The sequence below is a fragment of the Ranitomeya variabilis genome, chromosome 1 (assembly GCF_051348905.1).
Source record: "Ranitomeya variabilis isolate aRanVar5 chromosome 1, aRanVar5.hap1, whole genome shotgun sequence".
NCBI lineage: Eukaryota > Metazoa > Chordata > Amphibia > Anura > Dendrobatidae > Ranitomeya > Ranitomeya variabilis.
The window spans coordinates 343,375,328-343,663,685 of record NC_135232.1 but is presented as its reverse complement, the minus strand read 5'-3'; the positions used below and the strand labels follow the sequence as shown (position 1 = coordinate 343,663,685).

At 44.3% G+C, this 288,358-nt stretch overlaps 1 protein-coding gene and 1 long non-coding RNA gene across 4 annotated transcripts; one reads left to right on the top strand and one right to left on the bottom strand.

The window, feature by feature from the left end:
* Positions 1-66,112: 66,112 nt before the first annotated feature.
* On the top strand, positions 66,113-197,228 carry PTCH1 (patched 1). Of its 3 annotated transcripts, XR_013224428.1 has the most exons (25): positions 80,874-81,859; positions 84,969-85,161; positions 135,018-135,207; positions 136,199-136,268; positions 137,601-137,692; positions 138,560-138,758; positions 138,981-139,102; positions 147,859-148,006; positions 149,258-149,389; positions 149,544-149,699; positions 153,434-153,532; positions 153,846-153,971; positions 159,499-159,617; positions 160,262-160,652; positions 160,925-161,234; positions 165,794-165,936; positions 170,876-171,056; positions 171,892-172,172; positions 174,260-174,397; positions 183,250-183,392; positions 190,380-190,406; positions 190,556-190,655; positions 190,784-191,035; positions 193,814-194,333; positions 195,461-197,228. XR_013224428.1 is itself a non-coding variant. In XM_077299620.1 (24 exons), exons 1-23 carry the CDS (start codon positions 66,238-66,240, stop codon positions 194,330-194,332), a joined length of 4,107 nt encoding a protein of 1,368 aa, XP_077155735.1. In that variant the 5' UTR covers positions 66,113-66,237; the 3' UTR covers position 194,333; positions 195,461-197,228. The 3 variants fall into 3 exon arrangements, 2 of the variants coding, with proteins under 2 accessions (XP_077155735.1, XP_077155730.1); XM_077299620.1 differs by lacking the exons at positions 80,874-81,859; positions 190,380-190,406 and adding an exon at positions 66,113-66,240; XM_077299615.1 differs by lacking the exon at positions 190,380-190,406.
* LOC143794001 (uncharacterized) lies at positions 167,670-169,705 on the bottom strand. The gene is made up of 2 exons (XR_013220376.1): positions 169,032-169,705; positions 167,670-168,140 (listed from the first exon to the last, which is right to left on the bottom strand). It is a non-coding gene; the product is annotated as an uncharacterized LOC143794001 (long non-coding RNA).
* Positions 197,229-288,358: the final 91,130 nt, after the last annotated feature.

The window sequence follows — 288,358 nt, the reverse complement described above, 5'->3', positions numbered from 1 at the left end:
CGGAGGTGGGACTTTCCTTCGTAATATGACGCAGCACAGCCGTCATTCCTACCCCCTTGGTGCCGTGCCCCGGCTCCTCAGCGTTGTTTGATTCCCGGAGCCTGCGCTGTTATGTTATCCCTTGGCCAGGCACACTTAGCGCTGCCCATCTTCTGACATCATTTGGTGTCAGGCTGGCTGCGCCTGTGCGGCCGCGCTGGCCGAGAGCCCGCCTCGCAGTGTCTTCTGATTTAATCCCACCGCGGGCCTGAGATCCGTGGCCATGCGCAGTGCATATCCTTGCCTCTCACTCCCCTCCCTACGGCTTCTTAAGACTGTGCGGTGTCACGGCCGTGGCATGCTATTAGGGACCAGCTGACACCGCACAGTCTGAAGAAGCCGTAGGGAGATGAGTGAGAGGTGGAGGTTCAGATATGCACTGCGCATGTCCATGGATCTCAGGCCCCCAGTGGGATTAAATCAGAAGACACTGCGAGGCGGGCTCTCGGCCAGCGCGGCCGCACAGGCGCAGCCATCCTGACACCAAATGATGTCAGAAGACGGGCAGCGCTAAGTGTGCCTGGCCAAGGGATAACTTAACAGCGCAGGCTCCGGGACGGAATCAAACAACGCTGAGGAGCTGGGGCACGGCGCCAAGGGGGTAGGAATGACGGCTGTGCTGCGTCATATTACGAAGGAAAGTCCCACCTCCGGGACGGTTTTACGGTATCAGTGGACACATTTTATAAGTGTTAAGTTCTGCGTGTGCAAGGAGCTAAACAAAAATAGCTACCTTTTCCTTGTGCAGCATTACTGCTGTACAAGGTGGCTCTTTCAGTAACAAACGCCTTGGGGGGGGGGGACAGGTTCCCTTACATTTCAGTTGTTGTGTCAGCGTGGCGGTCGCAGGACACATTGCCGGCTACACAGCTGGGGATCAGCTGACGTTACTGAAACCCAATAACACTGGGTCGTATGTTTTGACTGTGCAGACGGCACTTCTGAGCCTCAACTGGCGGTGTTGGAGCCCAGGAATTTAAGTTCAGGTGGTAGAAAGATGAACACAACAGGAGACCTGGATACTGTAGACAGTCACCTAATTATTTAATCAGGAAGAGGAGTGGCAAATTCCTGCGAGATCCAGGCCTTGTTCATTTTCAGGAAAGTAAGCCGGTCAACGTTATCGGAGGATAGTCGCATGCGACGGTCAGTTAGTACACCACCTGCAGCACTAAAGACACGTTCCGATAATACACTGGCCGCAGGGCAAGACAGCACCTCCAATGCATACTGGCTTAGCTCTGGCCATGTATCCAGCTTTGAGACCCAAAACTTGAAAGGTGAAGAGCCGTCTGGGAGTACAGCAAGAGGGCAAGACATGTAGTCTGTCACCATCTGACGGAACCGTTGTCTCCTGCTGACTGGAGCCGTCTGTGATGGTGTAGACTTTTGTGGCGGGCACAGAAAACTGTGCCACAGTTGGGCCATACTGGTCTTGCCTTGGGCAGAGGCACTGCTTCTGCTCCCTCTTTGTGCAGAGCCTCCACCACTGCCTGGACGCACTGAGCTGCTTTGGAATGCACTAGCAGCACTTCTCTCAGTTGGAATGGAGAAGATGACGGAATTGACCAGTGTGTCTAGGGTACTCCCGCATTTTTCGCTCCCGGTTCAACGGTGTGATGAGGCTTTCTACGTTGTCCCGGTAGCGAGGATCGAGGAGGGTGAACACCCAATAATCAGACATGTTGAGAATGTGGGCGATGCGGCGGTCGTTTCTCAGGCACTGCAGCATGTAATCCACCATGTGCTGCAGACTGCCAACTGCCCAAGAAACGCTGTCCCCTGCTGGAGGCGTGATCTCTGCCCGCTCGTCATCACCCCACCCTCGCTGTACACACTGAGTACTGGACAATTGTGTAACTCCCTCCTCTGGACGGATGTCTTCCTCCTCCATTGACTCCTCCTCATCCTCCTCACAAACTGTCCCCTGCCTACGCGTTTGTGAGGAACCACGTGGCGCTGACTGTCCAGAAGATGATGGAAATGCTGAATCCTCATCCTCCACCTCTTCCACAACATCATCCCTTAGCGCTTGCAGTGATTTTTCAAGCAGGCAGATAAGGGGGACAGTCATGCTGACTAGTGCATCATCTGCACTCGCCATCCGCATGGAATAATCAAAGGGACGCAAAACCTGGCAGACGTCATTCATAGTGGCCCACTCTGTGGTTGTGAAGTCTGTACGGCGCTGACTGCGACTTCTTTGCGACTGAAGCAGCTGGTACTCCATTACAGCTTGCTGCTGCTCACACAACCGCTCCAACATATGTAACGTGGAATTCCACCTGGTAGGTAGGTCACATATGATGCGATGTTCCGGCAGGCGGTGTCGGCGCTGCAGAGCCGCAATGCGCGCTTTTGCCGTGCTGGAACGCCGCAAGTGAGCACACTCTAGGCGGACCTTGTGCAGCAGTGCATCAAGATCCGGATAGTCCCTCAGAAAACTCTGCACGACCAAATTGAGCACATGTGCCAGACATGGGATGTGAGTGAGGTTGCCGAGGCCCAGAGCTGCCACCAGATTTCGGCCATTATCACACACTACCATGCCTGGCTGGAGATTCGCTGGCACAAACCACACATCGCTCTCCTGCTTGATGGCATTCCAGAGCTCCTGCGCTGTGTGGCTTCGATTCCCCAAATAAATTAATTTCAAGACGGCCTGTTGACGTTTGGCCACGGCTGTGCTCATGTCGGTCGTAACAGGTACACGTTCATCACGGGTCCATGTGGAGGTGGACTGTGACGGCTCCTGCAGCGATGATTCTGAGGAACTGGTGTAGGAGGAGGAGTCAATGCGTACAGAATGGATTCCTGCAATCCTTGGAGTGGGCAGGACACGTCCTGCGCCACTCGCAGGGTCTGTACCCGGCTCAACGACATTAACCCAATGGGCAGTGAGGGAAAGGTATCGCCCCTGTCCATGTTGACTGGTCCATGCATCGGTGGTGAGGTGGACCTTGCTACTGACGGCGTTCAGTAGCGCGTGTTTTATGTGTCCCTCCACATGCTTGTGCAGGGCAGGGACGGCTTGCCTGCTGAAGTAAAAGCGGCTGGGCACATTGTACTGTGGGACTGCCAATGACATCAAGTCACGGAAGCTGTCAGTCTCCACCAGCCTGAATGACAGCATTTCCAGTGACAGAAGTTTGGCAATGCCTGCAGTCAGAGCCTGTGCTCGTGGGTGGTTTGACGAGAAAGGCCGCCTTTTCTCCCATGCCTGTACTACCGATGGCTGTAGACTGGGCTGGGAGTGTGTGGATGACTGGGAAAGTGGTGCTGCGGGTGGAATTACAGCGGGTCTCTGGACAACAGGGCCAGTGGTTCTTCCACGGCGATCCTGGGAGGAAGCCAAACCAGCTGCGTGTGAGCTGGAGGAAGAGGCAACACGAGCTGAAGAGGTGGTAGCTGCCGCTGTTGGTTGGCCTAGCTCTTCAGTGTGTTTTTGTAACTCCGCCGCGTGCCTGTTGCGCACATGTTTCCACATGTTGGAGGTATTGAGGTTGCTGACATTTCGACCTCTTTTTACTTTGTGATGACACACCTTGCATTTGACATAGCAAATGTCATCTGCAACTGTGTCAAAAAAGGACCAGGCACTGCAAGTCTTGGGAGCGCCCTTTTTGGCTTTTGGAAGAGACATGCTCCTAACGGGTGCCAAAGCGGAGGCTGCAGGATCCGCAGTCTTCCCCCTCCCTCTCCCTCTTTGGGCCGTACGGGGAATCTCTTCCTCAGAGCTGCTCCCACCACCTTCCTGTCCCTCACGCCAAGATGGGTCAAGGACCTCATCATCTACACTACCCTCTGCCCCCAACTGCTCCTCCTGGGTAGTCTCAGCAGCAGAGCACGCACCAGTAAGTGGCACCTGAGTGTCATCATCAGCTGATGCGGCCTGCGATGTGGTGACCGGAGCCACTGGCCCACCCGCCTCTTCAGAGGAAGAGAGAAAAAGCTGTTGGGCATCACTGCACCCTGCCTCTTCTTCCATTTCTCCAATGCTGCTTGGCTGGCCCCCTGTTTCCAAGCCAAGAGATTCAGAGAACAGAAGTAGAGACGGCTCCTGTCCTGGGCTCTCTGTCTGCCTGGGCAATTTGGCAGGTGGTGAAGAGACAGATGGCTGCTCTCCAGTGCTCTGTGTCTGAGAGGATGTGGCAATAATTGAAGTTGATGCATTAGCTGCCATCCATCCGACAACGGCTTCAATTTGTTCTTCACGCAGCAGCGTTGTACGGCGCTCTGCGACAAAGCTGCGCATGAATGACTGTTCCCTTGTGAAAGTGGGTGCTGATGAGTCACCGGTGCCCGCAGCAGGCACAGAATCCCCACGTCCCCTCCCTGCTCCGCGCCCACGCCCACGCCCACGTGCCTTACTCACTGCCTTCTTCATCTTGGTTGACTGATAAAGATAAGCAGAAAAGTACTAACGGATTTGTGTGCTTATTCCTGAACAACTCCTCCTAACAGGTATAAGAAACACTAATTTTCTAAAGTGTGGACTAGACTTTAATATGAGCTAATGTGGCCTACACAAATGTAAAGTGGTGTCACTGGTGTGTTTGGTGAACTTTATTATTTATTTATTTTTTGGGGGCTGAACTGACAACAGATAGAGCTGCAGTCACACGGAGACCGTGCAGACAGACGTAAACGGCGCTGCAAGGCCCAAAAACCCTCCTCTACGTTATCCTATGTAGTGTTTTTCCACAAGTTAGCTGGAGACGGGTGGAAAGACACTAATAGGAATTTTTTGAAAAAATGTGCAGCAGCCTGCACTACTTAAAACAAAATGAAAATTGATTTTGCGGTATGACGCAGTGAAGAACCCTGAGCTGGAGACAACCAGGCTATGGCTGCTCACAGACTACAGGGCGAGCTGCAGTCACACGAAGACCGTGCAGACAGCCGTAAACGGCGCTGCAAGGCCCAAAAACCCTCCTCTACGTTATCCTATGTAGTGTTTTTCCACAAATTAGCTGGAGACGGGTGGAAAGACACTAATAGGAATTTTTTGAAAAAATGTGCAGCAGCCTGCACTACTTAAAACAAAATGAAAATTGATTTTGCGGTATGACGCAGTGAACAACCCTGAGCTGGAGACAACCAGGCTATGGCTGCTCACAGACTACAGGGCGAGCTGCAGTCACACGGAGACCGTGCAGACAGCCGTAAACGGCGCTGCAAGGCCCAAAAACCCTCCTCTACGTTATCCTATGTAGTGTTTTTCCACAAATTAGCTGGAGACGGGTGGAAAGACACTAATAGGATTTTTTGTTAAAAATTAGCAGCAGACTACACTACTTGGAAAAAAAAAAAAGAACAGTATGAGGCAATAAACCACCCTCCCTGAACTGAATACAACCAGCTATGGATGGCCTATGTGGCTGCACTCAGACTAGAGAGTGGGCTGCACTCACACACACACACACACAGACCTTGCAGATCGCTGTGAAAACAGCGCTACAAGGCAAAAGCAAGGTGAATAGTAGGTGAACACAGCGGTTGCTAAATTAGCCTTTGGAAAGCACAAAGAAGCAAATCGCTATCTCTAAACTGGCCCTCAGTCAGCAAACAGCGTCCTGTCACTAACTGAATTCACAGCAGAGTGATCGCAAAATGGCGCCAGCGACTTTTAAACTGCATCATGACATCATTTCAGCAGCCAATCACAGCCTTGCCAGTAGTTTCATGCCCTCCATGCTGAACAGGATGTGCCCACACTTGGAATCATTCTCATTGGATGAATTTGTGCATTTTGAATCTGGGAACTTCCGATTCCGGTATCCGATACGCGGCAAGTATCGGAATACCGGTATCGGAATTCCGATACCGCAAGTATCGGCCGATACCCGATACTTGCGGTATCGGAATGCTCAACACTAGTCCCTATAAAATAACTCCAGGCCTACCCCATCATACGGGTGCGTCCTAGCCATATCATCTGGGGGACGGAGAGAAAGAATAGAAACATACACGACAGTTGTGAGGACTATCCCGTGTGCTCAGCAGGGAGGTACTACAACACACAGGCGCCAGCTGGAAGGCTACTGATTTCCACCTGCAGAGGGAACTCTGGATGTGCCTTCCGACCAGCGGGTCTCAGCCAGCCATGTTAGCAGTGCTCTGGATTGCGGATGCCGAAGCCTTCAGTAAAGAGGTAAAGAGACTGCAACCCTGTGTCCTTGTCATTTACTACAACCTACACCACCACCTACTCCTTTTATTGGGCGTCCCTTAGCAGGGCCACGGACCGGGTCGGGCCACCATGACATTCCCAGAACCGAGAGACCCGGTACCGGGTACCCCGCTGCCCTGCTCTTGGGGGCCGCTCCAAACTTGGCATCACGAACAGGATCTACTTAAGCCTGGAGAATCAGGTCATGTGTGCCTTGGAACTGTGATTGAATTGTGCTTGAATCGTGATTTATTGCAAAGACTGTGTATTGCTGTTTGCCGCCAAAATCCGCCATCGCCGCGCCGTGTGGAGCACGAGGGGAGGAGCCATAGCTTCGTGGGCGGAGCCGGCCAAAAAGAGCGTGGAGCAAGAAGATGCGGTGAGGTGCCGATTCCGGAAGAGGAACCTCGACTTCCACCAGGTTAACGGAGGGGAGGAGCGGCCATGTCTGATCCTGGAGGAGCGGAGGCGGCGGTCACAGCCGCAGACTCAGAGGCACCTCCGAGCTCCGCAGTTGGCGCAGCCACAGGCCTTGTACCATTGCTGGGTCCCGCAGAGCTTGCCGCCCCCAGCAGCCAGCCGGATACTGCCCCAGCTACGGCAGCCATAATGCCCTTCTCCATGCCGTACCTACCTGGAGCAGCCTGGCTCCCGCGATATTCTGGAGAATCACATACATTAACTGACTTTAAAGAGGGGATCTGCAGCCTGCTTGAGTTTTATCCCCTGACAGAGCCTCAGAAAGTTCACATGATAACAGGCCAAATCTTTGGAGCGGCTCTGAGAGAAGTGAAGTCCTGGCCCGCCGCGGATAAGAGAACTGCACAGCAGGTCTTTGCAAAACATAAGACCACCTTTGACACCCGCACCGCTACAGAAATTAAATTGACATTTTATGGGTGCAAGCAGAGGCCACAGGATAGCTTACAGGACTATGCCCTTAATCTCCAGGAGGCACTGCGGGCCATCAAGCAGAATGACCCAAACAGCATGCAAGATGAGGATAAACTCCTGAAAGAGCGGTTCGTCGAGGGGCTCCTGTGCAGTCACCAAAGGGCCCAACTGCACTTCCTGGCCATGCAGAATCCAGACCTGACTTTCGCGCAATTCAAGGATAAAGCCATCCAGGCGCTACAGGAACGACAGCCCAGCCGTGCAGTACTTCCCAGGTGTCAAGCTCTCACGTACCACCAGGAGGTTGCGCCAGATGCTCCAGTTTCCACTGAGGCCGATGCCCAGGTCCTGGAAGACGATTCCCCTGCAGGACTACGCCTCCAGATGCAGGAGCTGACCAAGAGCGTTGCTGCCCTACCCCGGACCGTACAGTCCCTACAGGAGGCCCCCAAGGAGAAGATCCAGCTGGCTTCCAGACCGGAGGATGTTCCCTGGCAGCGACAGAGGAGGATTCCGCCGACCAGAGGCAGGGACGACGATCGCTTCCATCGGGACGACGACCTATCTGCCGCCGCTGCCACCAGGTGGGCCATCTTGCAAGGTACTGTCATTTAAACGAGCAACCCCTGGGGCAGAGGGCCAACCCCCAGGAGTAGGACGATCAGGCCCGCAAAATTGGAGGATCAAATACATCGGAGGGCGACCAGTTCTTCCCATCGTGATCGACGGTATCCCCATAAACGCTTTGCTGGACACCGATTCTCAGGTGACGACCATGCCTTACATCCTTTATAAACGTTATTGGGAGGACACCGACATTACTCGTGGCCCCGATGATCATTTCACCATAATATCCAGTAATGGTCAGCCATTGCCACAAGTGGGGAATAAAGAGGTCACCATTAAAGTGGGGCGGGTGGAATTGGAGGCCCAAGGGATTGTAATTGTTGATATTGACTGACGTGAATGTAATCCCATGATGACCACTGGTACTAATGTCATAGAAAATTGTCTTGCAGAGGTTATTGTCTTGTTACAGCAGGTAGCAGAAACAGCTGGTTACAGTGAACAACGTGCCCTGCAGAAAGAAATCAGAGCTCTGATGCAGAGACAGCAGGTGGAGCTGACTGGTGGTGAAATTGGCTGTGTCACAGTGAGTGATTCAAACCCCATTGCGATACCCCCCAGAAGTGAAATGTTAATATGGTGTCGGGCAGCCATAGGCCTCAGGGGTAAAGACTATCAGGCCCTAGTAGAACCTGTATATTCGGATAATAGGCCTACCCTCCTGACAGCCAGAGGGGTTGTTGACGTCTGCAAGGGGAGGGTGCCAGTACGTGTTCTTAACTGTGAGGAGGAAGAAGTCCACCTAACCAAATACGCCACACTTGCCAAACTGTTTACTGTTAACAATAGCGTGATACAGGCACCCGGACCCTTGGCCCCGTCCAATCCGGCGGAGAACAACGGTTCTGCAGGGCAAATGAAAGATTGGTGTCGGGAATTGCACGTGGGCACTGACTCTACCCCACCTCACCAGAAACAGGGGGCCTACAGGGTGGTTCATGAGTATGAGCGAGTATTCAGCAAGCACCCCCTAGATTTCGGGCAGGTAAAAGGGATTCAACATCATATCCCCACGGGAGATCATCCACCCATAAAAGAGAGATACCGTCCTGTACCCCCAGCTCATTATCAGTGTGCCAAAAACATGTTGCGAGAGATGAAGGAGGCTGGGGTAGTGAGAGACAGTTGTAGCCCCTGGGCAGCTCCGTTAGTCCTCGTTAGGAAGAAAGATGGCACAATGAGGATGTGTGTTGATTATAGGCAGCTAAATCGTATCACACATAAGGATGCATACCCACTGCCCTCTACCTTGGATCTCACCAGTGGGTACTGGCAGGTTCCCGTGGCAGAGGCGGACAAGGAAAAGACGGCCTTCACGACGCCGATGGGTCTCTGCGAGTTCAACTACATGCCCTTCGGGCTGTGCAACGCCCCGGGAACGTTCCAGAGGATGATGGAGTGCTGTTTGGGACACAAGAACTTTGAAACCGTGCTGCTATATCTGGACGATGTCATTGTCTTCTCTAAGACCTATGAAGACCATCTGAAGCACCTGGCCGAGGTGTTTGAAGCCCTGTCCAACTTTGGCTTAAAGGTGAAACCGTCCAAATGCCATCTGCTAAAATCCAAAGTGCAGTACCTGGGCCATGTGGTGAGTGCTGAAGGAGTGGCCCCAGACCCCGACAAGGTTACTGTGATCAAGGACTGGCCGAAGCCCAGCAACCTCCATGAAGTCCGGCAGTTCCTTGGGTTGGTAGGCTACTACAGGAGGTTTATCAAGGACTTCACCAAGAAAGCCGCACCATTGCAAGACCTGTTGGTGGGCCAGTCCAAGAAGACCAAGTGTCGGAATACCCCACTTGACTGGAACGATGGACTGGAGGGATCCTTCACTTGTTTAAAGTCGGCGCTAACGGGAGAAGAGGTACTGGCCTACCCTGAATATGACCAACCGTTTGTGCTGTACACGGACGCCAGCAACGTGGGGTTGGGAGCCGTGTTGTCCCAGGTCCAGAAAGGCAAGGAGAGGGTAATTGCTTACGCCAGCAGGAAGCTTCGTCCCACTGAGAGGAACCCTGACAACTATAGTTCCTTTAAGTTGGAGTTCCTCGCCATCGTTTGGGCAGTGACGGAGAGGTTCAAGCACTACCTGGCCTCAGCGAAATTCACCGTCTTCACGGATAATAATCCACTAACGCATTTGGCCACAGAAAAACTCGGTGCCTTGGAACAGCGGTGGATGGCCCGGCTGTCCAATTACGACTTCACCATCAAGTACCGGGCAGGGCACAAGAATGCAAATGCTGATGCATTGTCCCGGATGCCCAACTTGCCAGAAACGGGGGAAGACCCGGAGGCACTTGAAGAGGTAGAGCTGCCCGCTTTCCATCACCCTGAGGCCACCCAGTGCTCCCATCATGTGGGGAACAAGCGCAAGAACAAGCAGAATGCCACGCTGAATCCCCTGCCCCACCACAGATGGGCAGAGACCCAGGATGGTGACCCCACGGTCCGTCGGGTGAAAGAGCTCCCGACGCAGGCAGGTTTGCATCCCGGCCCAGATGATCCACAGGAGACACAACAGCTGTGGAAGGGGAGGGGCAAACTGTTTATTCACGATGGTAAGCTGTGCCGGAGAAGCATCGACCCACGCACTCACGAATTGGTATGGCAGATAGTGGTCCCAAGGCAAGATGTGCCAATGGTCCTGGGAGCGTACCACGATGGGGCAGGACACTTCGGATGGAGGAAGTTGGAGAGGCTACTCCGGGGGAGGTTCTACTGGATTGGCATGAAGAAAGCCATCGAGAAGTAGTGTCGAGAGTGTGGCCCATGTAGCCTATGCCGGAAGGACCGTGACAGCCAACGGGCTCCCTTGCAGCCTATCATCACCAAACGGCCGCTCGAACTGGTCGCGCTAGATCATGTGAAGCTAACACCTAGCCGGTCAGGCTATATCTACGCTCTTACCATCGTGGATCACTACTCTAGATTCCTGGTAGTCGTGCCTGTCAAAGATCTAACGGCCAGGACGGCCGCCAAAACCTTCCAGCAGTACTTCGGTAGACCACATGGGTACCCGGAGAAGGTACTGACCAATCAGGGGCCAGCATTCGAAGCGGAAGTGTTCCAGGAGTTCTGCAGTCTGTACGGGTGTAAGAAGATCAGGACTACACCGTACCATCCACAAACCAACGGGATGTGTGAGAAGATGAACCAAATGGTAATCGACTTACTGAAGACCTTGCCTGTAGAGGAACGGAACTTGTGGCCAACAAAGTTGCCTGACTTGGTAGACATGTATAACCACATCCCAGTGAACTCCACCAACTGCACTCCAGCGTACCTGATGCGAGGAAGATCTACAAGTTACCTGTTGATCTGGACATGGGGTCCTAACCCCCGAAGATACCTCGCTAGATGCAGATTGGGATACAGAGAGGCAGCAAAGGTACCGCCAAATACAGGAATGCGTGGAAAGAAGTCTAGCCCAAGCCAGACAAAAACAAGAAAGGGACTACAACCAGCATGCTCCTGCGATTCCCTTGTCACCCGGTGAGCAAGTACTCAAACGGAAGAGGAGATTACACAAGCTTGACAACCAATGGGAAGCGGAACCGTATACCATCCTGCCATCCGATTTTGACAATACGAAGGTCTGTCTCATCAGCAAAGATGGAGGGGAAACCTCAACGGCAATATCCAGGGACCACCTTAAAATATGCCCTGACAAGTTGAGAGAGAGGGAAACAGATCCCGGGACCTCTCCACCTCTAGAAGAGGAGAAGAGGATACACACTGTTCTCAGCGATTTTCCCCAGTCTTGGACTCAAATAAATCAGGCCATCGTGGTACCTGTCTTAACGTTTCGTCAACTGAAACCGCCAGAACTAAATGTGGTGCCAGATCATCCGGACCCACAATCACAGCAGACCCCACCAGAGGATGCCAAGCCAACAGTTGAACCGGCCATGCCCACTATTAGTAGCAGTAGCCCTGAGAGCTCCAGCATGCCAGTGCTACCCAGACTCACTAGAAGTGTAGCTAGAAGACAGTGCACTACACAAGCGATAGCAAGCGCAGTGGGCCCTGTTAGGCCAATAGCAACCCCTGCACTGTGGAGGTCTACACGTAGCACCAAGAATCAAACTCCACTTCGCTACAAAACTTGGAAATATTAACGATAGCTGCTATTTGGTTGAAAATGTTTGTGTAAATATCTTTGTTACAGGTTTAAAAAAAAAATGGACAATGGAGTAATGGACAGTGAATTGCTCCAAAGCTTTCAAAAGGGATCCCTTTGTTTACCCGGGATCCCTGCTGTTTCAAAATTACACCCACTGAACTGGGAGTCATGAACTGTGCATGACCAAGACTTTCGCAACGTTCAAGTGTCCTCACCTCCCATAAAGGGAAGCACTGTTATATTTACTTGTTTATAGCATTTACTTGTTCATAGCATTCTGAAAATTTTGTATATCTTTTACTAACATGTATTGTTGTTCTTCTTTTCCCAGTCCGGGAGTACTGGATTTAATGGGGGGGAGTGCAGCGCCCCAGAGTCTGGTCGTTGCAGTAACGTCGCTCTTCCACCAGGGGGAGTGATGGTACGTCTGATTGCACTAAAAGAGTTCACCTTGCCAGGTATCACAGTCACACACTACACTTCACACTCCGGCCACCAGGGGGAGCGGTTCTATCTTTTAGGCCACTCCTCACACTCTGGTAAAACTGGGGGGTTTGATAGGAAGTAGTTGAGAAAGCAGTTGGGGAGAGTTGGAGAGAGGACCTGTCAGGGGTGGGATCCTGACAGCGGCCTAACACAGACAGATCGTTACGGAGCCGTGCCTGTACTGTATAGCGGCAGACTCCTAAGAAAGGACACGAAGCGAAGTATATTGTGGAGAAGTGAGAAACGGGATCACAGCACAAAGGAGATAGAACCAGAAGGAGTCATGCACCAAGATCAGCAACATCCTTCTGAGGCGCGTAGCCGGCGGCCGGAACACCGAGGAAGTAATAGACTCCACGTATTACTTTGAACTACGGCAGGGCAGTTAACTTAAGGTTGGCTGTCTCACCTTTACACCTAACGAAGACAACGGAGGCAATTGTGGGAGAGGGGCGTCTCTAGGGTGCCCATAAAATAACTCCAGGCCTACCCCGTCATACGGGTGCGTCCTAGCCATATCATCTGGGGGACGGAGAGAAAGAATATAAACATACACGACACTTGTGAGGACTATCCCGTGGTGCTCAGCAGGGAGGTACTACAACACACAGGCACCAGCAGGAAGGCTACTGATTTCCACCTGCAGAGGGAACTCTGGATGTGCCTTCGGACCGGCCGGTCTCAGCCAGCCCTGTTAGGAGTGCTCTGGATTTGGGATGCCGAAGCCTTCAGTAAAGAGGTAAAGAGACTGCAACCCTGTGTCCTTGTCATTTACTGCAACCTACGCTACCACTTACTCCTTTTATTGGGCGCCCCTTAGCAGGGCCACGGACCAGGTCGGGCCACCGTGACATTCCCTGAACAGAGAGACCCGGTACCGGGTACCCCGCTGCCCTGCGCTTGGGGGCCGCTCCATAAGCAATACACTGGGGAGAGGACACAGAGGTGGTGGGGGAGTACAATGATGAAGGTGGTGGAGAGGACACTGAGTTGTACTGAGGAGAACAATGATGGGGTGTTTGGAGAGAACAATGATGAGGGTGGGGGAGAACAAGGATGGGACTGATGGAGAGGACACTAAGTTGTGCTGGGGAGAACAATGATGTGGTGGGGAAGAACAGTGATGAGGGTGGGCGATAACAATGATGAGGGTGAGGGAGAACACTGAAGTGTGGTGGGGGAGAGGACACTAAGGTGTGGTGGGGGACAACAATGATGAGGGTGGGTGACAACATTAATGGGGCTGGTGGAGAGAACATGGAGGTGTGGTGGGGGAGAGGACACAGGTGTGGTGGGGGTGAGCAATGATAGGGTGGTAAAGAGGACACTGAGGTGTGGTGGGGAGAGGACACTAAGGTGTGGTTGGGGAGAAGACGCTGTCAGGGACTTGTAATGAATTGGGAGGTGGCAGAGGAAGCTCATTACCTAATAGCATCTTCTCCCACCCTCAAATTCATTATGATGATATTAAGGACTTATAATGAATGGAGGGACACAGGAGAGGGACTAAGGCTATGTGCACATGTTCAGGATTTGCAGGGGAAAATTCTGCCGCATGTCCTAATGAGTTGGCAGGAAGAACGCTGAGTGAAATACATTTATTTTTTCCACATTTTTGACATGCTTTTGTTACATATTTTCCCCAACTCATTAGCATGGGTGAAATATGCTGCAAGAATTTACATAATGCAGATTTTAATCTGCTGCAAATTTGAAAGGAAAAAATAAGCAACGTGTGCATGAGACTTCGGGTGGCACAGTGGTGGGATCATAGAGCATTAGTGATCTGGTTTGAGCAATCATTCCTCTCAGTAAAAACTTGCACGGTTCTTGCGAGGACCATGCCCAAGATGTTTTTAAGATCGAACTCAGTGTTTATTAGATCTGAAACAATGCTGTATGTGTAACAGTTACACCTTACCCCTCTTCGTTTTTCTGTCCTATCTTTTATTTGTCAATTATGGCTACGATGAGAGAGTCCTGGTACGCCCAGCAGAAAAAGGAGACTCTTGCTGGAATATGTACAATCAAAAGCATTGTCCCCTTTGACAAAAACAAAGAATAAATGATCGCAGAACTGGTGCATCTTGAAGCAGAACAAGCCCATCTCCAGAGCTCAGCGGAAACAGGTGTCAGCCAAAGTATGGACAATACTGCTCCAGGGGTCCGACCTGTAGATGCAAGTCGCATCAGCGACCAGGGCAGCGTGTAACCGTATCTGCAAATGGCTCTACAACAATGCCCCGCAGAGGATAAACAAGTATGGCTGAGGCTAATTCAGCAAAACCATGAGGCTGAGAGGGCTGAGAGGCAAGCCCAAGCCCAGCGAGAGGCCAAGAGAGCTGAACGGAAGACTGCCGAGCGATGAGCAGAGGCCCAAGCTCGGAGAGACCAGGAGCTGCAGATGGCTCAACTCAGAATAGTACCATCTACCCCACGCAACTATGAGTCCAAGAACTCAACAACCTTTAAACCCCGGCCAGAGCACTTTCCAGTGTTCCAGTGAAAAGGATGGGTAGATGGACATATTTCGGCGGGGGTTGAAAAAGCCTGCATACAGTACCAGCTGCCTGAAGACCAATGGGCCAGATATTTAACTCCAGGGCTCAGAGGAAAAACTCTGGAGGTGTTTGCTTGTCTCCCTCGAGACCAAGATGGAGACTATGAGGCCATCAAGCGGGCCCTGATAAAAAAGTACCAGCTAACTCCTGAGGTCTACTGTAAAAAGTTCCGGAACCTCCAACGTGGACCACACCACAGCTACAGCGATGTGGTGCATGGGCTCAGAACTCACTTGGAGAAGTGGGTCCAAGGACTGTCAGTGACCACCTTTGAGCAGCTAAAGGACCTGATGGTGAAAGACCAGTTCCTACATTTTTTTCCGGCTGAGGTATGACAGTTCGTGATGGACCGGGAGCCAAAAGAGAGGACCTAATGCAGCCATTCTTTTTGTGGGTGGGGCGATTGGGAAGGCCTGTGAAAATTTGCAGACTGTTACCGTGGGGGACACTGTCACTGTAGGCCTCAAGGACACCAATGTTAGCATCACTCCGGATCCCAGCTCTGCAGGCAGGGCCTCCGGCGTGTCACTTCACTCACCCACGCTGCAGTTGGTCCTCCCCTTTCTCGTGCTCCGCGCGCTTCCAGCCGGGCCTCTAGTCATGTCCTTAGAGTGTGCATGCTCCTGCCCTCTTAAAGGGCCAGCATGTGCACTTGCTATTTCCACCCCAGCAAATGACTGTGGGGCAGTATGTATATATTGCTTCCTCTCCAATGGGGAGGTGCCTGAGCAGCCTTCCTGTTCTGCAGTCCAAGATGCATACGGTTGTGTACCAGTCCTTGCTTCACTCTGGTGCAGATCCTGCCTGCTGCACTCTGGTGCAGATCCTGCTTGCTGCATTCTGGTGCAGATCTTGCCTGCTGCACTCTGGTGCAGATCCTGCCTGCTGCACCCTGGTGCAGATCCTGCCTGCTGCACCCTGGTGCAGATCTTGCTTGCTGCACTCTGATATGAACTCTGTCTGCCGCACCATCCAGTCTGTTCTTCCGGGTCCAGCTGCCGAACGTCCGTTGGTCTGTCCTGGAGTGGCACCTGGCATGCAGGAGCCAAACCTAACCTCACCATCAGAGGCTCTAGTGAACAGTCCGATGCTCGCTTAGTCACGGCCCTCCAGGCTCTCCGTGGTATGAGGCACAGTGGTACCACAACCACATCCGTTACAGTTTGCTCAGGCCATGGACCCCGCTGGATCCCAGATCCTGGCTGATCAGACCATGTGCCAAGAGCTCTGCCGACAGAAAAGCATGCAGGAGAAATTATCTATGCAGTTGCAGTCCCTGACTACCAAGTTGGAGGCCGTAAACATCTCTCCAGAGTCTCTGCATGTTCATGCAGCCATGTCTTCTCCAGATACTTCTCAGTCAGTCTGCTTAGTTTGAGTTTCAGGTCCCCAACTCGCATTTCCACAACGCTTTGACGGCAATCCTAAGCTCTGCCGTGAATCAGTTCTGGCTACATTTTGAACTCCTTCCTCATCACTTCTCGTCAGACCGAACAAAGGTAGCATTTCTCATGTCGCATCTTGGAGTTGAGGCCCCGGCGTGGTTGAATCCATTATGGGAGAGAGGAACCTATCATCTCCAATTTGTCCATATTCTTGGAAGCCTTTCGCAAAGTATTCGATGAACCCGGGCAAACCACCTCGTCAGCTTCCGCTCTTCTTTAATTATGCCAGTCCAACTTATCTATGGGACAATATGCGGTACGCTTCCGTACTTTGGCGTCCGAACTCGGTTGGAATAATGAAGCATTGGTGGCAACATTCTGGGAGGGGCTCTCTGGAAACAATAAGGATGAGCTAGCTTGTCATGACCTACCAACTACCTTCGACGACCTGATCTTCCTCGCCATCCGTTTAGACATTTGCTTTCAGAAGCGTTCCCATGAGGTAGCTCCGTTCTTTCAAAGACCGCTTGTTCCTCCACCCTCCCTTTTCGAGGCCTCACAGGAACCCATGCAAGTTGACCGCTTTGTCCTTGCCAGTCAACGACAGAGGGATCGCCATGCTAAAAGCCAGTGCCTGTATTGTGGAGACATAGGCCACTTAATTCGCACCTGTCCGGTGAAGTCAGAAAACTCCAGCATCTAAAGTTGGTAGGAGGCCTCCCTAGACAGAAAATACACCTCTCAACCCCTGATGCTTAATGTGGCTGTGATAACCGGTGAATCCCAGTTTATTGACACCGTGCTTGTGGATTCTGGGGAAGCAAGAAATTTTGTCATCCAGGCTGTAGTGGATGGCTTCCAAATCCCAGTCCGTCGGCTAAAAAAACCCTCTGGCTATAACATCTGTTGCTGGGAGAACTCTTCGGGAAACAGTTAGTCTGGTTACTAAGCTGCATGTGGTCCATATCGGGATGCTTCATATGGAGAGGATAGTCTTCTATGTTCTTCCACACATGTCTCACGCCTTTCTCTTAGGTCTACCATGGCTACGACAACACAAACCTGTGTTGGACTGGGCAACTGGAGAGGTGCTCCGCTGGGGAGATTCCTGTCATGAGAAGTGTCTGGTTCCAGTAAGTTCAGCTAAGATCCAATCTTCTCCAGCATAACTGCCTGGTTTGCCATCTGCATATTGGTCCTTTGCCAATGTATTTGACAAAAAGGAAGCAGAGACTTTGCCGCTCCACAAGCCGTATGCCTGTCCTATCGACTTAATTCCCGGATCTACTTCCCCTACAGGTCGAATTTATCCTCTGTCCCCAGCCGAGACTCAAGCTATGTGGGACTACATTCGGGAGAATTTGGCCAGGGGGCTCATTATTATTATTATTATTTATTATTTATTTATATAGCACCATTAGTTCCATGGTGCTGTACATGAGAAAGGGGTTACATACAGAGTTATAGATATCTTTTACAGTAAATGAATTTACAATGACAGACTGGTACAGAGGAGAGGACCCTGTCCTTGTGGACTTACATTCTGCAGGATAATGGGGAAGAGACAGAAGGTTGAGGGTGCAGCAGCTCTGGTGGTGGTGAGTCGGCAGCCTGGGTGGTGATGAGGCAGCAGAATGGTTATTGCAGGCTGTAGGCTTTCCTGTTCAGATTCCGTCTGAAGGATCCGAGGGTGGTGGATAATCGGACGTGTTGAGGCATGGAATTCCAGAGGATGGGGGATATTCGGAGAAATCTTGGAGGAGGTTGTGTGAGGAACGAATAAGTGTGGGGGAGAGTAGGAGGTCTTGGGAGGATTGAAGATTGTGTGAGGGAAGATATTGGAAGATTAGTTCTGAGATATAGGGAGGGGACTGGTTGTGGATGGCTTTGTAGATCAGTGTTAGTAGTTTGAACTGGATTAGTTGAGGAATTGGGTGCCAGTGGAGGGATTTGCAGAGGGGAGAAACAGGGGAGTAACAAGGAGAGAGGTGGATTAGGCTGGCAGCAGAGTTGAGGATAGACTGGAGTGGTGCAAGAGAGTTAGCGGGGAGGCCACAGAGGAGGGTGTTGCAATAGTCGAGGCGGGAGATGATGAGGGCATGCACAAGAGTTTTAGTAGATTAAGGGCTGAGGAAGGGACGGATTCTGGCAATATTTTTGAGTTGGAGGCGACATGAGGGGGCAAGAGTTTGGACATGTGGTTTGAAGGACAGGGCAAAGTCGAGAGTTGCTCCGAGGCAGCGGATTACAGGTACGGGAGAGAGCGTGATGCCGTTTACCATAATAGATAGATAGGGTAGGGGAGATACATGAGATGGGGGAAAGATGATGAACTCAGTTTTGTCTACATTGAGTTTTAGGAAGCGAGAGGTGAAGAAGGAGGATATGGCTGATAGACACTCCGGGATTCTGGACAGAAGGGACGTGACATTTGGTCCAGAGAGGTAGATCTGAGTGTCATCAGCATAGACGTGGTACTGGAAGCCATAGGACTTTACAAGTTGTCCTAGGCCAAGGGTATAGATGGAAAAAAGTTGGGGCCCCAGGAAAAAGACTTGAGGGACACAAACAGAGAGAGGGTGGGATGAGGAGGTAGTGTGGGAGTGGAAAACGCTAAATGTGTGGTCGGAAAGGTATGAGGCAAGGTCTTTGATGCCAAAGGAAGAATCTGTAGCATTAGGCAGTGGTCGACTGTGTCAAAGGCAGAGGACAGGTTGAGAAGGAGGAGGATGGAGAACTGTCTGTTGGCTTTGGCTGTAAGTCATTAGTAATTTTGGTCAGGGCAGTTTCGGAGGAGTGGTGGGGGTGGAAGCCAGACTGGAGGTTGTCAAGGTGAGAGTTAGATGAGAGATTGGAGGAATGGACATGCTACTCAAGGAGTTTAGAAGCAAACGGGAGCAGTGGTATGGGGCGATAGCTGGGCATAGCAGTTGGGTCAAGGTTTTTTTTTTTGAGGATGGGTGTGATGGTGGCATGTTTGAAGGCAGAGGGGAAGATAGGAGAGGATAGCGATAGGTGGAAGAGATGGGTTAGGGCTGGAATGAGCATGTTAGTGAGGTTAGGGAGCAGGTGGGAAGGGATGGGGTCAAGTGCACAGGTGGTGAGGTGTGATTTGGAAAGGAGGTGAGTAAGCTCTCCTTCAGTGATGTTGGAGAGGGAGGTCATTTGGGAAGAGCAGAGGTCTGGTATATGGAGTGATTGGGGTGGTGGAACAGTAAAGGTTTGCCTTGTTTGGTCGATCTTATTTTTGAAGTAGGTGGCAAAGTCCTCAGAAGAGATGAGGGGAGGTGGCAGTGGTGGGCGGAGGAGAGAGTTGAATGTGCTGAACAGTTGTTTTCATTCAGAAGTCCTCCTCTCCTGTTGGGGCTGGGTTTTCTTCGTTAAAAAGAAAGATGGATCACTCCGACCCTGTATAGACTATTGGGGTCTCAACCAGATTAAGCTGAAAACCAGGATCTTCACCAAACTAGATTTAAGGGGCACCTACAAACTAATCCGCATTTGCCAGGGAGACGAATGGAAGATGACTTTCAACACCAGGGACAGACATTATGAATATCGAGTGATGCCATTCGGTCTCAGTAATGCACCGGTAGTTTTTCAAGAGTTCATCAATGATATCATCCGGGACCTGCTTTATTCCTGCGTTGTTGTGTATCTGGATGATATTCTGGTATTTTCCCTGGATCTGGCCTCCCACAGACAAGCAGTTTGGCAGCATCTTTGGGGGAATCGACTCTACGCCAAGTATGAGAAATGCGTTTTTGAACAGTCCTCCTTTCCCTTCTGGGGTTACATCATCTCAGATACCGGACTCAGGATGGATCCTGAGAAAGTTTCTTCCATCTATAAATGGCTGCTGCCTGTTGGAGTCAATCCAGAGATTCCTTGGCATTTCAAACTATTGTTGACAATTCATTCCTCACTTCTACACTCTGACCGCTCCTATCTCTGCCATGACCTGAAAAGGAGCCGACCCAAAGAACTGGTCCTCTGAGTCTGAGGAGGCCTTCCGCTCTCTTAAAAGGTCCTTTTCCACCACTCCTGTTCTGCAATGTCCGGATTTGAACAAACAGTTCTTCTTAGAGCTGGACGCATCCTCGTTAAGGGCTGGAGCTGTTCTCACTCAGAAATCTTCCTCGGGTCGCCGCGTGTCCTGTGGTTTCTTCTCTAAGGTCTTCTCTGCTCCAGAGCGTAACTACTCCAATGGTGATGGAGAGTTACTCGCCATTAAGATGGCTTTGGAGGAGTGGCGATATCTGCTGGAGGGTGCAGTCTATCCAGTGGTTTTCTACACGGACCATAAGAACCTGGCGTACCTCCAGCCCGCCAAGAGACTTAATCCATGCCAAGCCAGGTGGTCTTTGTTTTTTGCCTGCTTTAACTTTTTGTTGCATTTCAGGTCCGGTGACAAGAATGTCAGCGCTGATGCCCTCTATCGCTCTTTTCTATCAGGAGACCAAGAGGAGGATCCTCAATTTATCATTGAACCGTCCAAGATGGTCACTGTCACTCCAGTCAGCTTGTCGCGAATTCCCCCAGGAAATACCCTTGTGGTTGAATCCAAGAAAGAGCGAGTTTTGTCATGGGGCCACTCGTCCAAGGTGGCTGGTTACAAGGGACAAAAGAAGACTCTACAATTGATTTCTCGCCACTACTGGTGGCCATCCATGAGGAGGGAGATCTATGCTTACGTGGCTGCTTGCCCGATTTTGCTCTCATAAGGTCCCCAGATGACTTCCTACCATTACCCATACCATCTGGTCCATGGCAGCACATAGCAATGGACTCCATTACAGATTTGCCAATATCCGAGGGTTGCACCTTCATCTGGGTAGTCGTGGTTTGCTTCTCCAAAATGGTGCATATTTCCCCATTGTCTGCTCTTCCATCTGCTGCTGAACTGGATGACAGCTTCACATGGGCGAACATACCGCCGGTTCGACCGATGCAGCTGCATCGAGACCTGGAGGCTCCGGGGAACCACTGCAGGGTGGCTAATAATGAGGGCAATCTGGCTAGTTTATCCGGCCCCGAGGCTCCGGGGGGCCCCTGGCCAGATTGCCCTCATGTGCGGTGGGCAGGGAGCAATCCCTGCAGCTCCGCTGCCTTCAAGAGAAAGTGGCAGCGGAGCAGAGCTGCAGGGAATGGATCCATCCTGCTTCCTGTCTCACATAGAAGGGGCTGAATGACATCATCATTCAGCACCACGGCTGTGCGAGACAGGAAGCTGCCGGTGATGGTGCGGCTTCAGGATACCGTGCGCAGAGGTGAGGTGTTATGTGTGTTTGTGTGTAGGTGGAGGAGAGGCCAATGGTGGGGGAAATGGGGCAGAAGGCAATGATTGGGTTGACGGAGAGGGCAATGATAGGGGTTGTGGGGGAGAAAGCAATGATGGGGTGGTGGAAAGGGTACTAATGGTGGTGGGGGAGGAGGAAATGATAGAGGTGGTGAATGGGCAATAATGGGGTGGTGGTGAGGAGGAAATGATGGAGGCGGTGTAATGGGCAATAATGGGGGAAAAGACAATGATGGTGGTGGTGGAAAGGGCAATGATGGGGATGGTGGGGAGGGGGAAATGATGGAGGTCGTGGAATGGGTAATGATGGGGGTGGTAGGGGAGAAGACAATGATGTTGGCTGTGGAAAGGGCAATGAAAGGGGTGGTGGGGAGGAGGAAATTATGGAGGTGGTGGAATGGGTAATGATGGGGTGGTGGGGAGAAGGCAATGATGGGGTGATGGAAATGGCACTAATGGTGGTGGGGAGGAGTAAATGATGGAGGTGGTGAATGGGCAATAATGGGGGTGGTGGGGAGGAGGAAATGATGGTGGTGGTGGAATGGACAATAATGGGGTTATAGGGAGAAAGCAATGATGGAGGTGGTGAAGAGGGAAATCATTAGGGTGGGGGAGAGGGCAATAATGGGATGTGGGGGGAGGACAATGATGGGTGTGGGGGATTGGGATGGGAGGAAGGGGGATTTATAATGGATTTAGGAACAAGGGGAGGTGGAGGAAGACGTTATCAATTATTATGTCTAACACAGTTCCTTAGTATAAAGGGTACTCACTTATGTATAGCACAGTCCCTTAGTGTATAGTGTACTCACTTTTGTATAACACCATCCTTAGCTACATAGTTTCCTCTTTTGTTATGTATAACACCGTCCCTTATTACGTACCATTCTCTCTAGTTATATATGATGCCCTCCCTTATTCTATAGCTTCCTCTGCTGTTATGTACAGTACTGTCTCTTACATAGTGTATTCTTGTTATTTTTGTAATTCACAGCACCCTCTTTTATAACATAGTCCCCTCTCTTGTTAGATATAAAATGACTACTGATGGAGCAGCCAGTGAACAGATAACTAGTCCATCTGCTCCTCCTTTAGAAAACAAGCTTTCCCACGCTCCATCAGCCATCATTGCATTATATAGCTAACAAGACAGGACGGTATGTAACAAAAGCAGGGTTTTACAAACTCCAATATGTAAGGTACGGTGCTGTACATAACAAGAGAGGGCACTGTATAATAAGGGACGGCAATATACATAATAAAGGAGACTATGTAACATATACATGTCTGTGTGTGTACCTATATATATATATATATATATATATATATATATATATATAATATATAGCATTGTCGCCTTGAGGGGGACCCAAACACATTTCCTGCACAGGTGCCCCAAGCTGTCTGTGTCTGCCCCTGCAGCTTCATCAAACATATTTTCCGCCTGCACGGATTTCCTCGTCACAATGTGTCTGATCGAGGTTCACAGTTCACTTCCAGATTCTGGCGAGCTCTCTGTAAACATCTGGATATCATCTTGGTCTTCTCCTCGTCCTATCACCCTAAGTCCAATATGCAAGTGAAGAATGTCAACCAGGTCCTGGGCAACTACCTGCGACACTTCATTAATGCCCACCACAGCGATTGGGTGAAATTACTTTGGGCCGAGTTCTCGTACAACTATCATGTTGGTGAAGCCTCGGGAGAATCTCCTTTCTACGTTGTGTTTGGTCGGCAACCCGAGGTTCCCCTTCTGGTGACGGTTCCTTCTGATGTTCCTGCAGGAGATGTCCTCTCCAAGGATTTTGTAAAGTTGTGGGAGCCACTTTAGAAGCATCCTCCGCCCATATGAAGAGACATGCAGACAAAAGGCACCTGGATCCTCCATGCTTCCTCCCCGGTGACAAGGTATGGCTCTCATCCAGGTACGTCCGACTGAAGGTTCCCTCTTACAAGTTGGGTCCTCGTCTTATCGGACCTTTCGAGGTGCTGAAGCGGATCACCGAGGTCTCCTATAAACTGAAGTTGCCTCCTTCATTATGGATTCCGAATTTGTTTCATGTCTCTCTGATGAAGCAGATCATCCTGAGCCCCTTCTTCAAGGATCCCAGTACCACGCCCGTGCCCGTGCCAACTGCCTAGGATGACGTAACTTTTGAGGTGCAGAACATCTAGGCCATGAAGATCGTGAGAGGCAAGACCTTCTTCCTTGTTGACTGGAAGGGGTTTTGGTCTTGAGGAGAGATCCTGAGAGCCTAAGGAGAATATTCATGCTCTGATTCTCTTCCGGAACTTTCTTGATGGCTTAAAGAGGTGGGGGCATAAAGGGAGGGTACTGTTAGAATCATGCCAGATCCCTGCTCTGACAGGCAGGGCCTCCGGCATGTCACTTCACTCACCCATGCTGCAGTCGGTTCTCCCCTTTCTCGTGCTCCGCATGCTTCCAGCAAAGCTTCCAGCTGGGCCTCTAGCCATGTCTTCCCACCCTCTTAAAGGGCCAGTGCGTGCCCTTGCTATTTCCTTCCCAGCCAGCTGTGGGGCTGTGTATATATTGCTTCCTCCCCACCGGGGAGGTGTCTGAGCAACCTTCCTGTTCTGCAGTCTAAGTTGTGTAAGGCTGTGTACCAGTCCTTGCTGCCCTCTGGTGCACATCCTGCCTGCTGCACTCTGGTGCAGATCCTGCCTGCTGCATTCTGATATGAACTCTGCCTGCTGCACTCTGATACAAACTCTGCCTGCCGCACCATCCAGTCTGTCCTTTCGGGTCCAGCTACCGAGCATCCGTTAGTCTGTCCTGGAGTGGCACCTGGCATGCATCAGGAGCCAAGCCTAATCTCACAATCAGAGGCTCTAGTGAACAGTCTGGTGCTCGCTTAGTCATGCCCCTCCAGGCTCTCCGCGGTCCGAAGCACAGTGGTCCTACAACCAGGTCCGTGACAACCGGGGCCGACCGAACCCTCATCCGACAAGAAATGGTATCCCCTGAAGAGATTATCTTGGTGAAAACCCTGACTGTCATCGGGATTGGGGGCGTCCACTGTCCCTTGCCGATAGCCCGGATTTTAATGATTGGTGTCCCGGGAGCTGGGTGAAGGAAGTTGGGGTGTCCAAAAAGCTACCCACAAACGTTTTGTTGGGAACTGATTTGGGGAGGATGTTCACTTACTACGTCCCGTCCCCGACACCACTCCCCGATCTGATACTGATGGTAATGTTAATGCTAATGATGTGAATGTCACTGCTTTACCTCATAACGATGTATCTGGAGGTACAGGAGAACTCAGCCATGGCACGCTGTGGGTGTTATTGCTGAGGATCCCCTAACAGGAGCAAGAGTCAGTGCTAAGGGGGATGGGGAGGGGCATGGGAACCATGAAGCAGGTGATGCCGTGCAATTGACCAGTGTCATAAAGGAAGGTGACCTGGCTGATGGTAGCTGCACCATAATTAGCACTGCTCCTGATGTAATAGGGGAGGATGGGGACGTAGTACCAATAGCTGGGCAGGCTGATGGGACTGTGTTATTCCCCGGGAAGACGGCCTATATAGCCGCTGTCACCCGCAGTCAGAGTGCACAGAACGCAAGTAACACCCTGCATTCTGGACCCTCCTCAGCCAGAGGAATAACTGAACCAATGACAGACCCAGAGCAGGCCCAGAGGGACCTTAACGTCACTTCTGGCCACCTCTAGCCAGGAGTTTCAGGCAGCTCTGCACGCAGATGCTAGCCTGCAGATGTTGAGGAACCTTGCTGAGAAGCCCACCTCCGAGACTGATAAGGAGGGGGTATTCTGAGAGCAAGGGAGGTTTTACCGGGAGACGGTTCCCTGTAAACCCCAACAGGAGTGGTTGTGGGAGAGACAGCGGGTTGTACCCTACCAATTTAGGGATGGGTTGTTACGGATTGCCCATGAGATTCCCCTCGCTGGACACTTGGGGGTCAGCAAAACTGAGGCCCGGCTGTCTCAACATTTCGCTTGGCCCAAATTGGGGACAGATATGACAAACTACTGTTGCTCCTGTATCACGTGTCAAAGAGTGGGAAAGTCAGAGCCTCCTCCCAAAGCTCCCCTGATATCTTTGCCAGTGATAGAGGAGCCTTTCCAGAGGATTGCTGTGGACATTGTGGGACCACTGGCCATACCCAGCAGTTCTGGAAAGCATTTAATTCTTACTGTGGTAGACTATGCAACCCGGTATCCGGAGGCAGCGGCTCTGTCCTCAATTAGGGCGGATAAGGTGATGGATGCCCTGTTGGCCATCTTTTCCCAAGTAGGATTTCCCAGGGAAGGCCCGTATGTCATACACCAACAGCTCAACCCAGTCACCTACGTGGTCACTCTTGACCATGCTCGGGGTAGGCAAAAGGCCTTCTACATTAATATGATGAAGGCTCATCGAGAACGTGGAGCCTGCGTCCTACCATTCTGCATCCTGCCTGAGGATGGGGAGGAAGACCCCCTCCTGGACATGCTGGCCCAAGCGAATGCCGGCAGGTCCATAGAGGATGTGGAGGTAAGAGCCTTGTTATCCTCATGCCAGCGGTTTCAGCTGCGTGCAACACTAAAATCCTTCCAAGCTGTGTTTACCAACATGCCTGGAAGGACTGAGGCAGCGGTCCACAGAGTGGACACTGGGAATCATACCCCAATCCGGCGGACATCCAATCGAAACTCGGACGAACTGCAGCACGTCATGCGCCAGGAGACCAATGAGATGCTGAAGTTGGGGGGTGATTAAACTGTCTAAGAGTTCGTGGGCCTCACCTGTAGTCCTGGTGCCAAAGAAGGATCGGATCACCCGGTTCTGTGTGGACTACAGGGGGTTCAATGTCATAATGGCCTCCAATGCACACCCAATGCCACACATCAAGGAGCTGCTTGAGCGGTTAGCTAGCGCGAGCTACCTATCCATTATGGATCTGAGCTGGGCATATTGGCAGATTCCCCTGAGACCCGAGGCACAGGAGAAGTCCGCCTTTATCACCCCCTTTGGACTGTAAAAGCCACGGTCATGCCTTTTGGCATGAAGAATGTCCCTGCCACATTCGAGCGGTGGCTTACCTGGATGACATTGCCGTCTTCAGTCCCACCTGAGAAGATCAACTCGAGCATCTACAGTGGGTCCTCGGGCGCATTCACCAAGCAGGCTTGACCATCAAGCCGGGAAAGTGCCAGATGGGCATGAGCAAGGTCCACTACTTGGGGCACGGGGTAGGCGAGGGTCTTCTGAAGCCAGAGCCTGGGAAAGTGGACGCTATCGTGTCATGGCCCACCCCCAGGACCAAGAAGCAGGTGATGTCCTTCTTGGGAACTGCCTGCAGGGTACTATAGGTGCTTTGTGCAAAACTGTAGTAGTCTTTAGAAGTTTTTGACGGACCTCACCAAGAGGAACCTACCCCATACAGTCGATTGGTCAAACGACTGTGAGGTGGCCTTTTGGGCTTTGAAGACTGCCTTGAGCAGCTCACCTGTGCTAAGGGTGACGACTGCAGTTGGCCGTTCTTAGTACAGACAGACACCAGTGGGTTTGGCCTTAGTCCTGTGCTCAGCCAGGTCGACTCGGGCAACCAAGAGCACCCCGTGTTGTACCTAAGCCGGAAGCTCCTGCCGAGGGATGTGGCCTATTCCACTATAGAGGAGTGCCTGGCCATGGTTTGGGCCCTGCAATGCTTGCAGCCCTACTTGTACAGGAGCATGTCATGGTTCTCAATGGCAAGAGAACATAGTAAAGCATACAAAAGGACTAGCTCTTGGAAGATGGGAACTCGAGCTGACTGTGAGCTAAACCTACCGCACAACTAACAGTGGCCGGGTAGCGTGCCTACGTTTTATCCCTAGACGCCCAGCGCCAGCCGGAGAACTGACTGACCCTAGCAGAGGAAAATACAGACCTGGCTTACCTCTAGAGAAATTTTCCCCAAAAGGCAGACAGTAGCCCCCACATATATTGTCGGTGATTTCAGAGGAAATTGACATACGAAGTATGAAGATAGGTTTAGCAAATTGAGGTCCGCTTACTAGATAGTAGGAAGACAGAAAAGGGAACTTCACAGTCAGCTGAAAACCCTTTCAAAACACCATCCTGAAATTACTTTAAGACTCTAATATCAACTCATGACACCAGAGTGGCAATTTCAGCTCACAAGAGCTTCCAGCCTCAGAAGTAATCAATCACAGAGAACTGGAACAAAAATGCAAAACAAACTTAGGACTACAAGTCCAACTTAGCTGATTGTAGTCTAGGAGCAGGAACATGCAACAGAAAGGCTTCTGGTAACATTGTTGGCCGGCATAGAAATGACTGAGGAGCAAGGTTAAATAGAAAACTCCCACATCCTGATGGAAACAGGTGAACAGAGGAGATGAAGCACAAAAGTGCAGTACCACCAGAAACCACCGGGGGAGCCCAGAAACCAAATTCACAACAGTACCCCCCCCTCAAGGAGGGGGCACCGAACCCTCACCAGAACCACCAGGGCGATCAGGATGAGCCCTATGAAAGGCACGGACCAAATCGGAGGCATGAACATCAGAGGCTGTCACCCAAGAGTTATCCTCCTGACCGTAGCCCTTCCACTTGACCAGATACTGAAGTCTCCGTCTGGAAACACGGGAGTCCAAGATCTTCTCGACAACGTACTCCAACTCACCCTCAACCAACACCGGAGCAGGAGGCTCAACGGAAGGCACAACCGGTACCTCATACCTGCGCAACAATGACCGATGGAAGACATTATGAATAGAAAAAGATGCAGGGAGGTCCAAACGAAAGGACACAGGGTTAAGAATCTCCAATATCTTGTACGGGCCGATGAACCGAGGCTTAAACTTAGGAGAAGAAACCTTCATAGGGACAAAACGAGAAGATAACCACACCAAGTCCCCAACACAAAGACGAGGACCAACACGATGACAGCGGTTGGCAAAATGCTGAGTCTTCTCCTGGGACAACTTCAAATTGTCCACCACATGCCCCCAAATCTGATGCAACCTCTCCACCACAGCATCCACTCCAGGACAATCCGAAGACTCCACCTGACCGGAAGAGAAACGAGGATGAAACCCCGAATTACAGAAGAAAGGAGAAACCAAGGTGGCAGAACTAGCCCGATTATTGAGGGCAAACTCCGCCAAGGGCAAAAAGGCAACCCAATCATCCTGATCCGCAGACACAAAACACCTCAAATAAGTCTCCAAGGTCTGATTAGTTCGCTCGGTCTGGCCATTAGTCTGAGGGTGGAAAGCAGACGAAAAAGACAAATCAATGCCCATCCTAGCACAGAACGCTCGCCAAAATCTAGACACGAATTGGGTTCCCCTGTCAGAAACGATATTCTCCGGAATACCATGCAAGCGCACCACATTTTGAAAAAACAGAGGAACCAGCTCGGATGAGGAAGGCAATTTAGGCAAGGGAACCAAATGGACCATCTTAGAGAAACGGTCACACACCACCCAGATGACAGACATCTTCTGAGAAACAGGGAGATCAGAAATAAAATCCATGGAGATGTGAGTCCAAGGCCTCTTCGGAATAGGCAAGGATAACAACAATCCACTAGCCCGAGAACAACAAGGCTTGGCCCGAGCACAAACATCACAAGACTGCACAAAACCTCGCACATCTCGCGACAGGGAAGGCCACCAGAAGGACCTAGCCACCAAATCCCTGGTACCAAAGATTCCAGGATGACCTGCTAACGCAGAAGAATGGACCTCCGAGATGACTCTACTGGTCCAATCATCAGGAACAAACAATCTACCAGGCGGGCAACGATCAGGTCTATCCGCCTGAAACTCCTGCAAGACCCGTCGCAAATCTGGGGAAACAGCAGATAATATCACTCCATCCTTAAGGATACCTGTAGGTTCAGAATTACCAGGGGAATCAGGCTCAAAACTCCTAGAAAGGGCATCCGCCTTCACATTTTTAGAACCCGGTAGGTAAGAAACCACAAAATTAAATCGAGAGAAAAATAACGACCAGCGCGCCTGTCTAGGATTCAGGCGCCTGGCGGACTCAAGATAAATTAAATTCTTGTGGTCGGTCAATACCACCACCTGATGTCTAGCCCCCTCAAGCCAATGACGCCACTCCTCAAAAGCCCACTTCATAGCCAAGAGCTCCCGATTACCAATATCATAATTTCGCTCAGCGAGCGAAAACTTACGAGAAAAGAACGCACAAGGTCTCATCACGGAGCAGTCGGAACTTTTCTGCGACAAAACCGCCCCAGCTCCGATTTCTGAAGCGTCGACCTCAACCTGAAAAGGAAGAGTAACATCAGGCTGACGCAATACAGGGGCGGAAGAAAAGCGGCGCTTAAGCTCCCGAAAGGCCTCCACAGCAGCAGGGGACCACTCAGCAACATCAGCACCCTTCTTAGTCAAATCAGTCAACGGTTTAGCGACATCAGAAAAACCAGTTATAAATCGACGATAAAAATTAGCAAAGCCCAAAAACTTCTGAAGGCTCTTAAGAGAAGAGGGTTGCGTCCAATCACAAATAGCCTGAACCTTGACAGGGTCCATCTCAATGGAAGAGGAGGAAAAAATGTACCCCAAAAACGAAATCTTTTGAACCCCAAAAACGCATTTAGAACCCTTTACACACAAGGAATTAGAGCGCAAAACCTGAAAAACCCTCCTGACCTGTTGGACATGAGAGTCCCAGTCATCCGAAAAAATCAAAATATCATCCAGATACACAATCAAAAATTTATCCAAGTATTCACGGAAAATGTCATGCATAAAGGACTGAAAGACTGAAGGGGCATTTGAAAGACCAAAAGGCATTACTAAATACTCAAAATGGCCCTCAGGCGTATTAAATGCGGTTTTCCACTCATCCCCCTGCTTAATTCGCACTAAATTATACGCCCCACGAAGATCAATCTTAGAGAACCACTTGGCCCCCCTTATTCGAGCAAACAAATCAGTAAGCAGTGGCAAAGGATACTGATATTTAACCGTGATTTTATTCAAAAGCCGATAATCAATACACGGCCTCAAAGAGCCATCTTTTTTAGATACAAAGAAAAAACCGGCTCCTAAGGGAGATGACGAAGGACGAATATGTCCCTTTTCCAAGGACTCCTTAATATATTCCCGCATAGCAGCATGTTCAGGCACAGATAGATTAAATAAACGACCCTTTGGAAACTTACTGCCCGGAATCAGATCTATAGTACAATCGCACTCTCTGTGCGGAGGTAGTGAACCAATTTTAGGCTCCTCAAAAACGTCACGATAATCAGATAAAAATTCCGGAATCTCAGAGGGAATAGATGACGAAATGGAAACCAAAGGTACGTCCCCATGAGTCCCCTGACATCCCCAGCTTAACACAGACATTGCTTTCCAGTCGAGGACTGGGTTATGAGATTGCAGCCATGGCAATCCAAGCACCAACACATCATGTAGATTATACAACACAAGGAAGCGAATAATCTCCTGGTGATCCGGATTAATACGCATATTTACTTGTGTCCAGTATTGAGGTTTATTACTAGCCAATGGCGTGGAGTCAATACCCTTCAGAGGTATAGGAACTTCCAGAGGCTCTAAATCAAACCCACAGCGTTTGGCAAAGGACCAATCCATAAGACTCAAAGCGGCGCCAGAGTCGACATAGGCGTCCGCGGTAATAGACGATAAAGAGCAAATCAGGGTCACAGATAGAATAAACTTAGACTGTAAAGTGCCAATTGAAACAGACTTATCAACCTTCTTAGTACGTTTAGAGCATGCTGATATAACATGAGTTGAATCACCACAATAGAAGCATAACCCATTTTTTCGCCTAAAATTCTGTCGTTCGCTTCTGGACAGAATTCTATCACATTGCATAATCTCTGGCGCCTTCTCAGTAGACACCGCCAAATGGTGCACAGGTTTGCGCTCCCGCAAACGCCGATCAATCTGAATAGCCATTGTCATGGACTCATTCAGACCTGTAGGCACAGGGAACCCCACCATAACATCCTTAATGGCATCAGAGAGACCCTCTCTGAAATTCGCCGCCAGGGCGCACTCATTCCACTGAGTAAGCACAGACCACTTACGAAATTTTTGGCAGTATATTTCAGCCTCATCTTGCCCTTGAGACAGGGCCATTAAGGCTTTTTCAGCCTGAATCTCTAAATGAGGTTCCTCATAAAGCAACCCCAAAGCCAGGAAAAACGCATCCACATTGAGCAACGCAGGATCCCCTGGTGCCAAAGCAAATGCCCAGTCCTGAGGGTCGCCCCGGAGCAAGGAAATTACAATCCTGACCTGCTGTGCAGGATCTCCAGCGGAGCGAGATCTCAGAGACAAAAATAATTTACAATTATGTTTGAAATTCTGGAAGCGAGATCTATCCCCGGAGAAAAATTCAGGTAAAGGAATTCTAGGTTCAGATATAGGAGCATGAATAACAAAATCCTGTAACCTTTGAACCTTCACAGCGAGATTATCCAAACCAGTAGCTAAACTCTGAGGATCCATATTAATCAGGTGAAATCAGAACCATTCAAGGATTAGAAGGAGAGAGAAACGAAGGTTGCAGTAAGCAGAGATGCAAGTGAATCAACTAATGAGCAAACTCAGGAAAAAAAAAAAATAATTCTCTGCAGAGTTCTATTCTCTCCTTTCTTCTGCCAATTATTTTAACCCTTGGCCGGCCAAACTGTCATGGTTCTCAATGGCAAGAGAACATAGTAAAGCATACAAAAGGACTAGCTCTTGGAAGATGGGAACTCGAGCTGACTGTGAGCTAAACCTACCGCACAACTAACAGTGGCCGGGTAGCGTGCCTACGTTTTATCCCTAGACGCCCAGCGCCAGCCGGAGAACTGACTGACCCTAGCAGAGGAAAATACAGACCTGGCTTACCTCTAGAGAAATTTTCCCCAAAAGGCAGACAGTAGCCCCCACATATATTGTCGGTGATTTCAGAGGAAATTGACATACGAAGTATGAAGATAGGTTTAGCAAATTGAGGTCCGCTTACTAGATAGTAGGAAGACAGAAAAGGGAACTTCACAGTCAGCTGAAAACCCTTTCAAAACACCATCCTGAAATTACTTTAAGACTCTAATATCAACTCATGACACCAGAGTGGCAATTTCAGCTCACAAGAGCTTCCAGCCTCAGAAGTAATCAATCACAGAGAACTGGAACAAAAATGCAAAACAAACTTAGGACTACAAGTCCAACTTAGCTGATAGTAGTCTAGGAGCAGGAACATGCAACAGAAAGGCTTCTGGTAACATTGTTGGCCGGCATAGAAATGACTGAGGAGCAAGGTTAAATAGAAAACTCCCACATCCTGATGGAAACAGGTGAACAGAGGAGATGAAGCACAAAAGTGCAGTACCACCAGAAACCACCGGGGGAGCCCAGAAACCAATTTCACAACAGGAGCACCTTCACAGTCGTGACCAACCACAACCCCCTGAGCTGGCTGCACACCGTGTCTGGTACAAACAGAAGGTTGCTACGCTGGAGCCTCACCCTGCAGCAGTACGACTTTACCATTCAACACAGACAGGGCAGCAAGCATGGCAATGCAGACGGGTTATCCCGGCAGGGAGACCGCAGAAATGCGCATGGAGGAGTACTGAGAGGTCCTGCCCCTGTAGCGCAGTCAAAAGGGGAGAGGTGTCAGGAAAATATGAATTATCTTCCATTGTCCTGGGTATACAACCAGAACTGGCCCACTGCTTCTCCCACCTTGATGTTGCAGGGTCAGGTCCTGCATGCAGCCTCCGGTCCTGCATGCAGCCTCCTCTCTCTCCCCCTTTGAATCTCCACTCCTCCCTTCAGGCAAATCGTCAGTGTGTAATGTGAGCCAGCTATCAGAGCTGAATGTATTTTTCTGCCGAAAATAACTTTGTGCCCTAAGCAAAATTCTCAAAGTCTAATTCAATAACACACATTAATCCTAGAAACATGAAAATTATATTTCCAGGATCGGGGCACTTCGGGCTATGCATGGCAGCATTTTGCAACATTTAGGGCCATCAGAAACCTGGGAAATTAATTTCTGCCCACCAGAAAATCACAGACATACCGTGGTTGTACTCTAAAGAACGGTAGAATCGCAGGGAAATAATAATGCCAATATCATTGGCCTGTGAGCTTCCAGGCCAAAGATATGAAGAAAAGGAGTTTTTGATAATTTTCAAAGAGATGTGTACCTCCCAGAAAACAGCCCATATGTGAGGTCAGCAAAGCGGGAGTTCCTCAGTTTATGGCCAAAGCTTAAAACAGGAACGTCCACTTTTGGCCATTATTCAGAGCCGGAGAGACAGTTGAAACACCATGCTGGGGTACTAAATAATTTCTTTGGGAGCTATCCTAGCCTTTATCGACATATCATACCTGTGACTGAGATGTTGTAAGTTTCGTATATTTTATGCCTTTTATTTCATAACTGTTTGTGCATACTTGTATTTTGTCTCTTTTGTAATATTTTTGTATCTTTTGTAAATACTGCCGATTTTTTTTCAGAAGTAACCTTATAAATTTGCTAGCTTTGTTATTCTTGCTCTATGAGCGATCCGCCACGTACTCCTTGCAAATTCACACTACCTGGGGTTCGTTTCTGACCCAATATAGGCTTGTTAACGTACTGGGTTTATATCTGACAAGGAACTGGTGACAGCATACCGTACTGGTGTTATTGGGGGATCCTGGCAGTGACAGACCAGAGGTTTATATATGTATTGTCGGCCTGGGACTGGTGATATACATACCGCCCTCACTTCAGAGTGCGCCAATAACCAGCACGTGACAGGGCAGTCTCTCCAGCGACTATGTACCCTAGGTACAGTTCCCTGACTGACCTGAGAGTAAGGGGAGCGCCAGAGAGCTGCGACTGTGTAAGCTCCATCACAGATTGGTGATGGCGGGGTGATATCCATATCCCCCGGCACACTCGTGAGTGAGTCTTGTTTGTGACACTAACATATTGCACATCAGACAGAAGCATAAGTTCACACAGGGTGTTTTTGCTGCATTTTTTTCTGCAGCAAAATCTGTTAATCTTGGCAGGAAAGAAGCTGGGCCAAAAACGCAGGTTTAGGAGCGTTTTTGGTGCTTTTTTTGCCGCGTTTTTGGTGCGTTTTTTTCATGAGTTTTTTTTTCTCTTTGTGCATGCCAATAAAGTTGAGTGCACACAGAGAAAAAAAACAACGTCCTGTAGATAGACTGAATAGATAGATTGATGGAATAGATAGAATGAATAGATTGATAGAATAGATTGAATGAATAGATAGAATAGATAGATTGATAGAATAGATCGATACATTACCTGCAGTATCCTCTTCCCTGGCATTTTCCCACGGTGCAGAGGTTACCTCAGATGAGGCTGTGAGGGAGCGCAGGCTCAGTGACGTCACCGCTAGTGACCGTCTCATTCATTCCCCAATAGCTTACAGCCGGGAGCGGTCGCATTAGCAGCGCTCCCGGTTGTAAGCTTTATCTCCCCCAGATACTGTTTGGGACACTCGTTATAATGGACTACGACGGATAACAAAATACCGATCACACAAAACCCAATGTATGTGCATGAGATTTCTGAAATCTCATAGGCTTTGCTGGTACTGTAAAAGTCACACACGAGAAAAATCCAGTATACTGTGCTATACTAAAAGAAATACCTTTATTAAACATAACTACAAAACCACATGAAGTTAATGTAGCAAAATCACAGAATCACACTTGTAAATCCAACACCAACATGACATAGGGTATACGTGAGTTCCGTGACCTGGAAGAAAATTCCCCCAATCCCCTTAAACAGGCCCCATAACAACCTAAAGAATAAACTTCTATCGTACGCAAAGCAGCAGACTGAGACATATGTTGGATTTAATTGGCCACAGCAGCCATTTTATTAAAATAAAAGATAACAGAACTTTTATAACAACCCAGAATAGGAGGGGCGGTCCTCGAAGCCCCAAAGTTATAAACCTCAGCATCCCAAATTCCACAATGTTCAGCCCAGGATAAGTCTTACCCCCAGCCGTAAAGCACCAGCTCAGGCATAGATAACAACCAATCCTGTTCCACCGAACCCACCCCCATGCCAGGGGCCCATAAATCCACCTCACGCGGGATAACCGGACCGCGCCTTGTTAAATTCTCTCATGGGGGGTCCAGGACCTCTCAAGATCCCCCCCCCATTGAACCACCATTTACTATTTCCACCGACTTCGAGGACCTCCACCCCCGCCAAGAACACGAATGGCCTGACACCTTACCATTCATGTCCCTCCACACCTTCAGGCTTAATTCAATGCCACTGCAGATAGCCAAGCACCACATATCATTTCCCACCGCGTTCAGGTGCACGCCATCGGCTCTCCAGTAAGCTCCTTGACCCGATTCCAAGTCCACATGTCTCACAGCCAGCGCACCATTCCTCACCATAAACCGAGATATAGCCCTGTTTATTTTGATCCGGGCCCTATTCACCCCCTCATGGGATCTAGCACCTCGCCATGTTTTACGAGGAATGATGTCTGACCACACCAACAACAACTTTGGAAACATGACCCAGAACCTCAGGATATCAAATTTAATATCCTTAATCAGCTCCCTACAAGACCGTTTAGCCAAATCATTCCCCCCTAGGTGAATCACCACAATCTCCGGCACTCTATCCAGTCTAACAAAACAATGGAATTCAGGTAACCATTCCTTCCACACCATCCCCCTTTTACCGATCCATCGTAATGTCACTGTCTCTCGAGAAAGACCCAATTGACGACCGTCCGGACGAACCGCAGCACGCAACGCAGCCCACACAACATACGAGTGCCCCATGATCCAGACGAGCACCGGATCAGCCCCTGCAACAAAGAAAGAAAGGCAACGAACAATTAACTCACCACAACCCCTAATTCACAATAGATTTGGGCGAACATACGACCGGAATCTTGAAGATTCCTACCTCCCAATTCTCCGAACCACATCCTCACCAAGGCCCAACCTAGCGGCTTCAGTCGCTGCCCCGATCCTGAACGAGTGACCGCTATATTGTGTTGCAGGTAAGCCCGCTGCCGCCAAACATTTCCTAAATACCGAAATAAACTGAAAACGGGACAAGAAAGACCCATTTTCGTGCACCAAGAATGGCTTGTCTAATACACCGCCCTTTGCCATGTACTTCTTCACGGATGCCACCGGGCACACCGGGGATCCTTCAACATTGAACAGCACCACTTTGCACCCTTTTCCATACACGTCCGTTTTTGAGGCCTTAACAAACACCACCACCTTGTTCCCTTCAACATCAACGTTTTCTCTTAACAAAGTACCTTTTTTACTAACGGACGGGCTAACCAACTCACCTAACCGAAATGCCCTGAAGGCCAAAGAAAAGGCTACCCGGAACAAAACCACTTCCCATTCGGAAAAACATACCTCCTGCAACTTCCGACCAATGACTGAAAGCACCTCATAAGATACGGGTCGCCGACCGTCCGAGGCCTTCCAGCCTTTCTTCCAACCCCGAACAACTTGCCGAACCAAAAGGGATTTTGTTATATCCTTACACCCCCTGCATTTAAGGTTGAAGGCTAGCCCCGCCAAAAACTTATTCAAACGTGTAACCGACCAACCTGCCTCCCAATAATGACCGAGGAACAACAACAAACCATACTCCTCCTCCTCCTCGCGGCAGGTTCCACAATTCCACCGGACAATCCAGACCCGCGCTCTCCGCCTGGGGTGCCAAATCCCAGAAAAGCTGCCACTGAAATTGAGAAAGAGCAACAACTATTGGATCAGGCGATGACAAGCCTACTTCAGATACAATCCATAAATTAAACTTGAGACCCAGGAAAACCAAGTGCTGCAAGACCTTCACTACTGCAGGCATAGCCGCTGACAACGAGTTTACCGCCATCACCGTTCCTACATGCTCACACTGAAAAGAAATCTTCAAGTTCCTCAATTTGTCGCCCCATAGGGCCAATGCAGCTACCCTGGGGAACAAATGCAGCAGTAGCCGGTTGTTTGTCAACCCTTCCTCCTTCCATTCTTCTGGCCAAGCCGCTGCTGACCAGCTACCACGAAAGAAAAGACCAAAGCCGCTGTTTTCGATAACATGAACCAAAATGCCCAAGGAGGCGGCATATGCAACAGGCTGAATCCACAGAGATCTGCCATTGTACTCATCAAGAAAATCCGCTCACACCTTCAAATCGTCCCGAAATTCTTTCTTTATCCTGATGAAATGCAAAGGGGACTTTACCCCTACTGTTGCCAAGGATAGGCAGCGGCAGAACGCTCGACCCATCGGCATGATCCTACATGCAAAGTTCAGTTTCCCTAACAACGATTGCAAACCGCGCAAATTTATCTTCTTCAAACCAATCGCATTAACCACATCCTGACGCAACGCGGTAAGCTTATCTGCGGGTAGCCTACACTCCATTGTTACCGTGTCAATTTCAATGCCTAGGAAGCTCAACACTGTCACTGGGCCAACTGTTTTGTCCTCTGCCAAAGGCACCCCGAACTTCTTTGCCACACTCTCCATTGTGTGCAACAAAATCGAGCAATCTGCTGATTCCGCTGGCCCTATAAACAAAAAGCCGTCTAGATAGTGCGAACATGAGCGAATCCCAGACACATCTTTCACCACCCATTCTAGGAACGTGCTGAAGGCCTCAAAGTAAGCGCAGGAAATTGAGCAACCCATGGGAAGGCAACGATCAACAAAGAAGCCGCCATCCCAAAAACAACCCAATAAATGCAAACTGTCGGGATGAACTGGCAACAAACGAAAGGCCGCTTCGATGTCGGTCTTTGACAGCTTAGCCCCCTTCCCGCATGCTCGAACCCACTCCATCGCTGAATCGAATGATAAGTACGACACCGAACTCAACTTGGGATCAATACCTTCATTAACCGAAGATCCCTTCGGAAACGAAAGGTGATGGATCAACCTAAATTTATTAGGTTCTTTCTTAGGGACCACGCCAAGAGGTGACACCCTTAGATTTGCAAACGGGGGGGCGACATACGGTCCTGCCATTCTTCCCAGAGCAACTTCCTTATTCAACTTATCTGACACGACCTCCGGGAATTGTAACGCCGATTTAAAATTTTTTCTTTTTAAACTAACGTCCTGCTCAACATAAGGAATTTTGAAACCTTCCTTAAAACCGTTGCGCAATAAAACCGCAGCTGACCTATCGGGGTATCTACTTAGAAAGGCCTCCATCACGACCCACTGCACCGGAGTCACCCCTTTTTTCAGCTGAACCTCCAACTTTTTGCCTGTTGCCTCTGAAACATTTTGAGGCGCTATGCACCCCACCGCACGATGAACACTCATGCCTAAATTTACACTTGCTCCCGAATCTGCATACCCCATCATTGAAGGCGAAACACAGTCCCTTCTGCAAAACCGCCGAGTGTCCTGACTGTCCCGAACTCCCGGCGCCCCCATGAAAAGGCTGGCTGGTCTGACCTAAACAGGACGGGACCATAACTCATCCACAACGCTGTCCTTGTGATCCCACCTGATATTTGGCCTGAAAGCCTTCCGCTGACGAAACTGTTCGTCATAGCGTAGCCCTTCCCGCATGCTCGAACCCACTCCATCGCTGAATCGAATGATAAGTACGACACCGAACTCAACTTGGGATCAATACCTTCATTAACCGAAGATCCCTTCGGAAACGAAAGGTGATGGATCAACCTAAATTTATTAGGTTCTTTCTTAGGGACCACGCCAAGAGGTGACACCCTTAGATTTGCAAACAGGGGGGCGACATACGGTCCTGCCATTCTTCCCAGAGCAACTTCCTTATTCAACTTATCTGACACGACCTCCGGGAATTGTAACGCCGATTTAAAATTTTTTCTTTTTAAACTAACGTCCTGCTCAACATAAGGAATTTTGAAACCTTCCTTAAAACCGTTGCGCAATAAAACCGCAGCTGACCTATCGGGGTATCTACTTAGAAAGGCCTCCATCACGACCCACTGCACCGGAGTCACCCCTTTTTTCAGCTGAACCTCCAACTTTTTGCCTGTTGCCTCTGAAACATTTTGAGGCGCTATGCACCCCACCGCACGATGAACACTCGTGCCTAAATTTACACTTGCTCCCGAATCTGCATACCCCATCATTGAAGGCGAAACACAGTCCCTTCTGCAAAGCCGCCGAGTGTCCTGACTGTCCCGAACTCCCGGCGCCCCCATGAAAAGGCTGGCTGGTCTGACCTAAACAGGACGGGACCATAACTCTCATCCACAACGCTGTCCTTGTGATCCCACCTGATATTTGGCCTGAAAGCCTTCCGCTGACGAAACTGTTCGTCATAGCGTAGCCATCCCTGTCCCCCGTAGGTCCTGTAGGCCTCCCCTATGGCATCTAAATAACAGAATAACGCCGAGCAATTTTCCGGGGCCTTCTCCCCGATTACGCTAGCCATAATAGCAAAAGCTTGTAGCCAATTTGAAAACGATCTGGGAATCAGTCTATATCTCCGTTTCTCCTCATCCTCTTTCTTAGAGTCCTCCCTTCTAGGTCTATCCAAGTTAAATCTCTCTAGGGGTAAAAGCGAAAATATTTCTATGTACTCCCCCTTCCAGATTTTTTCCCTAACTTCTTGTTTTAAGTGTGCCCCTAACGGCCCCTCAAAGCAGGCATAAACCTCTCCCCTAGCCGCATCGTCCAGTTGCGGGATGCCCTCCTTATCCTTATCCCGCGAAGCTCCTTCACCTGACGCATCAGTCCCTGACCCAGGCCCTACGGACAAAGACGTAGCAGCTCCGCCACTCTCCCTTGATGAGCCCCCAGTGTTTGACGCAGGACCCGCACTGCTGGACGTACCCGTAATCTCGTTTAACTCTCTGGACCCCTCAAACGATCCCGTGTTTCCCAACCAAGCTGCTGATGGCAAAGACCCCCTGCTAAACCCGGACGCCCACAAGCCCGCTAGCTCACCTAAACCTCTAAGGATTAAACCCATACCCCCACTAGCGACTCCCGAAGTAATATCAGTATTTCTAGCTTCAGGGGAAACTATGCCTGGCATATTAATTATAGGGAAAATGTTCTCACCTAGCTGCCTGGGTGCTGTGAGCCTAGAAGCTGAAGATCCAGCTCCCAGCCGAAGGTGTCCTGAATCTAGTCCGGCCTGATTCGCGATGTTGACCGCCGAACTCCTGGCGGCCGTATCAGTGTACTGGCGACCCGGCGATGCTGTTGACTGCCCTGGCGCTGCGGATGGGGAATAGGCCTAGCCAGCATCCTGCCGCCCGCTGGGAGATGTATGGCTCCTTGCCACGGATACGTCCCTGACACTGCCTCCCGAAGCAACGGAATGTCGCCTGCCAGAAACCGGAAAACCCTGGCCACCACCAGCAGAGGGCGCTGCTCCTGGAAAACCTGGCCACCACCAGCAGAGGGCGCTGCTCCTGGAAAATCCTGGCCACCACCAGCAGAGGGCGCTGCTGCGCTGATAACTCCGAAGCTGTGCGCTGCTGAGGGCCGCACGCTGCTGACAGAGCCGGCCGACTGCCGCCCGCATTGTCCCCGCCACTTAGGGGCCACCGCACCTGACCCCCGTCTCCTCGGCTGTCGCTGCCTCCCTCGCTGAGCGGCGCCAGCGGACGTGCTGGCGGCCGCAGTTCTGGCTCCTGCTCCTGTCGCCCCACGCCTCTCGGTCACAGAAGGAGGGGAGGAAGGCTCCGCCCCCCGGTGCAGGCCTCGCCGCTCTGGAGGATTCCTCCCGGCGCTGCGCTGTGAGGTGGAGGGGCCAGCGCTGCTTACCGGAGGGTCCCTGGAGGGGCTCCTGTTTCGGCGCCGGGCCCTGGGGATCACTTCGGGGCTTAGGCACGCCGGAGGCCTGGACCTCCGCGGCCGGCGCCCGTCCTGCTGTGCCTGGGAAGGTGCTTCGGATGTACCCTGGAGGAGGCTGTTCACCGAAGCATTCAGCCAGTCGGTCCCTTGAGAGCTGGCTGCCGTCCGGAGACGCTGGAGGATCTCTTCAACATCCATGCTGGTTAGTGTAACAGAGATTCCTCACTTGTCACGCAGGCACCTAAAATGGATGCCTGCATGAGGAGCGTGCCCCCTTTTATGTGCCCCCTCCCGCAGTCCCACAGTTCCACCCCCTACATTCAAAAAATGCCATTAAGCCACCCCTCGTATTCCGATTAACCCTTACCTCTGTACCCCATCTAAACTACCCCAGCTCCCCAGGTCCCACGCAACCCCATCATGGCAGCCTCCCCTTAAGTGCCGTGTGCCCCCCAGTACGGCCTTTCTGGTATGATCATATAGGTCACTACTTGATTTGAGTGGGAAAATACATCAACACCCATCTGATCTACTCTCCATGAGTAAAGTGCACAGTACGATCCTAAGTCTTAGCCCCAGGTGGTGTCCTAACAAAATAGACACTCATGCCACTATGGGATCAAGTAAAGACATACTATAAACAAGCACTTACATTAAGGGGTGATCTGCCGAGCGTGGTTTTCCAAAGCGCCCCAAAGCGCGTTTCGTCCCTTCGAAGGGACTTGCAGTTGCACACATGCACACACACACTATACATTGCCAAATATTGCTGTTCCTGATCAGGACCTGAATGAGTTGTGCAGCCAAAGGACTTTCCACACAATTAACTCAAGGACCTTTCAGGTCATGTGATAAGTCACATGACCTGAAAGGTCTTTGAATTACTTTCGTTATGTTATGTCTATGTTGTTCTACTTGTTGGAGTGGACTCAAGTTGCTTGCTCTCCTTTTGCATTCATTCCAAAACCATTAAATAAAGAATTTATAAAGAGAAAAAAGAAAATCATCAGACAACGGGAAGGAACAGAAAACAGCTACAATTTTCTATTGCATATGATCAGAAACACATTAGTGGCTGTTGACATAGCTCCAAACTGTACTGTATTCAGTGGGACTGTCCCACCTTCTAAATATTCACCTCTCTCCGACGCCTTCATCACTCCTTAGCTCCTCATCTTCAGGAGTGGGCTGCTTGTCTCTGCTCAGTGTATAAATTAAATTATAATATTCACTGTTTCTTCTCCTTTGCTGGGGACTCCCCAGAACTTGAACTCATTTCTCAGTGTTCACAGGCTACAGCTCATAATGATAGACATAGGAGAATTTGGTAATCTTGAATAAAGATGAGCGAATATGATCGGGTCAGGGCTTGTTCGGCAAGCTATAGCGCTTATCGAATAAGCTGCAGAGGGAACCTGGCTTTCTGGATTGCTCCAGCTGATCAGCTGTTTGGCTCTGCAGCTGCATGTGTCGTGGCTGTGTGATAGTCACAACACATGCATGGAGAGCTCAACAAACAGGCTCTCCATGCATGTGTCATGACTGTCACACAGCCGCAAACATGCAGCTGAGGAGCCGAACAGCTGATCAGCCACAGTGCTCCTTGTGTTATGACCAGGCCGAACGTTCCCTGCTATCCACCCTCACACGGTGTCCGCAGCTGAAGGAATTATGGCACACACCGGTCTCGGCGATAACAGCTGCATTTACTTCAGCAGGAATGGGAATTATAACTTGGAACAAATAAGGAACAGTCTCTCATGGGTAGTCCACGGCAATTACAGTTCACACTGAGATGTGATTGGGGTCTGAAGGAGGTAGACGCAGCAATTAGAGGTAACAGACCTGTACTCGGGGTTAACTCCACAGTGAGTCACGGCACATGCACAAGTACGTATAGGTGAATGTAAAAACGGAGGAGAATCCAGTCAGAAAGACTTTAGAATAATGTCACTTATAGGTGAATGTAAAAACTGTGGTGAATAGAGGTCAGAAAGAGTTGAGAATGATGTCTGTACGGGTTAGAGAGGGAACCCAGGCTCTTAGGCCTGCAGGAGATCTTGTAGTGAAAACAGCCTCCACGTATGTTCTGCTCTCCCTGAAGGCATCCCTTAGACTAAAGAACATTCTAGACTTGCCTGGAAAACAACTCCTTCTATTGACCATGTGACTAGGAGCTGGCCAATAAGACACCGAATTCACATCTCAGATCCTTACAAAGCAATAATTATGAGTCATTGTACACTTTTACCATTAGATGGCACCAGAACACAGCTAATGAGAAATGCATTGCATCTAAAATGGAGGTGACTAGAAATGGAGAATTACAGCTCACAAATGCAGGGGATAATGTAGAGGGGCAGTTAGAGAGTGAGCTGTAGTGTACATAAGCTACTCACAATCCAGGATTACTTAAAGGGAAGGACACACTCTGGACTGGGTCACTACACATGTATCTGGGTTCCCTCTGCAGCTTATTTGGCAAGCGCTATAGCTTGCCAAATAAGCCCTGACCCAATCAAATTCGCTCATCTCTAATCTTGACCTGTATTACAGGCATTGAACCCAGATGCATATCATGTACAGGTCCTTCTCAAAAAATTAGCATATAGTGTTAAATTTCATTATTTACCATAATGTAATGATTACAATTAAACTTTCATATATTATAGATTCATTATCCACCAACTGAAATTTGTCAGGTCTTTTATTGTTTTAATACTGATGATTTTGGCATACAACTCCTGATAACCAAAAAAACCTGTCTCAATAAATTAGCATATCAAGAAAAGGTTCTCTAAATGACCTATTACCCTAATCTTCTGAATCAACTAATTAACTCTAAACACATGCAAAAGATACCTGAGGCTTTTAAAAACTCCCTGCCTGGTTCATTACTCAAAACCCCCATCATGGGTAAGACTAGCGACCTGACAGATGTCAAGAAGGCCATCATTGACACCCTCAAGCAAGAGGGTAAGACCCAGAAAGAAATTTCTCAACAAATAGGCTGTTCCCAGAGTGCTGTATCAAGGCACCTCAATGGTAAGTCTGTTGGAAGGAAACAATGTGGCAGAAAACGCTGTACAACGAGAAGAGGTGACCGGACCCTGAGGAAAATTGTGGAGAAGGACCGATTCCAGACCTTGGGGAACCTGAGGAAGCAGTGGACTGAGTCTGGTGTGGAAACATCCAGAGCCACCGTGCACAGGCGTGTGCAGGAAATGGGCTACAGGTGCCGCATTCCCCAGGTAAAGCCACTTTTGAACCATAAACAGCGGCAGAAGCGCCTGACCTGGGCTACAGAGAAGCAGCACTGGACTGTTGCTAAGTGGTCCCAAGTACTTTTTTCTGATGAAAGCAAATTTTGCATGTCATTCGGAAATCAAGGTGCCAGAGTCTGGAGGAAGACTGGGGAGAAGGAAATGCCAAAATGCCTGAAGTCCAGTGTCAAGTACCCACAGTCAGTGATGGTGTGGGGTGCCATGTCAGCTGCTGGTGTTGGTCCACTGTGTTTCATCAAGGGCAGGGTCAATGCAGCTAGCTATCAGGAGATTTTGGAGCACTTCATGCTTCCATCGGCTGAAATGCTTTATGGAGATGAAGATTTCATTTTTCAGCATGACCTGGCACCTGCTCACAGTGCCAAAACCACTGGTAAATGGTTTACTGACCATGGTATTACTGTGCTCAATTGGCCTGCCAACTCTCCTGACCTGAACCCCATAGAGAATCTGTGGGATATTGTGAAGAGAAAGTTGAGAGACGCAAGACCCAACACTCTGGATGAGCTTAAGGCCGCTATTGAAGCATCCTGGGCCTCCATAACATCTCAGCAGTGTCACAGGCTGATTGCCTCCATGCCACGCCGCATTGAAGCAGTCATTTCTGCCAAAGGATTCCCGACCAAGTATTGAGTGCATAACTGAACATTATTATTTGATGGTTTTTTTGTTTGGTATTAAAAAACACTTTTATTTGATTGGTCGGGTGAAATATGCTAATTTATTGAGACAGGTTTTTTGGGTTATCAGGAGTTGTATGCCAAAATCATCAGTATTAAAACAATAAAAGACTTGACAAATTTCAGTTGATGGATAATGAATCTATAATATATGAAAGTTTAATTTTAATCATTACATTATGGTAAATAATGAAATTTAACACTATATGCTAATTTTTTGAGAAGGACCTGTATGTACATAGAGGTATAGTGCATATTTCAATGTATTTTTATGTTCCCTGTATCCAACAACCCTCAACATTACAGGCAGGAGCTAAAGCAACTAAGTCACAAGGTGTGGCGTTGTAATGAGGAGAATTTTGTGTACTTGATCTGTATTGCAGGCTATGACTCTGCAGGCAGATTGTACTGATACTTTGTGCACAGAAGTGTATTTCTAAGTTTCTGTATTCTAGAGGGATACTAAAAAAGATTTTTTTTATCCTATAAAATTACTTAAAATATATATATAAACTACTTCAAATATTGTCATTTTTAATGTGCTTATTTAAAAAACAATGAACATCAAAAGTTAGCAAATAACATGGAAATATTTGGTGTCCCTGTAATTGTAACGACACGCACAACGCTTTGATCATATTATTTATAAGGGGATCAGTAACTGGTGTAAAAAAAGGCATGACTGATATTATTTTTATATTAAATCCTCCAAAAAGGTAACAAAATGTAACGGTGAGGCCGTGTTCAAATATAGCCGTAAATGCTGCATGTTTTCTGCTGCTTTTTTTTCTGTAGGTGTCAACACAAAAACAACCTTCTCTGATTATTGCATGTTTGATGCGTTTCTTTTATGTGTGTTGCCCCATATTTAATGTGTTTTTGGTGCAGATGAGAATCCACGTTTTTAATGCTTTTTAAATACTACAGAAAAGCTTTGATTTTGCACTTAAAAATGCAAAGGTGTATTTTTTTCTTCATACATTTTTTCAGAAGAAGCCTATAAAGAAAAAGTGCACAAAAAAACGCAGATTTCAGCAGCGTTTTTAGACGCAACGAGGGCAGAGATTTCATGAAATCATATCCACGTTAGACATTTAGACTGTGTTCACATCTACTATATAATTGTCTAAGGGTATGTCTCCACGTTCAGGATTGCATCAGGATTTGGTCAGGATTTTCCATCAGTATGTGTAAGCCAAAACCAGGAGTGGAACAATCAGAGGAAAAGTATAATAGAAGCATATGCACCACTTCTGCATTTATCACCCAATCCTGGTTTTGGCTTACAAATACTGATGGAAAATCCTGACCAAATCCTGATGCAATCCTGAACGTGGAGACATACCCTTAGGGTATGGCTCCACGGTACGGCTTGCCGGCGGGTTCGCCGCAGCGGCGAAGCCGCTCAGCGCTAAGCCCCGCCCCCTTTCTGGGACGCGATGGTGCCGGATGTGTACAGTACACATCCGGGATCATCGCACCCCTCGCCATAGGGCCCTGTGATATGCCTTGCGGGGACGCTGCGTCCCCGCAAGGTGTACGGACATGCTGCGTTCTGAAAAGACGCGCAGCATGTCCGGAGTCGCAGGGCCGCCGCGTGCGGGTTTCCACGCATAGTGGAGACGGGATTTCATAAAATCCCCTCCACTATGCTGGAACATCTGGACGCTGCTTGTTTGACGCTGCAGCGTCAAACAAGCAGCGTTTACTGACCGTGGAAACATACCCTAAGGGTATGTGTCCACGTTCAGGTTTGCTTCAGGCTTTGGTCAGAATTTTATGCAGGTAAAATCCTGACCAAAAATGCACCTGAGGTCACTGGCAGGTCACCTGCGTTGTTCCTGCGTGTTTTGCTCATTGTAGCAACATGCTGCGTTCTGAAAAAGCGCACCGCATGTGTGTTTTTGCGGGAAAAACGCCTGCATTTTTTAATGCACAGTGGAGACGGGATTTCATTAAATCCCCTCCACTATGCTGTAACATCTGGACGCTGCGTTTTTGACGCTGCGGCTCAGCGCTGCGTCAAAAACGCAGCGTTTCCTGAACGTGGACACATACCCTCAGGGTATGTGTCCACGTTCAGGATTGCATCAGGATTTGGTCAGGATTTTACATCAGTATTTGTAAGCCAAAACCAGGAGTGGGTGATAAATGCAGAAGTGGTGCATTTTCCTCTGAGGGTATGTGTCCACGTTCAGGATTGCATCAGGATTTGGTCAGGATTTTTCATCAGTATTTGTAAGCCAAAAGCAGGAGTGGAACAATTAGAGGAAAAGTATAAGGGCTTGTTTCCACATGCGAGAATCACGTCCGTGTCTCGCATGTAGAAACCAAGCTCTGGCGCCGGCACTCAGGAGCGGAGCTGTGCGGCTCCATGTGTTCCTATGCGGCCGCACGCTCTGCTCCGGAGTGCAGACACCAGAGCTTGGTTTCTACATGCGAGACACGGACGTGATTCTCGCATGTGGAAACAAGCCCTAATAGAAACATATGCTCCACTTTTGCATTTATCACCCACTCGTGGTTTTGGCTTATAAATACTGATGAAAAATCCTGACCAAATCCTGATGCAATCCTGAACGTGGACACATACCCTTAGGGCTTGTTTCCACTTGCGAGAAACACGTCCGTGTCTCGCATGTGGAAACCAAGCTGTGGCGCCGGCACATTGGAGCGGAGCGTGCAGCTCCATGTGTTCCTATGCGGCCGCACGCTCCGCTCCTGAGTGCCGGCGCCAGAGCTTGGTTTCCACATGTGAGACACGGACGTGTTTCTCGCAAGTGGAAACAAGCCCTAATTGTTCCACTCCTGGTTTTGGCTTACAAATACTGATGTAAAATCCTGACCAAATCCTGATGCAATCCTGAACGTGGACACATACCCTTAGGGTATGTGTCCACGTTCAGGATTGCATCAGGATTTGGTCAGGATTTTTCATCAGTATTTGTAAGCCAAAACCAGGAGTGGAACAATTAGAGGAAAAGTATAACAGAAACATATGCACTACTTCTGCATTTATCACCCACTCCTGGTTTTGGCTAACAAATACTGATGAAAAATCCTGACCAAATCCTGATGCAATCCTGAACGTGGACACATACCCTTAGGGTCACTTCCGTCTTTCTGTCCTTCTGTCTTTCTGTCTGTCACAGATATTCATTGGTCGCGGCCTCTGTCTGTCATGGAATCCAAGTCGCTGATTGGTCGTGGCAATGGTCGTGGGCGTTTTGCCACGACCAATCAGCGATGCGCACAGTCCGGAAGAAAATGGCCGCTCCTTACTCCCCGCACTCAGTGCCCGCTCCATACTCCCCTCCGGTCACCGCTCACACAGGGTTAATGCCGGCGGTAACGGACCACGTTATGCCGCGGGTAACGCACTCCGTAACCGCCGCTATTAACCCTGTGTGACCAAGTTTTTACTATTGATGCTGCCTATGCGGCGTCAATAGTAAAAAAATCTAATGTTAAAAATAATTAAAAAAATAAAAAATCATTATATACTCACCTTCCGGTGGCAAGGATGGTATGCGCAAAGGACCTGCCATGACGTCACGGTCATGTGACCGCGACGTCATCACAGGCCCTGCGCACCTGCACGAGAAGGACCTGCCATGATGTCAAGGTCATGTGACCGCGACGTCATCACAGGCCCAACGCCTGCGCGAGAAGGACCTGGCATGACGTCACGGTCATGTGACCGTTACGTCATGGCAGGTTCTTTTCGCGCAGGCGCGAAGAAGCTGCGGTACCATGGGATAGGCAGGGACAGCGTCAGGAGCAGGTGAGTATTTCATATTCACCTGTCCGCGTTCCAACCGCCGGGCGCCGCTCCGTCTTCCCGTCCTCTTGCAGTGACTGTGCAGGTCAGAGGGCGCAATGACGTATTAGTGCGTGCCACCCTCTGCCTGAACAGTCAGTGCGGAGAGACGGGTCGCTGAGGAGCAGCGACGAGAGGTGAGTATGTGATTTTTTTTTTTATTGCAGCAGCAGCAGCATTACATGTGGCACAATGCTGTATGGAGCGTCTATGGGGCCATAAAAAACTGCATGGAGCATTATATTGGGCATCTATGGGGCCATAATGAACTCCATGGAGCATTATATGGGGCATCTATGGGGCCATAATGAACTCCATGGAGCATTATATGGGGCATCTATGGGGCCATAACTGCATGGAGCATTATATGGGGCATCTATGGGGCCATAACTGCATGGAGCATTATATGGGGCATCTATGGGGCCATAACTGCATGGAGCATTATATGGGGCATCTATGGGGCCATAACTGCATGGAGCATTATATGGGGCATCTATGGGGCCATAACTGCATGGAGCATTATATGGGGCATCTATGGGGCCATAACTGCATGGAGCATTATATGGGGCATCTATGGGGCCATAATGAACTGCATGGAGCATTATATGGGGCATCTATGGGGCCATAACTGCATGGAGCATTATACTACGTGACTGGGCAATATACTACGTGACTGGGCAATATACTACGTGGACATGCAGATACTAGAATACCCGATGCGTTAGAATCGGGCCACCATCTAGTGTAGCATAAATGAGGCATTTTTTGCTGCTTTTTTTGCACAGAAATCCTTCTGTGTTTAACTGTCAAAGCAAAATGGATGTGATTTAATGAAAACTGCTCCCCCTGTGGTCTAAACACGCTGCTGAACTGTGCGGCTTTGGTGCTTTTTTTCTCGAGAGGCTTCTATGTGGAGCCTTAAAAAAACGCATGTAAAAAAAAATTGCAGTTACTTTTTTAAGTTCAGAACCTAAGCTTTTCTGTAATGTAAAAAGCACTTAAAAACGGAGCTTCACATCTGCACTAAAAATGCATCTATTAAGGAAGAAAACGTATAAAAACTGCACCAAAAAAGCAATAATCAGAGAAGATTGTTATTGTGTAGTTTGGTGCAGACACCTGCAGAGAGCAACAAACACAGTATTTATGCTACCTGTGAACACGGCCTTACAGACAGCAAAAAGCCAGATGTTGTATAGTGAAGCTACATAAAAATGATAAAGTTCTGGCTGCTCTGTGAATGATGGAACAAAAATAAATCCACAGGTCCCAACTAGAGATGATCAGGATGCACAGATGATGTAGCGCCAGCCCTGGCTAAGCATAAGTTGCGTTGGGAATGCCGGAAGGTAAAAGATTCCAGGTACTACTGACCTGGACGCCGGACCAGAGTCATGTGAATCAATCCACTCATCTTTAGTCCAAACTGTCCCAGATATAGCGAACAGTCCCGAATTTGGGTCTACATCCTGCAGTCTTGAGCATCTGCTGAATGTTCCTCACTGCCACCGCCCCTCTGACATCTCCTCCTGCCAGGATAGAAAGGAACGGTGAATGGGCATGGACTGAGGTTTGGCCAGGGGCGTGGCCAAAGTTTACCTCAGCGCAAGTAGTGCGCTGCATAATTTGTCCCTCTTTCTAATCTTCAAAATTTGGGAGATATGGCTGTTGACTATATGTGGCTTAAAATTAAAAGCATTTAAAAAAACATTCTGTGCCTAATCTTGGTGTGCTATTCCTTTATATCATTATATTATAATTATCTGTTGTAGTAAGGAGAAATGTGGCCTGCTCCATGTGAATAAGCACTGATTGTCTTCTTTACAACATAAATTGGACCTTTTGACTATATGTAGCTGGGTTGATGTGTGGGTGGATACATGGCTACAGCAACCATCCCTGATCTCCCCCTCTCATTAGTAATGCTAGTAATGTTATTTTTTTTACATGCAGTTGGTAGTGATTCAGAACCCCTTCTGCCCATCTGAATATAGTTCCTGCCTGGTTAAAAAAACAAATAAGTGTAGAGAGCATGCCTATATTTGCAAACATGCTCACTCCAATGAAATGGGCAAATTAATACAATTGGTTTATAAATATGAAAGCCATCACTATTCAAGACCTATTTATTGTACATTTGCATCCTTTGTCACGTAAAGTTTTTTTTCTTTCCCATGAAGATATAGCCATTATGTATCCCATCAATTCACACCCACATCATCATCACCTTCTGAAGTGGTCCCTGATGGTACAGGAACTGATGTCTTCTTCATCCATGTAACTGGTGAATGTTCTGCAATGCAGAGCATCGGAGCAGCATCTGACAGACAGGGATGAGGCATCTCAGGTCCTGCTCTCTGCAGGTACTGGGAAGCCACCTTCCCTGCAGGACCTGGAAGGACCCCTCGGCCATCTTGAGACCGGAGATCTCAATGGAGACCATCAGGACGCGATCGCATCTCGTTGTCCTGATGGAAGCACGCAGGGAGCTGCCTCCCTGCACGATGCACCTCTATGGCACTATTGACAGCGGCATCAGAGGGGCTAAATGCCCGCGATCGAGGCTAGCACCGATCGTGGGTGTTGTTGCGGGGTATCAGCTATCACATACATACAGCTCAGCGTGAGGCCGTGCAATCGGTGCGCCGTACTAGTACTGCTATTCCCACAGTGAACGCAGTTCCCACAGAACAGTACTAGTATGGCGCATAGCAGGAAGGGGTTAAGATTTTATGGTTTCGTTGAACTTGTAAAGATTTGTTTTGCCAGCACTGTATAAAGCCTAACCCCAATATACCGGAACATTTCTTTCTTGTACGTCTGAATCTTTTTTTCATATCAGTCTTCCCCTCATTGCATCCAGCTTCATAGAGCTGAAAGGGTGCTTCATATCTACTAAAAATACATTTCCCAGCAGCACTTGTATCTCCTCAGTGTTGCAGATTTCTCTCCTCTCCTAGAATGATAGAATGGTAGCATTGGTTTGAAAAAAGGAGAAAGAAACATACTAACACCAGGGATCACCAGGATAAATAAATACAGATAACAATTTTATTCAAGTCAAAAAACACACCAAACAGTTTAAAAACATTTAAAAAAACATAATAGTACATACCCCCTAATGGGGTAGGCCCCCCAAAGACCGATACACTATCACAAGAAAATCATGAGGCTTTATTCATCATACAACAATCAGACCATAACAAAATGCACATGTATATACACAAAATATGCAACTGATCTATCAATAGGCTATCATAACCACTCTATGTACATTGTATCAATATAGCACATACAATGAGAAGAAGACCCCTAATTTTGAATCTTATATATGTGCACCTGAAACTGGCTCAAATGAGCAAGAAAATCCATATATGGGACAGAAAAATGGCCAATTCGCAAAATTCCCAAGAATACTGTACCAAAATAGGAGCCATTAAACCAGCATAATGTGATACTTATAAATACTTAAATGGACTGCATTAACAATAGACCTTATTATATACTGATGGTGGCTAAGATGATACTCCAAACAAAGGCAGTATACAGAATCGTTTGTAGCCACTATGAGAGAGGATTGGTGTGCAGTTACTATCCTAACATGCAATGAAAATGCGCATAGGAATATATCAAGAGAAGTATAAAGGTATGAATAACCACAATAGGTACAAGAAGCACCCAATAGTCTGCCCCAAAAAGGGATTAAAGATCAGCAAAAATACTTAAAAAAATATTTGAAAAACAGCAAAAGTGGAGAAAATACCTTAGAATGAAAATAATATGGATCCATAGTGCACTAGGAGGAAAACTGGAGCAGAGAAAATGCCTCAGCTCCAAGCCATGGCAAAACCAGGGGCATAAAGCTGTATACAAAGAGGAGCATTTGGCCCTGCAAAAAGTGGCCAAATAAAAGCAGGGCCAGAGTATAGTGAGAAGCCGGTCTGGGGGGGCACTGAGCCCAACGCGTGTCGCCACGAGCGTGGCTTCGTCAGGGGCAGGAGTGGTGATGTCATTAGACTAACGAATATATATATCAAATGCCTAAGTAGTTCAATCCTTATCAGCTGTACAGATCCTCACCTGGATCGGAAACGATACGCTGTAGAGAGGCTTTGGAGCGAACTACTAAATGCCGGAAGTCCCATAACGCCACAGGAGATGTACGAGCAGATGCATCAAGATGGACGGGTGTCGCTGCAATGCGCTTGCGCAAGTAAAGAAATCACATAGCACAAACATAGCACCGTATACTGGAAGTACTAGGTGCGTGTGTAAAGATCTTAAAGGTGTACAAAGATGTATGATTGTAAGTCAGATGCGCAGGCGCAGCAAGAACAAAACAAATATATGACGCCGCATACTGGAAAGATCAGGTGCCCTTGTATAACAGATACTAGAAATGTACCAAAATAAATAATTTATAAACCGAATGCGCATGCGCCGAGGTCAATCATTAAAGAAACATCTAATACTGAAAAAGGCAAGTTACTATAGCATGCATGACTAAAGAGAATAGATAGCGTCCATACTGCGCATGCGCACTCTGCTACAAAGAATGGAATGAGTCAATCTCAAAATGCACCTTAATGCAAGAAGAATTAGGGAAAGGAAACAGAACCATCAGAAAATCTAGATAGCTCATATATGGTTGTGTAACATTTTATTCATACCAATCGAACAGAAACCCAATGATACTTAGTGGTGGTAATTGAATAGCAAGCAAATAGTGCAAGAAGGGAGCAGCACAGGCCCATTATGTGATATTTATGCCAGGTGACATACTGATACTGTCGATATGAGGATCCGCAATCACATAAGAAGATATATATACAGAGGGAAAAGGGGATCTTCGCTTGGGCACGATATACAAGGTAACAATATGGTGTTCATATTAGGGCATGTAGTATAAGTATTGCAAACAACAGAAAGCCTTAGGCAAAATGCCATGCAGATTTTAATAATGCATGCTGAATATAGATTGAACATATTTAAGAATAAAAGGGACAAAAATAGTCCAAAAGGTCCAAAGAAGTTTGACGCTAACAATACGAGTACCAGTACTAGTTATAATAAACCCCGTATAATAGCAGACAACGGGCCCATACCTAGTGTGAATATAAACCCCCTTTAATGCCATATAAATTGAAACCAACCAAAAAAATAAAAAAATATATATAATGTATATAGGCTAAGCTGAAACCCATCATATTAAAGGCCCGTAGGAGCTAAATGGCTAATAGCTGGACCACAAAGGGATACCCATTCGCATAGAGGGCAACAACACAATACATAGATATAAGGATTAAGTATCAAGAGGGCAAAATGAACAACGAACACCCATTGTATTTAAGAAGGAGGAGCACCTGTAATACCCTATAGAGTCTAAAGTTGTTTATAAAAGCCCGAAAACAGTAATTCCTCGTTAAGGCCTTTAGGTGCAAGGCTCTGTAAGTTAAATATCAATTTAGTTTCACAACGGAGCAAACTGTTAGTAATGTCACTCACCACCTCTGATGTTGACATGAACGCTTTCAAGTCCCATAACTTTAAAACTAGAAGTTTTGCCTTGATGTTCATCCAAAAAATGTGTCGCCACTGATGACAAAGTTTTATTCTTCTATTGATCCTTTTGCGCAGTTGTGATATTGGATAGATGTTGCTGTGTCTGTCTTCTTAGTTCTTGCGTCGTTTGTCCAACTTATATCTTCGGACAATCACAAAAAATCGCATAGATCAGGTTCCTAGATCTACAGTTAAACAATTCCCTGGGTCGGATCTGGAAGGGAAGGGTAGAGACAAAATAACCATCTTGTGCTATCATGTGTTGGCAGATAGTACAATTGCCACACAGATACGATCCAAAAATTCTGGTGCCATGATTCAGTCTCAAGGTAGGACATTGATAGTGGCTATGGCACAAAGAGTCCCTCAAGTTCTTAGCTCTTCTAGCCACCAAACAGGGAGATTTGGAAACAAAGGGGACAACTTTCTTTTCACTCATAAGAATATCCCAGTTGTTATTAAGTATTTGACGGATGTCAGCCCACTGGTTATTATAAGTGGTGATCAATGGGAGTGGGCGGGAGGAGTCACGTACCTTTTTTGTGAGGAAACTACTCCTATCTTGTTGTAAAGCATGTTGAAAAGCACCAGAGATGGTCCTTTGGGGATATCCTCTCTTCTTGAAGCGATCCGAAAGGTCCTTGGCTTGTTGCAGGAATTCAGTTTCAGTACTACAGTTTCTTCTAAGCCGAAGAAACTGGCCTTTTGGAATCCCATTTTTCAAATGGTAAGGATGGAAACTTGTATAATGGAGGAGGCTGTTTGTTGCAGTGGTCTTTCTGAATAAGGAACATATGATCCTTGAATTCTCAATAAAGAGTTTGAGGTCCAAAAATCAATGGAACGATCTGAAATAACGGAAGTAAGTTTGATGTTCAGTTGGTTAACATTAAGATCAGCAATAAGCTTCTTACACTCTCCCAAAGGACCAGTCCATAACAGCAAAATGTCGTCAATGTACCGTTGCCAGATCAGTACATTGGACATAAAGGCTTGATGTTTATAAACAATTGACTCCTCCCACCATCCGAGAAATAGATTAGCATAAGATGGTGCGCAACGTGCACCCATTGCTGTACCCGACAACTGCCTAAAAAACTTTCTATCGAAGACAAAATAATTTTTGTACAAAATGAAAAATAGAAGTTTGAGAATGAGATTCTTATGTTCGGTGGCTCGATTCGGATCTTTTTCAAGGAAATATGTAATCGCTTGCATACCTGATTGGTGGAGGATACATGTGTAGAGGGATTCCACGTCCATGCTCACTAAATAGGTGCCAACAGGTATCTCCAAAGTCTCAAGGGTTTGCATCAGGTGGGTAGAGTCCCTGATAAAAGATTTTAAAGAGGTGACCAATCGTTGGAGAAAATGCACATAAATGCAGGGCCGTTCGAATATGCTGCCTATGCCAGAAACTATTGGTCTACCAGGTGGTTCCTTGAGGGACTTATGAATCTTGGGTAAATCGTAGAAAGTGGGTACCACAGGGCAAGCTGTCATCAAAAAATCAGCCTCCTTCTTCGTAATAGCATTCTCAACAAGAGCCCCATTAATAAGGCAATCGATTTTGTCCTTGAAAAAATGTGTAGGGTCAGAGGGTAATACCGTATAACAGTGCCCTCCATAAAGTTGGTGTGTAATCTCTCTAACATATTGTTCATGTGGCCACAGGACCACATTCCCCCCTTTGTCCACTTCACGTACTACAAAGTTATGATTGGTTTTCAAACTATGCAATGCTTCTCTTTCAGTCTTACCCAAGTTGTCCTGTTGATGAGGGTCTAATCTGAGTTTTTCGATGTCTTTACAAACTATCAAAGAAAATTTTGACTGCTGGAAATAGAGAAAACGATGGGGTAGCTTGAGAAGGAAGTCGTCTAGTAAATCTGTCGGAGGTGTCAGGAGATTCATTTTCCTGCAACAATTCCAAAAGATCACAAAAGACACGCCTCTCATTATCAGGCAGGGTGTCAATGAGAGACGGTTGATGATATAATAGCTTAAAGGTTATTTGGCGACAGAACAAGTAAACATCCTTGACCAGAACGAATTTGTTGAGTGGATTCATGGGAGAAAAAGAGAGACCTTTCGAAAGCACCTGTTTTCAAGATCTGATAGTACATATGTAGAGAGGTTCACAATCTGCAAATTACCTTCAGGTTCACTATCCCTTGGTGCGTCCTTCAATATTTTTTGTTGAATCTCGTCTCCCTCCTGTAGGTCGGTGACCAGTTTTCTGTGTCCTCTACCTTTCTTTCAAATGTAGTTTGGTTTTTCTACGACCCTGCCGACAGCGCCTTCTGCGTCGCTGGGGTCCGAAGATAAAAAATCACTCGAAGACATATCTTGTCTGGGAAGAGGTTCAGCAGTGCCTCTAGATTACTCCATCGGGGAGCGTCTGTTACCCCGATGTGACCATCTGTATGCCCTTCCATTACTAAAGTCTGTTTTGTCTCTATGAAATTTACTCCTTTTACGACTAATAATCTCCTTTTCATAGGTATCAATTAGATTTTTAAGTTTAAGTTGGAACTGAGTGACCAAAGTTTCACTATCAAAGTCCACAAGCTTACTTTCACAAGTTTTAATCTCATTTTTTATTTTATTTAGCAACACCTGGTCATGTTCGATGAGTATGTCAATTAATATGGTGGAACATTTTGCGAGTCCTGTTTCCCACGTTTTTTGGAAGTAGCTTCCCATGCTGGGAAGATTTGTACACGTAGCTCCCGGGGTACAAACCCCGCTTTTTGATATTCTTCAAGACTCCTTATATTCCACCATATTTTTGTGAGAGACTTGTGCAGACTGATAATCTTTGATGTCAATGACTGAAAATCTGATTCCTTACTTGGCCCACCCACAATAGTATTAACGACATTATCAAACAAACCCAAAGCCCTATTACTCCACGCCGTTTCTCTACTGGAGAGATCCATACTGATACAGAACAAAAACAAAGTATACATGATAAAAAACCCACAAATGCGTGAACAATATCCAATGTGCCACAAACTCCAGAAACAGGGGGAACTAATACCACCCTGGCAAATCAACAACAAAAACAAAAGGAGTGGAGGGCACCATCACTATAGTACACCACTGGGATCAACCTGGAGTATGTCGAAAAAGACTGTATTGAAAAAAAGGAGAAAGAAACATACTAACACCAGGGATCACCAGGATAAATAAATACAGATAACAATTTTGGTAGCATTGGTTGGGACCTCCTGGGCCATCTGGTCCAACCCCCTGCTCAATGCAAGATTCACTAAATCATTTCAGACAGATGTCTGTCTGGCCTCTGTTAATTCCTGTGTGCTGCTGACTAGTCCCATCTCTCTGATTTATCATCAAGATAAACAAAATGTAGAATTCTTCCTATTGAGCTCTCTTTGCTCCAGGACAATAGCCGGTCTAACTAATTTCATCTTCTGCTTTCTACATCAGTATAGCTGCAGGGTGGTTTTACGTTATTAGCTACTTCTAGCAGAACTCAACTCTATTGCACTCCTCCACAATGGCAGTGCAGAGCAGTGTTGTGTTTGTTGCCTGCTGCAGACAGATCAGTGATGTGAAATTGCTCAAGAAGATATTCCTCTGTCATGTGCATCAACAGTGCAGTTTCACACCACCAAACTCTCAACATCAAGCAACAATCACAGCTCAACTAATCTCAGTCTCTTTACACAGAACCCCAACTGCAGTTATCTTTCCTCTCAGCCCCCTCTTTACAGCCCACCCAGCATTATATTTCTCCTAACACCTCTATACACAGCTACTCCTGTATTATAATATCTCCTTTCTGTCTTCTATGTATAGTGCCCATCATGCAGTATATAGCACCTCTTAGTAAGGCCTCGTTCACACATCCGTGTCTCCGGTACGTGTGGTGATAGTTTTCACATGTACGGGAGACACATACACATGTAGACCCATTCAAATGAATGGGTCTGTGCACTTGTCCTTGTGTTTCCATGGATCGTGTGTCCGCGTCCCCCACACGTAGACATGTCCTTTTTTTACCATCAGCAGGGACGGCAAAACGTCCCGAACACGTGCACATGGAGAACACACATTGATGTCCTCTGTGTGACATGCATCTGTAAGGAGGTTGCTTTCCCTGCTCCTTGCCTGGAACCACTTAGTCAGACAGCTGAGTTGTTGGGGGGAAGACTTTCTGCCCTGGACAGAGGGGACCAGGGGACTGCTGGGAAGAGAGAGGGGAGTAGTCAGAAAAGTGCGGGAGAGAGAGCGCGCCAGAGAGGGGACAGCGTGCCAGAGAGAAAGCAGGCTGCAGCGCCGTGCTCCCCATGACAGAGTGCTCCCCGTGAGGGCACTAAGGCTGGAGTGTGAGTGGGGACTTGGAAGCCTCCATAATCTGAGAAGACTCTTCCCCTGACAGTGCAGAGACAGTGACTCAGTGCAGCCCTGGTGACCGCAGTGACAAGCAAAGATCCCTGAGTGAGATAAGTAACTGCCCAGTGTGTGTGTGACATGTTATTACAGAGAATCTGCCAGGCTTACGGAGACTCCTGCAGCAGTGACGAGAGACTGTGCTATTTCCTGGTTCCAGTTTCACTTTGAGAAGAACAGGCTGCAGAGACTTAACCCCGGACTTTCCAGGAGACACAGAAAAGACCAGAATCTCAAGCCCTGCTGGTGACTGTATCCACGTTGGTAAAAGGACCCTCCAGTCAGGATCTCCCTGGGCCGATAAGTTACAAGAACACTCGTTAACCCTTTTGATTCCGCTTAACTGTTTACTGTTTTACTTGACTCTATTAACCCCGTTTACTCCCTGCGAGGAGAATTCTACCCCTGTTAAAAAATCTCCTTCAACAGTTGGTCTGTCTGTTCCGTGGTGACATACTCAACCCTGCACTCCTATTACACTTGGCGTAGTCGGCAGGATGTCACACGGTAGCGCGGAAGGGGCAGACCAAGCAGTTGAGAGAGGTCCCAGGTCTAGCATCTCCCTGGGAGCCATGTTAGCTAACCTGACAAAATTTTCAGGGAGTAATGTCATGTTGTGGGGTTGGACGGAGCGCATCCGAGGGATGATGCGGATGCATCTTATGACACCGGCTCTGCAGGCGGAAATAGCTGTGATGGCCCTAGAGGGGGATGCACGGGACTCTGTTATGCTCAGACCCCCCCCAGGCGAGAGATACCCTGGACAAAGTAATACGTATACTTGAGGAGACGCATGGGGACCCCACTGACGTAGGGGAGCTGCGCATGCGACTGTTCCGCCGGGTACAAAGAGAGGGGGAGACCGTGACGCAATATATGAACGCACTGCAGGAGCTTCATACTGCCATTATACGGAAGGACGGCATAGGTGTGGGGTCAATTGACGTTGTACTGCGAGACCAACTGGTGACAGGCTTGCGAGATGTGTTAGTGAAACAGGCCCTGCGAGAGCGCATGCGCGTAAAGCTAGATATTACTTTCTCTGAGGTCGGGAGTGAGGCACGCACGCACGCGCGAGCAAGAGCAAGGGGTGGTAGGGCCAGTGGGAAAGGTATGGAGCAGGGAGGTAACAGCCCCTCAATGGGTAGAAGACTTGAAGAAGGAGGTTAAGCGAGTCCGTGAGGAGGTGGCTGAATATAAGAAGATCCCTGCTGCAGAGTACAGCCCTTCGGTGCGAGAAAGAGAGACCGCCCCCCAAAGTGAGACTAGTGCCGCTCGGCGAAGAATACTGCCTAGATGCTACAACTGCGGAGCACCCAGTCAGAATGAAGAGGAGGCAATGTGGACCCGAGATTCCCAGCTGAAGATAAGAAGAATCTGGGAGGAGATCGAGAGTCTGGGGAAAGCCCTTACTGCGGTTTTGGGGACCAGCGGCATACCCTGAGGTAACGTGCGGGAGCCGCCAGAAAGAGTTAGAGGAGAGGTGCGCAGCATGAAGAAGGCTTCGGTGGTGGCCCCAGAGTGTAACTCTGTATCCTGGAGTGAAGAGCAACCGCAGATGAGAGGTGTTCCCCGCCGAGGTCAACGATCCAGACTGAAGCGCCCTCCAGACAGACGCAGACGTGAGTGCTGGACGTGCAGAAAGGTGGGACACATGTCCAGAAATTGCCCTACCCGAGAAGAGCGGTGGCAGAGATCCGCTCACCCCTCTGAGGGTCCTGCTAACTGGAGGGAACGTCGCCCCTGGAGGGAATGGTACGGCAGGAAGAGAAGAGTTCCACCTAGGGCAAGACAGTACCACAATGTCGGACGCCAAGGAGAGGTGGAGAAGGTGTCAGGCATCTCTGGTGAAATGACTGCGCTATCCCAACACGTAAAGGCGAACCTGGTGAATCTACAGCCTGGGTCTGAAGGTTTTGTTGGTGAGACTCAGTCCAGCGGGAAGAAAGTAACGTTCACTCGAGAAGACCACCAAAGTGCTTTACTACCCTGTCCAGCACGAGTTCCTGAAGAAGGAGAGAAAGTGCCAAGTGTTCCTGCGACACTCGTTTTCAATGTCAGAGCAGATAAGAAGGAGGAACCTCTGATGTCGTCCCCTGAGGTGAAGAATGTGCTGGCTGTCAGCTCACCAGTTCCTGATCGGACAGGGGAAATGCAGCAGCTGTGTGAGACAGGGCGTGTGGCTGAGAAGCCCTGGGAAATGATGCCCGCAGAGCCCGGCGCAGGTGACAAAGAGTCCGGCCTGCATGGTCTTAATTCATCTGACTCAAGCTTTGACGAGAATGCTCCTGTCAAAGAGAGGGGGAGCTATGGAGAAGAATTGCTTGTACTAAGCCCCCAAACTGAGGAGCCCGAACAAGAAGTCCCTAAAGTTTCCGATAACGACAAGGAGGAGGATGAATCATCTACGCAGACATCTGCTAGCGGCAAAGCTAAGAAGAAAAAGAAGAAAAAGAAGAAGACAGCAGTTGTTGATGAAGCAGAGAAAGCATATCTCAACCTGACTGATGAGCAGCTCCTAAACCATTTAGTCTGGGAGTATGTACAAGAAGAAAGGCAGAAGGAGATGCAAGAATCACAGGTATCTGACTCCCCTCCAAAGAACAAAGAGAAGCACGAAGAGTCCTCGCCCGTGGAATGGCGAGCTTTAAGAGAGGGGGAATGTAAGGAGGTTGCTTTCCCTGCTCCTTGCCTGGAACCACTTAGTCAGACAGCTGGGTTGTTGGGGGGAAACCTTTCTGCCCTGGACAGAGGGGACCAGGGGACTGCTGGGAAGAGAGAGGGGAGTGGTCAGAAAAGTGCGGGAGAGAGAGCGCGCCAGAGAGGGGACAGCGTGCCAGAGAGAAAGCAGGCTGCAGCGCCGCGCTCCCCATGACAGAGTGCTCCTCGTGAGGGCACTAAGGCTGGAGTGAGAGTGGGGACTTGGAAGCCTCCATAATCTGAGAAGACTCTTCCCCTGACAGTGCAGAGACAGTGACTCAGTGCAGCCCTGGTGACCGCAGTGACAAGCAAAGATCCCTGAGTGAGATAAGTAACTGCCCAGTGTGTGTGTGACATGTTATTACAGAGAAGCTGCCAGGCTTACGGAGACTCCTGCAGCAGTGACGAGAGACTGTGCTATTTCCTGGTTCCAGTTTCACTTTGAGAAGAACAGGCTGCAGAGACTTAACCCCGGACTTTCCAGGAGACACAGAAAAGACCAGAATCTCAAGCCCTGCTGGTGACTGTATCCACGTTGGTAAAAGGACCCTCCAGTCAGGATCTCCCTGGGCTGATAAGTTACAAGAACACTCGTTAACCCTTTTGATTCCGCTTAACTGTTTACTGTTTTACTTGACTCTATTAACCCCGTTTACTCCCTGCGAGGAGAATTCTACCATCGTTAATAAATCCCCTTCAACAGTTGGTCTGTCTGTTCCGTGGTGACATACTCAACCCTGCACTCCTATTACACATCAACACCGAGGAAGAAGCGCTACAGTTCCCCGGCGGCAGGTGCTGAAGACGGCTCTCATCATTCTCCTCTTTTCTGCTGGCGATCGGCGCGAGCAGAGGAGAATGATGAGAGTTAGGACAAGGTCACACTTGCGAGTGCAATGTGAGAAACTAGAGTCAGTCTCTCGCATCAATACCCGACACTGCCGCCGGCATAGAAATACATGCAGCCGCACACTCCAGTCCCGAGTGCTAGCAGCAGTGCTGGGTATTGATGCGAGAGACTAGCACGAGTTTCTCACATTGCACTTGCAAGTGTGACTCCGGCCTTATATTAAAGTCCGAATGATGACAGCAGATGAGGGCTTTTGGAACTCTTAGGGCTCCTTCTCACTTGCAAGAAATACGTCCGAGTCTCGCAGGTTAAAACCCTGCTCTGGCGCCGGCACTCCAGAGCGGAGCGTGCAGCTCCATGTATTGCTGTGCGGCCGCACGCTCCGCTCTGGAGAGCTGGCGCCAGAGCTGGGTTTTAACCTGCGAGACTCGGACGTACAGTATTTCTCGCAAGTGAGGAGCCTTTACTCTCATCATTCGACACCTGCTGCCACGAATAACAATGACAGCAGGAGCGGATGATTGGGGTATTCCTCAGCTGACGCCTGCGATCTAATGAAATAAATGAATGAAAAACCCGACGTGGGTTCCCCCCTATTTTCTTGAACCAACCAGGCAAAACTCACAGCTGGGGGCTGCAACCCTCAGCTGTCAGCTTCAGCAAGGTTGGTTATCAAGAATAGAGGGGTCTCCACACTGTTTTTAAAATTATTTAAATAAATAATTTAAAAAAATGGCGTCTCCTCCATTTTTGACAACCAGCTAAAGCTCACAGCTGGGGGCTGGTATTCTCAGGCTGGTAAGGGGCCTTTGATATAGCCCCCCCAGCCTAAAAACAGCAGCCTGCAGCTGCCCAGAAGAGGTGCATCTAAAGGCAGCAGTGTTCCACCTTGTGGCAAAGAGAAAATTAGTCAGTATACTTTATGTTGTATTTTAGAAACATTTGGAAGCGGAGTATTAAGCAGGGCTGGCCAAAGAAACAGACAGAGATAAAGGATCATTTTAGCATTTCTCAGCTGCACATCCCTGAAAACACAGATTTGAATAGATGGTGGAAAATTGGAAAATCTTCACTAGTCTGTCAAAGGTTAGGTATGGATAATTAAGAATGTACTTACTGTCTCTTTTATATTATGATAGCCAGAGCAGATATGTATATTTCTCATATCTGCTCCCATGAAATATCATCTGAAATTAGGGTCTAAGGTGTAACGTTTCTCCTTATGGAGAGTGACATACCAGCCCTGGCTTAAGGAGGCTTATTCTTTTTTGCCTTGACAAGCAAGAGCTGGTATGTCACTCTCCATAAGGAGAAACGTTACCCCTTAGACCCCAGTCCAGCCTCTCACCTAGCCAAATTAGTTCTCATGCTTCGCACTGACGAGGGCCAACAGCCCGAAATACCGTGTCTGCGAATTGAGATACTGATTTGGCTTTTATCCTAAGTCATATTGCACGACTCGTTAGGCCGGTTTCACACGTCAGTGCCTCCGGTACGTGAGGTGACAGTTTCCTCACGTACCGGAGACACTGACACACGTAGACCCATAAAAATCAATGCATCTGTGCAGATGTCATTGATTTTTTGCGGACCGTGTCTCCATGTGCCAAACACGGAGACATGTCAGTGTTCATAGGAGTGCACGTATTACACGGACCCATTAAAGTCAATGGGTCCGTGTAAAACACAGACCACACACGGACCTTCTCCGTTTGCAGTCCGTGTGGCGTGCAGGAGACAGCACTACAGTAAGCGCTGTCCCCCCCACTGGTGCTGAATCCGCGATTCATATGTTCCCTGCAGCAGCGTTTGCTGCAGAGAAAATATGAATAATAGTGTTTAAAATAAAGATCTATGTGTCCGCCGCCCTCCCACCCCCTGTGCGCCCCCCCGCTGTTCTGAAAATACTCACCCGCCTCCCTCGCAGTGTCCTGTGCTGGCCGCCCCTTCTACTGTATGCGGTCACGTGGGGCCGACGATTAGAGTCATGAATATGTGGCTCCACCTCCCTTAGGGGTGGAGCCGCCTATTCATGACTGTAAATGAGCGGCCCCACGTGACCGCATACAGTAGAAGGTGGGGCCAGACCAGGAAGCAGCGACAGCCAACGAGGGAGCGGGTGAGTATTTTCAGAACAGCGGGGGGGGGGGGCGCACAGGGGGTGGGAGGGCGGGGGACACTATTCATATTATTCATATTTTCTCTGCAGCCAAAGCTGCTGCAGGGAACATATGAATTGCGGATTCAGCACCAGATGCTGGTAGTACGTGTGGTACCCAGCACGGTGCGTGTGGTACCCAGTGGGCACACGGGCGGCACACGTGTGCCACACTGATGTTCACCAGAAACGCAGGGGCACACGGACACGGATAATTCCGGTACCGATTGTTTCCGGTACCGGAATTATCTGGACGTGTGGGACAGCCCTTAGAGGGTTGACTGTGACTTGTAGGATTGCTACTTCTAACAGGTGGCGCTATAGAGTTAAGTCCTCTTTTTCTCTGAAGAGGCAATTTGAAAGCAATTGGTGGTGAAAAAAAACGCTGAAAAAACGCAGGTAACAGGTTTTTGCTGCCAAAATCTGATCAAGTAGATTTTTTTTTTGGGCACAAAACTTTATCAGTATGCACAAGATACAAATGTAACATCACAAAAATGCAGCAAATGCAACAAAAACTAAGAAAGACCTGCTTCTTTTGCAGCAAGATTCTTACTGCCAGGAAAGCAGGTTCTGCCAGCGGGAAAAAAAAACATGCACCAAAAATGCAACATGTGAACATAGCCTTACAGTTCTGATAAATGATCAATGTGTGATTAGATCACTGGGACTCCCATCAATCACTCCTCTACTAACATCAGTGTCATAGACTTTTAACGGACTGTCAGTAGCTCACATTATATAAATGATCACGCCTGTTAGGTATTATTGCAAAATCTTCTTGTTAGAAAAAAAGGCAAAAACAAATAACCTAAATGAAAAACAAATCGTAGAAAATTGTTCAAAGAATCTAGTGAATGATGCTGCTAAAATGCCCCAGGTTCAGAGTGTGACCATAGTCCTGAGAAATGTCTTTGCCTTATCAGTTTCCCTTTGCAGTGGCAAGCAGATGAAAGGAGGGGGTGCAGTATGTTTGCCTGCAAGGCCAGGCTGGTGCACATAACATGTTTACAGGGCTTTGCTTTGCCTTCTCTTGTAGAAGTTTATTGTATTAAAAAGGTCACCGTGTTTCTTCTCCTTCTTTCTTGTTTCTGGGAGTCACGTGACGCTGACAGGTCCTGCCTATTGAGAGGCAGACCACCCACATGGAAGACGATGGAGCTGCTTAATAGAAACAGTCATGTAATTGTGAGAGCTTCCAGCACTCTGCAGAATGCCTGCACACCAGAAGGATTATTACACTCTCAGTTCCTGATGGCAGGGAACTGATGTGATCTCAAAGCCCCCCCACCCCCAAGGATACAGGGGAAAATATCATCTTCCATTTCACTGGGGCTTAGCACGTGAGACAAGGGACTTGATGGTAAGTACAGTGATATGCTGAATTGCATGAGGGAACTTAGAAAGCTGGAGTGGGATGTTGGCAAATGGCACCGGCTGTATTTGTGATCTTGCTACTGCTGAGGAGCAAAGGGAGGGCAGAGAAGGGTTGGCAGGGTGTGTGTTTGTGGATACAGGATCTGGGGATGGGGATTATGTGGTGTAATAGGGAGAATTGGGTGTAACTAATATCAGCTACAAACTCTCCATGTGTGTACCCTGATTCCACAGTGAGGTGTGTGTCCTTTTCCAGGGAACGCTCACAATCATTTTACAGCTGTAGTTTAGCACTATGTAGACTTCCTAGACATGGATCTTGCTAGTTTGGGGTTTCCATATAGACTCTTGTGTGTTCTGTGTGTGACAAGAGGGGATTTCTTGGTGACATTGTTTTTAGAAAAGGTGTATCTAATTGTGGTAGAGATGTCTATTCTCTGATAATATATTTGGACAGAAAAGGAATTGTAGGACACAGGCTTGAAATCAAATCCTCTTCCAAACCTCCAGGATAGAAAACTGACAGGCAGAGAGCCCAAGGGATGGTGTCTCCCAGGATTGCACTTCTCCTGTCCTGGGCCATTCTGGTTTATAATGACGTTCTAGCCACTCTGTGCTCACAAGCTGGAAATAATATAATATTTTTACCAGCAGTGTTACACTGTCATTAGCGATGGCCACTGTCAATGCTCTATGAAGAGCTGTCAGTCTAATGCTCCTACTATGGCTTGTGGAATTGCATTGAAACTTGTCATTGAATAGTCCATTTCTAGAGCCCATAGGTATTATGGTAGCATATATATATTGTCTGGAAGTTATTCACCATATCTTATAGCTTGTACAACTCTAAGAAGTAAAAAATTGGAGATGTAGAAATACATTGGAAGTAAATGTACATGCTAAGGATTATAGTGTAAACACAGGTTTCGTCAAATCTATATGCAGTGCATCATGGTGGCTGATACTATCTGCTATGTAATTTATCAGTGTTCATAACCTGTAAATAGTTATTGCACCATGTTTTCCATTGGTTCACTAATAGCTGGTGCCTACTACTAATATACAACAGATATTACTCCACTGCCATTGTCTCACAGAATCCCTATTCTAGGAGTGCAAGGAAATTCCCATATGGAGTCTGTCACAAATTGTTTGCTTGGTTTCCAGACGTTTGACCACATATTAAGTGTTTTTTGGACTATTAGTGGCTCAGCTTGTAAGGAAGCAGGTGCAGAGTATAGGTAAACCCTGTGGAACTAGCAGTAGTGCTGTACCATTACTAATACTTTGGGATTAAAGCCAATATAGCTTATGTGAGTGCTTTATACAGAAGGCTCAGTGTAGAATCAGTTATCATGGTCACCCTTGTTCACACTCATTAGGTACGCCACACATGGCCTGATAGTTTTTAACCTCTAATGTAGATATGAGAAATGAACCCTGATCACCTGCATCAAGTTATCCTTTATCTTTTTTACACATCCCACCTCAGGAATGAAGAAGACACCTTTGTCATGTCTTTCCTTGCTACACATCTGTAGATTTAGCGGAAGTTAACAAAACCTGGTGTACATGTCCAGGGCATGCATATGAAAGGCCAGCAAGGCTTACACATGTAAATAGGGGCAGATTGATAGGAATAGCATTATGGCCAGGGATGCAGCACTCAGTAAAACAAATTGGGGGCAGGAATGCCTCTGACCACCCAAGTTGAGGCAGACTATTACAATGACACCTCTTCCTCTTTTTAGAACATTACTCAAACAAGGCGAATTATATCCCAACAGTAATTCATCAGTTGCATATGAAGGAGACTAGACCACAGGGAGAGGAATCATTAAGATAGTACTTCTTTAGTCCTAGCCTACTCATAAAGCACCGCAAGGAGCACAAAGAATTTGCTGGCAGCACTGTTTTAGGTCATTTTGGGAACGTTAACCACATAGAGGTGCAGAGTGCCTTCCACAAATCACCACTCCCAAAACCTAGTATCGTCAATGGAACATGTTTCTTGCCAGTCTGCTTTCCTGTGTGTGAGTGATGACGAATGGCAGTGGTTATAACTTATCTTGTGCCCAGACTGTATTTCCAGTGTGTTGTCCTGTGTCCAACATGGCTTGGCCAAGCCCATGAGTGCAATGACTGTACAACGTTAGCTCAGCTCATACTTGGTGGCTGGCAGCCCATTAGATTCCGGTCATTGCTTTTTTCATAATAATATACACTTCCCATAGTTTTATGAAGCAGACAAGAACCCAACCAATTGTAGCTTCTGTTCCCGCCAAATTGGCTGAAATGTTTATTTTCTTTAGAACCTCATCTTCACAAGTTCACAATATGTTTAATGAGACAGTTTATTAGGCTGAGAGTTCACTACAAATAGATGTGATTTATCACCATGCAACCATATAGGCTGATTAATTAGTAAAAGCTCACAGACGCACAAAGAGGACTTAAAAAGCCTCCAGAAAATTGACAAAAAAAATCACAGAGAAAAAAAAGCAGAGATGGTTACCTGCTGAAGCCTCCAAACAAATGCACTAGCAGGGCGCATCGGACCCGATTAATGATGGCAACAACACAGGTGCAAAAAATACCGATGAAACAACCACTTTCAATCAAGTGTTGGCTGTTTGGCATTAGTGCACAAAAAGATAAGAGATAATAGTCTGTATGTGGCATTGTTCACACAGGCAATGCAGAGCATCTGGTCTACAGCCTATTACTAACGCACATACAGGCGGGCCGCCCAGTGCTACAAAATGCATGCTGTGTGAATAGAGGCCTATAGTTTACAGAGCCATCTTGGTCCGACTGCGCCCTGCAAGATAAAGTGCAAAAAAAAACCACATATCAATGTATGTAAGGTATTAGTTTATATTGGGGCCTCAATATGTAAGCCGGCAACCCACGTCAAGGGTCCTTACATTTTTGCCGGTCCTAACGCTAAACATTGAGTAAAAGCTCACAGACGCACAAAGAGGACTTAAAAATCCTCCAGAAAATTGACAAAAAAAAATCGCAGAGAAAAAAGCATTGATGGTTACCTGCTGAAGCCTCCAAACAAATGCACTAGCAGGGGGCATCGGACCCGATTAATTAGTAATATATCTTACCTGTAATGGTAAACAAACTCCAAATCCTCTGCATAGGACATATATTTAAAACACCACATTATGGATGCATGCAGCCACCACTAGGGGGAGCTTCAGTTATTGGTAGGTGAAAGCCTAAACTACCTCCTTAGGCTATGTGCACACGATGCGGATTTTGCTGCGGATCCGCAGCGTTTCCGCAGCTGCAGGTCCGCAGCAGTTTCACATGCGTTTACAGTTCAATGTAAACCTATGGGAAACCAAAAACGCTGTGCACATACTGCGGGAAAAAAACTAGCGGAAACACAGCGGTTTACATTCCGCAGCATGTCACTTCTTTCTGCGGATTCCGCAGCGGTTTTACAGCTGCCCCTATGGAACGCAGAAAAACCGTGGTAAATCTGCAGCAAAAATGCAGCGTTTTTGCCCTGCAGATTTATCAAATCTGCTGCGGAAAAATCAGCAGTGTCCAAGAATACGTGTGCACATAGCCTTAAACTTTAGGTTCTGTCACCATATTTCACAATAGAATCTGCAAACACAAGTCTTTATGAGGCTGGTGTCCTTACTTTGAAAATCAATGTAAGATAAGCTGTGTAAGGTATGTGGTGTTAAATATTTGTAGCTACAAATATTAAAATGATAAATTTATTAGTTACAAAAAACACTCATACAAAAAAGACCAATAAAATAGACATGATACAAAAACACATGAACACGTTATCTGTAAATACCCGTGTACAGAACACAAGAGTGTAAAGAAAGACACCAGGATTAATAGAGGAGCGTACCACATAAACCATTAGCTGTACATGTTCTTAATGTGGACCATAACTAAGGTGCTACCAAGCCAAAATCTCCATGTGTAACTATGAATAAAATACTATGTCTATCACCCTCTGTGTGTCCTATGCCATATGGACACGAGTGGTGAAAGAGCTATAGACCATGCGTTATGTGCACCCTAAGGTCCTAGACACAAAAACCTTGTGGACCCTGGAAACGCTAGTGGTCCTGAAAAAACGGTTATCATATTGAACACATGGGAGGCTGGTCTCACCTGGTATGCGGACGCTCCAGCACGCACCCCACGCACGTGGGGTGCGTGCTGGAGCGTCCGCATACCAGGTGAGACCAGCCTCCCATGTGTTCAATATGATAACCGTTTTTTCAGGACCACTAGCGTTTCCAGGGTCCACAAGGTTTTTGTGTCTAGGACCTTAGGGTGCACATAACGCATGGTCTATAGCTCTTTCACCACTCGTGTCCATATGGCATAGGACACACAGAGGGTGATAGACATAGTATTTTATTCATAGTTACACATGGAGATTTTGGCTTGGTAGCACCTTAGTTATGGTCCACATTAAGAACATGTACAGCTAATGGTTTATGTGGTACGCTCCTCTATTAATCCTGGTGTCTTTCTTTACACTCTTGTGTTCTGTACACGGGTATTTACAGATAACGTGTTCATGTGTTTTTGTATCATGTCTATTTTATTGGTCTTTTTTGTATGAGTGTTTTTTGTAACTAATAAATTTATCGCTTTTATATATTTGAGAAAGCTTCCTTTGTTCTCTTCTATTAACTATGATCTATAAGGAGGATGTTTATGGTTTTTTGTGACATATGGGGGTCACAATGATGTTTCTGGAAAATTGGTTAAATATTAAAATGAATATTTTGTGAGTCCACCTCTAGCTCATGCTCATTTTAAGCTTTAGGATTATGCAGCCATTTTGACATGGATTTTCAAAGTAACAACAACAGTCTCATCAGGTCTGACAGATCTATGTTATAATGTATGAGTTTGTATCAATATGAATTTAACATTTTGGACAAATCTGCTTTAAAAGTGCATGTTCCCGAAACACTGCACTACTATTGAGCAAAACCAGGATGCACTTGTTGTTAATCAGCTCTTTTCTGAACAATGAAGTGATGGAAAACGTAGTAAACTCACACTTACTTCTTTCATTGTAAAAAACAAACAAACCAAAAAAGAAAAAAAAATTGGCGACTGGATTGACCTTTTTGCTAGAGAATATTCCTGACATATACTTCCTATCTATGCCACTGTGGCATGTGTCACACATTGCCCATTATGCCAAAAAAGTTAAACTATACAGATGAAAACAGACAGTGGCAATGTATAGCTGTCCAATGGAGGCCCAAAAAAGACACTCTTTTGCCCTTTGGCAGGTAGATGGAGCCTTACAGATAGATTTCACTTATACCCTGGGAGCTTCACCAATTTCTATTCTTTGGCTTCCACTTACTGTTCCTGTACCACAATTTGAATAGGAACTTGTGACCCTTTTATTTCTGTTGTTGCAAGAACAGTAATTTCAATCCTTTCTACCAGAGAAACCTCTGAAGAAACCTTGTCTTCCTGAGGAACCCCTAGAACTTTTCCATGCTTAAGGGTTTTTTTTATTATTACAGTTCAGGTGCAGTTCAGTGTAAAAAAATAATGCTCTTTACTTGCCCTCCCAAGGTATAGATTCCAAGGTTTTACAGAACCCTAGTTGGAAATTTGCTGTTCTGATGTTTAGCAGTTGGAGCTCTGTTCACATATGGGTTGGAGGATCCACGTGGAATCTCCCTTTTCATTCTATCATATTTTCTAGAAAGAATATCGATGGCAATGTCACCATGGCGGATACCATTCTAGATCAGCGAGTTCCGTCAGGTGCTGTTGCCGCCCTTCGCACAATTGACCGCACAAAATTGCATTAGGTTATAGCTTCCTTATAAACAGAAACAAGAGAAAGAAGTGAGCAGCGTGTTATCTGGCAAAAGAGCTCCACAATAAAGTGTCGGTAATGGAAAAAATTGCATTTAGACTCAGATTGATCGTTTGGTGACAACTATTCTTCTTGAGCCACTCTACACACATGTACACCCAGCTGAACCGAGCTTGCATATGCTTTCAATGGGATGAGGGGAACAGGCTGTGTCGTGTGTATGGAAGCAGTGTACCTACTGTGAGAGCAATGCATTAGGTATGATGAGATCCAACATGGCGGACCCTTCTCTCCTCTGACATTTGCTGTTGGGTGCAGTAGGGGCACCACACTCATTTCTATATCAATCCAGTCCATTCTAGATGGTGAACCATCTTTTCTCCCATGTATCTGGCTACCGTTAGAGGTGATAGGCTGGGGTCACACTTGCGAGTATGATATGCTAGTTTCTCGCATCAGACTCGCAAGTATGACCCCGGCCTTACGCTAAGTAAATACTGCATTTATACGCTCTGGAGGTATTCACCAGACAGTGGCTACAGCCAGGATGGATGCCGATGTCCACCATAAGGACCCACTGTAAAAATCCTGCATAATGTATGTATCTGTTCAGTGGCCCTCTATATAGGTGCAGTCTGCTGCACTTTACTATAGTGTTACACAAACGGTATGCAGCTGCACACCAGCCAGACGTAGGCTGAAAGAACAGACCAATGGCAGCTTTACAGTATACATAGGAGAAAGTTCCCAATACATACAGTGCCTTGCGAAAGTATTCAACCTTTTCCCACATATCATGCTTCAAACATAAAGATACCAAATGTAAATTTTTGCCCGCCCGCTGGCATTAAAATACTCACCCAGCTCCCGCGATGCTTCCTCTCAGCGCCGCACCTCCCATAGGGGTGGAGCCGCATATTCATCCCTGTAATGAGCGGTACCACGTGACCGCTCACACAGGACAAGCTGCGGTGCTGAGAGGAAGCATCGCGGGAGCTGGGTGAGTATTTTAATGCCAGCGGGCGGGCGCACAGGGGGTGGGAGGCGGGAGCTGACCGGGAACTTAATTTTAAAAACAAAAAAAATAAAAAAAACACGATTTTTCATTCCTTCTCTCCAGCAAATGCTGCTGGAGATAAGGAATGAATGGTGGCTTCAGCACCACATGCTGGGGACAGCGCTTACTGTAGGGCTGTCTCCTGCACGGTCCGTGTGGTACTCAGTCGGCACACGGGCGGCACACGGCTGCAGCACGTGTGCCACACTGATGTGCCACGTGAGCTCACGGACACACATAACTCCGGTACTGATTTTTCCGGTACCGGAATTATCTGGACGTGTGAGACTGGCCTAAAGGGGCCGAATAATATTGCACGCCCCACTTTTCAGTTTTTGAATTTCCACAAAAATGTAAAATAACCAATAAATTTCGTTCAACTTCACAATTGTGTTCCACTTGTTGTTGATTCTTCACCAAAAATTTACATTTGGTATCTTTATGTTTGAAACATGATATGTGGAAAAAGGTTGAAAAGTTCCAAGGAGTACTTATAGGCCTTGTGCCACATTCACACATCCGTGTGTTCAAGGCCGGCTTCGCAGCCTCATGAATGCAGCATCCCTTCACACGTTATATTTTTTGCACCTTTTTTTTCCCCGTGGGGAAAAAAACCACTCGTTTTCCATTAATAGCAAAGTGAATGAGATTCCTGAAATCTCCTGCATATGCTGCTTATTTTCTCCTTGCAGGTTGAACCTTCAAAGCGGCTTATCAAATATGCAGCACGCCAATTCTTTCAGCCTTTTCTCAGTGTTTATCACCCATTCCAATGAATGGGGAAACAAAACAGGCAAAATGCATTAAATATGCACACAAAAAAACACTCCTGTTTTACCCAGCGTTTTTCCTGCCAACGCTGATTTTGGGGGCAGAAAAATCTGCTGCCAATACAAAACGTGTGCATGTAGCCTAAGGGATTACTCCCAATAGTAAGTTATCCCCCGACCATTGGACAGTTGACTTATCCCTGGGGGTCCGACTGCAGTAACCCCCAATGATTCTGAGAATGGGGCTCTGGATCTGGGAGTTTCACATATACAACCACTGCTCTATTCATTGTCGATGGGACTGCCGGTAATAGCAGCTCTGTTGTCGACTTTTTCCAGCAGTCACATAGACAGTGCATGGATTGGAGGTAAAGCACCTTCACGCCACTCCAAATCCAATTGCAAAAATGGTTTTTATTCCCAAATACATTAACTTCATTAAAAATATCCCCAAATGTGGATCGTTCCTTCACAGACATGTCGTGCGTTGCCTCAGGTTTTCCTGCTGGTTATATAAGTGACGTGTGAGGGGGCTGAATACATAAGGGGGCTCCTCAGGTCAGTGGTGGTGGGCTCCTGTGCACATGGTGTTACTCTATACACGGTACAGGAGGGCTCCTGTCACGGTATTGGGCAGCGTCATGAGGGAAGGTGTCCTCTCAGGAATGTACTATGGCTTGTGAGCCGGTATTTCTTTACAAGCATGTGTCCTGCCGGAGCGCGGCAGTATGGCGTGCGCGTATACACGGTGCTGTGCCCTCTGACGTGGGCGCTTGTGTGGCAGCCTTGTGGCCCGGCTCCTCGCAGAGCTCTCCTGCTGCACAGTGCACATGTCTACACTACGCTATAAGCCATAGTGCTGCTGACCGGGGAGCGCGCCTGGCTCAGGGGGCCCGTCCATCACGTGACGCAGGCGGAATTCCCGCCCCGGTCGGGCGGCTTTTCTCTCTCCCACAGGCCTGTCCCCTCAGCTCCCTCCTCCCCGCCAGCAACGCTTAGTTTTTTTTTCTTCAATGGACACACACAGTGCTGCTGTTAACTCCCTCACTGCTGGAACATCTTCTTCTAGTCCAACTCCATGCAGAGGACTTTGTGAGGATAAAAAGTTGCAGATCTTTTTAGGAATCGTGTCAGACAGCTAGGAAACAGTTACATTTGTCTTAAGGTGACTTATAGTTAGCAATGTTTGGTGTTTTCAGCTCAACATTCTGGATTACATTGGTGTATTAGGGTTTTCCAGGTCTTAGCAGGGAGCATCAAAGTTTGAGTAGTTGGAATATTTTACAACAAAATGAAAGCGCCATGATACCTGGACCTCCCTTGGACGTGAGTTGTAGTAAGGCCATGTTCACACCATCAGTATTTAGTCAGTATTTTACCTCAGTATGTGTAAGCCAAAACCAGGAGTGGAACAATCAGAGGAAAAGAATCATAGAAACACGTCACCACTCCTGTATTTATCACCCACTCCTGGTTTTGGCTTACAGATAGGTAAAATACTGACCAAATACTGAACGTGGCGTTAGGGTAGGTTGGAAATCCACATCAAAATCTGCATGTGTTAGACTACGTTCACACTAGCAGTATTTGGTCAGTATTTTACCTCAGTATCTGTAAGCCAAAGCCAGGAGTGGGTGATAAATACAGAAGTGGTGACGTGTTTCTATTATACTTTCCTCTGATTGTTCCACTCCTGGTTTTGGCTTACACATACTGAGGTAAAATACTGACCAAATACATATGGCCTTACTTTCATGTGGATTTTGACTCAGATTTACCTCAGAATTCAACCCTGCTACACGGAAAGGTGAAATATCCATCATAGAACTTGACATGCTGCCGATTTCAAACCTCTGCACATATCAATTTCCGCCACACGTGGATGAGCTTTTGCAAATGGCAGCATTTCTGTCCTCTGTGAAATTCCACAGAGTTATTTCCATTCTCTGCCTTTCATGGCTGAAACGGAAATAGCTCATCCAGTTGCCAACCTGTGGAGATGGGACTATGGAAATATCCAGAGTGGCTCGTCACCGTGCTACTGTTTATTTCACTCCCATTCATTTCTATGGATGTTATGGGAAAAAAGTGTAACTCTTGGCTGTTTCTATGGCTAGCGCCCAGATGGAGTTAGGCTAGGTGGTGCATATTCTGTCCGTACGCCTATCCCACAGTATACATCATGAGCTTTTCTTGACATATACTGTAACGACGCCACAGGCGTCTAATCACCAGACGAAGGCTTAAAGTGTGTTCTTTCAGCCTCTGTCTGGCCAGTATGCAGCTGGATACTGTTTAACTGTATAGTAAAGGACAGCAGAGTGTGCTTTTCTATACAGAAGACTACTGCAGCGAAACGTATGCTATGTGGTATACATTTGTTTACAATGGTGGAGGGATGCCTCGGCATCCATCTTGACAATGCGCACTGTCGGACACATATTTCCTGTATTGTATATGGCCGACAGTGAGCACAGACATAGTGTGGACCGAGCCTTATTCCTAACTTAAGGTACCTTCACACTAAACGACTTTGCAACGATAACGATAGCGATCCGTGACGTTGCAGCGTCCTGGATAGCGATATCGTTGTATTTGACACGCAGCAGCGATCTGGATCCCGCTGTGATATCGCTGGTCGTTGCTGAAAGTCCAGAACTTTATTTGGTCGTCAGATCGGCGTGTATCGTCGTGTTTGACAGCAAAAGCAACGATGCCAGCAATGTTTTACAATGGTAACCAGGGTAAATATCGGGTTACTAAGCGCAGGGCCGCGCTTAGTAACCCGATATTTACCCTGGTTACCATTGTAAATGTAAAAAAAAAACAGTACATACTCACCTTCTGATGTCCGTCAGGTCCCTGGCCGTCTGCTTCCCGCACTGACTGTGAGCGCCGGCCGGCCGTAAAGCACAGCACAGCGGTGACGTCAACGCTGTGCTCTGCTTTTACTTTACTTTGCGATCAGCATCGTTGTCGATATCGCTGCAGCGTCGCTTAATGTGACGGTACCTTTAGCCATGAAAGATTGACATGGGGATAACCCATAGTTTGTTATTTAAGGATTCCACTCCAATATCCATATCAAAAATCACTTTTAGGGCTCGTGCACACAACCGTTTAAAACGGACGAGTGATGTCCTTCCTTTTGATGGATAGCACTGGTAACATGTTATTCTATGAGGCTTTGCACATCCAATTTTGAGCTGAGTGTCCGATCAAAATCGTCCATGCAAGTCTATGGGCCCTGACAAAACATCAGACCTCATTCGAATGACATCCGAGTACGGTTTGATTTTCATGGACTGAGTAGATGGAGTAGGTGGATAAACCTCTTTTTTTCTCTCCACATGTGAGAAAATCGGATCCCACTCTGATCAAACTCTGATCAGAATCTGATTGGCATAACTGGACCGTTTTTCTTGGATGTAGAGAAAACTGTTTTGTGTACCTATCCTAAGGGTAACTTCACAGGTTTCTTTTTACATGGATTTTAAAGCTTTAAAATATACACATAAAAGAGTATTCATAGGCCCCAATTCATCAAGACTGGAGTTTTGCATGTCAAATGATTGGAGTGCTTTGCTGTTGCAATTTATGTTACTTTTGTGGCATGAATTTTGATGAATTTGCTGGATTAGCTCACCAGCTCCCCTTCCGCATAAGCTCCACTCCCTTTACCAATCCTTTTCAGAGCTAGCCAGTAAGGATGAGCGAACGTGCTCGGACAAAGTGTTATCCGAGCATGCTCATTTGCTAACGAGCATCTTCGGTCTGCTCGAATAATATGTTTGAGTCCCCGTTCCTGCATGTCTCGCAGCTGTCTGACAGCTACAACAAACGTGGGGATTGCCTGTTTATTCAGCAATCCCCGCATGTGTTGTGACTGTTGAACAGCCGCGGGACATGCAGCCGCAAGGACTCGACCATATTTCTTGAGTACGCCAAAGACACTCCGATAGCACACGAGCATGCTTGGATAACACCTTATACGAGCACGTTCGCTCATCACTACTGGCCAGTAAAAATGCCAAAGACAGAAATTATTTTGCAGCTACAAGTTGTGCACACATTTTAAGATATTTCAAGCCGTTTTATACCAAAAAGATTGACAAAAAGTGCTTGTTCAATCAGGGCAAAATAGTATTTGAAGCTTTTTTTGTTTGAAGCAGGTCCACTTCAGAATCCACCCACGTCAAAAAAACCTTTGTGTGAACATACCCTAAACACTCTTTGCATAAACGTCCTATGGAATTTCAGTTTGAATCTTATCTTATAAGGCTTTGCAAAAGGCAAACTTTCACTTTAAGGGTCCAAGCAACACGGAATCGTCATGAGTACAGACTCGGTACTTTGGCGCGTACATCCCATCTGGTCCTGATCATAAACCTGTGGACACCAGGGGTGCATTTTACTCAAGAAGCAATGTTTTTAGAGGAGAATATCTCTGGCATGGCATTTGTTGAAGCATGCCAACATATTTTTTCTCCCAGAATCATACAAAAAAAAAACCACTTTGCGTGCCTCTGAGGCAATGTATGACTCCAAAGCAGGCTATGGGTGCCATATTCTGGATACAGAGAGCATAGATTTCTATAAGGGTTATGTGCATTGGCTATAAAGACTGCATAAGACAAAGATTTACTTTAGTAGACTTTTAAAGAGGAGGCTAAGACATTGTTCACCTCAGTTCAAAATGTCAGCACATAATATATTTAGTATAGCTTATTCCCATTTACTCAGATTTCATGTGACATCATTTTGCAGCAAAGTGTCACTAAAGACAGGTAATAATTCTTTTCTGAGGCAGCCAGCTGTGTCTACAAGAGGCCCAAGTGAACTTGTGCGGGTAACTTTTTGATGCATAGTTAAAACCTTATGTAGGTTAACAGAAAATTATAGATGATAGCTTAGAGAAAAAAGCCTCTATTTACTTTATTATGTAAAGTACCAAAATTCTATCAAGAAATTCTAATAATAAAATATATATGAATTATTTGGAATAGCAAGTTAAAACATCATTTCTATACGCACAATGAATCAGTACCAAAATACATACATAATATATTACAGGGGGATATGGTTGCTGTAGCATACATCCTTGCCACAAATCTCTATCATGTGTTCCATTGGAATTCTAGAGCATAACGTGTGGTGGGTCTTTAACCCATAGCATGCTGTGGGACGAAAGTCACAGCTATGAATTATTTGGGGGTAATAAGGGGTTACATTTACTGCATATTTGCTTATAGAAAAATATATCAAGCTGGTAGGATGATAGCTATCACTGTAGGCTGGTTTGGAAGGGGTGCCTTTTTATTTTCCTGCAAATGGAATGTTAGAAGAAAAGAAAGAAAAAATCTGGCACTTCCCAGTACTTCTCCCACAAGCACTGTGTCATTATTTGTGCAAGCCTGGGAATTCAAGCTGGACCTCCCAGTATTTGTTTCAGCTTGGGGCCAAGGCGCCTCTTTAAAGGATCTCTGAAGAGTTCCCACTAGATGGGCACAGAACGTGTAAAGGAACTTTGACACAAAAGTGTTTCTTTGGCCAGGCCTGTTTTTTTTTAGAACTATGACCTATAAAAGGCTGCTCTGAGTTGAGAAGAGAAAGTTGAGGAAAATGTAGATACTGGAGACAACGAGGGAAAGGAAAGAAAAGTATCTATGGATTTAAGAAGAGGGGAAGGCAGAAATAAAGGGCAGAGACAGAAGTGAAAGATATGTGAAAGGATAGAAACAGGAAAACAAAGGGCTTATACACTAATCATGAAAAGAAGGGACCAGAGTAACTAAAAAACATGAAAAAGCAATGTGAAGAGACAGGAGAACAGAGGCTACTGAGCAGACAAGAAGAGGGAAAGAGAAAAGAGAAGAGACTGGATGGAGACCGGGAAAGCAAAGAAAAGTGAAGAGGACAGAGAAGGGTGAAAGTAGAGACAACTAGGAGAAGAGGCTTAAGACAAAGGGAGATCATAGACTTTTGGGAAAGAGGGAAAGCAGAGAAAAATGAAGAAAACAGAGAAGGAAAGCAGAGACTACTTCAGAGACTATAAGACACAGAAAGAGAAGGTGAAGATTCTAGAGACAGCTAAAAATAAAGCGAACAGAGAAGAGGTAAAGCACAGATTACTATAAAGACTGGATAAAAGGGAAAGAGAAAAGTGAAGAGACAGAGGAAAATCAGAGACTAGAGAAAGGGAAAACAGAATGATGAAGGGGCTGGAGTCTGCGAAATCAAAGATTACTGGAGAGACTACAGACAACGGAAAGCAGAGCAGAAAAAGATGAAGAGACTGCAGATGGAGATCATAAGTATACAGAATTAAGAACAAGAGGGAAAGCACAAGTCAGAGAACATATGAGAGAAAATAGAGGCAAGCATAGAGACTGGAGCTAGAAGATAAAAGTCAGGGGACTGAAGAAGAGAAAAAGAAAGGGAAACGACAGAGGAAGGAAAAATGGGTAAGGGTAAGCACAGGAATGGAAAAACATAAGACTAAGAAGAAAATTAGCTATAGGTAAGACTACAGAAGAAAAACGTAGGGACTGATGAAGAAGGGGGAAGCAGAGTAGTCCAGAAACAGGAGATCAAGAAATAAGCAAGCAGGCCGACATAGAGACTGGAGTAGAAGAGGAGGCAGAAAACAGGACAAATCTTGAAGATCAAAAACAGAACACTGAAGAAGGAAAGCTGAGAATAGTGTAAAGCCTGGGAAGAGAAGGCAGAAAAAAGTACTAACTGGAGAAGAAGGAAAGCAGGATATCACGGAAAGCCGAGGAAAGTGCACAGGCTGGGAAAGAGGGGAAAGCTGGTTACTGTCGGCTTGCATGCGAGGAAGGGTTGGTTCTCTTTAAGACTCCCCCTGAAGCTGGGAGATACACACACTCACACACATACACACACAAGTCCTGGCTGCCTGGGTGGTCCCTCTACTTTGGTGAGCTGTTGCTAAGCAGCTAATAATAGTCATGTTTGTTGAGTATTTTTTTGCTGCACTTCAGCCAATGGTATGAGCGAATTCCCAGCCATCTGACGGCCCCGGGGGCGGCTCTCTCCACAGTCTCCCCTCCTTTTCTCTTTCTCCAAATGGAGAGAGCGAGCTTTTCTCTCCCTCCCCCCTTCTTCTACATCTCATCTATTGAAGCAAGGAAAGAGCAAGGGGGAAAGAGTGGAGCGCACAGGCAGCTGAGCAAGTCTCCCAGGGCCCCAGTCACCGATCGGGTTGCTGTTCTGCTGCACCGGGAGCACGGAGGAGAGGCACGATCAGTGGCTGCTACCCAGCGAAGCCTCGGCAGTGAGCGGAGCAGCAGGCTCGTGTCCCCGGCTACTCTCCATCGTGCACAGAGCCCATCTACCAGTGGGAGCAGACTGCGCGCTGGGAGAGCTGGAGCTTGTGGCCGGCGGTGCACAGAGCGCAATGTGGGATTAGCTGCTTCCATGTTCCTCTGGGCTGCTGGGATCTCTCTGTGAGCGAGTGCAGGAGCGAGTGCAGGAGCGCCCCTACTCCCTCTCTCCACCTTCCGCACATAAACAAACACTCTGAATGTGGGAAGCGGCTACGACCTCCGGATCGCGAAATGTGGGGATGGAAGGCGCAAAGTGTGACTCGCCGCCCGCCACCAGCTCGCCTGGAGAAGCATGAAGACTCGAGCTGTGCCAGCCAAGGAACAAGAAGCCTTTCCTCCCCCATCACGACCCAGCTAAACCTTAGGGGCAAAGCGGAGTGCACAAGTCCGGCCACAACATGGCCCTGGCTGCCTATGCTACTGAGCCACAGGGCAGTGGGGAGCCAGCTGCCCGGCCGAGGGTAGCCAGGAGGAGGGGGCGCAACAGAGACCCACATCACAGGACTACGGGGCCGCCGGACCGGGACTATCTGCAGCGGCCGAGCTACTGTGATGCGACGTTCGCCCTCCAGCAGATCTCAGAGGTGAAGTGTGCTCTGGTTCCTAGGGGGTTAATGAGAGGGGGTAAATAGTAGTGTTACAGCAGGTCAGAATGTCGCAGGGGGCTGCACTGGGTACTGGGGCTGTAGAGATCCTGCACTATGTAATAGAACTGTATTGGTCGTGCCATCGATGTGCTCTAGCTACAAGAGCTGTAGGGATCGTGCACTATGTGATATAGCTGTAGGGATCGTGCACTATGTAATAAAGCCGTAGGGATCGTGCCATCGATGTGCTCTAGCTACAAGAGCTGTAGGGATCGTGCACTATGTAATAGAGCTGTGGGGATCGTGCACTATGTAACAGCTGTAGGGATTGTGCAATTGATGTGCTCTAGATACAAGAGCTGTAGGGATAGTGCACTATATGAGAGCGGTACGGATCGCGCAGTATGTAATAGAGCTGTAGTGATTGTGCAGTGAGTACTAGAGCGGTAGGGATCATGCCCTGTGTAGCAGAGCTGTAGGGATTGTGCAGTATGTAATGGATCTGTAGGGATCGTGCAGTGGGTGCTAGATCTGTAGGGATCGTGCAGTGGGTGCTAGACTTGTAGGGATTGTGCAGTGGGTACTAGAGCTGTAGGGGTCGTGCAGTGGGTACTAGAGCTGTAGGGATTGTGCAGTGGGTATTAGAGCTGTAGGGATTGTGCAGTGGGTACTAGAGCTGTAGGGATCGTGCAGTGGATGTGCTCTAGATACAAGACCTGTAAGGATCGTGCACTAAGTACTAGAGCTGTAGGGATCGTGCAGTGGGTACCAGAGCTGTAGGGATTGTAGAGTGGGAATTACAGCTGTAGGGATTGTGCAGTGGGTACTAGAGCTGTTGGGGTCGTGCAGTGGGTACTAGAGCTGTAGGGGGATCGTGCAGTGGGTACTAGAGTGGTAGGGGTCGTGCAGTGGGTACTAGAGCTGTAGGGGGATCGTGCAGTGGGTACTAGAGCTGTAGGGGGTCGTGCAGTGGGTACTAGAGCTGTAGGGGGTCGTGCAGTGGGTACTAGATCTGTAGGGGTCGTGCAGTGGGTTCTAGAGCTGTAGTGATTGTGCAGTGGGTACTAGAGCTGTAGGGATCGTGCAGTGGGTACTAGAGCTGTAGGGGGATCGTGCAGTGGGTACTAGAGCTGTAGGGGTCGTGCAGTGGGTACTAGAGCTGTAGGGGGATCGTGCAGTGGGTACTAGAGCTGTAGGGGGTCGTGCAGTGGGTACTAGAGCTGTAGGGGGTCGTGCAGTGGGTACTAGATCTGTAGGGGTCGTGCAGTGGGTTCTAGAGCTGTAGTGATTGTGCAGTGGGTACTAGAGCTGTAGGGATCGTGCAGTGGGTACTAGAGCTGTAGGGGGATCGTGCAGTGGGTACTAGAGCTGTAGGGGTCGTGCAGTGGGTACTAGAGCTGTAGGGGGATCGTGCAGTGGGTACTAGAGCTGTAGGGGGTCGTGCAGTGGGTACTAGAGCTGTAGGGGGTCGTGCAGTGGGTACTAGATCTGTAGGGGTCGTGCAGTGGGTTCTAGAGCTGTAGTGATTATGCAGTGGGTACTAGAGCTGTAGGGATCGTGCAGTGGGTACTAGATCTGTAGGGATCGTGCACTCAGTACTAGAGCTGTAGGCTCTTGCACTGGGTACAATGTAGCGGTGCTCAGCACCATTCATAAATCCTGCCCTGAAGAGTAGGACTGAGCAGTGTGCATGTGTGCCACCTGTAACATGTTGCTCTCCGGTTTCTGGATCTGTAGTAAAGTTATGTATAGAAGGTGAGGAGGGATCTCCTCTCTGCAGACAGGTTGCATATACCCGCCTGCAGGCATCCTGTTTATGTGTCTGCCACAGGGAACAGTCCCCCTTTTTACTCCTCACAAGGATAGACCATGTGGCTGCCCTCTTCCGTTCACTAATGTTGTTGTGAGCTCCATAGGGCCAATCTGCTGCTTCATTCACATCTCTGTGGACATTGCTACTAGCCCATGTGTCTGTACATTGTAACCACGTGTATAGTCGATAGCTAGTGCTGCTGCTGCTAATGTGGAAACATGCTTTCCAGGACTTCCACTGTCTTCCTGTAGATGCTGTTCTAGTTAGTAAGCACAGCTCTCTGCAGAATTTGTCCCCAGATTACTGCTGCATACATCATTAGAAACCTGGTGTAAGTACTGTGTGCTTGCTTAACCATGTACTTTCTTTGAAAATCTATGTAAGAACGGCTGTGTAATCCTTTTTGAAAGTTTTCGTGGCTGTTATTAAGATGTGATTTTTCATAAAATGCTAATCTTTAATGTCAAGATTATACTTCCAATATGACATGAATTGTGTGGGTAACTCTGACCAGGTCTAAGGGCTCTATATAATGATGGATGCAATTTGTATTGTGAAATCTCGTGACAAATCCTCTTTAAATGAAATCCAGTAGCAAGAAAAGCTTTTCTAACCAAATACATAGATTGATAGTACCACAAACAGCCAGTGATGATGGGTAGCAGGTTGGATATAAAATTCTGTTTCCAGAAAGCAGTTGCACCCCTGGTACTAAATGGACATTGCTACCACCACAATAGATATATATACATATATCAGGGTATACTATATTGCAGCCCAAAAAAGTAGAATTGATCAATCAGTTGGTTTACTAAACGTGCTGTCTATTTGGCAATTTCCAGGGAGACATAGTGCCGGTCACCACCTGGGTGGCTATACCTGTCAGCCATGAGATGATGGTGCCAGTGTAGTGAGAATACAACAATCGCTGTTTCCACCACTGAAGGCCTTCCTTCCTTTTCAGTAGCAAAAGGTGACCTGCTGGGAACTACATCAGTTGAAGTGACTTGTGTCAACATGATATGAAAGTGACAAACAACCAATCAGAAACTATCTTTACCAAGGCTATGCCATGATAGTTGCCTCTGATTACAGTTAATAAATATCCCTTTATGTAGGGGACAGTCATAACACATGCATCATGGTCAATGGCCATTGGACGACATGATTCTACAGTACAGCCCCTATATCCTTGGATTGACTAAAAAAACATGTATTTCATGACCAATGTCACCTCGGAAGCTTTGTCTGACATTAAATTACATTTATTGTTTTTTTTTTTATCTTCCTTAGGGGAAAGCCACGGGCAGGAAAGCGCCTCTATGGCTCAGAGCGATGTTTCAAAGACTGTTATTTAAACTTGGTTGCTACATACAAAAAAACTGCGGAAAATTTTTGGTTGTGGGCCTCTTGATATTTGGTGCTTTTGCGGTAGGATTACGAGCAGCGAATCTAGAGACTAATGTGGAGGAGCTTTGGGTTGAAGGTAAGAAAGCCTTTCTTACGTGTTACTTGTTACCATTTTGTCATGTTGTATTGTGGCAGTACATATGGTGCACCGTGTATTTAATGTTTTTTTTTAAGTACTGTATGTTGCAGCTAATGGTTTTCGGTCTTGCACATTTTTCAGCTTTCCTGAACCTCCTAGTTAGTATTTGTTTTAACATGTGTTGCCATCCATATGAAAGTGGGTATTTAATATGAAATTAACTAGTTGTTTTGCTGGGAAGGCCTCTAGCAAGAAATCATGCACAATGCAACCTGTAGAGTCTTGTGTGTGGTCCTATGTTGGAAAGCTTTCAAGTTTTGCTTCAAGAGGGTGGAGTTGTGCAACATATGTCTCAAGGTAAAATAGGAGTGTAATCCTTCAAATACATGGTGTCCCCATAGCAAGGGGAGATTCACATATTTGATGTTGCTTGTTTCAATGACTATTGTTCTTGTTTTTGCATTGATAAATACAGATTCAGCATTGGTACCAGCACACAGCTTTATATGTTGTTTGTATGTGCAAACAGTACTTTGTGTTTTGTATTGTGTTACTTTTAATAAAACAATATAAAGTAAGAAGGATATTTAATTTGAAGACAATTCTGTCTGCATTTTCTATTGTTTTGGCTATCAATGCCACTCCTGACTTCCTATGGTCTGGATGGCATGCTATGATGACATAAAAAAAAAAGAAGCTCTCAAAAGTAAAAAATGCTCTCAAAAGTTACTTTCTAAAAAATTGTTTCACTTAAAGGGAACCTGTCACCATGTTTTTGGAAGATGGGATAAAAATAGCGTTAAATAGGGGCAGAGGTGGGCGTTACATTAGTGTGTTTGTTATGCGTTTATTACCCACCTAAGTTGCCGAAATACCTTTGCAAAGTCTCCGTTTTCGCCTGTCAATCAGGCTGGTCTGGTCAGATGGGCGTTGTCTTCCCCCAGATTTTGCGTAGTTTTCCGTTGGTGGCGTAGTGGTGTGCGCATGCCCAAGGTCCCGAATCCTCTGCCAGGGGATTTCAAAGAGCGCGGTGTCCGTTATTGCATTGGTGATCGGTGGGCGCGGCCATCTTCCTTTGGCCGCGCGTGCGCAGAAGCGGCGCTCTGCTGGCCGCGGCATCAGGAAAATGGCCGCGGGATGCCGCGCGTGCGCAGATGGATATCGCGGCGGCCATTTTCCTGAAGCCGCGGCCAGCAGAGCGCCGCGGCAAGCAGAGCGCCGCTTCTGCGCACGCGCGGCCAAAGGAAGATGGCCGCGCCCACCGATCACCAATGCAATAACGGACACCGCGCTCTTTGAAATCCCCTGGCAGAGGATTCGGGACCTTGGGCATGCGCACACCACTACGCCACCAACGGAAAACTACGCAAAATCTGGGGGAAGACAACGCCCATCTGACCAGACCAGCCTGATTGACAGGCGAAAACGGAGACTTTGCAAAGGTATTTCGGCAACTTAGGTGGGTAATAAACGCATAACAAACACACTAATGTAACGCCCACCTCTGCCCCTATTTAACGCTATTTTTATCCCATCTTCCAAAAACGTGGTGACAGGTTCCCTTTAATATGGTGACCTGGAGTCTATTATCCCGATTTATAATTGTTTGTTTTTCTCTGGCATGAAACCACAATAGCATTGCTTCATAAGCTCTTACATTAGTTGGCATTCTCTGCCACTTCAGAAACTTGTGTGCTTTAACTGTATTAAAGCCACCCCTGTTTAATTAGTACTCCAGGGCCATGCTAAATGTTGTTTGGGATCTCCCCTCTTATGTTGCGCCCAGTAATTTGTGAATGTCACTTCCAATGATTTAGTCGTTTGGCAACCAATAAGGGTAAATATCAATGGAAACTTAGTGGCGAGGTTTATGAATAAACATCAATTTTCTAATGTTTTTCTTATTCATGACAGCCAGGTGATGGTGTACGTTTCTCCTTATTAATTGTCAACTATTTTTCTTATCCATGGATTTCTTCCATATAAGGATTTTAAATTCATTGGTCAAACAAAAGCTGAATGTGCTACACTGTATATAGTGGTGGAGGCATGCCAATAATATGTGAATATTTTACTGCAAGGTTTAACCTAGTGGTGTCACAGCTGTGCGAATGGTCTTTGAAAAGTAGAATATTGGGCAAATTCCTTTTAGAGTAGATATTGTGCTAAAATGGTATTAGCAACATCTAAGGAGAGTTATATCCATATACTTGGAAGCTGTATTTGAAGTGAATTCTACCATGTTTCACAGATAATAAGACTGGGTCTTATTTTTTGGGGGGCTCTAAAAGATTGGTTAGGTCTTATTTTCAGGGAATGTCTTATTTTTTTCCACAAACAACAATCCACATTCATTCTTGAACAAAAAAATCAACATTTATTCAAATCTAATCATGTCATCACTAGAGATGAGCGAATTTGATCGGGTCCCTGCTTATTCGGCAAGCTATAGCGCTTACCAAATAAGCTGCAGAGGGAACCTGGATACATGGAGCGTGCCAGCTGATCGGCGCCGCAGCTGCATGTGTCGCGGTGGTGTCACAGTCCCAACATAGTTATGGAGAGCCTGTTTGTTATTGTTTAGCTTGCCAAATAAGCAGGGACTCGATCAAATTCGCTAATCTCTAGTCATCACACACACTGCACATACACGTGTATTAGACACACACACTGCACAGCCACATACACATGTAAATATTAGTGATGAGCGCATATACTCGTTACTCGAGATTTCTCGAGCATGCTCTGGTGTCCTCCGAGTATTTTTTTAGTGCTCGGAGATTTAGTTTTCATCGCCTCAGCTGAATGATTTACAGCTTTTAGGCAGGCTAAGTACATGTGGAGGTTGCCTGGTTGCTAGGGAATCCCCACATGTAATCAAGCCGGCTAGTAGCTGTAAATCATTCAGCTGCGGCAATAAAAACTAAATCTCCGAGCACTAAAAAATACTCGGAGGACACCTGGGCGTGCTCGGGAAATCTCAAGTAATGAGTACATTCGCTCATCATTAGTAAATATACATGCACTGCACATATAGTACATACCAGCCTGTCTCCTCTTCAGATCCCCTAGTCTCCTGCAGTTAATGGACCTTTGGTGACATTATGGTAAGATGATCGTGATGTTACCAAAGGTCTTTAAAGGGAACTTGTCACCCCCCAGGGCCTAGTAAGGTAAAAGAGCCACCTTCAGCAGCGCTAAGGCTGCATTCTGTGAAGGTGCCTCTTATGTTTAGTCTTCCTAATAATGCTGAAATAATCACTTTTATAAATTTCGTGCCATACCTCTATTGAGTCAGGGAGGTATGATTTCTCCCTGACTCAAGCTCCACGCAGCCGTCCATCATCCCACCGGGTGCTGCCTCCTCTCTGTCTTGTGCCGTCACCAGCGCCTGCGATCTGCAATTATTTCTCGGGCATGCACCGTGCGCGCTACCCTGGAACTTACATCAAGTGATGTAAGTAACATTGTAACATAGTAACATAGTTAGTAAGGCCGAAAAAAGACATTTGTCCATCCAGTTCAGCCTATATTCCATCATAATAAATCCCCAGATCTACGTCCTTCTACAGAACCTAATAATTGTATGATACAATATTGTTCTGCTCCAGGAAGACATCCAGGCCTCTCTTGAACCCCTCGACTGAGTTCGCCATCACCACCTCCTCAGGCAAGCAATTCCAGATTCTCACTGCCGTAACAGTAAAGAATCCTCTTCTAAGTAGATCACGCCTGCGCACAGCGGAGGCCCCAGATCCCGCCTCGCAGTGTGTTATGATGTATTCACCTGCGGGGCTGGGAATCTGACGCTTTGCGCAGGCACGATCTACTTACATCACTTGATGTAAGTTCCAGGGCAGCGCTCACGGTGCATGACTGAGAAATAATTGCAGAGCGCCGGTGACGGCACAAGACAGAAAGGAGGCAGCACCCGGTGGGATGATGGATGGCTGCAAGGCAGCGGAGTCAGGGAGAAATCATACCTCCCTGACTCAATAGAGGTATGGCACGAAATTTATAAAAGTGATTATTTCAGCGTTCCTAGGGATACAAAGCATAAGAGCCACCTTCACAGAATGCAGCGTTAGTGCTGCTGAAGATGGCTCTTTTACCTTAATAGGCCCAAGGGGGTGACAGGTTCCCTTTAAGCAGTCTTAACTCCAGAATAGAAATGCTTGTGTCCCCTAAGAGAGTGGGGGCTCTAGGCTATTGACCAGGATCTAACAGAGTCTGCTAGTGTTGCAGAATTAACGTCAAGGCCTCTGAGCTCACTTGTTCTCTGCAGCACTATTGATGTGATGTCAGCGCTGCAGACAATAATAGACACTTGGAGCAGCAGTGCTGACTCGGTGCTGGACCCAGAGAGGGTGAGTAAAGCACAATTTGTTTGAAAATAAATAAACTGGAGTGGGGAAAAGGGTTTTGTCTCAAATCGGAAAGCTCCAAATTGTGTTGAGCAGCCTAGTGTTCTTACAAATGGAGCCTGTGTGTCTTTGCTACACGTTTTGTAAAATGGCAGCAGAAAAATATGGTTAGGCAAACCCATGGCATAGGCTAAGAGTACAAACAACGTTTTTGTTGGGAATATAAGTTAATGAGGTTTAAGTCTTGCAGTGGCCACAGTCTGGATGAATGCCTTGGCATCTGTCCACAATAGGAGCCCATTGAAAAAAAGGTATGGGATGCACAGAGAAAGAAGCTTCAAAGGTTAGACCACCACAGCTCTGTAACTATGGCATATACTAGCTACATAGCATAGCTTACTTGGGTGTACAACCATTAAAGATTTTTTTTTTGTGAAATTTCAGAGGATTGACAGTCATACTGTCACCGACAACGATATTTGTCATTTGCAGAACAAAAGTATGTAGTGTCATACAACTTGATCTTTTATTTGTTAAAGCTCGTTATTCCCTTAGGCTGTGTGCACACGTAGCAGATTTTTTGCGTTTTTTTCGCGGTTTTTCGCTATAAAAATGCTATAAAACCGCGAAAAAAACGATAACATTAAGCATCCTATGTAACAGAATGCAATCCGCATTTTTTGTGCACATGCTGCATTTTTTTCCTGAGCGGAATCGCAATCCAGAAAAAAACGCAGCATGTTCATTAAAATTGCGGAATCGCGGCGATTCTGCACACATAGGAGTGCATTGATCTGCTTACTTCCCGCACGGGGCTGTGCACACCATGCGGGAAGCAAGCAGATCAAGTGCGGTTGGTACCCAGGGTGGAGGAGAGGAGACTCTCTTCCACGGACTGGGCACCATATAAGTGGTAAAAAAAAAAGAATTAAAATAAAAAATAGCGATATACTCACCTTCGGGCGGCCCGACCTTCTCAACGGCCTCTGTGGTGTGTGTGAAGGACCTGCGATGACGTCACGGTCACATGACCGCGGGTCACGTGACCGCTACGTCAATGGAAGGTCCTGAACACACAGCATTAGGAACGGACGCCGCTGAGGTGAGTATAACCTTTTTTTTTTTTTTTTTTTTTTTATTATTTTTAACATTCTACCTTTTACTATAGATGCTGCATAGGCTGCATCTATAGTAAAAAGTTGGTCACACTTGTCAAACACTATGTTTGACAAGTGTGACCAACCTGTCAAACAGTTTTCCAAGCGATGCTACAGATCGCTTGGGAAACGCTAGCATTCTGCAAGCTAATTGTTATTGCAAAACGCTAGTTTTCTGCGGGTATATGCATGCAAATTCTGCATGCGATATACCCGCGGCAGGAGGCGCAGAATTGCCGCGGAAATTTCCGCGGCAATTCTGCTACGTGTGCACATAGCCTAACATAGTGCTGTTATCTTCTGTGATACTGCATAATGTACAGACAGCAGTGAGAAGGTACAGAGTACATCTAGTCAAGTAAAGGCATCTCAACGGTGGTAGCTGTTCCCATATGGGTGTGCCAAAGAGAGTGATCAGAAATGGAGACTGGAGCTGGGTGAGGTTGAGAATTATTGTATCGATAGTAGTGAAGAGAGGTGAATGATTACCGTATGTGCTTGCCTTGTGAGATGATGGTTTTTAGAAGAGTTGGACTAGTTGAGTCTAGTCCTGTAGGCAAGAGTGTAAGGAGGTGATGAGGGTAGGGAAAAAGACAGGTATAGAGTGGAGGTGGGCTTTAGTGGTGTTTGGAGATTAGTTACGATATATATGTACTGATGGAGGCAGTTTTGTTTGCATTAGAAGTGACTGGCATCCAGTTGAATGATGGAAGTGAAATATTAAGATGATATCTGGATGAGATTGAGGAAAGATTGACTAGTTTGGTTACCTTCAGAGAAAGTGTTTTGCAGCAGTTAATTATGGATGTGTTGGGAAAAGACTTCTTGCTTTAAACATACTTACACATAGGACCTTACTTGTAAAGGAGCCAACCTTTTGATCCCCACAAGATTATAATGAGAATTGCTAGTCAGTTTGTGTTGGCTCGCAAATGAAAAACTGTACCATACCATAGCATAAACCTAATCAGCTCTGCTTATCACAAGTCTGACAAATGTAAGTCACAGTGTGTCTCCATACGTTCTACAAATAAATCAGTAGAGGGTTTTTCTGTTTTAAAAGTAATTTTAGGGAACATGTGGAACATTTGGTAAATCTTCTTGTTTTAGTTATCCCCAGGTGCAGATTCCACACATGTAAAGCAAGCTGATTCCCTCCCATACTGTGCATGTCCAGCTGTGATTACACAATTTCTTAGTGCTAAATAGACGGTGGTAGTGGTGGGGCTTGTGAACACAAACAAACAATTTGGTTTGCGTTTCTTTGGTTGAGAATTGACAGAGCTGGTGTCTCTAGGGCACAAAGGTGTTTAGGCCCCGTCTCACATAGCGAGATCGCTAGCGAGATCGCTGCTGAGTCACAAGTTTTGTGACGCAACAGCGACCTCAGTAGCGATCTCGCTATGTGTGACACGTACCAGCGATCAGGCCCCTGCTGCGAGATCGCTGGTCGTGTCGGAATGGCCTGGACCTTTTTTTGGTCGTTGAGGCCCCGCTGACATCGCTGAATCGGTGTGTGTGACACCGATCCAGCGATGTCTTCACTGGTAACCAGGGTAAACATCGGGTTACTAAGCGCAGGGCCGCGCTTAGTAACCCGATGTTTACCCTGGTTACCAGCGTAAATGTAAAAAAAAAAAAACAATACATACTCACCATCTGATGTCCGTGAGGTCCCTTTGCCGTCCGCTTCCTGCTCTCACTGACTGCCGGCCGTACAGTGAGAAGTGAGAGCACAGCAGTGACGTCACCGCTGCGCTCTGCTCTCACTGTACGGCGGCTCAGTCAGAGCAGGAAGCAGACGGCAAAGGGACCTGGACACCGAAAGGCGAGTATGTACTGTTTGTTTTTTTTGGTAACCAGGGTAAACATCGGGTTACTAAGCGCGGCCCTGCGCTTAGTAACCCGATGTTTACCCTGGTTACCCGGGTGCTGCAGGGGGACTTCGGCATCGTTGAAGACAGTTTCAACGATGCCGAAGTCGTTCCCCTGATCGTTGGTCGCTGGAGAGAGCTGTCTGTGTGACAGCTCCCCAGCGACCACACAGCGACTTACCAACGATCACGGCCAGGTCGTATCGCTGGTCGTGATCGTTGGTAAATCGCTTAGTGAGACGGGGCCTTTAGAGTGGCCAATAACAGATGTCTGCGCTCCATATGTGGCCATGTGGCTTTCCATCCACTAGTTGGGATCCCTGCAATAGATAATGAGGGTACAGCAACTTCTGTACATGGTAGTCTGTGTATCAGTTCTGATCCCTAAAAACTGTTTCAACCACCTAAGAGCAAGAATGCTCATGTCCAATCCATCCACCTGTAAATGATTAGCATCCTCATGGATTTATCAGGATCACTTTTGCATTGCATTCAAAGCATAATAAAATACCCTGACATCTTCAGATTTCTGTGTTAGGGCTCATACTCACTTGTGCGAGACTCGGATGAGTCCCGCATGGCAATACATAACCGGCACTGCACCCGGCACTCAGGAGCAGAGCGTGCGGCTGCATGTATTCCTGTGCGGCCGCACGCTCCGATCTGAGTGCCGGCAGCAGCGTCGGGTTTTAACATGCGAGACTCATCCGAGTTGCTCACAAGTGAGTATGAGCCCTTAAAGGGGTTGTCCAGAATGAACCTACTGTTAGGTAATCAATATGACATTGGTGGGGGTCTGACACATGGAATTGCTACTGATCATTTGAACTCTGCTTTGACAGTAGTCAGATATAAGCAGTGTACAGAGTTGAACACAGTACTTGTAGCTCTATATTTTGCCTAGTGGATGCCGCTTAGTATTTCGCTGCCAAGTATTTCTATTTCTCTCCCATTCAAATAAATGGGAGAGAAATATCAGTACCTGACAGCATCTTCATAACAATATGTGGTACTGCTGTTTTCCAGCACATACATCACTTGTGGAGATTTCAGCTGAAAGGTGGGGTACTAACTGTAAGCAGACTTCATCTAATCAGTGGGTGTGCCAGTTGTCTGACTAACAGATCTCATATTGATGATCTGTCTGATGGATCAGTTGTCAAGTTCCAGACAACTGCTTTAACATTTTATTTTGTAATCTGTGTCCATTTGGTAAAGTTAATTACTACAGCCCACCATGCTGCAATAGCCCTTCATGAATGTTTTCACATAGTAGACAATACTCAAAACAGCAATTTCCATTTTGCAAATACTTCTTTAACCAGTTCCTGACAGCCCACCGGCATCAGGGGCTTATCTACAGCATTTTGGATTGCTGTAGATAAGCCCCCGATGTATCCTGAAAGATGAGTAAAAGAGGTTAGCTTATACTCACCTGGGCGGGTGGTCCGATCCGATGGGTGTCGCGGTCCGGTCCGGGGCCTCCCATCTTCTTATGATGACTTCCTCTTCTTGTCTTTATGCTGCGGCTCCGGCGCAGGCGTACTTTGCCCTGTTGAGGGCAGAGCAAAGTACTGCAGTGCGCAGGCGCTGGGCCTCTCTGACCTTTCCCGGCGCCTGCGCACTGTAGTACTTTGCTCTGCCCTCAACAGGGCAGACAAAGTACGCCTGTGCAGGAGCCGCAGCATGAAGACGAGAAGAGGACGTCATCGTAAGAAGATGGGAGGCCCCGGACCGCGACGCCCATCGGACCGGACCGCAGCGGGACCGCCCCTGGGTGAGTATATTCTAACCTCTTTTTCTCATCTTTCAGGATACATTGGGGGCTTATCTACAGCATTCCAGAATGCTGTAGATAAGCCCCTGATGCCGTTGGGCTTAGCTCACCTTCCATTTTGGGGGTGGCAGGTTCCCTTTAAACATCTGGGCAGTCCACACTTTACACTGCACTTGTGTCCTAAAACATCAGTGGAGAGTGAACTGCTTTCACGCAGGCATGCAGTTGCTGCAGCAAGGAGAATGTCAGATACAGCCAGACTCCTCTTAGGGTATGTTCCCATGGTCAGAAACTGGCAGTGCTTTGGACCCAGCACATGTCCGCTCCGTCGAAAGCGCTGCCGTCTTTTGAATGCAGGTGATTCCTCATGTGTTCATTGAACCGTGCGGAATAACTGCGATCAATACATTGTACGGAAAATTTATCTTGCGGAGACTGAGCGTCTCCGCAAGATAAATTGACATGTTGCTGTCTCAAAAGATGCACCACATGTCTGTCTACACAGGTAAGCCAGAGGCGTCGCTGCACACATAGCGGAGATGGGATTTCTTCAAATCCCACCCACTATGCTGTAACATCTGGCCGCTGCGGGCTGGACCCTGTAGATGTGCGCAGCGTCAAACCCACAGCTTTTACTGATCGTGGGAACATACCCTTAGAGAAGGCAGAGATGGTTTATTGCAGGGGAGGACAATTTTCCCAAGGGGCCACATGAGAGACTGACTGTTGTGGAGGGCCGAACCAATAGGCCGAAATTCTACTCAATGTTAATATCGATATATTTTATAATTATTATATTATTGATAATTCTGTTAATATTAATTGTATCACTTATTATTGAGCAGAATTAAGTATGCTGACATCCACCTATATCGTTTGAACCTGAATACAGCCCCTTCAGTATATCATATGAGCTCTACATATACAGGGTGGGCCATGTATATTGATACTCCTAAATAAAATGGGAATGGTTGGTGATATCAACTTTCTGTTTGTGGCACATTAGTATATAGGAGGGGAAAAACTTTTCAAGATGGGTAGTGACCATGGCGGCCATTTTGAAGTTGGCAATTTTGGATCCAACTTTATAAATGGTGTATCCATATAAATGGCCCACCCTGTACTGTAAGAGCCCCACACAGCTTCCCCCATATGCGGCATGAGCCCGACACAGCTTCCCTCATATGTGGCATAAGCCCCACACAGCTTCCCTATATGCAGCATGAGCCCCACACAGCCTCCCCCATATGCAGCTTGAGCCCCACACAGCCTCCCCCATATGCGGCATGAGCCCAAAAAGCCTCCCCCATATGCGGCATGAGCCACACACCTTCCTCCCCCATATGCGGCATGAGCCTCACACAGCCTCCTCCCATATGCGGCATAAACCCCACACAGCCTCCCCCCTATATGTTGCATGAGCCACACACCTTCCTACCCCATATGCGGCATGAGCCCCACACAGCCTCCCCCATATGCGGCATTCGCTCCACTCAGCCTCCCTATATACACTGCATGAGCCCAACACAGCCTCCCTATATACAGCATGAACCCCACACAGCCTCCCTATATACAGTATGTGCCCCACACAGCCTCCCTATATACACTGCATGAGCCCTACAGCCTCCCTATATACACTGCATGAGCCCAACACAGCCTCCCTATATACAGCATGAACCCCACACAGCCTTCCTATATACAGTATGTGCCCCACACAGCCTCCCTATATACACTGCATGAGCCCCACACAGCCTCCCTATACATTGCATGAGCCCCACACAGCCTCCCCATATACTGCATGAGGTCCCCATAGCCTTCCCAAGTGTAACATGACATCCCAGTAGCATCCTCATGTGCAGCATGTCATCCCATAGCCTTTCCATGTGCAGCATGTAACCCCCATAGCCTCCCCATGTGCAGCATGTCACCCCTATAGCATTCCCATGTGCAACATGTCATCCCCATAGCCTCCCCAATTGCAGCATGTCACTCCCATAGCCTCCCCATGTGCAGCATGGCCTCCCCATGTGCAGCATAACACCCCCATAGCATTCTCATGTACAGCATGACACCCCCATAGCCTTCCCATATGCTGCATGTCACCCTTATAGCCTCCCCATGTGCTGCATATCACCCCTATAGCCTCCCCATATGCTGCATGTCACCACCATAGCTTCCCATGTGCAGCATGACATAGTAGCCAGAGGCCCCTCCTCCATCAATGCAGACAGAGAGCGGGCAGGCACGGTGCAGGACGTGGACCTCTGATTTCCAGCCCCATGGCTGTCTCAGTGTTCGGGCCGACTGAGACAGACAGAGGGCCCGATGTGGCCTTGGGCCACACTTTACCCAAGTCTGGTTTATTGTCATGTCTGCCTTCCTATGGAAGACACTGACAGTGCTTCCTCCTCCAGACCCAGCTATCATGTGATTGCTAAGAAGAGAACAGGAGCTGCTGGATCCTAAGAGATACAGTTAGCTCTAAAATACCATCCCCAAAGGGAAAGTCAGCAATAAAAATAATTAATGAATATGTTAAAATGCCCACACAAAGGTATTTTAGGACTTTATGGAGCACAGTGTGTAAAATACAAAATAAATAAAACAATAAAAAAAGACACAACCTGTCTAAATTGCTTTTTCTAGCTCTTCCCCAGTATTAAAAATAAACATGTCCAATATATAAAAATAATTTCTGCTTAAAGGAAAACACTGTTTAAAATGTTTTAGCAGTGTTTTGTGATCTTAAAAAAAGTGAAAAATAGACCCGTATTTACTATTTTTATTTGATTGATTTTTATTTTTTTCCCTAGTAGATTTAATAAATGGTCATTGGATGCTGATATGTATATTAGGTTTTTAAAAGGACGCAATGCAAAACTTTACTGAGAACAGGAAGGTAAATATTGCCAGTTTCAAATGCCAAGAGTTGATTATTATCTGAATATATTATTCTGAAAATTATATTCATATAAACTGGCTCCCGAAAAAACTAAACTACAGAACTATAAGGTATATTTAATATGCATTAAATTATGACCTATTACACTAAACGCTATTTTCTAGCGTAAAATTAATTGTCATTGAAAAGTTGCATAATTTTGGTGCAACTTGAGGCGGTGCTAAAATTTGGTAACTTTTGTCATTTTTAATTTCTCCCAGCTCTGACAGACCCCAGCTCGTAAAATTCTTGATGATCGGCAGTGTCATGCCAATCTCACTCCAGGAAGGACTGGTGTAGGATTTGTGGTGAGACGCAGACAGAGTTGTATGCCACTCATCTCAAATATGTTTCTTCATGAATCAGGAGCGTCTGGCTTCAGCACATCTCAACAATATGAGTCTGAACAACGCTATTCTTGATGAATCGGACTCTACACTCTTATATAAAAATACACTGCTCCAAAAAATAAAGGGAACACTTAAATAACAGAATATAACTCTAAGTAAATCAAACTTCTGTGAAATCAAACGGTCCACTTATGAAGCAACACTGTTTGACAATCAATTTCACATGCTGTTGTGCAAATGGAATAGACAACAGATGGAAATTATTGGCAATTATCAAGATACTCTCAATAAAGGAGTGGTTCTGCAGGTCCCCTTGGTCACTTTTGAATGTTGGTTGTGCTTTCACACTCGTGGTAGCATGAGACGGACTCTACAACCCACACCAGTGGTTCAGGTAGTGCAGCTCATCCAGGATGGCACATCAATGCGAGCTGTGGCAAGAAGGTTTGCTTTGTCTGTCAGCGTAGTGTTCAGAGGCTGGAGGCGCTACCAGGAGACAGGCCAGTACACCAGGAGACGTGGAGGGGGCCGTAGGAGAGCAACAACCCAGCAGCAGGGCCACTACCTCAGCCTTTATACAAGGAGGAACAGGAGGAGCACTGTCAGAGCCCTGCAAAATGACCTTCAGCCGTCACAAAAGTGCATGTGTCTGCACAAACGGTTAGACGCCAACTCCATGAGGATGGTCTGAGTGCCTGACGTCCACAGATGGCGGTTGTGCTCAAAGTCTAACACCGTGAAGGACGCTTGGCATTTGGGACAGAACACCAGGATTGGCAAATTCGCCGCTGGCGACCTTCACAGATGAAAGCAGGTTCACACTGAGCACATGTGACAGATATGACAGTCTGGAGACGCCATGGAGAGTGATCTGCTGCCTGCAACATCCTTCAGCATGACCGGTTTGGCAGTGGGTCAGTAATGGTGTGGGGTGGCATTTCTTTGGAGGGCCGCACAGCCCTCCATGTGCTTGCCAGAGGTAGCCTGACTGCCATTAGGTACCGAGATAAGATCCTCAGACCCCTTGTGAGACCATATGCTGGTGCGAATGGCCCTGGGTTCCTCCTAATGCAGGACAATGCCAGACCTCATGTGGCTGGAGTGTGTCAGCAGTTCCTGCAAGATGAAGGCTATGGACTGGCCCGCCCGTTCCCCAGACCTGAATCCGATTGAACACATCTGGGACATTATGTCTCGCACAATCCACCAACGACATGTTGCACCACAGACTGTCCAGGAGTTGGCGGATGCTTTAGTCCAGGTCTGGGAGAAGATCCCTCAGGAGACCATCCGCCGCCTCATCAGGAGCATGCCCAGGCGTTGTAGGGAGGTCATACAGGTACGTGGAGGCCACACACACTACTAAGCATCATTTCCTTGTCTTGAGGAATTTCCACTGAAGTTGGATCATCCTGTAACTTAATTTTCCACTTTGATTTTGAGCATCATTCCAATTCCAGGCCTCCATGGGATATTAGTTGTGATTTACATTGATCATTTTTAGGTTTTATTGTTCTCAACACATTCCACTATGTAATGAATAAAGATTTACAACTGGAATATTGTAAATGTGTATAAGAACCGCTTGACTTTCCCCCCCGCAGAGGTATAAGAAAATAAAGATTGGGCATGCTGGATTTCAACATGCCTAATCTTTAATCCCTTGCGGGAGATAGTCTAGCATTGGCTTGTTTTTCGCTCCTCTTTTGATCAGACCTAGACCAAGTTTTCTTTTAAGTTTTGATTTGCCTAATTTTTTTCTTTTTTACAAAGAGAAGGGTTTTAAAAAACTAAGCACTCAAACAGATGTAAGTTTGAACTGTTATCTCAAAATTCCACTAAATGACCCCCAAGATGCATGAAGATGCAAGTCTTTACTCCTGGTACTCCCATTTATCCTGGGGATAATGTTACCCCTTCTGGGTTCTGCTGAAAGAGTTCGTTTTATGGGGCTAGCTATTCCTCCTAAGCAACTTATTTTTAAAATCCTTTTAGTTGTCCAGTTCAGTGATATTAGGACAATAGAAAGGACTGGTTACTATGGACCACAGGTAAATGTTTTCCCGTTTCTGAGACAGAAAGTGTCAGTTTCCAGATGTGTGAATGGACTGCTCCACTTGTTTAGATGATGTGGTACAGCTGATACCTTTATTTATGCTGGCAGGATGGAGCAGGAGATTTGTATGCTTCTTACAATGAGATGTTTACATTTCATCTGAATGTCTCCTTTAGAGCTGACCTTTCTATGACCTCTGAAATAATGCAATCTGCACCTAGTGTGTACATCTATGTTAAAGAGGTTATTTGGGGACCATTAGAAAGGCAACACCCCCCCCCACCACCACCAAATACTTGTAATCATCATTATACACTGCTGTATGCATTCATTCATGGACAAAAACATATTTCAGCCTTATTCTAGTTTTAGATGGACCGATAATTGGGGAATGAGCTCTCCTAGTTCCCGACCATCAGGTCCTCTAAACAGGCTGACAGTCAACCATGATTTGAAGCTCGTTTAAAATTCGTTTGCGGCAACACAGTGTCTCATGTAAACCAATTATGCACTGCTGACAATAATATTCTATGCCCATAGAATGGTGACATTATCCATCTTCTGTACCTGTAATTCTTGTCGGCCTTCCTAAGCAGGCCAATAACACGATGCTGATTAGCTTGCTTGCAGCTGACAAGCTTGTTTTTACAGCCAAGGTCGCCATGTCTGAACCCAGCATTACTCACCAGCACAGTTGTACTACCATTGCAATGTTCAGGGTAATAGTCTAAACTTGTATTTTAAGTTAGTTCTGAATACCATAAGCCCTGTCATCCTATTATTTTCCCTAAATTATGATATCCCTGGCCACCCCTGTGTTCAAGAGTGGTGGAAAAAGATCTGTGGAAGAAGGGGGCCAGCTTTTTTTCCTCTACAGTCATTACCAGCCTCCTATTGGTTATCTTATTTGATGACACGTTGAAGCAACGGTAAGTGGAATACGCACTTGGTTAAATTGAGCAGGGTCGGTATGTTTTCTTGCCGGAAATTTTTTTTTTACTTTTACTGTAACATGACAAGTATATACCCCTTAATGACCACCAAAACGTCTTTTTACTGACCTGAGATATAAGAGAATAGCATCCCCATACAGGTGACAGTCTAGCAGCTGTCAATAGTGACTACATCATATAAATGGTTAACAGAGTGTGGGGGCTTCCGATTTAACCCCATCAGCACCCAAAGGCCCTAAGACCAAATAACGGCCTTAGAGTCTGCCGGCTGTAGTGACTTGTTCCGAAGTTAGCGACATTTAGGTGGTAAAAATACACTTTTCCGTTTCTGTTATGCCACTTTGCATTAATTCCTGAATATTGCCTGAAGGGTTAATAAACTACATGACATTAGTTTTCAATATGTCAGGGGTGCTGTTTTTAAAATGGTATCAATTTTGGACGTTTTCCAATATATAGGACCCCCAAAGTCACTTCAATCCTGGATAAGTCCCTAAAAAAATAAATGTAAATTTCCTTGAAAAAAATAAAAAATTACTGCTACATTTTTAAACCTCCTGAAATGCTAACAAAATAAAAGAACATTTTACAAATGGTGCTGATGAAAAACAGACATGAGGGAAATGTTATTTCTTCATGCTTTTCTGCGGTATGACTATCTGGATTAAAGGGATAATCATTCAAAGTTTGAAAATTGCACTTTTTTTAAGTTTTTGTCACATTTTTTATATTTTTTTATAAATAAACACAAAACATATCGACCTAAATTTACCATTATCATACATTATAATGTGCCACAAAAAAAGTAATCTAAAAAATTACTGGGTTACGTTGAAGTGTTACCACATAAAGTGGCACTTGTCAGATTTAAAAAAAATTGGCCTGGTCACTAAGGGGTTAATAAGTCTCTTTTTGTTTATTTTTTTCTTTGGCATACAATTGCCCCCAAGTTATGTATCTTTATGTTGGCCACATTGAGATTGATATGTTATTTTAAGGTGAATTTATGCTTTTTAATTGGAGGGATTCTGCTTTTTCATCTTTTAAAAATTGACTGATAGAGTGAAAAAGGATAACTCCCCCTCAACCACATCCATCAAAGTCAGTGCCATAGCTCCCTGCCATAGAAGTAGTGCATAGGTTCCTGGCAAACTTATCCTGACAGCCATCAATCCCAACTTCCTTAACTTGAGACACTAAGGCCGGTTTCACATTAGCGTTTCTGTGTGCAGCGTAGGCCTGCGTACTTCTTTCCTTTAGATGCGCATAGATCCGCATGTGTCTTGCGTACCTATAGTTAACATTGTGTACACGGGGACATGCGTTGTATGCGGATGCGTCCCCGTGCGTCATTTTGACATGCCCGCCGAACGCAACATGAGCAAATCATCTATCCTTTTTTTAAAAGTGTCTGCCATTACCTTGTGGTCGGGCATTCCACAGTGTGACTGCTCTAACTGTAAAGATCTCTTCCCCATTTAGATGCCTGAATCGCCTTTCTTCCACCAGTAGTGAGTGCCCCTGGTCCGTACTATGGTTCTTGGAAGGAATAAGTCATATGCCAGTCCTTTGTACTGACCACACGTGTATTTATACATATACCATACATTTCTAAGCTAAAGAAGCCCGACATTTCCAACCTTGTCTTTGACTGCTGGATGGGAGCCCTGCGAATCTCCTTACGTCCCGGAATTCCTGACTATTTTCTAGATTAGCCGGACTAGCTCTGCGTCACGTGTGTCACACCGTTATGATGACACTGCACCTTCCCGACTAACCATAAGAAGAGCTGGGAATGTCGGTAGGTATGGAAACCTGCAGATCTCCAGGCGTGTGGTTGCAGATTACCTACCTGGCCGATAGACAGGAGTCCTGTGAATCCATTCTCCCATCTCTAATGTTGAGCTCAGAGGAAGTTGTGTATGGTATTTTAATCAAATAGTGTTGGACTTTGCTTTTTCATTTCCCTTAAAAAGTGTATGGTTTTTACTAGACGCTCCATTAAAATTAGTAAGAAGACTGATTTATTTTGAAGCACATTAACGATCATGCTAATAATGAGCTGGATACAGCAATTTATGGAGGGAAATAGGAGAACAAATGTAAGCAATGTGATATTTCCTGGAAAAATTTCCTTCAGTCCAAAGGCTAAACAAGGTGACTTTTTTATGTTCCCATTCCCCTCCCCAGAATGCATACTCATCAACTGTGACTTAGGTCAGTACAGAATAGGACCCTTCATTGATAGTTTACTATAGGCTGGTATTATGTATACATGTGTTAGTCACCCCCCTCACTGTGAGCAAAAATCAATATATGTATTAATACAAGTTTTCTTCCTTTTTTCTGCAATCATTGCTTAAGGGCTTCTGGCCCCCAGCTCAGGAATCCTGACCAAAATGCCAGAAGTATTACACAGTTAAGGATTGCAATGTAAACAGTGCTCTCTGCCATAAGAGCAGGGTGGTCCATTTTTTTTCCTTTAAGGAGGGGGAGAGGAGGGAAAAAGGCCTGCGCTCACAGCACAGTAGTTGTAGTGTTATTTGTGTTTTGGCTGCACAGATGGGTTTTTCTTGTGAGCTACAGTTTGAGAGCACAGATGAATTAATATCTTGGACAGGCAGGAACTAGCATCTGAAACGCTGAGATACTGTGTTCTAAAATGCTGCTTGGATATCGTTTCTCGGTTTGGCACGATAATGCTTTGTAACTGGAAGGATGTGTGGAAATGTATAGGCACGTATGCTATATTTTAGAAATTGTGGACTGTGAAAGTCCATGCTGCACACTATTATTTGTCACGATCAATAAACTTTTAAAGATCATTCTCTTATAAATAACTGGTATGATGTTTTTTCCTTTTTTTCTGTTTCCCAAATTATTTATTTTGGTGACATACAAACACAATTGGGCAAATCACACAAGGGTGAGAATGAAAAATAACCGTTATACTGTTTAAATTTAACACCTCGTATTTATTACAAGCAGATACAAGTCCTGGAAGAACATGGGAGAACAGATGGAAAGGAAGTTAGGGGATTTGGGGCCAAGTCAAGACTTGGGCTTGTAAAGAACACTGCAGTGTTAAGTGTGAAAAGGGAGGTGAGCCGCTTTATCTGGACAGCAAGTTGGATACGGTACCTCTATGTCAGTACTGCTTGTCATCACCGCTTCATTTTCCGAGATCACGGAGGGATCTCAGAAGTTAGCAGAAGGCTTTGTCCACAGTCCTGTTTTTTTTTTTCTTTTCTTCGCATGTAACTCCTGGTCTGAACAAGGCACCCATGCAGGAAAGGATGTCTGATAAATAAAATGCTCGGAATTATATATTGCATCATCAGTGTATAGGGTCGACATTGGCAGCAATCTTCTATATGGCTTTATAAAGGTTATTTTCTGTATAAAAAATAATAAGGTTATGAAAGTTCCCAGAGCTCACACACACAATCAAGTATTGGTAATGCAGTTGGCAGCTTTTAGGAGTTAGAAGCACATAATCAAGGTCAAAACTACCCAGTGGTTTTCTGCATTAGTGTATGCCTAGAACTGTACATTTTGCTGCATATTTCTGGTGTAAAAGTCAGCACTAGAAAAGATACATCGGCGTGTCGTTCGCTAATCCAAAATATTGTACTGTGACAAATTTCTAAGAATTTTCTGGATCATTTTCAGTACTATAACCTTATTATCTAGCAAAAGTGGACATTCTGGTGGCATGGCAGTAATACGCATGTGTGTCAGATTTGGTAAAACCTCATCGAAACGTCTAGTATTCTCATATGTGTCATATTTTTTTTTTCGGGGCTAGAATATGATTTGTGGATCAAACTCTCTTGTTCAATATAGGTATGCCAAAGAAACACTACAGTGTTGAAACACATAGTGAAAATAAAAGCATAGTGAAAATAAAAGCATCTTCTGACTTACTGCAGCAAGAAAACTTCTTTCCAGCAGCACAGAATATTTTTAAACATGTTTTTATCCACTTATGGTAAAAGAAACAAACCGCACACAGAAGCCGTCCATGTTGCATCCTAGTGATGTATGGCCACTAGGTGTCACACTTCTGTCTAATTTACTGTCCTCTGCCTCTTGTCTAGTGTCATTGATCTCTGGTAGCAAAGTCACATTACAGAAGAACGCAGGAGGCAGATTGCAGAAAGCATTCAGGCATGAAGTGAGGCAGGTTTTCAGTTTAAGGATGTGAGGAAAAGGAGCATTCAGTGCCTATGGTGCCGGCAGAATGACAATAAAGCAGAACCAGCCACTCAGAAAAATATTAATGGCATGTTACAGAGCATGTGAACAAGGACAGTTCCTGGACAAGTTAGACCAGACCGGGGCAAAGTGTGTCCCTCGATCGACATCCGGCACGCTGGGTGTTCCAGTCTGGCCCCCAGACCAAGACAGCCAAAGGGCTGAAGCAGTGGCTCACATTGCACTCCCCTGTCCGCCGTCTGTCCGCTACCACCGCCCGCTGTCACCATTCTACGCATCCTCTGGATGCAGACAGCAGTGCATCCATTGGTGGAGGATGGCGCCGCTCTCTCTGTCTTCCACCAATCAGCAGGTGAGCCAGCAGTTGTAATTACATCAGCTGTGCACTGTAGAGAGTCAGTGCATTACAGAGAGCCAGGGGAACGGGAGTAAGATTAGTATGTGTTATTTTTTTATTTTTTTCATATGTACGGGATATCTGAATGTATATTTAGAGCTCATATTGTGTGTTTATATATAGGGCTCATGCTGTGTACAAGAGACTCTTGCTGTATATTAGAGGCTACGTGAGACTCATGCTGTAAATCAGAAGCTATGTGGGACACATTCTGTATATCAGAGGCTACGTGGGGCACATACTGTATTTCAGAAGCTACGTGGGACACATGCTGTATATCAGAGGCTACGTGGGGCACATACTGTATATCAGAAGCTACGTGGGACACATGCTGTATATTAGCGGCTACGTGGGGCACATACTATATATCAGCAGCTACGTGGGACACATGCTGTATATCAGAAGCTATGTGGGGCACATTCTGTATATCAGAGGCTACGTGGGGCACATACTGTATATCAGAAGCTACGTGGGACACATGCTGTATATTAGAGGCTACGTGGGACACATGCTGTATATCAGAAGCTATGTGGGACACATTCTGTATATCAGAGGCTACGTGGGGCACATATTGAATATCAGAAGCTATGTGGGACACATGCTGTATATCAGGCTATGTGGGGCACATACTGTATATCAGAAGCTACGTGGGACACATGCTGTATATCAGAGGCTACGTGGGGCACATACTGTATATCAGAAGCTATGTGGGACACATGCTGTATATTAGCGGCTACGTCGGGCACATATTGAATATCAGAAGCTATGTGGGACACATGCTGTATATCAGGCTATGTGGGGCACATACTGTATATCAGAAGCTACGTGGGACACATGCTGTATATCAGAGGCTACGTGGGGCACATACTGTATATCAGAAGCTACGTGGGACACATGCTGTATATTAGCGGCTACGTGGGGCACATACTATATATCAGCAGCTACGTGGGACACATGCTGTATATCAGAAGCTATGTGGGACACATGCTGTATATCAGAGGCTACATGGGGCACATACTGTATATCAGAAGCTATGTGGGACACATGCTGTATATTAGAGGCTACGTGGGGCACATACTGTATATCAGAAGCTACGTGGGACACATGCTGTATATCAGAGGCTACGTGGGGCACATACTGTATATCAGAAGCTACGTGGGACACATGCTGTATATCAGAGGCTACGTGAGGCACATACTGTATATCTGAAGCTACGTGAGGCAGATACTGTATATCAGAAGCTACGTGGGACAAATACTGTATATCAGAAGCTATGTGGGACACATGCTGTATATCAGAGGCTACCTAGGGCACATAATAATAATAATAATAATCTTTATTTATATAGCGCCAACATATTCCGCAGCGCTTTACAGTTTAACAGTTTCAAACACAACAGTCATAGGTAACAATGTTAACAATACAGTAATAAAGCAGAATAAAACAAAATACGACGACCCTGCTCGTGAGAGCTTACAATCTACAGTAAAGGTGGGGAGATACAAAGTACAGGTGTGTATTTACAATGATGTATTTACAATGATGGTCCAGCCATCTTCAGGGAGTGGGGGGTAGATGGAGATAGCGAGTGGGCTACACACACACAAACATAAAATGAGTTTGATTAGGGAACGTGATAGGCCGCTCTGAACAAATGTGTTTTGAGGGAGCGCCTAAAACTATGCAAATTGTGGATGGTTCTAATATCTTGGGGTAGAGCATTCCAGAGGATTGGTGCAGCACGGGAGAAGTCTTGGAGTCGGGAGTGGGAGGTGCGGATTAGTGCAGAGGTTAGTCGAAAGTCGTTTGCAGAGCGCAGCGGTCGGCTAGGCCGATAGAGAGAAATGAGGGAGGAGATGTAAGGCGGTGCCGCACTGTGGAGAGCTTTGTGGGTGAGAACAAGTACTTTGAATTGTATCCTGTAATGAATAGGCAGCCAGTGTAATGACTGGCGAAGAGCTGACACGTCCGAGTAACGATTAGCCAGATGGACGACCCTGGCTGCTGCATTAAGGATAGACTGGAGAGGGGAAAGTCGCGTGAGGGGGAGGCCAATTAATAGGGAGTTGCAGTAGTCCAGACGGGAGTGGATTAGGGTGACAGTGAGAGTTTTTGTTGTCTCCATGGTGAGAAAAGGGCGGATTCTAGAGATGTTCTTTAGGTGTAAAGGTACCTTCACACTAAACGATATCGCTAGCGATCCGTGACGTTGCAGCGTCCTGGATAGCGATATCGTTGAGTTTGACAGGCAGCAGCGATCAGGATCCTGCTGTGATATCGCTGGTCGTTGGTTAAAGTTTAGCACTTTATTTGGTCGTCAGATCGCCGTGTATTGTCGTGTTTGACAGCAAAAGCAACGATGCCAGCGATGTTTTACAATGGTAACCAGGGTAAATATCGGGTTACTAAGCGCAGGGCCGCGCTTAGTAACCCGATGTTTACCCTGGTTACCATCGTAAAAGTAAAAAAAACAAACAGTACCGTATTTTCCGGCGTATAAGACGACTGGGCGTATAAGACGACCCCCCAACTTTACCAGTTAAAATATAAAATCTTCTTAAAAGTCGGGGGTCTTCTTATACACCCTATGTCGTCTTATAGGGCCGGTGAATATGTGCCTTTTTGGGGGGGGAGGGAGTGATCCTGATGACGAGGGGGCGTCTCACAGGAAAGTGAGTATCCCCCATTACCTTATCGTAGCGGTGCAGCGTGGGGGTCTCAGTGCTGGGAGTGGCGGCGGCTGCTGTGTTCTGGTGCGGCGGCTGCTGTGCTCTGGTGCGGCGGCTCCTCTTCTGTGTGGGGCCTCTGTGCTGTGCTGTGCGGTGGCGGTGGCGGCGGCATATCTTTATCCAGTTGGGGCTCCTCCGGCATCTCCTTAGCCCTGGAGGCCCCGCCGCAACTCCATGAGTGCAATGCAGCGGCCATTTTCCCGGAGGCAGCTCAATAGGTGCGATGCGGTGGCCTCCGGGAAAATGGCCGCTGCTCAGATTCAGATCTCGTCCCGAAATCTCGGGACACGAGATCTGAATCTGAGCAGCGGCCATTTTCCCGGAGGCCACCACATTGCACCGATGGAGTTGCGGCGGGGCCTCCAGGGCTAAGGAGATGCCGGAGGAGCCCCAACTGGATAAAGATACGCCGCTGCCGCCGCCACCTCACAGCACAGAGGCCCCACACAGAAGAGGAGCCGCCGCACCAGAACACAGCAGCCGCCGCCGCTCCCAGCACTGACACCCCCACGCTGCACCGCTAGGATAAGGTAATGGGGATTACTCACTTTCCTGTGAGACGCCCCCTCGTCATCAGGATCACTCCCCCTCCCCACCCACCATATACACCGGCGTACAAGTCGATTCCCGGCGTATAAGACGACCCCCGACTTTTAAGAAGATTTTCGGGGGTTAAAAAGTCGTCTTATACGCCGGAAAATACAGTACATACTCACCTTCTGATGTCTGTCACACGTCCCTCGCCGTCCGCTTCCTGCACTGACTGAGCGCCGGCCGTAAAGTAAAAGTACAGCACAGCGGTGACGTCACCGCTCTGCTGTTAGGGCCGGCGCTCAGTCAGTGCAGGGAAGCGGACGCCGGGGGATGCGAAGGTGAGTATGTAGTGTTTGTTTTTTTACATTTTACATTGGTAACCAGGGTAAACATCGGGTTACTAAGCGCGGCCCTGCGCTTAGCAACCCGATGTTTACCCTGGTTACCCAGGTACCTCGGCATCATTGGTCGCTGGAGAGCTGTCTGTGTGACAGCTCTCCAGTGACCAAACAGCGACACTGCAGCGATCAGCATCGTTGTCTGTATCGCGGCAGCGTCGCTTAATGTGAAGCTACCTTTAGCGGCACGAGCGGGCAAGAGATTGTATGTGGGAGGTGAAGGAAAGATTTGAGTCAAACATAACACCCAGACAGAGTGCCTGCTGCCTGGGTGTTATTATGGTGCCACCCACGGAGAGGGAAATGCCAGATTTAGGGAGGTTAGTGGAAGGCGGGAGCAGAAGAAGTTCAGTTTTGAAGAGGTTGAGTTTCAGGTAGAGAGCGGACATTATGTCAGAGACTGCGGACAGACAGTCAGTGGCGTTCTGTAGTACAGCAGGGGTAAGGTCAGGGGATGACGTGTATAGTTGTGTGTCATCAGCATAAAGATGGTTCTGAAAGCCAAATCTGCTGATGGTCTGTTCAATTGGGGCCGTGTAGAGGGAGAAGAGAAGGGGGCCAAGGACTGAGCCCTGAGGTACCCCGACAGTGAGAGGAAGAGGAGATGAAGTGGAGCCGGAGAACAGAACACTGAAGGAGCGTTCAGAAAGATAGGAAGAGAACCAGGAGAGAGCAGTGTCCTTGATGCCTAGTGACTGGAGCCTAGAGAGTAGGAGAGGGTGGTCAACAGTGTCGAAAGCTGCAGAAAGATCGAGGAGAATGAGCAGAGAGTGGTCACCTTTACGTTTTGCTGTCAGAAGGTCATTGGTCACCTTGATGAGTGCAGTTTCTGTCGAATGTAGGGGGCGGAACCCGGACTGTGAAGGGTCTAGGAGGGAATGAGTGGAGAGGTAACGGGTAAGACGGGAGTAGACTAGGCGCTCCAGGAGTTTTGAGATGAACTCAGAAGCTACGTGGGACACATGCTGTATATTAGAGGCTACGTGAGGCACATACTGAATATCAGAAGCTACATGGGACACATGCTGTATATCAGAGGCTACGTGAGGCACATACTGTATATCAGAAGCTACGTGGGACACATGCTGTATATCAGAGGCTACGTGGGGCACATACTGTATATCAGAAGCTATGGGACACATGCTGTATATAAGAGGCTACGTGGGGCACATACAGTATATCAGAAGCTACGTGGGACACATGCTGTATATTAGAGGCTACGTGGGGCACATACTGTATATCAGAAGCTACGTGGGACACATGCTGTATATCAGAGGCTATGTGGGGCACATACTGTATATCAGAAGCTACGTGGGACACATGCTGTATATCAGAGGCTACGTGGGGCACATACTGTATATCAGAAGCTACGTGGGACACATGCTGTATATCAGAGGCTACGTGGGGCACATACTGTATATCAGAAGCTACGTGGGACATATGCTGTATATCATAGGCTACGTGGGGCACATACTGTATATCAGAAGCTACGTGGGACATATGCTGTATATCAGAGGCTACGTAGGGCACACACTGTAAATCAGAAGCTACGTGGGGCACATGCTGTATATTAGAGGCTACGTGGGGCACATACTGTATATCAGAAGCTACGTGGGACACATGCTGTATATCAGAGGCTACGTGGGGCACATACTGTATATCAGAAGCTACGTGGGACACATGCTGTATATCAGAGGCTACGTGGGGCACATACTGTATATCAGAAGCTACGTGGGACATATGCTGTATATCAGAGGCTACGTGGGGCACACACTGTAAATCAGAAGCTACGTGGGACACATGCTGTATATTAGAGGCTACGTGGGGCACATACTGTATATCAGAAGCTACGTGGGACACATGCTGTATATCAGAGGCTACGTGAGGCACATACTGTATATCAGAAGCTACATGAGGCACATACTGTATATCAGAAGCTACGTGGAACAAATACTGTATATCAGAGGCTACGTGTGACACATGCTGTATATCAGAGGCTACGTGGGGCACATACTGTATATCAGAAGCTACGTGGGACACATGCTGTATATCAGAGGCTATGTGGGGCACATACTGTATATCAGAAGCTACGTGGGACACATGCTGTATATCAGAGGCTACGTGGGGCACATACTGTATATCAGAAGCTACGTGGGACACATGCTGTATATCAGAGGCTACGTGGGGCACATACTGTATATCAGAAGCTACGTGGGACATATGCTGTATATCATAGGCTACGTGGGGCACATACTGTATATCAGAAGCTACGTGGGACATATGCTGTATATCAGAGGCTACGTAGGGCACACACTGTAAATCAGAAGCTACGTGGGACACATGCTGTATATTAGAGGCTACGTGGGGCACATACTGTATATCAGAAGCTACGTGGGACACATGCTGTATATCAGAGGCTACGTCGGGCACATACTGTATATCAGAAGCTACGTGGGACATATGCTGTATATCAGAGGCTACGTGGGGCACACACTGTAAATCAGAAGCTACGTGGGACACATGCTGTATATTAGAGGCTACGTGGGGCACATACTGTATATCAGAAGCTACGTGGGACACATGCTGTATATCAGAGGCTACGTGAGGCACATACTGTATATCAGAAGCTACATGAGGCACATACTGTATATCAGAAGCTACGTGGAACAAATACTGTATATCAGAGGCTACGTGTGACACATGCTGTATATCAGAGGCTACGTGGGGCACATACTATATATCAGAAGCTACATGGGACACATGCTGTATATCAGAGGCTACGTGGGGCACATACTATATATCAGAAGCTACGTGGGACACGCTGTATATTAGAGGCTACGTGGGTCACATACTGTATATCAGAAGCTATGTGGGACACATGCTGTATATCAGAGGCTACGTGGGGCATATACTGTATATCAGAGGCTACGTGGGACACATGCTGTATATTAGAGGCTACGTGGGGCACATACTGTATATCAGAAGCTACGTGGGACACATGCTGTATATCAGAGGCTACGTGAGGCACATACTGTATATCAGAAGCTACGTGAGGCACATACTGTATATCAGAAGCTACGTGGAACACATACTGTATATCAGAAGCTACGTGGGACACATACTGTATATCAGAAGCTACGTGGGGCACATACTGTATATCAGAAGCTACGTGGGATACATACTGTATATCAGAAGCTGCGTGAGGCATATACTGTGTATCAGAGGCTACATGAGGCACATACTGTATATCAAGCTACGTGAGGCACATACTGTATATCAGAAGCTAAGTGGGGTACATACTGTATATCAGAAGCTACGTGGGACACATGCTGTATATCAGGCTACGTGGGGCACATACTGTATATCAGAAGCTACGCTGGACACATGCTGTATATCAGAGGCTACGTGAGGCACATACTGTATATCAGAAGCTACGTGGGACACATGCTGTATATCAGAGGCTACATGAGGCACATACTGTATATCAGAAGCTACATGAGGCACATACTGTATATCAGAAGCTACGTGGGACACATGCTGTATATCAGAGGCTACGTGGGACACATGCTGTATATCAGAGGCTACGTGAGGCACATACTGTATATCAGAGGCTACGTGGGACACATGCTGTATATCAGAAGCTACGTGGGACACATGCTGTATATCAGAGGCTACATGAGGCACATACTGTATATCAGAAGCTACATGAGGCACATACTGTATATCAGAAGCTACGTGGGACACATGCTGTATATCAGAGGCTACGTGGGACACATGCTGTATATCAGAGGCTACGTGAGGCACATACTGTATATCAGAGGCTACGTGGGACACATGCTGTATATCATATATAGAAAAAAAGATAGGCCTGACAAAATGGGAGTCACCACCATAGAACTATAGAGTATCAAATAACAACTTTATTACACACTGATGCAAAAGACAGAACATTTAAAAACATTTAAAAACAAGGGGATGACACATATCCCTATATCACACAGGAAGCCTGTAATAAGGCCTAAGCACCGCACCCCCAACCAAAGGATTAAATGCACATGCCCAATATTATGAACAGAATACCCTAAGAACATTGGTCAAATAGCTGACAATAACCAGTCCCCCCGGTCCATGCAAAGGCTCCAATACAAGGAGACAGGTGTAAGCTTAATAGCTAATGTACCAACACCCTGTGATGGCATAAAATTCTGCAAAACAACAATAAAAAACACAATAATATTATATGCAGTAGTCTGTCCAGCTGAGAGAATGGCTGTAGACAGACATGAATACCATACCAACCAGAGGAAACAGGACCGGTGATGTAAAAAATCAGGGCAGTAAATGACCCATAAAGACCAATAGTATAAGCAAGGGCACGTGTATCCTGTAAGAGGTGAGTGCGGGCAGGGGTGTCTGCTGCCCGCACTCACCTCTTACAGGATACTCGTGCCCTTGCTTATACTATTGGTCTTTATGGGTCCTGTTTCCTCTGGTTGGTATGGTATTCATGTCTGTCTACAGCCATTCTCTCAGCTGGACAGACTACTGCATATAATATTATTGTGTTTTTTATTGTTGTTTTGCAGAATTTTATGCCATCACAGGGTGTTGGTACATTAGCTATTAAGCTTACACCTGTCTCCTTGTATTGGAGCCTTTGCATGGACCGGGGGGACTGGTTATTGCAGCTATTTGACCAATGTTCTTAGGGTATTCTGTTCATAATATTGGGCATGTGCATTTAATCCTTTGGTTGGGGGTGCGGTGCTTAGGCCTTATTACAGGCTTCCTGTGTGATATAGGGATATGTGTCATCCCCTTGTTTTTAAATGTTTTTAAATGTTCTGTCTTTTGCATCAGTGTGTAATAAAGTTGTTATTTGATACTCTATAGTTCTATGGTGGTGACTCCCATTTTGTCAGGCCTATCTTTTTTTCTATATATTATCTTTAGCTTTTCTAGGCCTGGGTTGAGTCCCACGGATCGTGGTGCCCCCATTTGTTTCTTACATGCTGTATATCAGAGGCTAAATGAGGCACATACTGTATATCAGAAGCTACGTGGGACACATGCTGTATATCAGAGGCTACGTGGGACACATGCTGTATATCAGAGGCTACGTGAGGCACATACTGTATATCAGAAGCTACGTGGGACACATGCTGTATATCAGAGGCTACGTGGGACACATGCTGTATATCAGAGGCTACGTGAGGCACATACTGTATATCAGAAGCTACGTGGGACACATGCTGTATATCAGAAGCTACGTGGGACACATGCTGTATATCAGAGGCTACGTGGGACACATGCTGTATATCAGAGGCTACGTGAGGCACATACTGTATATCAGAAGCTACGTGGGACACATGCTGTATATCAGAGGCTACGTGGGACACATGCTGTATATCAGAGGCTACGTGGGACACATGCTGTATACCAGAGGCTACGTGGGACACATGCTGTATATCAGAGGCTACGTGAGACACATGCTGTATATCAGAGGCTATGTACGGCTCTTACTGTATATAGAAGGCTGTGTGGGGCACATGCTGTATATAAGAGGCTTTGTGGGGCACATGCTGTATATAAAAGGCTTTGTGGGGCACATGCTGTATATAAGAGGATATGTGGGGACTCATGCTATATATAAGGGGGCTATGTGAGGCACATGCTGTATATAGCGGGGCTATGTGGGGCACATGCTAAATATCACATGCTACATGGGGCACATGCTGTATATCAGAGGCTTCGTGGGGCAAATGCTGTATATTAGAGGTTACGTGAGGTACATACTGTATATCGGTATCTAGGGGTCTGTGTGTGGGCTCTTATGGTATTATTATTATTATTATTCATTTTTATAGCACCATTTATTACATGTGAAAAAAGGGGCATACGTAGACAAGTGCAATAAACATGAGCAATACAAGGCACTGGCACTAACGGGTACAGAAGGAGAGAGGACCCTGCCCGCGAGGGCTCACAGTCTACAGGGTATATAGGGGGTTGTGTGCATGCTCGTACAGTATATAAGGGGAAGTCAACATGCTTAATTCTTCTCAATGTTAAGTCATACAGCAATATAAAATAATTATAGTTCACATAATAACATTGAGCAGAACTAATTTCAACCTATTGGTTCTTCCCTCCACAACAGTCAAGGTCTCCTTCAGGAAGATGCAGAAAAATGTGAAAGGCCAGGTACACTTTAATATAGGCATGCCAACAAGACAAGACACCAACCATAAGACAAAGTAAAACATAACGTCATTTTTTCAGGTCAGAATGAGACGTGCATTCCCTTTCTTACAGAAGTTGCTTCCAAATATTTTGGTCGTAGATAGGTGCTGCATGGCCTGTGTGCATACGTACTACACGTTAACACGTCAAATATGTGCAACAGTTTCACAGGACTTGTAAGAAATGCCAATCTCTCTTTGTTTCCCACACCAATTGATTTATCATTTTGCTTGCAAGCAGACTTTGAGTGTTAGGGCACGAACACACTCACTTTTCTATCGTAACTTTTGTTGCGGACCGAAACCAGTTGACTTGAATACATTTTTCTGTGGCCTCAATGAAGCCAGCAACGTGGAAAAATCTTGCCATTCAAGGCCGTCTGAATGTACATTTGAGCCACACAGTAAGCTGCATTGGTAGGCAGTGGACTGCTAAATACAACCATTTTTCGCAGCAGAGAGTTAGACAGGTGATTAGCATAATTAGCACAGAGTAGGCTATACATATGGTAATGTTAAATGTGTAAATGCCAGCTGTGGTGTAAAATTTATGTCAGGGGTCGGCAGGGTTGTGCGAAAGTATTGTGTTACCGCTGCAGGTCAAAGCCTCCTTTGCCTTCACCCTTTTCTCTTGTTGGTGAATGCAAGTGCAGAGTAGAAAAGGAGAAACCTAGCAGAGAAGGTTGGGATGGAGGAGAGGCGCAGTGAGCAACAGAGGAAGTTTTTCTTCTCCCCGTATTCCAAAAACATTAGCGTGAATGCCTGTGGTTTCTAATGGCACATGTATGGCTTACGTGTGTGTGAAGCCGTCCTTCCCAGATGTTTGTGGAGGTAGATGCAGCCAGTCATACGTGACAGAATAAATGTAATAGTAACTTGTCAGTGCCGCACTTTTGGAGCCGTCTGGCTGAATTTGGAACCAGAGCCAAGAAAAGTGGTTTTTGTGTGCAGTTTGGTATACTGACTCCCCTAGCCCCTCCAGACTCAGTAACCACAGCATTCTTAAGAAATTAAAATATACCTGGGTGGCTATTTTCACAAAACCGTAACTTTATTGTCGAAACAGAAGCCACATTGTAAGTCAGAATCGTCACATTTCCTTTGTTCTGCTCATGTCAGGTTCTTCTGTCTTTTTCTGTGTGCCAGTAGTGGTGGTGTTGACAGAATATACTTCACACCACAGTGACCTTGTGATGAAACTTCCTCGCGGCCGCAGGGGGTCCTTATGAATCAAACCCTAATCCAGCTAATCCTGATCGCAACAAAAATCATGAAAGTGGCCCCCAGTGCTGTGTGTTTCTCTGCCCAGATGCAGGGAAGGGACAGGATTGGGTATAAATCAGTGCAAGGATGATGCTGGGGAGCCTGTGTGAAGCTGGGGGATTCCTTTGTGTTTTGCCCCATGCGGCCTCAAGTGGAAAACCAATGAAAGGAGAGCTGGAAGCATAATGAGAAGTGTTCAGAGCCATGAAGTGATGTCAGCCTTCCACAAGTCAGGACAAGAGAAGTAGTGGGGTTAACACAATGCAGTAGTTTAGAGAAAAGGACGACACGATTTGTGAATAGATTTTCTTTATTTCTATTTTTTTTCCTTTAGTTTATTGGCAACTTTTTGTAACACATGCCCCTTTAATATTGGGCTCAAGTATAAATAAACTGCTGTCTTAGCCTTCTGATAAGTTTGTTTGTATGCGGTTAATCAATGGCAGCGATACATCAGGGAAGGCCAGCGCGCTAAAGGTGGTATAATTATTCTGCATGTGTTAGGTTGCTAAGCGGAGTTGACAGTGAGCTCCTTGTTTGCAATGCTGTCTGTTGAGATTTCTGAATGAACCATTTAAGTATCCAGTGAAAAATAGGCTGCATGACAGGTCCAATGTTGTGTTTGGAACTGGTGGGCATGTAAGAAATCTGGAGACAGGGAGGGCTATGACAGGCAGCAGTTTCATGCTGGGGGAGCGCTGACCTGACCTGATTGTCTCTGACAGTGAGAGCAGTTCTGCCTCACTGCAAGGATTTTCCATAGTAAACCTTTTAGGTAACAACAGATGGCAGAACAGGCAGCTGGTTAGAAACCTGGAAGACTAAGGCTGGAGTCACACTCAGCGTAAGACAATACGGTCCGTTTTTTACGGCCGTAATACGGCCTTAATACGGAGAAATGTTCCCAAAATAGTGATCCGTATGTCATCCATAGGCAGGGTGTGTCAGCGTATTTTGCGCATGGCATCCTCCGTATGTAATCCGTATGGCATCCGTACTGCGATATTTTCTCGCAGGCTTGCAAAACCGACATCTAATGAATTTATGTGCTCAAATGTTCGGTAAAACATATATACAATATATATATATATATATATATATATATATATATATATATGTATATATATATATATATATATATATATATATATATATATATATATGTCATTGAGACACATATATATATATTCTGTATTTATATTTCATTCAGCGCGATATCTGTGAAAAGTCAGTAATTCAATTGCCGGCTTTTCATTTCTCCTTCCCCAACCCGACAGGATATGAGACATGGTTTACATACAGTAAACCATCTCATATCCCCTTTTTTTTTGCATATTCCACACTACTAATGTTAGTAGTGTGTATGTGCAAAATTTGGGCGCTGTAGCTGCTAAAATAAAGGGTTAAATGGCGGAAAAAATTGGCGTGGGCTCCCGCGCAATTTTCTCCGCCAGAGTGGTAAAGCCAGTGACTGAGGGCAGATATTAATAGCCAGGAGAGGGTTCATGGTTATTGCCCCCCCCCGGCTACAAACATCTGCCCCCAGCCACCCCAGAAAAGGCACATCTGGAAGATGCGCCTATTCTGGCACTTGGCCACTCTCTTCCCACTCCCGTGTAGCGGTGGGATATGGGGTAATGAAGGGTTAATGCCACCTTGCTAAGGTGACATTAAGCCAGATTAATATTGGAGAGGCGTCAATTATGACACCTATCCATTATTAATCCAATTGTTTGAAAGGGTTAAAAAACACACACACACATGATTAAAAAGTATTTTAATGAAATAAACACACCGGTTGTTTTAATATTTTATTGCTCTCTCAATCCATTTGAAGCCCCTCGCTTGGCAAAATAATAAAACCACAATATACATACCCTCTGAAGAACTGTCAGGTCCCACGAGGTAATCCATCTGAAGGGGTTAAAATATTTTACAGGCAGGAGCCCTGCTAATGCAGCTGTGCTCGTGCCTGTAAGCCCCGGCGAATGAAGGAAATGTAGGTCAATGACCTATAGTTACCTTCAGTCGCGGTGATGCGCCCCCTGCTGGATGTCCTCATGAACTGCAGCCTGGGAACTTTTTCCCACGCTCCAGGTCATATGAGGACATCCAGCAGGGGGTGCATCACCGCGACTGAAGGTAACGATGGAGGCAACATGTGGCAATCAGTCGCAATGCGTCGCTAATGCAAGTGTATGGAGAAAAAACGCATCCTGCAGGCAATTTTGCAGGATGCGTTTTTTCTCCAAAACGACGCATTGCGACGTGCGTCGTATGACGCTAGTGTGAAAACACCCTTACCTGGCTGCTATCTTTGAAGTATTGCAGATGAGACTGTCTTGTTATGTTTGTGTGATTAACAATATGGCATGTTCTGACTTCTAGGTTTGGCTAATATATGTGTAGGTAACATACCTAAATTAAATGTTGACGTTAAATGTGCTGTGACTCATGTTTCTGATGGACTTGTACCTAAATTTTAGCTATATCTTTCAAAGCACACACTTGTATATTTTTCTGTGTCTGCTAGCCAATTTTTCTACAAATTTACCATCGATGCCTAATTTATTGGGTTGTTTTGCCTTGTATGAAGGTTCACTAAAACATCATTTAGGCTCCAGGAGTGAAACAACTGACCTCTACACTACAAAAAATAGAAAAAGTGTCATTTCACTAAGAGATCAGTATCCCAGGAGACTTCCAGGGTAGACTGCCTGTGGTCTGGGTGTGGGGCACAGAGTGCGCTGGTCTGGCTTCCAGGTCTAATAGCTCTCAATAGTCCAAAAAGGGATGTTCTCCAACACCCAAGGGAAGTAGTTAATTTCTAGCCATTAATTATATAGGATAAGAAAAATTGGGAGAATGTACACATATTAGAAAAGAAAACTCATAATGCTTATGCTTTTCGTGTATAAAACCCCTTAATCATAGCTGGTCAAACAGTAGTCCAAAAGGTGATGTTATGAAGCAGTTAATTAAAATTTAGCCTTAAATCACATAGGATAACAAAATTTGGAGAATGTGCACATAGCTCCAGCTATGATTAAGGGATTTTAAACTTGAAACGCATAAGCATTATGAGTTTCCTTTTTAATATGTGCACATTCTCCCAATTTATTTTATCCAATGTAAATAAAGTCTAAGTTTTAACTACTTTCCTTTGGTTCTGGAGAACATGCCCTTTTGGACCGCTGTGACCTCTAAAATGTTTAATATGCCATCCACCCTTTATATACTCAAATCAGATCTAAACTCTTGTTTTTAAAGAGATAATGTAATTTTTCTCAAGATGTGATGTTCCTGATCTTCGGCTCCTTCCAACAATAGACTGGCTGTTCTAGCAAAGGCAGCAGGAGCTAAGGCTATGTGCACACGTTGCGGTTTTTGCTGCGGATCCGCAGCGTTTTTTGACGCTGCGGATCCGCAGCAGTTTTCCATGCGGTGTACAGTACAAAGTTAACCTATGGAAAACAAAAACCGCTGTGCACATGCTGCGGAAAAAAACGCGCGGAAACGCTGCGGTTTATTTTCTGCAGCATGTCAATTCTTTGTGCAGAATCCGCAGCGGTTTGGCACCTGCTCCATATTAAAAAACCGCAGGTGTCTAAAACCGCAGTGGAAACCGCACAAAAAAACCGCGATAAATCCGCAGTACTTTTTGCACTGCGGATTTAATCAAATCCGCTGCGGAAAATTCCGCAATGGAATCCGCAGCGTGTGCACATGGCCTTAAGGAGATTACATCAACTAATTCATTCTTGCACACCTTAGGAGTAGCCGCAATCAGACCTCCAAATATTTCACCTTTTGATACGTCTGTATTCTATGTCAGACGATGAACAACATAGCATTTAGGGCTTGTGCACATGGACGTTTAAGGCTGGTTTCACATATGCGTCTGTGTACGCAGCGTTTCATCCTCATAGATCCGCATGCGTCCTGTGTACATATGTTTAAGGGCTGTCCCACACGTCCAGATAATTCTGGTACCGGAATAAATCGGTACCGGAGTTATCCGTGTCCGTGTGCCTGGGAACTCACGTAGGCCATACGTGCGGCACACGTGTGCCGCCCGTATGGCGAGTGGGTACCACACGGAGCGTGTGGTACCCACGCGTGTGGTACCCTGCATCGTGCTGAAGCCGCGATTCATATGTTCCCTGCAGCAGCGTTTGCTGCAGAGAAAATATGAATAATACTGTTTAAAATAAAGATCTATGTGTCCGCCGCCCCCCCACCCCCTGTGCGCCCCCCCCCCCCCCCCCCCCCCGCTGTTCAGAAAACACTCACCCGCTCCCTCGTTGGCTGTCGCTCCTTCCTGGTCTGGCCCCATCATTTACACTCATGAATATGTGGCTCCACCTCCCATAGGGGCGGAGCCGTCTATTCATGATTGTAAATGAGCGGCCCCACGTGACCGCATACAGTAGGAGGCGCGGGGCAGAGAGGAAGGAGCGACAGCCAACGTGGGAGTGGGTGAGTGTTTTCTGAACAGCGGGGGGGCGCACAGGGGGTGGGGGGGCGGCGGACACATAGATCTTTATTTTAAACACTATTATTCATATTTTCTCTGCAGCAAACGCTGCTGCAGGGAACATATGAATCGCGGCTTCAGCACCATGTGGGGGGGACAGCGCTTACTGTAGTGCTGTCTCCTGCACGCACACGGACCCCAGACGGAGAACGTCCGTGTGAGGCCCGTGTTTTACACGGACCCATTGACTTTAATGGGTCCGTGTAATACGTGCGCTCCCATGAACACTGGCATGTCTCCGTGTTTGGCACACGGAGACACGGTCCGCAAAAAATCAATGACATCTGCACAGATGCATTGATTTTTATGGGTCTACGTGTGTCAGTGGCTCCGGTACGTGAGGAAACTGTCACCTCACGTACCGGAGCCACTGACGTGTGAAACCGGCCTAACATGGTGTACGCAGGGACATGCGTTTGCATGTGTTCACCTGCGGATGCGTATGCATGCGTCGTTTCTCGATGTACAGCGGGGTCCGGCGAACGCAACATGTTGCATTTTTGGAAGCATCAAAAACCTGTCAAATATGCTCAGACATGCAGATGAGTGCGTTAAAAAACACATTACTGTCTAAAATAATAATCTTTTATTTTTATATAGCACTAACATATTCCGCAGCGCTTTACAGTTTGCACACATCATCACTGTCCCCAATGGGGCTCACAATCTAAATTCCCTATCAGTATGTCTTTGGAACACATGTGTACGCATGTCTTTGCGTACGCATGCGTTCGATGCGCTTGCGTACTTTGGACTGCGCATGTCCAGGAACTGATTTAGACACGCCCATTGAAACACGCCCTCCTGGCAATATCAAACGCATGCGCATAAAAAGCACAAATGCATGTAAAAACGCATACAAACACTGCGGTTTTTTGGCCGTCATGCATAAGCTGATGCGGATAAGAAACGCTACGTTATCATGCATTTGCATGCGCTTTTGCATGCATTGTGGTTGCGGACGATACGCTGTGGACTCAAACGCAAATGATAGGTCATCAATATCTGATTTGAATCAAGAGAGGGGCGGATGTGCAGTACCCGGCAATAGCCACTATAGAGTGACAGAGCTGTGCAGCTGCGTAACTGAGCACTTCCGTCCTCCATCAGGAACAGTTGATCTGTGAGGGTGCCAAGTGTCATCCCCCACCGATAAGATATTGATGAGGTGTTCTAAGGATAGGCCATCAATGTAAAAGTCCCAGGCAACCTGTTTAACCTCTTTCTGACATGAGACGTACTATACCGTCCATGTGCCCTGGGCTAATTTGACCATGGACGGAATAGTACGTCTCTGCTCACAGCTGACACCCGGCACTAAGTGCCAGGAGCGATGACAGACCGCTCCCGACACTTTAACCCCCAGAGTACTGCAATCGAACATGATCGCAGCATTCTGGGAGCAGGCAGAGGGCTGACAGCCCCTCTGCCTTTGGATCGGATACCCCGTTGCGTGACGCGGGGTCCCGATCGCTGCCATGGTAACCCGATGTCATCGTGGGACAAAGTGTAAAAGTTAGAATGAAGTAAAACAATTTTTTTAAATAATTGTAAAAAAATAAAAATAAAAAAATGTAAAAAAAAATCTGAATTTATTCTATCGGTAAATAAATATTTGAATGAAAAAAATTCTAAACAATTAAACAATAAAAGTACACATATTTGGTATCGCTGCATCCGTATCGACCCAACCTATAAAACTGTCCCACTACTTAACGCCTTTAGTGAACACCATAAAAAAAACAAGGCAAAAAAAATGCTTTATCATACCGCCGAACAAAAAGTGAAATAACACGCGATCAAAAAGACGGATATAAATAAACATGGTACCGCTGAAAACGTAATCTTGTCCCACAAAAAATGAGCCGCTATACAGAGTCATCAGCGAAAAAATAAAAGTTATAGCTGTCAGAATAAAGTGATGCAAAAACAATAAATTTTTCTATAAAATAGTTTTTATTTAATAAAAGCACCAAAACATAAGAAAATTATATAAATGAGGTGTTGCTGTAATCGTACTGACCCGAAAAATAAAACTGCCTTATCAGTTTTACCACAGGCGGAACGGTGTAAACGTCCCCCCCCCAAATAAATTCATGAATTGCTGGTTTTTGCTCATTCTGTCTCACAAAAATAGGAATAGAAAGTGATCAAAAAATGTCATGTGCCCAAAAATGATACTAATAAAAACGACAGCTCGTCCCGCAAAAAACAAGACATCACATGACTCTGTGGGACAAAATATGGAAAAATTATAGCTCTCAAAATATGGTGATGCAAAAACATTTTTTTGCAATAAAAAGCATCTTTTAGCGTGTGACAGCTGCCAAACATAAAAACCCGCTATAAGGCCTCCTTCACACGTCCTGATATTTCCAGTACCAGAGATATTAGAGTCCGTGTGTGTACTACTTGCTTCACACATGTGGCATTTGTGTGTGCCGCCTCAGTACCACACGGACAGGTGCCAGGGAAGAAGCGTTGCAATAAGCAGCGCTGTTCCCCAGCGCCAGTTGCTGAACACAGCTCTCATCATTCTCCCCTGCTCTGCCGACTATTGGCGTGAGCAGGGGAGAATGATGACAGTTACATTTAAAACCTTAATGACCGCCAATACGCCTTTTAACGGCGGCAGTTAAGGGTACTCAAACCCTTTAGCGGCGTTGAGGTTATAGCGCCCCCCAGCGTCGGAATTTCTTCGGGGTGTCAGCTGCCGGGGGTAGCCGAGACCCCAAAGAACATGATTCAGGTCGGTTTTTACCGACCCCAGTGTTGCAGTAAATCAAACCCCCTTTTTCAACCCCTTAGTTAGGGAAGAATAATAAAATAAAAAAAAATTATTTATTTCCATTTTCCCATTAGAGTTGGAGTTGGGCTAAAGTGAGTTGGGCTAAAGTTAGAGTTAGGATTGGGGCTAAAGTTAGGGTTAAGGTTGGGGTTAAAATTAGGGTTAGGGTTTGGGCTAAAGTTAGGGTTTGGGATAGAGTTGGGCTTAGAGTTTGGATTACGGTTACGGTTGGGATTAGGGTTAGGTTTGGTATTAGGGTTAGGGTTGTGTTAGGGTTAGGTTTGTGGTTAGGGTTAGGGGTCTGTTAGGGTTGAAGTTAGAATGAGGGGGGGTTCCACTGTTTAGGCACATCAGGGGCTCGCCAAACGCGATCTCAATTCCACCCAATTCTGCATTGATAAAGTCAAACGGTGCTCCTTCCCTTCCGAGCTCTGCCATGCGCCCAAACAGTGCTTTACCTGCATATATGGGGTATCGGCATACTCAGGGCAAATTGTACAACAACTTTTGGGGTCCAATTTCTCCTGTTACCCTTGCTGAAATAAAAAAAATTGGATCTGAAGTAATTTTTTTGTGAAAAAGTTAAATGTTCATGTTTTTTTAAACATTTCAAAAATTCCTGTAAAGCACCTGAAGGGTTAATAAACTTCTTGAATGTGGTTTTGAGCACTTTGAGGGGTGCAGTTTTTAGAATGGTGTCACTTTTGGGTATTTTCTATCATATAGACCCCTCAACGTAACTTCAAATGTTATGTGGTCCCTAAAAAAAAATGGTGTTGTAAAAATGAGAAATCGCTGGTCAACTTTTAACCCTTATAACTTCCTAACAAAAAAAAATATTGCTTCCAAAATTGTGCTGATGTAAAGTAGACATGTGGGAAATGTTACTTATTAAGTATTTTGAGTGACATATCTCTGTGATTTAAGGGCATAAAAATTCATGGAAGCGTTCCAGAGTTATTACCTCATAAAGGTACAGGAAAGATATATATCTTGGTACCGTGTTAGCCAGTAGATAGAAAAATGTTTAGAATTGAGAGTCCTCAGTGGTTGATACCTTTTAATGGCTAACTAAAAAGATGGTAACAAATTGCAAGCTTTCGAGACTACACAGGTCTCTTCATCAGGCATAGACTAATACAAATTCTGAAGAATCACATATTTAAGCACAACATAGCACAGAAAAAAAAAAAACATGGATAAGACAGGTGGCATCTTAGTGGTGGAATGAATGTGTCGCATGGATTTATGTCTTTTTACATCAACTAAGGAACTTGCCCCTCAGACTATGAGGGGTCATCACAACAGAGACCCCAATCAGAGGACAATAAAACATTCCTTATCTAAGAACTGGCCCAACATTTATGGACATAACTATTTATCACTCATGCTAATTCTGCTTCATGCCACCCGTCTTATCCATGTTTTTTTTTTTTTTTCTGTGCTATGTTGTGCTTAAATATGTGATTCTTCAGAATTTGTATTAGTCTATGCCTGATGAAGAGACCTGTGTAGTCTTGAAAGCTTGCAATTTGTTACCATCTTTTTAGTTAGCCATTAAAAGGTATCAACCACTGAGGACTCTCAATTCTAAACATTTTTCTACCTCATAAAAGGACAGTGGTCAGAATTGTAAAAAATTGGCCAGGTCATTAACATGCAAACCACCCCTGGGGGTAAATACAGTACAGACCAAAAGTTTGGACACACCTTCTCATTTAAAGATTTTTCTGTATTTTCATGACTATGAAAATTGTACATTCACACTGAAGGCATCAAAACTACGAATTAACACATGTGGAATTATATACTTAAAGGGCCACTGTCACCCCCTCCAGCCGTATAAACTAAAAGAGCCACCTTGTGCAGCAGTAATGCTGCATTCTAACAAGGTGGCTCTTTTAGTTTTAGGTTCAAGTATACCCCAAATAAAGCGTTTTTATACTTAGCCACAATTCCTGTCTCTAGCCAGGGAGGCGGGTCCTCACTCCCCAGCTTGACCAGCTCCTCTGCCGTCACTCCAATCTTCCTGCTCTTTCGGCGCCGCCCCCTCAGTGCTGTTATCGTTTCAAAACCGGCGCCTGCGCTGTGTACTGGTGTCCTGCGCAGACGCAGTAAGCTCTGACCGTCTGACGTCCCAGCCAGGCTTGCACACTGCGCCTGCGCGGGCATTGCGGCCAGCCACCTTTGGAAACCCCGCCCCGCACTGTGCATAATGCATAACACAGTTGGTCTTCCAACAATCTTGAAGGAGTTCCCAGAGATGCTTAGCACTTGTTGGCCCTTTTGCCTTCACTCTGCGGTCCAGCTCACCCCAAACCATCTCGATTCGGTTCAGGTCTGGTGACTGTGGAGGCCAGGTCATCTGGCATAGCATCCCATCACTCTCCTTCTTGGTCAGATAGCCCTTACACAGCCTGGAGGTGTGTTTGGGGTCATTGTCCTGTTGAAAAATAAATGATGGTCCAACTAAACACAAACCGGATGGAATAGCATGCCGCTGCAAGATGCTGTGGCAGCCATGCTGGTTCAGTATGCCTTCAATTTTGAATAAATTCCCAACAGTGTCACCAGCAAAGCACCCCCACACCATCACACCTCCTCCTCCATGCTTCATGGTAGGAACCAGGCATGTAGAGTCCATCCGTTCACTTTTTCTGCGTCGCACAAAGACACGGTGGTTGGAACCAAAGATCTCAAATTTGGACTCATCAGACCAAAGCACAGATTTCCACTGGTCTAATGTCCATTCCTTGTGTTCTTTAGCCCAAACAAGTCTCTTCTGCGTGTTGCCTGTCCTTACCAGTGGTTTCCTAGCAGCTATTTTACCATGAAGGTCTGCTGCACAAAGTCTCCTCTTAACAGTTGTAGAGTTGTGGTCTGCTGCTAGAACTCTGTGTGGCATTGACCTGGTCTCTAATCTGAGCTGCTGTTAACCTGTGATTTCTGAGGCTGGTGACTCAGATAAACTTATCCTCAGAAGCAGAGATGACTCTTGGTCTTCCTTTCCTAGGGTGATCCTCATGTGAGCCAGTTTCTTTGTAGCACTTGATGGTTTTTGCCACTGCACTTGGGGACACTTCCAGAGTTTTTCCAATTTTTTGGACTGACTGAACTTAATTTCTTAAAGTAATAATGGCCTCTCGTTTTTCTTTACTTAGCTGCTTTTTTCTTGCCATAATACAAATTCTAACAGTCTATTCAGTAGGACTATCAGCTGTGTATCCACCAGACTTCTGCACAACACAACTTATGGTTCCCAACACCATTTATAAAGCAAGAAATCCCACTTATTAAACCTGACAGGGCACACCTGTGAAGTGAAAACCATTCCCGGTGACTACCTCTTGAAGCTCATCAAGAGAATGCCAAGAGTGTGCAAAGCAGTCATCAAAGCAAAAGGTGGCTACTTTGAAGAACCTAGAATATAAGACATATTTTCAGTTGTTTCACACTTTTTTGTTAAGTATATAATTCATAGTTTTGATACCTTTAGTGTGAATGTACAATTTTCATAGTCATGAAAATACAGAAAAATCTTTAAATGAGAAGGTGTGTCCAAACTTTTGGCCTGTACTGTATATACCAGATATTTGAGGTTATAACTATAAATAAAATTTGTAAAATGATATAATAACCTCTGAAAAATAATACAAAAAGCATCCACATTAATATTGGTAGATAATACTGGATATAGTTCACTAAGATATACACATATTCTATATCATTCCTGATTGATCATTGATAATAATAATTGCCTTCATATGGGAGAAGAGCACCATTGACGCGTGTGTCACCACACCACCGCAGTTTCATCAGGAGACAGTAATGAATGTGTCAACTTATTATTATGATTTGGCATTTTAATTATCAGGGTATTGGTTTTTATATGATATATGTTCCAAGCGATCCAGATTCTAGGAGCCGCTTAGATGTTTATTGCTTGTGCCTAACTTCTACAGTCATGTTCTACATCTGTGCCGGTTGTTACTGAGAATCGTATCCATTCTTTCCATACACTTAGTTGGCATTTTGTTGCTGTTTTGACAGATAGTCCCGATGATGGGCTACTTACATGCTGAATTATTAGCATAATGAGTAACGTGAATACTTTTGTTGTAACAGGTGTGCCTTAAAGACTTGGACAGCTTGTCACAAACACGTCTTCGTCCATATGGTACAAAATGTTAACTTAAGCTCAATTCATGTTTCCCAGCATGGAATGTAAGGACAGACAGTGTGTATGCTACAACAGAAAATACATGGAGTACCGTATTTGTGAAAGGAACTAACATTGCTTGTTAGCATTCTTTACTGTGTGTCTCTACTGAAAATTACATATGTTTGGGCCATATTGGTGTTGAACGAACATAATGCTATAGACTTACTAATTGTCTCTTCATATAGCTGTCTCATTCAGCTTGCAAATTGCTTCTTCTGAGAAAAAGAGGACTTAACTCTATAGCGCCACCTGTTGGAAGTAGCGATCCTACAAGTCACAGTCAACCCTTTAACGAGTCGTGCAAAATGACTTAGGATAAAAGCCAAATCAGTATCTCAATTCGCAGACACGGTGTTTCGGGCTGTTGGCCCTCGTCAGTGCGAAGCATGAGAACTGATTTGGCTAGGTGAGAGGCTCTGGACTGAGGTTCTCATTCAGCTTGTCATCCATTTCATGCCAGAAAAGATCTTTGCTCCTAATTTGAAAGTGATCAGTTCAACTACAGAAAAGTCTGTCAAGCGGGTTATGGAATTCTGCTTCGGTTTTTCAAGATAAAAATCATCAGTCCCTATAAACCATGGTCACTCACAACACTAAATACATGTCAGTTCAGCGGAAACTGCTGATAGTCCCAGTGCGCTTTTGGTGCGTTTTTTCTGCGTTTTGTCAGGGTACATTTGTCTCTTGTGCATGCTGATAAAGTTTAGTGCATAAAAAAATTATCTGATTCAACTTCACCAGGTTTTGGCACCAAAAACGCAGCAAAACCTGATGCCTGTGCTTTATTTTGCAGCGCTTTTTGCACTATCCATTGCTTTCAATGGGGAAAAAATGCTGCAAAAACGCTGAAAGAAGTAACATGCTCCATTCTGCAAAAACACAGCTCTTTGACAAAACAGGAAAAAAAAAAACAAGGTGTGTATGAAATTTCTGAAATCTCATAGACTTTGCAGGTACTGTGAAATGCCACAGAAAATTTGCATTAACCCCTTAGTGAACGAGCCAATTTTGTACTTAACAACCAAGCCAATTTTTACAATTCTGACCACTGTCACTTTGAGGTTATAGCTCTGGAACGCTTCAACAGATTCCACTGATTCGGAGTTTGTTTTTTTCGTGACATATTGTGATTCACGTTAGTGGTAAAATTTCTTTGATATGACTTGTGTTTATGAAAAAAAACAGAAATTTGGCAAACATTTTGAAAATTTTGCAATTTTCAAACTGTAATTTTTGTGCACTTAAATCAGAGAGATATGTCACACAAAATACTTAATAAATAACATTTCCCACATGTCTACTTTACATCAGCACAATTTTGGAAACATATTTTTTTGTTAGGACGTTATAAGGGTTAAAAGTTGACCAGTGATTTCTCATTTTTCCAACAAAATTTACAAAACCATTTTTTTTAGGGACCACCTCACATTTGAAGTGAGTTTGGGGGATCAATATTACAGAAAATACCCTAAAGTGACACCATTCTAAAAACTGCACCCCTAAGGTTATGTGCACACGTTCAGGATTTTTAGTGCTTTTTTTAGCATTTTTCAGCCGTTTTCCACCGGAAAAAAAATGCTAAAAAAACACTTACATAAGCACCCATCATTTTTAATGCATTCCGCATTTTTTGTGCACATGCTGCGCTTTTTCCCGCAGCGGAATCGCATTCCGGAAAAAAACACAGCATGTTCATTCTTTGTGCGGAATCGCAGGGATTCCGCACACATAGGAATGCATTGATCCGCTTACTTTCCTCATGGGGCTATGCCCACCATGTGGGAAATAAGCAGATCATGTGCGGTTGGTACCCAGGGTGGAGGACAGGAGACTCCTCCAGGCCCTGGGAACCATATACCTGTTAAAAAAAAAAAGAATTAAAATAAAAAATCGTGATATTCTCGCCTAACTCTAGCCAAACCCTAACCATAGCTCTAACCCCCACACTAACCCTAGCCCCTGCCCTAACCATAATGGAAAAATGAAAAAAAGAACAAAATAATTTTTATTTTATTTTACGTAACTAAGGGAGTGATAAAGGGGAGTTTGATTTACTTTTTTTTTTTATTTTGATCACTGTGATAGGGTCTACCATAGTGATCGAAATGAACCAATAGGAAAAATCTCCTATTGTTGCCGGGTGCCAGCTGGCAAATCTCGGCAGGCGCACTGCGCCCGCCATTTTCTTCTGGGAAGATGTCGTTGGAGGGTCGGGTGATGGAGCCAGAGGGGCCGATGAAGGCGAAGGTATTGGAGGATTCTCAGGGGACCCCATTTCTCTCTCCTCTGGTATGCTAGATCACATTCTCAAAACATCTTTGAACTTCCACCTTATTTGACTGTAGGTACTGCGTTCTTTTCTTTATAGACCTCATTCCATTTTCAGCACACAGTAGAATGATGTGCTTTACAAAAAAGCCCTACCTTGGTCTCATCTGTTCCCAAGACACTTTCCCAGAAGGATTTTGGCTTACTCATGTACATTTTGGCAAACTGCAGTCTAGCTTTTGTATGTCTCTCTGTCAGCAGTGGGGCCCTCTTGGGTCTCCTGCCATAGCATTTCATTTCATTCAAATGTTTACAGCTAGTTTGCGCTGACACTGATGCACCCTGAGCCTGCAAGACAGCTTGAATTTTTTTGAAACTTGATTGGGGCTGCTTATTCACCATCCGGGCTATCATGCATTGCAACCTGTTATCATTTTTTTTCTGCCGTTTACGTCCAGGAAGATTAGCTACAGTGACAGTGACATGGGTTGTAAACTTCTTGATTATGTTGCGCACCATGGACAAAGGAACATCAAGATCTTTGGAGATGGACTTGTAATCTTGAGATTGTTGATATTTTTCAACAATTTTGGTTCTCGCATCCACAGACAGTTCTCTTCTCTTTAACAGTGCAAAGATTGAGTCAACTTCTTTTTTTATCTGTTTTTAGGTATGATTTTCATATTGCCCACAAATGTTACTTTCCACAGGTGAGTTTGAACGAGCATCACATGCTTGAAACAAAGTTGTTTACCCACAATTTTGGAAAGGTGACAATTTTGTCTGACCCATTCTTGGAGTTTTGTGTAAAATTATGTCCGACTTGCCTTTTTTTCGCAGTTTTTTTTTGTGCTGTTCCAATACACACAAAGGAAATAAACATGTGTATAACAAAGCATGTGTAATTGCAATAACTTTCTGGGAGAAGTACTTCATTTTCTGGAACAATTTCAAGGGTGCCAACACTCGTCCATGACTATAGGCCATGTTCACATGTTGCAGAAAAATTCTGCTGCAGAGATTTAGTCACAAATGAGTGATAAATGCCCAGACAGAATCCACATGTACTATTAGTGGATTTTGTTGCTACTCCACTTACAAGGCATTGAATGGGGTGAAATCCACAATGAAAATGTGCACAAGGATGAGCATGATACAGATTTGAAATACATACCATACTTTCATTTTCATATGGATTTTTATCGCAGTGTGTGAATGAGATTTTGAAAAAAATATTTACTTGTATTGTACTTTAAGCACGGCAAATTCACAGAGAATCCTGAACGTGTGAATTTTGACATCATGCGTCTTGAGATCTCTTGACTGACATTAATGGCAGATGTTGTGGAAAAGAAGGATGCTGTATTTCAATATGCCCTATACTATATTCCCAAGGGAAGATAGCCAGTCACTGTGGAAAAACATAAGCAGGCTCGGCCAACTTTAACACAGATGCTTCTAGAGATGTCAGTAGGAATAATTGGATGAATGACAAATAGAAATGTGTATCTTAATTTTATGTCCAGCTATCGTCCCATATCTTTGCTCCCTTTTGTTTCCAAACTCCTTGAGCAGCACGTCCATTCTGAACTTTCCTCTCACCTTGCATCTAACTCTCTCTTCGACAACCTACAATCTGGATTCTGTCCCCACCATTCCACTGAGACTGCCCTGACCAAACTTACAAACGACTTACTTACAGCCAAAGCTAACAGACAATTCTCTATACTCCTCCTTCTAGACCTGTCCCCTGCCTTCGACACAGTTGACCTCTGCCTCCTACTACAGATCCTTTCTTCCTTTGGTGTCAAAGACCTCACCCTATCCTGGATCTCCTCATACCTCACCAACACACCAGCACATTTAGCGTTTCGTACTCCCATGCTACCTCTCCATCTCGCCCCCTCTCTGTTGGTGTCTCTCAAGGCTCTGTCCTAAGAACCCTTCACTTCTCAATCTATACACTTGGCCTGGGACAACTCATAAAATCCTATGGTTTCCCTGCACATCTATATGCCGATGACACTCAGATCTACCTCTCTGGCCCAGATGTCACCTCTCTGCTCTCCAGAATCCCAGAGTATCTATCAGACATATCCTCCTTCTTCTCTCGCTTCCTCAAACTCAATGTGGACAAATCTGAACTATTTACCTTTCCTCCATCTCACACATCTTCCCTATCTGATCTATCTATCACAATAATTGAATCCACACTCCCCCCCCCCGGTAATCCACTGCCTTGGAGTAAAGGCCCCGTCTCACTAAGCGATTTACCAACGATCACGACCAGCGATACGACCTGGCCGTGATCGTTGGTAAGTCGCTGTGTGGTCGCTGGGGAGCTGTCACACAGACCGCTCTCTCCAGCGACCAACGATCAGGGGAACGACTTCGGCATCGTTGAAACTGTCTTCAACGATGCCGAAGTCCCCCTGCAGCACCCGGGTAACCAGGGTAAACATCGGGTTACTAAGCGCAGGGCCGCGCTTAGTAACCCGATGTTTACCCTGGTTACCAAAAAAACCAAACAGTACATACTCGCCTTTCGGTGTCCAGGTCCCTTGCCGTCTGCTTCCTGCTCTGACTGAGCCGCCGTACAGTGAGAGCAGAGCGCAGCGGTGACGTCACTGCTGTGCTCTCACTTCTCACTGTACGGCCGGCAGACAGTGAGAGCAGGAAGCAGACGGCAAGGGACCTGGACACCGAAAGGCGAGTATGTACTGTTTGTTTTTTTTTACATTTACGCTGGTAACCAGGGTAAACATCGGGTTACTAAGCGCGGCCCTGCGCTTAGTAACCCGATGTTTACCCTGGTTACCAGTGAAGACATCGCTGGATCGGTGTCACACACACCGATTCAGCGATGTCAGCGGGGCCTCAACGACCAAAAAAAGGTCCAGGCCATTCCGACACGACCAGCGATCTCGCAGCAGGGGCCTGATCGCTGGTACGTGTCACACATAGCGAGATCGCTATGGAGGTCGCTGTTGCGTCACAAAACTTGTGACTCAGCAGCGATATCGCTAGCGATCTCGCTATGTGAGACGGGGCCTTTACACTTGACTCTGCCCTGTCCTTCAAACCGCACATCCAAGCTCACTCCTGATTCCCCTCTTTGCAAATCCCTTCAATGGCTCCCAATTTCCCAGTGTATACAGTTTAAACTACTAACACTGACCTACAAAGCCATCCATAACCTTTCTCCTCCTTATATTTCCGAACTAGTCTCTCAATATCTTCAATCACGTAATCTCCGGTCCTCCCAAGACCTCCTCCTCTCCTCCATGCTTATTCGCTCCTCACCCAATCGCCTCCAAGACTTCTCCCGAATATCCCCCATCATTTGGAATTCTGTACTCCAACACGTCCGGTTATCCACCACATTTGGATCCTTCAACCGGAACATGAAAACCCATCTCTTCAAAAAAGCTTACAACCTGTAATGACTACACAGCCACCATCGGAGCTACTGCAACCCTCGACCTACTGTCTCCTTCCCCACAATCCTGTAGAATGTAAGCCCGCAAGGGCAGGGTCATCTTCCCTCTGTACCAGTCTGCCATTGTTAGTTTTGTTTACTGTAAGTGATATTTCTATTTTGATGTAACCCCGTCTAATGTACAGCACCATGGAATTAATAGTGCTATATATAAAAAAATGATAATAATAGCATTATTCTTCTTAAAGGGGTGGTCGAGCTTCCAAAAAAATAGGTTCTAAATGGCAAGTAATGTTATAGCATGGTAAAATGAAGCATAGTCACCCGCTGTTGCCCATATGGATTCAGCGCTGGGACAAAAGCAGTTAGCTCCCGTTCTTCAGTCACCTAACCATTGAGGTCTGTTATTTGCTGCAGTGGTCAGGTGACTGGAATGGGATGTCACCCTTGGCACATCCAATGATGTTCTGTCCCAGTGACCTGAACTATGCAGCCAATCATCAGCCTCAGCAGTCAGTTGACCGAAGAATAGGGCATCATTGCTTCCTATCACCAAGTGGCTAGTACTGGATCCACAGTTTACAGTGGGTAACTATGCCTTGTTTTATTATTCTATAACATTCACTACCATTTAAAGATCTACAAGTCCTTTAAGGCTAAGTGAAGGTAACAGATTACACTTGACATCAAGACTATTCAATGGAAATCTACACGTACATTTTCTTTTTCTGTACTAATAAGGAAATGAAATCAAAAAGACAAATTCCAATGTGAATACAGTCTAACAATAATGTGAATGCAGACTAAAAAATTGTAGAGTAATTGGAGGTACTTTTCCCTGTCTCCTACAAGCTCAGATTTTGTAACATTGTTGCAAAGAAAAATTGTTCTACCAGTGCCAGCTTTTTTTCTTTCAACGTATGGATGTATATACATAAAAGCCATTGATCGTGAAATGTGCTATAGAACCAGACTGTTTATACAAGTGCACGAAATTGTACAAAAAAATGCTCAGTCTGCTCGCTATAGAAAGCCTTCTTAAAGTGATTTAGCTTCTCCATATGGAAATCTTATATTCAAGAGGGGGGTAAAAGGCTGGAAGAAAAATTAAGGCTATTTGTAATGTAATTATTACTCTTTTATGGTTTATTGTAGTCGTCAACAAATATCATCTGTACATCAGAGCGGAGGAAAAAGTACCCTGCAGATGTTTAAGTACTTCTTCCCTGGCAAAGGTTTCTGAGAATAGTAGTTCAGTAGCAGCATGACGGCTTCATGTTCTCTGGCATTGTGTTAGTGCTAGATTCTTGTCCTCTGAATGATCTGTAAATGTATTTTTCTTGCAGTTGGTGGACGAGTAAGTCGTGAATTAAATTATACTCGCCAAAAGATCGGAGAGGAAGCCATGTTTAATCCACAGCTCATGATCCAGACTCCACTAGAGAATGGTGCTAATGTCCTAACAACGGAAGCTCTGAGGCAACATCTTCTCTCAGCACTTGAAGCCACCAAGGTGCAAGTCTACATGTATGACAGGTAAATGTCAGATATGTACTAAATTCTTTCACTCCATGGTTTCTTTTTGACCACAGCATGTGTCTTATTATTTGTATTGCTTCATGGTTTGTTTTTTTTACATGTCAATTTTCTTTCATGCCACGTTTTCTCCTTTAAAGGCTGTGGACAATTATTAGGCATGTTAGTGGTTACATTTAATTAAAACATGCACTAAGTTTCAGTCTGCAAATGTAATTCTTTTATTCATTTTCAGACACAACAATATGCAATTTGCAGCCTGATCCAAGTTTCAGATCTTTCTCTTGAGGGATTTTCTGCACCAGTAATATAGGCTGGATGTGAAGTTTACTAACTACATTAGCTAATATGTCAGCACAGCTTCTATCCTGCACTTATTTTCTGCTGATTTTATGTTGCCTGAATTCGGTACTTTCTCTCTGAGATACTTTCTCCCTTTTCCAAACTTTTTAGATCTGTAACACCCCACCCTCCCCTCTCTCTCTGCTGTTATCTCTAATTAAAATCATTGAGCTAGATAAAGGATTTACAGACACTGCAACAGCAAAATGATAGAATTCTTTTTTAAGACTACTATTTAGCAAATTGCTCAAGTTTGCAATTAGGAAGCAAATGAACCATATATAAATTGTGTATGAAAGTGTACATAACCTTTAAATCCCTACTACGCCTAACAAATGGATGCATCAATTATGTGAACGAACACTCTTTAGACATCAATGGTTCTTTTATAACCACAATACAGATAAAAGTTATTTCAAATATGCACTCATTTTATACGACCATGTGAAAAGCCCCATAGATTAACGTGGGTTAATACAAACCATATACTGTAAATACGGAAATGACACAGATGCAAAAAAAGCTTGTGTGAAATTGGCCTCACTCATAAAACTTCATTGGTGAAGTCTGAAAAACACATGACAAGATTATAAAGAGGTTTTTTTTTCTAGAAGGCAATACAGTGACATTGTCTTCTCTTACCCAATAGGCATTGGAAACTAGAGGAACTATGTTTTAAATCCGGAGAACTTATAACCGAAACTGGGTATATGAGCCAGGTAAGTGTCTACAATGAGAATAATTCTAATGCTGATGAACACGTGATCCATACTTCCATGGGAATAGTGCCTCAGCCCTTACTAATATTGCTATCTAGCCTCATCTCATTTAGGTTTCCTACAAGGACAAACTAAAGGTTCTTCTTTTATTAGGCAGTTATATTGCCCATAACATGTACTGATCGGTGACAGAGCAAGTCATTAGGCACTTGTTTACCATCATGTTACAATATTATTATTTTTTTTTTCCTTTTCAGCCAATTGTTCATTTCCCCTCTACCATACAGTTTACATTATAAGTGCCAGCACATCCCCTCATGTAAATGACAAACGGTAATTCTTATGTCATTATAGCAGATGTGATCAACGTCAAACGTGTGAACACTCGTTTGTAATTGGATCGTTGGACGTGTTTACACTGATAATCAAGATCAAACATTAGTATGAAAATGATTGTTCTGACTATTATAACCCAGAACCCAGTGTAAACAGTCCTTTAGAGATCTTACTATAGAATGGGAATAACATTATTGGCTCGTCTAAATGGACTATTAGTCTAATTAAGGCTACGTTCACATTTGCGGTCAGCGCCGCAGCGTCGGGCGCCGCAGCGGCGCCGCATGCGTCATGCGCCCCTATACTTAACATGGGGGCGCATGGACATGCGTTGTGCTGCGTTTTGCGCCGCATGGCCGCAAGCGTTGGACGCAAGAAACGCTTCAAGTTGCATTTTTTTTGCGTCCAACTTGCGGGCAAAAACGACGCATGCGGCGCAAAACGCAGCGTTTTAGCGTGCGTTTTGCCGCGTTTTTGTTTGCGTTGTGCGTTGCGGCGCACAACGCAAATGTGAACGTAGCCTAAGAGACAACCACTAAGCTAAAATGATACCTTGAGTGGTTGGCATAAAGATGCCCTCAAATGTAAGTCTATCATTCAGAGTAGGAAGAGTTTCAAGATCTTTCCTAGTTTGAGAAATCTCTTTATTAGAAGGACCTTTGAGAGGATGATCAGCTTCTGGGACTCACAGCAATCAGCTTGAATCAGTGTTCGAATCCAGCAATAAGTGTTCAGTTTATCTGTAGCGCCTAGAATAATGTGATTCACATTAGAATTGGAGGCCTATTTGTTATAAGTTATGCAACTGATGGGTCTTCCAGAAAAGTGATTCTCTAATAATGTGCCCGTGCCGCTATATCTATTCAATACATCAATGTAAAAGTACAGTATATTTTAGGGGGAAACTTTACGACAGTGTATTGGGATATATTTCGCATGGCTTGAGCATAAAGCGCAGGGATATTAACCAGAAAATCCTTCTGTTTTATATCATAGATCATAGAATCACTATACCCTTGTTTAATTATCACACCGTTGGACTGCTTTTGGGAAGGCGCAAAACTTCATTCTGGAAAGGCATATCTACCGTAAGCAATTCATTTTATTCTTTACAGTTTTGTAGATAGCTGAAATGTGTTTCATTTACTTGCAGATTTCCTCTAAACAGGTTGATGTTTCTAGGGTGTAGATCTAATGTGCATGGACTTTTCCTTTTATTGCTCCCTCCTTGGGAACGTTTTGTAGCATTTGCTTGTAAAGCCTGAAGTATTAGGAGGCATAAGCAATCGGGTCTCTTTTTTTTATTATTTCATTTGTTTAATGAAACAAGAAAAGCTGCATTTTAATTCTCACCTTAGTTTTTTATAGTTGAACAGCTTTTATATTTCATAGTCTGCATGCAACAAAGAGTTAATTGTTTTGTGCATTTGGCATATGTTGGCATCTTTGAGTAATTATGCAAGAGTTCGTGTCTGAGTAATTGTTCATGTCCTGGTTTGCTTGTCTCTGAAAATAAGCAATTTGCAATGGCCGTCCCCTAACCTACAATGTGCAGCTTTGGATGTAGGACGCGAAGCATTTTCACTTTTCTAGTTGGGAGACTTGAAATAATGACTTAAGCCTGGATGGGCAAATACAGTTTGGCATAGACAACAAAATGAGGCAGCCTGAAGGGCTTTGTAATTTGCCTGGCTAAGGCTGAAAAGTGCCAGTTCTGGTGTAGCAGCAGTAGCCACTGCAATGGGAGACCTTGCCAAGTCATCAGGCTCACTTAAAAGATATTTTCTGCTCTTGCCTTCTTTTTGCTTTTACTACTGTCTCGCTGATATAAATTTGTCATCATTAGTTATATGCTTTGCCTCCCACTCTGCCGTCTCATTTTCATTCTTTCCGAGCAGCTACACTACAGCACAGATTGTATGTTGAATTTTTGGCTCACACTGGTTTCTCTCCAGAGGTAAACCCACTTTACAATGGACAAACTTTGACCCCATGGGCTTGCTACAGGAATTGAAGAGAGACAATTTCCAAGTAGACATCTGGGAGGAAATGCTAAAAAAGGCTGAGGTCGGTCACGCGTATATGGACCGCCCCTGCCTCAACCCAATTGATTCGAATTGTCCGCCTACAGCACCTAATAAAAATTCAACCAAAGTGAGTTAAGACATAGGGTAATGTTCTTCAAGCTGTTCTCTAAAAAGAAAAACACTTTGCATACTTTGTTGTTAATAGTATAAAATTAATTGCTACATATTTTATAATTGTTTTAAAGGAAATTAATATTGGAATAGCTTGAATACAAATGTATAAAATTGCTCGTAGTTCTCATCATTGTATGGCTCACCTGAATTATCTTGGTCTCATAATGTATTTCAGCCTCTGGATATTGCCCTTGTGATGAATGGAGGATGCTATGGTCTTTCAAGGAAGTATATGCATTGGCAAGAGGAACTCATCATTGGTGGCACAGTGAAAAATACTAGTGGAAAGCTGACTAGGTAGGTGATTATGCATTATGCTAGATAGTATACAGAGTATATTAATCTTTTATTGTAATCAAGGATGCTCTGTCTGCATATCATATACATAGCCAAATACCTGGCATTTTTTGTTGTGTAGGTTGTTTCCTTCGTTTTCGAGAATCTACAAAATGTGGGAAAATGGTATAAAATAACAAAAGATGCTATATTATGTGTTAAACTGCCCACTGCTACAGCAACATTTCTCCGGTGGTCCCTGTTGATTTTAGTTTACTTGGCTGCAACAATGATGACTGCTACCATGACCACTGCAACCAATCATTGGCCAGCCTTGTGCCGTACATGTGTACATGCATACAGATTCTCTTAGAGTCTTGGAAAACTACTTTATTGCTAAAATAAACATGATAAATGTCAATTCTTGTAGATATGCAAATTGCCTCTTCTGAGAATAAGAGGACTTAAACTCTATAGCGCCACCTGTTGGAAGTAGCGATCCTACAAGTCACAATCAACCCTTTAACGAGTCGTGCAATATGACTTAGGATAAAAGCCAAATCAGTATCTCAATTCGCAGACACGGTGTTTCGGGCTGTTGGCCCTCGTCAGTGCGAAGCATGAACTGATTTGGCTAGGTGAGAGGCTCTGGACTGGGGTCTAAGGGGTAACGTTTCTCCTTATGGAGAGTGACATACCAACTCTGCAGAAAATAAGAACCTACATCCACGTTAAGATGGATTTTAAGAGGAATTTTAGGAACCAATTTGATTTTTTTTGTGACTAGGTAATGTGACTGTTGTTAGCGTCTCTAGAGAATAAAACAAAAAGTTAGACACATATTTTTTGGGCTATATCCACCACTGCTCTTCGCTTACGTACTCTTGGTGTACCAGCATACAAGCTTGAGTATCACATTGACTAGATACTAAGGTATGTTACTAAAATAACACCCATGCGTATACATCTGGAACATACAGTTGTGCTCAAAGTTTACATACCCCTGCAGAATTTTTGCTTTCTTGGCCTTTTTTCAGAGAATATGAACCATAACACCCAAAACTTTTTCTCCAATCATGGTTAGTGGTTGGGTGAAGCCATTTATTGTCAAATTACTGTGTTTTCTCTTTTTAAATCATAATGACAACCCAAAACATCCAAATGACTTTGATCAAAAGTTCACACACACCCTGGTGATTTTGGCCTGATAACATGCACAGAAGTTGGCACAAATGGGTTTGAATGGCTACTAGTGATGAGCAAGTATGCTCGTTACTCGAGTTTCTCTGAGCATGCTCAGGTGGTCTCCGAGTATTTCGGCGTGCTCGGAGATTTAGTTTATGTCGATGCAGCTGCATGATTTGCGTCTGCTAGACAGCTTGAATACATGTGGGGATTGCCACATCTTTCATCTAGCCACCAACGTTTCTGGATTGTGAGTCATAGGTAAAGCAAAAGAATTGTCAACGAATCTACGGGAAAATGCAGTTGAACTGTATATAATAGGAAAGGGATACAAAAAGATATCCAAGGAATTGATAATGCCAGTCAGCAACTTTCAAACTGTGATTGACAAATGGAAAATCGGGCTCTGTAAAGACAAAACCACGGTCAGGTAGACCAACAAAAATGATGTCCACAACTGCCAGGAAAATTGTTAGGGATGCAAAGAAAAACCCACAGATAACATCAGCTGAAATACAGGGCTCTCTGAAACCTAGCTTTGTGGGTATTGCAAGATGCACAATAAGCAGGCACTTGAAGGAAAATGAAAAAAAAAATCCTATATAGAAAAGAGATACCAAATAATATATAATAAATAACTAATAGTAAATATTACCAATAAGTATATACCCAAAAAAATATTTACTAAATAAATGAATCAATCAATTAAATCATATTATTTTATTAACATAGAAGGCAATATGACACAATACATAAATTAAAAAGCAATATTTTATTAAAAATGTTGAAATTAAAAACAATTGAATGAATTCTGTATGTGGGGGGCGGGGCATGTCAGGATAATTGGTAAAAAAAAAATATATATATATATATATATATATATATATATATATATATATATATATAAAGAAAAAATATTTTTAAAATAATAAAGTAACATATATAATATCGTAAAGAATGTAGTAATTATTACAATTAATAAAAAAATATAATGAATATCACATGACTGGAATGAAAAAATGAAAAGAAATAGAAAAAGCAATTGACAGTAAAATCCACTTAATATTTCATATTAAAATAAAATGCAAATAACAATAGTGCAATAAAGATATATATTAGCAGCCAAATACATTCAGTATTCCATAAAAAAAAACAAAATCCAATTTTTAAAGTGCAATAGTAAATATAACCAAAGGGAAAGGGCAAAAAAATACTGTGCAATATATTTATATATATATATATATATATATATATATATATATATATATATATATATATATATATATATATATATATATATATATATATATATATATATATATATATACAGGTCCTTCTCAAAAAATTAGCATATAGTGTTAAATTTCATTATTTACCATAATGTAATGATTACAATTAAACTTTCATATATTATAGATTCATTATCCACCAACTGAAATTTGTCAGGTCTTTTATTGTTTTAATACTGATGATTTTGGCATACAACTCCTGATAACCAAAAAAACCTGTCTCAATAAATTAGCATATTTCACCCGTCCAATCAAATAAAAGTGTTTTTTAATAACAAACAAAAAAACCATCAAATAATAATGTTCAGTTATGCACTCAATACTTGGTCGGGAATCCTTTGGCAGAAATGACTGCTTCAATGCGGCGTGGCATGGAGGCAATCAGCCTGTGACACTGCTGAGATGTTATGGAGGCCCAGGATGCTTCAATAGCAGCCTTAAGCTCATCCAGAGTGTTGGGTCTTGCGTCTCTCAACTTTCTCTTCACAATATCCCACAGATTCTCTATGGGGTTCAGGTCAGGAGAGTTGGCAGGCCAATTGAGCACAGTAATACCATGGTCAGTAAACCATTTAACAGTGGTTTTGGCACTGTGAGCAGGTGCCAGGTCGTGCTGAAAAATGAAATCTTCATCTCCATAAAGCATTTCAGCCGATGGAAGCATGAAGTGCTCCAAAATCTCCTGATAGCTAGCTGCATTGACCCTGCCCTTGATGAAACACAGTGGACCAACACCAGCAGCTGACATGGCACCCCACACCATCACTGACTGTGGGTACTTGACACTGGACTTCAGGCATTTTGGCATTTCCTTCTCCCCAGTCTTCCTCCAGACTCTGGCACCTTGATTTCTGAATGACATGCAAAATTTGCTTTCATCAGAAAAAAGTACTTGGGACCACTTAGCAACAGTCCAGTGCTGCTTCTCTGTAGCCCAGGTCAGGCGCTTCTGCCGCTGTTTATGGTTCAAAAGTGGCTTTACCTGGGGAATGCGGCACCTGTAGCCCATTTCCTGCACACGCCTGTGCACGGTGGCTCTGGATGTTTCCACACCAGACTCAGTCCACTGCTTCCTCAGGTTCCCCAAGGTCTGGAATCGGTCCTTCTCCACAATCTTCCTCAGGGTCTGGTCACCTCTTCTCGTTGTACAGCGTTTTCTGCCACATTGTTTCCTTCCAACAGACTTACCATTGAGGTGCCTTGATACAGCACTCTGGGAACAGCCTATTTGTTGAGAAATTTCTTTCTGGGTCTTACCCTCTTGCTTGAGGGTGTCAATGATGGCCTTCTTGACATCTGTCAGGTCGCTAGTCTTACCCATGATGGGGGTTTTGAGTAATGAACCAGGCAGGGAGTTTTTAAAAGCCTCAGGTATCTTTTGCATGTGTTTAGAGTTAATTAGTTGATTCAGAAGATTAGGGTAATAGGTCGTTTAGAGAACCTTTTCTTGATATGCTAATTTATTGAGACAGGTTTTTTTGGTTATCAGGAGTTGTATGCCAAAATCATCAGTATTAAAACAATAAAAGACCTGACAAATTTCAGTTGGTGGATAATGAATCTATAATATATGAAAGTTTAATTGTAATCATTACATTATGGTAAATAATGAAATTTAACACTATATGCTAATTTTTTGAGAAGGACCTGTATATATATATATATATACAGTGCCTACAAGTAGTATTCAACCCCCTGCAGATTTAGCAGGTTTACACATTTGGAATTAACTTGGCATTGTGACATTTGGACTGTAGATCAGCCTGGAAGTGTGAAATGCACTGCAGCAAAAAAGAATGTTATTTCTTTGTTTATTTTTTTTTTAAATTGGGAAAAGTCTTTTCAGAGGGTCATTTATTATTCAACCCCTCAACCCACCAGAATTCTGTTTGGTTCCCCTAAAGTATTAAGAAGTAGTTCAGGCACAAAGAACAATGAGCTTCACATGTTTGGATTAATTATCTCTTTTTCCAGCCTTTTCTGACTATTTAAGACCCTCCCAAAACTTGTGAACAGCACTCAAACATGGTCAACATGGGAAAGACAAAGGAGCATTCCAAGGCCATCAGAGACAAGATCGTGGAGGGTCACAAGGCTGGCAAGGGGTACAAAACCCTTTCCAAGGAGTTGGGCCTACCTGTCTCCACTGTTGGGAGCATCATCCGGAAGTGGAAGGCTTATGGAACTACTGTTAGCCTTCCACGGCCTGGACAGCCTTTGAAAGTTTCCTCCCGTGCCGAGGCCAGGCTTGTCCGAAGAGTCAAAGCTAACCCAAGGACAACAAGGAAGGAGCTCTGGGAAGATCTCATGGCAGTGGGGACATTGGTTTCAGTCAATACCATAAGTAACGTACTCCACCGCAATGGTCTCCGTTCCAGACGAGCCCGTAAGGTACCTTTACTTTCAAAGCGTCATGTCAAGGCTCGACTACAGTTTGCTCATGATCACTTGGAGGACTCTGAGACTGACTGATTCAAGGTTCTCTGGTCTGATGAGACCAAGATCGAGATCTTTGGTGCCAACCACACACGTGACGTTTGGAGACTGGTTGGCACTGCATACGACCCCAAGAATACCATCCCTACAGTCAAGCATGGTGGTGGCAGCATCATGCTGTGGGGCTGTTTCTCAGCCAAGGGGCCTGGCCATCTGGTCCGCATCCATGGGAAGATGGATAGCACAGCCTACCTGGAGATTTTGGCCAAGAACCTCCGCTCCTCCATCAAGGATCTTAAGATGGGTCGTCATTTCATCTTCCAACAAGACAACGACCCAAAGCACATAGCCAAGAAAACCAAGGCCTGGTTCAAGAGGCAAAAAATCAAGGTGTTGCAGTGGCCTAGTCAGTCTCCTGACCTTAACCCAATTGAAAACTTGTGGAAGGAGCTCAAGATTAAAGTCCACATGAGACACCCAAAGAACCTAGATAACTTGGAGAAGATCTGCATGGAGGAGTGGGCCAAGATAACTCCAGAGACCTGTGCCGGCCTGATCAGGTCTTATAAAAGACGATTATTAGCTGTAATTGCAAACAAAGGTTATTCCACAAAATATTAAACCTAGGGGTTGAATAATAATTGACCCACACTTTTATGTTTAAAATTTATAAAAATTTAACTGAGCAACAAAACTTTTTGGTTTGTAAGATTTATGCATCTGTTAATAAATCCTGCTCTTGTTTGAAGTTTGAAGGCTCTAACTTATTTGCATCTTATTAAACCTGCTAAATCTGCAGGGGGTTTTCAGGGGGTTGAATACTACTTTTAGGCACTGTATACATATATATATATATATATATATATATATATATATATATATATATATATATATAATAAAATAATATGATATAATAAAGTCAATGGCAATAAAGGTATATATTAGTAGCCAAATACATTCAATATTGAACATTCAACATGTTTTTATATGGAATATTGAATGTATTTGGCTACTAATATATACTGTACCTTTATTGCACTATTGCCATTGCACTTTATTATATCATATTATTTTGCACAGCAATATATATATATATATTTTTGCACATATATATTTTTTGCACAGTATATTTTGCACGGTATTATTTGCCCTTTCCCTTCGGTTATATTTACTATTGCACTTTCAAAATTGGATTTTGGTTTTTATATGGAATACTGAATGTATTTGGCTGCTAATATATATCTTTATTGCACTATTGTTATTTGCATTTTATTTTAATATGAAATATTAGGTGGATTTTACTGTCAATTGCTTTTTCTATTTCTTTTCACTTTTTCATTCCAGTCATGTGATATTCATTATATTATTTTATGAATTTTAATAATTACTACATTCTTTACGATATTATATATATTACTTTATTATTTTAAAAATATTTTTTCTTTATATATATTTTTCATATATATATATACTGTATATATATTTTTTTACCAATTATTCTGACGTGCCCCGCCCCCCACATACAGAATTCATTCAATTGTTTTTAATTTCAACATTTTTAATAAAATATTGCTTTGTAATGTATGTATTGTGTCATATCGCCTTCTATGATAATAAAATAATGATTTAATTGATTGATTCTTTTATTTAGTAAATATTTTTGGGGGTATATACTTGAAGGAAAATGGGCTGCTTGGTCGAGTCACCAGAAGTAAGCCATTACTGCGCAAATGCCACAAAATATCTGGCCTACAATACGCAAAACAGCACAGAGACAAGCCTCAAACCTTCTGGAACAAGGTAATTTGGAGTGATGTGACCAATATTGAACTTTTTGGCCACAACCATAAACGTTACATTTGGAGGGAGGTCAACAAGGCCTATGATGAAAGGAACACCATTCCTACTGTAAAGCACGGAGGTGGATCGCTGATGTTTTGGGGATGTGTGAGCTACATAGGCACAGGAAACTTGGTCAAAGTTGAAGGAAAGATGAATGCAGCACGTTATCAGCAAATACTGGAGGCAAATCAGCCCGGAAGCTGCGTATGGAATATACATGGACGTTCCAACATGACAACGATCCAAAACACAAGGCCAAGTCCACTTGTCATTGGCTACAGCAGAACAAAGTGAAGGTTCTGGAATGGTCATCTCAGTCTCCTGACGTCAATATCATTGAGCCACTATGGGGAGATCTCAAGCGCGCAGTTCATGCTAGACAGCCCAGGAATTTACAGGAACTGGAGGCTTTTTGCCAAGAAGAGTTGTCAACTTTACCATCTGAGAAAATAAAGAACCTCATCCACAACTACCACAAAAGACTTCAAACTGTCATTGATGTTAAAGGGGACAATACATGGTATTAAGAAATGGGGTATGTAAACTTTTGATCAGGGTCATTTGGATGTTTTGGATTGTCATTATGATTTAAAAAGAGAAAACACATTAGTTTGACAATAAATGGCTTCACCCAACCACTAACCATGAGTGGAGAAAAAGTTTTGGTGTCATATTCTCTGAAAATGGCCAAGAAAGGAAAAATTCTGCCAGGGTATGTAAACTTTTGAGCAAAACTGTATATAGCCTGTCCTCTGGGGCATAAAGTAAGCTATATTGGGCACGATTATTCCATGGTAAGATTGATCATCTCAGTTCTTGGCTTGCAATGTCAATTCTAATTCATTCCAAAGGTGTTCGTTGGGGTTGAGGTTAGGGCTTTCTATGTACCAGTGAAGTTCTTCCAAACGCAACCGTCCATGTCTTTATGGAACTTGCTTTGACTACTGTGGAACAGTGAAGCTGGAACAGAAAAGAGCCTTCCCCAAACTGTTCCAACAAAGATGGAAGCAAATAATTGTCCAAAGTTTTTGCTATGCTGAAGAATTACGGTAACTTTCCCCTAACTGGACTTAAGGGACTTAAGCCACCCCATGAAAGACAACCCAACAACATTATCCCTCCTCCCCCAATGTTCATTGTTGGAACAATGCAATGTCAGATGGGTAGATTCTCCTGGTGTTCACCAAACTCAGACTATTCAATCAAGCTGCAATACATGTTCCTACTGCTCCAGTGGCAGCACTGCATTCTACACTTGTCATTCTGCTTAGTAATGTAAGTCTTGCATTTAGCTGCTCAGCCATGGAAACCCATATTGTGAAGTTCCCAGTTTTTTCTCTGATGACAAAGTGTTCGTGACTTTTAAACACTATACCCCTCAGCACTTGATAACCCTTCTCTAAATGTAAGTTTACGTGGTCTGCCACTTTGTGGCTGAGTTGCTGTGGTTCCTAAACACTTCCACATTTCAACAATACTAACTTTGAACTCAATGATTACGAGGTGTGCACTAATACTTTTGTCTATATAGTGTGTGTATCAGCTCCTGACGCTCTTTGGAAATTTGTTTTTTTTTCTAGTACTTGCACCACATTGTAACTAAGTGCATGTGTAAGGCGGCTTTCATATAAATGCAATTAACTGAATGCAGCATGATTACATAGTAAAGAGGGGAAAGACTTGCACACGTCTGTTTAAACAATAATCACCATTTGTGTACTTCCTAGATTCCTGTAGAGTGTCAAGAGTTTAGTCTGGTAGAGCTCTCAAGTCAAGCCAAATTTTTAGTGATTGCAGACAGGGTTTCTACACATGGCATTGAAACAAGAAATGTTGTTTTCTAATATGTGATATTGACCTTTTGACTTTTACTTAACAAAGGGAAACTTAATGACTCAAGGCTCCATGGTGTATAATTTTATATTTCTGTAAAATGCACGCACTTTAGAAAAAAGGAATGCAACAGTGTCTGCAAAGTTTACTGGACTTGCTAATAAAATATTTCCATGCATTTCTATGTTACAGTGCCAAAGCGTTACAGACTATGATTCAGTTAATGACTCCTAAGCAGATGTATGAGCATTTCAAGGGGTATATCGATGTTTCAAAGATCAATTGGAACGAAGAGAAAGCAGCGGCCATTCTGGAAGCCTGGCAGCGGGTTTATGTTCAGGTATGACTGAGTATATTGTGCAAGAATGAGTTGCCAGCATATTGCAAAGTTAACATTTTATATTCAGAATAAACCTATTGGAATTTATGTACAAAAAATGTCACCTATATGCAAATGTATAAGCCTTTAACTTGTGATTAAGATCACTTATGGCATTATGTTGGCACAACAGCATATAGAAAGAGTCAGATTTGTATTGTCAATGACTGGAAGTTTCTTTCTTTTCTATAAGCATTTTGTATTTTTCTTCCTACCAATCAGTATGTTAAGGTGTTGCTTCTTGAGTGATATTTCTCCCATGTATACGCTGTTTTTACATGCAGTTTCCTATTAAAACACCACTGGAGACATTACCCAGAACATTAGCCTGCATTCACACAGCCATAACGTGGCCTCATGAGGGAGCCATATATTTAGATGCAAAAGCAGGATTGTATCCGTCATGTGTAATAAGGAAATCATTTCCCAAACCATTTCATTCTAAACCTGTTTTTGGCTCCTAATATACGGCTCCCTCATGGAGACATGTTATGGCTGCGCAAATAAACCCTTACACACCATTCAGTCTGTAGGTCAGGTCCTTTTCAAACTTTAATGTAGCTACAAATGAGCCCGTGTCCTACCAGTAGCTGGCACTGGGTGAGAAATATTGGAAATATCTGGCCCTAAGCTATACAGAGTGAAAATGGCTAATATCTACTCATTATGTTAGAACAATTTGCAATGGCAAAGAGTTTTCTTTCCCTAGAGTTGCAGCAACTTTCCAGGGTGATACTTCCTAATATTGGATGCAGGCTAGGGAGAAGAGAGAGAACTGAAATAAAAAGCAAGTGTGACTTGTAAGGAAAGGTGTCTGGAACACATTAGTGAGCCAGAGAATCTGTTCACAGCTGCGGTCCCATTGGTGAGGTCATGTGACATTTTTTTGGCCTTTGTTTCCCAAGCATTGACCTTTGCCGGGTTGCATGTGACCTCTGTGAGTCAGCCAAACAATTAAACTAAGGCTCCTCTTCAAGGCAACATCTAGAAGACCACTGCAGAGTGATATATAGGAAATGAGTGATGGCTCTGCAGCGGTCTACCATCCCGCTTCCCTGGAAAGATACAATATTCATTTTATTGTCTTTCAATGAATGAAATCAAATTAGGACTGACTGGTGGGATCAGGCACCAGATGAATTTACTTACTTGTAAGTGCTTGTTGAAATTCTTGCCTGGCTCTTGTGATATCAATGTCTCCTTCGCTGTTAGGTTGTACATCAAAGTGTTGCACAAAATTCCACCCAGAAAGTCCTTCCCTTTACAACAACTACACTGGACGACATCCTCAAGTCATTTTCTGATGTCAGTGTCATCAGAGTTGCCAGTGGCTACCTGCTGATGGTGAGTCCAAACTGTTACCAAGCTCTAACAGATGTAGGCATGGGGCCTTGACACTAAATATGTTAACATGCATGTTTAAAGATAGTTACCTCCTTAGATTACCTGACACATTTTAATGTGGTTTGCTTTTTGTTTCCAAATGTTTCATTTGCAGCTTGCGTATGCCTGTTTAACCATGTTGAGGTGGGACTGTGCCAAGTCTCAGGGTGCCGTGGGGCTGGCTGGAGTTTTGCTCGTTGCGCTTTCAGTGGCAGCAGGATTAGGCCTCTGTTCATTGATTGGAATTTCCTTTAATGCCGCAACAACTCAGGTATTAACGTCCGTCCCGTACATATTTAAATAGACCAAAAATTAGGCACATGATTAAGTTTCTTGTTGTCAGAGGTTTGAAGAGAAGTGGTAACCTCTTCTGATATCTGTTTTAGTAAATATCCCATGAAATAACAGTCTTGGTGCATTTTTCCTAGAACTCTACATTATGCCGTTCCTCTTTTATTCCTCCTAAATATTTATAAATAAATTCGACAACTGATTGTTACCATTCTCCTAGTCAAAGGGCATGTCTCTACAGAGTCTGGCACTGATTGGCTAGTATCCATGTACATCCAACGTATGAGAAGAGGGGAGATGTAAAGTCAGCTCACCAACAAAACTGGAGTGGTGTTCACGATGTATACATCAGACAAAGCTGCCCAGGTCCAGGCGTAGAAATCAGCAGCGAAAGAAAATCATCCAGTGATGACACAAGTTATGGATTTAAAACTTCACATTTATTTCCGCATTAAAAAAGTGATGGTGCCTGCATTATGAGAACAAACCTACACATTTCAGATATAAAGCCTTAATGTTTCATCCATCCAGACCGACCTAAAGGCACACACCCCCAACTGGTAACATCCAGTCAATATCAAGAAGGAATAAACAGGAGTGGCTTACCGCTGAGTTCTTAGAAAAGTTGCGTCAGGATGGGTATATTATAGGGAATATAGGTATTTACTAAAACTAACATGTCAGGAGAGTGGAGCCTGGATTTTAACTGGCAGTAAACATTATTTGTATCTTTACATACAGGTGCATCTCACAAAATTAGAATATCATCCAAAAATTAATTTATTTCAGTTCTTCAATACAAAAAGTGAAACTCCTATATCTTATATAGAGTTATTACAGACAGAGTGATCTATTCCAAGTGTTTATTTCTGTGAATGTTGATGATTATGGTTTACAGCCAATGAAAACCCAAAAGTCATTATCTCAGTAAATTAGAATAATTAACAAAAAACACATGCAAAGGCTTCCTAAGCGTTTAAAAAGGTTGCATGGTCTGTTTCAGTAGGCTCCACAATCATGGGGAAGACTGCTGACTTGACAGATGTCCAGAAGGCAGTCACTGACACACTCCACAAGGACGGTAAGCCACAAAAGGTCATTGCTAAAGAAGCTGGCTGTTCACAGAGTGCTGTATCCAAGCATATTAATGGCAAGTTGAGTGGAAGGAAAAGGTGTGGTAGAAAAAGGTGCACAAGCAACCGGGATAACCGCAGCGTTGAAAGGATTGTTAAGAAAACGCCACTCAAAAATTTGTGGGAGACTCACAAGGAGTGGACTGCTGCTGAAGTTATTGCTTCAAGAGCCACCACACACAGACATATCCAGGACATGGACTACAAGTTATCGCATTCCTTGTGTCAAGCTACTTATGACCAATAAACAACACCAGAAAACTCGCCTGACCTTCAACTCATAGGGAATGTATGGGGTATTGTCAAGAGGAAGATGAGAGACACCAGACGCCACAATGCAGACAAGCTGAAGGCTGCTATCAAAGCAACCTGGTCTTTCATAACACCTCAGCAGTACCACAGGATGATCGCCTCCATGCCACACCGCATTCATGCAGTAATTGATGCAAAAGGAGCCCTGACCAAGTATTGAGGGCATTTACTGAACATACATTTCACTAGGCCAACATTTCGGATTTTAAAATAATTTTTCAAGCTGGTGTTGTAAAGTATTCTAGTTTAATGAGATAATGACTTTTGAGTTTTCATTGGCTGTAAGCCATAATCATCAACATTAACAGAAATAAACACTTGAAATAGATCATTCTGTTTGTAATGACTCCATATAATATACGAGTTTCACTTTTTGTATTGAAGGACTGAAATAAATTAAGTTTTAGATGATATTAAAATTTTTGAGAAGCACCTGTATATGAATCAAATAGACTTATTATTATGGATCTCGCAGAAGCTGTCTTATTGATAAGATACTTGTTTGGCTGTGGGGAGTACAGATTCCCAATCTGTACCCTGAAAATCCTTCAGAAGAATGTCTCCCACCCAAAGGAACAGAAGCATAGGCTGCCAATGACTTCTGACAGGGAGGCAGTGAGGAATTTGTATTCCCTGCGGCTTCCCCGCTTTATGATCAGAATGCCTCTACTTCTCCAATAACACTGGCCAACAGTGAAAATGTTTCTGAAATGAAAATAGCTGGTTTGTAATAATTTTAGCATCCTAAAAACGAATATGTTACTTAAAAATCATTATTAGCTCTTGTTGCTGAGATACAGGTCATTTAAGATTATTATGCAGGAAAATAGGGAAATTTTGAATTTTCAACAAATGTGTATTGGTAAACCTGATTACAGACCTGTTGAACCAATGTCAGCCATTTTATAAATTGTGTCTGCATAGTTTGTACTAATTGAAGTCTCTTTCTCTTGTTGCAGTAATTTTGTGGAGAGAATTTACACTTTGAAAATGCCTCGTAAATGTGCAAATATTGTTAACAATTTTTGTTACGTGTGTGGTTATGTGACATTTGCCAACCAAAGAAGACCAATTACTCCACTTGTGAAGACTGCTTACCATCATTACTTTGCTTATACGTGGCACTTAAATACGTGGCACTTATACGTGGCACTTAAATACGTGGCACTTATATACGTGGCATTTTGAGACCTATAATTTTTCCACATTTTGGTCCACAGAGTCATGTGAGGTCTTGTTTTTTGCGGGACGAGTTGACGTTTTTATTGGTAACATTTTCGGACACGTGACCATTTTTTATCACTTTTTATTCCGTTTTTTGTGAGGCAGAATAACCAAAAACCAGCTATTCATGAATTTCTTTATACCGTTCTGCGTTTGGTAAAATTGATAAAGCAGTTTTATTCGTCGGGTCAGTACGATTACAGCGATACCTCATTTATATCATTTTTTAATGTTTTGGCGCTTTTATACGATAAAAACTATTTTATAGAAAAAATAATTATTTTGGCATCGCTTTATTCTGAGGACTATAACTTTTTTATTTTTTTGCTGATGATGCTGTATGGCGGCTTGTTTTTTGCGGGACAAGATGACGTTTTCAGCGGTACCATGGTTATTTATATCCATCTTTTTGATCGCGTGTTATTCCACTTTTTGTTCGGCGGTATGGTAATAAAGCGTTGTTTTTTGCCTCGTTTTTTTTTTTTTTTTTCTTACGGTGTTTACTGAAGGGGTTAACTAGTGGGACAGTTTTATAGGTTGGGTCGTTACGGACGCGGCGATACTAAATATGTGTACTGTACTGTGCAATTTATACTCTTGTAATGAATTCTTCTCGCTACCTACAGCACATACTTCCATGGCGTGTATCTAAAAAACGAGAGCTAATTAAACAATTCTGTGGGTATATTTGAGTTTCTCGACCCAAAATTAGTAATATTTGCCTATTTTCATCAAAGAAACATAAAAAAAGTTGTTTTTTGTTGGCCTGTGTATAATAGATGTATATTAGGGAACTGCTATTTATGGAATTCCCTCATTTATTAGCTTAAGTTCACTGAAGGTGAGACTATACTTTAATGGCACTTTAGACTATGGAAGAGCCAAGTATTCCTGAATGCAAAAAATGTCTGTCTGCGAAAGACCTCATTCTTCTATAGCAAGCTTCTGAGATGAATGGGCATGTTACTTAGGGTGCATGTACAGTATGACTGCCAAAGATTGTATTTGTGTGTCAAGTATTCACTGCCTGCATTGTTCCTCACAGGTTCTGCCTTTTCTTGCTCTCGGGGTTGGTGTAGACGATGTCTTTCTGTTGGCACATGCGTTTAGTGAAACAGGCCAAAATAATAGGATTCCATTTGAGGTAATTACAAAACTTGAAAATGAAAAAGTGTCTTTGTTAGAGAGGTATTTTTTCCAGGAGGCATATGCTATGCCGAAAGTTTAACATTACGTTATTCAATGCCGATTTAGGGCCGACGTGCTCCATCCTTTCCAGGAAATGAATACTGCTCCACATCCTCCATCCCTTCCAGGGAATCAAAGTTACGAGTGGCATTTGCTAACAATGTGTCCTAACGATCATGTAAACATAAAACCGTTTTGCTACCTATTGTGGTGGCAAAAACATTTGGTTAATGTGTTGAATAAATATATTTTTTTATTTTTACTTTTAGGACAGAACTGGGGAATGTTTAAAAAGAACCGGAGCTAGTGTTGCCCTCACCTCTATCAGCAATGTGACTGCCTTCTTCATGGCTGCCCTAATACCCATTCCTGCACTCAGGGCCTTTTCTCTCCAAGTAATATTTTTTATTTTTCTCAAAAAAAAAAAATTTATGTGTGAATTTTTGTGTAGAGGTAAAGGGGTTGTCCGATCCAAGTCGATAAGTCTGCAGTCACTCTGTGTGACTGCAGACTTATGAATACCCCCAGCAGGTGCACTGTGCACTGCGAGGATTCACTGGTTTCTGAGTCGGGACAGGAGGGTATGTGTTCGTTATGCAAACACCAGAGCCTGTCCAGTGGGTGCAGCCTCGCTCCATACACTTGTATAGAGTGAGGCCGCGCCCTGACTAGTGATGCAGACGTCCAGTGGGCATAGCTGACTAGAGGAGACGGCCTCTCTTCAAACAAGTGTATGGAAGCGAGGCCACGCTCACTGGTCCTGGTCAGGAGTATGTATAACGTATACATACCCTCCAGTCCCTGCTCAGAGCTCATAAACCGGAAAATCCCCACACCACACAGTGCGTGCATGAGTCTGCAGTCATACAGAGTGACTGCAGACTTATAACTTTGGACCGGACAACCTCTTTCATTTGATCACATACACCGTGTTCTTGTTTCCATTGTTCTGTTTCTTCATTTAAGCAGAACAATGAAAATAACAGAAGTGCCATATGACTGCCATCAGTGGTGCCCGACAGATCCCATTGGCCATGATGGGGTGTGAACACAGGTGTGAATAGAGCATTAACTGTAAATTTTAAAAATAATGCACTGAAATCCAATCTGCAAGCATGTATGGACTTTAGACTAAGTAAGAAAGTACTCCTTTATGTAGATTATCTCTACTGTCAATAATTGTGTAAATCGTGCACACTACATGTTATGGACTGACCTGGGTTAGAGTAGTGGTATGGCAACCACTAGGGGCAGCAACGGCAGATAATGTAGTGAGGGATAGCCAAGGGGTCGGTACACAGGAGCAGCAATGTAGTTTAAAGGAGCAGCACGTAACGTAGTCAGGGATAGCCAAGGAGTCGGTACACGGAAACAGCAGTATAATCTTAGAATGAAGGAACAGGTGAAAGGAAGATTGACTAGAGTCTGGTAGCTCAATAATCTTGCAAGGAAGGGAGTGCAATGCCAGGTTTAAATAGGGTGTTCAATCAGAGTGGAGACACTCAGAAACAACACAGGTACAAGTATCCGGGTTAGCACAGGACTCTCCAGCAAGCTGAATAGCTCAAAGGGAAGAGCTGCCGCCTGGTGCATAAGAGCTGCTGGGTTTGAGTCCTGACACTACATCTTAGGCTTCCATTTCCTGACCTATACCTAATCGAAGGGATATAGTGCCATACGCTTCCTGTAAGGGTCTCATTGTAAAAAAGAAAATGGTCTACTTAGGCTTTTTGGCAGTGACCTTACATATAATAAAGAACAATCTGATGATCTTTTCTATGTAGTTGATAAATAAGTATGCCATCATATACCAGCTTGACAAAGAGAATTAAGCCCATTAATTCATTTCCCGTATACTCTGTTTACTCTGGAAGCTTTTCCCTGGCAAAGGCGACATGCATAGGGTTAATACACTGTGTGCGGAGAGCCTAAAGCTGATTTCAGACACTTGTAATATGGTCATCTTTTAGTGTCTGTATTACAGCAACAACACTTGTATTGAACCAAACAAAAACTTAACATACCAGCACCCAAAATCTGGAATATTCCGAGACACGAAAGGTGCTTATGATGCAAAATCAGAATTTGTCGTTTTTACCTCTGAAATAGGTTTCAATGGATACGTGCAATAATTTGTATATAGGTGCGAGCTGTGTGATGCATTGCCTTCTGATAAGCTCACATGTGCACTTGCACAGATGAAATAAAAGCCATGTGATATTTTATGCATGCTTAAGTCTGATTCAGCAATGCGTGGCATTTACATTCATTCCTAGAGAAAAAGCTGCAGTTTCTCCCATTAGCCTCTCTTTTAGTCCTGCCTGTCACCTTTCCAAACCTCTATCTTGAATAGATAATAGGTAATGCTGGAGTCATATACTGGACAAAAAGAGGCTTTACACAATAGTTGGATAAAGAAGGGAGTTACTAAGGAGCAGCTGTAATGTGGAGCTTGAGCTGACAGGCGTCCTCATCTGCTCATCACTTCAAGCTATGCAGTACACCCACTCTCCCTGTGTGGTCTGCCAGGAATGGCAAAGAAAACATACATACCTTGGGCAGGGCCCCATCTAAGAAGGCATACTAGCTTTTCCCTGGGTAGTTCTAGCACAGACCTCCTATTCTTCTCTGACATCAGTTGCAGGCAGAAAGCTCCAGATTTTTAAACACTGGAACAGTGAAACCTTACAAGGGCTTTAAATGTGACCACATAGGAAAGGCTTGTGTAGTCTAGCAGATCACTACTGATCACTAGCTGCCGTGGACATATGGCTTACTCATTCTGTGTCTTAGTAACCATAGACGAGCTAGAGATACAGAAGAAAATAAATTCTGCTACTGTAGCTGATAGGTGTATCTACAATACAAAGGGCCATAAGCATAATTCATTATGTACTGGATGCATAATCACTCCTTATAAGCCAATGTAATTACAATTGCTAAAGTTGCACTGTCAATTTGACAAGCTGTCATACTAATATTTATTAGTTATTATTCGTATTATTCATCAGTATAAGTTCAGTATGTGACTGGTATTTACGGTATATGTATATATAGATTATATTTCTTCTTCTTAGGTACAGTAGATTTTATTTGATTGGTACTTCTTATTTTTCCCTATTTACCATATATGCATAAATTATGTGTGTTTGGAATAGATATAGTAGATACAATTTGACTGGTGTATATATATATATATATATATATATATATATATATATGTGTGTGTGTGTGTTTCTCACTAAATTAGAATATCATCAAAAAGCTCATTTCAGTTCTTCAATACAAAAAGTGAAATTGTGTCATTACAAACAGAGTGATCTATTTCAAGTGTTTATTTCTGGTTATGTTGATGATTATGGCTTACAGCCAATGAAAACCCAAAAGTCATTATCTAGTGTGATGCAGTGACCACTTGGGATATGCATGGAGGTGTATTTGTTGTTATAATGGTGGTGAAACAGTGATTGGCAGAATTGTGAGTGGCCGATATGTGTTGCAGAGGGAGTCTGCGTGGTAAGTCTGATGCAATGTTGTTGTTCTGGGACCTGTAGTCCCTCAAGAGTGTGTATATGTATAGTGTAGTTGTAAGGGAGACTTACTAGGCTAGTGATGTGAGATGGGCGGGACAAACTAGCCACACATCCACACTCCCACCCAGGGGAGTGGTTAAGGGTATATAATGTGACCAGGGTGTGGGTCACATGTTCCTGTGTGGTTCCAGTGTTTGGACCTGAGTGGTGAAGGTCCTGGAAGTATGTGTTGGATTTCCTGGGAGTAGGAGTCCTGAAGGTCACATGCCTGGGGTGTTGGACGAGGTCCTGAATAGAACCTGGACAGGTCATATGCCTGCAGTGTTGGACTGACGTCCTGAATAGCACCTGGACAGGTCTTATGCCTGGGGTGTTGGACGAGGTCCTGAATATAACCCGGGCAGGTCACATGCCTGGGGTGTTGGACGAAGTCCTGAATAGCACCTGGACAGGCCACATGTGGGATTCCTGAAGAGCTCATGCTGGTGTGTTGGGAGTTTCTGGGAGTAGGACCGGATCCGTGAATAGCACACAGAAAGACTATGATTCTGGATGGTCTGTGTTGGGGAAGCTACCGTCCTTTGGTGGGTCTGGACTGACTAAGGTATGCCGCCCAGGCAAGTTGGTGATCCCCGTGAGGCAGCTTTCCCGGAAGAGTGGACTGACAAGGAGTCAGCAGGTGGAGCAGGAGCTCCCGTCAGGTACCTATACAGACTGTTGGTGCTTGTGAGAGTTTATGAACTGTGTGGTCTCCCACGGCAACTGAACGAAGTGAGGTTCAGCGTGTTTAGAGACTGCGACTCAGTGTCATATGCGCTGTATATGACTTGGGACATTTGTGAACTGTACGGCGTACAGACACCCATGGTAACTGGGCAAAGTGAGAGGTCCAGCATGTTTAGTGTCTGTGAGACAAAGCCGTATATGAAGTGTTTAAGATAAAGCTGCAAGTTAATATCACCAGTTGGTGCCTGTTGTGTTTCATGAAATGTATAATATGAACTATGCAAACCCGGTTTATGACACTTTAATAAACCGTATTGCCTGTTTTGTGTGAAAAATCGTTCCTGACCACGTTAATCCCGTGCCAAGCGAGTGTCCCCCAATACACTCAGTGAGAGCAATCTTACACTAGGTAAATTAGAATAATAAACAAAAAACACCTTCAAAGGCTTCCTAAGCGTTTAAAAAGGTCCCGTAGTCTGTTTCAGTAGGCTCCGCAATCATGGGGAAGACTGCTGACTTGACAGATGTCAAGAAGGCAGTCACTTACACACTCCACAAGGTCAATGCTAAAAAAGCTGGCTGTTCAGAGTGTTGTATCCAAGCATATTAATGGAAAGTTGAGTGGAAGGAAAAAGTGTGGTAGGAAAAGGCGTACAACAACTGGGATAAACCGCAGCCTTGAAAGGATTGTTAAGAAAAGGCCATTCAACAAATTTGGGGCAGATTCACAAGGAGTGGACTTCTGCTGGAGTCATTGCTTCAAGAGCCACCACACACAGACGTATCCAGGACATGGGCTACAAGTGTCGCATTCCTTGTGTCAAGCCACTCATGACCAATAGACAACGCCAGAAGCGTCTTACCTGGGCCAAGGAGAAAAAGAACTGGACTGTTGCTCAGTGGTCCAAGGTGTTGTTTTAGATTAAAGTAAATTTTGCATTTCATTTGGAAATCAAAGTCCCAGAGTCTGGAGGAATAGTGGAGAGGCACACAATGCAAGCTGCTTGAGGTCTAGTGTGAAGTTTCCACAATCAGTGATGGTTTGGGGAGCCATGTCATCTGCTGCTGTAGCTCCACTGTGTTTTATCAATACCAAAGTCATCACAGCAGTCTACCAGGAAATTTTAGAGCACTTCATGCTTCCCTCTGGGGACAAGCTTTTTTGAGATGGAAATTTCATTCTCCAGCAGGACTTGGCACCTGGTCACGCTGCCAAAAGTACCAATACCTGGTTTAAAGACAACAGTATCACTGTGCTTGATTGGCCAGCCAACTGGCCTGATCTTAACCCCATAAAGAATCTATGGGGTATTGTCAAGAGGAAGATAAGATACCAGACCCAACAATGCAGAGGAGCTGAAGGCTGCTATCAAAGCAACCTGGGCTTCCATAACACCTCAGCAGTGCCACAGGCTGATCGCCTCCATGCCACAACGCATTGATGGAGTAATTGATGAAAAAGGGGCCCCGACCAAGTATTGAGTGCATTTACTGAACACACTTTTCAGTAGGCCAACATTTCTGATTTAGTGAGACGTACTTGTGTATATATATACACATTATGTGTTTCCTGAATAGATATAGTAGGTACTATTTGACTGGTATTTTGTATTTCTCTTTATGTACTGTACAATATTTGTGATTTTTTTGTTGTATACCTCAGGCTGCCGTTGTGGTGGTGTTCAACTTTGCCATGGTTCTTCTGATATTTCCTGCCATTTTAAGCATGGACCTGTATCGCAGAAGAGATCGCAGGCTTGATATCTTTTGCTGCTTCAGCAGGTAAACGTTATTTCAATATATTTCAGAAAACTTTTACAATTGGATTATACGTTTGGTGTTTTTAGAAATCATTATAAATGTATCTGTAAAAAAAACAAATAAAATTGAAAAGTAATATACCATTATTTTGCGTATGGGTTTTACCATACACAATTTCTTTTTACAAGGCAGTTGTTATGTGTGTCACTTGCACCTGCACTTATTTTCTCATGGTACCTTTCTAAAGATCTGAAAATGGCATTGCTGTTTAAAATATATAATTTATTCCCTTTCACTTTCTATTGAGCCACTAAACTTTATACTAAAAATTTAGGTGATTAGTTGAGCGCCATGAATACAGTATCAAAAACTACTTGTCGTTGCAGTAAGGGAATTATATAAGTGCTTGTGCCCATGCGTATAAATGGTGGCATTATAATGCCTATAAGCCAGAGCTCCTCTTTTTTAGGATCTCTTCATTCTGGCCCATGAAAGGAAGTTCTAAAGACGTGACCCCTTTGTATGATATTCATATGCCCTGGTAGATAATTCAGACAAGGATTGTCTTGATGAGACAAACCCTTCAAGAGCTAAAAAATTAGATGTGATTTGCTAATGAGAAGCCTCAGATGTATTTGCTAACTGCCATTCTTTTTTCCTTACAGTCCATGTGTTAGTAGAGTGATTCAAATTGAGCCCCAAGTATACATGGATAACAATGAGAATACAAGCTACAGTCCACCGCCGCCATACAGTAGCCACAGCTTTGCTCGGGAAACACAAATCACTATGCAATCAACCGTCCAATTGCGGACAGAGTATGACCCCCGAACCCAATCATATTACACCACAGCGGAACCTCTATCTGAAATCTCTGTGCAACCATCAGTGTCGACATCCCATGATGCTAGCAGTCTGGCCCCAGAGAGCACAAACTCCACACGGGACCTACTTGACCCTGGTTTTAACTGCGTTGAGCCTTCCTGTAGCAAGTGGACATTGGCATCATTTGCTGAGAAGCACTATGCCCCTTTTCTCTTGAAGCCAACAACAAAGGTAAATCCCTGCTGCAACCTTCCCAAAATACGAATTCAACAGAAACCATTATAGTGTGTAGCAATATATACAATATACTGAGAATAAAACTTCATCTTGTGTAATGGAAAACATTGCATTCAATAAAAGAATACAGATGTACTATGTTTTTTAACCTATTGAATTTATGAATGTAGACATGTCTATGCCACAAACTCTAGCATAGGCTTTATCTGTGTCACATTGCTTACATTTTCTATAATTTTATGTTGTTGCATTTTTTTAATTCACAGATTGTGGTGATATTGTTTTTTTTGGCCCTGCTTGGCATTAGTCTATATGGCACCACACGTGTCCGAGATGGATTGGATCTCACTGATATTGTGCCCCGGGAAACCCAGGAGTATGACTTCATCGCTGCCCAATTTAAGTACTTCTCTTTCTACAACATGTATGTGGTGACGCAGAAGGCAGACTATCCCCGCGCACAGCAATTGCTCTATGACCTGCACAAGAGTTTTTCCAGTGTTAAGTACATTTTGCTAGAGGGTGAAAACCAGCTTCCCAAAATGTGGCTCCATTACTTCAGGGACTGGCTGCAAGGTAAGGTCATGATAATATGATGCCTTAGATCACTAGATGTACCCAAATGTCTGTAAAAAATTGACAGTTCAATTAGCTATGATATTCAGGTGACACTAAAACTGTGCACTTGAACTGTCTGAGTGGCTGCCATCTAGTGTCTGTGGATATTTTACCTAAGTATACCTACAGGAGATGAGATAATTAACAGGACCTTAGTCCAGCGGCTGGGCCTGTATTCCATGGCCGATGGAGCCCTATGAATTGTCTCCTGACATCACCAGCTCTTCTATGTTAATTAGTCAACATGGTGCGGCACACACGTGATATTCGTGATATTGTGCCGGCTCAACTAATCAGAAGAGGCGCCGGGAATGCCAGTAGGTAGGAGTCAGTTTGCAGGACTCCATCAGCCACAGAATTTAAACTAATGAAATAACAAGATTAGAGACAAAACAAATGATCTTCTCTGTTCTATCATTCCTGTTCACAGCCTAGAGACAGTTCAATGTAAAAGCACTGACCCGATGATTTCAAGAGTCATTGTGGATGTTAGATAACTGTATATCAATCATAACAAACCCGAAATTTCTGCTCGATCATTCTAAAATATGAAGAACTCCTAAATGACTCGTAGCACTGTATTCCTGTAGCTGGTCATACAATTTTCATCAGAGAATTAAATTAGTGCTTCTCTGAGATTTTTGTACTTATATCCAAATCTGAGTGTTGTATGTATGGATGGTTGGAAAAAGAATGACTGTATCTGGAAATCTATGGTGTTCATTATTTCAGGGGGTCTTATAGACTGGGAATAAAAAAATTCTAAAATGTCCCATTTAAATCTAAATAAATGTATTCCTTGAAAATCACTTATTATACTGTTACCAAGTTCTTAATAATTTGAAGAATTCATGGTACGGAAATCACATGTATTAATAAATTCGCAGGAGTTTGGTCCCGCGGCCATGGAATACTGACCTGGCCGCTGGACCAAACTCCTGCGAATTTATTAATACATGTGATTTCCGTACCATGAATCCTTCAGATTATTAAGAATTCATATATACATACAGTTTATATATATATATATATATATATATATATATATATATATATATATATATATATATATATATATATATATATATATATATATACAGTATATATCTAACATCCACAATGACTCAGTCATGGTCAGTGCTTTTACATTGGACTTTTTTTCTGTCTCTAGGCTATGAACAGGAATGATAGAACAGAGAAGATCATTTTTTATGTCTAATCTTGTTATTTCATTAGTTTAATTTGGGCTAAAATTCCCTTAGTGATAAAGGGAAATGGAGCCATCTGGGACGTGCACTTACTGTGGATTGATGCGCACTCTGATCTTTTTCTGAGTCTTTGACGGGTATTTATTGGAGGAACTTTGTGTGTCAGTTGTGGTTTTGTGGCTTGTAGACTTGGGTGGTATTGCATTTCTGGTCACATTCTCAGTGGGTAGGTCTAGCTGTGTGTAATCTCTTTGAGACATGCCTCATTGTTCCGAGGGTTTCACAAGTTTTTACTAGTCTTATTGTTTTAGGCCTTTCACTACGATGGGGAGTTTTATAAAGCAAAAAAAGCATCAGTGATCGGTTAAAGAAAACACCACATAGCTAAAGGAAGACAGATTAGACTAAATTTTGTTTAAGCAACTGTAGCAGTGTAATTGCATTCCTTAAAAATGATAACATCTCTCTTCCAACCAATTTCTTATTTTTTGTGCTCTGATTGTAATTTTATATTTGTTTTTAATCTGATATCTTTTCATCTCACGAGTTCCCCTGCTTTCCATCTGGGAAACGGTACTGTGATTTCTTCTGCAGCTGTTAAATATTGTGGAGGTTATTAGAAAGCGGTTAGGTAGTTTGGTTCTGAGTAAATCACAAGAATACTTTATCGATCTGTGTACAGTACTTATTAATTGTAGTTTGTATTTGCTTTATACATTTTTTTAAATGTTTTATACTATCAGTACTTGATTACTCCCCTGCACATTGGACATTCAGCCATTTTCACTCTTTCACCATGCCTTATGCTTTTCAGACATGCATAGGAACATATTTGCTTGCATTTCACATGTAAATGAATGAATGAACCATGGACATAGTTATTTTGGACTGAACGCTATTTCCTGTAAAAACAATGAAAGGCATTAACTAGCTTTCAGCAAGAAAGCAAGTTTAAGCACCTCTCCATGAGAAGGACAACATGTGTTTGGGATTGATGTCCTGTAATGAAGGGTTGGATTTCACATTTCTCGCACAATTGTAGGGGGCCTTGTATCTCGTCATCCCATTCTTCTTTCTCTCCAGGCTGTGAATTGTCATGTATGTTTGTGCAGTGGTCAGCATGTGCTGAGCTATGGCTTCCTGTATGAAATGTGCTCCAGATTACCTGCCCGCCACCACTTGTATTCTGAGAGGCTCAGTGTCTCCCTGCGCTCCCTCTCCCCTAACAGGATGGCAGAGAGGAAAGGAGCAGTTGAGAGTGAATAGATGTTGGCTGTGATCTTTACACATGCTGGCAGCAGATCCCACATCTTGTATTAGCTGCACAAGTTGAACAGATGGAACAAATTGACAAAATCGTGTTCACTCACACTGTGCCCGAGAAGCAGCTGAGATGCTATATGAAGCCCAAAAACTGAAGTATTTTTATTAGTTCTTGAGTTCTCTTGTCACGGAACTTTCTATTTTAACCTGCCGAACAGTAGCTCAGTATGATTCATGATGAATGTTGTATGCATCCTCTTTTCCAGTCATGCCTGGCCCCAATTGCTGTGTTCTAATAGGCCATAAAGACCGTTCTCTGTGAACTTTCCAGCAATTGAACTCTCTTTCTGACATTCTCTAAATTATCAAAAAACAATATGAATGGATTCATAGAGGGGTAGCGTGTACCAAAAACCAACCAGAAAAAGAATAGCCCTTAAAAATAAACTTTTACTAATGATCAAAAAATAATACCAAAAAATTATAAAATATAAAACACCTATATACCTATAGGGATAATATACAGGGAATCCAGGCAGCGGTCTCTGGGAGGTAGTAAAATAAACCTAACCCTCCCCCTAGTAGGCCTTATAGTCTGATGGCCTCCCTAACAGCGGAGATTGGCACCCTAATTTTGGGATGTGGCTCCCCGCTCCATGACGGCTGTCCCTTCAATCCCTTAATCTATCAGAGAAAACAGATGCATTCAATCCAGATGGAGCCAATGCATTTGCATAAGCTCAGTCACACTTGCCGACTACTGTGTATAGAAACTGGGTAATGCCTAGTTAGACTGGGTCAGAGAACAACAATAGCTGTATTACTTTAATTAGCTAATATGGCTATGAACTAGCATGCAGATGATAAGCGGTGTTGATATATAATAGTATGGCCTGTCCACTCAAATAAAACATCTCAAAGGTGTACAGTTGGATATATGGTTGATCTAAAGAGACAAATAAATTGTCTAACAAACTAGCAACATGTGATAAAAAAGATGACTGTAAGTGCTAGAGAAACAAATCCACTGGTATATGGGTGTCAGGCTTAAAGTATAACAAGTGGCTGTAGTCGCAGTTTCATTAAATGACCCTTATAGGAGTAATCTCTACCTCATAAATAAAGGACAAAACAGAGAGGTATTCCAATAATAAAGTGCAAGTGTGCTAGAGAGCTAATAGCTCAAATAAAAACAAAAACACTTACGGTAGCTGCATATTGTATCGGCTGTATAGGTAGATTCATCCCTGCTCCCAAGGATTTTTCCTTTATTTATGGGAGACTACTAATGCAACTATGTCTGCCACAGCAAATATGGCTGCCCTGGCTAAAAATGTGAATGTCAGTATCTCTATGTGAGAAGTGTGATTATCAAATCTTGTCTACTCTTCTTACTTCATATTGTGATTTACTAATATATGTCAATTCTTTTATGTTTTGCTTGAGATCACTACTTTAAAGGGGATGTCTCTTAAAGACAATCCCTGTCAGTATGTCCTATTAAAGCCTGTGGGCGTCATGGAGTCGAGAAACCCCTCTACAAGCCAGATTGTATACTAGATACTACTCTGAAGGACTCAAAGTCATCCATGTATTACAAATGGCTTGTTTCCTCTAATTGTTAGTTAATCCCCTAAGCCATCCTTTACTCAGGAAGGTAGTTTCCCTGTACATAGGTGTAATAGTCTGACTTCTCTGACATTAGCAGTAGTATTTATTTCCCAGGTATGTATCCATTTTATTATATAACATCTATTTAATGAATTATTCTATCTTCCCTTCTTTATTTTATTCTGATGAATAATTCATGTGCTACCTAACAAATGATGTTAGAAATTTTTAATAACTTATTCAACAACTGGTATTGATTATTGTAAAGTATTCGGCCTTTTGATGAGTGGGACCAATAACACATGAAATATAATTTGTAAAATGTGGAGCTTATCTGCAAATTCTATTTTCAGTGATATGATGATGTAATGTTAACAGCTTTTTTGGCATGCATGACTTGACAGGTTGTTGAATTCTCTTTTTTCTTTTTTATAGGACTACAAGATACTTTTGACAGTGAATGGGAAGCTGGGAAAATAACTTATAATAATTACAGAAACGGCTCTGATGATGCAGTCCTAGCTTACAAATTGTTAATACAGACTGGCAACACAGATAAACCTATCGACCTTAGTCGGGTAAGAAAGTGAATGTAAAATATTGGCAATTATTTCACAAAAATTGAAATCCATGATCATTAAAAATCATTGGTGCAAATGGATTTATACGTCCCATTCCGTCTACCACAACAGCGGTTGGTGGCCATAGTACCGGAGCAGGAGAACCACCTCTTAACCTCTGGGTATCCATGCCTCTTCTTTTGATTAGCTGGCCTCGTGTGACATCACTTGTGTGTGATGCCACAATGATGACCTCGTGCCAGGTCTACTAATCAAAAAAGCTGCTGATGGCGGCAGTTAAAAGATGGTGCTCCTGCTCCCGTGCAACAGCCAAAAACCATTGTCGTGGGTGTGGAATGGGACGTGCAAATTGGTTCGCAGCAACTCTATTTCACAGTCATTGAAAAACAAGACATTTTCTAGTATATTGTATTTTACATTTTTCTTTTGTCCCTAATTGTATTAACTTTTGGCCCTCTGTGACTAGAAAACCACAGTGATGTTTCAGTGACATCCTTGTCTCGTGGTGATGCCAAATTACCACAAAAAATGGTGAAAATGAGGACATTGTATAAAATAAAAAAGTAACTTATGTTTTCCTGTTTATTAAAAGCATTTTCCAGTATATTAAAGCACCGCTCCGGCATTTTTTATTAAATTTTACTGCCAGAGTAGTATCACTATTGTCTGTTCTCTGCCCCTTCTAAGATACTTACCAGCTGCCATCTTCTGCTCTCTGCGCCGCTTCGGTCATCTTCAACAGATTCTACCTGCCAGATCACAGTGTTTGCTGGGCGAGCTAGAGATCACTATTCAATGTCAGTCTATGAGTGCCAGAACGAGGTATAGACTTACATTGAGAGCTTGTGACCATTACCTGTGACTACCGATCAGTCAGGAGATGCGGTCACAAGATGGCGGAATAAGACCAGAGCCATGCTCGGATCAGAAGGGTGACTAGTAAGTATTTTACTAGGGGCTGGAAATAAGCATTAGTGATAACCACTTCAACAGTGAAATTAAAAAAAATGCCAAAGTGGTGGTTTAAGAAAATCGTGGACAACGAGAAAATGGTTTAAAGTAAAAAAGTAACTTACATTCATTCAATTAATCCCATGCTGGTTCTAGTAGCACCGCTTTGGTGATCCCTACCGGTCTCACAGTTTACAACCTTCAGCAATGATATGCTTTCGAAACACAAATGACCGCTGCAGCCAGTCACTAGCCTCAGTGGTGATGTTGCCATGTAAAGTGAGACATGTGAATACAAGTTAAGCCATGAACCGTTCAGCCTAGCATTGAATGCTAATATACATGTCAATAAGTGGCTGAATCTTTCAAACTGAGGGCATATTTTATTTTGGGGGAGCTAACGCTACCACAAACATTTGTATTTATAAAACATCTGACAACATGGAGAAGGGTTTAGGTGGCGAGACTGTTGTGGAAAGTGTGGAGACAGACGACAAGTCCTAATTATTTCTGCTACAATGATTACATACGGTACATGCTCAGTATGGAATTTGATGCCGAGACCTGAGATGAAATACCTCCTAGCAGTGGTCTTGCAGTAGAGATGTACTTTACCAGACACATCTTGAAGACATGCTGTTATTCCATCTCCAGACGATTAATTAACTCCAGATACTTCAAATCATTGGGGGCACGAATAAGAGCGTTGTGCTCCTGTCACTGTTTCTCATTTCATTCAGAAGACCTCAGCGTGGAGTTTTGCCAGGTTTTTTTGGGGGGGTCTGCTGTAGCTTTTTTTTTTTTTACAAATAGCAGTGGTTAAATGGATGTGCCTATCCTTCTGTGACTGCCCTTGACTTAGAAGGTCACCCATTCTTGGCCCCATGAGAGCTGTCATTGGATCTCAGCAATAAATGAGTTAATATTAAAATAAATGGTCATTTAGTAAATACTCGAGCCACAGAGGAAAAGTCATAAGATCACATATACAGATGTTTTATTTTTTATTGCTCTCCTTCATTTACTGGGTGGCATTTCCTTCAGTGTTAACAGCGGAGGTTAACTGCACCCAGACGTGCGGGGGGGATGTTTGCCAGGTCTTTCTTTTTCTTCTGCATTGCTTTGTTTCTGCAAAATGTTTCTGGAGCTTGGTCATCCCTCCAAGAACCACCCTCGCCCCCCAGCTGTATGCATTTGTTGAGCACACTGGTCCATCAGGAGGGCTTGGATTCAAGAATGGAACAGGGTCTCTAGTGTAATTACAAGGGGAAGAGGGAAAGAAAGGGAAAATGTTTTTGTTAGATGGGGAGTCATATTTCTTAGGAATGCAGCAACTGTTTATTCATTGCCATTCCATTCACTTCAAGGGTAATTAAAAAACTGAGATGTTTATCATTTTTCTTTAAGAAAACAAATCAACCTCATATGGTTATACCCCCTCTGCTTTCTAATGTAATCACTTAGAGGACAACTGTGTCTATGTGGATAAATATCTGTAGTCTATATACCATTATGTAACATTAAGCAAACGGCCTTGTTTCCAGTTTTTTATATAAGAGGCCTCAACTAAGTAATGTTGCTGGGCATATTGAGTTCCGGCAGAAATGAACACCATTAGTCAGATATTGACTCTCCATACTGTTTTCTGTACTGGTGTATAATAAGCATGCCGTGTATGAACAGTGGAAAGAAGCGGGGCTCGAAATATGTTTATATCTTGTCTTTCACTTTGAGCTTTGGGCTGAAATAGTGGAAAAAATCACAGCTAATGTTAGTCTAATCAGCTGTGTACATTGCTGCTATTTTATGCAGAGGTACGTCTGTACACCATCCTTGCGTAAAAAAATACTGCTTGCTCCATTGGGTGCCATATGTGAGATGCATTTTCAAAACAGAAGTCAATGAAGACCTAAAAATTGAATCAATATACGGTACATAGATTTGTGTGAATCCAGGGTTCCCTTTATTCATCCATATTAAGGGACATTCAAATATAGCAGATGTCCCCTGGTGAAGCTATTTATGGATTCCTAGCTCTCTACTAGGGTATTCTAGAGCACCCCATGCAAATGGTGGTTTCCTTGATCAGCAAAAATTTGGTTACGTACATGACGTAAAATAATAAAAAATGTATTACTTACGGTATCTAATAATTCCGTTTTCTTCCTGCTGGTCTATGTATAGGTGGGAAGATCTCAGCTGACCATTTTGGTGGTGTAGGTGCAGAGCATGAGACCTTTAAGGTCAGTGATTGACTGCAGCGGTCACTTGGGTAGAGAGCACATGACTGCCACAGGGAAGTAAACAGAGACCTTTGGGGATTGCTGAAGAAGCGTGAAATTTATCAAATGAGTAAAAGTTGTTTTTTTTTAGTTTTAGTCTTTCATTTTACTTTATGCCTATATTTTTCCCAATCTAAGTAAACTCCTGTTTAGTCCTTATGACAATTGTTGTAAGCCATGAAATTGTCTATCTCAGTCCCATTACATATTCTCTAACTGGAATATTCAAGTGGCTTTTAAGGTCTCATATACATTAGATGAAAGTTGCTTCAAAGTGCCAGTTTGTATGCGATTTACCCACCATCTGACATGAATGAGGGGGCTAATGAATCTCCTCGATAAGTGATGTCATGGATCAGAAGGATCTGGGAGTTGGAGTTTCATAGGCCTATCAGATTTGATTTTAGGGGAAATAAACTGTGCCAATTATATTTGGCAATGAATTTCTCTTTTCCCCCTGTGGAAAACTCACAAACGCTCAGCTGAGCTAAGCGCTCATGTGTATGGGAGAGGCGGGAGAAATAACTGTCAAACGAGGGAGAAAAGAGAAGTGTCTGTGGAGTTAACTGTGTGTCGAACAATCAATCATCTGACAACTACCTATTAAGCATATCCAGCTTTAGTGTGGTAGAAGCCCTCTTATTGGGTCCCTGTGTTGGTTACACATTTGGTATGTGTGTATTGCCAGTGGCCAGCTTTAGGGTGGCCTAGCTCCCTTACTTACTTGGTCCTTACATGGGTTACACGTTTGGTATGTGTCTATAGTCACAAGCTTTAGAGTGGTGCTAGCCCCCGCTTACTGGGTCCTTGTATTAGTTACACATTTGACATGTGTGTATGGCCAATGACCAGCTTTAGGGTGGTAGTAGCCCCCTTACTTACCCATTGCTTACATAGGTTGCACATTTGGTATATGTGTATAGTCACCAGCTTTAGAGTGGTAGTAACCCCCTTATTTACTGGGTCCTTGTATAGGTTACACACTTGGTTTGTGTGAATGGCCAGTGACCAGCTTTAGGGTGGTAGTAGCCCCCCTACTTACCGGTTGCTTGCATAGGTTGCACATTTGGTATATGTGTATAGTCACCAGCTTTAGAGTAGTAGTAACCCCCTTATTTACTGGGTCCTTGTATAGGTTGCACATTTGGTAGGTGTGAATGGCCAGTGGCCAGCTTTAGGGTGGTAGTAGCCCCCTTACTTACTAGGTTATTGCATTGGTTACACATTTGGCATGTGTGTATCACCAGTGACTAGCTTTAGAGTGGTAGTAGCCCCCTTACCGGGTGCTTACATAGGTTATATATTTGGTATATGTGTATAGTCACCAGCTTTAGAGTGGTAGTAACCCCCTTACTTACTGGCTCCTTGTATAGGTTACACACTGGGTTTGTGTGTATGGCCAGTGACCAGCTTTAAGGTGGTAGTACTACTGTGTTCCTGCGCAGGTTGCACTTCTGGTAAGTGTGTTATTACATATACACAGTTATAATGTGTAGAAATAAAATTAGGATTTAACTAATGAGACATAAATGAGGCATGAGAAATATGACGTCTAATGGCTTATGTTGGTACACTATAAAGAGATTATACTAATGTAATGCATTTCCAACGTCTAATCCATAAAGATTGTAATTTTGCATATGAATTCTGAGCTAAATCTCATTCACTTATGTGACAACTTTCCACATATGTCTGGTCTACAGTTGACTAAACAGCGGCTTGTGGATGCAGATGGGATCATTCATCCAAATGCCTTCTACATCTATTTAACGGCCTGGGTGACTAATGACCCTGTAGCCTATGCTGCTTCTCAGGCCAATATCCGCCCGCACCCTACAGAGTGGGTCCACGACAAAGCAGACTACATGCCTGAATCCAGGACAAGTAAGTAGGACTTTGCCTGAAGCCTTAAACTGTTTATGAACAGCTTCCTCCATCCTGGCTCTGTTTTTTGGTTGATATTGTGCAGATCTACCACACTTTCGGAGACCGCTCTGTTTTCGTTTGACAACCATTTTAGCGTTACATTTTTTGCTAAAGAAGAAAAAAAAAAAAAGAATTGTGTCTCTTCCATTCCGCCAGAAATAAATGTTGCCTTACACCTTATTGTCAAGCAATTCTAAAGTGAATATTTCTCTGTATTTTGTAACTTAGTCTGGATAAATGAAGGGAAGGGACATTTAATAGAGATTTACATATTCCAATAAAAAAATGTCACTGGCTAAAAAGTATAGAAAACAAGTAGCTTTACTGTATCTGAACCCTAGAGCCTTGTGGCAGCCAGCCAAACCTTGTCTTAATGAAAATTTATAGTTGAGATTATAATAGGGCAAATCATGTTTAGCAAGTCAACTGAATGACCCTGCAGGGTCTGGAACACACAACGGCAGTAACTGAACGCTAGCGGTATGACTGACTGGAATTTCTATATCTAGCTTTTTTCTCCCCCTTATTGTGGTAGATCTAGGGTTACCGTTACATGATAAAAGAAGCATGGAAAATCAAGGTTCCCAGACTATTAAATGATCATATGTTCTAAATTTCTTAAAACAAAGACCTTTTCATCTTTGTAGATGTTTCTCTGGCTCAGTCATTATCAGTACCTCTACTAGTCCTTCTATGTTTTTTTTTTTCTTTTATCGCGGCCATACAATACGCTCCTTTTCATGTTCTAGCTGGTGTTTACTAGTATTTAACCCCATGTTTATTTGCTTTTCAGTCGACGCAGCTGAGCCAATAGAGTATGCCCAGTTTCCTTTCTACCTCAACGGCCTACGAGAAACGTCCGATTTTGTGGAAGCTATAGAGAAAGTTAGAGCCATCTGCAACAATTATACCAGCCTGGGAGTATCAAGTTATCCAAATGGCTACCCGTTCCTCTTCTGGGAGCAATATATTGGGCTCCGCCACTGGCTGCTGTTGTCCATCAGCGTGGTCCTGGCCTGCACATTCCTAGTGTGTGCCCTCTTTCTTCTGAACCCCTGGACTGCTGGAATCATTGTAAGTTAATAAGGTTCTTTGTTGCAGTGAAATTCCTTTCGGCATAGCTCTTGCTACAGCCAGTAAGGTTTGTTTATGTCTGGATCTCTGGTGGAATAAAGTATGTTACATCATTCATGATATGTTTATTCGACTTCGAAGGGGAAAGAAAGGGAGGGTTCACAGCTACAGAGTAAACCTGAAAAGTCAATCCACATATTCCCTGAAGTGCAAGCACATTTTTTAATTGATGTACAATGGAGATTTACTTAAGAGTAATAGTTATCAGAGATGCAGCATGAATATGGTCAACAGTTATTTTACTTTGTCTCCAACTGAGATATTTTGTAAAAGGCAAGAATGAGTAATATAATAGTACACTTCTATTCTGACAGTTAACATAAGTAGATGTCACAAATTCGAGGGGAAAATAGCCACATGCTGTTGTATTAATTTAAAAAATTGTCAGTCATTTTTTACCATGCATGTGAATAGGATTTCCTCAATGTGCAATCAGGTGGATACCAAGCGTCTTCCCTTGGGGGAAAGTTAGAATGACTCCCATTGAATTGTATGCAACTCAGTTGTACATCAAGCCGCAAATACACTTTATAATTTATGTTGATGTATGAACATACCCTAAAGCAGATCATACTCAGTCATTCGGAATGTAGTTATTTCTCTCTTCTCCCCCTCATATACACTCCCCATTACATTAGCTCTGGGCTCTTCAAGCATTTATGTGTTTTTAATATGGAGAGAGGAGAAAGCTGCTGCCAGATTCCTGCCAGTGTCTTATATTATGTGAAAACAAAAAGAACCGTACACTGAAATTCCAATTTCCCCATCCTTTTTGTCCCCATGCATCACCTCTCAGGCGAGAATTGGGAGACCCCCCCATACAGTTGGTCGGCAGGTTCAGACAACTTTCACTAGTGTATGTGGGGCCTTCACCAGCTTGTCAATGTGAGATTTTAACCCAGGTTCATACATTGCTCCTGTAATACAGGAAAATCTAAAGATTTCTCCTTTGCCTTCTTGCATGTGGCCTGTTTTGTTTTTTTTTTTAAATCCACACATTCTAGGTTTAATATATTTTTATAATTACTTTTGTTGCTAGATATCAGATTTGCAGTGAATACTGCTGCAGCAGAAGACTTTTTCCAAGTCCCCGACTCCCAAATTCATCAGTGACATTTGCTTCACTGCCTGCTTTGTCTATACCAATCTTTCCTAGTTTCTTAAAAACTACGAGGCCTCCTGTAATCTGACACCCATTAGCTTTCTGTCTTTTTTTTTTAAGCTAGCCAAGGATTTAGCGTTAACTATCCTGGAAAATACTTGTTTTCTTACTCCTAAATCCAGCATTTTTTTGTAACCCCCAAATGTCTTTCTATACTTTATTTGCAGGGGCAAACAAGGTCATATGGTATATTTACAGTCCCTCTTGTGGATAAATGCTGAACTGTAAGCAGTTGACCTATGACGTGCTGGAGAAAACCAGCAAAGCATTTCTTCATGTCAAGTCATCTCATTCTACGTTAGGAGGATATTTTTGACACACAAAATCTTAGTACTGTATATGTGTATTTTGTCATTCTTCCAGTGTATCCATGTAGACAACATTTTGGCCCAATTCATCATGTGCGTGTTTTTTTGGTTTGCTTTTTTTTCCCAGGTCACTTTCTCTATTTGTCCTGGAGTATTCGTTGACATTTTTTGAGCCAAATTCTTCAAAATTGTGCTTGTGGTTCATGAATTATGCGCAAAGTAAAAAATGGTCTGACTTCGTCTTAATCTTTTTTTTTTTCTTCAACTTTTTAGCTTGACTTTTTTTTAACAAGATATTTGACGCACGTTAAATCACACCCCAACCACAATCAAGCCCCAACCACAATTTCAAATAAAGTAAGACAGCAGGCAAACACATGAAAGACACTTTAAAAAAGGCACAAATTAAAAGACAATAAGACGCAAATGAAAAACAGCAAAAATAGGAAAAAAAAGGGCACAAATGAAATATGGAATCAGCCCCTTTGATTGTGCACAATATATGTTCATTGGATTTGTCAAATTTTAACCGATTTTATGTTTTTTTGTCTTTGTAGGTAATGGTACTGGCCCTTATGACAGTGGAACTGTTTGGAATGATGGGCCTCATTGGGATTAAGCTGAGTGCTGTGCCTGTGGTGATCCTGATAGCCTCTGTGGGCATCGGGGTAGAGTTTACTGTGCACGTGGCTTTGGTAAGTACATAGCACCAGTACAGCTCCTAATTTATCAATTCTGAATACAGTACATATATAGCGATTCTCATATTTCTTTTATTGAAATTATCTTTGCTGTTACATGTACTGCCGATTTTGCAAGTTTTCCAACCTACAAAGAATGGAGAGGTCTGTAATTTTTATTGTAGATACACTTCAACTGTGAGAGACAGAATCTAAAAAAAAAAAAACAGAAAATCACATAGTGTGATTTTTAAATAATTAATTTGCATTTTATTGCATGAAATAAGTATTTGATCTCCTACCAACCAGCAATAATTTGGGCACTCACAGACCTGTTAGTTTTTCTTTCAAAAGTCTGAACTCATTACCTGTTTGAACTCGTTGCCTTTATAAAAGACACCTGTCTACACACTCAATCACAGTCCAACCTCTCCACCATGGCCAAGACCAAAGAGCCATCTAAGGACACAGGGACAAAATTGTAGACCTGCACAAGGCTATGATGGGCTACAGGATGATAGGCAAGCAGCTTGGTGAGAAGGCAACAACTGTTGACACAATTATTAGAAAATGGAGGAAACACAAGATGACTGTCAATATTCCTCAGTCTGGGGCTTCATGCAAGATCTCGCCTCGTGGGGTATGGGTGATTCTGAGAGAGGTCAGGAATCAGCCCAGAATTACATGGGAGGACCTGTCAATGACCTGAAGATAGCTGGGACCACAGTCTTTAATATTACATTACAACCTCATGGATTAAAATCCGTCAGGGCAAGCAATGTCCCCCTGCTCATGCCAGCACTGGTCCAGGCCCATTTGGTGTTTGCCAGTGACCATCTGGGCAATCCAGAGGAGGCATGAGAGAAGGTCATGTGGTCAGTTGAGGCCAAAATAGAACTTTTTGGTATCAACTCCACTCACCGTGTTTGGAGGAAGAAGGATAGGTACAACCCCAAAAACACCCTTACAACCGTGAAGCATGGGGGAAACATCATAAATGTTAGGTGTCGAGTTCCCGCCTCTGCACAGGGGGAATCTCGAACCATCTCCACTGTGGTCTCCCATTCTTCTCCAGCCACAGTGGAGTCTGCTCAGCGGAGACGTCGGTCCCAGCGTCTAGCTCAGGCTGATACTGGACGACTGGTTACTACTGCCCTTCAAGGCTCTGTCCTTGTAGCCAGCAATGTTCAGCAGCCAGCAGGTCTTTCTGGGACTAAGTTCTGCTTTTCCCATACTGAGCATGCCCATGGGACGACCTCCCATTGGAGGTCGGGGGTCACATGCTCAGGTCCTGTTGCGGCTCCGATTGGTCCATCTGGAAGGTCTTGTACCACTGCCGCTATAAAAGGTTTGCATGGCCGCTCGGCCATGCGCTAGTGTACATTTGAAAACGTGTGCGTGTTGATGAGTGCAAGTCGTTCTTTAATCATCCCCTTCCTTGTGTATGACTGCTCGTGTAAGGTGGATGTCTGCTATCTAGCGCCCGGCTGAGCTATCAGCACTAAACACACGAAACAGCGTCTATTTGCTGTGACCGCCAGTGCGGCGCCTTGCGCTATTAGAGCTCTTTCCTATCCCAAGTCTGGGTGGTTAGTGGCATCCGCCAAAGCGGCACAGCACGCACTCTTGTGCATTTAAATTATATTTTCAGTTACTCTGACACCCCAGTTGCGGTGTCGAGCGCAAGGGGTCTGAACGTACTCTAATCCTGTGTCTTGGGATAGAGTCCTGAGACTCCTTGCTTGCGCTCTTGGAGCGGTACCGTTGCCCTGTGACGCAACAGGGTTTGCTTCCTTCACATGGGGTGAAGTTAACCCGTGTGTGTATCCTCATTGTACCGCCATGTAGTCTGTCATTACTCAGCAGCAGGTTCCATCTCGGCACGGTGGACCCGGGCTGCGAACACACCTTATACCATCTCTCTTATAATTTGGTGCATTCCGCTAGCCCTAACAATACTTTAGGTGTGTTTTTCTGCAAAGTGGATAGGACAACTGCACTGTATTGAGGGGAGGATGGATGTGGTCATGTATCACAACATTTTGGCTAACAACCTCCTTCCTTCAGTAAGAGCATTGAAATCGGTCGTGGCTGGGTCTTCCATCATGACAATGACCCAAAACACACAGCCAGAGCAACTAAGGAGTGGCTCTGTAAGAAGCATTTCAAGGTCCTGGAGTGGTCTAGCCAGTCTCCAGACCTGAACACAATAGAAAATCTTTGGAGGGAATTGAAACTCAATGTTACCCATCGACAGCCCTGAAACCTGAAAGATCTGGAGAAGATCTGTATGGAGGAGTGGGGCGAAATCCCTGCTGCAGTGTGTTCAATCTTGGTCGAGAACTACAGGAAACGTGTGACCTCTGTAATTGCAAACAAAGGTTTCTGTACCAAATATTAAGTTGTGTTTTTCTATTGCATGAAATACTTTTTTCATGTAAAATAAAATCAAAATTAATTATGTAAACTCATACAATGTGATTTTCTGGCTTTTTTTTTTAGATTCTGTTTCTCACAGTTGAAGTGTACATACGATAAAAATTACAGACCGCTCCATTCTTTGTAGGTGGGAAAACCTGCAAAATCGGCAGTGTATCAAATACTTATTTTCCCCACTGTATATGGGTGTAATCATTTTTAGGTTTTAGCTGAACTTTTTTTAAACATGAACTTGATTTTTTACATGTGTTTTTTTTATAACAACCCAAATGTATACTTTAAAAAATGATCACAAACTAAGGGCTTCTTCAGACAAACGTATTACATGTCCGTATTCATATCTGATAGCATAAAGACAGCACAAGTACCAATGCATGTCATGGGGAAGTTCACATAAATGTTTTTACACTCGGATCAATGGTCTGTGCGTAAGTAAAATCGCAGCATGCACTACTGAATATTCTGGATCAGACATGCGTATTATAAGTTGATGAGTGCGCAAAACACGGATCACATATCAGTTACCATTCGTAAATAATTTTTTTCACTGGTACATTACAATTATAAAGATAGGAAATTGTATTTGGTTTGTATTATTTATTACATTTATTTATTAAATTGTGTAAAAACAAAAAGATGTCATACAGATGTACAAAATGGACATACGAGTGACATACAGATTGCATTCAGATGACAATGCGGATAAAAGATTGTTTTTTTGTCTGGACGTAAAACTGACAACTTTGCATGTACAGTGGGGCAAAAAAGTATTTAGTCATTCAGCAATAGTGCAAGTTCCACCACTTAAAAAGATGAGAGGCGTCTGTAATTTACATCATAGGTAGACCTCAACTATGGGAGACAAACTGAGAAATAAAAATCCAGAAAATCACATTGTCTGTTTTTTTATCATTTTATTTGCATATTCTGGTGGAAAATAAGTATTTGGTCAGAAACAAACAATCAAGATTTCTGGCTCTCACAGACCTGTAACTTCTTCTTTAAGAGTCTGCTCTTTCCTCCACTCATTACCTGTAGTAATGGCACCTGTTTAAACTTGTTATCAGTATAAAAAGACACCTGTGCACACCCTCAAACAGTCTGACTCCAAACTCCACTATGGTGAAGACCAAAGAGCTGTCAAAGGACACCAGAAACAAAATTGTAGCCCTGCACCAGGCTGGGAAGACTGAATCTGCAATAGCCAACCAGCATGGAGTGAAGAAATCAACAGTGGGAGCAATAATTAGAAAATGGAAGACATTCAAGACCACTGATAATCTCCCTCGATCTGGGGCTCCACGCAAAATCCCACCCCGTGGGGTCAGAATGATCACAAGAACGGTGAGCAAAAATCCCAGAACCACGCGGGGGGACCTAGTGAATGAACTGCAGAGAGCTGGGACCAATGTAACAAGGCCTACCATAAGTAACACACTACGCCACCATGGACTCAGATCCTGCAGTGCCAGACGTGTCCCACTGCTTAAGCCAGTACATGTCCGGGCCCGTCTGAAGTTTGCTAGAGAGCATTTGGATGATCCAGAGGAGTTTTGGGAGAATGTCCTATGGTCTGATGAAACCGAACTGGAACTGTTTGGTAGAAACACAACTTGTCGTGTTTGGAGGAAAAAGAATACTGAGTTGCATCCATCAAACACCATACCTACTGTACAGCATGGTGGTGGAAACATCATGCTTTGGGGCTGTTTCTCTGCAAAGGGGCCAGGACGACTGATCCGGGTACATGAAAGAATGAATGGGGCCATGTATCGTGAGATTTTGAGTGCAAACCTCCTTCCATCAGCAAGGGCATTGAAGATGAAACGTGGCTGGGTCTTTCAACATGACAATGATCCAAAGCACACCGCCAGGGCAACGAAGGAGTGGCTTCGTAAGAAGCATTTCAAGGTCGTGGAGTGGCCTAGCCAGTCTCCAGATCTCAACCCTATAGAAAACCTTTGGAGGGAGTTGAAAGTCCGTGTTGCCAAGCGAAAAGCCAAAAACATCACTGCTCTAGAGGAGATCTGCATGGAGGAATGGGCCAACATACCAACAACAGTGTGTGGCAACCTTGTGAAGACTTACAGAAAACGTTTGACCTCTGTCATTGCCAACAAAGGATATATTACAAAGTATTGAGATGAAATTTTGTTTCTGACCAAATACTTATTTTCCACCATAATATGCAAATAAAATGATAAAAAAACAGACAATGTGATTTTCTTGATTTTTTTTTTCTCAGTTTGTCTCCCATAGTTGAGGTCTACCTATGATGTAAATTACAGACGCCTCTCATCTTTTTAAGTGGTGGAACTTGCACTATTGCTGAATGACTAAATACTTTTTTGCCCCACTGTACTTATGTACACCCAACCTACCAGAAGTTGAAAAACATTCTGCATATTCACTTGCTGCAATAACACATGGCTACATAATTTGAAAATCCATGACCTAATCAAAATTTGGGGGACTTTTCTTTTTATTAAAGGGAACTTGTCACAGTTCAACATGATGTGTAAGCAGATTTGCAGAACCGGTTGATGTATAGTTTTATGGAAAAATATTTCATATAACTTGCTTGAGAGTCCAGTAAGCTGTCCTATTCAGTGGTTACAAAGATAGCAGTCAATCACTGAGTAGGACCTCCCACTAGACTCCTAGGCATTGACAAAGGAGGGATATGTAGAAGGTGAAATAATTATTGAATACGTCACCAATTTTCTAAGTAAATATATTTCTAAAGGTGCTATTGACATTAATTTCTCATCAGATGTTGTTAACAACCCATCCAATCCACAGTCAAAGAAATTAAACCATACTGTAGATGTCAAGAAATTAAGTTATCTGTAATAATGAGAAATGACACAGGGAAAAAGTAGTGAATGCGCTTACTGAAATGTATTTAATACTTCGTACAAAATCCTTTGTTGGTGATGACAACTTCAAGATGCCTCCTGTATTGAGAAACTAGTCACAAGCATTGCTCAGATGTGATTTTGACCCATTCTAACACACAATCACTCTTCAAATCCTGAAGGTTCCGTGGGCTCCTTCTATGAACTCTGAACTTTAGTTCATTCCATAAATTTTCTATTGAATTCTGGTCAGGTGATTGGCTGGGACCAGCGTCAGACTGGAGCACCTTGGGCCCACCAGAGAAAATCACTCTTGGGGCCCACTATGTAGCTACATAGAAATAAATATAAAACCATCAATTGTGCGGTAAAATGCGCTAATATCCGGGTATAATATAAGGTAGTACACGTCTTAAATATGTAGCAGGACTTGGGGTAGCCCCCTCATAGAATATAAAGTAGTCCCCTCATTGAACATAATGTAGCCCCCTCATAGAATATAATCTAACCTCTTCATACAGTGTAATGCAGCCCCCTCATAGAACATAATGTAGCCCCGTCATATAGTATAATGTAGCCCCCACATAGAATATAAAGTAGTCCACTCATAGAATATAATGCAGCTCTCATATAGTATAATGCAGCCCCAAATAGAATATAATGTAGCCCCCCCATAGAATATAATGTAGCCCACTGATAGGGTATAATGCATCCAGCCTGATATAGTATAATTCAGCCCCCACAGAATATAATGTAGTCCACTCAGAGTATAATGCAACATCCTCATAAGGTATAATGCAGCCCCCCATAGAATATAATGCAGCCCCCTCATGGTATAATGTAGCCCCCTCTTAGGGTATAATGCATCCCCCCACAGAATATAATGTAGCCCCCTCAGAGTGTAATGCAGCCCCCACAGAATATAATGTAGCCTCCACAGAATATAATGCAGCCCCCCTCCTAGGGTATAATGCAGCCCCCTTCATAGGGTATAATGCTGCCCCCCCATAGAGTATAATGCTGCCCCCTCATAGGGTATAATACACCCTCCTCATAGAGTATAATGCTGCCCCCCTCACAGTGTATAATGCACCCCCCTCCCAAGGTATAATGCTGCCCCCTCATAGGGTATAATGCTGCCCCCCTCATAGGGTATAGTGCTGCCCCCCTCATGGCTATAATGCACCCCCCCCCTTATGGTATAATGCTGCCCTACCCCACCCTCATAGGGTATAATGCAACCAGGACTCACTGATATATATAAAAAAAATGACAAAAGACAATACTCACCTCTCCTCCTCGCTCCCACTCTGATCCTGGCGCTGCTGCACTGCCGTCTGCCAGACACACAGCGGGTGCGCGATGAAGTGACAGAGAGGACTGATGGCAGAGGGAGCGTCATCTGACGCTCTCCATTATTGCTTTTAAGTGTATGGTCGGGGGACCCTGGAGCAGCGGGAGAGCTAGGGAGCTGCTGGCCCTGTATGCCAGCAGGTGTCAGTGACTGGACCCACCGGAGAATCCTCCAGTTCTCCGTTGGGCCATTTCGACCCTGGCTGGGACATTCTATCAGCTTTATTTTCTTTCTTTTAAACCAATTGAAAGTTTCCTTGGCTGTGTGTTTGGGATCATTGTCTTGCTGAAGTGTCCACCCTCTTTTCATTTTCATCATCCTGATAGGTGGCAGCAGATTTTTATCAAGAATGTCTTGGTACATTTCTACTTTCATCCTTCCTTCAATTACATGAAGTTTGCTTGTACCATATGCTGAAAAACAGCCCCACAACATGATGTTCCCACCTTCAAACTTCACTGTTGGTATGGTGTTTTAACATGATGCATATTATGGCATCCAAAGAGTTAAATTTTGGTTTCATCTGACCAGACTATATTCCCCCCAGTATTTCACAGACTTGTCTAAATGTTGTTGAGCAAACTTTAGATGTGCTTGAACTTGCTTTTTGTTCAGCAAAAGAGTCTTGAATGGTGGTGTGCATACAGGCCGTAGAGGTTGTGTGCATCACTTATTGTTTTCTGTTAAACAATTGTACCTGCAGATTCCAGGTCTTTCTGTAGCTGTTCTCAAGTGGTCCTTGTCTTTTGGAAACTCTTCTGCTAATTCTTTTTACTCCTCAGTCTTAAATCTAACGGGAAGCACCTGATCAAGGCCCGGTTTAAGGTGAAATTATGTTCTTTCCACTTCCGGATTATCTCCGCAACAGTGCTCACTGGAACCTTCATTGGTTTAGAAATTCTTCTGCAACCAATACCATCGGTATGTTTTGCAACAATAAGGTTGCGAAGATATTGAGGCAACTCACTGGTTTTACCCATCATGAGATATTTCTTGCGTGGCACCTTGGTAATGAGACACCTTTTTATAGGCCATCAGTTTCCAGCTGATATTATTTTTCAATAATTGACAGTATTGCTTTCCAATTACTGATAAGGTACCGTCACACTAGGCGATATCGCCAGCAATCCGTGACGTTGCAGCGACCTGGATGGCGATATCGCTGTATTTGACACGCAGCAGCGATCTGGATCCCGCTGTGAAATTGCTGGTCGCTGCTAGAAGGTCTGCACATTATTTGGTCGCTAGGTCGCCGTGTATCGCCGTGTTTGACAGCAAAAGCGACGATACCAGCGATATTTTACACTGGTAACCAGGGTAAACATCGGGTTACTAAGCGCAGGGCCGCGCTTAGTAACCCGATGTTTACCCTGGTTACCAGCGTAAAAGTTAAAAAAACAAACAGTACATACTCACCTGCGCGTCCCCCAGCCTCTGCTTCCTGACACTAAAGCGCCGGCCCTAAACTGAAAGTGAAAGCAACAGCGGTGACGTCACCGCTCTGCTGTTAGGGCCGGAGCTCAGTCAGCGTCAGGATGCAGAGGCTGGGGGACGCGCAGGTGAGCATGTACTGTTTGTTTTTTTAACTTTTACGCTGGTAACCAGGGTAAACATCGGGTTACTAAGCGCGGCCCTGCGCTTAGCAACCCGATGTTTACCCTGGTTACCCGGGGACCTCGGCATCGCTGGTCGCTGGAGAGCGGTCTGTGTGACAGCTCTCCAGCGACCACACAGCGACGCTGCAGCGATCGGCATTGCTGTCGCTATCGCTGCAGCGTCGCTTAGTGTGACGGTACCTATAGATGTCAGCGGGTGTCATGACTTTCCATGGCTTTTTTGCTTCTGTCTTGCTTCATGCGTTCAATACCTTTCCCTGTGTCATTTCTCGTTATCACACATGACTTAATTTATGGACATCTATGGTTTGATTTTTTTGCCTGTATGGATGGATTAGATGGGTTGGTACCGACATTTGGTGAGAATTTCATGTCAGTAGCACCTTTAGAAATATATGTACTTCGAAAATTGGTAACGTGTTCAAAACTTATTCCACCCAATGTTAATGAATAAAATACAAATTTTACTGAATTTTTGCCAGCTAAACTAAATATCTGACCAGCTCTTCCTGCCTATACCAAGCTGCCCCCATGTACAACTTGTCAGGTTTCTTTGTCAACCTACACTGCTGACTAATGGAATTTTATCTTCATCCTTAGGCTTTTCTCACAGCTATTGGAGACAAGAACCGTAGGGCAGTCCTGGCTTTAGAACACATGTTTGCTCCGGTACTTGACGGAGCCGTGTCTACCTTACTGGGAGTACTTATGTTAGCTGGGTCAGAATTTGACTTCATTGTCAGGTAAAGTGGAATTTTCAATTGTAATCTTCTTTTAGCTAATTCAGTAAATTTATTACTTTACGTCCAATATATTTCCTGCCTTTTTCCATCCATAATCAAACAATGAATAGATTTTTAATTCACATACCTAATCTATAATTTATAGCTCCAGGTACATAGTATTTCCTTTAGAACAAATGCTCTTATGGTTGAGCAGATGAATTATTCACATTTGCTAGATGGTTTTAAGAGCTATGGGGTTTCTGTAGGGAATTAAAAGGGAGGCTGTTTTCTTGTGGATTTAATTAAGAATGTAAGTTTGTCAGCTCTGGGAGGTTTTCTTTGAAGGGAATTTGATAAGTGCAGTGAAATAGATCCGTCTCTATTACAAACAACCTGTGGAGCTCTGTAAAATGACTAATCTTAGATGTAACACTGCTTCATTGTGGTCAACTGCTATTGCAAAAGAATCCTGGGAGCAAGAACAAAGCCTGATGGAGGATGGGCTTATGAAATTCCTTCTATTTAAAATAGATACTCTTATCCATGTAAATGTGATGGCCATGTTTGACTTAGCACTGGGCATAATTTGTGGCAGAGGAGGTTGTTACATTGATTGGAAAATTACTTTTCGTTATGTGTAGTTGAGCAAAGTTCTTCAGGTGGACTTGTCTTGTCTGAAATTAGGTGAAATTAGGTGTAGAAATGTTAGGAGAATATAAGGCTTTAAGACTCTGTAAATTTTACATATACACAAACATAGACTTGCAGAGAGATACAGATCTTACAACTAAACTGGTAATTTTAGGGTACTGTCACACAGTCACACTTTGGACGCTACGACGGCACGATCCGTGACGTCGCAGCGTCGTATGAGTATCGCTCCAGCGTCGTAGACTGCGGTCACACGTTGCAATCACGGCGCTGGAGCGATGCCGAAGTCCCCGGGTAACCAGGGTAAACATCGGGTTACTAAGCGCAGGGCCGCGCTTAGTAACCCGATGTTTACCCTGGTTACCAGCGTAAACGTAAAAAAAACAAACAGTACATACTCACATTCCGGTGTCTGTCCCCCGGCGTTCTGCTTCTCTCCACTGTGTAAGCAGCAGAGCCGGAAAGCAGAGCGGTGACGTCAGACGTCACCGCTGTGCTCGCTTTCCGGCTGGCAGGCGCTCACAGTGCAGAGAAGCTGAGACGCCGGAGGACAGACACCGGAATGTGAGTATGTACTGTTTGGTTTTTTTTACTTTTACGCTGGTAACCACGGTAAACATCGGGTTACTAAGCGCGGCCCTGCGCTTAGTTACCCGATGTTTACCCTGGTTACAAGCGAACACATCGCTGGATCGCTGTCACACACAACGATCCAGCGATGTCAGCGGGTGATCAAGCGACGAAAGAAAGTTCCAAACGATCTGCTACGACGTACGATTCTCAGCAGGATCCCTGATCGCTGCTGCGTGTCAGACACAGCAATATCGTATGGATATCGCTGGAACGTCACGAATCGTACCGTCGTAGCGATCAAAGTGTGACTGTGTGACAGTACCCTTACTCTTCAGGGGTACATTGTTTGGGCGCTATCCAATGAGATAAGATAAAGCTGCCGATACCCATAAGATAAATGGCTGCAGATTCTATCTGCAGTGTAATGGGTATGAGATCAAACTAACTGACCACCAACATGTTCTGAGGAAGAGTGATGTTAGGCTTCTTTTACACTTACCGTGATTTTAGCGGCCCCTTTTTGCAGCCTTTTTTGCAGGCCGTATCGCCGTAATTTTCCTGGTCTGACGCAAAAACGGGCTGCAAAAATCTTGCAGATTGCCTTTTTTTCTGGATTAGAATAGTAGGGAAAAAGTAGGGACCAAATAAAAAACGGCGATCCGCAAAAACGCAATTCACGGTGCACCACAAAAACAAGCTTCCGTTGTTTTTGCGGCCCCATTGATTTTCAATGGGGCCCGTGTCCGTGAGCCGTGAAATATATCGAGCAAGCAAGATATTTTTTCACAGCTATAAATACGGCCCTCACGGCGTACGGCGCTCGTACAAATTTTTGCGGCCCCATAGAAATGCATTGGGGCCGCAAAAGCGGGCCGAAAAAACACGGCAAGTGTAAAACCAGCCTTAGATTCCATCATGATATATTATATTATATTTCTACAGAAGAATATGCTGCCAGAGGGGGCACTGTCAGCAGCGTATCATCCTTTCACTTCAGCAGTAATCATGAATATTAATGGAGGACTTAGCTGTCTTACTGATAAGCTCAGCTTAAGTTACTTTTTGGATTCACGGAAAAATTATATACCCCTAAAAATATTTTATATTAGCTATGCTTTAAAAGTGCAAATACCCTTTCTTAAAATACACCAAAACACACTAAGTGACAACCAATGCTTTGTGAGGCAGCAAAAACCTATGGTGCTACACTAGGTCATATAAATGTATATGAAATGGTAGAATGGTAAGGTAGTAAGCAACGAGTGTAAAGAAATCCCTACCAAGCCGCGAAGTGGAGCACCTATATTGCGCACCCCCTGCTCATTGTTGACCTGCTGTAATAGACCCTAGTAAACCCTATCTTCCATCAGGGACCTATTAATAGGTGCAGGTATAACCAACTTGGTCACACACAGAGGACAAACAGAATGCAATCGCAAGCCACAATAAATATACAGTCGTGGCCAAAAGTGTTGACACCCTTGAAATTGTCCCAGAAAATGAAATATTTCTCCCAGAAAATTATTGAAATTCCACATATTTTGTTATACACATGTTTATTTCCTTTGTGTGTATTGGAACAGCTAAAAAAACAGAGTATAAAAAGGCAAATTGGATATAATTTCATGCAAAACCCCAAAAAGGGTCTGGATAAAATTGTTGGCACCTTTTCCAAAATTATGGGTAAACAAATTTGTTTCCAGTACGTGATGTTCATTCAAACTCCCCTGTGACAAGTAACAGGTGTGAGCAATATGAAAATCACACCTGAAACCAGATAAAAAGGGGAGAAGCTTACCCAGTCTTTGCATTGTGTGTCTGTGTGTGCCACACTAAGCATAGAGAACAGAAACAGCAGAAGAGAACTGTATGAGGACTTGAGAACCAAAATTGTTAAAAAATATTAACAATTTCAAGGTTACAAGTCCATTTCTAGAGATCTTGATGTTCCTTTGTCCATGGTATGAAACATAATCGAGAAGCTTACAACCCATGGCACTGTAGCTAATCTCCCTCGATGTGGACGAGAGAAAAAATTGATGAAAAGTTGCAAGGATAATCTGGATGGTGGATAAGCAGGACCAATCAAAATTTTAAGAAATTAAAGCTGTCCTGCGGGCTTAAGTTGCATCAGTGTCAGCGTGAACTGTCCATCTACATTTGACTGAAATGAAACGTTCCACTTCTGACACAGAGGCATGCAAAAGCTAAACTGCAGTTTGCCAAAATGTACCTAAGTAAGCCAAAATCCTTTTGGGAAAGTGTCTTGTGTATAGATGAGACCCAGATAGAACTATTTGGTAAAGCACATAATTCTACTGATACTGAAAATGGAATGAGGCCTACAAAGATGAGAAGACAGTACCCACAGTCAAAAATGGTGGAGGTTCAAAGATGTTTGGGGTTGTTTTGCTACCTCTGATACTGGGTGCCTTGACTGTGTGCAAGGCATCTTGAAATTTGAAGATTACCAAAGGATTTTGGGTTGTAATGTAGTGCCCAGTGTCAAAAAGCTGGGTTCGCGTCTTAGGCCATGGGTCTGCCAGCAGGACAATGACCCCAAACATACTTCAAAAAGAACCCAGAAATGGATGGAAGCATAGTTCTGAAGTGACCAGCTTTGGATCTAAATCCCATTGAACACCTGTGGAGAGATGTGAAAATTGCTGTTGGGAGAAGGCACCCAGCAAATATGGGAGACCTGGAGCAATTTGCAAAAGAGGAGAGGTCCAAAATTCCAGTTGAAAGGTGTAAGACGCTTGTTGATGGTTATAAGAAGCGAATGATTGCAGTTATTTATTCCAAAGGGTGTGCAACCAAATACTAAGTTGAGGGTGCCAAAAATTTTGTCCTGCCCATTTTGGAGGTTTGTGTGAAATTATGTCTAATTTGCCCTGTAATTGAAACGTGTAATTGAAATATTTTTCTGATAGAAATACTTCATTATCTGGAACAATTTTAAGGGTACCAACACTTTTGGCCATGACTGTAATTATAGTCCATAGAGGCCCTTAGCACAGAGCAAAAACACTTCATGAATCTCAATATTCATTATTAAATAAGCACCACCAATCAGTGCCTCTCTTGTATACACAGTCATGTAGCAGGGGCATTATAAAGTCACAGTTAATAATAAAACATTAGGCACCCCAGTCAGCACCTCTTTTAGCGTACTCAGTATAAGTCATTAAATAAACACCCCCAAGCAGTGCCTCTCCTGTACATACAGTTGTGCAACAGGGGTAGTGAAAAGTCACAGTTAATAGTCAATCATTAAGCACCCCAGTAAGCGCCTTTTATTGCATACTCAATGCATTTCCCCTCTTAAATCAGAGGTTCCTCACGAGTACCACCGCCATATATATTGGAAGACATATGTAAACACTGCACAAGTACTTAGCTTGTCTAGCAGATTAAGTGTAGACTGGAGGATGATGCCATTTTGTGTCAGATGACGTATGCAAAGTCTGCACCAGAGGACGACAGGCCAGTTTTGCGCCAGGAAGATAATGCCATGCTTTTTTATTTACTTGTTAGCCTACTTTAAGGGGATTTTCCAGAGCTTCCTTAGGATTTTCCACCAATATCATATCAGTGGAATCTGACTACCACCGATCAGCTGACTGAAGAGGCCGTGGAGCACTGTGCACCCATCACTGTTGAGCGGGCGATGCTGTAGACATTTTGTAGAGGCTGTGCTGGCTACTACAGCTCAGTTGCATGAAGTCTGACACCGACTAATCTGATATATCCTAAGGAAAACGCTTTTAAATTACCCATTAACAGCTTACGTGCAGGCTTATGATATGATATCAGCATAGATTAAGCGAACGATAAACTTGAGGTAGCTGTCATTAAAACTATTATTACTGACTTCTTCACAGATGTTCATACTCAGCCTGACCAAGTGTACGTTTATTTCAATAGGAAAAGGTGAATTAACCATTGGCAGATACCTTTTGACTTTCACGAGAACAAAAAATTGGGCATGTTAAGATTTGGCACCTGCCATGGGTAATACAGTTGGGAGGACCCTATGAACAATATCGTCAGCTAATCCTACCGAAATCGTTAGCTCTACTCGGCTCACTTTCCTTGGAAAGCCCAACCACATATCTAGTCTGTATGTATCACTTAAGCCCACCATACAGATTAGATGGCCTGTCGGCCAAACAGATCATTCGGTTGGCAGCCATTCTTTACAAAGAAGGGCTGGTCTGCTCTAGTGCTCCTATGTTTTCTATGAGAGAGTCGCTGTCAAGCATGTCTGGTGGCGGCTTATCTCCAGAAGAGCAAAAGGATTGGCAGTCCAAAGTTCCCTGACACATTAGTCTTATGTAGATGCTGGGCATTTAGACATTTGCAATCTCTTTCCCTTGTAATAAGACAGACACGCGAATAAGCTACCTTTCACAGATGGTTACTTGAGATGATAGTTATATTGGAGTTTTCTGAGCTTGGGAGCCATCATGTTTACCCTCTTTCCAAACACATATGTTTGAGCTAAATAGAAATCTGGTTCTTTTCTGGGTTGGATATAAAGAGATCAAATGATATTCCATTGTTCCAGGGAATTACCAATGTTCCAAAAGTTCTGGAAAGACAGAGAGATTAGCTCAACGATGCGCTCCACTAAAATGGAGTAAATTAACAGACATTGTATATGCAAAGCCGGCTGAAATATAATCTCCGTGTTTATTCTAGAGCTAGATGGATGACATGCAAATGTTTCTGGGGCCTATTGTTGATACAAATCCCAGTCTAAAGTTTTGCTTGGTTTACATTTGAAGAGGACATTGGCTTGTTCATTGTATTAATGGAGTTAAGATTTTCCAAGATGTTTACAGAACCAGGTTATTTGTATATTGTGAATTTTGCTTAGAAAAAAGATACAAGGAAAACAAAAGCTGTGTCCCCAGCCAAGCCTTTGTTAACCTCTTTCGTGAAGACTTCCACAACCTAAATGATTCAAAGTGACGGGGAAAATATCCAGCTGCCAGACACATCTTTGCTTTAGTAAATAATCCTTCATTTTATTAACTTTTATGAACTTTTTAGAACGAAATAAACATCTCTCAGCGACAACTTTTATGGAAGGGGCTAGAAGCGTATTTCTGATTAATCCCTGACCATAAGCCTTAGTGGTGGGAAACAGCATCCACTTGTGCACTTCCCTCCTCTTCCCCATTACTTTAGCCTTTATGTCTGAATTGGCTGACTCAAAACAAGAGTATTCAGAGATGCTAAATTGATCAACAAAAGATTAGCCTGCAATGCAGCTCAGCCATTGTGGAGCCTTTTACTCCGCACAATGCTCAGGCATGCCATAGAATGGAAAGCTTTTTCTTTTACAAAAAGCTTGTTCCTCTACTCAAAACGGTTTGCAATTTAAGCTATGTGGTAAAACTGAAACACATTGAAATCCAGGAGGAATATAGTTGTTAGAGAACAGAAAAAGAAAAAAAGTACTTTACCTGAACAACTAGTGACTTAATTGGAGATTGCTATAGTAAGTTTCAGAAACTGTGGATTAGCATTTGGGAGATATGGCTCTTTTCCCCTTTATAGAGGGTTTCTGTTTTTTTATTCTTTCCCTCCATCCATTTTGTTACCATTTTCTGTATCCTGGTTGATGGGGAGAACAGTGGAGTGTGGTATTGTGTTCTGTTCACTTCACATTCCATATTTCGGAGTCTTGTGTTACACTTTCATGAATAGAAGCAATTTATCAAGCATTCTGTTGTCGTAACAATCTAACCATTTTCTTTCCTGCTAACTAAGAGCGAACTGTGGGATTTAACCTTCAAGGTAAAATAATCTGTGTTTCTAATGCTTGTTGTTGTTAATGTGGCCGTTCTGTATTTTTTGGTTAATAGTATTGCATGTTTTGCTCACTGCTAATAAACCTATATCTGATTGTATGCAGCAAATTTTCAATTGCTTTTTTCTCTTTGCAGGTACTTCTTTGCTGTTTTGGCAATATTAACACTTCTTGGGGTACTAAATGGTTTGGTGCTTCTCCCGGTACTGTTGTCATTCTTTGGACCTTATCCTGAGGTGGGCGTCATATTCTTATATTCACTCATTATGTGAATTTTAAGTGCTCTTTTGGCACCTTTAATATATTTACTTTAAAAACCAATACTACCTATAGTTCTACTGTCAACAAAAATCTATTTTTCTAGGTGTCCCCAGCCGATGGTGGAGACCGGTTACCCACACCATCTTTAGGTTTACCACCGACCTTTGTGAGAGTTCCGGTTTTACAGCAACAAACGCATACTGGATCTGACTCCTCAGACTCTGAATCAAGCTCACAAACAACAGTGTCTGGCTTCAGTGAGGAATTTCACCAGTATGAGGCCCAAAGAGCTGCAGCGCCACAACATCAAGTTATTGTTGAGGCCACAAGAAATCCAGTTTTCCCTAGATGTTCTGTAAGTATTGCTCATTTTTATCCATATTTTTTTTCTTAAAATCTTTAAACTACACATTCAAAACCTTTTCTTTCTTTTTGGTACCTACACTAAACTATACCGACAACAATTATGTTGATGTCATTTGTCAAAATCTAAGGAAAGTCGAATTCTGGTTGAGGTCTAAAAATTGAATTTAAGCCGCTACCCTATATGTGGTACTTACAGAGGTTTACTGCCATGCTTAATATCAGCTGCATTAGAAATTGGTTTTAATGATATTCATTTCATCATATTTAGTAATAATAAATAGTAAACAGCATAAAAATTGAAAAGAAAAGTGAAGGGTTTCCTGGAAAATATTTTATACATAGGGAGAGGTTTATCAGAAGGGGAGTTTGTGAACATTGGTTGTGGCTGCTTTGCCTTTATTTGCTAGAACATCACAGAAAAGGAAGCAGCCTTACCAACACCAGGTCAAATTACCAATGCAGGAGCAGTAGGCCACCATGATAAAGGCAGAGCAGCACAGGTGCAAAATACTGATGGAGCAACCACTCACAAACCTACAAATTTATGGGGGGTTATTAAAGTATTAAAATGCACACAAATATGGGCAATTTAGATGCCTTTTCTCCCTAGAAAACTCTATTTATTCTGTGTATTACCTATCACTGTTCCATTATGCTACCTCAAGTTAGCACAACACCTAGTTAACACTTTTGTTTGTAAGGGTGGTCTCCCCAGGGTTAACAGAGCAACTCTTTACCGACACCGCCTTAAAGGAGGTCTGGAAGTCCCTAAAATTTCAAAATATTACCAGGCAGCCCAGATAGCCCAGTTAAATCTATACCATTCTTATTCAGAACTCCCATAATGACTGACCTTAGAAGCCCCTGAGTGTCAGCCAGTGACCCTTGATGCTTTATTATGGATCTTCCCACCATAACACAAACAAATTATAAATCCAATTCTATCAAAATCATTCAAAATATGGGATTCCCTAAAATATTCCTCAGACTTAATTTCCCCCTTCTTGCCTCTTGCCCCACTATGGGGCAATTCACAGTTCCCTCCGAAAATGAGTCACTCTGGAGCTTTCGTCTTTGGGTTACTTCAGGGATTACGAGAGTCCACCATCAATTTAACGTTGATGGTATTATTCCATTCCCAGTCCTCCAAGAAAAGTACAAACTCCCTCCTAGAGAAATATTCCGCTATTTACAATTGAAAAGCTTTATTACCACACTTCCGCCTTATATGTTCACTCCTTTCGAACAAAGGTGTCGCGAGAATCCACACGCCCCAGGTACCATCTCACTCCTCTATTCACATATCAACTACACCTCACACAAGTGTAATTTAACCTACACCACTCGCTGGGAGTCTGATATCAGCTCTGCCTTTTCTGACTCACAATGGTCTCAAATTTGGTCCTCTTCAGCCTGCGTAATTCTAAACACCTTAATGCTAGAGACAAACTATAAGGTGTAAACTAAATAGTACTTAACCCCAGATAGAGTTGCCAAGGCAGTTCCTGGCTACTCTCCCAAATGTTTTAGAGGTTGTGATTCTGACGGGGCTATGTACCATATTTAGTGGATGTGCCCCTGGTGCACAGATTTTGTACTAGGGTATATTCCCTTATTCCCTCAGTCACAAACACTAACCTTAAAAAAAAAAAAAACCTGGGAAGCATTAGTTAACAAACATATCCCTACCATACCTAAATACCCAAATTCTCATCTCATTTATATTCCTAGAGGCCAAGCAAACTATAGCATTGGCCTGGAAAAAAATGAGGTCTAGATTTATCAGAAGTGAAGAGACTCCTTTCTTAGTATATAATAAATGAAAAATGATCTGCCATACTTATGAATAAAGTCCGTAAATTTGAGAAAATTTGGCTTCCCTGGGCGGAATACGCCACCCACATTCTCTTTGCCACACCGTCAGTTCGTTTACATGCTCCTGACTCCTCAGATTCGTCCTAATTCTTTATATTGAATTTAGACTCGACTAACCCCCCTCCCCGTCTCCTTTTTTCCCTCCTTTACTCTCTACTCCTTCCTGCCAGTTACGTTAGCACCTCCCCTTGTACTCCACCCGAATAAATGTTTGTTTTCTTTTTGATCACTACAATGTACCTGTTTGTTATTTGAATAATTCTTTAGCAAAAATCTATTGTTGAAAAAAAATGCACACAGATAAGTCTTGTATAGGGCGCCAGCCACACAGACAAGTGTGAGGCACAGTGTTTGGCTTATTGATGACGCCCATATTATTAGATCAGGCGGGGAGCACCCCACAAGGACAGACATCCCAATTCACCCAACCAACACTAAAAAGCCTGGCGGCATCTTGCATAAAAAATACATGAGATAATGGTCGATATTTTGGCCAAAATACACAAGATCTTAACCCACGTCAAGGGTCCTGATACTTGCAAGCAGTGGTGTAAATACAACAGGTTCAGGGGTTCCAGTCGCACCCGGGCCCTGGAGCCTAGGGGCCCTAAAAGTCCCTTTGGCCTATAGAATCTGACTAAAATTTATTTACATAGCTAATTGTACCCATTTCTCTTCCCAAATTTCAAAGATACTAACAGCAGCGTAAAATTGCAAGTACTTGCACATTTTTGCCCAAAATAAGATGTAACGCTGGAAAACTGGCTTGATAAAATCACTTGATAAATTGTCCCTGAAGAATTGGAGCCTTATATTGTTTCATTCCTAAATTGGATAATATTATATTATAATATAGTTTAGTATAATACAATTTTCATTTCTATTTTCCCAGGTTGTAATGCCAGATGCCACACATAACCAGAGGACACAGCCCGAACAAGATCAAAGGTCCCAACAACAGTGGCGCCCTAACAGGAATCAGAGATGGGAGTCAAGGGAACAGTCACGGCCACCTCCTTATCGGCCTCGCATGGATGCTTTTGAATCTTCTACTGAGAACAGTGCTGGTACAAGTACAAGAGATCGCTCAGGACACAGGCCACACTTACAAAGCAATAGGAGAACTGCTTTTGCTCCAGGAGGTACTTCAGTGCCTGCATACTGCCAGCCTATTACTACTGTGACTGCTTCGGCTTCAGTTACTGTTGCTGTTCACCCTTCAGTGTGTAGCCACAATAATCGTTCTAGTTACCCATTCCATGGAGGGTATCACGAAGATGACTATGGACCTTATGAGGATCCTCATGTGCCTGTCAATGTGCGCTATGAGAGAAGGGACTCTAAAGTAGAAGTGATAGAGCTGCAAGATGTTGAATGTGAAGAAAGAACACAAGTAAATCTCTCAAAATAAGGTACAATATTAGTCATAACTAACAAGAGTTAAAGTAGCACGCAAGCATTTTTTTTTTTTAATTCATGCTGTCACTGGTCCCTCACTAATTGTTTCTTTCTATTTGGAAATTCATGGCATCTGCTCTTCAGTTTAGTCATTTGATCAAATGGTGACGCTCTGGGAATTTCATGGCTGTATATTATTTGAAGTCACCAGAACTCCTTGTATGATGAAATTACATGAACTGTACCACTGAAGTTCTCTACAGGGGGAAGCTGAAACTTATATCAAAGATAATGATGATGACTGCACAGCTCTATCACACAGTCATAATGTAGGAGATCACAGCTCAGCTTTCCTGATTATATAGGTTTAATATATTAACATATTTGGGATCATATAGAGTAAATGATCATCACTCATGAGATGCTGTACTGACGCATCATGCATCATGGGTTGAATAGCTAAGCATAGAGGGATATCGTGCAGGATAAAAGCTAAGAGTCAGATTGGAGGAAGAAAATAGGAGGATAAACTGCATGGAAGATAAGAGAGTACAGAGAGTGATAAAATAATCAGTCGTATGGTGTAGTTACTAAAGGGAAAAAAAGCTGGGAGTACTTCTTTAAGTCTGATTCATTCAAGTACAAACACATCAACATTTCCATTTCCCATCCGTGACCTAGAGGTCCTACCGAATGTTCCTATACTAGTATATGAGCTACCTTAATTTTGAAAGTAAGTTCTTAAAGAGGATCTTTCAGGTCTCCTTACATGTCTGTTTTAGTTAATTCTTGTGTTCCCCTAGAATTTGTAAATCCGGAGCATCTTTTCTCAATGTGTGCCGTTCCTCTGTTTTCCTTCTACAATGTATGAATAAATTGATAGTTAGGTGTCACCATTGTCAGTGAGGTGTCTTCCTTCACAGTCTATTGGTGCTGACTGTATAGGGAAATGTTAACACCAAGGTGATATTTTTTATATTTATCAACAATGGAAATAACGGAGAAACCTCACAACATAGTATTGTAAGGAAAGATGTTGCTGCATTGGTATTTCTTGTGGAATGCAAGAATTTACTAAAACAGACACAAGTCATCTTGACAGTTCTAATGAGGCAGTTAATCCTTTTTTATTTTTTTTCAGAGTCAACACATTCTGAATTATTGATGGCCAAAGATGGGATAGAATTTCCAGACTGGTTAATGAAAGCTGCTGGAGGTTTTATATAATGGACATGCTGCATCAAGACAAACAATTCTTTATTACTGTAATCTATTGTACAAATGTGTTAAATATTGGTATAAATATTTAAAAGGTGTATACATATGTAATATACAAAAGAACTATGTAAAGTTAGCGTAACTGCGGAGTTCCTTGACTCCTTTTAACAGATGGGGCAAAAGCTTGTTTGCCCTCTCTACTTAATGTACAGGATTTGTGCCACACTTTAATCTAGATATAAGATTCAGTGTATTTTTCTGCTGCTTAAATATTGTATAATTTACTTGTATAATTCCTATGCAAATATTGCTTACGTGATAGGTGTTATTTGGTGTGTGTAAATGTTTCCTGTTTTGATGTTTAATGTTCATATCACAACCCTGTGGTAGTATGTTACTGATAATTTTCAAACACGCTATGCGTGAGTATCTCTTTTCTTTCAAATGGGCAGATATGAAGAATTTGTCTACGCCAATGTCGTGTTTTACCTGTCCTCGTGTCTGGATGTGTGCACCTGTCTCATGTGATACTGTAGAGTCTGTTCCACTGTGTTTTTGTATTCTTGGTGTTCTTATGTAAACCTGTAATGTTTGGGAGTCTTCTCCCATCCATCTTCAGCACTTACTTGCAGGAGAAATGCATTCTCATTAGCAAACGTTATTTGCGGACCTTACAAAATCAGTCTTTTATTTATAAACCCTTTGTGTGTAGTTTTGCGGAATGGCTGCTGGTTTGGTGCCATTCCAGCTTAGGGGCTACTTGGCCATTATGGGGTTGTCATTCACCACTGGTTAAGTGCTAATTTTTTTTTTTTGTTTTGTAATAAAAAGCACTTCAAGTGATAAAGGGGATAGAACTACAATTGAATAATACAGTACATTTTTATATGGCTTACGTTAACTTTTCTTTATGTTGGTGCTACTATTCCTTTTTTGCCTCTGAAAATGTAAATGGTTTCGCTATCTACCTCCCTTCCTCTCTTACATACATAGATATGTTGTTTGCTCAGAGTTTAAATTTATGCTATTAATTTAATTCAAATGATGAGTTTTTATGTTCTTTATTTTGTACATTGATATACTGTATACATTCTTCATGTGCCATTGTGGATTGCAGTGCTGATCGCATTGCATGCTGCTCTGCCATGTAAGAAGATTCTTTTAAATGTTTTAACCTCTTTAAGGCACTTGTTAAAATCTTCCCAAAAAATCTAGCAAGGAATATGTAGCTGCCTTTCCTTATTATAAGCTATTGTTACATAAGCACACTGAGACCACTACAAAAGTCTCCGTGTCCAGATCACTGCCATTATTATAGAGAGTGATAAAAACAATGGACCCTGTCTTCTTGTAGTGTAAAAGCCCGTACACATTATGATTACACTTTAAAGCTAAACCCTTATGGCACAACCTGAAAAACTACCTTCATTTCACAAATAGTCATGTATGGCACAGTGATCCTCAATCCTGTAATTGGAATTTGCTAAATAAAGCAACTGGAAACTCTCCTGGTATATGACAGATCCCTATTGTATTGCAGGAAACAACACTGCCCTACAATAGTAGGGAGAAAATTGAATGCAAAGGTACAATCAGATATTAAGATCAACACCAAGGCTTCGGTTGAATATGTTCACATTACATTGGGGGCCACACGTTTGTATCTCTGTGAGGGCCTTTGTCGGAAGCTCAAAAAAAAAAAAACAGTATTTGAATGAAACCCGCAATGGACGCATTTACTTTAATGAGACATATAGAGTCAATTCATCTGAACTCCGTCGCGTAGTGTCCATTTCTTGGGCGTCAGGCACAAAAGGGTGTTAGACCGCCTTTAATTCTTGCCTTAAAAAAAAGATAATTCCGAAACTATAGGTTCTGTCTGCCTCATTTTAATGAATGGCTTTATTGGAGGTTCCATTCGAATCCCGTTTCTCGGGGCTACAGAGGAATCCTCAATGGAGCCACAGATTTGTGACCTGAGAGCGAAATGTTAACTCAGGCTTACATTTATGCCTTGTGGCCATGGCGGTTATCTGACTTTGAGCACATAGAAGCTCCAGGCTGCCACTAGGGCAGCTTCAAAAGGTGACTGTTCTGTGTCTAGAATCATAAATGTGGTAATTAATGCTTTAATGATGCCATTTATACCATATAATTTCTTATTTATTCTTAGATGTTAGACAATTCCCAAGCAGGTAGACTTCCTTACTAGTGATGAGCGAATATACTCGTTACTCAAGATTTCCCGAGCATGCTCGGGTGATCTCTGAGTATTTTTTAGTGCTCGGAGATTTAGTTTTTCTTGCCGCAGCTGAATGATTTACATCTGTTAGCCAGCATAAGTACATGTGGGGGTTGCCTGGTTGCTAGGGAATCCCCACATGTACTTATGCTGGCTAACAGATGTAAATCATTCAGCTGGGGCAAGAAAAACTAAAGCTCCAAGCACTAAAAAATACTCGGAGGACGCCCGAGTATATTCGCTCATCACTATTCCTTACCCTTCAGGGAGTAATCAAGTGAGCGATCCCAGTTATATGTTAAGCTGATAACCAATTTACTTGCTAGAGAGCAGCACTGTGCCATCATGATATGTTGGCATTGCTAATGATAATAGACTCGAAGCTGTATGTCCCCTTCCCCCAAGTCTCATACTACACACACATGGCCAAATCTCCCCGATCCCTCTTTAGTGTGTCTGCTGCCTTCTGCACAGTATAGACTTTATAAAAAAATATTATATATATATAAATATATCTCCTGTAGTCATATTGGCAAAGGGAGAACAGTAGCTGGCAATGTTTTTCTTTGTATGTTTTTTAATATTTATATTTTTGTATAATAAGAATGTGTTCTTACAGTATTTGTCATGCCAGTCTATAACAAAAATATGCAGGGATATTTTTTTATTTCTATTGGAAAACACTATCACAGCTATGGGCTACTTTTAGTGGATTTTTTATTTGTATAGAGTGCTTACTAATGTTAAATAGGAGAGAGTATATGACATTTACATTAAAGACTCATAGCATTTTAGAGTAAGGAGTTAAAAAGGAAAACTATTCAAACTGGGTCTCATTGTCTGCCTTGTTTGGCAGTAGTGGGTTTTGTGTCATTTTCATTTACAAAGATAAACATATGCCATATAATTTATTTATATGAAAATTTATTTTTGTAGTGTACATAGTAGCGATCAAGTCTTTTTTTTTGACAGAAGTATATTTTTAAAGAGTTTATATGTATTGATACCATTGTGAGACATGAAATTTGGGTACAGTGCACACATACTTTTAAAAACACCGGACAAAATATCACTTAGCCCCTTCACAGTTTCGAGTTGTCCCAGCAAGACACCTTTATAAGGGGTATTGCTAAACCACTCCAGCAGGGAACGGGTTAACCACGTTGAGAGAGCATTATAATCTTTACCATACAGAATGTGTTTGTTTCATTTTTGTAATCTAGTGTGGTTTACATTTCAAACATTGAAAATGGAAATTGTACAAACTCTCTAAATATTAATGTTCGAACACTGATAGAATTTCTAACATGAATAAAAATTATTATAACTTATTGGGTACGCAGTTTGTTTTTGTTGTCTTTTTTCACATCCTAATTCATTTTCATATATCTAAAATGTGATAAATTGATGTTATTTGTTTACACTTCTTTCTTACTACCAGGTCCATGTGCAACTTCTATTTGGTTCTGCTGTACTTTTGTATGATTTCATATATGGCAACTTACATCTGAAACCATATTGCAAACTTATTCTCTTCTAGAATAATTTTTTTTCGGCCAAGTATCTCCTTCGTATGTCACTACTGTGGGCCAGCGCATGGCAACAGATTACATACAGCTTTGCAGTAAAGAGATGTATGCCTCTGCAGATTTTATGTACACAGTTCCTGTACAAATGAGGACTATTGCTTAACGTTTTCCTCTGATTGTTCCACTCCTGGTTTTGACTTACACATGATGAGGTGAAATACTGACCAAATACTGAATACTGAAAGTGTGAAACAAAAACTGCTCCTGATCAGCGGTAAAATCAATACCGCCGGTCAGACAGCCACGGTGCTCACACTGTCAAATGACAGCTCAGGCCCGCAGCTGTCATAGGAGGTGTAAAGTTTACCTTTGGTCACTGGCGTTGGATGTTGGGACTACTACTCCCAGCCTACGCCTGCTGTATCTAATAAAAGTGATAGCAGATGGCAGTTGATGGTAGTATTCATCAGCCGGCACCTGCGCTCTAAATAAATAATTAAAAAAAAAAACTGGCGTAGGTTCCCTTGTAGTTTTTTTATAACCAGCCAGGCAAAACTCACAGCTGGGGACTGCAACCCTCAGCTGTCAGTGTTAGCAAGGCTGGTTTTCAAGAATAGCGGGGTCCCCACAGTTTTTTTTAATTATTTAAATAAATGTAAAAAATGGCGTGGGGTTCCCCCCCTATTTTTGACAACCAGCTTTGCTAAAGCAGACATCTGGGGGCTGGTATTCTAAGGCTGGTAAGGGGACATGAATACTGGCCCCTCCAGCCTAAAAATAGCAGCCTCCCAGAAAAGGCACATCTTTAGATGCGCCAGTTCTGGTGCTTTGTCCGGCTCTTCTCACTTACCCTATAACAATGGCAAGTGAGGTTCACATCTGTGGAGATGATGTCACCTTTGTATTGTCTGGTGACATCAAGCCCATGGTTTAGTAATGGAGAGGCGTCTATGACATTTTTCCTATTGGCTCCTTTTGATCACTATGATAGACCCTATTACAGATCCAGGACATGACAGTTTGGCAAACACTGGATGTTCGGGCCCCCCATTCAAGTGAATTGGGTCCAGGTCCTGTTCTGATACCCGAACACACACTTTTTTTTACCTGTATGGCCGGACTCGAACATACAGGGGTCTGCCCATTGCCCATCTCTAATGACGACTTAATGTTATCAAATTCTGTCTTACCTGTAGGTTCAAAATACTCGCTTTACCCCTGGATAAAATTCTTGAAGGGTGTGGTTTCCAAAAATGGGGTCACTTGTGTGGGGTTTCCATTGTTTAGGTACATCAGGGCATCCGCTAATCCAGCAAATTTTACATTCAAAAAGTCACATGGCACTTCCGAGCAGTGCCGTGCGCCCAAACAGTAGATTTCCCCCACAAATAAGTTATCAGCATACTCAGGAGAAATTGCACAACAAATTTTGGGGTCCATTTTCTTGTTATCCTTGTGAAAATAAAGATGTTTAGGTCTAAAGTAATTTTTTGGTAAAAAAAAAATTAAATGTTAATTTTTTCCGGACACATTGCTTCAGTTCCTGTGAAGTACCTGAAGGGTTAATAAGCTTCTTGAATGCGGTTTTGAGCACCTCGAGGGGTGCAATTTTTAGAATGGTGTCACTTTTGGGTATTTTCTGTCGTATTGGCCCCTCAAAGGCACTACAAATGTTATGTGGTCCCTAAAAAATGGGTTTGTAAATTTTGTTGGAAATATGAGAAATCGATGGTCTTATAACCCTTATAACTTCTTAACAAAAAAAAATGTTTCAAAAATTGTACTAATGTAAAGTAGACATGTGGGAAATGTTATTTAGTGACATAACTCTGATTTAAAAGCATAAGAATTCGAAGTTTGAAAATTGTGAAATTTTCTACATTTTTGCCAATTTCCATTTTTCGTGTCACAAATAAAGTCATATCAAAGAAATCTTACCACTATCATGAAGTACAAAATGTCACAAAAAAACCAGTCACGGAATCAGTGGGATCCGTTGAAGCGCTCCAGAGTTATTACCTCATAAAGTGACACTGGTCAGAATTGTAAAATTTGACTTGGTCATTAAGGCCAAACTTGGCTCAGTCATTAAGGGGTTAATAGTCCCACTAGGATGCACGAAGAGCTTATTGCATCCAAACTAATGATAACTAAAATGCAGCCAGGCTGTGGATTTCTACACTGATGATACCTATTAAATCACTATAACAGTGCCTTTGTACTCATACGTTTAGTTACCTATGCATCATCTGATGACAGGTTCTCTTTAATCATTGGACTCTTCTAAAACTGTGCACTTGCTTTTGATGGAATGAAAATACTTCTAAAAAAAACCCAAAGATGTTAGACTATAGGTGGCCGTAAACCTTCAACAGAAAAGTCAGGTATGTGTTTCCAGACTAATTAAGGCACCTACTGTTGGAGAAAACAGTAGATCCATTTGATAGTATACATTGGGAGTGATATTTGCATTAAAATTAATCTGTCACCAGGTTTGAGAGTAGCATGAGACCTGAGAGTATCAGAGACCCTGATTCCAGTGATGTATCACTGAGGTACTTGCTACAGTTTTAATTAAATCACTGTTTCATGTGCTGTTGATCTACCTGTTCTCTAAATGCTGAGCTCTTTATAACCCTGCCCATGCCACTGATTGACAGCTTTCTGTATATAATGTGCATAGGGAGAAATTAACTGACAATCAGTGGTGAGGGGTACGCAGAGATCATAAATATAGAGGACTATATGGCAGCTGGTTTACTGGTCCGGTCCTCTAGTGAAAATCTGCTGATAAAACGGTGATTTAAATTATTCATATGGGCCCCTACAAATACTGGAAGAGCAGGTAGAAATCTTAGATATACCAACTATGTTATTTATTTCCTACATTATTTATTCTCATTTATATATACCAATGGCTAGAAGACAAAGACCATATGCTGCTTGCTTTATCCATAGACCAACTTGATGTACAGTGGTTGTTCAGTTTAGAAAACCTTTTTTTCTATCTTATTAGGAATTTGGGGTATATACAGGGGCTTCTCACAAAATTAGAATATCAAAAAGTTAATTTATTTCAGTTCTTCAATACAAAAAGTGAAACACCTATATTATATAGAGTCATTACAAACAGAGTGATCTAATTCAAGTGTTTATTTCTTTTAATGTTGGTGATTATGGCTTACAGTCAATAAAACCCAAAAGTCATTATCTCAGTAAAATAGAATAATTAACAAAAAACACCTCCTAAGAATTAAAAAAGGTCCCTTAGTCTGTTTCAGTAGGCTTCACAATCATGGGGAAGATTGCTGACTTGAAAGATGTCCAGAAGGCAGTCATTGACACACTCCACAAGGAGGGTAAGCCACAAAAGGTCATTGCTAAAGAAGCTGGCTGTTCACAGAGTGCTGTATCCAAGCATATTAATGGAAAGTTGAGTGGCAGGAAAAACTGGTAGAAATAGGTGCACAAGCAAGCGGGATAACCACAGCCTTGAAAGGATTGTTAATAAAAGGCCATTCAAAAATTGGGGGAAAATTCACAAAGAGTGGACTGCTACTGAAGTCAGTGGGAGTTTGGCTCTCAAAAGGGTAACATTCTACCTAGTTCGTTGGGCACAAAAGGAGCTACACCGCATTTTCCCATGTGTTTTTTAATAACGAAGAAAAGGCATCATGTCCATTATTGGGGAATATTCAGAAAAAGAAGTCAACTGTCCAGTCTGCTTCTGTGTATAGCAAAACGTGCTATAGCATTAGCATTTACTTCAGGAACATACATGGCCTTACAGTACAATCTGCAAGTACGGCCCAGAATGTCCATGTGTACAGGGTCAAAATCTACATGGCAAAGGACAATGAATGGATGGATGGCCGAATGTCAGGGGGCACTGTAAACAACAGTATTGGGTCAAATGGCTTGATAAGGGGAAGAGAGAAAAAGATATAGAAATAAAATGTTTTTTACTCAGAGTCATTACATGTAATCACATGAAGCCACTCCTATTGAAGAAGAATTTCTAGGAAGCATGTTGAGTAGTGATGAGCGAGTGTACTCGTTGCTCGGGTTTTCCAGAGCACGCTCGGGTGATCGAGTATTTGTTAAGTCTTCGGAGAGTAAGTTTTCATCACCTCAGCTGAATGATTTACAGCTACTAGCCAAGCTGAGTACATGTGGGGGTTGCCTGGTTGCTAGGGAATCCCCACGTGTAATCAGGCTGGCTAATAGCTGTAAATCATTCAGCTGCCGTGATGAAAACTTAATCTCCGAACACTAACAAACACTCGGAGACCACCCGAGCGTGCTCGGGAAAACCCGAGCAATGAGTAAACTCGCTCATCACTAAAGTTGAGCAATACGTGAGAAGTTGTGCTTTATATGGTTCTCAGCAAGGACAAGTATCCTATATGTGGGCTCATATACAGCTGCACAGGCAAAATGAATCACTTCTACCAATTAAAAAAAATGTAATATGTAGAAATACTAAAAAATAATACAGTAATATAAACAATGTAAAGCACCAGTTAGCACACCTATGTGGCTTCATGTAACTGCGGCTTGTACCACTCAGGGTATGTTCACACTGCATCCTTTTCTGCCTTTTTTATGAGCTGATCCAATCCTAAAAACACCAGAAAAAAAACATTCACAAAGTGCTCCAAAAAACTTACTGTGTTCATATGTTCAGACTTTTTAAATGTCTTTCAAACACTTCAGGCTTTCAAAAACGCCTGGTTGGAGAAAACAAAGTGGATGTCCATTCTTTGAAGTGGCTCCTGATACTAAATGCTATAAACTAGTTACAGTCCAATTCAAAGGCTGCAAAAAAAAAGCTTCAGGGAAAAAAACTCTGCAAAAGTGCATGAAAATTTCTTTAAAACCGCTGCAGGAAATGCTTCAGGAAACAGTAAATCCATCCAAAAACTCACAAAGAAGGAGAGTTTCCTTAAGTGATTTCCAATGTGAACATGCCCTTATGCAAAAATGTCTGATTTTTTTTTTGCTGGAGTAGTCTAATGTAGCACACATTTTCCCTTTTAAACTAAGGAACCAGATGTTTCTTTACCACATATTACAAATCTGTGGGTTTATTGCTATCATGATAAAGGTGTCAAAGCAAATAGTAAAAAGATGCAAAAAATAATGTGTTGAAACAAGTAAACATTGGTTAAGACATTTATTGAACTACAAACAAATCTACACATGCCTTTTCATCCATACTATGAAAGCGGACAAGCATTCCGAGCTATGATATGGAAAAGTCAGCAAACACCTTTTCAAGGTGTGACTGCACTCAGTAAGGAAGTGGGCTTATTTCTCCACTTCCCCTTACTCCAGAGCATTCCTTTCCAAACTTGAACATATCTGTTTAAAAGTGCAGTCAACCCCAAAGTGTTTATTTTTTAATACTTCTTAAAGCAATGGGCATTTACTCATTAGAGGAAAAATTTGTGTTATTTTTACAAAAAAATAACACCTTTTACGCAGCTCACACCGTTTCTTGATATAGGACAGACTAAAAAAAAACAAGATTAAGCACTTCTACAGCCGGTTTAATAAAACTACTATAAACACACCATCTTTTACCTGCAGAAGAACATATTACTTCTTGCAGCATATATTAATGCATACTTGGATCAAACACTATATGATAATGTCATATACATTAGAATGTTTATTCATTTTTATTATGGATTTAAATGTACACCTGTCCCTATAGTATACTATATATATAGATACATACGTTTGGGTAAGGACTGGTGCACATATATCACAAATATCTATTGCATGGCATGTACCTAGGATTTTTATACAAAGGTACACACAGAAGCTAACATGATGTGCTTATCAGGGGCGGACTTTGGTAACATAGGGATCCTATGAAAGAAATATTTATGGGCCCTCCAAAAGCATAGGCCACCCAATTCGTCATTATCTAAAAAAAATCAGTTGCCAACATAATAATCATTTTCATTCAGGGATGTTATACAGCTGAACAGGTAGCAAATCTCTCCCTTCTCTAATGATCCCTTCTCTAATGGTGTCTTCTCTAATGGTCTCTTCCTTAGTGCTCCCTTCTTTAACGCTCTCTTCTTTAAGACTCTTCTTTAATTATCTCTTCCCTAGTGCTCCCTTCTCTAATGCTCCTTTCTGCATTGCTCTCTTCTCTAATGCTCCCTTCTCTACTCCTCTCTTCTCTAATGCGCTCTTCTCTAATACTCTCTAATGCACTCTTCCCTAACAGTCTCCTCTCTAGTGCTCCCTTCTCTAATGGTCTCTTTTCTAATGGTCTCTTCCCTAGTGCTCCCTTCTCTAATGGTCTCTTCCCTAGTGCTCCCTTCTCTAATGCTCTCTTCCCTAGTGCTCCCTTCTCTAATGCTCTCTTTTCTAATGGTCTCTTCCCTAGTGTTCCCTTCTTTAATGCTCCCTTCCCTAGTGCTCCCTTCTTTAATGCTCTCTTCTGTAATGGTCTCTTCTGTAATAGTCTCTTTCCTAGTGCTCCATTCTCAAATGCTCCTTTCTGTATTGCACTCTTCTCTAATGCTCTCTTCTTTACTTTTATCTAATGCTCTCTTCTCTAATGTACCCTTCTCTAATGCTTTTCTAATGCTCTTGTCTCTAATCCTACTTTTTCTAATGCTCTCTTCTCTAATGTTCTCTTCTCTCCACAGGCAAAATACAGGTGCTCTGATGACTAGTATTTTGTTCACTCCATCAAAGAGAGTTGTCATCAGAAATTTAATTTCTCAGTTACTGCTTGTCAATAATATGCAGAGTCAACTCAAGGTTCTAATGCTCTCTTCTCTAATGTTCTCTTCTCTAATGCTATCTTTCCTGGTGTTCACTTCTCTAATGCTCTCTTGCCTAGTGCTCCCTTATTTAATGGTCTCTTCCCTAGTGCTCTCTTCTCTATGCTCTCTTCTCTAACGGTCTCTTCACTACTGCTCTCTTCTCTAATGCTCTCTTTTCTAACGGTCTCTTCCCTAGTGCTCCATTCTCTAATGCTCTCTTCTCTAATGCCCTCTTCTCTAATGGTCTCTTGGCTACTGCTCTCTAATGCTGACTTTTCTGTCTCTTCCCTAGTGCTCCCTTATATAATGCTTCTCTAATGCTCCCTTCCCTAGTACTACCTTCATTAATGCTCCATTCTCTAATTCTCTCCTCTCTAATGCTCCATTCTGTATTGCTCTCTTCTCTAATGCTCTCTTCTCTAATGTACCCTTCTCTAATACTTCCTTTTGCTATGCTTTTATCTCTAATGCTACTTTTTCTAATGCTCTCTTCTCTAATGTTGTCTTCTGTCCACTGACAAATTACAGGTGCTCTGGTGACTAGTATTTTGTTCACTCCATCAAAGAGAGTAGCCATCAGGAATTGAATTTCTCAGTGACTGCTTGTCAATAATAATTATTGACTGCTTGTCAATAATATGTGACTGCACATATGCAGAGTTCACTCAAGGTTCTAATGCTCTCTTCTGTAATGCTCCCTTCTCTAATGAGCTCTTTCCTAGTGCTCCCTTCTTGAATGCTCTCTTCGCTAATGCTCTCTTCTCTAATGTTCTCTTCCCTAGTGCTTCCTTCTCTAATGCTCTTCTCTAAAGCTCTCTTCTCAAATGGTCTCTTCCCTAGTGCTCCCTTCTATTTAATGCTCTCTTTTCTAATGCTCTCTTATCTAATGGTCTCTTCCCTAGTGCTCCTTTCTCTAATGCTCTCTTCTCTAATGCTTCTCTTCCCTAGTGCTCCCTTCTGCAATCCTCTCTTCTCTAATACTCTCTTCTCTAACAGTGTCTTCCCTAGTGCTCTCTTCCCTAGTGCTCCCTTTTTTATGCTCTCTTCTGTAATGGTCTCTTCCCTAGTGCTCCCTTCTCTAATGCTCTTTTCTCTAATGCTCTCTTCACTAATGCTCTCTTCCCTAGTGCTTTCTTCTCTAATGCTCTCTTATCTAATGCCCTCTTCCCTAGTGCTCTCTAATGCGCTCTTCTCTAATGCTCTCTTCTCTAACTGTCTCTTCCCTAGTGCTCTCTTCTCTAGTGTTCCCTTCTTTAATGCTCTCTTCTCTAATGCTCTCTTCTGTAACGGTCTCTTCTCTAGTGCTCCCTTCTCTAATGCTTTGTTCTCTAATGCTCTCTTCTCTAATGTTCTTTTCCCTAGTGCTCCCTTCTTTAATGCTCTCTTCTCTAACGTCTCTTACCTAGTGCTCCCTTCTTTAATTCTCTCTTCTCTAGTGCTCTCTTCTCTAACGGTCTCTTCCCTAGTGCTCCCTTTTTTAATGCTCTCTTCTCTAGTGCTCTCTTCTCTAACGGTCTCTTCCCTAGTGCTCCCTTCTCTAATGCTCCCTTCTTTAATGCTCTCTTTTCTAATGTTCTCTTCTCTAATGGTCTCTTCTCTAATGCTCCATTCTCTAATGCTCCTTTCTGTATTGCTCTCTTCTCTAATCCTTTCTCTAATGTACCCTTCTCTATTGTTTCCTTTTGTAATGCTCTTATCTCTAATGCTACTTTTACTTTTACTAATGCTCTCTTCTCTAATGTTCTCTTCTCTCCACTGGCAAAATACAGGTGCTCTGGTGACTAGCATTTTGTTCACTCCATCAAAAAGAGTAGCCATCATGAATTTAATTTCTCAGTGATTGCTTGTCAATAATAGGTCGCACATATGCAGAGTTCACTCAAGTTTCTAATGCTGTCTTCTCTAATGCTCCCTTCTCTAATGCTCTCTTCTCTAATCCTCTCTTCTCTAATTCCCTTTTTCTCTAATGCTCTCTATTCTAGTGATCCCTTCTTTAATGCTGTCTTCTCTAATACTCCATTCTTCAAGAGTGCCTTTTTCTGTCCTTGTGTGGAATGAACTGTGCACTCTGACTTCTATCCCCATGCTGTTAAGCCATAAAATGGTGCTGCTTAGCCTACCCCAATCTTTTATACTGTTTGTGATAGTCCCCAATAATTGGCTGTGCTATGTAAGGGTTGGTGATTGAACAGTCGCGTTCCTACCCCTGAAGACACCAATCGCAATCACATTGTGTGAAATGTGTCATGCGTCTTTTGCATGAATTGTGTCATGTGATATGTTATTGTGTAATGCAGTAATCTTGGCAATGTATAGTGTAGGGCTGTGGCGTATCCAGGGGGGGGCAGCTGGGGCATGTGCCCCGGGCGCAGCCGACGGGGGCGCCAGTGGGCTGCCTCATGATGTGGCGGTCCAAGGAGGCTCCTCGGCGGCGGCATTCTGCCTCCCCCACACTGAGATAGTCCCGTTCTCTGAGCCGGCTGTCAAATTGACAGCCAGCTCAGAGAAAGTGCTGCACGTCGAATCCCAAGTGTCAGCGGCGTAACTACCGCGGTCGCAGCTGCAATGGCGCCCGGAGTGCTTAGGGGCCCGCCCAGTCCAGCAGAGACTGGGCGGACCCGTAAGCACTCTGAGCTACAAAATGGGCCGATGGCCCTTTAAGTATTCTGTACAGGCCCTGGTGCGCGTGCACTCTCTCAGTGCGTGCGTGATCACGGGTGGGACTGCACTTGTCCCGCAGCAGAGCCCCTCCACCTCAGAGAGCCGCACACCACAACTATAGCTGCCGCTGCTCTGCGCACAGGACCTGTGATGAGGTCACAGGAGGGGAGGAGTCAGGAGTCACATGATCAAGGGCTGGTTCTCATGGTGGTGGACGAGGGTAAGCTTTTTTGTGGGGTCAGGAGTGGTTTGTGTGGATGCAGCAGAGCCGTGTGTGTACGAGGTGTACAGAGCGGAAGCCATGTGTGCAAGGTGTATGAAGCGGAGCTGGGTGAGAACAGAGCGGAGCCGTGTGTGTACGAAGTGTACAGAGCGGAGCCGTGTGTGTACGAGGTACAGAGCGGAACTGGGTGTGTGCGCAAGGTGTACGGAGCAGAGCCGTGTGTGTACGAGGTGTACGGAGCAGAGCCGGGTGTGTACGAGGTGTACGGAGCAGAGCTGGGTGTGTACGAGGTGTACGGAGCAGAGCCGTGTGTGTATGAGGTGTAGGGAGCAGAGCTGGGTGTGCACGAGGTGTACAGAGCAGAGCCGTGTGTGCACGAGGTGTACAGAGCAGAGCCGTGTGTGTACGAGGTGTACAGAGCAGAGCCGTGTGTGTACGAGGTGTACAGAGCGGAGTCGTGTGACGAGGTGTACGGAGTGGAGCCGTGTGTGTACGAGGTGTACGGAGCAGAGCCGTGTGTGTACGAGGTGTACGGAGCAGAGCCGGGTGTGTACGAGGTGTACGGAGCGGAGCCGGGTGTGTACGAGGTGTACGGAGCGGAGCCGGGTGTGTATGAGGTGTACGGAGCAGAGCTGGGTGTGTACAAGGTGTACGGAGCTGAGCCGTGTGTGCAAGGTGTATGGAGCGGAGTCGTGTGTGTCTATGAGGTGTATCAAGCGGAGCCGCGTGTGTACGAGGTGTACGGAGCAGAGCCGCGTGTGTACAAGGTGTATGGAGTGGAGCCACGTGTGTACGGAGCGGAGCAGTGTGTGCAAAGTGTATGGAGCTCAGCCATGTGTGTAGTAGTAACTACGTGTGGCCATTATACTGTACGCAATGTGTGTGTGTTGGTGCGTGCGTGCATGCGTAGCGCTGCGGGTGAATGTGCAGAGACATAAATGGTTTTGTGTGTGTGTGTACAGGGAGGAGAGGCGAGGGCAATGATGGGGCTGATGGGGAGAGGGCAATAATTGAGATGGAGGGGAGGAGGAAATGATGGATGTGGTGGAATGGGCAATGATGGGGGTGGGGGGAGGCAATGATGGAGGTGGAAATTGGAATGGGCAATGATGATGGTGGGGGGAATGCAATGATGGTGGGGAGGAGGAAATCATGGAGGTGGTGGAAAGGGCAATAATGAGGGGGGAAGAAATGATGGAGGTGGTAGAATAGACAAGGATGGTGGTGGTGAAAAGCACACTGATGATATTGGAGGGGGAGAAAATGATGGAGGTGGTGGAATGGGCAAGTATGGTGATGGCGGCGGAAAGGACAATGATGATGGTGGTGGAAAGGGCAATGATGGGGATGGTTGGGGGAAAAGAAAATGATGGATATGGTGGAAAAGGCAAAGGAGGAAATGATGGAGGTGGTGGAATGGGAAATTATGGGGTGGTGGGGGAGAAAGCAATGATAGTGGTGGTGGAGAAGGCAAAGATGGAGGTGGTGAAGAGAGCAATGATGGGGTGGGGTAGAGGAAAATAATGGGCATATATGAGGAAACAGTACAGGAGAATGGGGGGCATATCTGAGGAAACAGTATGGGGGATGGGTGCAGACAGTATGAGGAGCAAACGGGGGAATGTGTGTGGACACAGTATGAGTAGCGATGTGAAAAGTGTATGTGTACAGAGTATGGGGAGTGAGGGTGATGGGATGTGTGCAGACACAATGGGGTGTCAGGTGAGCAGGCAGTATAGAAAGTGAGGGGGTAAATATATGAGGAGACAGTATGGTGAACAGGAGGGATGTGAGAGGAGACAGTATGACAGTATGAGGAGGGAGGGTAATAGTGTGAGGAGACAGTATGGGGGGACAAAACTGAGTGGGCACAGAATAGAAACTGACTAGTGGGTTCGTAGCATTGGGGACAGTGTAAGGGCACAGCCAGGAGGGGACAGTATACCAAGGAGGGGGGAGTGTGATGAGAGTACAGTATAAATACTGGGCCCTATAGGGAGGACACAGTATGAGAGGACAGTGTGAAGAGGGGGCCGGTATGGAAAGGAGAGGTCAGTGTGAAGAGCATGTACCATAAGAGGGACAGTGTGGGGGTCATATTTTGTGCAGACAATATAGTGAGGGGCAATTTTTTATTCAGGAGCATTATAATGACACTTCTATCTTTAAGGGCATCATGTGGAGATTTTCTGCAAAAGAGCGGAGAAGATGGAAGTCTGCAGAGACGGCGGTGGATGAGAAAACTCATCATGGGGTCTGGACAAGATGAAGAAAAGGAGAAAGACTCCAGAGGCAATGTCTTCTATAAGATACCTGGATGTAAATGTTATTTGTGATACTGACTAACTCTCATGTTTTTATTTATGTTAGGAGAATTAAAAGGGATGTCCAGGTTTGTGACGAGTCTGCAGTCATTCTATGTGACTGCAGACTTCTGACTTCTCACAGTGCGCACTGCACACTGTCAGGATTCTCTCGTGCTGGCGATTTACATACATGCGGTCATGTGCTGACTAGATATGTGTGGCCCCAGTCAATGAAAATGAACTGAGCGAGGCCGGGAACGTCTAGTCGGAATGTGGTGAGAGATATACAAATCACATACTTGTGCTGACATGACTGTCCACCGGCAAGGAAGAATCCTAAAAGTGTGCAGTGCATTAGTTGTGAGAATTCAGAAGTTGCGATGTCAGGATTCAGCTCTGCAGGTTCCAGTAGTCATCACATGGACACTTCACTCATGCGATTTTCATACTTGTGGTCCTGTGAGAACGAGCTTCTCTTCTGCTTCTCTCAGTTTTTCACTGAATATTGAGAGCATTAGGAAGAACGGCTCGTCGGTACATGACTAAGTATGCAAATCGCATATGTCCTGGGGGGGGGAGCCAAAATGTATTCTTGCCCCGGGTGCCAGAAACCCTAGATAAACCTCTGACGTAGTATATAGCACAGCCACGTAGTATATAGCACAGCCATGTAGTATATAGGACACCCACCTAGTACATAGCAGCCACATAGTATATAGCAGCCACATAGTATATAGTACAGCTCACGTAACACAGCCACGTAGTATATAGCACAGCCACGTAGTATATAGCAGCCACGTAGTATATAGCAGCCACATAGTATATAACACAGCCCATGCAGTATATAGCAGCCAGGCAGTATATAACACAGCCCACGTAATATATAGCACAGCCCACGTAGTATATAACACAGCCCACGTAGTATATCACACAGGCCATGCAGTATATAACACAGCCCACGCAGTATATAACACAGCCCACGCAGTATATAACACAGCCCACGCAGTATATAACACAGCCCACGTAGTATATAGCAGTGTGGGCACCACATCCCTGGTAAACAAATAAAAAAATAGTTATATACTCTCCCTCCGGTGTCCAACGAAGCTGTCCCGATGCACGCGATGCTGCCGCCAGCTTCAGCTCCCAGTGTTGCATTGCGAAATTACCCAGATGACTTAACGGTCTTGCAAGACCGCTAAGTCATCTGGGTAATTTCGCAATGCATCACTGGGAACAGAAGCTAGCGGCAGCATCGTGCGCATCGGTGGACATCGGAAGGTGAGAATAGCACAATTTTTAATTTTTTTAATTTATTTTTAACATTATATCTTTTTACTATTGATGCTGCATAGGCAGCATCAATAGTAAAAAGTTGGTCCGGGATGGGGCGACACACTGGCACTGACTGGAGGGGAGTAGGGAGGGAGCACTGACTTGAGGAGAGTAGGGAGGGGCCAATTCACGGCCGGACTAAGCATGTCGCTGCGGGATTTCCGTTACAGACAGCCAGAAAGACAGACAAACAGACGGAAGTACCCCTTAGAAGATTATATAGATATATATGTATATTGGTACATCTCCAGCTGGCCTGCTGCTGTGACTTCTGTTATCAGGTGCCGCTGTATTCACCCGAGGATGTGCTAGTGATGAGACATAATAATAATAATAATAATAATAATAACAAAACTCTCTGGCCAATGCGGTGCAGGTGCTGTCCAGCCAGAGATACTAGTGTTGCTTCGACCACCACCTGGCAGTATGGGTGTGTGCTGTCTACCAGTAGTATTCTGCTCCCTGCTATGTCCAATGGGATATCATTACACTATACTTAAACTTCTAGCCTGCTGCTGGGAGTTGCCAGTTATAGTTTATACTGGTTTTGGTTCACTCCTGTTACTCATCTTTTGTTCAGCATGTTTGATTCCCAAATCTGACCTCGTCCCCTGTTTAGACTATCCTTCTGCCTGACGATTCTGTTCCTAATTTACTGATAATGACACAGTTTTCTGACCACCCCCTGGGAACTCACTCCATTGGCCAGCAGCCACTCCATGAACCCAACCCACGACCCATATTTAATGGGAACCTGTCACCAGAAATAACGCTGATCTGCAATTTAACAGCATTATGCTGTCCTGCGCATGCATGCAGCTGAATGCAGCGGGGAGAAAATGATCTTTATTCTTGTTAAAAATACTTATTTCGTATATTTAGTTATTCAGGACTCTTTACCAGATGCGATACTCTAAAGAAAATGTCATGATATTTCTTATAAAAAATGTAGTGGTTTAATGGCTTGTCCACCAAAAAACATCATTGCAGTAAAACATAAAATCTTCTGAAATAGTTGCAGAGATTGTCCATTTATTCATATGAAAGTTTATTCCCTTTCTTTCCTGAGATCCTGAATGGTAAATGAAGTCTGTGTCTGTCATAAGCGTCTCTGGAAGCAACACGTGGTGATTAACTTACATAGCAGCTGTCCATCCAGCCTAGTGTCAGAGTAAAATGTCCCTGGAGTGTGTCCGTAGAGAGTGAACAAGAACCCCCCTTCTTCCTGTGGCCATGTTATATATACGTCCCACAGAGCACGTGGTCTCTATATATGGCATTGACATTTACTATGAGTCAGAAATAACATATGTAGTGTCAGCGAAAGGCAATGTGCTTAGTACAGAATTAAGAATAAGGATAAGTCAATAATTAATATTTAACAGTGTGCATCTGTGTAAATGGTAACGTGCGTGTGTCTGCGTACGTGGGGATGTGTAGTTGCAAATCTGTTAATGCACAGTAAGCTGGGTGTATGCACGTCAGATTTATCAACGCTCTTTGTGTTCACAGTGAAGCAGCGGTGACACAGGACTCTGTCTGCCATTAGCGCCAACTTTGAAAACCTCACATTTGGCTGTGTCCTACATTACTGCTGCCGCGACAATGACGCCGTGGTGCATGCATACAGCTTCCCTGCGTATTTAGAGGGTGGTGGTAGAAGCTGTGGGGTGTCACTGGTGTCACTCACTACTACTGTCTCTTGCCCCCTTACGACCTCTTGTCTCATAGTTAGAAGATGTGATGGCAGAGATAGAAGCACATCTCCCACAGACTCTGTCACCATGTTTACAAGACATCTTCAGAGGCTAATCTTAAAGGGAACCTGTCAACAGAAAAAATACAATCAACCTGCCGATATGGGGTTAATCTGCAGGTTAATAGCGTTCCTAACCTGCCCGGCGCTGCAGGGAGAAAATTAACTTTATTCTCCATGTAGCATTCGCATTTTAGTCATGGAGGCGGTGCCGACACAGGTTCAGTCACCGCTCTACAGAGCGGCGGCTGTTACCGCACCCCGCATTGACTGATGCTCTGCATTGAGGAGGGCTGTCAGTCAGGGCCGGGGGTGCAGTTACAGCCATCACTCTGTATATTCAGAGTGGTGACTGAATCCGCGGCGGCACTTCCCCTACCCCGTGACTGAAACCCGAACACTGATGGGGAAATAAAGTTCATTTTCTCCAGTGCAGCGTTTGGCTAAGTGCGGGCGCTGGGCAGATTAGTAACACTATTAACCTGCAGATTATTCTCATAGCTGCAGGTTTATAGCGTTTTTCTGCAGTCAGGTTCCCTTTAAACAAAACACCACAGGAAATGAAGTAAAAAAATACTTTTAGAGATTAGATAGGTAGAGAGTAGTGATGAGCGAGCATGCTCAGGTGTTCTCCGAGTATCTTGGGAGTGCTCGTAGATTATGTTTGTGTCTCCGCAGCTGCATGGTTTGCGGCTGCTAGACAGCCTGAATACATGTGGGGATTCCCTAACAAACAGGCAATCCCTGCATTTGTTCAGGTTGTCTAACAACCGTAAATCATGCAGCTGTGGGGACACAAACATAATCTACGAGCACTCCCAAGATACTCAGAGACCACCCGAACATGCTCGGAAATCTCGAGTAACGCGCACACTCGCTCATCACTAGTAGGGAGAAGTGTAGGGTGTTGTGTAATAAAGCTCATTACAAAGCAGTTAAGGGTGTAAGGATAGAAATTTACAAAGGACATTATAGGTACCGGACCATCCCTCTAATGTTGGCAGTGCAGGTGTAAGATTCATTAAGAGGCGCACTTAGCACTTAATGAATTAGGCACATCTTATCACTGGTGTGCACCTTGCCAAAAGTGTACATTTCTGGCTTAAGTTAGGCCTCTAAAGTCTTGTAAGTTTTGAAGAAGTTGACGTGCTTCGCCCATGTTCTTCCTACTTTGGTGTATCTGGCTAACACTGGGTGAAAATGGCAAAAGCCACAACTTTTTTTAATAAGTTTGAAATGTCCACAAATTTTCTGACTTTTCAAAGTGTATTATGCCAGAATTCAAGAAAAAAATTGATGAATTGTGGCCTAAGTGTATTAGTGGATTCAGTACACAAATAAAACTAAAGTGTCTTAGGCATTTGTCATGTCTGTATATCAATCTTACATTTTGTGACTGTGCACACTGGATTGTTCCTGCAAGGAGGCATGTGATTATAGACATAAACAGGTTAAGGCTGGCATCTCAGGTAGCATTTGTTGTGTGTAACACTTTACGGTATGGCTGCTAAGAAGTAGAGTTGTGTGAATATGTTCGGAATCGATCGCCGAATCTGAAATTGCCATATTCGTGCCATACTGGTACCAACATATTTGGTCATTTCTACTTCAATTGACTCCAATGACGTTCGGAGAATATTGCAAATACAATATTTGCCGCTGATCATAATCGGAACCGAATTTTGAAAAATGTGCTCAACTCTACTAAGAAGGCAATTTAAGTTTAAGACTCCTTAACATAAAGATGGGCCACCACTCCTGGGCCAGTGCTTTGTGTTTTCCCCTCAGGCTAAAATTTGCTAGCCAGCCCCTGCTGGAGACTGTAGGAAGATACGTCTCCCTAGAACCCTGACATCCACTCCCGAAGTGCCACTCTGCGTGAGTGAGCCCTCCCCACATTAGACTGAAAGGGCAGATGAGAGGTACAAACACATCCTAGAATTCTTCATGACTAGTATAAGTAGGAAACCAAATATGCAGGCGCAACCTTAAAGGAATATATAATAGCATTAGACTGTATGTAGAACATACTCAACATGTACAACATACCTTTGCATTACAGCTTTTACCATCTATTACCCTTTCATATATTCTTCTTTATGCTCTGTGAATTGTACATCCCAAGAATTCTCCAACAATTCACTTTTCAATCATATCTATTACTATCTAGATTCAAACCAAGTACTGTATAGAAATTACCACAGAAAAGTCATTTGCAAGCTGCAAACTCCATGAGTCCTAATGCTCTACCCCAAGGCTTTTTGTTACTCTCCCTGGCCATCACAGGTATAAGGTTTTCTTCGAGTAATGTTTATTTGTTTGGCTTTTAGTATCTTTGAAGTTTTAGCATTTTAGGATTATCAATTGCTGAAGGTAATTCAAATGTGACAATCAAAAAGGTATCACCTTCTGTTTGCAAGAATGTTGCAAGAAATGTCTGGACACAATGTCTCTGAAAGTAAAAGAAATATGATTACAAACCTTTGCAACAAATTCGACTGTAGTATTGTAGGGTGAATTTTAAGTTTTATTAAAGGGGTGGTCTGAAATGCAACTTAATCTTCCTCCTAAATCCCTGTCAGTTTAATGACTTAAACTATATTATTTTCTAAAATACTTTCATTAAAAATTCCCGGTACTTCCTTGACTACACTACCTGCTTCACTTTTTATTTTTATTTTATAAATTACTTTTTGATGAAGCTTTGTTTGAGAATCCCAGTGCATGGGAGCATCAAAATCAGGGGGCAGTCACTGCTGCAGCGCTCTCCCCCTCCCTGAAAGAAGCATCATCAGTGATGCATCACTTGCGGCGGTCACGCTGGATAGTCTTAAAGGCAATCTATCACCCCCGGGACACTTTTCAGCTATTCCTATGGGCATACAGGTGACTGAAATGTTAATCTAGTCTTACCTGTATGCCTCATAGTTGCTGTCTAGATGTGGAGAAATAGACTTGTATTTCACTATGTTAATGATTTCTTCCAGGCTCCGGGGCAAGCGGAAATCACTGCCTCAGCTCTTCATTATACTATCACCACCCTCCCATGCACGTCACACTGATCGACCTGTGACATTCAGTTTTGGCTCCGGAATCCCGAGCATGTGCCCTGCACTCGCTCTTCAATCTGTAGTTTTTCCTTCTGTCTATGGTCTATGTATTTGCAATACCCGCTAGGGCCGTGGGGTACTCGGAACTGGGTCGCACAGCTATTAAAGGGGTGGTCACAGCAGTGGTGACCCAGTCCGTGGCCCTGGGTGCGCAATTAAAGGGATGGAGAAAAGAAAATGGATGATGGTGGAAATGGGAATAAAGTTTGTATAGGGAAAAGGGGGGATTGTTTGTGACACCACTTGTAGTGTTTGGCTATAAATGGCCGATGCTACTTAAGGAGACCGCTGGGGACAATGGTGATGCAGCTGGGATGGTTCTGCTCCCCACAGGTGGAGCAAAGCCCTAGGGCTACCAGAACAGTTTATGAGGCATGGTGGACGTTGGGGTGCAGGAAATGAGTGGAGGACACAAGGACTGTAGTGTTAGGTGTCGAGTTCCCATCGCTGCACAGGGGGAATCTCAAACCATGTCCGCTGCGGTCTCCCATTCTCCTTCATCTGCAGTGGAGCCTGGTCATCAGAGATGTCGGTCCCAGCGTCTGGCTCAAGCAGATACTGTGCATTTGGTTACAGCTGCCATTCCAGGCTCAGCCTTTGTAACCAGCATTGATCAGAGGCGAGCAGACGTTCCAGGGACTAAGTCCTGCTTTTCTTCTACTGAACATGCTCATGGGACAACCTCTCATTGGTGGTTAGGGGTCACATGCTCAGATCCTGTAGCGGCTCTGATTGGAGCACTAGTAAGGTCCTGGAAGGCTACAGATATAAAAGGTTTGCATGGCCGCTCGGCCATGCGCTAGTGTAAATCAGTTATTGTGTGTGTGTGTGGATGTGTACCTGTTCTGGTGAAAGCTCCGAATCATTCCCATCCCTAATGTTGATGAATGCTCGCGAATGTTGGAGCTGTCTAGTGCCAGTTAGTGCCATCCAGCACCAGGCACAATCTATAGCGTCTAACAGCAGCGTTAGCCAGTGCGGCACTGTGCACAACCAGTGCGCTTACCTGTCCCTAGTTGGGGCGGTTAGTGGTGTTCGCCAGAGCGGCGCTGCATGCACTCAGTGTGGTAAATCATTATTTAGGTTTTTCCCTGGCACAGCAGTTGCGGTGCCGAGTGCTGGTGGTCTAGAGGGACTCTAGTCTCGTGTCCTTGGGGCAGAGTCCTGTGACCCAATACTGGCGTTCACTCTACGGTATTGCGGCCCTGTGATGCAACAGGGTTCACTTCCTTACATACCGGGTGAAGCTAACCCATGTGTGTTCACATTATACAGCCATATACTGTCCGCCATTACCAAGCAGCAGGTGTCATCTCTGCACGGTGGACCCCGGGCTGCGAACGCACCTTATACCATCCCTATAATTATTTGGTGCGTTCCGCCAGCGCTAAGATGTAGTTTCTTTACCTTTAATCTCAGGTTGAAGGTGCAGTCTGGGGCACAAGTCACAGCTGGTGATGGAGATCTGGGCAGCCTGGAAGCAATTCAGAGTCCCCTTAGCCAGGTGGGATTGGAGGCCTTCCTACTGCACTGTTCCCTAGATGCTTGGTGCTTTTAGTTCTCCTCAAGTCCCTCTCTCAGTCAGTCCACTAAGTGAAACACTACCCGCATGGCAGGCAGCATGAGCCTGTTCCAGGTGTTATTCCCTCGTGGTGACTCTGGGCTCTCATATGCTGCTATGCCTTCGGGTGTCAGCTGGGGCCAGGAGACCTGCAATCTCCTGTCCTCTGGATTTGATTGCGGGGCCTGAAGTCCCCACACAAACATGGACTCCGGTGTCCAGTCTCCGGTGCTTAGTCCTGGGGTGAGCTCAGTCGCAGCTCCTATCCCCCAGATTCTCCTCACTTCTTGTCTCTTCCTCCTACACTGTCTGCTCTCTCACACTGAACTGACTAACCCCACCTCCAGGCCAGAATTTATAGGGAAGTTCCCCTAAAACAGGTGTTAGAGCTCTCCCTTCTGGTCTGGAGTCAGGAAAGGTGTTGTATGCTGAAATTATCTGGAAAGGGGATTCCTCCTTGCTTCCAGGCATGGCATCATCCCCTGTGAGGGAGGCAATGCCACTGTGGCAACCAGACTCCTGGGGTGCCACATATTCAATGTTCTTGTGTGTCGGCGCCTGTGCACAAGAATTGGACCATAGAAAGAAGGAGGAGTGAGTGCAGGGTGCAAGAGCGGGATTCTGGTGGGGGATTCAGGCACCACAACTGCATGTCTCAAGTCAGTGTGACATGCATGGGAGGGGGTGATAGTATAATGAAGAGAGGAGGCAGTGATTTCTTCCAGGCACCGTACACTCTGGAGCCTGAAAGAAATTCTCCACATCTAGAGAGCAACTATGAGGCATACAGGTAAGACTAGATTAACATTTCTATTACCTGTATGCCCATAGTAATAGCTTAAAAGTGTCCCAGGGGGTGACAGATTCCATTTAAAACACACACTTAACAGTGTGCTCTGGTGCCAGCTTGTTGCTACTGATCTGAGTCAACACACAGTGCACATCACGCAGGGACTAGTTCAGCCCCTGAAACGAACATCACTGATAACGGGCTGTGTCATGGTTGTGGACAGGGTTCCTTCCCTGTCCTCTCAGGGTTAATTTTGTATGGCCTCCTTTTGGTTTGGGGAGGGTATATTTACCCGCCTTTGTCTGGGGATCCTTGTCAGGGGTACATCTGTTCTGGCTGTGTGTCTGACCCCCTGGTGTGCTTGCATACTGTGTAGTCCGTTTGCCTTCTCGTGTATGATCCGGTCCGTGTTCTCGTTCTGTGCATTGCTTTGTGATTCGGTGCTTACTGTTTGTTTTAGGCTCTGACCTTTGGCTTGGTACTCTTACTAATCTCCTGTCTGCCCCGTTTGTAATGCACTGCTATCTCCGGCTACCTGATCTTTTGCTACGTCCTGACCACTCTCAGCGTCTCACTCTTTAGTACTTCATCGACATCCTGGCTTGACTTCAGTACGTTCAGACTACTCTCCAGTTTCGCCGGTCACTCTGCTACTCAGCATCTGGCTCCGCCTCCGACCCCTCCCCTGCAGGTAAGCTCACCACAGCGCTCCCCTCTCACCCCCCTGTCCTTCTGTATCTCGTACACAGACTCCTGCTGTAATTCTGCAGCAGGGTTCTTGATAGGCTGCAGCAGAGACAATCAATTTCACACAATCGCTGCTCCAGACAAAGATACGTTTAAGTATCCCAGCATGCACTGGGATTCTCCAGAAGAGTCATAAAAAAGGAAGTAGATGAAAAATAAGCAGTTAGATAGTGAAGGAAGCAAGATAGTAAGGAAGGATAGGGAATTTTTAATTCAAGTATACTAGGAAATAGGGTAGTTTAGATTATGGAATTAAATAGATAGGGATTCAGGATGCAAATTAGACTGTATTTCAGACCACTCCCTTAAGTTAAATAATTTTAATAGCCCACAAAAGCAAGCCAACCACATTTAGTGACCTGCCAAAAAATAAAATATATTTAATTCTGCAAGCAACAAGTAAAGTTGAAGTTATCAACTCGAAACTTTTGCATAGGTCATTAAATGAAATGTGTTTTTTTTCCCAGAAAGTAGATTAATTTTGGATTCTGAAGCTGTAAATCACACCTCCAGTCAAATATAAAAAGAATTTCTAATTTAGCACCTGTTGGTGCAAAATACATTTTCTTTCAAGTTTCTGATAGGGTTGCGCTTTCTGTTACCTTTTCTATTTCCATTGGGTTTTCCTAGCAATTTATCAAGGAGAAAGAATCCTCCCCTATGTTTATGGTGGTCTAGCACTTAAAGTTATCCCCTATCCGTAGCTAGGGGGTCAGACTGCTGGGAAGAATTGGGCTCTGTAGAGTCCTGTCTTGGATGGAGTAGAGGTGTTCATGCTTGGCCTCCACTCCATTTATTGTCTATGAGAACTGTTGGAAATAGCTAGTCCCATTGATAATAAATGGACAGAAGGTGAAGCATGTGCGCTTCTGCTCCATTCAAGACAGGACTCTGCTGATCTCTGTTCTCAGGGTTCCGAAGCCCTATTCTTGGTATCGCTTGGAGTCTGACGGCTGGGACAACGGATAATAAGTCATTTTGGGAAAATCACTTTAAGAATAACAGCTGTGCATGGAGTCTCATTAGCAATACTGTATTTGAAAAATTTATGAAAAGTAGCTCTCTACTGTAAAGAAACAAAACTAGCTCGATAGTACCACATTTTGTAGGTGGAACTATCACAATAGTTTTCTTTTATATAAGAGAGCTAACTTAATTTAGCTTTTGTGACATTATCTGGTGTCACTAACCATGTATATAACAGGGTCACTAGGCTGAACAACAATGCGTTCTTTAAGAACTCCCGACTTTCCAGTGGGTTTGTCCATATCTTTACATACGGGTAATATCTGTAAGATGATAATATCATACAGGCACTATTTCATTGGGTGCTTTACTGCCTCTCCAATTGAGCTCACTTACTGAAAAATGATGTGAGTTGTTATTTCCTGCTACGATTTAGCAATTTCTTCAGAGGGTTTATAGTTTCTTCCCTCTCTAAGGCACCTTTCAAGGTATATCCATCACTGTCCTAAAATGTTTATGGAGATGTCATGCTCGATCAATTGCAGCTTAAGAACTGTTGGTCTGTAGAATATTTAAAGAATAGGTTTAAAAATGAACTGATTGAAAGAATTAGAACATTTGGTGACTGTAACGACAAAAAGGTTGGAGTAAGAATTTAGAATTAGCAAATTTAAAATTTTGATAGATGAACTTTGTCCCGTTAACAATGCTTATGGGAACATCTAATAGTTAAAGGATGCTAAATTAGTTTCTGATCATACAGACCAATCAGTGCCAAAAACATTTCTGTCCACAGACAGTTAACTATTTGTCAAATGCAGAGTCAAAATAATATACGGTATAGAAAAATTTGGCCTGAAATGTAGCACAACTTTTATATCTCTGCTGACATCTCAGCATTAGGTATAATAAATACTACAGAATTTCATGTACAAATCAGCACTGAGGAGAATAATAATAATGCAATGCTAATGAGAAACAGCAGTTAATTAAAAGTGGTGAAATAATTTGGTAGGTGAAGTAATTAATACATTGTTATCTTGCTCATTTGTACAGAATTCTAACCCAACGCAGCTGTGAATTGTAACAGGGCCTGAGTACAGTGATGGAGGTAAGGTGTTGTAACCTCACAGTGATCCAAAAATGTACATGGCTGCCCATTAGTTTATAAAATTCAAACGTTATAAAAAAGTGAAGAAAAGTAATACTATCACTGTCACTCTTTTTATCAGTAACATAATATTCATCTCTAACATTTCAAGAAGGTATGCATTACAGCATAACTACTTGACCAAGGGCAAAAGCTGCATACTTTATTTGCTGACCTGGAACTTGTAATCCTAAAAGTTAATAGAGACCCTTTAAATGGTCTTGCCGCACAACTTAAGGTACCTTCACACTACACGACTTTGCAACGATAACGATAGCGATCCGTGACGTTGCAGCGTCCTGGATAGCGATATCGTTGTGTTTGACATGCAGCAGCGATCAGGATCCTGCTGTGATATCGTTGGTCATTGCTGAAAGTTCAGAACTTTATTTGGTCGTCAGATCAGCGTGTATTGTCGTGTTTGACACCAAAAGCAACGATGCCAGCGATGTTTTACAATGGTAACCAGGGTAAATATCGGGTTACTAAGCGCAGGGCCGCGCTTAGTAACCCGATATTTACCCTGGTTACCATTGTAAAAGTAAAAAAAACAAACAGTACATACTCACCTTCTGCTGTCTGTCACACGTCCCCCGCCGTCCGCTTCCCGCACTGACTGTGAGTGCCGGCCGTAAAGTAAAAGCAGAGCACAGCAGTGACGTCACCGCTGTGCTGTGCCTTACGGCCGGCAATCACAGTCAGTGCGGGAAGGAGACGCCGGGAGACGTTACGGACACCGGAATGTAAGTATGTAGTGTTTGGGTTTTTTTACATTTACACTGGTAACCAGGGTAAACATCGGGTTACTAAGCGCGGCCCTGCGCTTAGTAACCCGATGTTTACCCTGGTTACCCGGGGACTTCGGCATAGTTGGTCGCTGGAGAGCTGTCTGTGTGACAGCTCCCCAGCGACCACACAGCGACGCTGCAGCGATCGGCATCGTTGTCGATATCGCTGCAGCGTCGCTTAGTGTGAAGGTACCTTTAGGACAACTTGCCAAACCAGAAATTCTCTAAAGAGCCTATTTACATGTTTAAATTTGTTTAAATTCCAGGGGACCATTGCATCACCTATAAGTCTCCCTACACAAACTTGGCACGCTCCACAAGGAGAAACCTTGCTTACCTTATACCTTGGTGTCCCAACCAGCTAAATCAGTTTTACCGCTTTGCTCTGATGAGGGACATAAACACCTGAAACACGTGTCTACAAATGGAGTTTCTCTACAAGGAAAAATGTTCCCATTTATATACAACGTCAGAAACCTTTCACCTAGCCATATCAAATCTCCTGCTTTGCAATGATGATGGGCAAACAAACCTAAAACTTAAGGGTACTGTCTCACATAGCGAGATCGCTAGCGAGATCGCTGCTGAGTCACAAGTTTTGTGACGCAACAGCGACCTCAGTAGCGATCTCGCTATGTGTGACACGTACCAGCGACCAGGCCCCTGCTGTGAGATCGCTGGTCGTGTCGGAATGGCCTGGACCTTTTTTTGGTCGTTGAGGTCCCGCTGACATCGCTGAATCGGTGTGCGTGACACGGATTCAGCGATGTCTTCACTGGTAACCAGGGTAAACATCGGGTTACTAAGCGCAGGGCCGCGCTTAGTAACCCGATGTTTACCCTGGTTACCAGTGTAAAAGTAAAAAAAAACAAACAGTACATACTTACATTCCGGTGTCTGTCCCCCGGCGCTGTGCTTCTCTGCACTGTGAGCGCCGGCCAGCCGGAAAACACAGCACAGCGGTGACGTCACCGCTCTGCTTTCCGGCCGCTGTGCTTACACAGTGCAGAGAAGCAGAACGCCGGGGGACAGACACCGGAATGTAAGTATGTACTGTTTTTTTGTTTTTTTTACTTTTACGATGGTAACCACGGTAAACATCGGGTTACTAAGCGCGGCCCTGCGCTTAGTAACCCGATGTTTACCCTGGTTACCTGGGACCTCGGCATCGTTGGACGCTGGAGAGCGGTCTGTGTGACAGCTCCCCAGCGACCACACAGCGACAAAACAGCGACGCTGCAGCGATCGGCATCGTTGTCTGTATCGCTGCAGCGTCGCTGTGTGTGACGGGGCCTTAAGTCATGTTAAAAGACCCATTATAGTGTCGATATTGACTTTTAGGATTGATACTTCCAATTGGTGGCACTAGAGTTCCAGTTGCCAGGATTTGAACCCAGCAGCCCAGCAGGATAAAGGCAAAGAGCAACCACCATTGTCTCATTTTGTCCTTCTCATACAGGTCATAATTGGAAGCCAAAAAATACAATGCTCTGCCATGTTACATTTTGGAGCAGGAGGGAATTTCATGGACTTACAATTCATGCTTGATAATAACATTTCAAGTAGAACTAAATCCATGCCAATCGATATGGAAACTGTGGATGGATCACTTTTATTGTCTGGACCTGTTATTCTCAAGACAATTGAACTGGAAATCTGTATTGAACTGAATCATCATGAAGCGGTTAGTTTTCATCTTATTTCATCTTCAAAATTTTCAGTTGTTCTAGGAATTCACTGGTTTTCAATCCATAACCCATCTATCAACTGGGCAACAAGGCCCATTACCTTTCCCTTTGAGTACTGTAAGAACAATTGCCATGCTAATTTATCTGTTTACAAACCAATTCAAGTTTCCAAGATTTCTCATCAGAATTTTGATAAACTACCACCTCAGTATAAGCAGTTAATTGAAGTCTGCAGTAAGAAGAAAGCCGATCAACTGCCTCCTCATCGATCTTACAACTGTCCCATTGAATTACTTCCTAGAGCGTCCATTCCATTTGGGCGAATTTACAACCTTTCTGAGCCTGAATTAAAAGTACTAAAGGAATACCTGTCACAACCCAACAGGGGTCAGTCCAGCGGAAGGCACAACACTCACACAACGGGATAGAAAAAGGGAATGAGAGATGGGGCACCTCCTACACAACCTCCTACACAACAACCTGTGCCTATCTCTAACCTCCCCTAATGCCTTATGCGGGTCCCTCCCCCTGCTGCCGTCGCGTGCCTAGTCCCTAGCTGTCACCTCACTATACCCTGGCTAGTGCACTGGTTGGCAAGGACACTAGCCTCAACACTGAAAATGGTATCAACGCAGGGGGTAGTGACAAGCACAAGACAGACAAGGAAAGGTACAATGAAAAACTAAGCTCAAGCTTCTGCTGCAAGCTCCAAGCAGCAGAGGATACAGAACCAGGACCTCAAGCAGCTGATACACTGATGGCACCAGAGAGCTCCCAACTCTTAGGTTGGTCTCCAGAAAAAAAACTATATTACCATCAGTCAGCTGATGCATCATGTAGATATTTAAAGGATAGTGGGAGTGGTCACCACTGACATCAGCTGACCGGAAAACACAGCAGCTGCCAACAAGGAAACTGACATTAACCCTTGCTGGCCCAAAAGTAAAAACCATGTTTAAATTAAAGCAGAATCAGAGCTGTCACGACTCCAAAAATGAGTTGTGACAGTACCCCCTTTCAATGAGGGGCCTCTGAACCCTTAACCCCAGACTACACTGGAAATGACGTACGATGAGGACACCTCAACCTACTAGGATTCACCCCGCAGTCACTTAATCATCAGGTTTACGGCAAACGCAGCCCGATGGTGACTGAGAATGGCCAACATCCTATACGGCCCAATCACCCTAGAACTCCATGTCCCAGATGCGCACTTCCACATGATGTTTTTAGTGAACACCAGCAAGTAGTCATTCACATAGGTCCAGACCTGGACATTTATTTCCATGCATGTGTTTGCCAACTGATGGTAATCTCCTTGAGGACAGACAACAGAGGCGTCCCTCTGTGTCACCAAACTCATACTTAATGAGAATAAATCTAAAATTTTACCCCTTAACATACCATTACCACAGTTGAAACGACCTTAAAGCCACTATGAAGATGGACTGGCAGATGGAGCAAATTTCATACCTGGGAACGTTGGTAACATCATCCTCCACTAATTTGTACAAAGCCAATTACCTCCCCCTATTAGCAGATATTGAGAATGAGATGTGCAGTCTCTGAAAATTTGAAGTCTCCTGGGTGGGTCGTAATGCATTGTTTAGGATGTTATTACTGCCCAAAATGTTACATTTATTTTGCACGGTGAATCGGTGATATCACCTCCGATGGTGTTTTTTCAACGCTCTCATAAGCTCCTAAACGCCTTCACCTGGGGAGGAAAGCAACCTCGGTTGTCGAGACATTTGTTGCAATGCGCGAAGCCAGTGGCGGGGGGGACTCCCTAATGTGAACGATTACAATATAGCAAGTCAACTCAGCCGGTTGAAGAACTGGTAGAATCGTGACCCCCCCAAGTAGGTGATCCCAAATAGAGGCACATTTTGCACACTCACACAATCTCAGGGTGATGCTATGGGCAGCTCTGGTTAACCCACAGAACCTGGGGGCCCTTCTCCCACTGACTAGGCACTCCCTGTCAAATTGGCTTCAGGTTCACTCCTCCACTCAGACACACATCCCTGCGCTGCCTCTGGAAGCACCTTTAGAGGTATTATCAGAGGACCTTGACCTGTACAATTGGAACATAGGTGGGATCACTGTATTAAATTATATAGTTGAAGATCGCACTCTTTTACCCTTCGCCCAATTGCAAAATAGGTTTGGCTTGACCTTTAAAGACCATTTCTCATATCTCCGGGTACAATACATTTTAAAGAAATGTCTAAATGTCCCATATATATTATTAAGACCCTCTCATCTTCCTCATCCCTAGATATGGGCTTGAGACCCCTTTATGATTCCTTGGGACATAAGAGCAGATACGTTTGGTTGTGCGGCCCACTTTGAATCACACTTGAAGCTGATACTCCGCTGGTATTTTACTCCCGTGAAGCTCCATTCCATGTTTCCCAACACCTCACACCTATGTTGGCGAAACTTTAATCAGGTGGAGTCCTTATATCATATATTTTAGGATTGTCCACTTATAGCTTCTTTGCTGGACCACGCCTTTAGACTTATTTCACTTGCAGTGGGACAGATCTTCCAGCCGACTCCTGAGGTGGCGCCCCTCCTCTTAAACCTACATGCATTCCCCCCCCCCCCCCCCCGTGCTCTAGAGTGGTAACAGCTCATATTGTGGTAATGACAAGACTCCTATTAGCTAAACATTGGAAAGTCACAGTTGACCAGTCACATAAAGGTTGGGGGCGAGCACTGGGGAGGAGAGGGTTGAGACCGGAGCTCTATGTTTATACTGCAATCTATATATATAATTGTCTAAAGGGTACTTCTGTCTTTCTGTCCTCAACTTCCGTCACGGAAATCCCGCGTCGCTGATTGGTCTTGGCAGCTGCCTGTCATGGCTGCCGTGACCAATCAGCGACGGGCACAGTCCAATTAGTCCCTCCCCTACTCCCCTGCAGTCAGTGCCCGGCGCCTGCTCCATAATCCCCTCCAGTCACCGCTCACACAGGGTTAATGGCAGCGGTAACGGGCCGTGGTGTAACGCACTCCGTTACCGCTGCTATTAACCCTGTGTGACATGCCAATAAACAGGATAGAGAAACTCTCCTTACACCCCGAAATGGGGAAGAGGACATCTCCAAGGAAACGAGACTTTTCTGTACATACGATAATGGGGCATCATCTGTTAAGAGGATCATACAGAGACACTGGGGGGTTTTGAGGATGGATGAGGATCTTAAGGACACTCTGAGAAGTGAACCAACTATTACCTACCGTAGGTCTAAGACACTGGGTGATAGACTTGTACATAGCCACTTTAACATACCAAAAGAGGGAACGTAGCTACTGCAGAGACCAGCAGGCTGCTACAAGTGTGGCGGCTGCATAGCATGCGGATCGATATGTACTGGAAAGGAGTTCTTTAATGATAACACACAACTAACTTAAAAGCTAAATAAATTCATCAACTGTAGAACCACAGGTGTTATCTACAGGGTTACCTGTGAATGTGGTATCACCTATGTTGGAAAGACAATGAGGGAGTTTAGGAGGAGGGCGGGCGAGCACCTGGGCGACATACGAAACTAGCGGGATATTCCCATCACCAAACATGGGGCTTAGCCACACGCAGGACTTCTTGCATATGGTGGGCGGAAGTGACGCATCCAAAATGGCATCAACACTTCCGGTGGCGTGTGCTCCAGCGGTCTGAGCATGATGGTGGCCCGGCGATACACTTGTCACTCAGTGCGGTGGACCTATATCCGGCGACCCCCCCATGGCGGACTACAGGTATGGCGTCATAGATGGGTGGGGGATGTCCTCATGATTTCGGGCATTTTATAAATAGGAGGTCATTTGTGGGATGACACTGAGGACTTACCTTAAGCTGCATACACAGCTAGCCCTACCGACTTCTGGGTGCCTAGCTACTGCGGGACCCACACGAAATGGACTTATACGGCCTTTGTTCCTACAATTGTGCCCATTGGCATCCATTTATTTTGGAAAAACTCCCCTGATGATTCTCCTATACGGGAGTTGAAACGCGTTGGGAGAAGAGATACATTTTGGGGTCCATACATTGGTTGGTGGGTGTCCATAGGAGGGCTCACTCGGGGCCTGTCCTTGTCAGGACAGGAGCTCTATAAGGGTGTTACAGGGAAGATAGTGGAAACATCCCCACCCCCACCATGTGCCCTCTATTCCGGGACCACCACTCTCAACTCTTGGAGTTTGAGAGGCAAATCGCTAATACGTCCGTCCAGATTGGTAAGACTGATCCAATTTTTTTATCTTGAGCACTGGTCACTTGAGCATGTTTTCTTTGGTCTATGTTTGTGTTGTTTTGTTGGGATCCAACATTTTAACTTGTTTATATTAAAGATTATGTTTTATACAGTGGGATATCCTCCATAGCTATTTTTGTACTGTTAGCCCTGAGGGTTTGTATACGGTGCGGCCCATTGCACATCTTAGCTATTGTGTGTGTCCCCAACTATTTACTATTGATGCTGCCTATGCAGCATCAATAGTAAAAATATGTCATGTTAAAAATAATAATAAAAACAAAAAACCTGCTATACTCACCATCCGCTGCCTTTTCCGCTCCTCGTGATGCTCCGGTGACCGCTCCATGCAAGCGGCAGGTTCCGGTGCCAAGGATGGTATGCGAGAAGGACCTGCCATGAAATCACGGTCATGTGACCGCGACGTCATCACAGGTCCTGCGCTCATACCAACCCTGGGACCGGAAGCTGTCGTGTGCACCGCACACGGGGCCAGGACTTCAACGGGCCTTCGGAAGGTGAGTATATGTTTATTTTTTATTTTAAGTCTGTATACTATGTGGCTCTGTGCTGTATACTCCGTCGCTGTGCAATATACTACCTGGCTGGGCAATATACTACGTGGCTGGGCAATATACTACGTGACTGGGCAATATACTACATGACTGGGCAATATACTATGTGGTTGGGCAATATACTACGTGGCTGGCCAATATATTACGTGACTGGGCAATATATTACGTGGCTGGGCAATATACTACGTGTCTGGCCAATATATTATGTGACTGGGCAATATACTACCTGGCTGGGCAATATACTACGTGACTGGGCAATATACTACGTGGCTGGGCAATATACTACGTGACTGGGCAATATACTATGTGGCTGGACTCCGTCGCTGGGCAATATACTACGTGGCTGGGCAATATACTACATGGCTGGGCAATATACTACGTGGCTGGGCAATATACTACGTGGCTGGGCAATATACTACGTGACTGGGCAATATTCTACGTGGCTGGGCAATATACTACGTGGACATGCATATTCTAGAATACTGGATGCGTTAGAATCGGGCCACCATCTAGTGGCTATATAATTACGCATTTATGTTACTTTGACCTGTGTTGCACATTTGTGCTAATGTTGTATTATAATATTTTCAATAAAAACGAATAAAAAAAAAAAAAGAAAGAAGGAAACCCACTTCTCCGCCATGTCTGTTGCCAGAGCGAGGAGTGTGGGTAAATTGGAGGCCACCGTAACTCAGTGCAGCAGGGGAGGCCATGTCAGGGGGCGTCAGCCAGGTCTCAGTGAGGGCCAGGAAGGAAAGGTTGCGGGAAGTAAAGAGATCGTGGATCACGTGGAGCTTGTTGTAGACGGAGCGGGCATTCCAAAGTGCCCCAGAGAGAGGAAGCAGGGGGGTGGGGATCAGTGGCACAGATTTTAAATGTGAGGGATTGCGGTAGTTTCTCTTAATGTGAGAAGGATAGGGGTGGGGATTAGTGGGATGTATGAGGTGGGGGGGACAGGATTGGGGGATATGTCGCCAGCACATATGCTATAGTCAATGACAGGTCGGCTTGGCTTTGTGTTTTGGATCGTTGTCATGTTGGAACGTCCAAGTACGTTTCATGTGCAGCTACCGGGCTGATGAGTGCAAATTTTCTTCAAGTGCCTCCTTATTGTGCATCTTGAAACAGCCACACCGCTAGTTTCCAGAGTATTCAGTAGTTCAACTGATGTTATTTTGGGGGTTTTCAAACAGGTCACAGGTGAGGATGTTACCTTTAGTAACCATTCAAGCCCATTTGTGTCAACTTCTGTGCATGTTACCAGGCCAAAATCACCAGGGTATGTGAACTTTTGATCAGGGTCATTTGGATGTTTTGGGTTGTCATTATGATTTAAAAAGAGAAAGCACAGTAGCTTGACAATAAATGGCTTCACCCAACCACTAACCATGAGTGGAGAAAAAGTTTTGGTGTTATCATTATATATATATATATATATATATATATATATATATATATATATACATACAGTGGGGCAAAAAAGTATTTAGTCAGTCAGCAATAGTGCAAGTTCCACCACTTAAAAAGATGAGAGGCGTCTGTAATTTACATCATAGGTAGACCTCAACTATGGGAGACAAACTGAGAAACAAAAATCCAGAAAATCACATTGTCTGTTTTTTAATCATTTTATTTGCATATTATGGTGGAAAATAAGTATTTGGTCAGAAACAAAATTTCATCTCAATACTTTGTAATACATCCTTTGTTGGCAATGACAGAGGTCAAACGTTTTCTGTAAGTCTTCACAAGGTTGCCACACACTGTTGTTGGTATGTTGGCCCATTCCTCCATGCAGATCTCCTCTAGAGCAGTGATGTTTTTGGCTTTTCGCTTGGCAACACAGACTTTCAACTCCCTCCAAAGGTTTTCTATAGGGTTGAGATCTGGAGACTGGCTAGGCCACTCCAGGACCTTGAAATGCTTCTTACGAAGCCACTCCTTCGTTGCCCTGGTGGTGTGCTTTGGATCATTGTCATGTTGAAAGACCCAGCCACGTTTCATCTTCAATGCCCTTGCTGATGGAAGGAGGTTTGCACTCAAAATCTCACGATACATGGCCCCATTCATTCTTTCATGTACCCGGATCAGTCGTTCTGGCCCCTTTGCAGAGAAACAGCCCCAAAGCATGATGTTTCCACCACCATGCTTTACAGTAGGTATGGTGTTTGATGGATGCAACTCATTATTCTTTTTCCTCCAAACACGACAAGTTGTGTTTCTACCAAACAGTTCCAGTTTGGTTTCATCAGACCATAGGACATTCTCCCAAAACTCCTCTGGATCATCCAAATGCTCTCTAGCAAACTTCAGATGGGCCCGGACATGTACTGGCTTAAGCAGTGGGACACGTCTGGCACTGCAGGATCTGAGTCCATGGTGGCGTAGTGTGTTACTTATGGTAGGCCTTGTTACATTGGTCCCAGCTCTCTGCAGTTCAATCACTAGGTCCCCCCGCATGGTTCTGGGATTTTTGCTCACCGTTCTTGTGATCATTCTGACCCCACGGGGTGGGATTTTGCGTGGAGCCCCAGATCGAGGGAGATTATCAGTGGTCTTGAATGTCTTCCATTTTCTAATTATTGCTCCCACTGTTGATTTCTTCACTCCAAGCTGGTTGGCTATTGCAAATTCAGTCTTCCCAGCCTGGTGCAGGGCTACAATTTTGTTTCTGGTGTCCTTTGACAGCTCTTTGGTCTTCACCATAGTGGAGTTTGGAGTCAGACTGTTTGAGGGTGTGCACAGGTGTCTTTTTATACTGATAACAAGTTTAAACAGGAGCCATTACTACAGGTAATGAGTGGAGGAAAGAGGAGACTCTTAAAGAAGAAGTTACAGGTCTGTGAGAGCCAGAAATCTTGATTGTTTGTTTCTGACCAAATACTTATTTTCCACCAGAATATGCAAATAAAATGATAGAAAAACAGACAATGTGATTTTCTGGATTTTTGTTTCTCAGTTTGTCTCCCATAGTTGAGGTCTACCTATGATGTAAATTACAGACGCCTCTCATCTTTTTAAGTGGTGGAACTTGCACTATTGCTGACTGACTAAATACTTTTTTGCCCCACTGTATATATATATATATGGGCCTGTGGGTGTTATTATATTAAATACTAGACTGTGGCCCGATTCTAACGCATCGGGTATTCTAGAATATACATGTCCCCGTAGTATATGGACAATGATGATTCCAGAATTCGCGGCAGACTGTGCCCGTCGCTGATTGGTCGAGGCAACCTTTATGACATCATCGTCGCCATGGCAACCATTATGACATCTATGTCGATACTGTGCCCGTCGCTGATTGGTCGAGGCCTAGCGGCCTCGACCAATCAGAGACGCGGGATTTCCATTATGACATCATCGTCGCCATGCTGTGCCCGTCTCTGATTGGTCGAGGCCCGGCGGCCTCGACCAATCAGAGAGGCGGGATTTCCAGGACAGACAGACAGACAGACAGAAAGACAGACAGACAGACAGACAGACAGACAGAAAGACAGACAGACAGACAGACGGAAAAACCCTTAGACAATTATATATATAGATAAGGGGCTGTGGGTGCCATCATATTATATATGAGGGGCTGTGGGTGCCATCATACTGTATATAAGGGGCTGTAGGTGCCATCATATCATATACAAGGATATGTGTGTGCCATCATACTATATGTAAGGGGCTGTGGGTTCCATCATACTATATGTAAGGGGATGTGGGAGCCATAATATCTATATATATAATTGTCTAAGGGTTTTTCCGTCTGTCTGTCTGTCTGTCTGTCTGTCTGTCCTGGAAATCCCGCATCTCTGATTGGTCGAGGCCGCCAGGCCTCGACCAATCAGCGACGGGCACAGTATCGACGTAGATGTCATAATGGTTGCCATGGCGACGATGATGTCATAAAGGTTGCCTCGACCAATCAGCGACGGGCACAGTATCGACGTAGATGTCATAATGGTTGCCATGGCGACGATGATGTCATAAAGGTTGCCTCGACCAATCAGCGACGGGCACAGTCTGCCGCGAATTCTGGAATCATCATTGTCCATATACTACGGGGACATGCATATTCTAGAATACCCGATGCATTAGAATCGGGCCACAGTCTAGTAGTGTATAAGGGGCTATGAGGGCCATCATACAGTATATATGGAGCTGTGGAGGCCACCATACTATATATATAAAGGAACTGTGGATGCCATCATACTATATATGAGGGGCTATGAGTGTCATTATATAGTGTATAAGGGGCTGTGGGTGCCATCATACAGTATAAAGGAATCTGTGGATGCCATCATAGTATATATAAGGGGCTTCAGAGTCATTATACAGTATATAGGGAGCTGTGGGGGCCATAACACAGTATATATGGGGATGTGGGGTCCATCATACAGATTATACGGAGCTGTGAGGTCCATCATACTAGATATAGGGAGAAGTGGGGACCATCATACAGTGTATAGGGAGCTGTGGAAACCATCTTACAGTGCAGAGGGAGCTGTGAGGACCATCATACAGTGCATAGGGAGCTGTGGGGACCATCATACAGTGTGCAGAGAGCTGTGGTACTATCTTACAGTATATAGGGGTCATGATGAACTCGCACCTTGACACCCCGCTTGACGTCACTATTTCATCAGACGGATCAAGTAATGTGGCCTCCCAACTACCACCAATGTGATGTTCCGCACCCCTTGGGGACACGTAAGGTCAGCTTGGTCCCTGTTGAACTAGGTGTTCTCAAACAGCTGAAAGCTGAAAGGGGGGTTTATAATCCCATGCCTGATAGGATATAAATGATTGATATGAAATGATATCTCCAATATTCTTCACAGGGGGCCTGCGGGGCTCTCAGGACATTATTTGTTTTAAATGGGTGCAGTATTAATTTTGATGGTGTTCTCTGGTAGAGCTATTATGAATACTTTTTCATAGGAGTATTTTTTTTTTTTTTTTTAAAGCTCCCTATATGCTGAGTCTTTAAATACAGTTTTAGGACCTTTTGTATAACTCTTTAAAAGGTAAAATCAGAGTATTTGGATCTGTGATTGCTCATATACTGCACAGCTGAAGCAATGAGGCAGAGTGTTCTGTTTACCATACATGTAAATTAGGAGCAGTAGATCTTCCAGGCTCTTTTCCTGCTGAAGACAACAGATGTTTTGTCTGAATTACATAGGTATTCTGAACATTTTGGAAGAGTGGGCTTTCTTTCCTGGCATCATGCTTTTGCTGGCCCAAAATTCAGAGTAAAAAAAATGTACACAATTTCTGTATTATACTGTAACACTCCTGTGAAAAGAGAAAATGTAATGAATGCATGCTCCTGCCATGATGATACAGAGTTTTATTTTATGATGTTGTGGTTCCAGGAAACATTCCAGAGTAAAAAAAAAAATTTGTAGGATAAAATCGTAAAAATATGTCTTGGTATATTGCACACATGAAATATACAGTACCTTTAAATGATAAGCCTATTGAAAAAATCATTGTATACTAACAGTTGGTGGCCTATGATGGTTTCCAAACATGCCAGAAAAAAAAAAATTACATTTTATCATTGAATAAAATCATGTCTCATTAGGCAAGCCCAAAGTAGTGTGTTCTGACAGAGCAATGCAGTTTAGACATGCCCTTATAACTAACTTTGCCAAATACCTGTCAGTCCAGTCTATGTTCAGAGCTGCAGGATATTAGTCCACTTGGGTGGTCAAATGGATGAGAACTGTCTGTTAGCAAATAGAGCCAAACAGGTTTATTCTAGGTTTACTGAAGCCTGTTTGCACAGACAGAGGATCGGGCATTTGGCTCCTTTTGGCTTTATACACGCTTCGATAATTTGATGATTTCACTGCAGGAAATTTGAGCGCTGTATTTGTTCAAGTTGTTTGAGTATTGATGCTATTTTGCTATGCATCAAACAGTTCTGAAATCTTTGCAATCAGCATAAACATCATACTTTTAATATAAACCTGTTAATATATTTATCTTTAGAAATAATAACAATTTTATTGCGACCCCTGTGAACTAAAAATCACATTATTTTACATCAATTCATGAAAACAGCACAATATTTTTTTATAGGAAATACCTGCAACAGCTGAAGCTGTTGTCAACATATATGTTTTAGCCCCTTAGTGACAGAGCCGATTTGGTAACCCTAACCTTAACTTTATCCCAACTCACTTTGGCCCAACCCTAACTTTAGCCCAGCTCACTTTAGCCCAACCCTAACCCTCACTTTAGCCCAATTCACTTTAGCCCAACCCTAACCCTAACTTTATCCCAACTCACTTTAGCCCAACTGTAACCCTAATGGAAAAAAGGAAATACATTTTTTTTAATTTTATTTTTAATTAAGGGGGTGATAAAGGGGGTTTAATTTACTATTTTTTTATTTTGATCACTGGGTCTATCACAGTGATCAAAATGAACCAATAGGAAAAATTTCCTATTGTTGCTGGGTGCCGGCCGGCAGATCTCGACGTACTCGCCGGCGGCCTGGGGGACTTCATGGGGGGTTGCAAGGACAACAGAGGTACCGGGGGGACTGGGGGACCCTATTTCACTCCTCTGATGTGTGATCACATCAGAGGAGAGAGAAATGAAATGGAAAATCTGACTTTTTTTGTGGTCACCGTTATACTGTTAATATGTCACGGGAAACTTAGGTATGCAAGAGCTAATAACCCGTGCCCCTGCGATTTCCCTCAACTCTGGGAAACCCTGACTGACCCTTCTCCCAGAGTTTACACTGATGGTGTGCATGTCTGGGCCTCCATCTTCACCCTATCTCCTGTTACAACCTCTGGCTGAAACCACCACCCACCTCCCAGTGAAGAGACCACTAACCAATACCCACAGTTAGCACAGACAAGGATAACGGAAAATATACACCACGCCGTAGTCACTCAGGAATACACAATAAGTGCACAGGGCAAAACAAATACAAATATAGGAAGGAGGAAAATATGACAAAGGGAAATATACACCACCAGATACGATACTCCTTTTCCTAGACCACCACTCCAGACTGAGATAACCAAGCACAAGACAGAAGCTATAATCGGGGAAGCCCAATGTTCAGAAGAACAATTTAAAGGCAGTGGGCGTGACCCAGCATCCAATCCGAGCACCAGCTAAATTAACCCCGGACCAGCTAGATAAAATCTAGCCAACGCCACTGAGCGCATAGTGGACAAAAGCGAAATTACCGCTGTCTGTCGAACGCCCTAGTATGAACAGCGTCCGACATGACAGTACCCCGCCTTCTACGAGGGACACCAGGGCCCTCACGACTTATAGGACCCGGCTTGTCCGGATGATGGCGGTGAAACATACTGACCAGCCGATCCGCATGAATGTCCGAGGCTGGTACCCAAGACCTCTCCTCCAGCCCATAACCACACCAGTGTACCAAGTACTGTAAGGTGCGGCGCACTACACAAGAGTCAACCACCTTGGAGACTTCAAACTCCAAATTGCCATCCACCAAGACTGGAGAAGGCATCGGTGTCGCATCCACAAGACCCACCATCTTTTTTAGCAACGATCTGTGGAACACGTTGTGTATCTTATACACCGTAGGAAGCTCCAATCGGTAAGCTACTGGGTTAATGACAGCGGTGACCTTAAATGGACCAATAAACCTAGGACCCAATTTAAGGGATGGTATTTTGAGTCTTATGTTTTTTGTGGATAACCACACCCAGTCATCCACACTCAGGTCCGGACCTGGCACACGCCTACTGTCAGCCACACGTTTGTACCTAGCACCCACGCTCAACAAGCGCTGTTTAACTCTCCTCCAGACTGATGACAGTTGTGCTCCTAACTGGTCTTCCTCCGGGACGCCGGAAGAGCCCCCCTGACTCAAAGTACAAAATTGAGGATGTAGCCCGTAAACACAAAAAAACGGAGACTCCCCAGAAGACTCCTGGCAGTGATTATTGATGGCAAACTCAGCCAAAGGAAGGAACGTCGACCACTCCTCCTGGTTATCAGAAACAAAGCAGCGTAAGTACTGCTCCAAATTTTGGTTCACACGCTTGGTCTGACCATTCAACTGAGGATGAAACGCTGAAGAATGAGACAACTTGATCCACAGCCGTGAGCAAAACGCTTTCCAAAATTTTGCCACAAACTGAGTACCTCTATCGGAAACGATGTCAGACGGAACCCCATGAAGTCTGACCACCTCCTGCACAAATACCTGAGCCAGAGTCTTAACGCCCTAGTATGAACAGCGTCCGACACGACATAATAATGGCTATCTCAACACCGGAGTCAGTAAAAACCAACTCAAATCATGTTCTCTGTGGTCTCAGCTACCCTCTGTGGGCGAGACCCCGAGAAATTCTGACTCTGGGGGGCGCTATACCCTTATTCCTCAGTGCCGGTAAAAAGCAGCACTGTGGTATAAGTACCCTTAACTGCCGCCATTAAAAGGTGTATCAGCAGTTGTTAAGGGGTTAAATGGTCAAACAGTACAGTGTTACCCAATATGTATGTTCCTAACATGCATAGAAAAGACATTAATGGAAAAAAATATCCAAGTTACACATACAGACATGGTGTAACATAGACCTGCCCCACCAAACCTAACACAATGTTCTACAATGGTATGTAAAAGTTTGCCTCTCCCCGGTCAAAATTACTGTTATTGTGAACAGTTAAGCAAGTTGAAGATTAAGTGATCTCTAAAAGGCCTAAAGTTAAAGATGACACATTTGCATTTTAGGCAAAAAAAATAAAAAAAATAAAATATATATATATATTGTCATCTTTCACATCTTAAAAATTACAAAAAGGAAAATGGTCCAATGCTAAAGTTTAGGCACCCTGCATTGTTAGTGGATAGTGGTGCCCACTTTTGAAATTATCACAGCTTGTAAACACTTTTTGTAGCCAGACAAGAGTCTTTCAATTGTTGTTTGAGGGGATTCCATCCATTCTTCCTTGGAAAATTCTCCCAGTTTCCTGGGTTATCTTACATGCACTGCTATTTTGTGGTCTAGCCACAGATTTTCAATGATGTTTAGACCAGGGGACTATGAGGCCCATTGTAAAACCTTCAGCTTCCTCCTTTTGAGGTACCGTACTCTATTATGGATTTTGATGTGTATTTAGGATCATTATCCATTTGCAGAAGCCATCCTGTTTAGAACTTGTTTTTTTACAGATGGTGTAAAATGGTTATGTTTGCATCCACAATTTATTGAAATTTCAAAGAATCCATTCTTTCTTCTACCTGTGAAACATTCCCCGTGCCATTGGCTTGCAACACATCCCCAAAGCATGATTGATCCACCCCCATGTTAATGGTTGGAGAGATGTTATTTACCTTAAATTCTGTGCCCCTTTTTTTCCACACATACCTTTGAACATTGTGACCAAAGGGTTCTATTTTAACCTCATCGGTCGACAGGACTTGTTTCCAAAATGCATCAGGCTTGTTTCAATGCATACTTCTGATGCTGAATTTTATGGTGAGGAAATGGAAGAGGATTTGTGCAGTTGCCTCTGAACAGTAGATCAATGTACCAGTCAAGTGGGAGGTACTGATTTGCCTCTCTTGCAATCCTATGAAACGCTCTCACTGAAATTTTGCTTGATCTTCCAGACCTTATCTTGACCTCCACTGTTACTGTTAACTGCCATTTCATAATAACATTTCGAACTAAGGAAAGGGCAACTTGAAAATGCTATGCTATCTTCTTAAAGCCTTCTCATGCTTCGTAAGCCTCCACAATTATTGTTTTCAGAGTGCTATGCAGCTGCTTAGAACCCATGACTGTTTTTTTCACACAAGTTTAGATGACGCTGGCTTTTTATAAATCTGGGAAATTTGCAACACCCGGCCTTTTCCAACGATGATAATGAACAAGCCATAACCCTAACAGGTTAATTAAGGTCTGAAACCTTGGTCAAAGTTATCTGAGCACAAAAATCTCCAAGTGTGCCCAAATTTTTGCATTGGCCCAATTTCCTTTTTGTAATTTTTAACCCCTTCAAGACTTTGCCCTTTTTCATTTTTGCATTTGTTTTTCGCTCCCCTTCTTCCCAGAGCCATAACATTTTTATTTTTCCGTTAATATAGCCATGCTATTCCTTGTTTTTTGTGGGACATGTTGTACTTTTGAATGACACCATTGGTTTTACCAAATCTTGTACTCAAAAATGGGAAAAAAATTCCAAGTGCATTGAAATTTCAAAAAAAATGCAATTCCACAACTTTTTTTTTTTTTTTTATTATGTTCACCAAATGCTAAAACTAACCTGCCAATATGATTTTCCAGGTCATTACGAGTTCATAGACACCAAACATGTCTAAGTTATTTTTTATTTAATTGGTGAAAAAAAAAATCCAAAGTTTGTAAAAAAATAAATAAAAAATTGCGCCATTTTCCGAGACCCCCTAGCATCTCCATTTTTCATGAACTCAGGTTGGATCAGGGCTTATTTTTTTGTGTGCCAAGGTTATGTTTTTATTGATACCACTGTGGTGCAGATACAATCTTTTATCGCCCGTTATTGCATTTTAATGCAATGTCGCGATGACCAAAAAACTTAATTCTGCATTTTGACTTTTTTTATCGATATGCCGCTTAGTGATCAGGTTAATCCTTTTTTTTATTGATAGATTGGGCGATTCTGAATGCAGTGATACCAAATATGTGTATGTTTGATTGTTTTTTATTGTTTTATTTTGAATGGGGTGTAAGGGGGGGTGATTTAAACTTTTATACATATATTTTTTAAAATATTTTTAAAACATTTTTTTTTTGCTTTTGGCATGCTTCAATAGTCTCCATGGGAGACTAGAAGCTGCCATAACCCGATCGGCTCTGCTTCATACAGACAATGATCAGATCACTTGTATGTATCAGAATACCTCACTTGCTATGAGCACCGACCACCGGGCGGCGCTCACAGCAAGGCGGCAGTGACAACCATAGAGGACTCCAGGAGACCTCTGGTTGTCATGCCAACCCATCGGTGACCCACGATCACGTGACGGGGTCACCGATGGGTGGATTTCTAGGTTAATTGCCCTTTGTGGATTGCGATTCCACCCGTGGCTGTTCTGGACACATGTCAGCTGTTCAAAACAAAGATGTGGGCTCACCGCCAGGGCCCACATCAAAGGGGGAGACACGACATGCGCAGTGCTAGTATGGCTCAGGTCACAAAGGGGTGGAAAAGAAAAATTATATATTTTTTCCCTAAAATACAAAGGAAAAGTGTCATCTTTAACTTTAGCCCTTATAGAGATCATTTTGTTTTCGACTTGCTTAACTGTTCACAATAGCAGTAATTTTGACCAGGGGTTCCAAAACTTTTACATGCCACTGTATATGCACAGATAGCTTATATCTAAGATTGCTTGACTAAATCTGTCAGGTGGCAATGAGCCACCTTATAGGCAGCTCAGGAAATACAATGGACAATTCCCGTAGTTGGCAGCTATAGTATTTCCTATGCTGCTTGCCAAATAGCTCATACCAGTGATGATCAGTTATCATGTCCAACATAGGCTTGAGATGAGTGCATCAGGCCAAAACCTAATCTTTCATTCTTTGCCAAGAATTTCACTTTAAAGACTATGCCACCTTTGCACTGAAATTTTTTTATTGTTCATTTGCTTCATAAATGCAAAATTAAACAACTTTAACAATAGTCTTTATTAAAAATGTCCTTTGTCTGCTGTCTCTGTTTTACTCCCATTACTCTCACAATAGCCTAGTGTTAGAGATATTGTCTTGGGGGTGAAAAGAGGTGGTACACTGTGGAGGGACAAAAACACCTAAATCTACAGGAAGGGTAGATCACACATGCTGAATATTTCATAGTGACAGAACATACTGCCAACTGTAAAGGGTGAGGCAGTATTACACATACTTTGTATCTGTGTTGAGAAAGGAGCTGCAACCAATGTACTCATAGTACACTGTACAGGGTATTCAGGATTAGACATTAGACACTGCTCAGCACTAGTGACTGCTAGCAGAAAAGAGGAGTGATCCCTCATGGGCTGTAGAACAAAGCAGTACTGTACAGGAATGAAGCTGTGCTAGAACATGAGAGTTAAGGTACCTTCACACTAAGCGACGCTGCAGCGATACAGACAACGATGCCGATCGCTGCAGCGTCGCTGTTTAGTCGTTGTGTGGTCGCTGGAGAGCTGTCACACAGACAGCTCTCCAGCGACCAACGATGCCGAAGTCCCCTGGTAACCAGGGTAAACATCGGGTTACTAAGCGCAGGGCCGCGCTTAGTAACCCGATGTTTACCCTGGTTACCATTGTAAAAGTAAAAAAAAAAAAACCACATACTCACATTCCGGTGCCCGGCGTCCGCTTCCCTGCACTCCTCCTGCATCCTGTGTCAGCGCCGAACATCTCCGGCATCTCCCACAGAGCAGAGCGGTGACGTCACAGCTCTGCTTTACGGCCGGCACTTACACAGGATGCAGGAGGAGTGCAGGGAAGCGGACGCCGGGCACCGGAATGTGAGTATGTGTTTTTTTTTTTTTACTTTTACACTGGTAACCAGGGTAAACATCGGGTTACTAAGCGCGGCCCTACGCTTAGTAACCCGATGTTTACCCTGGTTATCAGTGAAGACATCGCTGGATCGGCGTCACACACCGATTCAACGATGTCAGGGGGAGATCCAGCGACGAAATAAAGTTCTGGACTTTCAGCAACGACCAGCGATCTCACAGCGGGATCCTGATCGCTGCTGCGTGTCAAACACAACGAGATCGCTATCAAGGACGCTGCAACGTCACGGATCGCTATCGTTATCGTTGTAAAGTCGCTTAGTGTGAAGGTACCTTTAGTGAAGGCTGCAGCTTTCTGGGCCTCACATCCAGCATGCATTACTAGGAGGGACTCTCCAACATAACAAAAGTGTGAACCTAGGAGTATGTTTTGAACTGCATATCAGGGGGTCAAAAATTAATCAAGGAATGTAGAGTGCAGGCTAAAACCTACTGTATAATAATAATCTTTATACAGTATATCGCTAACATATAAACATGAGGTGAAAACAAAAAATACTTCACTGACATACAGGTGCTTCTCACTAAATTAAAATATCATGAAAACGTTAATTTATTTCAGTTCTTCAAGACAAAAAAGTGAAACTCATATATTATATAGAATCATTACAAACAGAGTGATCTATTTCAAGTGTTTATTTCTGTTAGGCCGGGGTCACACTATCAGTTTTTAGTCAGTATTTTATATCAGTATTTGTAGCCAAAACCAGGAGTGGGTGATAAATCCAGAAGCTGATGTGTTTCTATTATACTTTTCCTCTGATTGTTCCACTCCTGGTTTTGGCCACAAATACTGATGTAAAATACTGACCAAATACTGACCAAATACTGATAGTGTGACCCCGGCCTTAATGTTGATGATTATGGCTTACAATCAATGAAAACCCAAAAGTCATTATCTCACTAAATTACAATAATTAACAAAAAATACTTGCAAAGGCTTCCTAATTGTTTAAAAAGGTCCCTTTCTCTGTTTCAGTAGGCTCCACAATCATGGGGAAAACTGCTGACTTGACAGATGTCCAGAAGGCAGTCATTGACCCACTCTACAAGGTGGGTAAACCACAAAAGGTCATTGCTAATGAAGTTGGCTGTTCACAGAGTTCTGTATCCAAGCATATCAATGGCAAGTTGAGTGGAAGGAAAAAGTGTGGTAGAAAAAGGTGCACAAGCAACCGGGATCAACCGCAGCCTTTAAAGGATTGTTAAGAAGAGGCCATTCAAAAATTTGGGGGATATTCACAGGGAGTGGATTGCTGCTGGAATCATTGCTTCAAAGCCATCACACACAGACATATCGAGGACATGGGCTACAACAGGCATGTTCCTTATGTCAAGCCACTCATGACCAATAGACAACGCCAGAATGGAATCTGGTTGAATGAGGAGCTGGGTGAGATTGTTCTTCTTTTTTTTCATATAGAGTACAGACCAAAAGTTTGGACACACCTCATTTGAAGATTTTTCTGTATTTTCATGACTATGAAAATTATACACTCACACTGAAGGCATCAAAACTATGAATTAACACATGTGGAATTATATACTTAACAAAAAGTGTGAAACAACTGAAAATATGTTTTATATTCTAGGCTCTTCAAAGTAGCCACCTTTTGCTTTGATGACTGCTTTACACACTCTTGGCATTCTCTTGATGAGCTTCAAGAGGTAGTCACCGGGAATGGTTTTCACTTCACAGGTGTGCCCTGTCAGGTTTAATAAGTGGGATTTCTTGCCTTATAAATTGGGTTGGGACCATCAGTTGTGTTGTGCAGAAGTCTGGTTGATACACAGCTGATACTGAATAGACTGTTAGAATTTGTATTATGTATTATGGCAAGAAAAAAGCAGCTAAGTAAAGAAAAACGAGTGGCCATCATTACTTTAAGAAATGAAGGTCAGTCAGTCCAAAAAATTGGGAAAACTTTGAAAGTGTCCCCAAGTGCAGTGGCAAAAACCATCAAGTGCTACAAAGAAACTGGCTCACATGAGGACCGCCCCAGGAAAAGAAGACCAAGAGTCACCTCTGCTTCTGAGGATAAGTTTATCCACGTCACCAGCCTCAGAAATCGCAGGTTAACAGCAGTTCAGATTAGAGACCAGGTTAATGCCACACAGAGTTCTAGCAGCAGACACATCTCTACAACAACTGTTAAGAGGAGATTTTGTGCAGCAGGCCTTCATGGTAAAATAGCTGCTAGGAAACCACTGCTAAGGACAGGCAACAAGCAGAAGAGACTTGTTTAGGCTAAAGAACACAAGGAATGGACATTAGATAAGTGTAAATCTGTGCTTTGGTCTGATGAGTCCAAATTTGAGATCTTTGGTTCCAACCACCGTGTCTTTCTGCGACGCAGAAAAGGTGAACGGATGGACTCTACATGCCTGGTTCCCACCGTGAAGCATGGAGGAGGAGGTGTGATGGTGTGGGGGTGCTTTGCTGGTTACATTGTCATGAAAATACAGAAAAATCTTTAAATGAGAAGGTGTGTCCAAACTTTTGGTCTGTACTGTATGTTACTTTATAATACTCATCAGGGCAATGATTGAATGGTTATATATAATTAAAAGGGATCTTGCCTGCTGCTTGTTTAAGGTTTTTAGGGGTAAAATGTCATATTATCATTCCCCTACCCATATCTACTTATTTTCATCACAATGTTAAGTGATTCTCGCTATGTGACTTCTCTGTGTGTTGCATGTATTGTCCTATTTGAAGTAGACCATAAGGGTGTTATGATCCCAATGGCAGAGGATCTCTGATATTCCGGCAAGATAGCAAAAATATAAATACTGCTCTAGGGAGGTGGAAACTGGACTAACCGCATACCTGATCCTGACACAAACAACTAAAAGTAGCCGGTGAATGTGCCTACGTTGGTTCTAGACGTCTCGAGCCAGCCGGAGAACTGACTACCCCTAGAGGGAAAAAATAAGACCTCGCTTGCCTCCAGAGAAATTGAACCCCAAAGATATAGAAAGCCCCCAACAAATAATAACGGTGAGGCAAGAGGAAAACACAAACGTAGAGATGAACTAGATTCAGCAAAGTGAGGCCCAATAGTCTAGATAGCAGAAAATAGATAGTGGACTATGCGGTTAGCAGAAAACCCTACAAAACATCCACGCTGAACATTCAAGAACCCCACACCGACTGACGGTGTGGAGGGAGAATATCAGCCCCCTAGAGCTTCCAGCGAGTCAAAAATCAAATGTAAAGCAAGCTGGACAAAAACACTGAATAATGCAAATGATCCAAATTGTACAAAACAGACTTAGCTTTTCTTGCATGAGGCAGACTGAAAGGAATCCGGAGGAGACCAAATAGGTCTGGATACAACGATGCCAGGCAAGAGACTGAGTCCAGAGGAGACTCAAATAGGAAACACCCGCTGCTTAACGACACAGCTGGAGCTCAGGCCTGCAACAAGACATACCTAACACAATACCGTTAGTGACCACCAGAGGGAGCCCAGAAACACAGTTCACAACAAAGGGTTCCATTATTTTATCTTGGATCTATTAAAAGTGAAATTTTATCAACACATCTATCTTGCTTTTTCACACAATTTTTTGATTGGTGAATCACTGTTTTTCTCTTTTAATTTTTGATAGGCATGGCTGTGTTTTTGACTAGAGGCATTAATACGGATAGCTGGGTAGCAGAAGCAAAGGAATTCTTTTCTGATAAGGCCTTCATACAGCCCAAATATACTCCTACATATAACAATGCATTTAAGGAGTTAAGTAAAGTGTACAAAAATCAAATTTCTAGTTGGTGGGAAGTACAGAGCTTGGAAATTTATATAAAAGCGGGTATAGTCCCTTGACATCTAAGAATTATTCTACAACCAGGTTTTCGTTACAGAAGCTGTACCCTTAGTAAAAAGTGGGAAAAAGAAGCCACCTCCAGCTCCCTGAGATTTATGAATCCCCTCCTGGAGGAAGAGAAGAACCCTAACCTCTTTGAATGATAGTCTTAAGGAGCAAATAGAAATTAAAAAAATTCTCAGCAGAGGCAGATTTTTCTGTAAAGGAAACCACACTTCAAAATTTGGTTGAATGATAACAGTTCCATCTTAAGGAGCGTAAATACTGAAATTTTACACATGATTTACAAGAATTCAAAGAAAACAAAGCTTGCCAACTTCCCACCAACAGAAATTTTCTAAGTAACCTAGAAAATGATATCTCTTCCACGGACACTGATTTACCCGATTCGGACACACGACCAAAAACCTCTAGAGGCAGACAAAGGGGTCGGGCAACCAGAGGGGACGTCCTAATGACAGACCTGGTAATACCCGTTTTTTAGACCAGGGGTATTTTCTAAGAAACAGACCCAGTCTCAACAACTAACATCGTTGAATTCTGCCCAGGTCATCAAACTCTCATCAAGAGCTCTCAGTGATCTGGAGGCCCAAGTCCTAAATAGAGGCCTTAATTTTAACCCACCTCTGATTTTCAGATATTTGAGGGCATTAGAGACCTCCACCTTTTTGTGAGAAAATTGAAGTAAAAGAAAACACTTCATCAGAAAGGACAAATGTTTATGTCAAGACATGAGAATTCCTGCTATCAAAGCAACCTGGGCTTCCATAACACCTCAGCAGTGCCACAGGCTGATCGGCTCCATGCCACGCTGCATTGATGCAGTAAGTAATGCAAAAGGAGCCCCGACCAAGTATTGAGTGCATTTACTGAACATAAATTTCAGTAGGCCAACATTTTGGATTTTAAAATAATTTTTCAAGCTGGTGTTTATAAAGAATTGTAATTTACTGAGATAATGACTTTTGGGTTTTCATTGGCTGAAAGCCATAATCATCAACATTAACAGAAATAAACACTTGAAATAGATCACTCTGTTTGTAATGACTCTATATAATATGAGTTCCACTTTTTGTCTTGAAGAACTGAAATAAATTAACTTTTTGATGATATTCTAATTTTGTGAGAAGCACCTGTATGTCAGTGAAGTATTTTTTTGTTTTCACCTCATGTTTATTATACTCTGGTGTCTGGAAAGACTCCAGAACATTATAAAAGTCATTGTATTTACATTAAATAACTTCAATGCAAATCGAAACTTCTACCTAATATTGATCAAAATTGCATATTCAAATTTCTGCAAATTTGCTTATCAATACCTACTTGTTTATTTTAGATATTACTTTCAGTTGAAAAATGTTACAGTAGGTTTTAGCCTGCACTCTATTTTCCTTGATTCATTTTTGACCCCCTGTTATGTAGTTCAAAACATACTCCTAGGTTCAAACTTTTGTTATGTTGGAGTTGTAAGCAGGTAGCGGAATGCAGTGACAGACAGAAGGCAGAGCAAGAGTTAACAAATTAAACAGCTTAATCTAAAAAGGGGGTAACTCCTCGCAGGGAGACAAATGATTAAGGGAACAAATATGCAGAACAATAAGTGCAGAATGAGAACAGTCTTTTTAGAGATAACTCATCGTGTCCTTGGTATCCCTCCACGGCAGGGAATTGCAACGTCAGCAAAACTGAAAAGATGTCCAAAGGTGAATCCTTCACACGATGGTACATCTAGCCACAGCGGTCGGTATCCGGTACCTTCCGCTGAGCCCTTAGTCCATGAATTGCTGTGGCTGAAGTACAAAGGGCCACAGCGTCTCTCAGGTCCTAGATGCACCTGCCGAGTTTCACTGACAAGGAGCGCCGCAGATATTTCTCCGGTATCCCGCCTCCTCTACTCTGTACACCTGCTGTGCTCACAGTGCTGAAGCGCACAGGACTTTTCTTCTCAACGATCTCACAAGTGGCAGTGGGAGCCAGTGTACAAGGCTCTACACAACGCCGGTGCTCAGGAGACGGAGCACTCTCCTTCCCCTGCCGCTTGCTGCCTGTTCGCACCAAGACTGACTGCTTTCGCGCACGCTGTGGCTTAGATATGCCTCCTGCTTCTGAATCAAGCAATGTGTCCGGTCTTATATTCTTTCTCCTGGACAACACAGGAGACAGCCCTGATAGTTCTGGACCCAGCACTGGAATGGTACCTGCTGCCCAATCCTCCTCCTTACACTCCCCCTCTCCTTAGGCTCACCATTCCAGGCGCAAGAGTTCTTGCAGTAAGAGTTGACATTCTTCCATCTCTCGAACTATCTGCTGTCAAATAAATTGGTCTTGTTTGTAATGGTTGGGAGGTATTCCGGCTGTTGTTCGTTCTGTGCATCTTAAATCGGGTTGAGTAGTTGAGTCAGGTTGAGTGGTTGAGTCAGGTTGAGTGGGTGAGGACAGGGACACGTCTGAGTTCAACAGAGCAGCCATTTCAGGAGTTTAAGGCTCCTGTGTCTCTTCCAGATTGATGTGTCTTCTTCACATCTCAGGAACAGTTGTCGCTCTCTCTGATTGGTCAGGATCTCGTGACAAGCAAGGACGTAGCATACTTCGATGGACTAATTAAGTGGGGGCTCCTTCATGTCCTTCGGGTTGTACCTCATAGACAGGACCATCAGAACCGATTTGGCATTTCACCCGATATGGATTTTTTTCCCACCGGTACTCCAACTTGCCTCGGGGTTGTTTGTCTCAGACCAGTACTCGGTCTCTGGTCTTGAAAGCTGTCCCTTGCAGGGGCATCATCTCATGGTGTTCGAGCTCCCGAAACTTGGCCTGCACCAATCGATGTAGAGTCTGCAAACGATGTCGATGTTCACGGACTCAGTTGGACACCCCCATCCATGGGTAGTCTTCCTCTGAATCCATCTCCAGCTCAGTGATCTTTCACCCTTTTTGGCCGAACAGCAGGGTGTATGGTGTGTATCCAGTTGTGCTGTGCACCCGGTTGTTGTACACCCAGACTAACTCAGCTACATACTCAGGCCAGCGAACTTTCCTGTCTTCCTCCAACGTTCTCAACATTTGAATCAATGTCCGGTTGAAACGCTCACAAGCCCCATTTCCTTGTGGATGGTAGGGCGTCATCCTGGACTTCTCAATCTGATACATACGATGAAATTCTTCTATTACTCACCCATGGAAACAGGCACCTTGGTCACAGGGAATCCTCTTTGGACAACTTTACACCCGGATGAAGTCTTGACAAATGGCCTGTGCCGCTGACTCGTCAGTCTGGTCCCGGGTCAGAGTCACCACAGCAAACTTGGTAAAATGGTCAGTCATCACCAGGTAATGTTCGTATCTGAGGTGAGCTGGACCTATGGTCAAGTAGTCAGTCATTAACACCTATAGGGGAGCAGAAGTCATGATAGTCTGCACAGGAGCCAGCTGTTCCAGAGGCTTAGCTAGTTCACAGTTTCTGCATCGCTGACAAGCCTCATCTACTGCAGTTTTCAGTCGGGATGACAGACCAACTTCTGTAGCCACTGGAACATCTTCTCATGAGCTTCTGTGGCCACTTTACCGATCAATTTTCCAGGGAGCACCACTTGCCAGGTAATCCCTAACTCTCGCACCAGTTGTACTTTCTGATATAGCAAACCATCTTCCAATTGGAGCCTCTCCCAGTGCCTCAGAATCTGCAACATTCCTGAAGACAGGGTGTCTCTCTCACTTCAGCTGGGAAGTTGTTTCAAAGCCACCCACTGCCTCAGCTGTGCGAGTTCTTCATCTTCCTGTTGAAGCCTCACCCAATCATCTCGAGGTCGTCCCAGCAGGTGCTCCCCAACGCCTCTCCAGTCTGTCCCTGCATCGCCACCAGCATCCTGGCGTGGTGTTAAAACCCAGAGATCTCTTCAGCCTCCAGTTCTTCCCCCCAATCAGGTCTGGGTCATTTGTGGGTCACTCTGGACAGAGCATCGGCATGTGTGTTTTCAACTCTTTTGCGATATGCAATCTTATATTGGTATTTCACCATACGAGTTACCCATCTCTGCTCCAAGGCCCCTAATTTCACATTTTCTAGGTGGGCCAGTGGGTTGTTGTTGGAGTGCACCAATACTTCGGATCCAGACAGATATTCGGCGAACTTCTCGGTCATCGCCCATACTAGCGCCAGCAATTCCAGCTTGAAGGAACTGTAATTATCCGGGTTTCGTTCTGAGCCATGGAGAGACCAGCTAGCATAGGTAATTACTCGTTCTTTTCCATCCTGCATCTGTGACAATATGGCTCCTAGTCCCTGTAGGCTTCCATTAGTGTGAAGAATGAAAGGTTGGGAGAAGTCTGCATAGGCCAGAATGGGTGCTTCACTCAAGGCCATCTTCAGGGCTTCTTCCTGGCTCGTTCCCCACTGAATGGTCCAATCCTTCTCACCAAATGGTACGCCCTTCAACACCTCTGGCAGTGGGTTGACAATCCAAGTGAAATTTTTCACAAACCACCTATAGTACCCGGTAAGCCCCAGAAACACCCACACATCCTTCACTGTCTTCGGAGTAGGCCAGTCTTGCACTGCCATGATCTTCTCACGACCTGGTCTCACTCCTTCAGCGGATACAACATGTCCTAGATATTCAATTTGCTTGTGGAAAAGGTATCACTTCCGGGGTTTCACTTTCATTCCGTGCTTCTGCAGCCGGCTCAACACCTGCTCAGCCGTCGAAGATGCTCCTAAAGGTGGCTTAATACACGATGATGTAATCTAAATAAATGAGGGTAGCTTCAAAGTTTAAGTCTCCCTGACATCTCTCCATCAATCCTTGAAAGGTTCCAGGCGCGTTGGCAAGGCCAAAGGGCACCCTGTTGAATTTGAACAATCCCATAGGTAGTATGAATGCTGTCTTCTGCCGGTCATGCTCATCCATGGGCACTTGCTAATATCTAGTGGCCAGATTCAATGATGAGAAGCACTTTGCTTTTCCCAGAGAGGACAACGACTCCTCAATTCTCGGTACTGGGTAAGAGTCTCGCATGGTGCAGGCATTCAATTTCCAGTAATCAACACAGAAGCGCGGGGTTCTGTCTTTTTTTGGACTAAGACGATGGGAGTAACCCACGGACTTTGGCTCTCTCAGAAGACTCCCCTCTGCAGCATATGCGCCAACGTCTCTTTTACCTCTTGATACATTTGCGGCGAGATTTGTCAATATCGCTCCCAAATGGGAATCTCGTGGGTTATGGCTGTGGTGCACCCGAAATCATCGTCATGATGAGCAAAAACATCCTGGTATTGCTCCAGCACCGCTTCCACTTGTAGTACCTGTTGTGGTGAGAGTTCTGTCAGTTCAGTCCGCATCTGCTCCAGGATCCACACCCTTCCTTTAGATTGTTAGGTGGTGGCGCAGAGGACACGGTAACGGCCACTGTCCAGTGATCTCCTTGTTTCACCGCCAACTGGACGGCCTCTGGTTGTATCAGTTCTGTCATACTCAGTATCTGTGCCACTTCAACTTTGGTTGAGAACGCGAGACTGTCCTCTACCAGATTGACATACCGCACCAGTACATTACCGTCGTGAACGGTGGCTAACGTCCGTGCAATGAGGAACTCTGGGGATAGTTGATCCATTAAAGCCATCCCTATCTGTACTTCTACCCCTTCAAAAGGTGTGCAGGCTCGTACGGGCAGAGTGAGCACAGTCTGACCTGGTGGTAAGACGAGTTTGGCAGGGGCTGGGACTATCACTTTCCCCTGGGCCACCTGTATCAACTGTTGGAACACTTTTCTCTGAGGGGTGTGAGGGCTCCATCTACTTAGAAACGCATCTGGCGACTCACTGACCAGGATGTTTCCGAGATCCTTTAACATGTTCATTCCTAAACATACAGTGGGGCCATTGCCAGGGTCCCCAGCGGTTAACACGACTCCTTTCCAACACACAACTTAACCGCACACAGTGACTTGCATCCAGACCACACCTGCAAACAGGATGGGTAACTGATTGGCCGCTGTTAATTTAATCACTGGGCCCCATTCAGGCCGCATAGCCTCAGGGAAATGGCTTCTGAAATAAGTCTCGGGCATAGTGGTCACTTGAGAGCCGGTATCGACTAGACAGCGGCGGCACGACCGTCCATTTCGGGCCATACGAGAGGACTCAGAGAAACCAATGTTATGGAAATTTGGTTTGGATAAATCTATCCCTGTGTGTGCTTCGGCCATTCCCAATAAGAGTATTTTGAGCGCTCATCAAGAATGAGACTGTACACCATTGCGACAATAACATTCCACCAATACTGATGATTTATTGTACATACATGGATTTATAATTGCATATAGAAAGGAGGTGGTTAGGGGTGGTTAGTTAATTACCATATTGTCTAGCTCCTCTGTTCTCGGTTATCTAAATATATATGTAATATTGTGATTAATGCACAAATGAATGCTGATTAAGCAACTAAAGTGTAGATGTCTGCATCTAGGACAAAGTTGAGACATCTGATCATCACTTAATATATCTGATGCTGTTCCGCTTAAAATAGCTGGAAATCCCCGAACAGTCTGTCTGGCTTATATCAGTTTGTCAGCCATTTTAAGCAATTGTTTATAGTATATATATTAGCTGTGGATATATGAGTATACATGAGTATATATAATTATATAGGAGTATATATGCAAGTGAGATCTATGATATATATTTCCATCACAATCCCCCCTTAGATATCACTTGCCCTAATCCTAGCCTCCTGTCCCAAAGCGCTGCAACTCTTTTATGCTGCTGGTGAGCTGATGCATGCCTAGTGCATACACCCCCCTCCGTACAGACTTTTTGCAAATGGGTGGTCAGGAGATCTGTCCCTAACGGGAGTTCGTTGCAATCAGTCTCTTAGTCAACAGCATATGTAGTCAGCGGTGTGTATTCTTTATCAGGTAGGTCATCTATCCGGTCAGGCAGGGCATCCACAACATCATTCTGGCTTGGGTGTCATCCTCTGGTAGGGGAGCTTTCTTTTTTTTTTCCAAACTGTTTATTAGATTTTTCAAGACAGTACAAATCATACCAATCCAATAGTAGTGCAATAATATGACAGAGTTAAATAACAATATAACTGCAACATCTCTCCCCCCCCCCTACAAAATCCAAATTAGAGACCCCCAAACTTTGCTTGCACATAACCAAGAAGTGTATCACTAAACTGGTGAGTTACCACCTATCCTCTGTAATAAGTACCATTGGGTATTTTCAAAATGTGCTCTCAGTTTCTCCCTAGTTTCTAGAGGGAGCGAAGGAATAAAAGTAGCCCACGTAGAAAAGAATTTACCCACTTGCTTTTCTCTATTAGTCAGTGCGTCCAACCATTCCATTCTGAATATAAACTGAAGTTTAGTGCGAATGAAAGGAAGTGAAGGGACTAAAGGGCTCAGCCACTGGTGTAAAATGCTCTTCCTAGTCGCCGAAGCCCAAATTATAAGTGTTGCCTTAATGTGTTTGGGCAGTTTGTGAGATGACTCGTCAAGGATATTAAATATGGCCCATTGTGGAGTAAGCGTGAAATTTACTTTACAAATATTCTGTAATTCTTTGTGTACCTCTCTCCATAGTTCCAGAATTTGCGGGCAACCCCACAAGTGATGGTAAATGTCAGTGTTACGAGACTTGCATTTCGAACACAAAAAGACGGTGGAGGGGGACATTTTAGATTGCATGCAGGGTGTAATGTAGGCTCTGTGAAGTATTAAAAGTGCCATGTCCGTGTAACTGCTGTATGGCAGAATCTTTCTCTGTGACATAGTAGCCTCAAAGAGATCTCCCACCTTCAAACATGGCATGTCCCTCAGCCATTTCGCCACTCCTGTAGTTTTCCCTTCCCCCACCCACCTTCTACGTAATAATGAGTAAATGTTGCTTATAGAAGCCGGGTTGGATTTTGCATTTCGAATAAACCCATCTAGATTAATACTCCCCTCCACCCCCCTCATTCCCCCCGACTGACATTTCTGTACCAAACTGCGTGCCTGGAGAAATAAGAATGGTCTATTACTAAATAGTGGGAATCGTTGTGACGCCAATTCAAAGGATAATATAGAGAAATTAGGATCTAAGAGATCCACTGCCTGACTACAACCTTGGGAAGCCAAAATCTTATAAAAAGAAGGTGCGGAGCCCCTCAAAAACCCCGGGTTTCCCAAAAAGGACTGAAAGGGGGACAGACCATGCTTTAAATTACAAATTTTCCTACATTGTTTCCAAGTTTGCAGCGTCTGCCATAATGATGGGTGTTCATGTAATCCCGTTGGGAGATCTTCCCCATTTAGGTGTAACAAGGCCGGTAAAGAGATATGTGGGAAGAATTGTTGCTCTAGTTCAACATTTGCAAAGTGGGAGACACCCCTAATCCAATCAATTGCATATCTAAAATTGGCCGCTAAATTATATCTTCCCAAGTCAGGAAAATTTACTCCACCTTCTAATCTCGTTGCCTGCAGTCTTGCAAGACTTATTCGTGATCTACCTCCAACTCCCCAAATGAATTTACGAAAGTTTAAGTTTAAAAAGTCCAGGTCTGATCTAGTCAGGAGAAGGGGCAGCGTCTGAAAGGTGTATAACAATTTAGGAAATACTACCATTTTAATTAAGTGGCATCTACCAGAGAACGACAGTGTGAAGTGTTTCCATGAATGGAGAAGGTCAACTATGGAGGAGATTAATGGTTTGTAATTAGCTCTATATAAAATAGATGGGTCTGCAGGCAGTCGTATCCCCAAGTATTTGATAGAATCCTGGCACCAGTGGAATGGGAATAAGGGGTCATCCAACCTCCCGGATCTAAAAACCGCCAGGGCCTCAGATTTACTATGATTAACCTTAAACCCAGAGCATCTACCAAAATTCTCCAATATTTGCATAATGACCGGGATTGCTTTTCCTGGGTTAGCAATAAATAAAAGAACATCATCAGCAAAGGCCGAGATCTTTATAGATGTAGCTCCCACCTTCACCCCCTCAAAAGCTGCCTCGTTCTGTAGTGTTTTTAAAAGGGGGTCTAATGCTATATCAAATAAGAGTGGGGACAAAGGGCAGCCCTGGCGAGTTCCCCGCTGAATCTCAAAGGGACTAGATAGAACATTGTTCACAGACATCCTGGATAGTGGGTGCCTGTAAATTGATTTGACAGCTTCACAAAACCATGGACCAAACTCTCGGAATAATAGCAGATCGTATAGATAATCCCATGCTACCCTATCGAACGCCTTGTCAGCGTCAAGGCTGACCACTATGGTTTTCATCCGTTTGTGTGCTCTGCTATAAGATATGACACTTAAAGCTGTCCTAATGTTGTATGTGATGGATTTTCCGTGGATGAATCCAGTCTGTTGTGGCGAGATCAAATTTGGAATTATTTTCTGTAGTCTATCTGCCAGGATTTTTGTAAAAATTTTAAAATCCGAATTTAATAACGAGATAGGTCTATATCCTTCAACCCGAGTGTGGTCTTTACCTGGTTTTGGGAGAACAATAACCACCGCCTCGTTGAACCGGTCTGGTAAGTGGCCCGATTCAACTATATTATTAAATAACTCGCTCAAATGGGTAGCTATATGTGTTCCTAGGATCTTATAATGTTCATTGCAGAACCCGTCTGGGCCTGGTGCTTTAGAAAGTTTAAGTTTAGTCAAAGTCTGTAAAATTTCTGAGGGTGTAATAGGGGAGTTGATGGTTTCTCTCTCTTCTACCGTGAGCGCCGGGGCAAGGTGGCTTTTAAGGAAATCCCCACTCCCTCCTCCTTCTCCCACCTCTGATTTATATAACTCGCCGAAAAAGGAACGGAATTCATCCACTATCTCTTCATTATTAGTTAAGGTACGACCATTGCGTTGTTGTATTTTACATATTTTCGTTGCTTTCCTGTATGGCCTTGTAAGAGATGCTAGCAATTTCCCCGGTTTGTTACCCCATTTAAAATATTTTTGTTTTTGATAGTCCAAGTTGAACATAGCCATCTCATGGGCCAGAGTGTCCGCCTCCTCCTTTGCCTTCAAAAATTTTTCTTTTGTCAGTGGGGAATTATTCAGTTTAAAATCCTTGTAAGCTTGGGTAACTAATTTTTGTGTTTCCATTGCTCTTTTCATAATTTCTTTTCTTTTATGACTGACATAAGAGATAATTTTACCCCTCAGCACGGCCTTAGAGGCCATCCAAAACAAGTGTGCGTCATCACAGTGGATTTGATTATCGTTTTTATATTCTCCCCAAGACATCTGCAAATATTTTTTAAAATCATCTGATTGGTATAGGTAAGAAGGGAAGCGCCACCTCCTCTCCTGATGAACTGGAAATGTTAGTTTAGATTGGAACGTCACCGGGGCATGATCTGAAATATGAATAGTTTGTATATTAGACTGTGTTACTAGGGGCACCAATGACTCATGTAATAACCAGCAATCTATCCTGGCGTGTGAATCATGTACGTGGGAATAGTGAGAATAGTCCCTCTCCAAGGGGTGTTGCAGTCTCCATATGTCAATCAAATCAAAGTGGTCTATTAATGATTGAATACTGCTCCCCTGCACCGGTCGATAGGTATCTTTAGGGTTGGATCTATCCATGGAGATGTCTGCTACCTCGTTAAAGTCGCCTCCCATGATCACCCTTGATGTATCCCACCCTGCCAACCTCTCTCTCAGTTTAACCTGAAACTGAACCTCAGGTGTGTTTGGGGCATAAATATTGACCAAACTAAAACACATTCCCTCAATTATAATTTTAACCAAAAGAAATCTGCCCAGAGGGTCTTCTAAGGTATCAAGTATCTCATAATTGAGGCCATTGTATATCAATATAGCTACTCCTCTTTGTTTTTTTGTATATGAAGCCTCGGCACAAAGTGTGTATTTCCTACTTAATAGAGAGGGGTGGTTACCCCTGATCCAATGTGTTTCTTGGAGAAAAATGATGTGGAATTTTTGTTTTTGTAAAAAATTTAGGACCTTTTTCCTCTTAACTGGGGAGTTCAGACCATTGACATTCCATGAGCACCATTGTAAGGAACGGATAGTGGTATCTTTAGTGCCTACTTGGTCTGTCATTAACCTATCCCCTTTCGGGTGACCACCAGACCCACCTGCAGAAGCTGTAAGTGAGATCCCCACCCATCCCAGCGAGTGAGCGCGAGACCTCCCAGAACCTGAGAATTAAGTATACGCAAGCAAAGTCCCTCCCCCCCTCCCAACTCCCCCCCCCAAATAAACTTTATAACTATAACAGAGACACTCAACCTAAGAGTGAGCATAACATAGAAAATAAACATGCCGTCTGAGGGCAAAAGAGTAATGGCATAAACACGACATCACTTAATAATGACAAATTAGAGCAGCTCTTCCTATTCAGGGTTTGTCAGAGTTAGAATGAGCCCGGGGTGTATCCTGAAGAAATTCCAGAGCCTTTTCTGGGTCACTAAAGGACCGATTTTTACCCTCCATGACAAAGCGCAGAATCGAGGGATATTGCAGGCTAAAGCGAATGTTTTTATCCACCAAGATTTTACAAGCAGGGTTGAAGGCTTTACGTTTGGTCGCCATTGCGGCCGAGTAATCTTGGAACAAAAGTAGTTTGTGGTTCTCAAACAGCAAGGTGCGTTGTTTCCTAAATGCTGCCAAGATGCGAGTTTTATCTTGGAAATCCAGGATTTTAAAGATGACTGGACGTGGTCTATCACCCTCTCCTCCCCTCGGGGGTCCCAACCTGTGTGCTCTCTCAACAGCCATTACACCCGAAGCTGGTAGCACCCCAAGAGCTTTAGGCAGCCACTCAGATGTAATTTTAACTAGCTCCGAGGGAGGGATAGATTCTGGGAGGCCTATAAGTCTCAGATTATTACGGCGAGACCTATTTTCAAGGTCATCTACTTTGTCCAGAAGATCTGAAATAACCTTTTCTTTGTTATCTAATTTGTCTTTGAGGGTCGTGGTAGAGACCTCCAGGTCTGAAATTCTTTGTTCCACTTCTGCTATGCGTGCGCCCTGGGAGTTAACTTGTGAAAGTATTGTGTCCAATGAAGTTTGAAAAGCTGCCAAGCGAATGTCTATCTCAGGCATCAGCCGTTCTATGATAGCAGTTGCAATGGACTGTGGGTTTTCTATATTGATATCGTCTTTTTGTGACAAAGGCGATGCGCCTGCTTGGTTACGTGTGGAGCTTCTGCCAGACTTGGCATTTTTACCCACGAATTTGTCCATGATGAGATGGATGCCTAAGGTAGTTAGTAAAGTTGTCAGTGGTGTCGTTATGCGTAGCAATTACATCCGGGGACGAATTTGGATATCTTTTAGATTATTGCCCTAAGTGGGCTTTCACTCATGACTTTGCATGAATTATACCAGAAGAGTTAAAGGTGCCTCTCACAAAGATGTGGTATATACACTGCAGACAATATAAAGCTGTGGCTTGAGCCAGTACAGAGCCCCAGCAGTGAAGTTGTGCAAAGATCCCAGCAGACTGTAACTAATACCAGGTGTGCTTTCTGTAAGTTCGTAGAAATGTCTCTCCCCACACTTCACACCCCCGCCGGTGTTATGATTATCTAGGATCAAAGATGCTACTCTCCTTCTCCTATACTGGCATTATGTCCTCCAGTGGGTCTCCAAGGAAGTATTGCTCGCAATGTATAGGGCTAAACTATGACTTGCAATCGTCTCCCACTTCCTCAGTGCCTGAGTATTGTGAGTGTCTCCTGTGCCTCACACCCTGTCAGCGGCGGCAGTAGCTGCTTAATTTCTCTCTCCCCTCCAGCGCTGTGCGGCAGTAGTGATATCCTGCACGCTGTTTGGCAAGATGGCGCCGGCTCACCTCCTTCTTCCCGCGCAAGTCTTCTCGCACGACTGTGACGCCGCTTACCAGCCCAGGGGTATATCGGATTCTCACCGGCGTCTCCCGCTCTCCTCCTCTCAGCGGCGATCAACGCTGTCACATGCAGAGCGCTCCTTCTCCTCCGGTTCCTTTACTGCATCCGGCCACTGATTGCCAGAAAGGAGCGGCGCCGCGTGTTATTAGGTATGTGGTGCTGCCTGCACCTGATGACTCCCGGGGAGTCCGGAGAGCTGGGACCACAATGGGTATCCCTTGTCCGGTCCCTATCCTGGGCTCAATATGAGAAACGGGCGTTAAAGGAGATGTTCTGCGCCCTCAGTCCAGGAGCTCTGATAAAAAGCGGCCATTCACAAGCTCCGCCTCCCGGAAGTCCAGGGGAGCTTTCTTGCAATGCGATGAGTGGATCCAAGTGGGTCTTCCCTCCTGCTTCACAGACGTTGGTGTCATCAACGGCACTTGGAAAGGACCATCAAATCTGGGACTGAGTGGTGTTCTCCTTACAAACTTTTCCACCAACAACCAGTCTCCTGGCTTCAAGGAGTGCGTACTGGACACTGAATCTGGCTCTGGCAATGAAGAAAGAACTCGAGAATGGATGTTAGCAAGTTTCTTGGTGAGTTTAATTACATAAGCAGACAAAGTATCATATTGCATAGTCAGCTGCTGAGGGAAGAATACCTCTAACCTGGGACTAGACCCAAACAAAATTTCATATGGTGACAGCTTTTCTGGGCCTCTGGGAGTGTGTCTAACACTAAGTAGTGTGATTGGGAGTGTCTCCTGCCATGGTTTGTTTGTCTCTTGGGCAACTTTCAACATCCTGTTCTTAAGTGTCCCATTCAGTCTTTCTACTTTCTCGCTACTCTGGGGATTGTAGGGAGTGTGTAGGCCTAAATCTGACCCTACTGCTGACCAGATCTCCCGTGTGAGATTTGCTGTGAATGCAGGTCCCTGGTCACTCTCTATCACTTCTGAGACCCCATATCTGCATATCTCATCTCCGAGAGTAGCTTCTTTGCAGTAGTCTTTGCTGACTGGTTCCTCATTGGGAAAACATCTGGCCATCCTGAGAACACGTCCACGACCACAAGGGCATATTCAAATCCCCCACTTGGCGGCGTCTGGATGTGGTCTATCTGGATCCTCTGGAAGGGGTACAGTGGTCTGGCAAGATGATGTGGGAACTTTCTCCATTCTCCCAGGAAAAAAATCACAGAGAAAAAAGCAGAGATGATTACCTGCTGAAGCCTCCAAATAAATGCACTAGCAGGGAGCATCGGACCCGATTATTGATGGCAAAAACACAGGTGCAAAAAATGCCGATGAAACAACCACTTTCAATCCAGTATTGGCTGTTTGGCATTAGTGCACAAAAAGATAAGAGATAATAGTCTGTATGTGGCATTGTTCACACAGGCAATGCAGAGCATCTGGTTTACAGCCTATTATTAACGCACATACAGGCGGGCTGCCCAGTGCTACAAAATGCATGCTGTGTGAATAGAGGACTACAGTTTACAGAGCCATCTTGGTCCGACTGCGCCCTGCAAGATAAAGTGGAAAAAAAAAACACATATCAATGTATGTAAGTAGAGTTGAGCGACTTTTACTTTTTTCGGATCGAGTCGGGTTTTGCGAAACCCGACTTTGTCAAAAGTCGGGTCGGGTGAAATCGGCCGATTATTGCGAAAAGTCGGGGGCCGACTGAAACACGAAACCCAATGCAAGTCAATGGGGAATCAAAGTCGGCAGTGAGTGGAGGACAGGAAAACACCTACAGTGCCCCTTTTAATGCCAAAAACATCAATTCTTATTACTTAAGCTTGTCAATCTTAATTTACTTTATAATAATAGTTAGGCATTGAAAACTGGGGGGCATTTGGCTAAAGTTGTGGGGGGGTAGGGCTGGCTCAAGATTTTCGTGGGCCCAGGAAACGCGGAATACGTCACGGCGGTGGAGCAGGGAGAGGTAAGTATTTCAACTTTGCAAGTGCTGTGATCCTGAGCAAGCAGGGGGGGCCCACTCTTTCGTAGGAAGGTGCAGATGAAAGTGCAGGTTCCTTCATCAGGTGGGGGGGCATACTCGTTGGCGACGTCACTGGCACAGGGCCCCTCATAGTATGGCGGTGTGTTTGACGGCGGGTGGCGCCTCCCACTGGCAGAGACATTTTTGTGTACTATGAGGGGCCCTGTGCCAGTGACGTCGCCAACGAGTATGCCCCCCCACCTGATGAAGGAACCTGCACTTTCATCTGCACCTTCCTCTTTGTCCCCATGTAAGGTGGTATAGTATGCGGGAAGGGGAACCTGACTTTCAGCAGGGTCAGATTCTGGCTGTGTAGAGTGCAAGGGGAATGTAGTGGTCTGGGTCAATGTACCAGCAGACTCATCTAGCAGTGGCTGGGCAATGGGCAGGATGAGGAGGAAACACAGTTAGTAGGCCCAAATAATAAAGTGGGCTAAATGCAGTTCAAATGTGGTAACAGGACTAAACAGGCGGCATTGCTTTGTTCAGTGGAGGAAAACTGTAATGAGTGGCAGACACAGTTAGTAGGCCCAAATAATAAAGTGGGCTAATTGCAGTTCAAATGTGGTAACAGGACTAAACAGGCAGCATTGCTTTGTTCAGTGGAGGAAAACTGTAATGAGTGGCAGACACAGTTAGTAGGCTCAAATAATAAAGTGGGCTAAATGCAGTTCAAATGTGGTAACAGGACTAAACAGGTGGCATTGCTTTGTTCAGTGGAGGAAAACTGTAATTAGTGGCAGACACAGTTAGTAGGCCCAAATAATAAAGTGGGCTAAATGTCTGCCAAAAAATTGTTCATAAATAAACAGGTGGCATAGCTAGGTACAGGGGTGGGCTCCTCTGCTGAGTAGCAGACAGTGGTAGTAGGCGCAAAGTAGCAAAGTATTAACTGGTCTAAATGGAAGCCAGGGCCCCTGTATATTTTAACTATCATCTATCATTTCAACAAATTTGTATTGGCAGTGCCATTGAAGGATTTAACAGCACAGACTACACAGTGGTGGAGCAGGGAGAGGTAAGTATTGCAAGTGGTAGAGCACTGTTCGAGCTGGGGGGGACACTCTCTCGTGGGCGGCAGTACTGGCACAGGGCCCCTCATATTACGATGGTGTGTCTGACGTTGGATGTGCACCACCACCATCAGAGACACTTCATTATACTATGAGGGACCCTGTGCCAGTGCCGTCGCCCAAGAGTGGGCCCACCCACCAGTCCAGGCAAACGGTACTCGCACGGGTGCTTGCGCCAGGTGGTGACCATGGCCCTGTGGGGGGAGTCAGCCCATTTAGGGAGGTATAGAAATGGCCTATGGTGGACATTCAGCAGCTGCAAATAGAGGAATTGGAGAAGTCAGTAAGAGGAGGCCAAAAGCAAGACATTTTTCAGGCAAGCTACGTGTCAGCAGGGGAAGGTGGGGCAAAATAATTTGAAATCCATGATTGGTTCATTTTAATGAAGGTTAGATCATCAACATTTTGGGTAGCCAGACGTGGCCTTTTTTCGTTTAGTATTGAACCAGCAGCACTGAAGACTCTTTCTGATAGCACAATAGCAGCAGAGCAAGCGAGTTCATGTAATGCATATTCTGCCAATTCAGGCCAGGTGTCTATTTTAGATGCCCAGTAATCAAAGGGGAATGACCTGTGAGGGAGAACATCGATAAGGGAGGAAAAGTAGTTCGTAACCATACTGGAGAAATGCTGTCTCCTGTCACTTTGAATCGATGCAGCAGTACCTGTCGTGTCAGCGGTCATTGCGAAATCACTCCACAACCTGGTCATAAAACCCCTCTGTCCAACGCCACTTTGGATTTGTGCACCTCTAACACCTCTGCCATGTTGCCCCCTACGGCTCATGTGAGAACCATTACCGGCGCTGTGTGCTGGGAATGCCTGAACCAAACGGTCTACAAGAGTTGCTTGTTTGGTAGCCAATATTTGCTCAAGGTTCTCATGTGGCATGATATTTTGTAATTTTCCATTATATCGAGGATCCAGGAGGCAGGCCAACCAGTAATCGTCATCGATCATCATTTTGATAATGCGGGGTCCCTTTTTAGGATATGCAAGGCATACTCAGCCATGTGGGCCAATGTTCCAGGTGTCAATTCACTGCTTGTGCTGGGTTGACGAGCACTTTCTTGCAAATCAACATCACTTGTGTTCCGCAAAAACCCTGTACCTGACCTTGCAACGCCACCAGTTTCTATTGCCCCCTGAGAAGCATCCTCCTCCCATAAATATTCATCCCCATCATCCTCCTCCTCCTCCTCTTCGTCCGCCACCTCGTCCAGGAGAGTTCCCTGAGCAGACAATGGCTAACTGTCATCAAGGCTTCCCTCCTCCTCGGCTACAGACGCCTGCTTCTTAATGTGCATCAAACTTTGCATCAGCAGACGCATTAGTGGGATGCTCATGCTTATGATGGCGTCGTCTGCACTTACCAGTCATGTGCATTCCTCAAAACACTGAAGGACTTGACAGAGGTCTTGTAGCTTCGACCACTGCACACCAGACAACTCCATGTCTGCCATCCAAGTGCCTGCCCGTGTATGTGTATCCTCCCACAAATTAATTACAGCACACCTCTGTTCGCACAGCCTCTGAACCATGTGCAGTGTGGAGTTCCACCTTGTTGCAACGTTGATTATTAGGCGGTGCTGGGGAAGATTCAGCGATCGCTGATGGTTCAGCATACGGCTGGAGTGTGTGGGCGACCGGCGGATGTGCGAGCAAAGTCTTCGCACCTTCAGGAGCAGGGCTGGTAACGCCGGATAATTTTTGAGGAAGCACTGCACCACCAGGTTCAAGGTGTGAGCCAGGCAAGGTATATGTTTCAGTTCTGAAAGGGCTATGGCAGCCATAAAATTCCTTCCGTTATCACTGACTACCTTGCCTGCCTCAAGATGTACACTGCCCAGCCATGACTGAGTTTCTTGCTGCAAGTATTCGGCCAGTACTTCTGCGGTGTGTCTGTTGTCACCCAAACACTTCATTTGTAACACAGCCTGCTGACGCTTACCACTAGCTGTTCGATAATGGGACACCTCGTGTGCAACACTGGCAGCTGCGGATGGAGTGGTCGTGCGACTGCGCTCTGTGGATGAGCTTTCACTTCTGGAGGAGGAGGAGTGGCGAATGCCAACTGTTTCCTAGATCGTAGGCTAGGCAGAACTGTCCCACTATGGCTGTCCCCTGTGGACCCTGCATCCACCACATTAACCCAGTGCACCGTGATGGACATGTAAAGTCCCTGGCCATGCCTAATGGTCCATGCATCTGTTGTGAGATGTACCTTTCCACTGACTGATTGCCTCAGTGCATGGACAATGCGGTCTTTGACATGCTGGTGGAGGGCTGGGATGGATTCTCTCGCAAAGAAGTGCGGACTGGGTAGGTCATAGCGTGGTACTGCGTAGGTCATCAGGTCTTTGAAAGCTTCGCTTTCAACCAACCGGTAGGGCATCATCTCCAACAAGATTAGTATAGCAATGTGGGCGTTCAAACCCTGTGTACGCGGATGAGAGGATGAGTACTTTCTTTTCCTAACGAGAGTCTCTTGTAGGGTGAGCTGGACTGGAGAGCTGCATATGGTGGAACTAGCGGGGGTGGTGGTGGACATGGCGGATTGAGAGAGGGTTGGTGATGGTATTCTTGATGTTGGCCTACATACAGTGTTTCCTACCAATAACCTTGTGATTCCCTGACTGCTTTGGCCTTGCGACGATACCTCCACATTTGCTGCAGGTGGTGTCCTAACCGGGCTTACAGTGAAGGAAGCAATGTAGCGTTGCTGACTACCTTCATTCTGAGCAGGTGCACCAACGGTACGGGACGTTTGGTAGTTAGTCCAGGCTTGCAAGTTCATGCTGGTTAAATGTCTAAGCATGCACGTTGTATTTAAATTTTGTAGATTCTTCCCTCTGCTAAAGGTCTTTGAGCATTTCTTACAGATAACTTTTGACTGATCATTCGGATCTTGGTTAAAAAATTGCCACACTACACTCTTCCTACTATGGAATACCTTTTCAGGCATTGCACGCTGTGCTACTTTCACCGGATAGCCACACTGTCCTACAACTGTTTTTGGCTTTGACAAACGTTTTTGGCCTGATACGGGCCTGCCAGATGACAGCTGTTGCAATGTAGATGGCTGCTGCGGATCATCCTCCTCCACTTCTGAGCTACTGGCAGTGGCACCCTCTTCCCCCAATGGCTGCCAATCTGGGTCAACAACTGGCTCATCTATCACCTCCTCTTCAATGTCATGTGCACCTTCCTCTGTGTCACTGTGTCAGGTGCTATAGCGTTCGGGACGGGGCACCATAGTCTCATCAGGGTCAGATTCTGGCTCAGTACACTGCGAGGGCAATGTAGTGATCTGAGTCAATGGAACAGCATAATAATCTAGCTTTGGCTGTGCATCAGTGCACTCCATGTCCGATTCATCTTGTAATGGGCAGTTAACAATTTCCCTTTCTAACCCAGGCACGGTATGTGTAAAGAGCTCCATGGAGTAACCTGTAGTGTCGCCTGACGCATCCTTCACTTTTGGTTTGGGTGAAGGACACAAGGAAACGTCTTGTTCCTGACCAGGAGCATCCACTGACGACTCGCTGCTTTTATATTTGAGCAGTTTCATGCTTATACTATATTATAATGCAGTGACAGACAGAAGGCATAGCAAGGGTTAACAAATTAAACAGTTTAATCCAAGGCTGCAGTTACACTAGCAGTATTTGGTCAGTATTTTACATCAGTATTTGTAAGCCAAAACCAGGAAAGGAACAATTAGAGGAAAAGTATATTAGAAACAAATGCACCACTTCTGCATTTATCACCCACTCCTGGTTTTGGCTTACAAATACTGATGTAAAATACTGACCAAATACTGCTAGTGTGACGGCAGCCTAACAATCGGTTAACTCCTCGCAGGGAGACAAATGATTAAGGGAAAAAATATGCAGAATAAGTGCAGAATGAAAACAGTCTTTTTAGAGATAACTTATCATGTCCTTGGAATCCCCCCATTGCAGGTGATCCCGCAGGAAAATGCAACATCAGCCATGACTGAAAAGATGTCCAGAGGTGAATCCTTCACACGACAGTCCGTCTTCTGGTGGCAGCGGTCGGTGTCTGTTACCTTCCGCTGAGCCCCTAATCCATGAATTGCTGTGGCTGAAGTACAAAGGGCCACAGCATCTCTCAGGTCTTGGGCTCACCTGCCAAGGTTCACTGACAAGGAGCGCCGCAGATATTTCTCCAGTATCCCACCTCCTCTACTCTGTACACAAGCTGTGCTCACAGTGCTGGAGCGCACAGCACCCTTCTTCTCAATGATCTCGCAAGTGGCAGCGGGAGCTGGCGCACAAGGCCCTACACAATGCAGTGCTCAGGAGACAGAGCACTCTCCTTCCCCTGCCGCTTGCTGCCTGTTCGCGCCAAGACAGCATAGCTATGCCCCCTGCTTCTGAATCAAGCGATGTGTCCGGTCTTTTATTCTTTCTATTTTTAATAAAAGACTATTTTTAAAGTTGTTTAACTTTGCATATATGAAGCAAGTGAACAATAAAAAAAAATTCAGTGCAAAGGTGGCATAGTCTTTAAAGTGAAATTCTTGGCAAAGAATGAAAGATTAGGTTTTAGCCTGATGCACTCATCTCAAGCCTATGTTGGACATGATAACTGATCATCACTGGTATGAGCTATTTGGCAAGCAGCATAGGAAATACTATAGCTGCCAACTACGGGAATTGTCCATTGTATTTCCTGAGCTGCCTATAAGGTGGCTCATTGCCATCTGATGTTAAGTGCTTACCATTGCCTACAGATTTCTTCAAGCATACTTAGATATACCATATTTTTCGGACTATAAGACGCACCGGACTATAAGACACACCCAGGTTTTAGAGGTGGAAAATAGGGAAAAAAAATATTTGAAGCAAAAAAAAAATGTGGTAAAATTTGATAACATACTATTATATGTGGTGTTATTATATATAATAGTATGCTATTATGTTGGAAGCTGTGGGACCAGTATGGTGTCTGTTAAGTACTATATGAAGACGCTGGAGGGTGAGTATAAGAATGAGGGCACAGGGCTTATATTTAAAGCACCACTCCAGCACTGAAAAATAACACTGGAGTGTTGCTTTAAGATCCCATTGGGAGAACTATAACTCCCAGCATGTCCTGCAGATCCTATGGCATGCTAGGAGTTATAGTTCACCACAGGAGTGTCAGAGTGCTTTATTGTGTGTTCTAGTGACTAACCTTTTAATTGTGCCAGCTAGCCATACTGTGGTGAGGTAAAGAGCTGGAGCATCCCATGACTGCACACACAGAGCTCTCCCTGCCTCTCCACAGCACAGATCATAAGAGGAAGCCAGCAGATTCTAGTGGGGAGTCTGAAGACCTGTGATGACATCAGAAGAGGGCTCTGTGCTGCCATGTGATGCTCCAGCCCACCCTCTTCATGACATCACACAGGTCCTTATGCCTCAGCATCCAGCCCAGCCCAGGCAGGTATGCAGTGATCTTGTCCCCTCTGGCCCCCTGCTGCTGCCTCCTCCTCCACCAGACACACAGATCTCCCCAGCTGCTGCAGGAATCCAGCGCTGGGGAAACCATGTATGTTTAAGTGAAGGACTATTCATGTGCTGCTCCCCACTCACTGCTCAGCTGAGCAGCTGGTGGGCGGGGAAGCGGCTAATGAATATTCACTGCACTTTAATCATGGGGACCAGTGGTTTCCCCAGCCCTGGATTCCAGCAGCTGGGACATTTTTCTACCTCCTGCAAGTGGGATCCCAGTGCGTTCCCACTGCTGCCCCCTCCCCACATGCTACATTCTAGATAGTATATTAAGGATATCCGTAGAGATAGTTCCTGGCATGCCTGTATTTACTGTATATTGGATTAGGAGAGTGGTAAATATGTGGTATTTTAGTCTTGCTCTTGTGTTGTTTGGGCGCACTTACCTCAGACGCAGATGATTGCATCAAAAAAATGCATTACTGTCTTTGGGAATGCATTGGTCCGCAAGGACATGCGTACGCATACGTTTGAAACACAATGCGTACTTCACAATAATCATGTCCAGGAAACTGTTAGCACCTGCAAAATCACTGATGTATAAAAGGGGGTGTGGAGACAGGTAGTCCATTACTCTCAAGACTCTGGATGGAAGCAGAAGACTCTGGACGGAAGCAGAAGACTCTGGACGGAAGCACAAGACTGCACGGAATCACAAGACTGCACGGAAGCACAAGACTGGTTGTCTTCTGGTGCTGCAGTGTCTCCTGGTGCTGGCATCACTCCTGGTGCTGCCATCTGTCCTGGTGCTGCCATCTGTCCTGGTGCTGCTGTCTCTGGTGCTGGCATCTCATGGTGCTGCTGTCCTGGTGAGGACAACACTGGCTATGTGAGTATAAAACCTTTGAAAATATCTATCTCTCTTAGCTTTTTTTCTGTTTCTTTAGTCTGGTTGTCTCCTGGTGCTGCAATCTCTCCTGGTGCTGGCGCCTCTCCTGATGCTGCCATCTGTCCTGGTGCTGCTGTCTCTGGTGCTGGCGTCTCTCCTGGTGCTGCTGTCATCTGTCCTTGTGCTGCTGTCTCTGGTGCTGGCGTCTCTCCTGGTGCTGCTGTCTTGGTGAGGACAACACTGGCTATGTAAGTATAGAACCTTTGAAAATGTCTGTCTCTCTTAATTTTTTTTCTTTTCCTTTAGACTGGTTGTCTCTTAGTGCTGCCATCTCTACTGTGCTGGAGTCTCTTCTGGTGCTGCCATCTGTCCTAGTGCTGCTGTCTCTGGTGTTGGCGTCTGTCCTGGTGCTGCCATCTGTCCTTGTCCTGTGCTTACTGCTGTGCTGTTGGACTACTGCCTGTAATGTAAGTATTGGTGTCCTTTTTTTTTGGGGGGGGGGGGGGTTACATTGCGTTTGGCTGTTAATAAGTTTAAATTTTATTTAATTTATTTCTCTCAAGTGAGCAAGTGACTGCTTCCCAAGGTTGACATGACACCGATTATGTAATCACGTTTGCCATGCTGATTGGTATGTATTGACTGGCAATACTATACCTGTGTTAAAACATGTAATTTCTTTACAGGTACCTACCACTGATGAAGAGCAGGAGCAGTCGAGTGGAAATGAATCTTCCCAGGGTAGTCGGGCTCAGGTGTCTCAGGAGGAAAGATGTGGTGTAAGTATTCTTTTCATCAGAGTTGTAATTGATTTTTGTTTCATTTTTACTTAAAATTATTTTGTTTTATTCGATCTATAGGTTCCACAATGGGAAGAAACCAATCAGGACATTGAAAACGAGCAACTAATTCACCTTGTGCAAGAGCGAGTACCGCTGTGGGACATCCGTGAGCGTCAGCACTCCGACATTGCTGTGATTCGACGAATCTGGGAAGAAGTGGCCAGATCACTGCTGCACCACACAACATGGATCGTCCTCTGTTGGAGCAGACCCTCAATGACCAGCCAACGAACAGGCACAATCCCAATCATCTACCAGTGATATAGCAACCTGTCAGGCCTCAAAGGCTGAGGAATTGGCAGCCACAGGTCCATTAGGTTTTCCTCTCTCCCAGCCCTCTGCCGCTGCTTTTGTTTGGTCTTCTCCTCAGCGGCAGAGGGCCTGGGAAAGGTCACTCATGCCCGAGTTTATGCACTTAAGCTTAGGGTTTTTCAGGATGGGATTAAGGTGCTTGGTGATAGACTGAAGAAGGGTTCACACTTGTACAGGATCTCAACAAACACCTTGACTGCCTGGAAGCCGACCATGAGAGATCGGCACAACTTTTTTTTTTTCAATAGAGCGGGAAGTGTCAGAAAACCTTGTGCCTCAATTCCAGATCAACGTCATGTAGGCCTGCCAGACTGCTTACAGCTATGCATTGTAGCAGCAGCAGTTGCAAAGCCACAATCCACAGGCCGGAGGATATTACCAGCAGCCGAACATCTACTTTCAAACTCCCACAGCACCGAGCTATCCACCACCACCACCGCCTCCAGTTTACAGATCCACCACGCTGCCGACTTTATCATCCCTGCAGCAAGCAGCATCCATGACGTTCCCAAGTTCAGCACCCCTGCAGCCAGAAGTATCCACCACACTACCAAGTTCAGCACCCCTGCAGCCAGGAGCATCCATCACGTTGCCCAGTCTAGCACCGCACCAGAAGACTGCTACAGAGGCCACCACTCCCACTCGAATGTGTTTGTCATCCACAGCCCCCACACAGTTACAAATGTCCTTGAATTTTTCAGCATTTTCAAGCTATGGGTTTGGGGGAGGAATTCTTGATGCAAAACATCACATAAAGCCCTGCAGGTGTCTGCAACAATCCCAGAAAGAGTGGACACTCCAATCCAGAACTGGAAATGGGAATGATACGCTGTGGACTCAAACGCTAATGTGAACCTAGCCATAAATTTCAGCAGGCCAACATTTCGGATTTTAAAATCAATTTTCAAGCTGGTGTTATAAAGTATTCTAATTTACTGAGATAATGACTTTTGGGTTATGTAATCATCAACATTAACAGAAATAAAGACTTGAAATAAATCACTCTGTAATGACTCTCTATAATATACGAGTTTCACTTTTTGCATTGAAGAACTAAAATAAACTAACTTTTTGATGATATTCTAAGTTGTAATAAGCACCTGTAAGTCTCAGTCATAAGGAGTGTTGCCTGAGTTTTAGGCAGCACCTTGGACAAAAAACTAAGTTGTTACATCATGACATGTGTTGCTCCACAAATCCCAAGAGAAAAACAAAGCGATCAAATACCCTTGTAGTAAATAAATAAACAAACAGAAACAATGCATGAAAATAAAACAGGGCACTGGGTTAACATATTTTTTGATAAAAAAAAAAACCCGTAAAAGCCATCCACCTACATCACGGTGACCTTATTCGGGACAATCTTAACCCCTTCCCGACATGTGACGGTATAGTACGTCACATGTCGGGACCCCCGCTTTGATGTGCGCTCCGGCGGTGAGCGCACATCAAAGTCGCGACATGTCAGCTGTTTTTTACAGCTGACATGTGCGCGCAATAGCGGCGGGTGAAATCGCGATCACCCGCCGCTATTAACTAGTTAAATGCCGCTGTCAAGCGCAGACAGCGGCATTTAACTACCGCATCCGGCCGTGCGGCCGGATATGAGCGCATCGCCGACCCCCGTCACATGATCGGGGGTCGGCGATGTGTCAGGAAGGTAACCATAGAGGTCCTTGAGACCTCTATGGTTACTGATTGCCGGTGGCTGTGAGCGCCACCCTGTGGTCGGCGCTCACAGCACACCTGCAAATCTGCTGTGTAGCAGCGATCTTATGATCACTGCTGCATAGCAGAGCCGATCGGGCTGTGCCTGCTTCTAGCCTCCCATGGAGGCTATTGAAGCATGGCAAAAGTAAAAAAAAAAAGTTTTTAAAAATGTGAAAAAAATAAAAAAAATATAAAAGTTTAAATCACCCCCCTTTCGCCCCAATCAAAATAAATCAATAAAAAAAAAACCCAACCTACACATATTTGGTATCGCCGCGTTCAGAATCGCCCGATCTATCAATAAAAAAAAAGCATTAACCTGATCGCTAAATGGCGTAATGAGAAAAAAATTCGAAACGCCAGATTTACGTTTTTTTGGTCGCCACGACATTGCATTAAAATGCAATAACGGGCGATCAAAAGAACGTATCTACACCAAAATGCTATCATTAAAAACGCCAGCTCGGCACGCAAAAAATAAGCCCTCACCTGACCCCAGATCACGAAAAATGGAGACGCTACGAGTATCGGAAAATGGCGCAATTTTGTTTTGTTTTGTTTTTTGCAAAGTTTGGAATTTTTTTTCACCACTTAGGTGAAAAATAACCTAGTCATGTTAGGTGTCTATAAACTCGTAGTGACCTGGAGAATCATAATGGCAGGTCAGTTTTAGCATTTAGTGAACCTAGCAAAATAGGCAAGCAAAAAACAAGTGTGGGATTGCACTTTTTTTGCAATTTCACTGCACTTGGAATTTTTTTCCCGTTTTCTAGTACACGACATGCTAAAACCAATGATGTCGTTCAAAAGTACAACTCGTCCCGCAAAAAATAAGCCCTCACATGGCCAAATTGACGGAAAAATAAAAAAGTTATGGCTCTGGGAAGGAGGGTAGCGAAAAACGAAAATGGAAAAACGGAAAAAGCTCCGGGGGTGAAGGGGTTAAATTCTAGTATTGAAAGATCACCATGTGTCTAATGACGCATGTGTGAATAAGGGCTGAGAAGGACAAAGGCCCCGACTAAGTTTTTTAAACAAAATGTCCAGCTCAAAGAAATGGGAGGCCACTCCTCTATCTGCACAGGATGCAGAAATTGTTACAAATGTAATTATTAATGGTATTTGCTCATTTTGTTTTTCTCTTGGTTTTTGTCTATTTAGTGTCTAGTGTGAGCACGCACCTACATGCAGCATGCACACCAACTTATATCCCAGTTCATTGCTTTTGCTTTTTTTATTGCCCAACATGCTGACTAAGCCTACAGCCAGGGCCGCCATCAGGGCATTACTGCCCTTATTGGCGTATGGGGCCTGGTGAGCAGCGGGGGCCCTCTATTCTGCTCACCGGGCCCCAGCAGCAGGATTCTGCCAGCTCAGTAACTTTAACACTCAGTTAAAATCTGTTGCGGAACCTCCTGCACGGCGACAGTTAACAGCCGCCAGCCAATCACAGGCCAGCAGCTGACATCAGCGCGCACTTTGCCATCATATGATGTCACTGTCATAAGCCGGATCGACGGTCCTCGCCTCAGATGAATTGAGCAGAGGAGAATGCTAGACCTCTGACAGGTAAGAAGAAACTTTTTTTTGTAAAGCCGCACTATGAGATGCATTATACTGCTATGGGTGTGCATTATACTACTACAGGGGGTGAATTATATTACTATATATGACTATGCGGGTGCATTATACTACTCTGGGGGTGCAGTATACTGCTATAGGGGTGCATTATACTGCTATGGGGTGCATTATGCTACTATGGGGGTGCATTATAGTGCTACGGGGGTGTAGGGGGTGTATTATACTGCCATGTCGGACACTGGCAGCGGGCATGATGACTGTTATGATCCCAAGTGGCGGAGGATCACAAATAGATCAGCAAGTGATTAAACTAAGGACGAGCTCTAGGGAGATGGTAACTGGACTGATCGCAAATCTGAACCTATCCAAAACAACTAGAGGTAGCCGGTGAACGTGCCTAAAAAATTCCTAGACGTTTCGAGCCAGCCTGAGGAACTAGCTACCCCTAAAGAGAAAGAAAGACCTCGCTTGCCTCCAGAGAAATAATCCCCAAAGATATAGAAGCCCCCAACAAATATTAACAGTGAAGTAAGAAGAAGGCACATACATAGGGATGAAATCAGATTCAGCAAAAGAGGCCCACTAGTACTAGAAAGCAGAAAATAGAGCAGGGGTCTATGCGATCAATAAAAAACCCTTACAAAATATCCATCCTGAGATTTCAAGAACCCACACACCAACTAACGGTGTGTGGGGAGAAACTCAGCCCACTAGAGCAACCAGCAAGCGAGGGAATTACATTTTAGCAAGCTGGAACAGAAAACATGATAAACACTGCTGATCAAAAAATGAGCAAACAAAACTTAGCTTATCCTGGATGGACTGGGAGCAAGGTAGTCAGAAGGAATCTGAGTAGCACTGATTACATCGACAGCCGGCCACAAGTGGAAGTAAAACAGAGCTATATAGGAACCTCCCAGAGGATAACGAACCAGCTGATAGCCAGAGACCAGCAGGATAACAAACAAAGCCACCAGGGGGAGCCCAAAGCAAAAGTCACACCATACCACCAGTGACCACAAGAGGGAGCCTGAAAACAGAGTTCACAACAGTACCCCCCCCCTTAAGGAGGGGTCACGAACCCTCATGAAAACCCCCAGGGCGATCAGGATGAGCCACATGGAAGGCACGAACCAAATCGGCCGCATGAACATCAGAGGCGACAACCCAAGAATTATCCTCCTGACCATAGCCCTTCCACTTGACCAAATACTGGAGCCTCCGTCTAGAAACACGAGAATCCAAGATCTTCTCCACCACGTATTCCAATTCTCCCTCAACCAGCACCAGGGCAGGAGGCTCAACCGGAGGAACCACAGATACCACATACCTCCGCAACAACGAGCGATGGAACACATTATGAATAGCAAATGATGCCGGGAGGTCCAGACGGAATGACACAGGGCCAAGGACTTCCAGAATCTTATAAGGACCGATAAACCGAGGCTTGAACTTAGGAGAGGAGACCTTCATAGGAACGAAGCGAGAAGACAACCACACCAAGTCCCCAATGCGAAGTCGGGGACCCACACAGCGACGGCGGTTGGCAAAGAGCTGAGCCTTCTCTTGTGACAACTTCAAATTGTCCACCACATGATTCCAAATCTGATGCAACCTATCCACCACAACATCCACTCCAGGACAGTCAGAAGGCTCCACCTGACCCGAGGAAAAACGAGGATGAAACCCCGAATTACAAAAAAAAGGAGAAACCAAAGTAGCAGAACTAGCCCGATTATTAAGGGCAAACTCGGCCAACGGTAAAAAAGTAACCCAGTCGTCCTGGTCAGCAGAAACAAAACATCTTAAATAAGTCTCCAAGGTCTGATTAGTTCGCTCGGTTTGGCCATTCGTCTGAGGATGGAAGGCCGACGAAAAAGACAATTCAATGCCCAACTTAGCACAAAAGGTCCGCCAAAATCTAGACACAAACTGGGATCCTCTGTCAGAAACAATGTTCTCAGGAATCCCGTGCAAACGAACCACATTTTGAAAAAACAGTGGAACCAACTCGGAGGAGGAAGGCAACTTAGGCAAGGGCACCAAATGGACCATCTTAGAAAAACGATCACACACCACCCAGATGACAGACATTCTCTGAGAGACAGGGAGATCTGAAATAAAATCCATGGAAATATGCGTCCAAGGCCTCTTCGGGACAGGCAAAGGTAACAGCAAACCACTGGCACGAGAACAGCAAGGCTTCGCCCGAGCACAAATTCCACAAGACTGCACAAAGAAACGCACATCCCGTGACAAGGAAGGCCACCAAAAAGACCTGGCCACCAAGTCTCTGGTACCAAATATTCCAGGATGGCCCGCCAACACCGAAGAATGAACCTCGGAGATGACTCTGTTGGTCCATCTATCCGGGACAAACAGTCTCTCCGGTGGACAGCGGTCAGGTCTATCCGCCTGAAACTCTTGCAGCACACGTCGCAAATCTGGGGAGATGGCAGACAAAATCACCCCTTCTCTAAGGATACCAGCCGGCTCTGAATCTCCAGGAGAGTCAGGCACAAAACTCCTAGAAAGAGCATCAGCTTTCACATTTTTCGAACCCGGCAGGTACGAGACCATGAAATCAAAACGAGAGAAAAACAACGACCAACGAGCCTGTCTGGGATTCAGCCGCTTGGCCGACTCGAGATAAATCAAATTCTTGTGGTCAGTCAAGACCACCACACGATGTTTAGCTCCCTCGAGCCAATGTCGCCACTCCTCAAATGCCCACTTCATAGCCAACAGCTCCCGATTACCGACATCATAATTCCGCTCGGCAGGAGAAAACTTTCTTGAAAAGAAAGCACATGGCTTCATCACAGAGCCATCGGGGCTTCTCTGCGACAAAACAGCCCCCGCTCCAATCTCGGAAGCATCAACCTCCACCTGGAAGGGAAGTGAGACATCTGGCTGACATAAGACCGGAGCCGAAGAAAACCGACGCTTCAGCTCCCGAAAGGCCTCCACAGCCGCAGAAGACCAATTAGTCACATCAGAACCCTTCTTGGTCAAATCCGTCAAAGGCTTAACAACGCCAGAAAAATTAGCTATGAAGCGACGGTAAAAATTTGCAAAACCCAAGAACTTCTGAAGACTCTTAACAGATGTAGGCTGCGTCCAGTTATGAATAGCCTGAACCTTGACTGGGTCCATCTCAATAGTAGAAGGAGAAAAAATGAAACCCATAAAAGAAATCTTCTGGACTCCAAAAAGACATTTTGAGCCCTTCACAAATAAAGCATTGTCACGTAGGACCTGAAAGACCATCCTGACCTGCTTAACATGAGACTCCCAATCATCCGAAAAAACCAGAATATCATCCAGATACACAATCATAAACTTATCCAGATATTCACGGAAGATGTCATGCATAAAGGACTGAAAGACTGAAGGAGCATTAGAAAGTCCAAAAGGCATCACCAAGTACTCAAAATGGCCTTCAGGCGTATTAAATGCAGTTTTCCATTCATCACCCTGTTTTATACGCACAAGGTTATACGCACCACGAAGATCTATCTTGGTGAACCAACTAGACCCCCTAATGCGAGCAAACAAATCAGTTAACAATGGCAAAGGATACTGAAATTTGACCGTGATTTTATTCAAAAGGCGATAATCAATACAGGGTCTCAGGGAACCATCCTTTTTAGCCACAAAAAAGAATCCTGCAACAAGAGGGGATGAGGACGGGCGAATATGTCCCTTCTCTAAAGACTCCTTTATATAACTCCGCATGGCAGCATGCTCCGGCACAGATAAATTGAAAAGTCGTCCCTTAGGAAACTTACTACCAGGAATCAAATTTATAGCACAATCACAGTCCCTATGAGGAGGTAGAGAATTGAGTTTGGGCTCCTCAAATACATCCTGGTAGTCTGACAAAAACGTAGGGACTTCAGAAGGAGTGGACGAAGCAATTGACACCACAGGAGCATCACCATGAATTCCCTGACAACCCCAACTTGACACCGACATAGCTTTCCAATCCAGGACTGGATTATGAGTCTGCAACCATGGTAGACCCAACACGACGACATCATGCAAATTATGCAGTACAAGAAAGCGAATCACCTCCCGATGAACAGGAGTCATGCACATGGTCACTTGTGTCCAGTACTGAGGTCTATTCGTAGCCAATGGTGTAGAATCAATTCCCCTTAGTGGAATAGGGAATTTTAAAGGCTCCAAATCAAAACCACAGCGCCTGGCAAATGACCAATCCATCAGACTCAGGGCGGCACCTGAATCTACAAAAGCATTAACCGGGTAAGATGACAGGGAACAAATCAGGGTAACAGACAAAATGAACTTAGGCTGTAAAGTACCAATGGTGACAGATTTATCAACCTTTTTTTTTGCGCTTAGAGCATGCTGAGATAACATGAGCTGAGTCACCACAGTAAAAGCACAACCCATTTTGCCGTCTATAATTTTGTCGTTCACTTCTGGCCAGAATTCTGTCACATTGCATAGATTCAGGTGTCTGTTCAGAAGACACCGCCAAATGGTGCACAGGTTTGCGCTCCCGCAAACGCCGATCAATCTGAATGGCCAGAGTCATTGACTCATTCAGACCTGCAGACGTAGGGAACCCCACCATGACATTCTTAATGGCTTCAGAAAGACCTTCTCTGAAATTTGCAGCCAGGGCACACTCATTCCACTGAGTAAGCACCGACCATTTCCGAAATTTCTGGCAGTACACCTCTGCTTCATCTTGCCCCTGCGAGAGGGCCAATAACGTTTTTTCAGCCTGGTTCTCAAGATTAGGTTCCTCATAGAGCAATCCAAGGGCTAGAAAAAACACATCTACACTAAGCAATGCAGGATCCCCTGGCGCCAATGCGAAGGCCCAATCTTGGGGGTCACCACGCAAAAAGGAAATGATAATCTTAACTTGCTGAACGGCATCACCAGAGGAACGAGGTTTCAAAGAAAGAAACAACTTACAATTGTTCCTAAAATTCAGGAACCTAGATCTATCTCCAGAAAACAACTCCGGAATAGGTATTCTAGGCTCTGACATAGGACTGTGAACAACAAAATCCTGAATACTTTGAACCCTAGCAGCAAGATGATCCAGACTGGAAGCCAAGGTCTGGACATCCATGTCAGCAGCTGAACTCAGAGCCACACCAAGATTAAGAGGAGGAGAGAAGCAGCAACAGCAGCTAGACACACGGCAAAAAAAAAAAAAAAAAATTCTCAAGGCTTCTTTTCTCCTGCTTCTGCCATGCAATTAACACTTTACAGGCCAGCTGTACTGTTATGATCCCAAGTGGCGGAGGATCACAAATAGATCAGCAAGTGATTAAACTAAGTACGAGCTCTAGGGAGATGGTAACTGGACTGATCGCAAATCTGAACCTATCCAAAACAACTAGAGGTAGCCGGTGAACGTGCCTAAAAAATTCCTAGACGTTTCGAGCCAGCCTGAGGAACTAGCTACCCCTAAAGAGAAAGAAAGACCTCGCTTGCCTCCAGAGAAATAATCCCCAAAGATATAGAAGCTCCCAACAAATATTAACGGTGAAGTAAGAAGAAGGCACATACATAGGGATGAAATCAGATTCAGCAAAAGAGGCCCACTAGTACTAGAAAGCAGAAAATAGAGCAGGGGTCTATGCGATCAATAAAAAACCCTTACAAAATATCCATCCTGAGATTTCAAGAACCCACACACCAACTAACGGTGTGTGGGGAGAAACTCAGCCCACTAGAGCAACCAGCAAGCGAGGGAATTACATTTTAGCAAGCTGGAACAGAAAACATGATAAACACTGCTGATCAAAAAATGAGCAAACAAAACTTAGCTTATCCTGGATGGACTGGGAGCAAGGTAGTCAGAAGGAATCTGAGTAGCACTGATTACATCGACAGCCGGCCACAAGTGGAAGTAAAGCAGAGCTATATAGGAACCTCCCAGAGGATAACGAACCAGCTGATAGCCAGAGACCAGCAGGATAACAAACAAAGCCACCAGGGGGAGCCCAAAGCAAAAGTCACACCATACCACCAGTGACCACAAGAGGGAGCCCGAAAACAGAGTTCACAACAGATGATGTCATTACTCAGTGCCCGCTGTTCGTAGATGTGCGGGCACTCGGAGTAGTGGTGGAACAAGGAGGAGAAAGTGAGTATTGTATTTATTTTTTTTTTATGGGGATGATTTACATTATATAAAGTCTGCCTATGGGGGTGCATTATACTATACACAGTATGGCTATGGGGGTACATTACACTATAGAGGAAGTAAATAACTTGGCACTCAACTTGTGTATGGTGATGATTTTAAGAATTAAATATTTATTACTTGGATAGCAGTCCAGCATAAACGTTTTGGTCAAAACAATGAGACCTTCCTCAGTAGACTGCATTACAAAAGTATAACAAAACAATAATAAGTACATAAAGAACAATAATAAAGTAATTTAACAAAAGAGATCAAAAAAAGAAAAATCTCACAATAATTTTGTGATACGTGTCAGGTTGGAGGGCAGGAGAGATAGGGGGAGGGTAAAGTAGTATTTTTACATTCCTGACTGCTTGTCTGATGTAGAGGGTCACAGGGTATAGGCTGGGTCCTATATATTAGTTGTGAATGGACCTCTAAAGAAAAACGATTTCCCTAAGGTAATAAGATAGTAATTGTATGATAAAGTATATAATATACAGGTGAGGGATATAAATGGTGTACTGACCAGGTAAGTTGGGTGTGAACGTATAGTTCTCCAAATTTGTGGTAAGGATGGTAGCTGAAACACAACATAAAGTCATGTAGGAGGAGCTAGTAACAATAGGGAGAATTAGCCAGCAGAAAAAGAGCCTACAGAAAAAACTGTGGAGATTCTCACCTAAGGTTGCCAAAAATAGGTACATGCACCGTAGTATTAAAGAATAGGATAATCTCCAATGTGTTTGCTGTAATAAAATATATATATAAGGCTGTAATCATAACCATGAGAATAAATGGCTCTATATATGGGTGAACTGGGTATCTTACCACGTAACAATGTGTTCCTCACCATAAAAGTATAGGTATTGTATATACTGGCAAATGGTTGCTCGTGCAATGGCACAAAAATCTAAGATAAACGTATAAATAGTGTCATAATCATATGTGTGGTATTAAGTAAACACATGGATCCCCACAGGGAGTGTCTATCAAGAGGAGAGTATCAATGAAATATGGCTCACCAATTGCTTAAGGTCTCCTTGAGAGTCCTATCAAAATAGGTGCCACTGTGGCCCCAGCTCCTGCAATATAGCAGAGTGTTAGCGAAAATTAATGTAAGTAGCGGGGAAGAAAGGCAGAACTTACCAGTATGTCATGGATAGATGATGTGCATCAACGCGGTGTCCGCCGCTGGTTGAGTGCTCAAGAGCCAGTATGTCAGGTTTAAATAGTGACAGGGCGGGATCATGGATGCCGCCGAACCGGAAGTGTACCTCGTATCATGACGTACCCTGTCAGTAAGTAAGAGTCCGCCCTGTGGCATTAGGATCTCACAGTCTGGACGGTCACCTGACCGCCGCTGATGGGGGATTGTGGGAAATGTAGTGCGGTGATACATCGTAACCGGAAGTGCGTCACTGGGCCTGACGCGAACTTCCTGTTTATGTGTAATAGGTATTGTAGTCATGGTGATTGGCTAAAGAGAGCGGTCACATGATCAAGTAGATAGAGCGATGTGTGGGGACGTGGACCTGTGTTGTACTATAGAAAAAATAATCTTAACCAACACAATGAATAATTGTGACAACGTATTGCATAGATATGGGGAAACCAATATGCAGTCGGGTAGGGAACAGAGGATGGGAGAGTCCAAGGGTGGGGAGGGATCAGGAGGTGACTTGCATGACGATAAATCAATAGAGACAACTCTGTAAAAAGAGACAGGTATATTAGTATACAACATCAAATCTATGACCATAAGTAACAGAAACACAGAAAGAGAGTTACAGAATCATAAATAGCATTTGGATAGCTGCGACATTATCATAATGTCTATGTAAAGGCTAAGGGATCATAGTCCCTGTTTAAGCCCCTTGGGGCCAGGGTCTGCAACTCGTGAATCCAGAATGCCTCCCTTTTTTTCAGGAGGTGGATCCTATTGCCCCCCCGTCTCGGTACCGGAATATGTTCCAGGACCTGGAACCTAAGTTGTGATATAGTATGACCTTTAGATGAAATGGCTTGGGAGTGGCAATAATAGATTCCGGCAGCGGATGGTCGATTTGTGTTTGGAAATACGGGACTTGATTGGCTGTGTTGTCTCCCCAATATACAAAAGACCGCACGGGCATTTGATAGCATACACTACAAAGGACGAGTCACAGGTAGAGTAGCATTTTATATTGTATCTTTTGCCAGAGTGAGGATGATAGATATAGTCCCCCCGAATAACGTTATTGCACTGGTTGCAGTGTAGGCACGGAAATGTGCCATTTTTGGGTTGATTAAGGAAGCGTTGTGTAGTGTCCCTCTTTACTCCAAAGTCAGCTTTAACTAGAGAATCACGGATATTAGAGGGGCGTTTATAACACGGTAGGAAATGCTCCTGAAATTCGGGAATGGACGGATGAGCAGTTCGTAGTATATTCCAGTGTCGTCTGATAGTATGATGTAACACGTGTACATACGGATGATATACATGAACGAATGGAACTCTTTTATTGGATACTGGACGTGCTGTAGTAAGAAGATTAATGGCCTCAGTCAGTAAATTGGGTGGGTAGCCCCGTTCCCTAAATTTGGTATACATTTCATCAGTCCTAATTTTAAGGAGACTGGGTTCGGTAACTATCCTCTGTATCCTTTTAAATTGCGATCGGGGGATCGACTTTTTTGTGGCAAAAGGATGTAAGCTTTGGAAATGTAAGAGACTATTCCTGTCGGTTGGTTTCGTGTAAAGGTCGGTTTTGAGAATCCCTAGTCCATCTTTTATGACTAAGGTGTCAAGAAAGCTGACTTTTTCTGTACTGCTGATTATAGTGAAGGTAAGTCCTGGCCAGGCCGTATTAAGAGTATTGAAGAAAAGATCCAAGGTTTGGGGTGTGCCAGTCCATAGACAAAAAACGTCATCTATGTAGCGTTTCCAAAAGGGGCAGTAGGCCTGGAATAGAGGATCAGGGTATACAATTTCTCCCTATTGTTACTAGCTCCTCCTACATGACTTTATGTTGTGTTTCAGCTACCATCCTTACCACAAATTTGGAGAACTATACGTTCACACCCAACTTACCTGGTCAGTACACCATTTATATCCCTCACCTGTATATTATATACTTTATCATACAATTACTATCTTATTACCTTAGGGAAATCGTTTTTCTTTAGAGGTCCATTCACAACTAATATATAGGACCCAGCCTATACCCTGTGACCCTCTACATCAGACAAGCAGTCGGGTATGTAAAAATACTACTTTACCCTCCCCCTATCTCTCCTGCCCTCCAACCTGACACGTATCACAAAATTATTGTGAGATTTTTCTTTTTTTGATCTCTTTTGTTAAATTACTTTATTATTGTTCTTTATGTACTTATTATTGTTTTGTTATACTTTTGTAATGCAGTCTACTGAGGAAGGTCTCATTGTTTTGACCAAAACGTTTATGCTGGACTGCTATCCAAGTAATAAATATTTAATTCTTAAAATCATCACCATACACAAGTTGAGTGCCAAGTTATTTACTTCCTATATGTTTACTGGTGTGGGCAACCTATCTTGAGCACCGACACAGCTGTGCCACGATATACTTCATCATTACACTATAGAGTCTGCCTATGGGGTGCATTATACAATATAGATTCTGCCTATAGGGGTGCATTATACAACAAGGAGTCTGCCTATGGGGGTGCATTATACTATAGAGTCTGCCTATGTGGGGTGCATTATATAATATTGAGTCTCCCTATGGGGCTGAATTAGATTATATAGAGTATCCCTATAGAGGGTGCATTATTCTATTGAGGCCTATGGGGGTGCATTATACTATATAGAGTCTTCCTATGGGGAGTACATTATACTATATAGAGTATGCTATGCCATCCCCAGCTTCAGAAGTGACACGGTTGTAATCACGATCTCCATGGAACATAACAAGGTACGGAGGTACAGGATTGTTTTAAACACTCTGATTTGAGGAATGGGCCACATGTCAAATTTAATTTAGCCTTATGGACGAGCTAGGATGTTGCACATACTGCAGGTATGTTTGAGTGGTATACCGTCATTTAAAGCAACTAGAGTTTTTTGATCAGGATATAAAGGGGCTTTGACATAAATGGTGGTTAATTGAGTTGATGTGTAAAGTAGTAACGCTGAGCCTGAGAATATATGGATGACCAAGGAGAGGATTTTTATGTTTTCTATTTACTTAGTCCCTGGAAGTGAGGTAAGATCCCCTAAATGGGAGGGGGCCATTGATGCATACAGTTTATAAAGCGGTGAAGCGGCATCATGGATCTCTCCCCATTTTTCCTACTAGTAAAGTGCAGCACTCTGCAATTTATTCAGGAGATACCTACCACATTAGGATACTCCTGTAGTTGACATACATATTTTTGTCTCTTAGCACTTTATTGGAATGGAGGCAATTTTTCTATAAAGAATCACATGCCTCTTCTTTTTTTCCTTTTCTCCTATATGAGTAACACTCCCCTGATGACATCTCACTATTGAGATAGAAACGCATTGGGAGGGATTTTTTTTCTGTGTTTACTGTTAGAGCTGACTTGGGTACTGCCTTTGTTAGGGTGGGAGCAAACACATGGGGCACAACAGGGCAGACTGAAAGGAAAATTGGACCCGACTAGACATGTCTACCCCTGGAATCTTACAGAACTGGATGCCGCTCGGCTGAAATAGGTGAGATCTAAACATTTTTATATGCACTGGAGCTTTTTCATTTTATACGTTTTCACCATATGTGGTTAAAAGATATGTAGTCCTTTGGCCAATATGTAGGTAATACGGGTTAACCTACATGTGTTAGTTGTCAATTGTCCAATTACATTTTCTTGAATTATTAATAAAAGCTATGTTTTAATAATGTGCTCTTCCATGCCATCTATATTATAATCCTGCAAAAGTAGACCCTGCAAAAAATAACAGGGTCTACAGCTTATTGAGCTATTTGATATACACAAAAGTTATATTATGATATTTAGATAATCACTATGCATGAATAGATTTTTAGTTTTTCTTTTGGTTATATACATCTCTAGTGGGAATTTCTATTCTGCTGCATGTTGACTATTTCATAGCATTTTAGTTGCGCTAGAGTATTTTTTGTTGTTGCAGGTTTAATATTATACTAATACAGCACAAAGAACTAATCAAAAAAATATATATTATTTTTTATTGGTAAGGTAAGATATAGGTTTATTGTATGGTTATTGTTTATTATAGGTTTATTGCATGGTTTATTGTTTATTATGTATGGCTGACCTGAAATGCGTTGACAATAAACCTACTTGTACCATACTATTGGATTGTGGTGATTCCATGACAGTATTACTTCCATACCCCCCTGTTTTTATTCTGTTAATTTTATGGAAGCTGCAACATCTGGATTACAAGCTTTTTAGGTGTCGTATCTCACACAACCCTATAAGGTGAGCGGTACTACATATCTATTATCACATTACTACATGGATAAGACCCTATTGTGCTTTTATATCTCTTTGTAGTACAGAGCAATCAATATACAGTTACACTGATTGACTATACAGGTATAGCACTTCCCTTGAATCCTATCAATTTACAGAATAAGGGTGCAGACAGATGTAACACCCTAGGTAACCAGTTGTTACTGTGATGTTACCTTCCTTTCGTGGAGGGCGATATCATGCTTGGCGGCAAGGGGGATTTCCTTTACCAGGTAAGGCACCCACATACAACACATTCCAAGTCCAGGCCAGAAGGAGGAGCTCTGAACCCGGATTCAAGGGAGCTTCCCTCAGATAGAGATTTTCTGGTCTGGAGGAGGAGTCAGAGAGTTGGTCCAGGGAGACCAGAGAAGGCAGTTAGTGAGAGACTGAGAAGTGAAAAGCAGACAGTGGAGTTGTGCAGCCATAACTGAGCTGCAGCTCCAGGAAAGACAGATAACCCGAGGAGTTGAATGTGGTGGAGCTACTGTGGAAAGAAGCACAGTGGAAAAGGAAAGGGGCTCAGAGGGGACTGTGACCAGGCGCCCTCAGAGCCAGAGCGCAGGAACTGGGCACCAGAAGCCCAAGGTCGTGTTGTGCTCCAGGACACGCAACAGAACCGGGAGGGCATTGAACTGTATGTAATTTGCCCACACCACTCCTGAAGACAAAGCAGCACCTGAAGAGCCCGGGTCATGATAGAAACCCTGTAAAACGGCTCAAGCTTCCTGCCTTACAGGTACCTGTCCCAGGACAGGGGAAAGAAGGGGTACCTTGCCAACAAGCTTCAGGCAGCAGGGACCTCGCACATCAGCTCAAGTAGGAAAGGCTTACAGACCTCACCTGGGAGAGTGATCTACCTTTGCCTCCAGGCTGGCCGGGCCATACTATCACTGTTCCTGGTACCCTGGGCTGGGGACTGTTACTGCCAGTAAACCAGGTAAAGACTTTATAAACTCTGTGTCCTTATTTAATGGCATACATCATTGCCATACACCTTGGGAGCCCTGGAGACCTCGCTTCACCTGTGGGAAGTGTCACCATCTTGATGCAACAACATCACCCCAGAGGACCTCTTTAAGCAGCGTCGTTCCCTCTGACCGAGAACCACAGGTGGCGTCAGGAATAGACTTTATTACCAAATTCCCATTAAAGACTTTTTCCCTTTTATTGAGTGCCTAGAGCCACGGATCAGGTCGCAGCCACCATGACTCCACTTTAAGACCGACCGGACCCGGTACCGAGCATCGCCATCGCCCTGGTGGGCAACTCAACTTGGTGTCATGAACACGATGGACTGGCCCATGGAAATGGGTCCTGTGCGTCATTGACTATAATGGACTGTGTGAAATTGATTAATGGCCCCCATTGCTGCACCACGAAGCGGATAAAGGAGGAAGAAAATGTGTTGCCATTAGTGTTGAGCATTCCGATACCGCAAGTATCGGGCATCAGCCGATACTTAGCGGTATCGGAATTCCGATACCGTGATCCGATACTTGCCGCGTATCGGATACCGGAATCGGAAGTTCCCAGGATTCAAACTGCACAAATTTGCACGAAATCAGCCAATGAGAATGATTCCAAGTGTGGGCACATCCTGTTCAGCATGGAGGGCATGAAACTACTGGCAAGGCTGTGATTGGCTGCTGAAATGATGTCATGATGCAGTTTAAAAGTCGCTGGCGCCATTTTTCGCTCACTCTGCTGTGAATTCAGTTAGTGACAGGACGCTGTTTGCTGACTGAGGGCCAGTTTAGAGATAGCGATTTGCTTCTTTGTGCTTTTCCAAGGCTAATTTAGCAACCGCTGTGTTCACCTACTAATCACCTTGCTTTTGCCTTGCAGCGCTGTTTTCACAGCGATCTGCAAGGTCTGTGTGTGTGTGTGTGTGAGTGCAACCCACTCTCTAGTCTGTGTGCAGCCATAGGCCATCCATAGCTGGTTGTATTCAGTTCAGGGAGGGTGGTTCATTGCCTCATACTGTTCTTTTTTTTTTTTTTTTTTTTTTTTTTCAAGTAGTGTAGTCTGCTGCTCATTTTTTGTAATAATTCCTATTAGTGACTTTCCACCCGTATCCAGCTAACTTGTGGAAAAACACTACATAGGATAAAGTAGAGGAGGTTTTTTGGGCCTTGCAGCGCCGTTTACGGCTGTCTGCACGGTCTCCGTGTGACTGCAGCTCGCCCTGTAGTCTGTGAGCAGCCATAGCCTGGTTGTATCCAGCTCAGGGTTGTTCACTGCGTCATACCGTAAAATCAATTTTCCTTTTGTTTTAAGTAGTGCAGGCTGCTGCACATTTTTTCAAAAAATTCCTATTAGTGTCTTTCCACCCGTATCCAGCTAACTTGTGGAAAAACACTACATAGGATAAAGTAGAGGAGGTTTTTTGGGCCTTGCAGCGCCGTTTACGGCTGTCTGCACGGTCTCCGTGTGACTGCAGCTCGCCCTGTAGTCTGTGAGCAGCCATAGCCTGGTTGTATCCAGCTCAGGGTTCTTCACTGCGTCATACCGTAAAATCAATTTTCCTTTTGTTTTAAGTAGTGCAGGCTGCTGCACATTTTTTCAAAAAATTCCTATTAGTGTCTTTCCACCCGTATCCAGCTAACTTGTGGAAAAACACTACATAGGATAAAGTAGAGGAGGTTTTTTGGGCCTTGCAGCGCCGTTTACGGCTGTCTGCACGGTCTCCGTGTGACTGCAGCTCTCTCTGTTGTCAGTTCAACCCCAAAAAAATAAATAAATAATAAAGTTCACCAAACACACCACTTTACATTTGTGTAGGCCACATTAGCTCATATTAAAAGTCTAGTCCACACTTTAGAAAATTAGTGTTTCCTATACCTGTTAGGACTCGGAGCTGTTCAGGAATAAGCACACAAAGCCGTTAGTACTTAGTACTATCTTTATCAGTCAACCAAGATGAAGAAGGCAGGGAGTAAGGCACGTGGGTGTGGGCGCGGAGCAGGGAGAGGACGTGGGGATTCTGTGCCTGCTGCGGGCACCGGTGACTCCTCAGCACCCAGTTTCACCAGGGAACAGTCCTTCATGCGCAGCTTTGTCGCAGAGCGCCGTACACCGCTGCTGCGTGAAGACCAAATTGAAGCCGTTGTCGGATGGATGGCAGCTAACGCATCGACTTCAATTAGTGCCACATCCTCTCAGACACAGAGCACTGGAGAGCAGCCATCTGTCTCTTCACCACCTGCCAAATTGGCCAGGCAGACAGAGAGCCCAGGACAGGAGCCGTCTCTACTTCTGTTCTCTGAATCTCTTGGCTTGGAAACAGGGGGCCAGCCAAGCAGCATTGGATAAATGGAAGAAGAGGCAGGGTGCAGTGATGCCCAACAGCTTTTTCTCTCTGAGTCTGAAGAGGCGGGTGGGCCAGTGCCTCCGGTCACCACATCGCAGGCCGCATCCGCTGATGATGACACTCAGGTGCCACTTTCTGGTGCGTGCTCTGCTGCTGAGACTACCCAGGAGGAGCAGTTGGTGGCAGAGGGTAGTGTAGATGATGAGGTCCTTGACCCATCGTGGCG

Bases quoted from the DNA above. Each gene is read 5' to 3' on its own strand.
- PTCH1 (XM_077299615.1), top strand. From the start codon at position 81,674: ATGGCCCTGGCTGCCTATGCTACTGAGCCACAGGGCAGTGGGGAGCCA. The intron at 171,057-171,891 runs GTAAGTAGGACT...TTTGCTTTTCAG, and splicing joins CATGCCTGAATCCAGGACAA to TCGACGCAGCTGAGCCAATA. The intron at 174,398-183,249 runs GTAAGTACATAG...CTTCATCCTTAG, and splicing joins TTACTGTGCACGTGGCTTTG to GCTTTTCTCACAGCTATTGG.